Source organism: Pangasianodon hypophthalmus, chromosome 12 (genome assembly GCF_027358585.1).
Source record: "Pangasianodon hypophthalmus isolate fPanHyp1 chromosome 12, fPanHyp1.pri, whole genome shotgun sequence".
NCBI lineage: Eukaryota > Metazoa > Chordata > Actinopteri > Siluriformes > Pangasiidae > Pangasianodon > Pangasianodon hypophthalmus.
This window is the reverse complement of record NC_069721.1, coordinates 13,697,897-13,986,254: the sequence shown is the minus strand read 5'-3', so window position 1 is coordinate 13,986,254 and position 288,358 is coordinate 13,697,897. Positions and strand designations below refer to the sequence as shown.

Below are 288,358 nucleotides of genomic sequence, written 5' to 3'. Positions count from 1 at the left end.
GCATGAAAGAGTGGGGAAATATTGCCAAGTCAAGATGTACCACGCTGATAGACTCTTACCCAAAAAGACTGAGTGGTGTAATAAAATCAAAAGGTGCTTCAACAGAGTATTAGTTTAGGGGTGTGCACACTTACACAACTAGGTCGTTGTAAGTTTTTTTATTTTTCTTTTTTTTTCTGATTGTTTTTCACTTTATTTGTATACTTTGCAATTTGTATACTTTGCAATTAAAGGTGGGAACAGATCTGACATATTTTATGTTAGTGTCATTCTTTTACTTCACAAAAACCTGCTATTTTAATAGGGGTATGTAGACATTTTATATCCACTGTATGTTGTATGTAATTCCACTAATTACTGGCATGTCACTTCCTTCCTGTAATTAAGCTTGAGGAGAAGCTCTTTAACTGAGCCGACAGTTCAAAGGTAACCTTAGATGTGTCTGTAACAGTGAAGGTGATGGTGTTGTTTCTTATTTGACACAGAGACTATATAGTGAACAACATGGCTGCACTGACTCTTATTGTATCGTTGTGAAGACAAAATTTGGCCAAAATCTGGTGTTGGCAGTGTGTCGGCTTAATGACTGAATACTAAAAATAACAGTTTATATGCATATACACATGCTAAATTATGCAGTTTTATCATGGTTCATGCATTATTAAATGGTAACTTGTTATCTCTTCTACACTTTAAGATAATACGTTTTCAAAATCAGTAAATCTGAATGTGATTTTTTTTTAAGTGTCGTTACCGAACACCTCCTTATTTATACAAAATCGAAATAAAATTTTTCTACCAAAAAATCTTTTTTTGTATTCAGGTTTGTTTTAGTTGTGACATTCTGTTGTTAATTCAGGTTCAGTTAAATGACTAAGTGAGTGACCTAAAGAGAAACAAATATGCCAAACATTTGTTTTGATGAAAGAGTTGAATGACCAGTGACCAATGTGATACAATATAAAAAGTTTACAGATAGAATAAAAAGAAATGCAAGAAGACAAGACTGAACTGAAAAAAAAAAAAAAAAAATCTTGGCATATTTTTCTTGGAGCTCCCTGGTCAAGTTTTTTTTTTTTTGTTTGTTTCAGAGTAATTTTTATAAAGATGTTGCAAAATTACAACCACAGGTAACTTTTTTTAATTAACTTTTATTGTAATACTGCAATTTTAGTCAACTCCATACAATTTTTAAAATAAGGAGATAATCATATTCAATGCTGACAATGAGCTGAGGACTATGGCACATGTTTTATGCCATGTTTTCAAACCAATATATTTTTTTTAATCAATGAACATCTTAAAATGTCAAGAAAAAAATTACTTCGTGTAATATACTTGCTTTAAAGTACAGTAATTTTGTCCGCTGGTAATCAGACTGACTATAACAAGAAGATTATGAAACAGTTATGTATAGAATATTGTGTATGTGTTATGTAATATTACATAATTGACATTGACATTTTATATAATTAACATTATCAGTAAAAATAGATAATTTTTCAGATTAGTTGCATAAATTAATGAGTATTAAAAATATAATGAAATGATTTTACAAAAAAAGAGAAAATTTGTTCATTAAAAATCTGTTAATTACAGTTTCTCACAAACATTAAAGAATTTTACATGTAAAAGAAAACAATTCACACTTTACCAACCCTGAATTTATACCACTTGTTTAGAATAACCCAAATACATTCTATGATTTGAAAAATTTGATCAAAAATTGAAACAAATTTGAAAACATTGCTGGAGACGCAGATGTTGACTCCCTGAAGGACATCTTCACATAAGAGCCTCCGCCCACGCCTTGTCACTGAGTGTTTTTTAATGAATACCTACCATCAGGACTGTGATTTGGCATTAATGGCATAGGATGACTTATGAAGTGGGCCTCTGTTAATTAAGAAACACCTGCAATGAAAGGCATAGAGAGAAAGTTTCCAACCATACTGGGTGCTCCTTTTGAAGCCTGCCTCAAACTGATTGTCCAAGCTATTATTTGCTTCAGCATTTTGATTTCACTCCTCATGAAGTAGGCTTTTTATCCCCTTCAATCTTTTTTTTTATCATTATGGCATGCTGTGAGTTGTAATGAGTTTGATCAAGATGTGTCCAATCCAGTCCTAGCACTAATCTTTCTTAGCCATCTTCAACGGGTCGGCCACCAGGTGCGGTGTCAGAACAAGTTGACCTTCCTCTAACGACCCATTTAAGATGTAATTATAACACCAACTGTCCACCCTGCCAATTGTTTCCCCCATGCTGAAGCTTTGTTTTGTTAGCTGTTGATGTCTGGACTGCCGTGCATTCTCTCACTGATGCAAAACTGTTCAGTGCTTTTCAGATTAATGGTAAAGGAAACTACTGGACCGTTACACCTGTATGGAGATGTAGTGTGTGATGTGGGCTGCCCGATCTGATAGTTTATCTGTCTTTTGAGAATCATCACTGCAGCAATTAAAGTGCTCATGGTGGGGGCAAAAGGACCCACCTCATCTTCATATCACACACAGGACCAGCATCAGCCAGGTGACTTTCATGCAAAATCTCCATCATCCTGCCTGGTGGTCTAAACAACAACCAGTATGTCCTGTGCACATGAGCATGTAAACACACACTAGCACATAAAAACATAAGGACAAACTTTCTTCAAAGGTAAGGCAGACACAGACAGACACAAGATAAAGCCACAAACCTTACTGTCAAACATAGAGAGTGCCATGGTTGTGAGCCAGGAAGCTTCAGGTGGGCAATGCTTCATTCATATGATCATATAATTGCCCTTTAAAGTGATGATTGGGGCTTCATGGAAAAACACTGACTTCCATTTGAAAAATGGATAATTACCACAGACCTGGAGAGCTGTTAATCCTTTAAAGTTTGGAGGGGGGAAATTAGACAAACCCAAAAAGCTGCTGGAGAAAGAAATACACACCATTTACACTTATTCATTTGGCATTTGTTTTTATCTAAAGCAATCTACAATTGAGATAGGATAAAATCCAAGCATACAGGTGAGTAGTTGATGGAGAAGAGCCTTGCTCGAGAACCTTGCCCATCAGTGGCTCTCTGGCAGTCACAAGCTTTGGATCACATGCTCAGAACCATAAACACTGAACTGAATGCATCAGAGGGTCATTTGTGAGAGGGATCTAAGAAGTGGTAGTGAAGCACCAGTAAACGACATTATTTATTCATCCTTTATTTCAGAAGTTTCCTCTCTTCTCTTGTTTGAGCCAAAGCCATCATAACAATAAGTAAAATTTCAGTTACTCAGCCACTGCCATGATTTGTATACACGTATCACAGATCTCCATGAAAGTTATTATTCCCAGTAAAATAAGCAACGATGTCGATTAATTCTGTACATATGCAAAAGCCCATGAGCAGCTTATCTCTTTGTTAAGTTGAATACCACAGGGGCATGACTATTAAAAACAGAGAAGAAGAAGAAAAGGGGCTTTCACATTGCTCTTGCTTCAGCAGAGGCAGTTTAGCCTAGAGCAGAAAGATGATATGCACATGAGGCCATAAAAGGTCTGTGTCTGCTCTTACTGTGTGGAGTGTGTTGGGCACATAGTGATTGATTTGCATGATGTATTACATTCCTAGGTGGAACATGTTGTGCTCTGTAGCACAGTGAGAGAGCCAGGGAGTAGGCTGAATTGTATGGCTATTAAGCCATACTCATAAAAAGTGTTGTATGATCAAGATCTTATGCTAGCACTACTGAGTCATTTAGCAATATGAAATACACCCTGACTTAGCAACTGCACTGGAATATCATGTGCAGAGACTCACCAATGCGTGACACCTCCTACCACAACTACATCAAGCACAGTAAGCCTTAAGTCATCTTCATCCAGGGTGAGCTTTTCTGTGGTTTTGCACAGCCTGCAGCATCACTGTATAATTAAAAACAGGGCCAAATAATCAGAGGAATGACTCTGTTGAAAAGCTAATTGATCTTGCACACAAACAGAATTAAGTTAAAAGCTTTTGGTGTTTATCTGGTGGTCTGTTATCGCCAAGGCTGAGTTGGAGTCGGGCAGTCCTGCCCTTCCAGAGGGAGAGGAGGGGAAATAATGTTCAAGGCCTGGGAAAGAAAAACAATGAGAGAGAGAGAGAGAGAGAGAATTGTCACATTAGAATCACTTAATCAGGGGCTCAAAAGCTTGAACGAAGGTCCATCTGTTCTGTGTAGCATCTCATTGTGTTCTTAACACCTTCCTCCTTGTTCTTCTGCAGTTTCCATGTTGCTGGTCTGATTCATCATGAAATGGACTCTCAGGTGTGGGTGTTTTTAAGCAGGACCATTCTTGTTGTTAACAGGACTGGCACATAACTGTTCCATTACTGCTCTATACAAGATGGTCAGATAATCATTTGTGCTGCTGAGAGCCGAACCCAACCCTGGAGCAAATTCAATCTGCACACAGCCAAATATGCCAAACAACATCCTCTGTGACCATGCAGCTAATTGGCAAGAGAGGGAGGGGTGAATAGGGAAGTCTCTATAAAAGCGGTAAATGCCAGTTGCAAATCAGCGTCCATAACGACATCAGGAACAGCAAGACAGACAAAAGCATTATCTTTTCACCCATTTGTGAAGGCACATTACCACAGCTTTACTGCTGTGTGTTCTGTTGTAAAAAGTAGATATAAAATAGAACCTAGTAGTGCCATGTAGTATCATGGTGGGTGTATTTCAGCAGAGCACTTCATGTTTCTTGCATAATTGTTGAAATGCAATCAAGAAATGTTAGATATCTTGTTTCCATAACCATTCACTTGATCATTTATATACACCATGCAGTTTTATGTGGAAACATAAATAGATTTTTGGGAAGAGAGCCATTAAAAAAGGCAGCCCTGACTGAGCCCACTATCAGTCCAGAATGGTACCAGCTTTCCCCAGCAACTAGTACCTGTTATTGGCAAGAAATTTATGGGACAGCTTCTTTCTCACTCTTAACCATGAAAGATGCTCACTTCCATTAGGAAAAAGGGCACTCAGAGCTGTATATTTCTACCCTGTCAGCAGTGGATGAGAGGAAAAGGGAGAGACCCAGAGAGCACAATGCCACATGTAGCAGATTTCTATTTGATCCACAGCACACTGAACTCTCACACTTTAACACTCTATGAGTAAAGATAAACTTCAGTGTGGGCCAGGAGTGCTCACTACTTGCCAATCCTTCCTATATGCAAGCTATGGAAATTAGTGTCCATCTCTGCCCTGGGGCCCATATGCTGATAATGATGTCATGAATTTTATAGTTGCGACAGACCTGACCGACAGACAATCATTGCCATCTCAAAGTTCCAGGGTCCCTGGTTTGATCCAGAGCTTGGGTTACTGTCTATGTGGCGTTTTGCTTGTTTCCCCCAGATGCATGTCGATTAGCAAGAGTAAGTTGCCCTAAGCTGTGAATGGGTGCATGCACCTTGCCCTGCAACGGACTGGTGTCCTGCCCAGGATGTATTCCCACTTCACAACCACTAGTCCTGGGATTGGCTCCAAGTCCACGACGACCCTGACTAGAGTAAAGCAGGCCTAATAAATGCTAATGAACGCAGGCCTAATAAATCTCAAAATAATGTTGTGATTGGTCACAGGCGCAGAAGATAAAGGAGGAGTGCAGTTAGGCACAAAAATACCATGTAACTGTGGTATAGGATTTGTGTATGGTGCAGATAAGGAGGTCCCAGCAGTGGCAAGTCTATACCATCTCATTTGGGGTGGCTGAGGTTGAGATTTTGGATTTTTGTATTATACAGGGTAGTTGCGAACAAGAACTAGAATGTTTCAGATATCTTGTTTAGGGGTGACAGGGGATCTGACCTTGTTCTCACAAGGACCCTGTACTTCCTTACAACCCAGCCTGATCTTCCCCCTACAAGCCATTCTGGTCTTCAAGCAAGCTATGACTAGCACTACTGATACAACTATAGATATTTTTTGCCTTAGCTTCACAAGGTAATGCCTTCCATCTCTTAGTATTCCCCTGTTTGTAAGCCCTATTTCTCTCAATGTTCCAATTAACACTGCAATTTTCTTCCTCCATTATATTTAAATTCTAATATTCTACTATTCTACTGTACTGCACTTTATACATTTTTTGTACCTCTTTCTCTCTTTTTTAAATGTGAAGCATCCTGCTGTACAAAGCCAGCCAAAATGCAGGATGCTTACAGGATGCTGTAATAAAGTAGCATAGGACATAACGAGCCAACCGGCAGTGACAATTAAGACCAAACAAAAATAAAAATAGTGGCTCTGTTGCCATGGCATTAAAAAACAAGTGACATTTACAGACCTGTATTTAATCACCAGCTCACACTGTTTGCCAGGTACCCCATTACACCATGTAATAAATCTTTTATAGCATGAAGCGCATACATTTGTGTGTGTGTGTGTGTGTGTGTGTAAAAGAGTGAAAGTACTACATTGATAAATGTACACAAGCATTGAATAAACACATGTAAGCAAATGAAAGTAAGACAAGGATCTATTTACACAAGAATCAAGAAGTGTCTTGGTGGCCTGTGCAAAGAAGTATAAATGCTGCCGATATCACATGAGATAAATCAAAATAAGATTAAATGCTGTAAAGCACCAGCATGTGATCAACTGGTCTGCCTCCTGTAAGTGATGCAAACTTTTACCAAAGACAGGTCTCAGGCAAGTGCAGGCATACCTCACATACTAATGTTTCACAGAATGTACTTCACCTATAACATCTAATTCATCATCATAGACGTTGTCAGTTCTTTAGCTACTAATTTAGTTTTGTAACATTTCTTTAAACGTGCAAAATATACTTAACTTGTGCTTAAGTATAGGTTTTAAAAAGTGCATAATATTGTTGTCACCCCATCCCACCTCCTCTTCATTGTCTGATTAATTCTCTGCAGTCCACTCCTACAGTCTGCCCCTGGCTAAAGCAGACATATCAAGCAGACGGTTGCTGCCAGGTGGCACTTAGACCTCTCTGTGCATGGATGTACTGTATATCTACTGCATAATGACCGCAGACAGGTACGTAGATCCCCAAGGCAGGGAAATAGACGGACGGCTGAGAGTAGGGGAAGCTTGTGATTTAGGTGTGTTGTTGTTGAAGGCATGCTTGTCTTGTTGTCATTATCTCAAGCTGCTGTAGTGGAACAAGCCAATGCTACATGTAGGAGTAAGCATACAATAGACTGCGCCTTCTTCGAGCGGCATGTAATCTACTGCTTTAGCATGAAGTGAAACTGTGCTTAACCTGCTCACAATCCTGTTATGAGGATTTCTGATTGTTGAAAAAAAAAGGAAAGACAGATGAGATTCCTCAACCCACTCTCACTCTGCTTGCCTTTCTGAGGAGCCTTGACTTTGATACATTATCATCTACAGGAGAATGATTCTCCACATATCAGCTTACAGTCATGCCGATGAAAGCTGAGCCAAATTCTGAGCAAGTCAGCTCTTGCAATATGTGTCGTAAAGGGATATCAATCACGTAGAGGGGATGGTGAAAGATCCAGGCTCTTGTTATTGTTTCCATTGTTGGGAAATACCTGTTTTTCATGTTCTGATGACCGTTTTCCTCATTCAGAGCAAAAGCCGTGACTTCCTGCCATCTGGGTAAGCAAGTTTTATTGTTTCTGCTGGAAAACAAGTGCTCTAATTATAGCAGTAGGATTTATGTTGTAACTTTGAAGTCAACTCTGATCTACATTACAAATAACTATAATTTCTTAGCCGAGCCTTTTGAAAGTCAGAGGTAGCGGATTATGGGTGTTTTAGGGTAAAAGATAAAAGTAGAAAGTTAGAGGAAGATAGAACATTTTAGGTAGGGAAGAGGTGATCAGGACAAATCATTAGGGGTACTTTCAGACCAAACCAGGGTGATAAATGATGACAATGTGTAGCTTTCATTATCAGTGACCCCTGTTCAATCAATGCTGGGGGAAAAGAGCCACGGTCGAGAGCATAAGGCTATGAGACAAAGTCGGGTCTCATCATTACTCAAGCTCCACAGCTCCTCCCTGACAATCCCAATAATGACCTTTCTGTGGCACAAAATTTTGCACCTTTAATGACTCTGTACATCCTTAAGTGTCCCATGCAAACACACTCACCCAGGCTCATTGATGCGATGTGAGCAACCTCAGGCCAGATCTGGACCTCTGCCCTCGGGACACAAAGGTACCATCAGACATGCAGTCAAAGCAGGTTCCATGGCAACACATTGCCATGACTACCCAGTGACTGATTGTCTGAACTGGCAGGGGCTGACCTTGTTGATATTTTCTACCCAGAGAAGAGTATCATTCAAGCCTTCATATTCCTGCCAGCCTGATCAATGGCATAACCAAACCCTTATAAATCACATATTCGGAACGTTAGAATTATAAACTGTTGTAGCTTGGTTTCAAAGTTTTTTTTAAACAGTCTTCCTCAGGCTTCCCTCATTGTCCCAGACCAACCCAGGCTCCCACTTGCAAATTTATTTGCACAATTTGCACAACTCAAGACATATGGAAAGATACAAAGGTTAAGAGTAGGGCTGGGACAAGGTTACTGTTTGTACAGTATCTGTGAAATTGAATCAAATCCAACCACATCACTCTGGCTCATTCAAATTTGTACAAATTTCTCATGAGATCAGGTTGCCCAGACAGAGCAAGCACTCATAAAGACATGTCTCTTGCACTGCCGCTTGCTTTATAAATGGGCTCTGCGTTGTACTTGGTTGCTTGTGAAATGTGGAATGCTAATCAAGGAGTGGCAAACAGCAGGAGAAAGGGATGAGTGTGAAAGGAGGGGTAGATGCTCAGTCCATCTCATTTGTTCTTACCAGCCTCAGAATGGCAGCCAATTAAAACAAATTGTGTGAACATTCACATTTTGCTGGTAAAATTCTAAATGTACTGTTTGCGGGTGGTAGTACCTAATAACAGTCTGTGTGCTACCAGGGGTGTGCATGCTATCAATGTCATTTAGGGCTAGAGTACAGGCATGCCCAAGCCAGATGTGAGATTCTCAATGTGAGGATACACACGGGGGGAGGAGATCTGAGGGCTGGTGCATGGTGGGCAGGTTGATAGATTAAGAGGTGCACCACCCTCTGGAGCAGGTATCATCATTCAGCGTGGCAGCTATTGTGTGAGTGTTATAGGGCTACCTGCTGAGGATTAGTGGTGGTAGCACACCTGTTCTGAGTTCCCATGGCCCATATTAAAGAACGAAATGAAAAAGAACAAAAATATGAATTTAGAATAACTGTATAAAATGGAATAAGAAAAACAGGATCACAACAGATCACCCACACAAAACAAGTGTTTTATTTTTAATAAAATACAATGGCTGCTAAGACTGTATTATACCATTAAACAGCACAGACTCGCCTACGGTAAATGTCTAAGGGCGTAAGGAGGGAAAAAGGAAGAGAAAGATAGAGCTCTCTCAACCCCTCTCAATCTTTCAGCAGAGCTGTGAAACAGATGCTGGGAGAAGCATTAACAAAAGAGAGCGAAGCACTTCTGACCGCGAGCCCCTTTGCTTGGCAAGTCCTGAAGGTAATAATGGTTAGCAACCTGAAAAATGTTCTTATCTGAAAAAAGCTCCAGACAGTAATAAATGAAATAATTGTACTAAACACATTAATCCATGTCAGCAGGCCCCGGGGGAGGGTCTGTGTGAGCGTTAGAGGTAGTGAATGGCACTAACCTGCCAACAAAAAGAGTCTCTCTTTTACACACACACACACACACACACACACACTCACTCGCTCTCTCTCTCTCTCTCTCTCTCTCTCTCTGTCCCACTCACACCCACTCACTCTCTCTTTCCTCTGCAAACAGTGTATTTTTTTGCCCTGCCTTTCGGGAGGGACAGCTCGTTATTAATCTTACTGGCTTGCTTAGCTTCAGGCATCACAGCAGGGCAGCATCTGGGGGAGAGAAAGAGGGAGAGACAGAGAGAGAGAGAGAGAGAGAGAGAGAGAGAGAGAGAGAAAGAAAGAGAGAGAGCGAGAGAGAGAGAGAGAGAGAGAGAGGCGGACAGAGAGAGAGAAGGTCTATAGATGAGTGTTTCTGAGTCAGGACATGGGTAATGCCTCTGCGATTTGTGAGAGCATGTAAGGCAAACTAAGACAAAGCATGCGTATACGTGTGATTGGACACGTTTGTGAGTAAATTACAAAAATGTGTGCAATATCATCACTCAACAAAGTACGAGTGATTGAGAAAGAAGGGCAGAGAGAATGACAGAAAGAAAAATCACCCTATAAACTAATTAACTCATTAACTCATGTCCCAGAATGCAAAGGCACACTTCAGCTGGCCAGGCATTAATGACAGAAGAAGCAGGGAGGGGACAGGATCACAACAGCAACCACTTCGGTAATCATCAGCAGAAGACGAAATGTGTGCTTCCACAGCATGGCGAGCGTGTGGTCAGTCTTGGATCCAGACATTATGAGAGTGCGGCGATGACATCTGGATCCAACACAATTTCACTTTGGAGCAGAGTGTAGTGCAGTGGCTTATGGGTTGCAGTGCTGTGACCTTTGTGTGCACTTCATTAGAAGGAAAAGACAGACTTTGTTTTCAGATTTTTTGCGTTTGAAACCTCCTTTCCAGACCCCCAGCCTAAAAAAAAAAAAAAAGGAATGAAGTGTGACTGGAGAGGATTTCAGATTTTAGTACTTGTAAGCCTTGTGTAAAGGAAAGGAGGTCTTTGTATTGGGTGGGGAACTCGAGTTGGAAATGAACCTGAGGCCTGAACAATCACCTTGTCCTAGAGCAGATGGCCATCAGTGTGCAGAGCATGAGATGGTCAAATTTAGGCCAGTAGACACACTAAATGGGTGGATGGATGGGATCAGAACTATATTTACAACAACAACCGCAAATTGTATGTTAGATGATGGTGGAGTCTGAACACGCACAGGCGGGCCGATTGGCTGATGGCTTCGGACGGCGAATTTTTCCGAGACTTGCGTGTTGCAATGGCGGAGTAACGCGCGCGTGTGACGTCCGTTCAAATTGACGGTGATTTCAAATATCAGTGTGCGGTGATACAGTGCAAGTGAGTGCCGGAGAGAGAGAGCTGGCAGGAGAAGAGTTGAATCAAATGAAATATGAAATACCACACACGCGCGATGCTGCAAGACACAGGCAAAGGCGGAGAAAATGTGGAGTTAAATATCATATCAAATAATCATGTTTTTAAAAGAAATCATATTAAGGTTGTTAAGAGGTGCGGTACAAAATGTCAGAGCCGTGTTAGTTTCACGTGCTGTCTCGTAGATGCGAAGCGACGAGCCGACAGCGCTCTCTCTCTCTCTCTCTCTCTCTCACACACACACACACACACTTACTCTATCTCTCTCACACACACACACACACACACACTCTCTCTCTCTCTCACTCACTCAGGGGTATTTCCTTCCACAGAGAACAAGGTAGGGGCGGGCACGAGTCCGAGGTGTTTAGCCAATCTCATCACACGAGGAGGAGCTTATTGATGCTTCTGCAGCCAATAGAAGATCCGCAACAATCGCACACCCCACGTGGGACAGAAACCCTGTACGTATGAACGGACATGCATTGAGTCCACTCTAACCAATCATGGAGGAACAAAGTGTTAATCTCAACACGGATTGGTCGGCGATTTCTTGCGGTTCTCTATTCATCTTAATGTGCTCGACTTTTAACCCATTCCTCCCTAACATTTGGGTTTGCCCGTTTTCACTTTCTAAAATATTATGGTCCACTTTACTGCAACGCACTATTATTGTAATATATTTATCTAATAAATAATACACTTTTCTAGTGCTACAGTAGTATTATATTACCAGAACAATATTGTCTCAAAACAACCTACTAATGAAATGGCCATATAATGCTATTCTTTACTCTACACAATAATATCTTTTTAACTCTGGCTGATACATATTATATATGCTATATTCTATACATGTCTCTATGCCATTATGCCTAGTCCTTATCATAGCATTATATTATTTAAACCTTATTGATTTTAGGTTAGTTTAGGTCCTCATCTATGTCTGCTACTTCTCTGTATTGCAGTGAATAATCCAGTGTTGAATCTAAAATCTGTTTGCTATTTTACATCTGCACTCACCATACAAATTCCAAACTAAATCTGGTGCTGAATCTGATGTTCTATATTGCTGTGATATTACTCTAATTTCCAGACTCTAAAATGTAAAACCTCTGTTGTAAGGCCAATAAATATAAATGTTTATTGCATTTAGACTTACATTCACTTCAAGTCAACCATAATCAAACCACAATACAACATAGAGAGCTTGGTGCTCATGTAAAAATGATTTTAAAATATTCTATATATATATATATATATATATATATATATATATATATATATATATATATATATATATATATATATATATATATATGTTAATCAAAAATTAGAATCAATTATGTTGGGCAGTAAACAACTGGACATCACTCTACACAGCCTACAGAAAATCTATAATATATAGACAGAAGTAAATTTACAGTTTGGTTTTTTTTTTTGTAGTTGTTGTTAAGCAATAATATTTAAAATATTGGTCTTTTGTTTTTTGTAATTCTGTGGAAGGTCACATAATTACTTAACAGAGTATTGCCCTATCATTTTTGTAGTCATGGAGGTAGCACAACTGACAAACCAGGCACTGGTCTGTTTTCTTTTTCTTTTAGGTGTTGATGTCTTATCATTCCAACCTGTAAAGCAATAGTGCCACCTTTAGGTCAACTGGAGTCTTGTGAGTGTTGGAGAATGCTCTTGCCATTTACCCTCTATAAATATAGCAGAACACCAATTTCCCTGCCCCTGGTGTGGATGAGGCAGTCGTGCAAGTCCTCATGGCTCTAACACTATAGCTTCCAGACCCTTGTACAAAGCAAAACACTGTAAACAAATTTCAACTTCTCATTTTTTCTTATTTCCTCCTGCACTACACTGTATCTACACAAGCAACTGTAATAGTGTGATAAATAAATGGTTAAGTGCATGGAGTTTGTATGAGAGAACATCACTCATCATGCAGTAGGCTATATTATGACTCCCTTCACTAAGGAGTACAACATAAATACTCTCAGGAGTCTGTGTACTCTGTGAAAATGAAAGAATAATGTCAGTAAATAATTAATCTAATATCTTGCACTGCCAATTATCTTCATTTTCTTTGCTCCACAAATCATGGAACAGTGACCAGGGTGCTGTGAACTGTAGGTTTGAGTCAGCGCACTGGTCATAGGTGACTGAGCGAACTGGACACTGGCAGTGTGAGCCATCTGCCCTTCTCAGCACTGCCACATCTTAATTGAAACATGTTACTGTCATACAAGGCAAGGGGGTGGGGCGGCAGTGGATAAAAAAGGCTACACGAATGGATGAGGGTGGAGAATTGATGGAAGGAGAAAAGGGATTCAGAGTCTTTTGCAGAAAAGGAAAGAAAAATAAAGAACGGACAGAGTGATGGAAATGAATCTTTGGTTTCTAAAGGCAGGGATCATTGGAGAGGGAGTTGAGGGGAGGAGGGTGAGAAAAATTGAGGATGGGGCAAGTGGGAGGAGGGGAAGAAAGAAACAGAGGTTGTCAGAGGGTGGAGAAAAAAGATCAGGGCAAAGGAGGATGCAGGAGACAGGAAAATGAAACAGCTGATGAAGAGATGGAATGATGGAGAGATTGACATAGAGACATAGAGTGAGAGAGGTGTACATGAGTTGGTAGTGTTGAGGATAGTGCGTCACTCCCAACAGTGCAGAGGAAGAGCAGCATAGCAGTTAATAGGGTAGAAAAGGCTGGAGGCTGTTAACTCTCTGAAATGTTCATTTTAAACTCCTTTTTTTTCTAGCTTTATTCCATTCACTCCTCTACCTCTCTCTCACCCTCTATATGTCTCTCTTTCTTTCTCTCTCTCTCACTCTGTAACAGTCACACTCCCTCCCTGGGCTGCGTGGTAATGATAGCTATTTGAGTGTCATCAGAGGAGCAGGGTAATGGGCTCTAAAGCACCATTTCAGAGTGAACCTGGCAGGACTGGCCTCCCAAAAACATCTGCTTGCCTATCAAGAGCCACTGCTGTTGCAGCCACACCACACATACATACACATCACAACATATGACCACTCTGCACCATGCTGGATCAGGTCTAGGTAATGGGCCATGGCAATGCACTTGGTGCAGAACATCAACAAATAGAACAATGCTGGTAATAATTTAGTTGTAGTAGTCTGTTGTGTTGGGAGAAAAAAGAATAGGACTGAGAGGTTCACAACTCCAAGGGCTAATGTTCCTTATTGTAGAACAAAACCTCAAGTTGTTGTGTTTGTACTCATGGCAGTAACTAAATACTTTGTATCTCAGTCAGTTTGCTCTAGTTTAGTTTGTGTGGTTCCTGTTATTGTGGCTTTTTCACTTGCACTGTCACTGTTGCTTCACTTATAATGTAGATGAGGTAGTAATATAACCCCTTAGACTCCTGCCAACAGACCCAGGCTCATTCTTCACTCTCATAACTACATATGTTTCCTGCAGTAGTTTCACTGTAATTGCTGTATAATTCATAGTAGTAACTGAATAATATGCTTTATAAGGAATAACTGAATAATAACCAGTTAGATTAAGGGTCTAGCTGTTCCGAATAAATATTACTCTCTCTCTCTCTCTCTCTCTCTCTCTTAATAGTTGTCTAAACCTTAACAGATCTGTATGTTTTTGTTTGTGTATAATATTCATGAAAAAATGCCTGTACGACAGAAACATAACTCACGTTTATGAGGCAGAATTAGATAAGACTTATATACTTAACACAGCATATATATAAACACTTATACTAACTTGTTTCATTTTATCAGCTGGGTGAAACATCTTTTACAGCCAATACAGCTAAAGATTTAATTCAGTGACAAAATGACTAAATGTATCCAAATGAAGAGAGATTGCCTCTACTCCTCTCTACTCCTATAACTCTACTGTCCTCTAGTGGTTTTACCTAGTTCATGTTTGAGTGGATTTTGTACTCCACAGCTATGCATCCAGGATTTTTGGCCTTATAATACCATAGACCATAGACCTATGTGTCAAATATTGGCAGTGACAGTCAATAAAATTGAATGAAAGCATACCACTTTTAATTCAGCTAACATTATATTTTATAATGTAGCTTGAATGCTTATATGTTTTAAATGTCATATGGAAGTCCCACATGCATGATATAAATGAAGTTCAGAAAAATAGGCTCTCATAATCTAATGCATTAGATCTAATAAGTGCTAATAAAGAGCTCTAACAAAATATTTAGGCATTGTGCCTGGTGGTGTGTACAGACTATGTAATCTGGCTTACAGGTCACAGTAACCTATTTGTCAAACAAGGTCTGTCAAGCTCGTCCTGGTTTACCCACACTATTAACAAATCTCCATCCATTCAAAAGAGGTAAGAGTTAGATTCATGAACACCAAGCCATGGACACCACCAGACACTTCACCATCAAATGGCTGTATTAGGTTTTTGGAGGGAATCTGTAAGCAAAATGAGAGACTTTCCCATAAGTTACTGATAGATATTAAACTCAGTTTATATGATTGGAAACATGGTATTTGGCTGTATGCATGTGGCTCAGTCTTATTCATGCACCTGAAGTGAGTTACTGTCAGATAGAAAGTCCTGTAATCAAGACAAACTAGAGAAGGGAGGAAGGAGTGGAGGGCCGTTAGTGGATTAGAACGAGCTAATAATGTAGTAGGATAATTGAAAGGACGATTAAGGGGCTACTCAGATATACCATAGTTTTTTTCTCCCGAACTAATATGTTTGGGATTTTAAATTGATGGACAATATGCTCAGTATTGTCTCTCCACACCATGCAAGAAATATCTTAGCAATGTATTGATTCTGGAAGAGAAACAAATATGGACACATAACATGTATTTAAAATGAAAAACACATCTCACTTTCTGCATTTTAGATATCTTTGAATCTCCATCTCTGTAATGCCACCAAAATATGCACACACATACACATAAAGCCTCTCTAACCAAGAACCACAGAGCTTGAAATCAGAGAAGGCATGTAACTCTATATCAAGTGTGTGCTGGAAAACTGATCACATACTCAGGCCACCAGGGAGGGCTCTGGTTACCCAGCTTTCTGTCCAATCACCATCAGCAAAGAGTTGGAGACCGGGGAACATAATAAAAACTCAGGAACTAGGGACAGGATGGATTACAGAGCCTTAAAAGTGTCTGTGGAATAAGAATAGCAAGGAGGAAAGAATGGACCAAAAGAAATATTAACAGAGAAGAAGAAGAAGAAGGAGAAGAAAGAGTCAAGGGTGGCAGGTAGTACACATTACAATAGCGGTTACATCATTTGAGCTGAGTAACAACAAAATTGCCTGGTCATCTTCGTGAGGACTGAAAATGTTGACCTCTTGCAAAAGGTCTGCCTGTTGAGATTCAGACATGCCTCTATTTAAAGACCAACTTGAGACTGGTTGGAAAACTAAGATATGAATAAAGAAGAAGGTCTGCAAAGAGGAAAAGGACAGGAATTAATCAAGCAGACAGGAAAGAACTGTTGAGTAGTTACATTATTCTGCATGGCCCCAGACCATGTCTCTTTAGGATTCAGTAATTCAACAAGTGGTTGCTGGTAGGATAAACAGGATAAGGTTGGTGAATGCACTGAGAAACAGAAATAGAGATGGAGAGGAGGAGAGGAAGGGAGTGAGTGAGTCAAGAAGAAAAGGAACTGGTGGGATCAAGGTGACGTCAGCAGCTCACTGGATTGAGGTATTGAGTCCTGCTGATTTTAATCTGAGCTGATTAGGAAACAGAAAAACAGAGCCTTGGTAAGCTCCCTTGGGAGAAAGACTACATTAGCAGTCTTTTTTTAAAGGAAGAGACACAAAGGACTTTATCAAATCACCAAAAGAAAACTCAAATAACCAACGACCAAATTAATAAGAAAAGGATATATATATATATATATATATATATAAGAACAAAGTAAGTTATAAACAAACAGTAGATTGTTTAGGAGGATTTAGTAGATTTGATGCTTGAGAATTAGCTTAGTGACAAGCTAGTCAAGACAGTGAGAAGAGGTAATTAGCTTGGTAACTGGTTTCATCTCTGGACCCTTTTTACTCTGTTGTTTTTGAGTTCTACGCCACAATGCCTATAAATGGCAATAAAGCCCTCAAGCTTCAGTTTGGGCTGATTAATTATGAAAATCGCTACCTGACAGCAGAGGCTTTTGGATTCAAAGTGAATGCTTCAGCTCCAAGTCTCAAGAAGAAGCAGATCTGGACACTTGAGCAAGATGAGACTGATGGCCAAGTGGTGTATTTACAGAGCCACCTGGGCCGCTACCTGGCTTCTGACAAAGATGGCAAGGTGAGTTGTGATGCTGAGACACGAGAGAATGTCTGCAGGTTCATAATTGTGGCGCAGTCAGATGGCCGCTGGGCCTTGCAGTCTGAGCCACACCTGCGCTTCTTTGGAGGGTCAAAAGACCACCTGTCCTGCTTTGCTCAGACCATTGGTGAACCAGAGCTCTGGACTATGCACCTGGCCCTTCACCCACAAGCCAACCTGCTAAGTGTAGCCCGCAAGCGTTATGCTCATCTGTCTGCACCTGACAGTGAAATCGCTGTGGACAGCAACATTCCATGGGGTGTTGATGCTCTTCTAACTCTGGTTTATGTGGATGGCAAATACTGCCTAAAGACCAGTGATAGCCGCTTCTTAAGCAATGATGGGAAACTGTTGTTTGAAAATGGCCGTGGAACTGTATACACATTGGAGCTGAAATCGGGCAAGTTAGCCTTTAAGGACTGTGAAGGAAAGTACTTGAGCCCAATGGGACCAACAGGTACCTTACGATCAGGACGCTGCTCCAAACCAGGCAAGGACGAGTTGTTTGACCTAGAGGAGAGTCATCCACAGGTGGTGTTTCAAGCAGCCAATAATAGATTTGTCTCCATTCGACAAGGTAAGTTGTGCTGGCTGCATTCTAGTTGTTTGTGTTTAAAAGTATTAGAGATTAGCATTAGGTAACCAAATACTAATACATTATTTGGAATGAAAAGATAATGTGTTCTAAACAGCCACAAATACAGATATGAATTGGAAGTGCACTATTTGTTTTTATTTATTTATTTATTTATTTTGAAAGCTAGGACATCTAGGTGAGACTAAAAGTGTTCATCAGGATGGGAATCGGGAGGTTATTACTTTAATGTGGACAAGTGGCCAGATATGAAGCTTGTGGGTGTGAGTTAATGGTCAGTTATAAAGCTTGTGGGTGCGGTGGTTTAAATTAAGCTACTAGTTTGTTTATATTTTGGGAAATAGCTGGTGAGCCAACTAAATTATTTAGAAAATATTGCAAGCAGGTACAAATATAAATAATAAATGAGTGGGTAGGATTAAAAACAAAAAACAATCCCTCGCACATCACTGGCTTAAGTTAAGGAACCGTCATATCCAGAATTAACAGACCATTCACACAGAAAAAAACAGTGTTGTAAAAAAACACACATTTTTTTTAGTGTTTCATAGTGGTACGGTTCATATTCTGTTCTTCTGTTTTAGGCCATGCCCATGTCTGGTTTAAATCCAAATACAGATAGAAATAAGAATATTTAGATATAGATAATAATATAGATAATAAAAATAGATAAATATAGACAAATATAGATAATATGACTGCTGTGTGCTTTACAGAAGCTTGTCCATTAGTTACAACCAGTACAGGCTAGCTACATGCATTAAGCACTCTTGGGGTAATTTGTCTTTTAAAAACAGGGATTCTAGAAGAGTTTTTCACTTTCATTTACAGATAAATCAGTGTTTGCTTTATATTTTTATTTGTTTAGTATTACTATTGTGCCATGAAACAAATAGCAATAGCAAAGTCTAGATCCAGCAAACCAGATGCCTGGAATCAAAAAGTAAAGAAAACTGAGAGTTTAACACCAAATCAACAATCAAAAGTAAAATGATTATTTTTGAGAACACAAATGTCTATCTTGCATATTTGGACATTATAATTACTTAACTATTGGTAACTACAGAGGGAAATGCATTACATTAAATGCATTATATTAAATGCATTATATTAAATAAACTTCACTGTACAGTTAGCCAAACTACTGTACGATGTTCAACATGGTCGTAATCTTGTAAATTTGTCTAACTGAATTTGTTGGAAAAATTAAGGTTAAGGGTAAGTTTAGGGTTGGGGTGAGTCAAACCCTCTTCTACAACTTCATTCATAAAAAAAAAAAAAGAAAAAAAAAAGAAAAAAATCATACAGACTCCAAAAAACACTGCTCTTGTTCTTTCAAATCTGCACGTTTTTTCATGATATGTAATTCAGATATTTGTATTTAAGCCTCATTATTGATTTTTCCATTTTTCTGCCATCACAAACTTGAACATGTCAGGTAGATAACTGAGGAACTGTCAGGCTCCACCAGCCAATTCTCTCACACAAAGAATAATTTAGTTTAGTCACCTTTGTCTAGTTAAATAATTTACATGGGCTGTAAGTTAGTTAATGAAACCCAGCATGTATAGTGAGAAATTCTAAACTGAGTGTTGTAAAAGTGAACTATTCTAGTTTTACTATTTTGCCATTTGTTTCCAGCAGCAATTTATTCAGGTGTTTTTGTCAGGTGTTTCTATCCTCTTTTTTCTTGATTGTAGGATGCAGTGCTGCATGTACTCTTGAAGCAGCTTTTATTGGTACGGTGAACAAATGGCAAGCACAAGAGTACAAAAGTTGCCATCACTGATTCAAAGTTAGAATTAGCATACCATCCTGAAGCTGTTCTTGGAACGCCTTCCACACGCAAAGTGAATACAGTTTTCTTTCATGGCCTTTAGAAGTGAAAAAACTATTACTAACATGATCCATGAAAGTGCATAACTGATAGACTTCTTTTTCTCTGTGTAACTCAAATCATTTTATGATAATCAGTTTAACATATTATGTTTTTTCACTCTACATGCCAGTTTTATGAGTATTTCAGAATGCATGGGTTTAGAGAACAGAAATGAATCAAAAAAATAATAATACTAAATCTTCTTAGCAAGCATTCTAGAAGAAATAGATCACCGCATTAGTGCAAGGCAAATGTTGCAGTTTCATGAATTGTAATGATATTATAAAGCTGGTGGGGGAAAAAAGCCCTGTGCATGAGCTTGACCTTAGCAATATAATTTACTGCAACTGTCTCTTCAGCTGGGCATTGCGTTATTGTTTGGCCAGATGCTGCTGTTTTATATTCGCTGGCTAAGTAAACTGATAGCAAGCACGCTGCACATTTTTTGTTTTCCTCTTTGACCAGGAATCTACATTGACTTGCTTGTTGCAGCAATAGTGTAACGTATACTTTGCATGCTGCAATGGTTTCCACTATCTCCAGCATAGTGTTCCTGGTAAGCACTTTGAGCCACCTGCAGTAGATAAATTACTGTAGCACCTCATTGGCTTTGAATATGCATTGTAGGGAACAGAAGCTGATTCCATTCTGTCTAATTCACTCCTCTAACACACAGACAGAAAGACACATATACTTGCTCATACGTCCTCACAGAGCAATGGCATCACTTTCCCTTTTTCATTGGCAGTAGGATGATGATCATGGACACACAGTGAAAGATAAAAACCTGCACATGTGGACACACACAAAGACACAGACTCTCACATACAGACACCCGACAGCGGCAAGGTGCAATAAATAATTGAGTGGACAGGGTCATTTCAATGATGGTGGAGTCAGTTTTCAGAAACACAAGCCTTTCACTGCTTTTCTTTATCTGGGGACCATGCTATAAGAAAGGCCACAACAGGGAGGCAAATCAGAGAATCCTCAGGGAAAGCTGGTCTTCCAGGCGGACAGGCAAAAACCAACATGGAAGGAAAGGAAACGGAGAGTGAGATATGTGGCCATATTAAATAGAGGCTAGGATGAGCAAACACACCATGAATTTTGGACAGGAAAGCTGAATCATACATGGATACTTGTCATTGCGTCTGCGGTATACTTATAGTTTACAAATTACAAGTGACGTTTGTTAATTTGTCTGGCCATGGCTTCCTCTACCCATCAACCACATGTTAAGACAGCTATGTTACTCATGACTGCATTTTTCTCTCTATTAGGATCAATTTTTTTTAACAATTTCTCATTTTAGCATCTAAACAGGTTACAGTGCTTTGCTCATACTACTTTTGCAGAATTAGCTTTGTTGAGAGTGCCATAAACTATCCTTATTGTTTACACAATTAGTTCATGATTAGAATATACATCTGATTAATGCAACAAAAATTTTGGTGGATACATAATTAAGGGCTGTTACATATCACTTTCATGTTATTATTGAACAATCAAATCTGAAAAGAACACAAACTGTAATTTCTTCTTTTGAAATATTGACAATGAATACAAATTCTATGTTGTGAAAAATGAGGCAGAGATGCATCACCAAAGTTTAGATGTTTTGGTATTGGGAAGAAAATAGAGAGAGAGAGAATGGTGCACAGCAGATGGAGTAGTTGTAGCTAATGGAAAAGAAGCGTCTCTATCCATCTACTGCATATTCATCCCATACAAAAAGCAATTAAGCAAAGTAATTCTGCTAATGGATGCAGCAGTTCATTTCTCCCAGAGAGTCTGTGCATGATGAAGGAAGGCCAAGATGACTTCCGACAAGTCCTCCAATCAGCACTGCAGGTCTGGGGTTCATTAAGCCCTGGGTGCCTCTCTCTAGGATGCAATGCAAACTCAGATGATCTTGTAATCAATAATGAGAAGTGACACTGGGCGGCTGTTTTTCAAAACCATTTCTCTGATCATTCAGAAGAAATTTGCTGGGATTGGAGACTTGCTAGTATGTGTTGGATTGTAACCAAGATTAGGAGGAAGTGGGTTTGTGGAGTGAGGTGATGGGGAGCTTATTCACTAAAATAGCAAATATGGCACACAGTCTAGTGGGCAAACCTCTTTTCAATATCCTTTACCACATCCAGGCATCAGAAAAGTGAAAACCAGATGGACAGGTCAAGCATAAAGGAGGGGACATGCTGGCTGCATGTTCAGAGTCTAGATAGTTCTCTACCATCTGTCCTATAAGCAAAGGAGAACTGACACAGTTAAGATGAGTACTTGGCAATTGGTAAACCACAAGAGAATTTCCATTCATAATTCATCTCTGGGTAAATGTCTTTGATACCAATAACCACTCTAGCAACAGACAGAGGATTCTTAAGTGCACTAACACAAGGATGCCTGTCCAGAGGATAGACTCCATACAGTTGTTGATTCAGGCTCTGGTCTGGATATATAAATGAACAAACTTTACCATGTATGGTTGCTATTTGAATCACTTAATTTACTCAAGTTGATGTCTGACAAGACCCACATATACTGTTCTACCTGCCCCAGTTTGCAGAAGGCCCTCGCTCTGTCTCGGTATCTTTGGGTACTGTTACATTCCCCAGAAAAGGGTTAGTAAATTGAGAGGGAGTATTCTGTGATGGGCCTGAGGTCATTCTGAAGCGTGCAGGATTGAGCTTTTTGGTCATCACATTGTGAAGGAGAACTGATCAAACGAGTAGATAAGGAGAGAGTCCAGTCACAGCTGGGCTCTCACTTTCTATCTGATGTGTAAAAGTAAAGCAGAATCAGACATGAAATTGGAAAATGAAGTGTAACGGGACACTGAGATGAAGGGTCTGCAGTGAAATGATCAAAAAGATCAAGAAACTTTTCACTCAGATATCATTCTAAGCTGGGTTGTGGTTGAAACAAGCAGTCCATGATAAATATGATAAATAAGCAGTCCATGTTGTCTGTGCTGGCAGAAATGATAACATAAATTTCTAATTGTAACAGCCTGCATGATGCATTGCTAGGCAACAATTGTACAGAAAGCAGCATACACACATGCATGAAACATAAACGTAAAATTGTGAATTGTGAAAAGGCATTCCATGGGTGAGCGATGGATGCCTGCAGGTTGTGCTGATAGCCCCGGTTTCTGTCCCAGCATGTCTCAGAAAGCCTGCTGTGTCCCATCAAAACACAGGCATCGCTTCAGCCTCCTTCTTTTCTTTTCTATGCTGCTTGGGAACCTGAGCGTCAGAGCTGAAGGATTGTACATACGCCACTCAAAGCTGCTTATTGGGCCCCACGGTGCGGCTTTGCATTTCTCTACAGACGGCATTATGGGAGCACAGAATGAGAGGAGGGGAGGGGTCGGAGAGGGGGAGGGTTGAAGAGTGGAGGGGTAAGGTTCAAGATCTGCGCTGTTAAAGGATTAAGGAAATAATCAAGGGATATTTTGGGATGCATCTACTTTGGGCATGAGCAGCTGCAGTCTACCTGGGGCATTTTGACCAAAGTCTTTTGTTTCCCAATAGAATAAAAGCAGAAAAACTTTGTGCAACAAGGTCTCAAGTCAATTTTAATGTGTAGATTAAAATCTTTTGAAAAAAGCAAGTAAAAAAGGCACTTAAGCAAAATGATATGAAGCTTCTAATGGGCTGTGTGGAATAAATACACTTACAAATTTTTGTGTCTGAGTTTGAGTATGTATGTAAATATGTATTTGTGGACACTTTGCTTTTAATATATTAGTTTTTTCTTTGCAAATCCTGCAAAACCAGGTTTATTTAAAGGAAAACTACTTGTGACCACATTGCAAAAGTAATATATTAGGTGTGAAAACTTGTGGACCATTTTTGTCCATGAGATAATTAAAAAATTTTTTTCAATTGTTCAACCTATTTCTGTACATTTCTACCTGTATTATGAAGTGTAATTATTGTACTATATTGGCAGGTAATTTTACTCCTTGATAAAGGTTAAATTATCTGCTAATGAAATACAAATTAGTAAAATGTCTAAAAGTAGGTTGAATAATTTCACAATTATTTTGAGACAAAGAAATACTAGTTATAATGCCTACAGTTGTGATGTTTTTACTCCTCCCAGAACAGCTTGATTAGATTGAGGGTGGATTCCAGACAACTCTAGTTTCTTCTTCTATAGATATCTCTTGCTGAGCTTTTTTTTTTTTTTGTCATTGGAAACATTACTCCAAAAAGTTTTTAAAAGTCAAAAAATTCCCGAACTTTTAATGGGGAGTGTAGATTCTTGTGTTTCATGTTTTTACATTACTAAGGCTTGCTAACAAGCATCTTTACGTGCATGTCACTCAGATGAGTAATAACTTGATGAACATCCATGACATAACACTTGGGCTAACTGACACTGAAACGTATCATGAAACAGCAAGGCTTCTAAATGCGCCATGGTCACAAATAGCTTATAAGTGATTCATCTGTGTAATGGGTAATAGCTAATGTAGATAATAGGTAATGTGCAAGAGTTCAGTCATACATTACAAATAAAATAATAAAAAAAGTCAACATTAATTAGAAACAGTCAAGAAGCAACAAGCAACATAACTCATAAACCGCAGATATTTCACATACAAAACACATGGCTAAAGAAAATAGGTAAATGTATGTATGAATATAAATAGTGCTTTATATTGTCAATTATGTGTTTCTTTTAAATCATTATAGATCAAATTAAATTTATATCTGCATGAGGTGACATATTTCCAGATTTCGGTCTCTATTTATTGTATCGGTTAGTTATGTGAGATAATATGGTTTAGAATTGTCAAAATGAAAACCAAAATTATGGCAGATTAATCTGCTTTCTCAGAATTAAACACCAGAGGATAGATCAAGAGCAATGAACAATCATAATGCAGACAAACATAAAATGTGTAATAGTGATTGTGTATGTATTGTCTCTGAAATAGTAGATACATTGATTATGGCATTGATCTGCTTGTGAATAATAGAAAACTTCAATCAGTAGGTTAAGTGTTTGTCATATGTTTTTGTCACAGGGGTGAACATCTCGGCAAATCAGGATGATGAAACAGACATGGAGACTTTTCAAATGGAGATTGATAAAGAAAGCAAAAAGTGCAAGTTCAGGACAAATGAAGGCAACTACTGGACGCTTGTAGCTCATGGAGGCATCCAGTCCACAGCCAAAGAAGTGTAAGTCTGACCATTATTATTAAAAACTGCCCTCAACTTCATCTTTCACAGGCAGTCTCCTGTCAGCCAGTCCTGTATCCTGGCATCAGAGTCAGTTATTACTCATTTATATCTGTTTGAAATATTATTATTGATTTATTGCATGAGAAGAGTTACCCTTGATTTTATAGTTGCAGTGTTATTATAGGTATCATTTTCAGCCCTGAAATCACTATTCTGATTGGTCAGATAGTGTTGATTGTCTATAAAAGCAAGACTCAGACTAGTTCCGTCTGTAAGGCAACTCACAGGTTTGTATGGGAGATACTCCACATAAACAGATTAAAAAATCATGTGTAATTGTTTTTGTAGGAGTCTCCAGTGTCTGCCTTTTGTAATAGTCAGAGGTAACGCTGTTTCTTTAAGTTTTGTGACACAGGAAAGTCTTAAGGACAGAGGGCTTGGCCGTTTGTCAGTAACATGACAAGCTGAATTATTTTGTGTTTTATAACAACTTTCATAACTTTTTTAACAAAAGTGATAACAGGAACTAATTTGTTTTTTGGGCATTTCACAACATTAGACAAAGCTATAAACAAAAAATATGAAGTGTCATTCTTCAATAATTAAAAAATTGTTAGTGTTGGCAAATTGTTGTGGTATAAGTGGAATAAAATGTGGAGACATGTTGTAATTGTAAAATAATCTACTTTATGGTGGTATCACCCCACCACAGTCACTAATTATTTTTATGTAACAACATAAAAAAAATTTTATGTAATGTTTTATTCCTTACATACCTTTTACAATAATGATCCCTAAATGTAAAATAGACCAAGTTTGTTTCTTTCTTTGCCTTTGCAGAAGTGCCAACACCATGTTTGATATTGTGTGGCTTGGACGACGTGTGGCACTGCAAGCTAGCAATGGGAAATATGTGTGCACCAAAAAGAATGGACAACTTGCTGCAGTTAGCGACTCTATAGGTGGGTGCTGGCATTTACCAAAACAAAACTGTAGCAGATCCAATAGATTGCACTCAGACATGTTCATGTTGTTATTAAGTCATGTAGACATATCTTAACATGTTATTCCCTTTGAACTTCAACTGAAACAATGAATTTCTTCTTTCTTCATGACTCTTCATGAATCACAGGCGAGGATGAACAGTTGATTTTGAAGCTGATCAATAGGCCCATCCTAATTCTCCGGGGAGAGAATGGATATGTGTGCCATCACAAAAACTCGAACACACTAGATGCAAACCGCTCAGTTTATGACATCTTCACATTACAATTCAGTGATGGGGCATACCATGTTAAAGGTGAATGTTTGAATTTTTGACTACTATAATTATTTATCTCAAAACTTTTGGCAGATTTTCTATCCATTAAAGATTGAAGTGTAAATTTGAATATTAATTTTTGGATAATATTATATCGAAAATGCAGGGTTCTGACTTACAATTGTGTCAATCTAGTTTTCAGGCAGGTTTCAGGTGTGATTGATATGACTCTTCCAGGTGCAGGAGGGCGGTTCTGGTATGTGTCCAGCACTGGCTTGGTTTGTTCAGATGGAGACACACCTGAAGACTTCTGCTTTGAGTTCTTAGAGCATGGCCGCATTGGAATAAAGGGCAAAAATGGCAAGTACCTGCGTGGAGACCAGGGGGGCACACTGAAATGTGATGGAGAAACTGCAGATAGCTCATCTCTCTGGGAATATTGACACCTAGTGGTCATTTTAAGGACGTTTCCATCTCCTGCCTCTCAAAAACCTTGTTATGGGTTATCATGGGGCTCAGGGGGCATGGTATTTTTGAACATGGATTGTTGGAGAAATACACGTGTGGGTTAAACAGATGTTTTCTTTGTATATTAGCATATGTCAGTACTTTCTCAATAGCTATTCAGATTTTGAACGTGATAGTAAACCAAAGACTTTTAACTTGAAAGGTTTTTAAGTTCTGAATATTTCTTAAAGTATTAAGTTATGTAGCTTAATGTAGCTTTTACCCTATATTTACACACTACATCTTGTTGATTTTTAGCATTGTTTAATAATTACCTTTCCCAAAATTTTGTACAGTCTTAAAATCTTAAAAAGTCCTAACTTGGTATCTGCCAAAGGGCCTTAACCAATGTTGTTCTTTCTGATCACTTCCTCCACAGGCTTATTTGCTTTATTCATTCTTTTATTCTTGCCAATCCTTAAAGAAGGGGTAGTTTAAGTACTGCAGCTGCAGAGTGCTGCATTTGTAATATTTGTACTTATGGAGTGTGGCACTCACACAAAAATGGTTTCATTAAAAGGCTTGTCATATTTTTACTAAAAACATCATGATGAAACTGCTGCAGATAAAATTCAGAATGATTACTTCCATCAACCATCTGGTGTATTCAAGATTTCTGTAACTGTATGTCATCTCTGTTTTTCCTCTCAGATTAGGTAAGAATAAAAAAAACTCTCTCTGTGACTGGAGTGAATTTCATAAGTTAGTACAATTTGGCAACTTAATGTAGCTTTAAGATAATGAAGATTAAAATATAACTTTAAAAAAGTTTATATTATTAAACTATGACTCTTATTAAAATGTTTTTCCAACTAAAAATTTCTCAGTCAAATATTATTTAACCATGTCTCTAATTCCAAGGAGAGTTGGACATCAAGTTGCACAAGCATGTCAAGCGGTGCATTTTGGTACTTGACTGGGTTATCTTTTTCTGTTTTTTTTTTTTTTTTTTTTTTTTTTTTTTTTTTTTTTATGAATGTCTTCTTTTTATGGCTGTGATTTTTGACTTTACTTTTTTTAAATGATCAAATCTACCAGTTTGATAATTATTTCAGTGTGGTATATTCGGTGTCAATTCAATGTTTGTTTGTTTGGTTTTTTTTTTTCAATTATTAGAAGGTCATAATGGTCTTTTTTTTTCGTGTTTCCACTTATTTATCATTTTAATCATTTTTTCAAGGGAATCCCCGATTAAGTTTTTTTTAATGGCTTCAAGAACAAGATGTAATGAACACAGTCACATTATTTACCACTTTAATGCTGCCACACAACATTTCTTACATAAAAGTCTGTTCAGGTCGTTATCATCTGCATGGTGAGGAAACCGAGATCTTGACGTCACCTGAACGATTTTGCAGCTGCTCCACTAGATGTCGCTGTGTCCCGCAGTGTTTCTGCGCATGCGTGTCATGCGTCTTTAGCGTAACCAATGAAATCGTGCGCTCGGAAATTTAAACTAAATCAGTTGCCCTTCGGCGTGTTAGTGTGTTTCTGCGAAAAGTCGTTAAGTTATTTAGTTTCTTCGTAAATATGGAGCATATTAACGACGACCCGACAACGCTGTATTTTTATGAAAACAGGCTTTTAACCTTCGATAGTTGGCCGTTTCAGGAAGACTGTGTTTGTACTCCTGAGAATGTAAGTAACACCACAACAGCACATCTGAAGGGTTACATTTATAGGCTTATCTGTAACTTACTATCTGTTTATGCATGTACTAGTGTGTTTGCTTTTTGTGCTTATTTGTTTTAAGATATGTTTGGTTAGTGTTTATGTTGATACTAAAGAGTGGACTTGAAGGTTGAAAGTTCTTCCTGTTGTAGATGGCTAAAGCAGGATTCATTCACGTGCCCTCTGAGAACAGTCCTGATATAGCGCAGTGCTTCTTCTGTCTTAAAGAGCTGGAAGGCTGGGAGCCACAAGATGATCCTGAGTGAGTACTGCAACACCTTTCACTATTTCTAACACCGGCTAAGAGTCACTCTTATGGTAATAATCTTGATATATAGATAAATGATTTGCAGAATAATGTGTCTATATATTTTTACTGTATCTATATTATGTATGTATGTATGTGTGTGTGTATGTGTATATGTATGTATGTGTGTGTGTATGTATATGTGTATATGTATGTATGTATGTGTGTATGTATGTGTGTGTGTGTGTGTGTGTGTGTGTGTGTGTGTGTGTGTGTGTGTGTGTACATACAATTTTTTTTCTTTATTTATTGTATCTATATATGTGTGTTTTGTAGTGCTGTCCAGCTCCTGTGTTACTCACTGTGAAACTCAAGCACCAAATATTTTTCTTTTTTAAATTACGTTTTAGACATCCAGTAAAATATAATTAAACCCTACTACAGGTTTGGCTGACATTACTACAATCTTAAGTCTACTTAAAGTATGAAAGTAAAAGCAGGCCTGCAAGAAAGGATCACAAATGCAAAAGACCTCTCAGCACTAAATTACACACTGACTGTTGTTACTGGCAAAACATTACTGCACTTTTTTTTTTTTTTTTTTTTTTTTGTTTTTTTGGCTTGTTACAATCTGTCCTTTTCAGTTTAAGTTGTTGCACTTTTGTGTGCACTTTAGATTTGCTGATCTGCCTGGTGCTGTCTAATGCAGAAAAAATGTCCTCTTATGATTTCTGAAATATATAGATTAGAGTAACAGATCTGTTTTGAAATGTAGCTAGTAAAAGAAAAATAGATTTTTGTTTCTGAATGTAGTATGCAAAAGTTCTAAGTTTTAAAAAAAAAAAAAAAAAAGAGAGAGAGAACTATACTTCCCATTTCTGTACTAGTGTAAATGCTTCCACATACTTTGCAATAACATTTAAGAAAGAGTGTATAGTGTAAAGAGCTTATTTGCATATTATGTCAGATACTGAAATCAGATTTGACTGACTTATCTGAGACATGTTTCTGTAAATGCATGTGGTTAAAATGTTTATTTTTGATGCAGACAAATGTGTAAAAGGGGCCTTTGTCGGCTTCTACATGTAGTTCCTGCTTTTAATATATCGTTTTTTCTTATTTAGGAAGGAGCATAAAGCACATTCACCCAGCTGCAATTTTATTACATTGAAGAAGTCTGTGGAGAGTCTGACTGTGGAGGAGTTTCTCAGGCTTCAGAAAGAGAGGCAGAAATTTATTATTGTAAGTATGAAGTTATGGCTAAACTCACCTTGCCTGTTCCTGGAGCAGGAAGAATATCAGTTGTGCTGGAACTGAATCCTTGGTCCAAAAAGCAGGCGACCTTTTACCTAGAGTCATGCTAACAGCTGACTACCTGATGTTTTTGTTTGTTTCAAATATTTGGATTAAATGTTCTGTCTTAATCATTATAATTACTATTTAATATTATGCCATGTTGTATAGTGATAAATTGGTATTTATGTCACATTTTCATTAACCCACTACATACCCCACACCTTTTTAAGATGTTATGCAAAATGGCTGCTGCATGGAACTTTGGCAAAAACACTGCTAAACCACCTTGTTCAATACCACATTTGTACATTTGCAATGGCAAATGGTTTAAGTACCATGTCAACTTCTCAGAAAAAGTGTCCATCAGTTTCAATGGTCTACAGACCTACTACAAGCACACGTGCACACAAAACACGGCCAGAGGGTGTGTTTCTTGCAAACATGATCACAACATAATGATAACAAAATAATGCAGCATAGGTGTAGTATCAGTGTGCCCTAGATAAACATTCATCCCTCTTCAGTAACAGCTTTATCCTGGTCAGCGTCATGGGAGTGCCGGAGCCTATCCCTGGAAACATTCACACCTAGGGCCAATTAAGTGTAACCAATCCACCTTCGGGCATATTTTTGGGAAGGAGGTGGAACCCAAAGGAAACCCAGTTGGGAGAGAACATGCAAAGCTCCATACAGACCGTAACCTGAGCTCAGGACTGAAGCAGGTACCCTGGAGCAGTTAGGGAGCAACTTACCCACTGCACCAGTGCACAGAGTATTAAATATTCACACTGATTCATAAAAGACGCCCCAGATGATGCTGATCCTGACCAAGCTTGGAGTACAAACATACAGAGAAACACTACTATTTACACAAACTACTAGTAAACACTACTGTTACTCACAGTATTTCTGGATAACAATACAAAATCCACAACAAGAATAAATCACCTGACAGTTGTTATTGACTAGCTTTATACCATATTAGAAAGCCGTTCAGCAAGGACAAACAAGCTAAAACTCAATCAGTCCTGAATCATTTTTCCTCTTCTCGGTTTTTGTTTACTGTTATGCTCTTGCTGTCTTCCCTGGCACGTGAGTACTGTGTTTCCTGCCTGTTTCACTCCTACGTCCCTGCTGCAGTCCTGACTGTGAATTACTGTTACAGGATACAAAAATCCTATGCACTAGATTTAAAAGAGAATGGAGTTTAAATTAATACTGCGCCTTTTTTTTTTTTTTTTTTTTAAATAGAAAAAGATGTGCGGCCAGGCCATTGACAAATTTGAAGAAGCTGTGAAGTTGAAAAGAGGACAGATTATCCAGTCTGCCATGGGTGAAGAATGAAGATAACAGACACCACTGCTATTATTGCTTTTCACAAGACACATTATTTCAATCTGTCCTTAATTTGATCTCTCTTGGGTAATCGACTCATCTGAAATAATGAAGTTTGTATATATGTGTATATAGCCTGTCTGTAGACTTTATTTGGACCGGACCCTGAAATGTGTTTTTTTTTTTTTTTTTTTTTTTTTTTTTTTTTTTTTGCCTTCTTTCTTCTCCCCCTCCCCTCTCTGAATAAACCTTTAGTTTTAAAATCATATCAGGGTGTCATGTTGCGTGCAAGTACTTTTCCTAATCACCTTAAAATATTGACATGTTAGAAATTTACAGTTTGGATATGGAGTCTGAGTTATCATAAAAGGAGCTGTGTAAGAACTGACCGAGCATGCACAGCTTTTACTGTCGTGTGCTTTGCGCTATGGTGCGTCAGTGGTTATGGTAGGCTTTTGGGACCAAAACGTGTGAATACCCGAGCTAATGTGTAATTTTATTTTTTTTTTTTGTGATTACATGCTAATACTTTGTGTGTTCGCAAACTTAAAGTGTTTTATGCATCAAGGAAACCTTGATGCGTTACTGTACCGCCACCTACTAGTGTGGTGTTATTGCTCAAATAATTGTTTGAGAATATATTCTGAACCATATACACCATATGGCCAAAAGTATGTGGACAGCTGACCATCACACCCATATGTGGGCCTTCTCCAAACAGTTGCCTCAAAGTTGGAAGCACATAATTTTCTAGAATGTCTTTGTATCCTGTAGCTTTAAGATTTCCCTTCACTGGAACTAAGGGGCCCAAACCTGTTCCAGCATGACAATGCCCCTGTGCACAAAGCGAGGTTCATGAAGACATGGTTTGCCAAAGTTGGATTGGAAGAACTCGAGTGGCTTCCACAGAGCCCTGTCCTCAACCCTCAGCCCTGACCTGAAAGCACACTCTCAATGACTGTGGTGCTCTGAGAGTTTAAGCTTGTTGGTTCCTCATGAAAGAGATTTTCCCCTGGATAATGAGGTAGACTTAACATAGTGTATAGAAAAGCGCTTATCTCCCTACATCATGAATAATTCAAATGAAGTGAAGGAGCTTTTTCTTTTCTAGTAGGTTGTAATGAATGACTTGTAGTGAGTAAGTGGTTCCGGTTATGAATATGCATCTATTTATCCAGATTTAATGTCTCCCATTGGCGGAGCTCTTTGAAGACGCCTAAGTGTTTTCTATGACGTCATCACGACCCAATTGTAGGCTCAAATTAATGCGCAAAATTATATTAAAGTGCATGTTTAGGCACCAAAAAGCCTTCGATAGGTGGTGCTCATTATCTCTGTGAATGACGTTTTTACCCGCCTTGTGTGACTTCGTCTTTAATAAACATAAATGCATGAAGACTGATTTGAGTGCACCTCATTATTCTGCATGGCAAGTGCTAAAGTTCTGGCACCGGTTTGTATTTTGCCTCTAATAATAATCTGCTATATCGATCGATATGAGAGTTGGATTTGGCTCTGTGGTTCTTGGCGCTGGATTAAGCGCGATTCTCAGCTTCAGCTTTCTGGCGCTCGCCATCGGAACCGAGTACTGGTACATTATAGAGGATAAACGCACGAACCACACAGCCCCAGAGCACGTGCATTCTGGACTGTGGGGAGTGGGAAACGGTAAGGCACTTTCCTTCTATTTATTTATTTATTTATTTGGACAGTGGGCTAATAAGTAACTTCGGAAAGGGAGGGGGATTCATTTACTTACAGTAAAGTATAATTGTCCCTGTGGTGATGTGTCTGCCTGCAGATGAACAGCCCTTTACAGGAGAGCCACCAAGGTTTTCAGAATCAGAAAAGCACATGCAGAGTAAGCATTTCCTCATATGCAACTTTACCAAGCAATGTATTACTACAACTCAACTCATTTCATTGTCAGCCACATCAGAGATGTAGAGACGCATTCATTTAACACACTCGTGCTCTTGCCCATTCTGCTCTGCCTCACATACAGTACAAATAGCACTGGTAGACTGTACAATACTCTTCACTTGCAAGGTTTTGTTGGTAATTGTTAATAAGCAGTTGTAATTGTCTTTCATGCAGGTATGCATAATGTGATTGCTGTCCTGCTGCCTCTCAGTCTGGTGCTCTTAGTGTTTGGAGGAATATGTGGTATGGCCAGCTCTCTGGCCCAGAGTAGACTTCTCCTCATGGGAACTGCATCCTATTTTCTTCTTTGCAGTAAGTTTCAGCCGTGTACAAGTCTGTATGTCTTTGATTAATGTTGTTTTATGTAAATGATTTATATTTGGTGCAACTGCCTGTGTTTGGCTGAGCATCAAAGCATATAACTCTGCAGAGAGCAACCCTTCTCATAACTTGCCTTCTAAAGCACTAGTTGTCTAATTACAACAGCATCTTGTAAATTCTAATTGCTTCACATTTCCATGATCTCTTTATGAGGATAGTGCTTTTGCTGGCTATCTGAAAGGAAACCAAAGAGTAAATTGGCTGTTTTGAGAGCTGTGTATTGGGACCAGTGTTATTACAGTACATTATCCTTTAATACCTATGGGCAAAATTAATGGCTTTATTGAATTCCTTTTTCCCCAGCTTGTATATTAGAGTGTTACTGAGTAGATGAAAAAGTGAGGATATTGGTGCTCCTCTTGGACATTTCTGTAATGTTCCAGGGAAGTTATTAGATTATCCTTCCCAACTAAATGTGATAATTTTGCTTTTCATCAATAATAAAAAAAAACTTGTTCTTGTTAAAACTGTATACACTAATTCAAGTGTTCTGATTCATGAGGTGAGACTGGAAGTGTGAGCGGTTTAGGTGTCCTGCCCTATTAAAAAAAGCACACAAGTTCTGGTTACTGACTGTCTCCCCAGATGAAAACAACTTTCATAGGACCTTTACAAGAAGAACTGTAGAGATACATGAAGCTGGAAAATGCTACAAAGGCATTTCTTAAGACATGAGTGTTCATCATGCCACAACAAGACAAATTCAGTACTTTTGCTACTCTCCCAAGAAGTGGGCATGCTGGAAAGATCACACCAATATGTAGTGCTGAAGGAGTGAAAAAGAAGCCAAGGGTAATGCCAAAAGACCTGCAGAAATCTCCAGAACCTGCTAAGGTCTAATGTTCTAAAGGGTTCATTAGTCCACTATAAGAAAAACATTGAATAAGAATGGTGTTAAAGGAAGGACACCATAGAGGAAACCAATGCTTTCAAAAAAGATTTACAATTTTACAGGAGAATGTCAGTTCAGTGGTCTGTCACCTAAAGCTTTGAAGTCGGATGATGGCCATCCAGCTTCTATCATCCAGCAGGAAACATATGAGTAAATAGGAATTATTTACAAAAACTAAAAAATATCTATGCACTCAAGTATTTGTATAGGGAAGAATGAACTAAAATTCCTTCTCACTGTGATATAAATCTGATCAGCAGCTAAAAAAAAAAAAAAACTTTTTGGTGAGGTAATTGCTGCTAAATAATGTTCTACCAGTTATTAATTTTTTTTCCCCCAAACTGTACTGTGAATGGTTAATCGATGTGTTCAATAAAGACATTAAATGTTGTAAGGAAAAAAGGACTTCTTGGAACTTGTGAAAAAACGTGAAAAAAGGTGAAGGTCAGTAGTTATCTACTAAGCACATGAGAAAAACACCTCAGATTCAGTGGAGTCAGATTGAACCCTGAGCATACATACACACACACACACACACACACACACACACACATATCTTAAGCAGGTATTTAACAGACGTACTATGTAAAAACCTGCTAGTACCATGATTTGCATACCTTTCCGACATTAGCGTGAATGTGATGGCGTACGTGAGGACCGGTCTTTGTTGCTGGTGATTTCTAAGCCTTATGATGTGGAAGAGATAAGCTCAAGGTCTTTGAGTACAGATCACACCAGATCAACACCCACCTTTCTAGCAGACACTGCAGTTGCTTACAAGGTATTATTGTTTGTGTTATTTGTTTATGCAGAATAGTTTCTTTCTTACGGCTTGCATGAACATCAGACTACATTTTATGAATAATTAATGCAGAAATCAAGATAAATCTAAAGGGTTTAAAAAGTTGTAACTGTAATATATACTAAACTCTAGAGATAATTAGGCTTCAGTATACTGGACAGAACAGTTTTTGGTTTCATGTCCTTTCCCAGGAGAATAGGTACAGTGAACTTTATTAAATACACACCTAATAGCCCTTTTAAAACCTGTGCCTCAGTGTCTTTTTAATAGTTATCCAAAAGCATGAGACACATACGATATAAAGGTCAATTTGCCTTGAAACATGAGAAGCTGCCAGAAAATAATCCTTTGCACTTATCACAATGGTAATCAGGAACAAATCTCAAATTTAAGGGAGCAATTAATTGCCTAGTGTCGTTTTCTGTCACATTTCTTTCTAAAATCTGCTCAAATATTTCAGTCTTCTGCAATTATTGCAGACAGAACAGATCAAAAGTTAACAGTACATGATGAAATTGGATTCAAATGATCACAGCAAGCTTTACATCAGCGATTTAAGTAAAGCGTTTTACTGTGTATGCAGAAGAAAGAACATCCTTGTAAGCAAACCACAAGATGAAGATCATGATTACAAAAGACTTAACATACAGTTGGCCACCTTTGCGTTATCATAAAGCACAAATATGGAGTCCTCAAACTATTCAGTATTTAAACAGGATGCTGTTATTGGTTGTGTATATCAAGCATGTGGGTATTTGGATAAATATTTTCAAGTATTCAGCATTTTATGGCCTTATGTCTGATTGCACCTAAGGTATAAAAGCATGCCACAGACACACACAGACAGTCTTGTTTAGCTGAGCAAACTACTAATTCCAAAAGTCTGCCTCTCTTTTGTTTCTCATTTTGCTAATTAGAACCTGCACTGATTTGACTCTTTATTGCCTATTAGGTTTATGTACTTATTCTGTCTCATTTTGTTAGTGTTTAACTAGATGTGAGTTTTGATGTTACAGACCTGCGGTGGCATGCACTAATGTTGATTTGGTTCTAATGCCTGCTGTCTGAGAGTCTGAGTGCTTTAGTGATGGGCCAACATGAGCTCCTCTCTGTGCATGTGAGTGCAGCTGTACAAGCCTGGTTTAAAGCTTTTAGCTTTTCTCTATTAATAAGTGGTAAACCAGCTTGTCAGATTGTGTTTGTTTTGTTTGTGACACAGCATACCACTGAGACAATCATTTCCTGAGTGTAATTATTAAGCACGTAGATGATTGGCAATTTGGCAGAATAATAAGTTGGATTGAAGGTAGGTGTATCCGCACCCATATGGCTCAGTAGGGATGTAAATAGTTAGTCATCTAAATCAGATTTTGAGCAAACAGAGCAAGCAGTACTAAAGATCTCAAATTTGTGAGATGTGTTTCAAGCTTCACACAATACTGTACAGATGCTGTACATATTTGTTGAATATCAGTGTACACCATATGTTTTTGTCTTTGACATCATAAATATACAATAATGAATATAGTCAATGTACAGTAATGTAAATGCAAATCCACTTAATTTATGATGCCCTAAACAGTATACAATGAAAAGAGGCATGCAGAATAAGCAATTTAGGCATGTATTGTAGTCTTTGCTGTATCACAGGCAAATTATATTAATTATAAATTACATTATACAGTCAGGTCCATAAATATTGGGACAGTGACACAGTTTTGGTAATTTTGCCTCTGTACACCACCACAGTGGATTTGAAATGAAGCAGTCAAGATGTGACTGAAGCATAGACTTTCAGCTTTAATTCAAGGGATTTAACAAAAATATTGCATTAACCGTTTAGGAATTACAGCCATTTTTTACAGAGTTCCTCCATTTTCACAGGCTCAAAAGTAATGGGACAAACTAATATAATCATAAATATTAGGATTATTTTTATTACTTGGAGGTAAATCCTTTGCAGTCAATGACTACCTGAAGTCTGGACCCCATGGACATCACCAAATGCCCATGGTGTTTCCTCCCTTGAGATGATTTCATCTTCAGTTGCTGCTTGTTTGTGGGTCATTCTGCCTTCAGATTTGTCTTCAGTAAGTGAAAAGCAGCTCAGTTGGGTTGAGGTCAGGTAACTGACTCAGCCATTTAAGAACATTTAATTTCCAAGCTCTTGGGCTGCTTTCACAGTATGCTTTGGGTTGTTATCCATCTGTACTGTGAAGCCCTGTCCTATCAGTTTTGCAGCATTTGACTGAATCTGAGCAGAAAGTATAGCTCTGTACACTTCAGAATTCATCCTGCTACTTCTATCAACAGTCACATTATCAATAAACCCCAGTGACCCAGTTCCACTGGCAGCCAAACATGCCCATGCCATAACACTGCCTCCACATGTTTGACGGATGATGTGGTATGCTTTGGATCATGAGCCCTTCCTTTCCTTCTCCATACTTTTCTCTTCCCATCATTCTGGTACAAGTTAACCTTGCATCAGAACTGGTCAGGCTTTTTTTAGAGGTTTTTAGCAAAGTCTAATCTGGCCTTTGTGTTCTTTAGTGTTACCAGAGGTTTGCATCTTGAGGTAAACCGTCTGTATTTACATTCATGAAGGTGGCTCTTGACTGTAGACTTTGACAATGATAGGCCTACCTCCTCCAGAGTGTTCCTGACTTGGCTAGATGTTGTGAAGGGGTTGTTCTTCAATAAGAAAAGAATTCTGAAATCATCCACTTTAGTTGTTTTCTGTGGTCTCCCAGGCCTTTTGGTGTTGCTGAGCTCGCCAGTGCATTCCTTCTTTTTAAGAATGTACCAAATTGTTGATTTAGCCCTCCTAAAGTTTCTGCTATCTCTCTGATAGGTCTGTTTTGGTTTTTCAGCCTAATGATGGCCTCCTTCACTTGCATCAACACCTCTTTGGACGGCATATTGAGAGTTCCCATGAACAGCTACCAAATGCAAATTCAACACTTGGAATCAGCTCCAGACCTTTTATCTCCTTAATTTATCATGATATAAGGAGGAAACAGGCCACAGCTGGCCATGAAACTGCTTATCAGTCAATTGTCCCATTACTTTTGAGCCTGTGAAAATGGAGGAACTCTGTAAAAAAAATGGCTGTAATTCCTAAACGGTTAATGCAATATTTTTTGTTAAACCCCTTGAATTAAAGCTGAAAGTCTACGCTTCAGTCACATCTTGACTGCTTCATTTCAAATCCACTGTGGTGGTGTACAGAGGCAAAATTACCAAAACTGTGTCACTGTCCCAATATTTATGGACCTGACTGTAGCTCCTTGATATTCCAAGCTTCTTATCTATATTTGATCTGAGACCCAGTGGCTCACGATTCCTGGATCTGACCTAACACAGATGAACACATTTATAGAAAATTATTAATCTTAAGATCTTAATTATATATTTGTTGAAAAAAAAAAGTTGAACCAAGCAATCCAACAATAGGAAAGCAATAATATGCAAGCCTACTTTAGTAAATTGGGAGGGCCTCCTGTTGTCACCAGTGTTTGAAACAAAAAGTCAATAGGTGTCTGATTGTGTAGGTATGGCATGTACTTCCATTCCCCAAGAGCCTGAAAGTTTTAGTGTTCAGCAGAAGACAGAAGGTGCTATTTTCTCATGATCTGAACATACAGGACATCACACATATGCTTTAGGGTTAAAGGTAAGGAGAGGGAGACAAGATTGTGAATACTTATTTCTATTGCCAGTCTGCAGTCAGGATATAGGACAGCATCTTTACTCATGTCTGGCCTTGTTTTTTTCTGACACACCTTTTTATAGTGACCCAAGCTTTGAATTAATTGATTATACCAATTGTTCTTTAACCAACTAGATTTATCACAGTAAATACCCACAATAATTCTTGCTATCCTCATATACACTCCAAATATCTCTTTTTTTCTCAGGCGTTCTCACTCTCTCTGGTGTAAGTCTGTACATCAGTTATTCCCAAAAAGCTCTGGAGGAGGCAGAGATGAGGATCGGGTTGGAGCAGATGGCCATGGTTCACACGTCCTTCGGCTGGTCAATGGGCTTGGCCTGGCTCTCCTTCATCCTGGAAGTGATAACCGGTCTTCTCCTGCTGCTTGCTGCCTGGATGGTCCAATTAGCCCAGTACCAGGAGACTGTGGCCCCTATATAAAATTTCATATCTCCAGTGCAAACCATAGGCATTTTAAGGTAATTACTGAATGCAGGGGTTTGCCAAGTTGAAAAGCAATAGTGCTGTCATTCCTATAGTGTTAACATCCCATTATTTATTTTACTTGTGTTCATTTTAAAGTATTTTTGTGTCCATAGGACAGATCCATAATGTCTTTTTTCAATTATACATACTTTATTTGAATTATATAACTTGAAAAATTAAAATATATTTACGTGAATAGTAGTTGTGGAAGATGTATTTTTAAATAATTTATAATTGAAGTGTTGACCAAGAGCATGTACATATACTACACAAAAACAAGATTATTAAGATCTCTTTTAACACCACTTTTTTTTTTTAAATGAACTACTTCCTATGTTTTTCTCCACTTTAATTTACCATAATCCTAATTCAAAGACTTTAATATTAAACCATGATCTTGTCAACAGTGGTTCATTTTATGCTGGGCCTGTTGTGTTCCAAGTAGAACCCTTTTAACTATCAAAAGAACCCTTGAAGTACGAGTCCACAGTGGGTTATAATTTTGAGAGACGTGCTTTACCTAATGTGCTTTACATTATTGTCTTGAGATCATCTTTATTTAACCGTCCTTTAATATACTTATTGTTATACATGCAGTGGTTGAGACATTTTACAATGACTTACCCTTTCTTTTAGGTCTATTTGCAGTAAGACCCACACATACTATTTATCTAAATGACTTGATAAATAAAAACTTTGCAAAATAAAAGCATCCATGCTGTAGGCATTTTTTTAAATGCATGTATTTTAAGCATATATTTTTAAAACACAGCCTAATCATTTGGGGGAAAAGAGATTTATTCACATGATTGTAGCACTGGAACATTGTTGCCTTGGTGCACATTGTTGCCATAGGCAACTATTGTTCTAACCATCAAAGTTATTTAATTGAATTCCGTGCACACATCCAAGGTGTATTTAATCAGAAAGTAGATATAGCACAATACCATTTATGGACATTTTGTACATAGAATTTCATTAACTCTGACACTTGTAAAGCTCATCTTAATGCAGCTGTTTTCAAATGGTGTGACTAGTGTGTGGCTCAGAGCTCTGGTTTGACATGCAGCACAGCAAATGCAATATCCCCCTGGTCATTAAGACAATCCATCTCCAGAATGAGTGTGTGAGTGTGTTTATGGGACACGTGTTACATGTACTTAATATGCAAACCTTGGTGACAGACTCATTATTCCCAAAATAACAATGCCTCATTACGTGTGCTACAGGACAATCTTATTACCACCAGAGATTCAGAGACAACATCATTTATATTGCTTTATATCTATATTTTCAGTGTGGTCCAAAAGCCTGAGACCACACTGAAAATCTGGGATTTTTTTTTCATTTAAAATTAGAAATAAACAGAAGGTTTTAGAATTTTAAGATATTTAAACCAAAAAGTAAATGTTCAATATCTTGAATATTTAATAGTCAAGATTCTGCACTATTTCTAGGTCCCTATTGAAATGTAAGCAAATGTGTGATATTGACCATGTTAACTGCTTTGTACAAAAGTTCAGATTTTCCTCATGCCTAATCTGTTCTATTGAAGCATGTGTTCAGACGACACTCCGATGGATCTAAAATGTATCACAGGGTTTTGCACAAACTTGTGGAGTCCATGCCAGCTCATTACGCAAAAATGGAACGTACCAAATACTAAGAAACGCTGTAAATCATGTAAATATTTCAACGCTTCTTTGAAATTAGAAAAGAACGCAAAATAGAAGCATTTTCACTAGTGGTCTCAGACTTATATAAAACATGGACTAATATAATTTGAAGCTTACAGTAATAACCATATGTCGCTGTTACGTTAAAAAAATTACTGTATGTAATAATGTACATTATATTAGAATTGGGTATTAAGTCTCAAATGACATTATTCCATCCTCAGATGTCTTTAACAAGTTAGCATGTGTTGAAATGCTATCTAGCAACCAAACAATATGGTTTTATATATAAACAATTGCTTATTTATATAGGCCAATGAGACAATGTGTAAAATTCTGTATTATTTCAAATCCACATGAATTGCTGTATCTATAAATTAGACTGAAAGATTTATATAAACCTTCATTTTATATATCACTATTCCAATCGAAATATAAATTATTATTATTCTAGTGAAATGTAATTGATTTAATAGAGTTTAATACAAATGGTGTGTAATACAAATGTTTGCTAATTTGGTTCAGAATGCTTCATAGCACTTCTTAATTGAAGGGACAATGATGATGATTGAAGATTCTTCCCTTGCTTTCATCTGTCTCTTGCTGATTTTATCCTAAATTGTTGGGCCACAAACTGGGCCTTCTTTATAGCTAGCTGAGTGTCCTCCTCGCTGATGCCGAGGTGCCACACAGCTCTCACTGTTCCTCTGACGTGAGGGAACATGAGCACACGTACACCCTGGTCCAGAGCGTCAATCTCCTCGTCGCTCACCTCCTCCATCAGCTCACAGAAATGAGACGGACTCAGTCCAGGAACTCGCAAACAGAAACGCACGATGTTGGTTTCAACAGAAGCCAAGTCCACATGGTACAAAGGAGGATCACATTCTGTCAAAGCTGTGAGGAAAGACAGAGACTTCATTTTAGACACCTCAAAGGGAATATTTTATGCTGATGTGTTTTAGCTATTTTCCTGCATGATATCGACTCGAGCAAGGAGTATTAAGTCCAGCTCCACTGTCTGACAGTTTGATCTTGTTATTTGCAAAAGTATTCAACCCCCCCAGAATTTATCAAATTTGTCTGAATAACAATAAATACGATGTGATACACATACTCTTCCTGTCAGTATTTTTATTGCAAACTCGTGTTCTCTTACAGTGAATTTTTAAAGTGAAAATTAATTATTGGTCAGCAAATACTTCAAAGAAAATCAAAAACTGAAAAACGCTGCTTGCATAAGTATTCAACCCTAAAGTTCCAGATGAAAGATACTGCCTTAACAAGGACACAACTTACTTATAATTGGCCTTCACTTTGAAATATTAAAACAGCTCCCATTTTCTGAACAAAAACCACCTCAGTTGAACTGGCATTGAGAGACTGTCAGTCTGAAGGAAAGGAGTGAAAATGAAGGCTAAAGAGCATTCTAAAATGTTTAAAAATTTTCATAAATGTGAAAAATTTAGATCTAAGAGGTTGGACATCCCAGTATGCACTGCTAGCTCAATAGTGAGGAAATGGATCTGCATCACACTGCATCACACCACACAAGCACTAGACAAGCCTGTCCCTCAAAACACGGCGCTAAAACAAAACAGTTACTGGTGAGGGAAGCCACAGTGAAGCCAACAGTCAAGATGTGGTTTTTTTTGTGATGAGACCAAGATCGAGATATTTGTTTGAGACAAGTTTGAAAGTGCTATGTGTGGAAGAAATCTAACGCAGGCCATACTTCAATCAACCTCAAAAACTGGGCTTCTTGTCAATATTGAAGGAAGAATGAATGGAGCAAAAACAGGGGGATATTGCAAGAGAAACTGCTTCAGTCTGCCAAAATAAAAAAAATATATAAATTTAAAAAAAAAAAAGCTTGGGGAAAATCTCACCTTTCAGCAGGACAATGGTTCCAAACAAAAGGCCGAAGCAATGCAGGAGTCGTTAAAAACAAAAAGGTGCCAAGTCAAAGTCCAGGTCTGAATCCCACTGAGAATCTGTGGCAATGTTTGAAAACTGCAGTCAACGAACATGAAGAACCTGGAACAAATCTGCCAGGACGAATGGGTGAAAATCACTCCCAAACAGTGTGCAAAGTTGGTAGGAACTTAACAAACCTAAAGCTGTTACTGAAGCAAAAAAGGTGGCTCTACCAAGTACTAGTCTGAAGGAGTTGAATACTTATGCAAGCAGCATTTTTCAGTTTTTTTTGTTTTTTTTTTTTAAGATCTGCTGACAAATAATCAATTTTAACTTTGAAAATAAACTTTAAGAGCACATTGGTTTGCAACAGAAAATACTGGCTGGAACAATCTGTGTAAATGTATTTTGTAATCTAGACGAATCTGATGACTTTTAAGGGGGTAGAATACTTTTGCAAGACATTGTACATTCAAAAACCTATGGAATACCTTTTGAGACCAATATTAAATACAGGTCATTTTCATAATCTGAATAGAGCACCCAGAAAACCAGCTTGAGCACTTGTATAACCCGTCTCTAAATATGTGTAAATTTCCAAGTGTAAATAATGACTTAATTCACTACCTCTGTATACGGCCCACAGTCACTATCTAGCATTAGCTACCCTGTGACTGGTTATTTCAGTTAATTAAATAAAATATGTATCAACATGATGATGTATCAAATATGGTTATGCAAAGGCTTTCTGTGTGTTATCTATTAATGCTGTTTAGCTGTACAAGGGAATCTACATCTTCTGTTATGTTTCACAGAATCTTTTAAAGGATATTGCTGGAGGGTAAACACAGACAGAGCACACAAATTATTAGCTGCATGGTGATTCATTTTACTGTATTATAAACACCAGAGATTCAATTATAACATATCCTTATGCACATGCACACAGTAACCAAGAGGTCACTATTGACATGTGACATAACCAACTGTCAGCTATCCATTGTGATTTGTTTGGAGCCAATTATCCTCTTGCACATGAGGACAGCATAATGATGCTCCCACTTTACAGTAGCTATTCACAGATCCACTGTCAGATATGAAGCCTATGTTCAGACAAAGCTTTCATCTTCACCACCCACCTTCATCTAGCCATATTTTCAATCCTGTCAAAGTATGTTCTGAATATTGAACTGTTTACCACTCAATGCAGTATTTTATAGCAATTTTTACAGCTTGATGGAGATGAAGCCAGCAACCCTCTGACTGGCTGTTGACCTTCACTACATCTTACTGTCACTAAAATCACTTTATTGATTCATTCAATCAAAGAGGTTGGTAGCAGTTCATTCAGAAAATGCATCATTATTACTGTAGTAGTGTGTTCCAACAAAACAGGGAACTTCCATTTAAATTAAAATAAAGTCAATAGTTAGGTGAAAATATGCACACGTTGGTCAGTTAAAGCACCAATCTGGCCAAAACAGAAGTAGCTATACTATCTGTCGTAAACATGCCAACTTGCCACTGCAGCAGTCTCTCAAGCCAGAGTTTCTGGTTATAATACTGGTGAAGTCTTGTCCTAATAACACATCCTGGAGGTGAAGTAAATGCCTACAACTATAATATGTGGCCAAAAGTACATGGAAACTTGACCATGGCACTCATATGAGCGGTTGAACATGCCATTCCAAAGGCATGGCATTAATATGGATTTGACCCCTCCGTTTGCTGCTATAACAGCTTTCACTCTTCTGGGAAGGCTTTCCATGAAATTTTGGAATGTTGCTTTGGGTTTTGTGCCCATTCAGGCACAAGAGCATTGAAGTGGTTGGGCAGTGATGTCATTTCAAAGGTGTTCAGTGGGGTTGAGATCAGGGCTCTATGTATGCAATCCGAGTTTTTCCACTCCAGCCTTGGCAACCATGTCTTACTGGACTTCACTTTGTACATAGGGTCGTTGTCATGGAACAGGTTTAGATTAGGCTCCTTACTTTCAATGAAGGGAAATCTTAATGCTACAGCATCCAAAGGTATTCTAGACAAACATGTGCCTCTGAATTTGTGACACAAGTCTGGGGAAGTCCCACATGTGGGGGTCACAGTCAGGCATCCACATAATTTTGGCCATATATTGTACTTTTGGGTGGATATTTGTGAGTGGGTTGCTTCTTTATGTGTCTAACGCTTAAAAACTAGCAAGCAAGTAGATATGTAGTCCCCAAAGTGGATTCTTTTCCTACAACAGCATGTCCTGAACTGTGTAACTCTCTCATACCACAGCGAGTTGCCAGTAATCACAATTTTAATGTATTAATGAATGGCACATCACACTTTTAACCATTTACAGTTATGTGTAATGTTATAGAATGTCAACAAGTTAATTATTAATCACTTTATAGTAGCTATAAACATTCATTCCCTCAGCAGCTCATTTTTTCTCTCTCTTAAAGTTAATAAGACATAAAAAATGCAGCTTGTCATGTAAAAGTGTAAAGTCCTCTGTCCTGAAGATTCTCCCATGGTGGAAAACTTAATGTTAAAAAGTGCTGACACTGGAGACTCATTTCATAAATGATAAATAAATGTCTCCTAAATGGTAAATAAATGTCTCCTAAGCAGCTCTTAAAAATAAGTAGCTCTTCTGAATGAAACTATGGCAAGTAAATAAAACACTATTCAGCAGGATACCTGTCTTTGACAGGCAGTGTAAGCCTACATGCAGTGTGAATACATGTATTTCAAGTCACAGAAATGGCTTTGAGGATCATACATCACCTCTGGCAAAGGTCCTGGCATTCCTGTGGTCCTCCTCTAGTCTAGCCATCATGTCCAACAGGGCAATCTTTCCAGCTGCTGCTAAAATACCTGACTGGCGCATTCCACCTCCCAGGGCTTTACGAGCACGCACTGCTCTCTGGATGAACTCTTTAGACCCAGCAAGCATGGTACCAGCAGGTGCTCCCAATCCCTTTCAAAGAGAGCCTGTGAGCAATGATTGCTAAGATATAGTATATTGAAATAATGGTACATTTTGCTAGAACCACTATTCATCTCTCCCTTGCAATTTTTGCTACACTCATTGTATTATTTTCTATTTTATTTTTAATATATTTTTCTCCAATACATTTGATCCTGTTTTGCTGTCATGTTGTGTTTTGTATCTAATATGTTATGCTGAACACACTTACCGTGATGGAACAGCTTATAAGTATACTGTTAGAGACTATAACTCATATTTTTCTATGCAAAATTTGTGTTAGTCAGTAGAAGTGTCACTGCTGTGCTGAGTAGATCCACCACCCACATCGGACTCATCAATGTTCCTATGGTCCCTTTCCAGTTATTGTATATCAATAATATACATCTAAATATAGTAGTGTTACCTGATAAAATGGTCAATGAGTGCAGGTAAAAGACAGTTGTATGTAGTAAACTGGCAACTTGTAATCTTGTATAGTAATTAATTTTATTCAGTTTTAAGAAAAGTTTAAAACAATACTGGCTCACTGAAACAGATGCATGTTTTTACTGATCATTCAGTACTGTTATATATGCTGAATAATGGCTTTTGAAACATATAATGTAGCCATGCATTAAGCATGTCTGCATGCTGACATCTTTTGTTGGGTGAAAGTACAAAAATGAATTTAATGTGCATCTGTCAGCATGTAAAACAGGGATTCATATTCTAGAAGATGAAGTCTTGTAATTGAAATGCAGATATCTTCACTATCACCCTGACTCTAATTTACATTAAGTTGAAAGTAGGTTTACTTCAGCTGAGAGAGAAGTGTATGGCAAATTCTGGATGATAGCTCCTGATTACAGGCTGGCTAGCAGCAACGCAATTTACTATTGAAAAGAAAATATAGGTTATATTATATTCAGGCAAATATTCAGAATCAGAATGCATCAGTTAAAAAGAACCAGATCCCAACAGTCTTAACATCAGAAGATGCACTTAAAAATCCAAAACATTTGGCTGAAGTGTTACATTTCCCCTAGAAGGTTAGCTAAAAAGTGACTCAAATTCTAATGAAAACAACTTCGTGCTGGACTTTAATCTAAAGAGATTTCAAAATGATCACCCTGCAAATAATGACATCATAGCAAGCAAAAATATCTTGAATATATTGATATACTTGTGATTTGATACATGCACAATGTTAACATAAAAGCATTAGATAAACTTGCTTGGAATATTATATTTATCCAAGTTTTATGGAAGATAAAAACCAAGCTTTTTTCTATTTTAGGACTTTAACAGAAGCCACCATCAGTGAGTAGTGCTCTTACCTTAGACAGACACACACTGACCGTGTGGCAGTGTTTGAGTAAAGCAGAGGGATGCACACCCAGTGCCACTGCTGCATTCATCAGCCTTGCACCATCCATATGCACAGCAAGTCCATACTTATCTGCTATAGAGCGCAGCTGACAGGAAAAGAGTTCAGACCATGTTAACACCACCAGAGATAAACTGATTTATCAACACTCTATGCTAATCTTTGTCATTCCATTTACGAAATGACTTAATTGGAATTAAAGTGTGACTAGTATAAATGTATTTTGTAATACAATGTCTCTAACCTGCTGCAGGAAGGAGACAGGGAGAACGCGTCCACCCATGATGTTGTGTGTGTTTTCTACACACACCAGGCGTGAGCGGGGGTAATGCGCATCAGGATAGTCATGGCGGATCTTTGATTCCAGCTGCTCCAGATCAAACGTTCCATCAGCCAGAGTCGTGAGTGTGGTGGAGTGTACACCAGCAAGCTGGAGAAATGAGTCAGAGCAGGTGCCTTTCATCAGCGTCCAACACATGACAGTCACACACTCAGATAATATGGCATACTTCAGAAAACACATACGTACTTCTGCTCATGCTGGAGCAACAAACCAATCAAATGATAAAGGGTTGAGATAAGTTTATTTAATTATCCAGCTACCAAACTATGATTTAGAATGGTGATGCAGCAATGACACAAACACATTATGATGTAAATCAATACAAAAATTAAACACATGGCACATAAATGTATGCTTTCTGATTCAGTCTCTGTGAACCATACCTGTGCACTCCCTCCCTGCTCATAGATGTGCAGATGAGAGAGATCCCCCACTATCATCTCATCGCCCCTCTCTCTGCAGTGCACCATGACTGAGAGAGAAAGAAAGAGAGAGAAATGTGCAGTGAGAGCTGTAAAACTAAATTTGGATGGAATTTGTTAACACAGCACTAAATTCACATTTTTCATCTAAACAGAGACTTAAAAAAACTGAAAGTGAAAACAATAAATTGACCAGGCCCCTTAAAACTGTTTATAAAGCGTTTTTAAAATATTTATCATCATCAATTCTTGTGTTAAACCTTTTAAGCAACCCCATTCCTAGTAACAAGAAAAGCAAATTCGCATTCCTTTTTGGAATCTATTGCAAATATATCTCACATATGTGAAATTATAGCACTCACTTATGAGTAAAATAAGCACAATTTATGTTTTATTTGGGGTACATTAGACCAGAGACCAACCTTGTTGTGTGATTATCAAAGACTGACAGGCTAGACTGCTATGTCAAAGTTTAGCCAATACTTGCTTTTTAAGCATTACAAATTTAATCAGGTTAAAAGATAACATGAAAAGTGCCAAGGAGTGACCTAAACAACCTAAGTGCCAAGGAGTGACCTAAACAAAACTTTACTTGCTTTGCAAACTGCATATATGTTCAATCACATTATAAGGCAGATGAACAGTGCCTCATAAATAATAAAATAAAATCAACATTTAATTTCCAAATGTAACAAGTTCAGTCAGTCCCATTTGTTTGCATGCACATGGGTGGCAATGTTTAGTCACAATGGCATGCACATTGCAAATGTGTTTCTGGCTGCTGTTGCTAGTTTTTTGACATTCTTTGGGATGTAAAAATATAACTGGTGCCAGGTCTCAGCAAAATTTCCAGCCCAACTACATCCAAAATACTGCATACAAAGACCAAACACTAGCTCAAGAAATTCTGGCATTGGAAAAGGGAGACTGATTTTTCTACATTTTTCAGTCATTTTTTGGTTTGCAATATGTCTTTTTGTCATCACCTAATACGTACACTCCATATACTCCATAATTGGTACTGTACATTGTATATACTCTGTTCACACCTACATATCACCTTTGTTTGCCATAGCCGGTTTGCATAAATGAATTAGATTTAATTCTGATTATTTGCTTTAAAACAAGATCTTGGCAGCTGCGGACAATTTTTAAACTAGCACAGAAAAACGCAGATTTGCTTTTTCCACCTGCAACTTTGTTCCAAAACTAGTGTAAAAACCACAACCCTGGTAACCCAGATTATAACTGTGTGTGTTTGTGTGTGTGTGTGTGTGTGTGTGAGAGAGAGAGAGAGTGAGAGAAGATTTTTAGTCTGCACCTGGCTGGTCAGATCTGACCGGAACACCATGGAAGCAGAAAATTTGAACAATCTACTGAAAAGTCAACAAAATTCATTATCATTAATTTTATGTGGTTAGACATTGGATGAAGTCATTGAGCCGCATGCCAGTCAGATAAGAGAAACTATAGTTATGAGGACAACAATGCCAAATCAGTCAAATTTGACCAGAACACAACAGGAGTGTTAAATATGAGCTCAGCTTGTAATCTGATAGACTTTGAATAGTCCGAAAGGGCCAACATTATACGGCATTATAAGTTGTACTCAAAATTTTTACCTAGGTAAAATTGCTGTTATTACTGTTATTAGTGAATAATGTTATTAGTCATTTGTCATGCTATATTTTGACATGTTTGGCTACTTTTACCTGAATTTTTAGAACGTGAAAATACAAATTGAGACTCCAACACTAAAATCTTTTGAAATGGGGTAAGTGTGTAGAGATGGTGCTAGGCCACTAGTAGCCTTCTGAGCATTACAAAAACATCTTAAAGGAAAAAGCAACTCCAAAAACCTTTTGGCTCTTCTGTCTTTGTTTTCGCTTTGTGTTTAAAAGCAAGGTGATGGAGTCGTGTACTAGTATTACAGTTAAAAGCCCACTGAAGCAGTAATGATGCCTCTGCCACTATATTCTTGTGGTATTTAAAATAGCCTTTTATGCCAGATGCACCTTCAGAGCCGCTTCTCAGCAATTATGCACACTAAGTAATTTTATTGGGCTAATAACCTTAACAATAGATTTACATTGAGATTATTTTTTTTTTAATCAGAACCCAATAGACAAATCTCAGAAATACAGATTTTATATGAAATAGGCCAAATGACGTTTAGCAAGTTAAACCAAAGGGGAAAAAAAATATTGGCAAAATGTAAATTTATTAAATACACCACAGGAAAAAATTATTTTATTTAATGTAACATGATCGAAGCTCCATAGCTAAGACGCGACCCTGCCAGACACCCAAAGCATTTCAGTGTGAGTCTCTAGTCTACCTCTTAGAGAAACAGTGAAAAACATAGTTCATTTTTACATTATACATTATAGATCTTACCTGCAATCAAATTGCTCATGGTTCCTGTGGGTACAAACAAAGCTGCCTCCATGCCAAACATATCAGCCGCCACTGTCTGCAGTTCTGAAAAAAACAAAAACAAACGAATCACAAATCAGCAACTTACATGCACACATCCATTTTCAAATTAGGGGCTATAACATCTATATTTTGACACTATAGGTTTGGTGTTGTTATAACGCAAGTGGTGTTCCACAACAGTAAATGTATCTATAAATGGATAAAAAGCAAGATGTGCTGTTCTTTAGTAAAACAAAATGGTTAGTGTTGGCAAATTACTGTGGTATAAGAGTAATAAAACACATACTGGTATAAGAAAATAATCAGCTGCAGGGTGGTAATGGCATCACAGCACAGTTGTTTATTATTACCCTAAAACAACACGCTCCTGTTAAAATATAGCATGTTGTACATACTACATTTTAACATCTTATTTTGTATATTTTATTTGTATGTGTACAGTTAAACACTATACATCACTCTTTTGGTGCATAGTTAAATTATCGTTCCATTACTCTTCACCAGTACTCATCTCAGTTTCTAATCATAACACTACTATTGTCTGCATATTTTTGGTCGGTAGACTGAAAAAAAAAACACCACTGCTGTACCAGCACTACACAGTACAAAAATGTCAGCGCCACTAAAATGGCCAATGATCCAAATAAGATTTGTTCTTGTTGGTCCTATGGTGATCTCTTATCATTGATAGATAGGGTAGAGAGGAGCTGATAAACTGTATATAACCAAAGATGGTCTACAGTCACTAACTGTATACAGATGTTATCTATATGGTAGGTGTATCTGATGAAATGGCCAATGAGTGCAAGTGGGCCACATTTAGGCAGCTTTCATGACTGCTGTTAATGATTAGAAATCAAATGGCAATTAAAACCCAAAATATTTGAGTCGCAAAGATTATATTGATTATATTGATTTTACAATAAGTCCATATGTTGCATATTAGATCAAATCATCATTGGCAGATACTGTAGACCAGTATTTTATTTTTTTTTTTTTTGTTACAGTGGTGGAAATCACAATCATCCATTATCAATGTTATTCTATTTATTATTAAGTTCTTATGGTTATTAGCCTGTTTGATTGGAACTGAATAGGTTTAATCTAAACCTTAGTGATTAAAAAACAAGTGGGCCTATAAATAATGTCAACTCAGACCTATCTACTGTCCTCTGACAGCTCTATGGCTCTAATAAATAGCCAAATGGTTATTGTACACATGTAAATAATGTTTATGAAATAAATCAGTGTGGGTGTTTTACATTTAAAGGGGTCCTTGGCTATAAACATTTGAGAGCCCCTGCTGTAGATAAATCACCGAGTCATTCCTGAATCTTTGGCAACCCTGACTTCAGTGAACCATGGGAGATCTTTGCTCTGACAAATATTTTTGTCTGAGACTCATAACAATCATTATATCAGCTAAGATTTCATTTCATTTTGTGACCGGATTTACAGTCATGTTCAGCCCAAATAAAAGGTGCTAATGTTGTTGTTGTTGTTCCTCTTCCGGCTGCTCTCATTAGATTTCTCCACAGCAGATCAGGGATGGATATTTGATTTGACAAAAAAAAAAATACATCCTCTAACCATTAACGGTGGGGTCTTCACCGAACACATCATCTCCGACCCTGGCCTGTGCCATGGCGCTGCGCATGGCTTGTCCCGGCTCAGTCACCGTGTCACTGCGCAGGTCCACCGTGTGCCAGGCGCCTGAGCCGCGAGCCGCCGCGCTGCCGGCGCGGTAAAGCCTCACCTGATCCGCTACACGCATATGCCCGCTGTATATTCGCTCTGAGACCCAGCGGAACTTCACACAACGCACAAGTGACCGAACTGAAACGGACATCTTGTTAGCAAAGTTTCAGAATAAAACCTACTCTTTACTAAAAACTTCAACTTTGTGTTGCTGCATTCGATAATCGTTCACTATAAACTGTTTGTAAATCCAGACATGCACAATGGAGCATGAATCATCGATAACCTGGGTTGCCAGGTCTGCCGTGTTCCTGAGGTGTAGTACTCTACCGATCGAGTCTTTTCTAAGTGAATCGTGTAAATAGTACGAGCTCTATAGTGTCTAAACGATTCCTTTGGTACTTTGCAAATGTGCTATTTCCTTTGCCAAAGATTTCCTATCCATAAAATATCATACAGACACCATGAGTGATAGAAGGGCAAAATGGTTTTTTTTTATCCCGTTTTGAACGATTAATCAAATGAATGAATAAAAACTCACGTGGTTTGATTCACGTAAACTGGTAGTTCAGAAGAATCGAATCGTTGAAGTGAATCGTACATTACTACTACAAGTCACTCAGCCTGTAAGCCTTATAAACTGTGACTGATAATGAGCTTGACGTATTTAAAAAGTGAAGTTAAAAAAAAAATGGTCCAGTCAGGAAAGACGTTGTATTGTACTCTCTGGGTATGACATTTCCACCAGAGTTTCCCAGGTTTGGCAGCTGTGTGTACAGTGCTCCTCTAGTGGGAGAACAGCAGTGGATAGTGCAGTGCTCACAGTGTTTCTCACTCTGTCCACACGAGGATGCCATCAGTCCATTCCCACACCACACTCTCTTCATCTCCTGGTAACGTCACACAGTTCACATGCAATAATAAATCATTTAAAATTATATACATTACAGCCATCCTAGTCCAACGATCAGCACCCTCGAGTTTGTTTAAGCACTCTCTCTGAAACTATTAGGTCTGAAGTCATATACAAGGACTGGATGGATGGACAGACAGACAGACAGACAGACAGGTCAGCCTTAACCTCATGTGATCACATCACAGATCATATGACAGCAGAGCTCTGTAACATGACCGCCTCTGGTGACACATTTAAATAGCTGAAGTAATGTACTCTTATTTATAAGCATACTGGCCAGTCAGGCCTACCCGGCTGATGCAGTGATGTCACACCGCCTGGAGCGAAGGATTCCAGGCCTTTACCGGCGGTGTGTTCACAGGCCTGCTTTGTCTGTTTGATTCTAATAAAAGCCAAGAGGAGGTGTCAGCCTGCACGGTGAATGAGAGGAGAACAGCTGCCCAGGTTTCCAGTAAGAGGCATGACGACAGGGGAGTGGAGCAGAGGGTGTGTCGGCTGGCACCCTGTGTTCAGATTGTATTCTAATGAGAATGTTTGTCCTGCTGGCACAGTGCCATGGCAAGCTCCTCTGCTCCTTCCTCTATAGGCTGGAAATGAACCAGAACTGCAACATAAAACTTTAAGTTGTTTTTTTGCATTAGTGCCATCTAGTACTGAAATAAATTCATTTTAAAGTTACATAAAGTTACATGCACTGTGAGTGACAGGGGGACTCTAGCATGTGTAAATGTACTAAAAGTCAGTTTGAGATGGTTAGGAATGTAAAAGTATTTCCAGTCAAGCTCTCTCTGCTAGGACAACTCTTCACCCTCAGTGCACTCTATTTAAAGTGCATCTGTTTGGGGTTAAAAAGCCTTTCATTTTATGCAAACACAGTTCAGGAGACTGTAAAAGGATCAAGGCAAAAAAAAAAAAAAAGGAAAGGTTCTTTCACACTGATTTTTTTCCCCTGACCAAAGTTCATTTGAAAGCATTAGGCTCCAAAATGATGAGCTGCTTGAAAAAAAGGTAATACATTTTACCCTTTGGGTAAAATATATTACGTTAAATATATGGGGGAGGTCTTGCATTTAGAAATTTGACTTACAGTACTGTGCAAAAGTCAAAATTACATATATATAAAATCGGTAAAAACAAAAATGCTTTAAAGTTATTCATTACTATATATTAAATATATAGTCCAAAGTGCTGTTTTACTTAATTTCCTCATTCCTATTTTCTTTTTAATATTTAATCCTATTTCACACATGACTGCTGAAGATTGCAATAGTAGCTCAGTGGTTAGGACAAGGGACTACTGATTGGAAGGTTGTGAGTTCAAAACCCCAGCTTGAGCAAGGCCCTTAACAGTTGTGTAAATGAGATAAATGTAAGTTGCTCTGGATAAGGGTGCTGTAAATGTAAAGATATATATACACAGTTAGGCCTGGAAGTATTTGGACAATGACAGAGTTTTTGTGATTTTGCCTTTATACACCACCACAGTGGATTTGAAATAAAACAATCAAGATATGATCGAAGTGTAGACTTTCAGCTTTATTTTAAGAGGTTCCACAAAAATATGACATTTACCATTTAGGAATTATGGGCAATTTTAAGCAAAGTACCTCCATTTTCAGGGGCTCGAAGGTATTTGGACAATTGACTGACAAGAAGTTAATTGACCAGGTCCGGTCCATTCCCTCGTTACTTCAAGACAAATGAGGCAGATAAAAGGTCTGGAGTTGATATCAGGTATTGAGTTGGAATTTGGCAGCTTTTCGATTGGAGCTACCAATATGAAGTCCAAGGAGATCTCAATGCAAGTGAAGGAGGCCATCATTAGGATGAAAAAACAAAAGAGACCTATCAGAGAGATAGAAAAAACTTTAAGAGTGGCCAAATCAACAATTTGGTACATTCTTAAAAAGAAGGAATGCACTGGCAAGCTCAGCAACACCAAAAGGCCTGGACGACCACAGAAGACAACTAAAGTGGATGATTGCAGAATCCTTTCCTTGGTGAAGAAAAACCCCTTCGCAACATCAATAGAAGTCAAGAATACTCTGGAGATGGTAGGCGTATCAGTGTCAAAATCTACAATCAAGAGTCGCCTTCATAAATGTAAATACAGAGGGTTTACAACAAGGTGCAAACCACTGGTAACATTCAAGAACAGGAAAGCAAGATTAGACTTTCCCAGAAAACATCCAAAAAAGCCTCCCATGTTCTGCAATAAGATTCTTTGGCCTGATGAAACCAAGATTAACTTGTACCAGAATGATGGGATGAGAAAAGTATGGCAAAAGAAAGGAACAGCTCATGATCCAAAGTATACCACATCATGTGTCAAACATGGTGGAGGAAGTGTTATGGCATGGGCATGTACGGCTGCCAATGGAATGGACTCACTGGTGTTTATTGATGATGTGACTGCTGACAGAAGTAGCAAAATGAATTCTGAGGTGTACAGGGCTACACTCTCTGCTCACATTCAGCCAAATGCTACAAAACTGATAAGACGCTGCTTCACAGTGCAGGTGGATAATGACCCTAAACATACTGCGAAAGCTACTCGAGACTTTTTGAAGGCAAAGAAATGGAATATTCTTCAAAGGCCAAGTCAGTCGTCTGATCTCAACCCAATAGAGCATGCTTTTCTCTTACTGAAGACAAGACCAAAGGCAGAAAGACCCACAAACAAGTGTAGTGAAGGCCTGGCAAAGCATCTCCAGGGAGGAAACTTGGAATTTGAGTTTTGAGAACATGGGCTCCAGACTTCAGGCAGTCATTGACTGCAAAGGATTTTCATCCAAGTTTTAAAATTATGGTTATATTTACAATTATGTCACTTTGTCCAAATACCTTTGAGCCCCTGAAAATGGAGGTACTTTGCTGAAAATGGCTGTAATTCCTAAATGGTAAATGTCATATTTTTGTGGAACCTCTTAAAATAAAGCTGAAAGTCTACACTTCGATCACATCTTGATTGTTTTATTTCAAATCCATTGTGGTGGTGTATAAAGGCAAGATCACAAAAACTCTGTCATTGTCCAAATACTTCCGGACCTGACTGTATATAAAGAAGACATTTGCACAGTGCTGTAAGTGATTAGCCTTTGGGGGGGTCCTCAGTGCTTCAGCCTCAATTGCCTGCCTTCCTAACCTGTAGCTATGCTTCTGTTTTTATGCTCATACTATGTGCTACAACTGCAGGACCTTTTTTTAATAATGTCAGTTAGTTGTGAACTCTCTCATTTCAGTACAGTATGACAAGGGTCTTAAATTTATCTATGAAATGAGATACACCTCCCTGATTGCATTGCATATTTGTCTAATTTATTGTGCATTTGTCATATTTAGTTTTTTTTCAGTTTGTTTCCAAATGAGAAGAATTCTTATTATTTGTCTATTCAACTGTGTAGAAAGGCCTTGTGCAAACTGGTATTAGTTTCTGGACTTTTTTTGGGGGGGGGGATAGAGGTTTCACACTTGCAGTTACTCCATTATTCGTTAATTGAGTTGTATTATACAACCAACACAAGATATTTGACTAGATTCTTTACTGTATAAATATAAAAGAAGACATTATGTTTAGTTGATTATGTTAGCTGTTATAGCTGACCAGCACTGTGAAGCCCAAAATGGACTGTGTGTCCTGTGGTGCATCATTTCCCACTTAGAGACTAATACAGGCTAAACATAGAGAAGATGTGTGAGCACTTTCTAGATCATGACATAGCAGAGGATGGAATCTAATGGATCTATTTTTGTGGAGTGTTTACAGCAACACAAACACAATAAAAACACAAAATTGACCCACCCACTTTTCTAATACCATGGTCCAAAAATTACATCACATCATTGCTATAATGGTACATAACATCACAACAATTGAACCATACTTCTACTCCCAACACCTCAACAGTGAGCCATAAAAAAGCCTTTTACAGTGCTGTACTCATGTATTACCTTTGTGTAACAGAGGAGGACCTTTTTAAAAATTATTCTAATTAGTATAGTTTAAAGCCAAACTTGCATATGCACATTTTTGCACTTCTCTTCTCTTGTAGTACTTTTGCAGATGACAGCTGCAGAATGGTTCTTTTATTACTGATAGACCTTTGCTCCATCATATCACTGTGATGTAAGTGCAACAAATCATTTCCTGTCACACTGCTTACAGTGACTGCCACAACTTTTAAAAACAGCACTAAAATACTCCTGTCATATTGCTCCATGAAGAAAATATTTCCATTTTCCAAAAGGAAAAAAAATGAAACTCTCTCTCCACCTCTCTCTCTCTCTCTCTCTTCTCTTTTTCCCTACTTTTTTCCCCTCAAGCCCTGATTCCTGGCAGTACACGGGATTCCACAACAGGTATTCCAGTAAAGGCTGGATGACATTGTTCAGGGTTACAGTTATAGTAAAGCCCAGTGTGACAGCATTTCAGACTAATGCCTTCAGAATATTTGTTTTTATCAGAACTTTCCAGGAATGTTACATAAGTAACTCTGACTTTCACAGTACTTTTCTTCTCTTATAACTCTAATCCCTTCTCCCTTCTGTGTGTGTTTGTGTGTACATGTAGATGTGTGTGTGTGGGCTTGTCATAAAACTCTGCAGAGAACCTGTGTCTGCATCTTAGTGTGATTGATATAACTCAAAATTCAGCTCCTTCACAACAACAAACTGATTTCATACATCCAGCAGTAACAAACATTCCATTAGAAAAAAAAAAGGAAAAAGAAAGAAAGTCAGCCATTATTGTCACAGAAGTACTGTACAGAGAAATTCTTTTCTTCACATATCCTAGTGTTTTAGTAAGCTGGGGTCAAAGCACAGGGTCAGTCATGCAGAGGGCACTAGAGGTCTTGCTCAAGGGCTCAACAGTGGCAAATTGGTGGTGCTGGGATTTGAAGTCACAATGCTCTTCTGTTATATCATTGTTGCTGATGTAGTTTGCACATGTGAGTGAATGACTATGCAGAAAAAGTTAGAATATCTTAAATACATGAAAACTATTATTTCTCTTTATTTTCTATATATTTTCTCGATATTTTTAGTTATTTCAAGATATTCTATTGGCAGAATATTTTGCTTATTTCAAGATAGTGTTTATTTCTAGAAAGAAGCAAAATTAACTGCCAGTAGAAGACTTGAAATTAGTAAATATATCTAAGTAATCTTATAATGAGATAGGTAACTTATATCTTAACTTGCTAATATATAATTTGTTGCAGTGTTGATTTTATGCAGTAAATCAAATCCAGAACTCGTGTTGCTGTATGTGTGGAGTGTTTCACATGTTCTCCTTATGTACACGTGGGTTTCCTCCAGGTTCTCTGTGTTCCTCTCATCTCCCAAAAAAAAAAAAAAAAAGAAAAAAAAAAACCCTCTAAATTACCTCTAGGTATAAGGCAGTGTGTGTGAATAAGTGTGTGAATGTGTATGTGCATGGTGACCTGCAATGGGCTAAAGTCCCATCTAGAGTGTATTCCTGCCTCACACCCGGTGTCCCTGGGATAGACTCTGGATCCACCATGACTCTGAGAAACAGCTACTGAAGATGAATGGATGAATGAATATTCCCTTATAATTGCTTTATTAATTTGTTGACAAATAAAATAATTAATTTCTCTGCAATGTCACATCTTTTCAAAAAAAAAAAAAACGAGATAGTTTTGATAGTGTTAACTGCAGATAATCTTTCCTTTCTTTTTACTCTTCTAATGTAAATTAATTTTGTTAATTAAATAATTTTAATTAATTTTAATTAATGTTAAATCAACATTAACAATGTTGATTCAATTCAATTTAATTTTATTTGTATAGCACTTTTATCAATAGACATTCTTACAATGGAGCTTTACAGAAATCAGGATGAAGATGTATATTTAGCTCTCTACTCAACAAGCCAGAGGCAACAATGGCAAGGAAAAACTCCATCAGATGGCATTAGGAAGAAACCCTGAGAGGAAACAGACTCAAAAGATAACCCACCTTTTTCTGGGTGACACCGGAAAATGGGATTATAAATCATTATACAATAGTCTTTATGATTACAGAAGCAGTTCTTGGGTACAAATGTACAGTGTCCACATGACATTATCCACAGAAGAAAGGGTGAGTCTTGGACACAAAGATTTTTGGAGCGTGCAATCTTTAGGGTATCTCTGTGGTACCATCCACAGCAGCAGAAGGTGCAGAAGCTTCGAGCAGAAGTCGAGGTAGAAGATGATGACAGTTTCCTTTTAATCAGTTATGTAAGTGAGGAAAGAAACCCACAGTTACACAGTTTCTTGTCTTTGCATGTGTGTGGGTGTGCATGTGTGTTTGCCCACATACTTGCTCTGTACATGCTTCAGAAATGTGCTGGACCTCTCTCAGCTGAGCCGTTTTTTTTCTGACACAAAATTGGATTAACTGTGAACAGAAGAGACAGAGAAATATTGACTCCTTCTCGGAAAGCAGAGAAGGGATGACGCCTTTCCAATAACCATAAACCCTAGGGCTGAAAATAGACCATACAATTGTATATATCACACATGAGCACTTGCAGATGGAGGATGGTGCTGTTCCACTTTCTGTGTCAATCAATCAGTTTTAAATCAACACACTCCTAATAATGCCCATGATCAAAAGCAAATATGATAATTAGATACTACTATCAGAGCAGCTTGCCATGGTGCATGCAGAACATATTTTCATACTGATGAATGGTTGTAAACATGATGGTGTAAACTATTTGGCTGACTATTTTTAAACACTGAATGTGATGTTAGGAACAGTGATGTTAGGAATCTTCTGTATGCACACACTGTTTGTCTGCATAGACACATGACAAAGCAATGATATGCTATTCCAGTAAAGGAAGTTTAATATGTGTTCTGTGTGTGAGACATCTGCTCTCTCACTGTTTATCTCACACTCACGCTGTGTCTCATTTCTCAGTCACTCTACAGCCATTAACCAGATCTAGGTTTTCCGGTAGAACCCTGAGGCATCACAGTCAGTCACCTGCATAATGAAAACCCCTTTCCCCAGACTGGAACATACACAAGGGCCTGTTGCTACTGTTTGACACCTGCTGTTCATCAGTAATGCTATCATCTGTACTGACTATAAATGGGTAGATAGCTTTCTGTGGTGGACAAATAAACATTTTTGCATGACAAACTTTTTTTTCTAACAGAATAAATTTTACCTTATTGCCATGCCTTTGCTTTTGACTGTATTGTACTGGTCGAACCATTTAATATCCCAAACAGGGGTGACTTTACAAAAGCAAGACCTGCCATCTGCCAGGACTTGCTGAGCCTTTAATGTTTTTTTTTTTCTCCTTTATTGGTTCCGAGCAGGAAGTCAGTCTCCAAGGACAATGGCACTGCCAAAGCTGGCTTTGTTTTGCAGACAGGTTTACGGTCAGGATTGTCTCTCAGCTGTGTGTGAACAGCACAGAATCATGTGACTGCTATGTCACTGTGCAAATATTTATATTAATTCAGAATGCTCATATTATATTTTCATAGCACTGCTTATTTTACCCAAATATGCAGACAGCTCAACTGTAGGGTTACTGGAGGTCATTTCTCTAGACCAATTTTTCAGAATTGTTTAGCCAGTTTCAGGATTTGGTGCTACCTTATAACAGAAAAGTGGTTGTTTATAGCAGTGATTGTTATCACAATAACAGAAATATTTGCTCCCCATACAGGCTGTATTTTTCCATCGCGATACCTGAGTGACCCATAAGCAACAATCATGAAACCATGATAAATGACTCCAAGATAAATGACCATCCACCATCCAAATAATTCCTAAATCTTTTTAAAAACTGACTCAGCCATATTCCTATAGTATATTTATTTTTCCTGGCCTAATTTACCATACAGCAGCCATATAGCCTTGGCCTTAATTTACCATATAGCAGACCTACACTTATTATCTTGCATTTGGATTACCTTGCATTTGGTGACTAGTTTGTACTAATTTGTCATCTACACAAAGGATTATCATTTCTTATATTAAATTTCTTTCTCATAACCACACACACACACACAAACATAAAATAAACAGTTTAAATGATTTTTTTATTAAATTATTTTTATTTTACCTTTCTGATTATACTCATATTCTGATGCACACATTGTCTCCTCCAACCTGTAATAAAATGTAATGGAAAGTGTCTCTCAGCTGTGCAGCTCATGCTCCTTTCCTGTTTACACTCACCTTTCTCACGGTCTCTTTGTCTTCTTTCCTTCATCCTAAATTAGGTCTTGCCCTGTGACTCTCCTGTCCCCCTCTCCTCTCCTCACCATTTTAATCTATTTCTGTGTTTTCTACCCCTCACTGTCAAAGATGTCCTTGTACCTCCATTGATCCCCTTCCCCCTTTTCCTCCTCTTCTCCCTCTGTTTTGCTATGTGGGAAAGTCACATGGTTTCCGTGAAGTCGTGCACCATAAAGCACTGAGTATGGGGGGATCGGTGGGGGTCTCACTGGCAGCTTTGCTTTCAAACACTAGAGCCTTCCAACTTGTTCCCATGTTGCAATGCCTAAAACAAGACTGCCTGCTGTATCTGTGCATATTTGCAGAAGAATGTCATATTAAATAAAGTGCAGCACAAAAATGGTACCTATAAAACTTATAGCCAGTATAGCCTAGGGAAGTAGTCTGCATTATAATATCTCTAATGCAGAGTCATAAAGGATTGGAGATTGAAATGATGACTGAGACAAAATCAATAGGAACACAGTTTAACCTCTAACTCGTGCTGCTGTTTTTAAATATCGCTCTGTCTGGTGCAAGACATAGTCAAATATTGCACATAATGGTTAATATAGGGATTGCATGTTAGAGGACACATCACTATCTGTCTGTTTCACACCCTGCTTAGTGTACAGGATGTTTATATCTATGAGAGGAAATAGCAAGACTGATATCATTCTGATAAATTAGGATTTCTTATCTTGAAAGAAATGCATGTATAAATGATGCATATTTTAAAATGGAAACTTCCCCTCAATGTATTTTTGTATTATACGGAAACTACAATGAATTATTGCCAAGATCATAGCCTTACTGTAATATTTTTATATATTTTTTTGTATCTTAAAAAAGTAAGTCTACTCCAGAAGTGTCATACCATCATATCTGTATTAACTAACGTTACAAAACAGACACATGATAATAATCAGTGGTTTACGTATAAGCAAGGACCAAAGGCCAAAACTAAAGCACTAAAAGCCCCCAATATTCTCCTTATCAACACTCTGTATGTTTAAGAGCATTCTTTTGCAAAATAAAGTTACCAAAGGTGTTTGTAGGTGTTTAACTATGGTTTCACATTCACATAAATTTACATTTCCTTTACATTTACAGCATTTGGCCTTTATCCAGAGCAACATACAGAAGTGCTTTGTAGTCTCCACTGAAAATATAACCCTATACTATCAAGCAAAATCCCTGTTAGACAGAAGTTAGTATCAATTAGTACATCAACAAAAACAGTACAACTTGAGTTTTTTTTTTTTAATTTATATTTAGATATCAGCTGTGACTGAGTTTACTGTATATGTGGCATGAATGGGTTAAAATATTTTTTAAAAAAAAGTTTAATGCAATGATCTGTGCACTGTTAATAGTGCACTCCACAAAGACTAGTCTGGTTGAATGTGTTCATCATGCTCTTTTAAACTCTGAGTCTCTGGCTCTGGTTTAATTCTGACTGTTTTCTTTTGAACAGTATGAGTCCCATGACGGCAGAGCTATAGTCAGTCTGGCAGATGCTGATGCTGTATGAAGGAATGTGGCTGAAAGTACTTCTGGTTCCTGGAATGCCTCTGGCTTTATCTGCAGCGCCTTTAATGCAATTACCTCAGCTCAGGCCCACAAAGAGGGTTTCCTGGAACTCCAGAGGGGCCTTTGTTATGACAGGTTTACCGAGTTAACCTAAGTACACCTGACTGCAGTTTTATGGTAGTTACTCATTCATACACTTGGAGAACACGCAGCGGCACACACTCCCTCTGATAAAGCCAGGGATCTGATTCATTCAAGACTCATGATTCATTTAAAACTAAAACTTACATAGGTTTAAATGTGAAAGTAGAGAAGAAAGCTCTCCTTCTTTCAAACTTTCAAAGACCAGCAGATCAAATTAAAGTCTTTGGAAACTATAAGGATATTATGTTGAAGATTACTTGTTTATCAATGAAAAAAAATCTTTCAACGAAGCAAAAAAGTGCAACATCCATACCAAAAAACATTATTAGCATACAATCTGGACCATCTACAGTAACAGAAAATGTTCCAGTCAGGTTTCCTAAGAACTTACCAGAGAGTCATGCTAACAACTCTTTTCCATAGCTGAAGCCTTTGCCTGAGGGAGGAATTCACTATAGTTTTGCACTGCAGGGAAGCCATGAGTCATGCCTATTTGGCTTGAGCTGGACGGGTGGCTTTTCCTCTCAACGTTTCTCATTCTCAGCAGATCTCTCATTACTTCAGGCAGAGCAGGAGAAATAATGTTGCTATGGGGACAAATTTTATTTGTATTTATTGCCTCTAATTCAAATCCAAAACCTCTTTGTATAGGCCAAATGAAATACTTTAAATAAACAGCAAGTATTGAGAATGAACCACAATGAACATGTATGGTGGTGGCCAACGATTAACGAGAACTTGAAACTACATTCCAGAAATGTTAATCAAACCATCACACCGTAAATCTTATGCATGAGTTTTTTTCCTGTAAGAAACCATGTATTTTGAGATGTTATTGTGTAGTGCCACATTAATAGTATGAAAATGGTAGGAAATAAAACAGAGATAACTAAAGGTTAATTTATACAGGTAATTTTCATCATACACATACAAAATAGGTCTTCTTATCTATATCTCTCCCAGAGGATGAATGAGTAAAACACCACATCATAATATGATTCAAAAGATGGTGTGATTCAGATATCCGCTTCCTTTGCTCAATACCCTGTTTAATCTGACCTTGCTGCCTTACAGTAAGTAAACTGTGTGACTTACAGTATGTCAGATTTCCATTCATAAAGAGTTTTTAGATCAGACTAAAGAGTAAGCCAAAGGCTGGCCTAACAGATGCTTTTTCAGCCTCCTGTAAATACCAGCCATGTCTGTATTTTGTTAATAATAGATATTAGCGCATAAACAGTGGGGGGAAAATATTAACAGCATATACATAGAAAGAGCTATATATATATGTCATGTATAGTTTCATTGATATCATCCTAATGAGAAGAGCTAAGGGAGAAGTGTGGTCAACCACAAGGGGAGGTGTAAGGTGACCCAGTGCTAGTCACATAGCCTAGCCTGAAGTTGGTAATCAAGCCATACAGGACATGTCTTGCTCAAGACACTTTGTGGTAAGAAGGAAAAGGGCTTCCTGACAGTGTGTATGAGTCATCTTCTCAGTGTCTGCATGCAATTCCTTGAATGGCTGAATTGGGCAATGACTGGTTAGAACATCTCCTTACCCACATGTGATAATTGCACCCGTTCTTTCCAGCCCTCTTCTCCACCACACACACATACAAACAGAGCATTTAGAAAGTAACAGCTGATAAACATAGGCAATATAATGTGCTTCCTACAAATCACCACTGGGTTACAGTGTAAATAGACCTCCTAAAGAGCTTGTTAAGTGATTTTTTATTTTTATTTTTATTTATTTATTTTTTTTTTAACAAATGTAAAGATAACTGATTAAAATGACACCACACTGGATTATCAGTGGTAAATAACATAATCCTTTAGGAGTAATTTAGTCCAACACAATGTGTACTCACAATATTTGAGCATTTGTTTTGTTTATCGAGCACTCACCAATAAAGGCAATGATTCAGGTCCACAGTCAGCCATACATGTTTGATTATTTGCTTTGAATCATGAATCATTTCTCTTTTTTCTATAATTTAACTACTTCCATCTCTCTGTTAGAGGCTAATCTTCACCATATCTGTCCAGAAAACTTTATCCTCATACTCTACAGGTTCCTTATGTACTTTTAGCAAACTGTAACCTGGCTTATTTTTCTTGACACTTAATAGTGGTTTGTAAGCCTCAGAACACACTGGTTTGTTCTGTTCATTGTAGTAGTCTATGACATATTTATGCCTGTGTCCAGTGTCTCAATCTGTTCAGCTGATTTTAGTATCGATTAAATTAAACACACTATATGGACATACCCTACAAATGATATCTAAATCTGAAATTATTATTTAGGCTAGATTTGTTCAGCCCAACCCAATAGCATTTTCAACCAGCTATCCCAGCTCTTTGACCTCAGAGTAAACATGTGCCGTCCTTCCCGAAAATAGTGTCTCAATCCAGTAATCTATGACCCCTCACTCAATTTCAACAACAGGATACAGCATTTATACAGAGCTGTAACTCTAAGATGAAGCAACCAGTAATACAATAACAAACAATACATACTGCTTACTGAAACTGGGACCACAATCATGTGCAACTTTCAGCCACAGGGGTGACAAACAAAAATATGAGTCGAATCGTGATTTTCTCCAAAGAGCAGCGCATGACAGAGCATACATAGCATGCATATGTTTATGGAATAAAGCACAGTTTATGGCATAAAGTATATTTGCTCTTGGTAAGACAATTAGTCATTCTCTAGATACTTCTATTTTAAAATATCCAATAAAAATACAAAGTTACAGAGTGTTTTTTTTTTTTATTTTAGTGTAGTTTGGTTGCAATTAAAATGAGTTACGTATATATACGTATATTCCAAAAATTTATATATATATATACCAAAACTGGATGGATGAAAAATGGGAAAAGACCAGGTAATGTTTTTCCAATCTTCAGCTGTCCGGTTTGGATGAGCCTGTCCCTACTGTGTAGCCTCAGGTTCCTGTTCTTGGCTAACAGGAGGGAAACCCAATGTGTCCTTCTGTTGTAGACAATCCACCTCAAGGTTCGATGTGTTGTGCATACTGAGATGCCTTTCTGCTCACTGTGGTAAAGAGTGCTTATTTGAGCTACCATCGCCTTGCTGTGAGCTCAAAAGTCTGGCAATATTCCTCTGACCTCTCACATCAAGAAGGCTTTCCCACCCACAGAACGGCTGCTCACTGGATGTACCATCATGTAAACTCTATAAACTCATACCATATCATTCTGTTTAAACTCTATAGACTGTTGTGTGTGAAAATCCCAGGCGTTCCTAATAACTGTGTGTATATATATATATACATACACACATATATAAATATATATGTATATATATATATATATATATATACATAACACATGTTTCCAGTCAAGTTGCCTTATACACACAAACATATTTTTCCATAATTATTAACTGGGACTGGTCTGAAATTCCACAGTGATGTTGATGTTGTGAAAGGGTTTTAGTAATGACGCATGGTGTGCGCACATGGAGACTGAGTGTAGCGTGTGAGGACACATCTGCTCCTGAAGGTGACTCAGACCATTCTTGTTCTCTCTCATAGCCATTTAAAGTCTGCTGAAATTTCACGCAGTCCTGTACTCATCTTCAAATTGAAAGCACTTTATAATCCTCTAGAAAAAAGTTGCGAGAAAGAAAGTCTTTCTTTTTTTTTTCTACTTTAAACTTTGTTGTCTTTAGACTTTCAGCTCCCATTTCGGTAACATAAATAATCACTCTTTAGGCTGATGGAAATTTTCCACACTGCGTCAGCCTGCGTGTCTAAATAAGTGTAGGCGATTGGTTTGTGTGAATTAACAGATCAAATGTTCATTAAGTAAGAGGTTTACCATAGTTCTGAGAGTCTTAATGACTGTGTTCTTGCCATTTCCTACTGTAGTGGTTAGTCTGTAGTTGCTCTGTTGGTTTAGATATAATCTGTACTCTACTATGCTTTGCTACAAACTGATTCTGAATGTGCAGTTTATAGTGAGGTGCAACTGCTGGATCACATGTGTGAGAGTGAGTCAGGAGGAGGGAGCCTGTGAGTCTGCCCCATGGCCCCCACACAGCCTTGGCCATGACCTTATTTCAACTTTGAATTAAATCCACAATGTAAACTGGAGCCTGGTCACCAGCAAGGTGACAGACAGCCCAGTGTACCTCATTTACTGTCACAGCATTGTAGCTCAGTCAGTCTGGGAGGTGCTAGAGGGTGGAGCTCAAATAAACTCAGTATGAGCTAAAAGTATTAAAGTGAATCTACAGTTTTGCATCTATCTGAGTTTGTCACAGGAACCTGCATATAATGCAATAAATGATTCTAAAATTTATATTATAAATACTATTTATTTTAAATAAATAATCCAAATCTTATATGTGATTTGCAGACCTAGTTAAATGCTTTAATGTATACGTACATGAGAATATCTACTGTAAATTTTACAGTACCTTGAAAGCTTTTAAGCAAAAGAGAAGTAGCAGGAACACTACTTTTAGCTTGAACTAGTTCATTTACAGATACAACAGCAATTATCCAACTTGTCAGCTGAGCTCACTCTGTATGCATTAATGAGAACTCATTGTAGGTAAATGATCTAAAACTGCCACTGGAGAGTCAACAAAGCTGGCTAATGAACTTAGCTAAATGATTTGAACTCTCAGTTCTAAAGGAAACAGCACATTAAAAAGAACAAGTTTAGTTACAGCTACCTTATTCAACAACTAACTTACTGACTGAACCCTTTGAAGATGTGAGGAGAGTCTTGACGTCACTGCTCAACTGCTTCTGACAGAAATAAAATATTAGATGTGGATGATGCCTTTGCAGCTGAACATCCCAGAATGCAATGCATTCTCTTTTTAACTCACCCAACCGTACAGTGCGGGAAATCATGCATCATCCTCGAGCTAATTTGTGTTTCCGCTAACCCTGCTGTTGCCATGGAAATCAGTGTTGTTTTTAAAGGCTTCTATACATTTCCAGACAGATGGATTCGGAACTTGTTCTTGGCTGTCCTCCTGCTACACTGACACTGAGAATATGGTAGTTTTGGCACTGAAGCAGCTCTCCAAAACCAAATGAATCATCAGGGCTGTGTCCTCTGGACTGTGGTTTGAAGCTAAAGATGTGTGCCTTGCCTACCATGGACCTTCACTTCATCCATTAAAAATGTGATTAGTCTAGCTTAAAAATGTGTTTCCATCAGACAGGAAATCAAATAGTGTTACTGATAAACTAGTCCAGTGTCACCAATGCATTTGTACAGTAGCTAGTAGCATAAATGTCCTGTTGGTCCTAACATGACTCATCACCACCAAGACCACAATGACCATTTAGCACAGCCAGGAAAATATGCTCTGTTCACTGAACAAGTCATTTCCAATGTGCTTTGTCCTGTTTTCCCAACAGTGAGCTTCTCATATCTAAATAACTAACACACCCTCACTCCACAGGGAAGAATCACTGACCTCTAGACATTCTGTCACATAACAACCATAGCATCTGGGAACATGCCTGACTGATGAATGCTGGGTAAACTCAGTATTTCCAGGAAAACTGGCAGAGTACCAAATACGTATGATTACTAAATGACACATTTTATGTAAGACAAAGTTTATGAACCATATGTATTTACCTGGATTTCAGCATTAACTCAGCATTAATTATTGCGTTAATTGGGTTGACTAATCTTGTACATAGCCCTCTTCTCTTCATAATGTACCTGCTTCACCTTCACAACATTATCGCAGCCTCAGTTTTCACTCTTATGCTGATGACACACATTTGATTCAATTAAATTTTATTTACAGACCACTTTTAAAAACAGACATTATCACAAAGCAGTTTTAGTGATGTGGACATAGTGATCTGGATGTGGACGTAGATTTAGATCACTGATGAGTAAGCCGGAGGTAACAGTGGCAAGGAAAAACTCCCTGAGATGACATGAGGAAGAAAACCTTGAAAGGAACCAAACACAAAAGGGAACTCATCTTCTTCTGGGTGACAGTGAATAGTGTAAGTCATTACACTTCTACAGATGTATACTACACAGTCAAACAGTACTGAGTGCATTGAAAGGATGTTCAGTTTGAGCATGAGGGTCTTTATGAGTACACCAGAAGTTTTTGACTGAGTCTTGGGCATAAACTATTTTTTGTAAGTGCAATCTTTAGGGTTTCCAAGTGGGAACGTCCATGGTAATTGTTAGGGTATTCATGTGGGGCCATCTCCAGCAGCAGATTTACATTAGTACCTGCCCTTCTACAGCAATGCCACCTGCCACATTAAGTTCCTGTATTAGTAAAATAAAGGACAAAATTGTCAAACTAAATTCCTCCTAACTATTCCAAACCTCTTCTGAAGAGCTGATCTAAACATTGACATTGATTATTATTATTATTATTATTATTATTATTATTATTATTATGCACAATCCAGGGTGAAAAGTAAAAAGAATTTTTGTAGCCTACAGTGTTGATTTACATTTGTGTTTTGAGTCTTGTCTTGTTGTACCACATTTGCATAATTACAAGGTGTCCAGGCCCAGAGACAGCAAAGCAGCACCAAACCAAGATGCTCCATGATACACTATGCTTCACAGGTGGGGTGACAAGAAGTTTTGGTGGTGGTGTACTATGAGTTTTTTCTTCCAAAAATTACATTGTGCATTTTTGCCAAGAAGTTTTTTTTCTCATCCCAGCATGGACTTTTCAGGGATGGTTAATTCTTATGTTCAGTAATAACAAAAGTAAAAATTTATGATTAATTCATGCATAAGTCCAGGTAATTACAAAGGGTTCACAAACTTTGCTGCAAATGGATAACTATTATTATTAAACACTACACTATTGTACACTACAATACACAGTAATTACCCATCATTTCTTGAGAGCCTTTCTATTTTTATTGCAGTTTTTAGGGTGGATTTAGGAAGGAAGACACATTGTCCTACAGTTGTTCCGTTTGCGTCAGTTGCTGCATACAGCCACACCAGCATTTATCAGCACTTTTTGTATCACTGTGGAAAAAAAAAGAGAAGAATATATATTGTGAAACTTTTCAGAGGAAACATATCATTTTTGTGCATTTGGAAATGTTGATTTCACGAAAAGCACTAAGAGATTAAAAAAAACCTGTGATTTCAACATTTACTTCTTGTCTAAATTTGTGTGTTTGATGGAATGATTTTGATAGACATTGAATAGGCACAGACTTTAATTCAGTGAGCAAGCTCTTCAGCAATCAAATGGCTGGCTTCAATTCTGCTCAAGTTAGATGGCCAGTGAAATGCTGTCAAATCCTAACCTGTTTTTAGAATTTGACAGGTTTAATTTTTTAATTTTTAGAAATTACACCTATTTGTAATTTTTTTTATGATAAATCCTCTAACAGTTATACTTGGTGTGCATATGCCTCTGTGATATATAATTACTGTGCTTTGTGTAACCTTAAAAGGTGGGAGAGTCTGCCTGCCAGAAATACACCCTAACCATTCAACTCAGTTATGGTTTTCAGAAAAAAGTATCAAAAGATAAAGCTTATTTATATAGAATAGATTGGTTAAACCATTAAGTGTTATGTCAATGCAATGATGAGAGTGTCCTAATCCATAGAAACATTGCTGTGGCTAATATTTATAAAGCTTTAGATATGCAAAGTCAACTAGTCAAATTAATAATAGACACCCATATGTTATTTATATCAAGAGTTTTATCGGTTGCACGAGTGCAGCGCTGAGTACAACGGCGGTGTTTCGCAGCACTGTCTACACAGACTATGGCACATTACATCATGCAGCATGATTTAGTAAACTAATCACAAGGTTGCAATGCACTTCACTGGAGGACTAGCAATGCTACTTAAGCTGGCTAAGTCTAAAGAGCTCTGGTGTAATCAAATGGTTAAAATTTATTTCACTTCATTAGCATGAAGTCGACACATTGCTATGAGGGTAAAGTTCATATTAGTAATTTATTAATTTGCAGAAGTGCAAAAGTTAATTTTTTTACTTGGCTCAAGAACAAATTACTTAAACATTATTCTTTTTGCATGTTTTGAAGTTAAACCAGTGCTGTGAGTATTGATACTTCAGTTACAGTTTAATACAGATGCATAAAATGTAGGAAGACACAAAGTTTAACAGACATATCCACAAGTTTCAAACATAGTGACAAGAAGTTTCACTGATATGTTATCAGTTTTACATTTTCTAAGAACAAAGATCGCCATTCAGAGGATACACATTCACAGGATACACATACTATTTTTTCAAGGCATTAAGCTGTTTAAACATATCCCATTCCAGCAAACTATCAAGTATTCCTGTAAGGGATCAAGCTCTAGCTAGCCATCACATATATCTAGGAAGCAGCGCAGTGTTGCGGCTTCTCCATTTTCAGGAAATACGGGGGTTCAGATGTGGCCTAAACCAAGTTTTTCTTTAAAGCTGTAAATGGGGGTTGTGGTTACTGTTATATGAATATCTTTGGGAATGGGAGAGGAGAAAAACCGTGTCACATATCAGCTTGAATAGAAAAGCTGTGCACTACTCATTGAGGCAAGTTCTTTGTGTTCCAGTAAGCTGATTCACCCCCACCACAGGAATAAAGGTGAAGCAGATGTCAAACAAAAGTAACAGCTTGAGCACATACCACTTAATCAAGACCTGTTTTTATTTAGTTCCCTCTTTTCTCATATTCTCCTTCTGCTTTTGTCTCTTAAACTATCGTTTCTGTCTATGCATGTAACTGTGCAAGAATTCTTTGAGTCTCAATTCATACACACGTACCTTCTGCAAAACATTGCACAAAGGTGTGTATGTGTGTTCATTGCATGTGGCTTTGTGCTTGTATACACATTTGCACTTGGATTCTTGGTACAGCCAGTGTATGTTGTTTTGATGGTGCTTTGGTGTATGTGGTGAGTGGTTTTATGTTTATGTGTGAAGAACGTTACTCAAGCATTCAGGTGTTACCTGTATTCTTTTCAACTGAGCAGACAGGAAGCCCCTCTCATCTCTCTGGTTTCCTGTCCGCTCAAGTCTAGAATGCACTGTGTTTGCAGTATCTTTCTTTCTGTCTCTGCCAATTTAGTAACACAGCTTTTCCTGAATCTTGTGCTTTGATATTTTGTTTGCAACCTATAACTCTGACTCAGGCCTTCTCACTTCTTTATATTGTAATATCTTTGTTAAGCTGTAACATCTCTGTTACGTTGCTGTATAGCACATCATGGATTAATGTAATGGCATAAAGTGAACAAAACAGAAATCAGTTTTGTGTTAAAGCAACAATATGTGTATGACCTTTTTTAGTCTGTGTGCAGGTTCACAAAATGTACGCTGCACAATTCTGGTGAGTCTCTATGCAGAATCATTAGAATATGTGCACAACTTTTTCACTGTCAGACACTTGATTTGATTTTCCATCACGTGAAGGTCACAAGATTTTTAAATTTCACCATATGGAGTTCATGTGCTGTAATTCATTTACAGTGTGGAGAGTCTGTCCTGTCCTAATTTGTCTCTTACTTTTTTACCCACAAACACTCAAGACTATAATGTGCATGTTTATGTCTTCACACCTTGAGTAATGATGATATCACTCATTTAGACCATCACACTTGATTAAATTAATAGATATAGCAGGGTTACCCACTTGACAAATATGAATAATTTTCAAGTGGTGATACACGCTCGAGAGTGAAAACATATCCGTTGTCAGGACATTGTTCAAAACAAAGAGAAAAGAAAGCAGGGAGTAAGGAAGAAAAAAAGTGAGCGGTAAGGAGGGGGAAATGAGTTCTTACAGTAAAGGAACGTGAGTTAGAGCATGAGCTCCCGCTCTGTACCTCCCCTTCCTGCCTGTGTCCTCTCTCTCTTTCTCTCTGTCTCTCTGTCTCTCTCTCTCTCTCTCTCACTCACACACACACATACACACACATATAAGCTCTCTCAAACACATATACTACTTTTATTCTCTCTCCCACTTTTTCTCTCTTCTTTTTCTTGCTTGCTTGTACAAATACAAATTATATATACTTTAATCAACCTCTCTTTCTCACAGGCACACAAGCACAATATGCAAGCAGTAAAGAGTCAACTCAATTAAAAAGCCTCTTTCCTGGAAACCAGGCTCTGATGGCACAGGAGGTATGTAGGGAATGGGAACCATGTGTTAGTTGGGGAAGGGTTGGTGTATGTGCGTGCGTGTGTGTATGTGTGTGTGTGTGAGTGTGTGTGTGTGCACATGTGTGTGCGTGCAAGTGTGTATTGGGGGTTGGGAGAAGTTGAGAGACAGGTTACAATCAAGGAACACAGTGATAGGCATGTTGATGAAGTAGGCAAGGAGTTTGAATGATGAGAAATAGGAGGAGGTAAATCGTCCTCACAGTGTATGAGTAACGTGGACTTGCTGTATCAGCTCTCTGCTACATGATTACCTAGAAAATTGGTGTTAGAGCTATGTTCCTTTTTCTCCATAATGTGCCTCTCTCCTCCTTTCTCCCCAACACACTCACATAATGGCCACAAGCCATTAATTGTTTGGCCACACAGTTCCTATTGTAAATCTTTCCCATAAACCATCTTTCATCCCAGCCTGCACACGGTGACCTTCCACAGCACCAGCCAAATCAACAGCCCCCACATTAGGATATCACAGGCCCCTGGGAATAAAGTCTTAAACAAGCCTGTTATAGGCACATGTAATTTATGTGTGTATTGGTTGTGTGTAGGTGTGTGAGTGTCTCTGTGCATGCTTTGTCTGGATGGTGCCACTGAGTTCAGTACTGTTTTCATAGAAGTTTCCTGATGCTGATGTCACTGAGACTGCAGACATGATGGTGAAGCTGAACTCCTTTGCAGATTCCTATTAGCCACATTTGCATAAAGAGGTGGAGGGGATTGAGACACAGTAAATTAGATTAACATGGCTGAATTTGCAAAATACTGTCAGAACAGTCCTTGTAATATTTGGTGAGGTTCTTCTCACCTTAAGGCCACTGTCAATAAATTATCTGCTCAGAGGAGAAACTCCAGTTTCTGTGGCACCCAAGATTATATAAACGGAAGAAAAAAGAAATCATATGGACCACCAACATCCAACCATTCGGGACCAGGAGCATCTCTACCTACCAATCAAATTTGTCTTTCAGTTCAGAAAACTCCCAGTCTTACATTATCATTCAGACGTTGTAGCCAGTGGTACAGAGTGTAACTGGTTGGGTGTACCCAGCTAACCCTAACCATTAAACTATATAAAATACAAATATTGGCAAAAAGCATGTTTTCCCACAGGTTTTCTGCTGAGGCTATTTTTTTCAAGTGACATTTTGGTCTCTATGACTTTTATTATAGTAATTCTTTTTGAATAATCACTGATTTGGGATGGCACATAAAAAGCATTGAAACTGTTTTTCTCAGAGCTTCATCATAATTCAAGAATAAGTCTACTTCAGCACCTTGTATTTAACCATTTCTAATGTTGTGAGTCATGCCATGCCATGAGCAATTTAGCTTATTGGCTCAAATTATGTTCCTAGGAAGTAAGCCCTAATAAACCAAAGATGGCACATCCCAGAACTCGTATTTACTTGTGAACAATGCACCCGTGAGCAACCACACTGAAATGAATAAGGGCAAATGCTAACAACTCTCTCTGGTTCCTATAATACCTTCACGGTTCTAGCTTAGACATGTGTTCTGGGGGCGTAGCTTTTGAGAGAACACTGAAGGGAGGGGTTGTATTTGTTTGAATATACTGTTTGAAACTTCTACCAAAATCCCTGACTGTACCTTAAATCATGCAGTGCGCTGTGTATACAGTGGATTTCTTCTTCTTCAGTGCACATAAGTATGCAACACAAGTAAAGCATTCATTTCCATATACTTTCCACATTTCACACATCCTCTCACACTCTCGCTTATGTACACACAAACACACGCACTCAAAACACAGTCTTCCCTGAGCCTCTGCAGTCGTACAGGATGTATAAAAAAACAACCTCACATTCCTTTCCTGTTAGGTCAACCACAATATGGGACTGACACACGAGAGGACTGGACTGTTTCCCAGCACACACCAGCCCTCTGGAGTCCTGTTACTCCCAGTCACTCAGTGAGGCTTCTACACACACACACACACACACACACACACACACACTTACTTTTGAATAGACACAGCAAAAGTGAGAACACTGCTTCTTCAGACTCAAACTCTGTGAACCCACAAACTGTGCATTATTCAACATCTAAATATTGCAAAATGTTTAAAAGCATAACTTATTAAAATATAAAAATGTATATATTTTGTACAATTTTAGAGTGCTTTTTAACAGTTTACATATGGTTCATCCACACCCTATTAGATAGTACATTAGATATATGCAATATGTGTAACACATACAGTATACCATATAGAATTAGACCAGTTTTTATTTCAAATCTAGTGACTAGTTTTAACGAATCTCTCATTATGACACACGGTGCACAAAGTGTGTGCACAGTATAAGTCAGTAGAAGTTAACAGACAGTGATTATGTGCTTATCTTGCACATTTACTGATATCATGTACAGTAGTACATTAGTAGTATAACCTATCAAGCTTGGCTGTATGAATGTCATTAAACCCATTCACATAGAGCTTATAACTAGATAACAGTTCTTTTAATTAGGATAAACATCTGGATGAATTTCTGTGCAGCTACATGTGTTCTGACTTCAGGAAATGAGCACTGATTGCAGAAATCTTCATAATGAAAACTCAGGAGAGTGCAGTGCACAGCAGTAGTGAACATTTCCCGTCAAGAGGCTTACCGTAGGCCCCTCAGAATGGTAGAGAGCAGAAAGAGGTCAGTGAGCTGATTTACAGGAAAGTCCTGATTACACCTTGTGTTGATAGCTGTGAAATGTAAACTTCCTGAATTGCAGTTCTGCAAATCTTTTCTTTCTCTCTCTGCAGTTTGTATCCTGTCTCATATGCGGAGTAAAACTGGCTTCTGTGCTTGAGAGAGAGAGAGAGAGAGAGAGAGAGAGTGTGATATTTTGTGTACACAATAACAATGCTGTATTTGTGAAGTGGGGGGGTTGTCGGGAACTCGAAGGCCCTGGGGCTTTGTGTTAGGCGGGCGTTGGCTCTGACTATTTCAGCTATGGACCCGGTGACTGCAGCTTTTGTTTCTGGACCTTGAAGGAGACGGATGGAGGAAAGGAGGGGCTTAAACGAGTGTATGGAAAAAAAAGTGATTTTCTTAAAAAACATGAAAGGAATAAACAAGAGGACAGTGTTGTGAGATGCTGCCATTGTGTGTGTCTTCAGGACTGCATGTGCATGCCTCATTGGCCAAGCATTTCTCATAATAATAACCGGTTACTGAATCTACCTCTCTTCCCTCTGTAACACCCCTGGCCCTTTCATATACTTGTACATAAAAACACACCATGGCTTCTGTACTGATGTCTGGTTCTTATGAGTATGGAATTTATCCCTAATGCTCTGGCATGAGCAAAAGTGAAGAAGGAGATGAACACTTCAACTGTACTTTGTGCAAATGGATAAGTGATGGCTCGAGCTCAGATTGTGTATGCACAAATTTAAAAAGCAGCCTCTCATTTCTAACCATAAGGTGTGAATCAGAGAACCTGCTGCTCTCTGCATCTGGACAACAGCCTGTAAACTTGGTCAACACTGACAGAAAAACTGCTGGGTTGAATATGAACACTGTAAGTACATATATATATATACATATATAGATCTGCTGGCCAAGTCAACACCTTGAATGCTTTGTCATATTCCTCAAACCATTCCTGAACAATTTTTGCAGTGTGGCAGGGCGCATTATCCTGCTGAATGAGGTCACTGCCATTAGGGAATACCGTTGCCATGAAGGGGTGTATTTGGTCTGCAACAATGCTTCGGTAGGTGGTACGTGTCAAAGTAACATCCACATGAATGCCAGGGCCCAAAGTTTCCCATCATACTGCCTCTGCCGGTTTGCATTCTTCCCGTAGAGCATCCTGGTGCTATCTCTTCCCCGGGTAAACGATGGACACGCACCTGGCCACATGATGTACAAGAAAACGTGATTGATCAGACCAGGCCACCTTCTTCCATGCTCACGTGCCCATTGTAGGCACTTTCGGCAGTGGACAGGGGTCAGCGTGGGCACTCTGACCAGTCTGCGGCTATGCAGCCCCATACGCAGCAAGCTGTGATGCACTGTGTGTTCTGATACCTTTCTATTATAGCCACCATTAACTTTTTCGGCAATTTGTGCTACAGTAGCTCTTCTGTGGGATCAGACAAGTCGGGCTAGCCTTCACTCCCCACGCATCTCAATGAGCCTTGGTTTGTCCTTCCTTGGATCTGGGCAGGTACTACCCACTGCATACCGGAAACACCCCAAAAGACCTGCTGTTTTGGAGATGCTCTGACCCAGTCATCTAGCCATCACAATTTGGCCCATGTCAAAGTCGCTCAGATCCTTACACTTGACCATTTTTCCTGCTTCCAACACATCAACTTCGAGAAGTGACTGTTCACTTGCTGCCTAATATATCCCACATCTTGACAGGTGCCACTATAACGATATAATTGGTGTTATTCACTTCACCTGTCAGTGGTTTTAATGCTATGGCTGATCGGTGTATATATGTATGTATATACACTCACCATCCACTTTATTAGGAACACCTATACACCTGCACATTCATGCAGTTATCTAATCAGCCAGAAAAGCATCTCAGCATGAACAAAACATCGAACCTTGAGGTAGATGGGCTACAACAGCAGAAGACCACATTGGGTTCCACTCCTGTCAACCAAGAGCAGGAATCTGAAGCTCCCATGGGCACAGACTCACCCAAACTAGACAGCTAAAGATGGAAAAAGACCAGGTTCTTTTTTCTAATCTGCATCTGTCAACAGGAGTGGAACCTGATGTGGTCTTCTGCTGTTGTAGCTCATCCACCTCAAGATTTGTTGTGTTTTGTGTTGTTTTTCTGCTCACCACAGTTGTAAAGAGTGCTTGTTTGAGTTACTGTCGACTTCCTGTCACCAGACCAGTCTGGTCATTCTCTCATCAACAAGGTGTTTCAGTCTGCAGACCCTCCACGCACAGGATGTTTTTTGTTTCTCGCACCATTCTGTGTAAACTCTAGAGACTGTTGTGTGTGAAATCCCCAGGAGATCAGCAGTTTCTGAAATACTCAAACCAGCCCATCTGGCACCAGCAACTATGCAACGGTTAATGTCACACTTGTTCCCCATTCTGGTGGTTGATATTAACATTACCTGAAGCTCTTGATCTGTATCTGCATGATTGCATGCGTTGCGCTGCTGCCACATGATTGGCTGAATAGATAACTAGATGAATGTGCAGGTGTACAGGTGTTCCTAATAAAGTGGATGGTGAGTGTGTGTGTGTGTGTGTGTGTGTGTGTGTGTGTATTATTCATAATTAAAAAATTAGATCTATGTCTCTTCAGATCTATTCCTTGTTTCTATAATCATACAGAGAAAGTAAAGCTTTGATGACTGAGTGAGTAAGCTGAGACTGCAAACACACATTACAATTAATTACTCTATTGATTTAATTCTTCAAAAGCCCTCTTCTACAATGACACCGTAATAATAGCAATTGCTGTGTGCTTTTCACTTCTAGGGAAAGAATTCACCTTTTCATAACCAAATGGATGGGTTTTTGCTTAAATGCTAACACTTATAATGAGCAAAGTCTAACCGTTTCAAATATCTAGCTTGATTTGACAATTCATTGTGGATCATTTATTTCATTTTCAATTTAACAGTAAGTGGTTTTTCATCTGCTACTTCTTTTATGGTGTGTCAATTACAATAAGAAGATAAAGAGGTTTAATAACAGCTTTTACTTACAGTGCAAAATAATCAGTCAAAGAATTGGTAATCAATGAAACATTAAGAGCCCAGAATTGGAGTCTCATGCTTAGATCTAATGCTATACAGAATCTCTATGGCCTCTAAACACAAGAGTAAATTAAGCCCATTTCATACTCTCATTTCATGGTATGCATAATAATAGTTAAATTTATATTTGAATGTTTTCACATTAAATTATCATTCTCATTGCTTTGAGCTGAACAGAACGTACAAGGTGACATCCACAGGCGTGAAACATGAAGGAATGAAGTGAGCCTCAGTCCTTTGTGTATCATAGAGAGAGGTAATGTGGTATATTTATCACTGTGTGTGCCTGTGTGTGTCATGAGTAGTAAATGGGAAGTATGTGAAGTACTTTTTTAAAATGTGCATGTAATAATGTAGTAACAGACTGAACAAAAGTTAAGGCACACAAGATCCATTTTGTAAAAATAGTACTCTTTAATATAAATTATCGAAATATTTTATAAATATAAATATGTGCAAAGTTCCTTGCTGCATTTTCTGTTGTAATGCCATTGTTTTCAGGTTTTCTGATTTTCAAGCTTGCACTGTGGGTCATTAGACTAGACCTTAAGATGCCAAATCTTTATAAAAGACAGAGTACAAAAAACATGTTGTCCTCTTGTGGTGACACATGTAAACATCGTCTCTATTTGACAAAATACAAAAAAGCGAGAAAAGAATAACAAGTTGAACCATAAGCCCTTCCACTGACTTACAATACATTCATTTAATTGTAGACAGCGTGTGTTGCTGAAGAAACACTACGTCATTGTTACTGAATGAGGGATATGAGGCATGACTGATTACTTCTTAGCGCATACAGAAGGAACGCCTCTGATTTGAGAGGAACACGATCCTCCATGTCAAACTCCAGGATTGGTAAATAAGGATTTTGCATACTGTGCTTGGCTTTGTTTCACAGTACATGAACTGTCAACTCTTGGAAGTTTGTGTTGTATTGTAATATCATCACCAGCATGTTGAATGTTCTATAATGATCTGGCATTTCCCAGCAAAACTGAGACACTTTGCCTGTCAAAAATAAAGCTACAACAGTCCACTAAGCTTTCCTTCTGAGACTGCTGTAACATCAGAGGCCTCTCTTGTCTACTTTGATCCTTTGTATTGATGCACTTTTAAACATCAGTCCTGTGTTGTGACCCCGCACAGTTGCCAGTGTTGACACAGCGGTGCCAGTAGTGAGTAGCCGCCCCGTTTACTTCCCCACATCAGCCTATGAGGCAATTATGCTTGGCAGCCCGCAGTGGAAATATATATGTCATTTCAAACAGCCGACACTAGGCACTCCCTCAAACACAGACATCCAAAACTCTTCTTTCAACAGTCAGTGTGTCAACTGGGGATGAAACTGTGTGAGAGAGCTTTATATTCATATAGCAAAGGCTGCAACTCAGCCATAGCAGCACATTCAACCCTTGTACTGATAACCTATCAACTGTGTTAATATTCAACAGGGTTTGTGTTTTTTTTTTTTTAAAACAGACCCAAGAACAGACTCCAAAAATACGAGGCTAAAGCAGAATGCCTCTGATCATCTGCTTTCGGTCCTGGCTGCTCTGCTGTTCATCCCATTGCATGCGAGTCCATACTTTGTGCTGTCCATCAAACAGCAACCCCCTGCCAAAGGTCACACTATAGAGGGTGAAGGCACAGTAGGCCAAAGCTGGCCTGCAATACTGATAGAAGCTGAGAGCTTCTCAGAGCAGACAACTCTTACACTTATTGAACTCCAGAGCTTTGTAACACTGCACTGCTCTCCATCTTCCTGTGGGCTTTTGCTGGTCAATTCCACCACTGCTCATCATACAGTTCTGTATATCTTGTTCAGTCTCTGTGCTCCAGAACCATGTGATGGTTGTTATATGGGTGCATCATACTCCTCAAGGAACTCCTGGAGCGACTGAGGCAGCTGGTCCCGTTTACTAGACACATCTATGTGGCCGTTAAGTGTCTTGCGGCAGAGATGCTGCAGTGTGGACATGCTGGAGGCCAGAGGGCGCAGCAGCTCCAGTGGGATTTTCTCTCCTCCAGAGTAAATGAAGTAGGTACTCCCATCTGCTCCACTGCTGCCACCTTCACTGTCCACTCCAGATGAGACCACAGCCCCCGTTTCTCTGGCAGAGGGCATGTAATGATGAATGAGTTTCAGCACACAATCAAAACGTGGAACAGTTTGCAAGCTGCGCGGGTCCGTTTGCAAAAAGAAGGAGCAGGCGTCACATTGGATGCGCAGATTCTTGGTGCCCGTGGCTGTCTTGACGCTTAAGGTGAAAAAGTGGCGGTTGTCAGAGCTGTCACGCACCAGGAAAGTGCCGGGTGGCTCAGTGCTCAGCAGGGCGCTGGCCTCCTTCCCACTCACAGCGTCCCAGTAGAAGCCACTCTCCTGCAGCTTGCGCACAGCCGCCAGCACCATCTGATACTGTGCCCTGGAGCTGAAGGTCTTGTAGCGGTGGGCAGGCAGGCTTACTCCGCCTTGGAAGGGGCTGCTGCTCATGGCGCTGTCGAGCCTGCTGTGCGTTACCATGGCGCTCTGCCCGTGCCCCGTCCCGGCTTGGGGGTCCAGGGCCGCGGGCTCGTCCCAGCCAGGGTGCACAGGCACCACGCAGCACCAACACAATGCCCACAGCTCCGGCTCCTCCTCAACATCCAGAATCAAAGACGGCTCAATGGGTATGGGATGCAGCTGGAAAAGGAAAGGGCAAAGTGTCAATATTTGCATGACTGATTGGTGCCAGCGCATCCTTGAGAGTGTCCTTAAGAAGGTATAAGGCATAGGAAATAAGCATGTGTGCTGGATATTCGCCTAACAGTCACAGAGACAGATAAACTGGCGTGCAATCGACACTTTATTTTTAGTTAACTGCTGCGCTACCGAGTGTGTACATCTGATACAGGCAACACTTCGATCGCACACAGGCTTTTGGAGCGAGATGTGTGAATGGGGTGCTCCAGTTCATTGTGAATGACCCATTTCCTCATTCGTGCCAAGCCGACTCTTTCTCATGTTGCACTGGAGGTACTCTGTGAGCTCGACACAAAAGCAGAGAGGGACAAGCGAGACCCTCTTCATGCACTAAACACGAAGCAGCCGTAGAGCTGCAGTCTAATTCCCCAGTGGTGGGATTTACACACACCATCTCAGAGCATTTCATCACAGCGCCTTCTTATACAAACAGCAAATCTCCTAATACCATCACACTACACACTGCGCACAAACACAACAGCCCAGGTTGGGTTGGTTATTTATTTATTTATTTATTTATCTATTTAAATCTATTTTTTTTTCCCGACTCTCCCCGAAATGTAGCACAGTCTAAACATACAGACCGTTAAATACCCGCAAATATACAGTCCACCTGTATGATCTGCATACAGTAGAGTTTTTATAATAGGACAGAATAAAGAGGGAAAAAGATCAGCTTTATAGTTACCTTGAAAGTCTTAAAAGAGTCAGTCTTGTAGTGGTGTTTAACCGGACGTCTCTCCCTCCCTCTCCCTCTCCCTCTCTCTCTCTTCTGGAGGGCTCCTTTTCAAACCCTGGGAAATGCGCTGTTAAAAGTGGTGCTGTCGGGAAGCGGGTTTATGGCAGAAGAGTGTGTGTAGAGTGTGTGATATCGTTCTCATGACTCCCCCTGATGAGGGGTAGTGGAAGTCTTGCTCTCTTCACAGAGAGGGAGCCCACTGATATTTCTGAACGGCTCCACCCCTGCCTTCCAGTAAGCAAGCACACACACACACACACACACGCACACACACACACGCTTTCTCTCACTCACTTGGCGGATTGCCCATAAATAATCAGCGTGACCTTTTTTCTACGAGACGATTCCTGGTATTCACACTCCTCCCTTCCCCCTCTTCTCTTCCCCGTCAGGCTACAAGGTGAAAAAAGTTGAAGTGCCCTTGCAGAATTAGGCTTCACACGACCGCATTGATGTAACACACCGCTTCCTTTTGCTCTTATATATATATATATATATTTTTTTTTTTTTTTCCCGATTTTTTGCAGTTTCCTTTTATTAATCAGTCGCTCCGACGTCTTATCGCTTGGATTACTGAAACACTATCCGATTCCAGGAAAGGAAATATGTATTCTAAAGACAAATACATAGTACAGCTGTGTGTGTGTGTGTGTGTGTGTGTGAGAGAGAGAGAGAGAGAGATGTCTTGAAGATGGTTTATGATAAACCTTTGCATGTCTAAACGCATATGGCTCTCATACCTATAGACAGATTTAGCATGGCAGCTCTGATTTAGTAAAGCTGTCCTGTACGCCATCTATAGGATGAAGAGCGCAGGAGGCTGCGTCCTAAACCACTTACTGCAGCACTACATAGTCATAGTGGGTCTAACTAGTACTGCAACATGCGGTTTCGGACGTAGCCATGGATACAGGGTCCTTAGCCTTTTTCATCTTCTTCTTCTTCTTCTTCTTCTTCTTCTTTTTATTGGCGCACACTAAAATATGATTTTTTTATATTAAATAAATAAATAAACATTGACTAATTTCAATTATTACTACTTATTTCACCACTCAAAGTCTAGAAAGAAAATATTCATCATCCAAATATGAAAAAGCCCACTGCAGTACAATAGACCTGGATGTACAATAGTGCATGGAGTTATTCTACAGGCTGGTCTCTGTGTTCTCTTGTTATGTTTTCATAAAACATAAGATATAAATTGGATCAGCATATGCAGAAATACATTTTGGGTGGTTAAATGTTCTTAAATTGCAGGATGAGAAAAAAAATCCTGCTGATTTTTTTTTAAAGCAGTCATTCAGATACATGCCTTTTACCGTCACCCTCTTGCTATTTTTAAAAAGCACACAGTGATCCATATTAGCAGTACATCAGGCACTAACAGCAAGCTGGAATCTGCCCTCTTCTTGCTACCCAGTAACTGCTGATACACATCCGGGTCCTTTGATACTGTTCAAATGATCACTGTTTTAAAAAAAAAAAAAATAGCACAGAAATACCAAAATTGTAAGATTTATATCGTTTGCCCCAAAGTGACAGATTTGTGCTCTAGCTTGTATTGCCACAGAGGTCTGTAGTTCAAGTTTTCCCCCTAAATGAAGTGTTTTATTGGCTTACTTTATACCTTTCTTATGTGAAGGTCCAGAAGGATAAGTTTCAAGTTAATTAATAACTTAATAACTAAGTTAATAGATCCTTATCAATATAAATTATACATCATTATAACAGTACATGTGGATCTTAAAACATGCCTAACGACCCAAGAAATATACCTTCATGGTATATTCAAATGCATTTTATTCGCCATTCAGTGGTTAGTGTTTTGTCCAACACACTGAACACAGAGAGGAGGATTGCGGCTTTGGCTCTGTTAAGAAATCTACTCTGAGCTTTTGGCTTGTTGTACAGACAGTTGTTCACATAAAGTTTCGAGTTTTCAAACAGCTTTGGAAAAATGGCGGCCTCCATGACTTGGAGGAGACTTGTGTACTCTGTTTACACCCCGGCTCTCTCTGGAATTTTCTCTAAAATTTCGAACAGGTTTTTTAGGACACGTGACAGAAGAAGAGGGTAATTTTTAAATTACTATTATCCAGACTGAAAAGAAGTTTGGGTTAAATGGTAGCTTCGTCGTGAAGCGTGTTATTGGTTATTGGCAGTCAGACTTCACGCTCTGCTTTAGCCGCTGGAGCTAGTTAGCAGTTTAGCCCAAAATTAGACCAAAAGACAAAAATATGTGTGTGTGGTGGACAGATCACTTACCTAGCGTAATTACATAAATTACTTAGTTAGAGCTATCATTATTATTAGTTTGGGTTTCATTTATATCCAGTTGTTTGTCTTATTTGGATGTTTAATGGCTAGTTCATGTATTTTTATTAAACGTAAACAACTTATGAAATGTCTGTTGCTTTACCTTAGCTTAGCTTGAATGTCCACTGTGTCTGTTACTTAAAAGAAATAATGTGTAAATCTAGTATCTCTGTGAGGGTTAAACTGCTGCTGATGAGGTGATGCAGTGCTCTTCTGTAATGTGTTGTAGAGTTTATTTCCACTGTGTGACCAAAAGGGAAAAATAATAATTCACTGCAATTTATTACAGTTACTATGGCCAAGAAAGCACTTTTCATCATCTGACCTTCTCCCCACTGTGGTTAAAACGACCAAAAAGGGACACTAGTTTTGTTTTTGTTTATATTAATTCTTCCTGAAGCAAAGGTTTACATAGAATCCTGAATAATAGTTCACTTGTGTGTTTGGAAAACAGAATTTGTTGGCAGTGGTTTTTCCCACTCAGTCCCCATAAATGGCATCAAGTAAATCATAGTTTTAGGATAAGCTGAAAATTTCCAACAGCCAGTTCATTAGGGCTGTTGATAAATAGTGTGTGATTTTCATGAGGCTCTGCATATTAGCACGTGCAGTTTGGCTTGTCTGTAGGTCTAAAACAGACATGAAATTATTGACAGTTAAAGAACTGAGTCGTTTGCCACAGAAATTAGTATTGGAAAGTATTGAACTTTGACTATGTTCATCTGGACACTCTTACCATGTTGAAAGGTGAATAAAGTGCAAGCTAAAAATGCTTTGAATCTTTGTAAGGTGCTATAAGCCATCCTACCAGTGTGTACCTGATTGTGCCCAGGTGGAAATAGTATTACACAAAATATTCAGTGTGCCGTCATTTGGCAAACAATATTTTGGCAATCAGTAATCTATTATTGAATACTTTCAAGCAGTTTCTTTGGTATAGTTTTATAACTGTGCTCAATGCTTCAGTTTTGAGGTATTTTTCATTCCTGATTTAGCAACACAACAGTTGGAAAAAGGAACGGTGAGCAGTCACACGAGCCTATGATGGAGCAGAACTGCACTATGTAGCTGTAATGACCGTTTCCCCTACAGTGAATAAGAGGATTTTTGTAGGATGGTCTGTTTAGGGAGAATTGTTTTGATTGTATTTTCAAGCATTTGTTGATATTTGAGGAGGAGATCCTGTTACAGCCACCCAGTGAAATCGAGTGAGTTAGTCGTAGTGCAGTACCTGTGTTACAGTAGTGAAATGCTAAAGGTTTGTCGGTTCCTTTTTGCCATTAAACACAGAAATCTGCAGTCTCTTAGCCACATTGTTACAGCAACCTACAGCAGTTTCATTCTGCTCTAGACACTTTTATTTTGTCGTTCCCTTTTACTGGTTTAGTTTTTCTGCATACAGACGTATCTGCTCATGTTCCTGATCTTTCACTAAATCTGTTTTTTTCTGCAAGCTTGCTTGCTGTTGATGGGATAATTAGTGCTTTTATTTCTGATGTTGCCAACCATTGTAATCCTTCTTGGTCATCTCACTGATTTTTCTTCCACTCATCAGGCACAAATAAATCCTCCTAGAGCAAAAGACAACTCTGTGTATAACATGGGTTGTGTGTGCAGTATGGTTGCACATAGACATGTCCTGCTAGGAAATGGACTTACTGGCTACAGTTGTGAACAGGTGAAATAGCTGGCAGTCCACTGCCTTCATGTTATTCCAAATTCATATTTCAGAATACTAAAAAAACATAATGAGCTTAGGCCTAATGTACCGTATCTCATGAACTTGGGTTTAGTTGCTTCGTGTGTATTGAGACTACTGGCTGACTAAAATGGTTTGGTCAAAGAAATCATTGGATCAAACCATTTTAGTAAGCCAGTAGTCTCTGTAGAGTACCAGTAGATTTAAAAAGGCCATGTGTATCCTAGCACTGCCCACACATTGGGTGTGTACTCTGAAAATTCATTATTATCGATAAATTTTTGAAGTCCAGAGGTTTTGACTTTGTGTCATTTTTTTTTTTTTTTTTTTTTTATGATTATGGCCCATCTGCACGCTTGCCTTTAAATTACAGCATGTATCTGAATGTTTATTTGTTCAGGTAAGGTGTGGACATCTTTAATCAGTGTGGGTCTAATCTAATTAGAGGAACTCACGGTGGGATCCAATGTGCCATAGTGTTAAGACAATTTGAATACAGTGTTTTGCAGTTCTCTGTTTTCGAATCGGTATATATAGGCCTACACATACCCTATACCTGAATGCTGTAATAAAGAAGAACAGGTGTGAGCACAGTATGGATTGGTGGGACTGGTTTGTAAGCGAGTGACAGTTATCAGATAATAGAAGGCAGGATTTAATTGGTGCAGGAAGAGCCAGTGACTCATGCATGTCTTTTATTTTATTTGATTTCTTCTGGGGTGTTTACAGCACGTACAGGGTCATGGTTTCAGGAAACATAAAAGGCACCTCCTTCTTTTTGTTTTGAGAAGAAGAATTTGAATTTGTGTGGTCAGAGTGGGTTCTGCCGAGAAAAACAAGTCTGGGGCTGGTTTGTGTGAACTCCAGATGACCTTGGTGTTTGGCAGAAGATATGAGTACGACTGTAGTGTTAGACTTCATGCTGTCTATCCCAGGCCATATTATTGCCTTCCCGTTATCTGAGTACTGTCGTTTTTGGCACTAGCTCTTGTACTGTGTTTAGGTAGCTGTGCTGTGCTGTGCTGCTCCAGAGTGATATTCAATACACTGAAAGTATCATGTATAAAAACAATAATAAAAAAAAAACTAAAAATAAAAAATTCTCATTTAGTCCTCAGAGGTGATGCACTCAATTGACAATTATTAGCCCAGATAGAAATTCAGGACTGAGTGTGCCAAACACTGAAACCAAAACCAAAAAATATTAATTTTAAGAAACAAAAATGTTACAAACCAATGGTAAAGTTAGCAGCTTGGTGAGGTAAATACATTAGCCTTAGCTAGCTTACCTACAGAATCATTTTGAGGCTGAGAACTTGTCTCTGGCATCCATTTTGTTTTTATAGATACAAATACAGCTTCCTTGAGTATCTAATCTCTCTTAGTCCTCCATTCTTGTCCTTTCTTGTTGCACTAACAATGTCTTAACAGTGAATACATTCTGAATAGTATTTGTTTTTCATCTTTATTACACCCGATACTTTGCACTCAGCTTTTTTCAACTGAATTACTGATAATAAGGAGAATAATTTATCCTTGTATACCAACCAATTCTGTTTCCTGTGCAGTGATCGGCTAGTATGTTTGACTAGTGACAATTGGTTTATGGACTGTTTGTGGTGAGGGATCTCTAGAGATAGCGTTAAGGCCAATTCACGCCAGACACGTTTCTCCTACCGAAGCATTTTCACATTGCTTATCAAGTCCATAAAGCTCATTTTCACAGCAGACACCCATTTTACACCACAATGGCACTTCTTCCAATACGCAATACGTGTTACTGTCGAAATTACACTGCACTCAGCAAGTGTACATTTTCACTTCAGTTCTATATCTACTGCATGCTGCATGCAGGTTGGGTGTGGGTTCTAGCTAGGAACTATACAGGATACAATATTCCTGCCACGTAGTTCCATGTAATCTAAACAGCACAGTGTAATGTAATGGCAGAACACTGATGAGAGCAGTCACATGACCTGCTACAATTCTGCTAAAATGCAGTAGTGGAGAGAAGCAATACTGTACTGCACAATAATGGTAAGTTCAGGTTTTATACTAGAATGCCCCTTAAATCAAAATTCTAGACAAATCCCAAAGAAAATGCTAATTCAGTATAGAAGACAGCAAAAGCAAGACAGACATTGCTGTTTGAAAGTGTCAGTGATAACTCAGAGAGCAGAGCACAGCGTTTGGGCTCCGGGTGCGTCCCTAGTTCTGAGTATGTAATGTTATTTAAGTTTATTCATTTGCTCAATTCTTTCATCCAAAGCTATTTAAAGATGAGGCACAAAGCAAGAGCTTGTAGCTCAAGGGTTAACAGTGGAGCGCTGGTGGGTGTTTTTGAACTCACAATCTTCCAGTCACTAGTGCAGATTCTTAACTTCTCAACTCCTGCTTTTCCACCAGTAAACACTAGCAGTCTACTCAACAAAACTTCAGCCAGTATTTACTTTGGAGGATGTGGCTCACGTTAGTATTGTGTCAGATATTTTGTAATGCTGTAATTTAGGGTGTCTGAGGTTTTCTCAATCCAAGTTCATTATTTTGCAAAGTTTGACATTCTTTCTAGCCATTGTCAGCATTAGCCATTGTCAGCATTAGTGTGGTGTTGAAACATCTCCATTACATACTCAGGTTTAAGAAACCTTTCCAGAGTACAGTCACTCTTTAGCAAGATGCTGAAGTCACTCTGTCTGTATTTCAGAGTGTGAAGTTTCACTCTTTACTGGAAAAGAGAAGGTGGAAAAACACTAGCGTGTAACTAGTTTGTTCTTGTTGATGCTTTCACACCTTCTTTGGTGTGAACCAACTGAACTTTTTATCTTTTTTTTTTCCCCTATGTAAGTCATGTGTAGATTAATATCCATGCATTGGTTTTAAACGACTTCAATACATTTTAAGGAAAATTTTATTCTCCTAACTAACGATAGAACCTGGTCTGGGAAAATAGTAATAGTAGCAATTTGGTAACAATTTGCTTATTAATTTATGGGTAATATTGACATATCATTAACTGATAGTTAAGAATTCTGGTATTCTTTATTTTCTCTAATAAAAGGTACTTTGCAGAACCTACAGAGATAAAACAACCTCTATGAGGCATAATAAAAACTGTCATTCAAAACACCTCATCAAGTTCCTGAACAATCCGAGAAGACCCTCATGTGCAAACACTTTAGTGCCTTTAAAAAATTGTTTCATTGTGAAATCAACTAATCGCATTCACCTCTAACCCTGTTGTAATCTCGAAGTAAACGATAGCAAATCTATTGTTTGTTCCCCTTTTTAAACACTGCTTTCATCAAGAAGTTGAAATGGGGAAAACGGGTCTGAAGAAATGCATTAACCAGAAATGATCTCATTCTGGCTCATTGTCTCACATGCATTTCGAGCTTCATCACAATTTCAACACATCCATGTGTACAGCTTTAGAAGGAAGTGCATTTCCTTACACAAAGAGGCCTTTTTCTCTTTTATATTCTTTTATTTTAGTCATGACAATTTCCTTCCCTGTATAGGATTTGTGTTTGGTTTTTTTAACTCGCTCTTTTTCAGAATTATTTGTCCTCCCCACTTTGTTCACCCTGTAGGTCCTCACTGCTGCTCCTGGCACCTCTCCTGGCAGATACAGACCCTGTGGTGTCCAGACTGCCAGGCTCCGCTGATGGCCTCCACACTCGCTTCCACTGGATTGCTGACCATGTGCCAGCATTCAGAGTTCCAGGGGGACGGATACACGTCCTCCACTCCCCCGATGAGTTCTATCAGGCTATGAAGGTGTGTGGGTGGGTGGTTGGATGGGTTTGTGTGTGTGCCCACGCTCTGTGCATAAATACAAAAGTTAAACATATGTCTATGTCATGCATTTATTTTTTAAACCACAATTAGTGTATGAAGCCAGTGTGTCACTTGACTAATCACTTGACGTTTATGAGTGTGAGTCACACTAAAAGTAATGGAAACCAAATGTCGGGTTCTAATTTTGAGGTTGATCTTTATCTCCCCTAACTTGCTGGTACAGAGACCTGATCTGCTGATTCTGTGAAGTGATTGTGTGACCAGCAGATCACATTATGCCTGAGCTTGGCTGTTTAACTTTCTTAAACATACTGATTTCATTCTCTAAAAAAGTATGGAAAATTCGAGATCTAAAGGTAGAGATCAAAATGTCAGACTAATATAGAGAAGTCTGGCAGACTCTACCTGTATCATGACTTTAAATGAGGGGACTATTAATGCTGCAGTTTGTTGGCCCCCTTACAATTGGAAGGTACTAGCTAACAATCAAACCCATAGGGTAATTAATGTCCAATCTTTAATAGGAAAGGAGATTGTTTAACAAATTAGAAACAGGCCATGTTAATTTCTGGGAACTGATTAATAATTTTTTTTAATGGGGTGAAATATACTTGGGCGGATGTTGGTATACACTGTATGGCCATAACTATGTGGACACCTGACCATCGCACCCATATGTGATTATTGAACATCCCATTCCAGATTTACTTCCCTCTTTTGCTGTTATAATAACTTGCACTCTTCGGGGAAGGCTTTCCACTAGATTTTAGAGCATGACTGTGGAGATTTATGTCCATTCAGCCACAAGAGCATTAGTGAGGTCAGGCACTGATATCAGAAGGGGAGGCCTGGGGTGCAGTCAGCGTTCCAGTTCATCCCAAAGGTGTTCAGTGGGGTTGAGGTCAGGACTCTGTGCAGGCCACTCGAGTTCTTCCAATACAGCCTTGGCAAACCTTGTCTTCATGGACCTCGTGCACAGGGGCATTATCAGTTTTAGCAAAACAAAATTGTAATGCTACAAAGACATTCTAGACAATTGTGTGCTTCCAACTTTGTGGCAACAGTTTGGGGAAGAACCACATATGGGTGTGATAGTCAGGTATCCAAACCTTTGGCCATATAGTGTACTGGAGCTCAGTGCCAATGTAACATTAAACACCACTGCCTTTAATATGTTGATCATGTGTGTGTCTGTGTTTATACAGGCACGAATCAAGACAGCCAGAAGTCGGGTAGTGATTGCATCCTTGTATCTTGGCACAGGACCACTAGAGCAAGATCTTGTATGTTTTAATCAAGTATTTTTTGTTTCAGTTTAATTGTGTATGAGTTGCAGCAGTATTCTGAATAAAAAAAATCTCTTAGGCTAGACAGCACGTAACAGCTAATGAATTAGCAACAGCATAATGGAGTTTGCAGAAAATAGCTAGTTGAAATAATGCAATAAAATATTTCATTATATATTTAACAGGTGGATAGTGATTTATCTCTTGCACTTTTCTGGTAGGTTGATTGTATGGAGGAGGCACTCAAACGCTCACAGGAAGAAGCTGCTGCTGATTTAAAAGTGTCTGTACTACTTGACTACACAAGGGGATCAAGAGGTTTGGAGTACTGTCACCTCTGATGCACTTGCTCTTTCTTTCTCTCATGTTCTTTTTTAAAAAGCATGCAGTCCATAACCAGTATGACAGCATGCCATTATTCTTCCTGTAAGAAATAAAGATTGTATGCAAAAACTCCCATTAATCTCACTACTTCCTGTTTTTTGTGTGTATAGGCATCTGTGTGGTTTTATTAGTGTAAACTGCAATATTGTATACAATATGTGTGGATTTCTGTTTGCTTCAGGAAAGAATAACTCTCGAACGATGCTGTTGCCGTTGCTGCAGCGTTTTCCAGAGCAGATGAGGGTGTCTTTGTATCACACTCCAGACCTGCGTGGGCTGCTACGCCTCCTAGTGCCTGAACGCTTCAACGAGACTATTGGCGTACAGCATATCAAAGTTTACCTGTTTGACAACAGTCTCATCATCAGTGGGTATGAACTGATGAACATACACTCATACACACATTGGCTGTCAAGCATGGGTACCTGCAGTACATTCACATGCAATAAGCTACAGCATGCCAAGATTCAATATATGTGAGAACGCACAGAGTATCCGAATGTTTCTTAATGTATGCGAATTGCAAATTGGCCTTCACAAAACTTGTATTGTAGAAGCTTGCAATAAGCAAATAAACCCTAGAAAAAAAAACAAAACACAATTTTATGTGTGTTCTCTGACCTCTCAGAAGTTACAAAAAACCATTCTGGGTTTTTTTTTGTTTGTTTTGAAAAAGCATAGCAATTGTGTGATTTAAAAAAAAAAAAAAAAAAAAAAAAAAATACAAGCGGACCTTTAACCGTACATGCATCACGGGTTTGTCAGGATGTTTTAATATATTATAAAGATAAGGAAGATCACAGTGTGTCAAAATATTGATTCCGGTTTTATATTTTTCTTTTATTATATGTAATAAACACTACTGAGTAGATGGAGTTTTATCAGTAAGGGCTGATCATTTGTATTGTCTTGTCACCTGTAATCATGACACATCAAAGGTGTTTGATAATTCATATAATCTCCTTTCGCAGAGCTAATCTGAGTGACTCGTACTTCACTAATCGTCAGGATCGTTATGTGCTGTTAGACGATTGCCAAGAGGTGGCTGATTTCTTTGCGGAGTTAGTGAGAGCGGTGGGCGACGTATCGCTGCAGCTTGCACCTGATGACAGTGTTCACATGATGGAGGGAATGGTGCACCCTTACAAAGGCAAGTGGTACTGTCTGCTAAGCTGGATATCATTGAAATGTGGCACCAAAAAAGCTATGTAATAGCTCTGAATTAAGAAGTGTCACGATGTGCTTAAGGAAGATGAATGGCAAGAGCACTGGATTGTTCTAATGAGTAATGCTTTATGACACACCCACTAACACAGTTGAGTGAGAACTTCTGAATACAGTGAAACAGACATTTCCTTGTAGCCCTTGCACTTTCCATATCATGTCCGATTTCTTATCTATAAGGTTCATAAGAAATGCTAGTGGCCTTTCTTTCAGTGGTGTGTCTTGCATTCAGACTGCTCCCCAAGCCCACAGACAAGTGAATGAGTGATTACGCTGACTCCATAAGCCCAGATCTGTAATCCAAGCACCATCACGGAGAAGCCAGCGCCGGACCATGACATAACCACTCCAGAATGAGACTACAGTTCATCACACATCCCAGAAATAGAGTGGTGATGTCATCTTGCTGGTGGTAAACGATCTGCGAATGGAGGGAGGTGGGGGGGTGGAATGGATAGATGAACGGGAAGGTGAGATCTAGGCCTTGCCTGGAGTCTGCCGAGATAATAATAATATAAGAGTGATGAGCTGATGTGCAGCGAGTGAAAGAAGAGAGTGGGAAAACAATGACTGGCGTGTCATTAAAAAGAATAACGAAAGATGATCTGTAGCCGCATATGTAATTGTATTACTTTTTATACCCTCACACATTCCTAATAAATTAAACAGAGGAGCGAGAAAGCCAGAGCATACACCCTCCTTCCAGTGAACTGGATAGATAGCTCATTGAGAAGCCCATCTGCTGACTGCGCACTTCATTGCCAGTGTAGCTCCAGTAATCGGATCCTCCTGCCTGTCGGTAAAAGCAGCTGAACTCCACAGCCCTCTTAACTGGATGTGTTTGGTCCTCCGAGGCTTTAGAGGCTTGGGGTTTCTGGTGCACTGCCTGCGGGGAAAGCCCCTGTGTTCACCATTAAAGCACAGCTTGTTTGCTCCACTCATTTGTGGCTTTACTTGCTTATTGCATTTATCAAAACAGTTTTCCAACCAGCCTCTCCCACTCCGTTTTTAACATATCATCACTGTGGAGAGCACCACCAAACTGGCCCCGGATCAGCTAGATTTGCCTGTACATTGAACTTATTCATTATTTACAGATTGCATCTCTTTCTCTGACTCACTATGCCACATTATGTCTAGCAGAGGCGCCAGGCTTTGACAGAGCGCCTTTCCAGATGGTCAGCAGTTATTGACCTGCGTCTCTGAGGTTTGGATCATGCATTTGCAAGATCCTTATATGAGCAACAGCCTCTCATGGAGGGCCTATCAAATGAAAAAGTCATTTTGGCAGTGGTGTTTAATAAATATCTACATCAGTTTTGAAACAAACTGGACTGCTGAATTTCATGAACACAAAAAATGAATGGATAAGAATCTTCACCTAGTTGCATCTCTAAGATGATTTGCACCAGCAACATTAGCCAGTTTTTTGGTTCTTATTCTGTTCTCTGATTCTCAGGTAATCGGGTAGATTTCTCAGCTTCAGCACAGCGGCGGATTATGGAAGTAATGAATTCGGCCAGGACACGACAGCACATGCTGGAGTTGGATTCCAACTCAGAAGTGGAATGTGGAGAAGAGCATAGTGACACTTGGGTCTTCCCGCTTGTGCAGATGAAACCTTTGGGCATCAGGTTGGATGAGGAGGTAACACAGAGACTGCTGATGGAGGCAGATGGGGACTCCACAGTCTACCTAACATCAGGCTACTTTAACCTGACGCAGACCTACATGAGATTAGTACTGGGAGCTGCAGCGGATTACCGCATCCTCATGGCCTCACCAGAGGTCAACGGGTTTTTTGGGGCCAAAGGGGTGGCAGGTGCCATCCCTGAAGCTTACATTCACCTTGCCCATCAGTTCTATAGCAAGGTGAGCAAGTATTCTGTTTAACTACGCTTCTGTTTTTGTTGCATGGGACATTGAATTCTCAATGAACAATTCTTTTGTTTTTGCTATACACTGAAGACATTTGGGTTTGAGAACAAAAGATGAATATGAGATGATAGTTAGCTTTCATTTCCTGATATTTATATCTAAATGGGTTAAACAGCACCCAATTTTTAGGTGCACAAAAGTATAGGAACGAATAGTCTCGAAGTAAATAACACTTAATATTTAGTTGCATATCCCTTGCTTGCAATAACAGCATCTAGCCCCAAACTGTAAAATGAAGGTGAAATGCTGCTCAGTTGGGTTAAGGTCTGGTGATTGATTTGGCCAGTCTAAAACCTTCCACTTTTTTCCTGTGATGAAGTCCTTTGTTGTGTTGGCAGTGTGTTTGGGCTCATGATGGGTTGTTTTGCTGCATGATGAAGTTCCTCCCAATTAGATTGGATGCATTTCTCTGTAAATTGGCAGACAGAATGTTTATGTAGACTTGTGAATTCATTGTGCTGCTACCATCATTAGTTACATCATCAGTAAAGATTAGTGAACCCGTTCCAGAAGCAGCCATGCAAGCCCAAGCCATGACACCAGCTCCACTGTGTTTGACCGATGAGCTTGTATGTTTTTGATCGTGAGCAGATCCTTTCTTTCTCAACACTTTGGCCTTTCCATCACTTTGGTAGAGGTTAATCTTGGGTCTAGAACTTCTGTGACACCCTCTATATTTCTGCTCTCAAAGTCTTCTTTGAATGGTGGATTGATATCATTGAATGTTGTTTTAGGGTTTTTCTTCACAGCTCTCACAGTGTTTCTTCAACTGCTGTTGCTTTCCTTGGCTGACCTGTTAGATGTCTGGTTGTTAGTGCACCAGTGGTTTCTTTCTTTTTCATGACATTCCAAATTGTTGTATTGGCTATGCCCAATGTTTGACAGCTATTAAATGTTTGACAGCTATTAAATGTTTGACAGCTATTAAATGTTCGACAGCTATTAAATGTTCGACAGCTATTAAATGTTTAAACAATCAATCTAACAGGGCACACCTGAGCAACAAGAAACACCTGTCAATCACACGTTCCAGTATTTTTTGATCACTTTACAAATGGGTGGGTTCAAACAAAAGCTGCCATTGTTTAACAGATCTAGATGTAAATATCAGGAAATGAAAGCTGAAATACTGATCTGATCTATTATTCATCTTTTGAGTACAAACCCAATTGTCTTCATTGTATAGCAAAACAAAGAATTGGCCTTGCCATTCCAATACTTTCAGAGGGGACTGTAGTTTTCATTTGATCTTTTTGCTTAAATGCAGAGCACCTCAAGAATAAGACTTTGCAACATGTACACATTTAGCATGCAGGGGATTGTCCACTTAAGGTGACTTTGCATCATTACCAGGGAGAAAACTACCATGAACGAACACATCGGGATTTTACAAATGCACATATCTATGGTGGTCTGGGAAAACTTATTGGATGTCACTGTGGCTTTATTCTAGCAAACAGCCAGAACAATGTGGAAATGCTTTTATTAACTTTTTCAATCTTCCCTAGGCTGTCTTCATTCAAAGATCATGTTGAGTAATGAGCCACTTTAAGAAATGCAGTAGTAAAAACAGTCAGTCTGCCCAAAGATATCTAGAACCTTGCTAGCTAAGTATGATTTTCCTTCACACAGTGAGCATCAAGCTGATCAAGCTGTTGGATAGCTATGTGCAGTAACAAAACTGACATAAGCCTAATCAGTCCAGTTTGTAATCCGATACCAGCTTTTAAAATGCTGGAATGGAATCTTTAAATGCAGTTTTTAAAATGCTAGAACTTTACTTGTGTTTCAGATACATACAAAAGAGAAACATATTTCAGTTCAGGAGATTCTGTAGTTTTCAGAACAAAATGTATGGTAGAAAATGACAAAATTCTTGTGAAGGGTTTTCCCCAGCTGCCACACACACATTTGTCTAGAGACATTCTAATCAACCATCCACCCAAATCTATATACCTCAGCTGTGATGACCACAGGGTTGCTATGAAATAGTGGTGCTTTTTCTATTGCACTACAATGTTTATAAACTAATGCTGTGGTTATTTATATATAGGTGTGTGAACTGGGTCAACAGGATAGGGTCCACCTGCACGAGTACCATCGGCCTGACTGGACTTTCCATGCCAAGGGTGGGTGGAATTTATTCTTTGGCCTGGTTTACATCATCACTTCACTGTATTATTAGAGGCACTATGGTTATATAAACCCTGTTATTAACCCTCTAATGAACACTACAGCCTAGCACCATAAACTCCTCCTAGGATCTGTTTTCTGATGGGATGGCCTCTGATCTATCCACTCAGATTCAGGGACTCACTGCCAGACCTTTTTACCAGTAAACCAGGGATCAGATTTTTAACTTTTGCTGAATCTGAAAGCATTTCAGCTCTACTGTTTCAGAATTTCAAATGCAATTCAATAACTCAGTGAGAGGCAAAAACATCATTTAACCCTCCTTACTGCTACTGATTTTGTATAGTTACTTATGTGTTTTACTACATATTTAATACTTATTCAAAGTACATGAAATGGCTTCAAACACTCATGTGATAAGAGTTCCTAGACTTGGAGAGAAATGGAGAAGAGAAACAAGAAAAAAGTGAGAGACTCTGAGTTCAGTAAATATGGGCAGCATCAGTGCAATTCAATTTCACGCTCCCGTTGAGAAGTCCCACTTATTAGATAAAGCCTTGTCAATGCCGTCATTTCTAGTAAACACAGGAGCAGAAGTGGGAATAGACGGGGTGCAGAGGTCCTCTTGGTCAAGCAGGAAAAGAATCAATGACCATTAACTGGCATTCTGGCCCTCTGCCTACGATAGACCTATTCACCCCAGGCAGGGGCCAATGAGCTGGAATAAGTGATTAAGTGAGAGATGAACAGAGGCAGGCAGAGAGAGGAGAGAGAGGTTATGTGTATGAGGTAGTAACTCCCTTAACTAGACTGATTTCAAATTGAGTGATTTAGTTCAGGCACAGAGTAGGATCAAATTACTCCAAAGCCTTTTGGGATACATAATTAATAGTTTGTACATACAAGGAAATCCTGAGTAATAAGTTTTGAGTAGCTTCCCGTCAGTTGTGTTACCTGATATTCAACTACCTTAGGATAAAATGGTTCTCTGATGTATTTTATGTGGAATTATGTAGAGATTATTCTTGCTTGCATTGATTACATCATAGTGGTGGTTTTTTTTTTTTTTTTTTTTTTTTTTTTTTTTTTAAAGCTTTGTAAAATGTTGAAAATGACATTCTGGATTGTTGACTGTTTCTTTGCACTGAAGATGTGGAAGGATCTATTTGTTCTGAAATACCAACATATCATATTTCATGTTCAGAGTTTCCTGTAAGGGTTGAATACAGGCCACATTTGTTGTTGAACTCACAAATCCATTGCCAGCAATGAAACATTGCCAAATTGAAATAGGGCAGTTTAATCTGGGTAATGTTCACACACATCCTGGTAGCTATATAGGCTTGTAATTTCTTAAGGAAAAAACAAACTGGCTTGAATGAACATAGCATATGATTAAATATTTCTTTTAAAATTTGCTTCCTATTAATTTAGCTGATTAAATGTGTATATGTATATGTGTGATGGTAATTAAGCCTCAGGATAACTTCTGTCATTACAGGACTGTGGTATTACCTGGAAGGAAACAACCGTCCCTGTCTGACCCTCATCGGCTCCCCCAATTTTGGTTATCGCTCTGTGCACAGAGACATAGAGGCTCAGATAGCCATAGTAACAGAAAATTATGAACTCCAGACTCAACTGCAACAGGTCAGAGTCACTCATACATAAAGATATTTTGGTTATTATATAATGGATCACAACTATTTATGCACAGTGTCTTATATAATCATACAAGTAATAGGATCATAATATAGTATATCAGAAAAAACATTGCATCCCCTGCAGTTTACCCCATAATATACGGTTAGACCATGTGAGCTATGTGATCCTTCTGGGAAACCTGTATGCGAGTGGTAATAAAGCTTGAGTAACCATAAATGGGGTCAGATGCTCTTTAACTCTTTGGACAAGCTGAGGTTCCTGTCAGTCCTTATCAGATGGAAGTTATATAAAGCTTATAGCTACAGCACTCTCAGCACTCCCCACACAAACCCTGTCACTGGCTAACAAATATGATAATTTCAGTCAGTGTAGACTAAAGTCCACTACAACTTCCCAAACTGTGTGCACTTCTGTGCCAAATTCTATGCCAGTAATGTTGCTGAAACCATAAAAACCATGCTTCTGGCTTCTTTGGGAAATGTCTTCATTGAAGAAGCAAATATAAATAAAACATTTGGCCATATTATGTCTGAAATGATGGTTACTCGTGCGATATTGATTAATTAAACCACCATGAGACCTGGGTGCTGATTTACTATTTTTAATGCATGGTATTTATTCAGTGTTGCCAGATTGGTTCAAGCTTCAATATTAATACAAAACTCTTCACACTGACAGTTTTCTTTGTCCTTCAGGAGCAAGATATGTTGTACAAGAGGTCCACAGTGGTGTCAGGCTCCACCTTTAAGCAACCTAACCGTTATGTGAAGTTATGGGTGAAGCTGGTTACTCCTCTAATTAAGAACTTCTTCTGAGATACAGCATGCCTGAGTGGGTAGACTTCTTACAGTCCATACCAGGTTGGTTAATTTCAGATTGGGTGTGCTCACTACACTCCTGGGGAGCCTGTAAACAGGCATAGTGTGTTCAACAGTCAATACTGTGCTCTGTTACCATCAATACCTCAAAATACCTAGACTTTAAAGAGACCATGAATTGCTTTTATGTACGAGAAGATACAAAAACAGGAATCAGCATTTTTGTTGTGATTTTGTTGTTCCGTTTTACTTAGCACATTCAAAGTTTCCGTAAATATAAATGCAGACAAAGCCCAAGCTGGCAGACAGTGGGTTCTTAAGAATCTGCAATGTCACTGCAGTGGTTCCCCAAGCCCAAATCCCGTCACATACCCAAGTGTATAGTAGTGTGGCCAGACCACAGCACAAACTTGGCCTTACAGTATTCCAGTGCTGTCAGTCTTTAGGTGCTGCACTGTACTGCTAGTGACCTCTTTTAGCCCTCTGCCAATAACATCTGGAGCTGTTTTGTGCACAGTGTATGTATTTCAGTCAGATATGGCCTACATTTAAGATGAAGATATTGAGAATATCCAGATCCAAAAAGCTCCCCATTAAAGAAGGGATATTTACTGTCATAAGCAAAATAATAATAAAAATAAAACCAAAACAAAACGACAAATGAAACAGGTAAATACTGATGAAATGCCTGTATTGTTTTTAAATGCTGTTAGACTGCCCCCTTGTGATTGTGTTGGAAAATTGAAAAGTAACCATACCACACGTTTGATATGTTGAGAAGGCTTTTAGTCATTAAGGCATAAAACCAAGAAGCAAATGAATTTTGCTTGAAAGGGCACACAGAACTAAACAACTAAATAGCAGAATTATGGAGTAAATAACATCACAAAAACACATTTCTCCTCTGTGAAAGTATGGTGCACTAGGCACTGAGAAGCAGGGATACAGAAGCTAACACCCACTTAGTTGGTTTCTCTTTAGTTTTTAGATTAAAGGTCCAAACGTAGGTGGGTCCACGCATACGTGTTTTGTACACGGGACACTCGTATACATTCTTTGTCTCCTGGCGGTCCATGGGAATGGCATTAAGGAAGATTACTGGCATAGCAGGCATCAACTCCTTTAAAAGGGCATCAGCAATTGCACCAGACTGGACGTCCCAGCGAGCTCCTGTGGAAATTGTTTCAAACAAAAGTTAATGCCCATACTGTTTCATATCAAAGGAACACTGATGTCATTTATGACAGTGGACTGCAACCCTGAATGTATTATTTACTGTGTGCTGCTTTGTATTAAAACTCATGATATATTTGATAATTAGCTGATGGCTTGAATCAGACAAGTGGAATGGGGAAACAGTTACAACCATGATGCACAGTCCAAATTTTAGAAGAAAAAAAAAAAAGAGAGAATGGGGTGATCTGGAAGTGAAGATGGGGTGCAGCCTAAGCATTAGGGATATCTGGGGGACCTGGGAAAGTGGATGGTCTAAAAATTGAAGGTATTCTTACAAGCCAATGACAAGATTTTACCAAGACCATGTGATTAACAAACAACTGATGTCACCATTTCTTTGCTGTGCAGTTGATGTGAATTTGTAGCATAATGTACATATTTATTTTAGCAGCTTCTTGTCTAAGACTGCAAACTGCAGTCATAATCTTAATTTAAAACATGATTTCAGTTTCTAAGCATGAGTTGGATAAAACTGCATTTAGTGTTACTGAATATACTACATCTTATAGCAGGGAATACAGTTAGTTCCTTCTGTTAGATCATATGGATCTTAAGATGTTTAATTAAATAATTGCTTTATTGAACAATACCATCAAATAGGAAAACACAAAACATCAAAGATAGCCTTTAACATGCTGATAGGACATTTGCTTTCATCCCTAGAGGGCTGGTGAATTTACTACACTTCAGCTACAAAAATGAACTTTCATGTGTAAATGAAAAGAGTTGAGCGCATATTTAACACAAGTTAAAGCTGAAGCATGTGGGGAAGCAATTTCACCATTATCAAAGTCTGTAAGGTGTCATTTCAATACTAGGTTATAAATGTTTAACTTTATGGTTTTTTTTAAGCCTGTCTACATTAAACATTTGCCTGTCAGTTATTGAAATACTGAATCTAGTGAAAGGCTTCTTTTCAAATCACGCTGATAAGTTTAGTTTGTTTGAAGGAGTCCAACATGCAAGTTATGGAAGTGTTTGAAAGCCATATTTTGCCATTGTTTTACGCTTTCAGATGTTAGATGTTCTGATTTTCAATCTGAAAATCCTTGATTTTTGCACCAGTTGGTCTATAAACATTTAATTTATTTATTTTCCATGCAATCTAGCATAATATGTATTATTATTATTATTATTATTATTATTATTATTATTTGTGTTTTTGGTTCTGTAGATAGTGTGTTTAAAATAAAGGCTTGGATGTGTGTTTAATCTAAGTTTCAGTGTTGAGGTCCTAAATCATAATTTCAAAGAATCTTACCTTCCATGAAAAGGCCATAGATAAAAGCACCATCTCTAGGTGCAGTGGTCATGGCCTCCCTATTCTTTTTAGTCACCTCTACAGCCAGACACATCTTATCCAAAGGCCATTCGTTCTTCCTGGCTGTGGACTGCATGATGGCAGTAAGGAAAGACTGGGGGTTGAAAAAGCCAGACAGCCACACTGCAGCAGGCATGGCAAAGTCAGATGTCCATGTCTCCAGTTCCTATAGATACAGCAAGTGTAACAGGAGAACTTGGATACAAATACTTATATGAAGTCAGTAACATTTATATTTGGGCTGAATGTGTAGCATGTACTGTATATGACTCTGAAAGTGCGGGGGTTTGGTACAACTGGTACAATATGCTGGACCATTCTGGTAATGCAGTGGTAGAAGCTTTCAAATTACAATTTATATGCTATGTATAATATGGTATTATATGTTATACTTTATGCTTAAAATATCCATGAAATCAAATTAAACCTGGTTTCTTGCCATTGTGGGCACAAATAAGCTTTTATATATTTTGTAATAAATGACAAAAAATGTGTTCTGCTTATTTTAATTTCACAGTTTATCCTTTCTGGGGAAACAATGGAAATTCTTTTGATACTGTATTAGTCCAATTTGTGCTTTATCAAAGGTTTTCTAGAATGCATATGTCCCACCCCCACAAGCAAACTGTGGTTATGGCTCTACAGTAGCAGCAGTTAGCATAAAACATGGGTCATTCATGTAGATCTGGTTGTGCAGCTTCTAATTAATTCCCCTTCCAAACCATCTCTTGTGTGTTTAAAAAATGGGTGGTGTTTGTATCCATGTGCTCATTCCCTCTCCAAAATCTTGATCTCTTGGCTCAAGCATACAACCTCACTCCAGAAAAACAAACAAACAAACAAAAAAAAATTACAGGCTGCAAATTGTGATGACCTATGTAGTACAATACAGTTAGTATACACCTAGCCAGCATGTGTATATGTGACACAGCAAGCGAGCATTTGGAGATACTGAGGCACGTTAGTGTGTCCGTTTGCAAGTGTGAGTTACCCACAAAGCTCATTTCTCAATACAGTTTTATTTCACTGCCTTTTTCTTTTTCACCCTCAACAATGTAATGCCTTCACGAGCACATTACCATGGGGGAGAGGGAAAAAAGTGCTGCGGCCAGGTAATGTATGACCCATGGCCCGGTAAACCTCTGGTCTAGGATACTGAAAACATCAATGTCACAATGGGCAAACTGGCAGTGTGAAATCCTGCACAGCTGAAAACAACTCTTGACTGCATTACTTGTTGATTATTTGCATTATTTTGCTGTCTTTTTACATTTGGCAAGGTGTGTAACATTTTTAAATGCTACTGGCTGTTGCTAAAATCAGTCAGGCCTTTTGGTACACTTTCTCATTCCCACCCTGACATCCTGTTTCAGAAGGAAATACCTCTATATATGAAATCAAATCACAGCTCTCAAACCATCATAGGCAATTTAAGAGTAAAAAGTTTAACCTTGATTCTGTGGAGGAGGTCTGCATACCAGTCACCCAGCCCCTGGAGAGAAGGGTATGCAAGCTTTGTCCAGGACTCTGGAACTGTATCCAAAAACAGAGCATTTCCTAGCTCTTCCATGTCTGTAGTGATGGTTAACTCTCCCTGAAAACCACCAACAGTGCATTTATTTTTACCCTTTTTAAACCATTTTCTCTGGGCCAAGCCAGACACACATCAGAATAAATAAGTGCTTACCTTTAGACCTAAATTGAGTTCTTTCAAAGACCTTGAGATTTCCTTGGTAAGTATATTCATCCTCTCACATTCTTGGAACACAACAATAATAAAAGGGGTTTTCACGTTCACTTTTGACATGATCTCCATCATATTAAATCCTTCTGGCAGCTTTTCCAAAATCTCATCCAAGATGTCCTTCACCTGAAATAGCAAAGTCTCAGTAATGGCCAGTCCTCCATAGCATATCACTTGAAACTTATAGAAAGATAGAAAATTTGGCAAGAGTAAATATTAACAAGTACCTTTTCCTCTCGTGAGGCACCACTACCTCCAGCAGAGACAGACTCTTTGGGCTGGAGCTCCAGCACAGTACGGAAGAGCTTCTCAGAGGTGACGGTCAGGATGCCAATCTCAGCATTAGGATGCAATCCATACAGATATGGGCTCTCGGGTGGCAACATCTCATCAATGTACATATGATAACCCTAAATACAGGTAAATATACAATGAATCAAGCAAAGGAAGGCAAAACAAAAATACGTAATATATTGGAATACACCCTGTAGAACTTGTTCCTTATGACCTCAAATTGGTCTTTATCAGGGAATGCATTATTCAATTTTAAAATTATAGAAACATATTAGGAAGAGATAATGATTTATGTTTCCTATAAAAGGGTCATTTTATAGAAGTAGAGTTTATTAACAGCACATGAACTTGACCTTGTAGTCCAAGTTACGTGGTACTGGAAAGCCCGGCACAAGCTGCATTTCCTCCTCTAGCATCTCTGGCTGCAGGTATTCCTGAAGATATGTCCTGCATAGTCTTCGGTCCCAGTCATCAGTAATATGACCACCATACATGATCTCACCAAACAAGTAACGCAGATCATCCCAGGGAACCTAAATGGAAGTGTAACAGGAACACTAATGTAGAATGGTGTACTATAACAACTGTGAATACAGAAAATCCTTTTTATTCACCTCGGAATTGGCCTCTAGGTAGTTGTAGAGGACATTGACAGAGATGGTAAGATCTCCATTGTTGAAAGGGTAAGACCTGTTCCAGCCTTGTGCTCCAAACTTCCGTCTCTCAGCCACCACAGCATGGAAATAACACAGAGCAAACAGAATGACTTGGAACTCTGATTCTTTTGAGCACATCTCCAAGGTGTCCTATAAATAATAAATTTGCATAGTGTGACATAAATTAAACTCATACTGTGATATATTGACTGCATACTTGAATTTACACTACTGTGAAATTAAATGCTTTTGTAGATGTAAATTTTCTAGCTTAGCCAGGCAGGATGTGGCCTTTTTTATTACCTGATTGAAGAGGTTGAGTGCTTTGTGCAGGTTGGCATGCATGCCAGTAGGTGGCTCGTTGGTGATTTTGATAGCATTTTCTAGCAGGCCTTGTGGGATGATGTGAGAGTCAGGTGTAGGGGCTGGCTCAGCGCTCATAAACACACGGTAATCAGTGTGGCTCCCAATACTGTACTTCTCTATTATTTTATCCAAACTGCCCAGCCATTTTGCCACGAGGTGGATGTTCTAGAAAAAAAATACAATCCGCACATGTTAAGTTAGTAAGATTAGAAAATGAATTGGTATTTAAAAATATATTTTCCCTAAAAAAGAATCAACTAATGGACTAAAAGTATCTAACACCTCTTACTTCATATAACTGAAGTTGCATATAATAAATGGACTCGAAAGCATATAGCAACCACTTCTGCTGGTAAGTACCTGCAGAATGACCCAGTGTCCCTCCACTGCTGCTTGGTCTAAAGCAGCCTCAGCCACTACCTCCTGGCCCTGACCCAGAGACACATTGTGAAACTTGCCATTACCAGTGGTAAAGCCCATCTTCTTACCTGTGGGAGAACAATGAAGGTCATGTCATTCAACTTCATAATTTGTTTTTTAGAGCAGAGTGATGTTTAAATTTTACTGTATTATAATGTCAGAAATAATAATAAATAATAATAATAATAATAATAATAATAGTCACAACATCCTTTTGATCAGCGTTTCTGCTCATGCTGCTTGGGTACAATTATTACAAAAAGGGTAGGTAAGGGTACAAGGAGAACATTTTAATCCTGACCGTAACTCTGCAGACTTTACACACCTAGTGCCTCTACGTCCGTTAATGGGTCAACTCCAGGAGAGAGAATGAAGAACATAGGAGTGGATGAGCTGCTCTCTTCAAAGGACACAGCAAACTCCACACTGCGGCCATCCACATACTTGGTCCCTAGCTTTGCCTCAACAAAGTTTCTGCAGGGTTCAGGCAGCACATTACGGGAAATATTGCATTTACAAAAGTAATTCTTGAATCTTAATTAATTAAAATTAAATTAATTATGTCATTAAATAACACAGACTGAAATGCAATTATGTAATTATTTTGCATAGCACTTGAAAATATGCAGGGTGTCCAAAAAAGTCAGGAACAAATGGTAATATTGTTGAGCAAATGTTGTAAATAATAAATACAAATATGTAGTTTTACTCCCACTGGTTCCCGAGTACCCTGTATAATACAACATACATATAAACCGATCAGCCATAACATTAAAAACCACCTAATATTGTGTTGGTCCCCCTTGTGCTGCCAAAACAGCTCTGACTCGTTGAGGCATGGACTCCACAAGATCTCTGAAGCTGTGCTGGTTTATCTGGCACCAAGACATTAACAGTAGATCCTTTAAGTCCTGTAAGTTGCGAGGTGGGACCACCATGGATCTGACTTTTTTGTCCAGCACATCCCACAGATGCTCGATCGGATTGAGATCTGGGGAATTTAGAGGCCAAGTCAACACCTTGAACTCTTTGTCTGCGGCTACGCAGCCCCATACGCATGCGATGCACTGTGTGTTCTGATACCTTTCTATCATAGTCAGAATTAACTTTTTCAGCAATTTGTTCTACAGTAGCTCTTCTGTGGATCTGACCAGACGGGCTAGCCTTTGCTCCCCACGTGTATCAGGGGGACAGGTTCATGGGCACCCATGACCCTGTTGCTGGTTCACTGGTTGTCCTTCCTTGGACCACGTTTGGTAAGTACTAAACACTGCATACCGGGAACACCCCACAAGAGCTGCCGTTTTGGAGATGCCATCACCATTTGTTCTTGGCTGACAGGAGTGGAACCTGATGTGATCTTCTGCTGTTGTAGCCCATCCAACTCATAGTTTGATGTGTTCTGCATTCTGGGATCCTTTTCTGCTCACCAAAGTTGTAAAGAGTGCTTATTTGAGTTACTATAGACTTCCTGTCACCAGACCAGTCTGGTCATTCTCTCATCAACAAGGTAGTTTTCTGCACCATTCTGTGTAAACTCTAGAGACTGTTGTGTATGAAAACCCCAGGAGATCAGCAGTTTCTGAAATACTCAAACCAGCCCATCTGGCACCAACAACCATGCCACAGTTAAAGTCACAGAGATCACTTTTTTGAACCTTAACTGAAGCTCTTGACCTGTATCAACATGATTTTTATGCATTGTGCTGCCACATGATTGTTTAGATGAATGAATGTGGTGCAGGTGTACAGCTGTTCCTAATAAATATATATATACATACACATATACATATATGTGTTTGTGTGTGTGTGTGCGCGTGTCACCTCTACTGTAAAATGACCATAAAATGACAGTCCTGATCACATCTGTGTGTTCTTACAAAAAGTATTCCCCTACCTGATAGCATAACACATACGGTCAGGTCTCATGCATCTCATCATACACAGCTTTTGTATGCCACTCTTTTTTTTCCATTCTTGGGGAAACAACTCTTTCTCTGGAGCCTCAGACTCTACAAACTTCTTCCAGCGTGTGGCTAAGCCTTCTATATCTGTGTCCAGATTTCTAAACTCATCCATTTCAGCCAAAGCCTAACCATACATAAGGCAAAGCAGTTTATTTAAGCACAATTCAAAGTGATGACAGTGGTATTAGTAATCATCCTGCAACTGCTTTGAGGTCATTACTAGTACAAGAAAATAATGAACATTCCTGCAAACCTTTATGCCACCCCATCCCTGGTTGGAGAGGAAATCAACAGGTGATACCAGGCCTGCTTTGAAAGGGAATCTTAGCAAGAAATCCAGTTCTGAAGAGTTGATCTCATTACTCCTGACCAGTATCTGAGAGGATAAATGTTTATAGGTTAAAAAATACTAAATATCTATACCATGATAAAGGCAATTCTGCGACTGTTAGCTGATGTTTTGATATTAAAGGGAGTTATTCATTTCACTGCATAGAACAGTTAACTGAATTATCCACATACTTGGAAAGTAATCAGAGCAATGAATGTGAGTTTATCCCTCTCAAACAAGCAGCGGTTGGTATACATGAAAACAGAGTACGTGATTTCATTGATAAGGTTGTCCACTCGCAGTTTCACATCATCTGCTGGCTCAGTTCGCATAATGGCTACCTCAAATACCTTACTAAATGCCTGAAACATTGACAAAAAAGGATGTCTGTCTTTATTCATTTTCTGTATTCATTTATTCAGCCTATTCTGAAAGAGTAAACTTTACCTTCAGAGAGAACTGATAGATGGGGTTGATTTTATTAAGGTCACTGAGAATGAAGAACAGCAGAGCTGCACGGATAGATGCAGGTCTATAACTCTCTCTTGCCTCATTGATCTTTGCCTCAGTTGTCTTTGCTTCAAGCACCTAGAGACAATTTTCAGCTGTGAATGACTGCTGAAAAATATTTTAGTTGATATGTCTTATGGCATCTTGAAATTCCTTTGACCTTTTGCTCAATCTCAGTTGCAGTATGCTTGGTGGTCTCCAGGTTTTCCACTAGTGCTGTGTCACCAAGGAAGTTTCCTGAGGCAGCTGAGATACGGGCAAGCAGGGAATCCTCTAGCTGCTTCAACACAATCTTAAATGTATTTTGCTGTTTGGTCAGTTCCGCCTGAAAATTGGTAGATTGTCAAAAGGCTTTATTAACTTTTGTGCTTGATTTTATAGTGCAATAAGCAAATTGCAGAAACAATAATTGTAAATGCAACACTTACAGCAGCAGTAGAAACAACACATGAATATTAACTAAAAGTTGCAAATATTCCGCAGTTTTCTAATATGTATCTCAGGTTAAGACAAAAAGGGCATCACAACTTGGTATACAATGAAACAGTAACAATTATTTTCTCAGGCTCACAAGTGGCACAGCAAATAAGTGTTTGCCATATTGTTGGGACACTGGGAGTTAAAATCCTGGTGATGCCGCAGCCATCCGTGGCCAGGAGCCAAGGGAGCAAAACTTCCTCTGTCTATACAGGTTTAGGGAAACTGAAGAATGTTTTGCATGAATGGACTGCCCCACCAGCTCTCCTTTATAACAAATTTTAAGTCAATAAATTTTTTGTTCTTTTTACAGGGAAACTGTGTGCGACCATACAGCACTAATTCTACAGTTAAACCAACCTTTAGACAGTCAAGTACACACACAGCCTGCTCTCTCAATTACATTTTGAGGTATAATAAAAATAAGATTACAGCATCAAAGGACTTTTACACCAATAATGTATAATAAATAATCATAAGGTGTAAAGAAAAATAAAGAAAATGCAATTTACCTTAAGCTCTTCCAAGTCAGGTCTTTCTTTTGCAACAACAGCTGCCAACAGCTGGTCTTCCAGCCCATCACGTGTCACAAGGAAATTAATCAGTGTGCACTGAGCCTGCATCTCCGGTTTATAGTGAGGATTGAAATGCTTAGTGTGAAGTATGAGTCGAAAATTAGGGTGGTATTCTACCTCCTTATCGCCAATACATATATACCTGTTGATTCAAGCCAATTTTAGAAATGCCACCTTCTCCCTGAGTTCAACTGGTTTTAGTAAAATTACTTACTTTCCCTTCTTAATTGTATTCCTTCCAAGCAGGGGGTCCAGCACAGGCTCTACACTCTCACTGATGTTTTCGATCAACAATACATCTCCACTGGATACTGCATTCTCTATACTGTCAAGGTATCTGGATTAAAAAAACAATAAAAATTTATGAAATTGCTCTTAGAATAATACGCTACCCAGAGTCTTTTAGCACTTTTAGCACTTTTAGCACTTTTAGCCTTGCTGTTTTGTGATTCCCACTCTGTTCCCCCATAGCTCTACTTCATTATCATTACTCTTCATTATCAATACCGAGCTATTTCAGACCCTTTATACTAATATCACTCACCATTGCTAAAACGATTATACTATTGAACTAGGTTAGGCAAAATGCAAATTTCTATAAAACACTGGATTAACCTGCTGGTAGACCACTCTACCCTGGAAAAAATCACAGCAAATCTTAAAAGTAATAATAAGTTATTTCAAGACACCTGGCCATGCTTCTTAAAAGTACAAGAATTTTATCCAACCTTCTCTTGGTAAAATATTTATTCATAAGTTGTTACCTATACTCATCCCCAAATATTAATAATCACAGTGTGTATTTGTCTTTCATTTTCTTTCTCTCTTCCTCATTTGGAATTTTTCCTTTCTATGCTGTACTGCATGTATTTTTCTCTCTTTTATTGTTTCCATTTTCTCTATTTGCTGACTACTGCATCTACTGCAGCTTTGTGGATGGAATAATGATAACAAAGTGAGAAATATAATTTTTTTAATTCCATCAAAAATGTTAGGGTTTGGAAGGTTGCTGTAGAAATTAAATTAATTGTTATTATTTACAAATAAAGGCCCTGTCAAAAGACTGCAAGCATACCAATCAGGCCTATTTTTCACAGAATGGTGGAGTATATAAAAGGCTAACATATCACAATGTCATGAAATGACAAGAAGTGACAAAAATGGATAAAATACAGTGCTTTTAATAACAATGCATACCTGGCATAAACCAGACTTACCCTTTCTGTCCCAAACGTATGATTTTGAGGTTGTCTCCATATTTGTTCTTGATCCATTTGATACCCCGGAGCTGAGCATCCACGATCAGTGGCCAGCGCTCAGTGTTGCAGAGGATGGTGGCATTCTCAACAGACATGCGGTCACTAGGCAGACCCTGGTTGCTCCAAGCTGCTATATCTGCATCGTCGGTAAGGAGGGTCAGAGGATCTAGACCCTCTGTGATGGGAATGGGGACCTGAGATGGACATGTTAGAAAATTTGTAAGACATTTGATGAATTGTAATGTGAGGCATTGGAACATTTTAATCTATATAGCACCTTAAGTTCCCTGAGGTAAGGAAGCCAATATTTATCCATGAGATCGGTGCGATATTTCTTTGTGAAATATCCAACATATGACACAAAAGCTGAAATCAGCATGACATCACCACAGAGAGTTTTTTCCTGATTTTTTAACTGGGCTACTAATTCTGACCAACGGATCTTCTCAGATGCTAAACCTCCAACAAGTCTAGAGACAAAATTAATTATTATAAAATCATAGAAGTAATTAATTGTTAGATTTAATGTATGTTTGATGTACATTAATCAAACAAATCACAATAATTATTACAATTATAATGAATTTATATTCATATAAATATTTTACCTGTTGGCAAGGGAAATAGTCTTATTAGTAGCATCAGCTTCCTTCTGACACTTCAGTTTGTCATCTCTAGCTTTCTCAGACTTAGACGTCAGATCGGCCAAATTGGCATTCAGTTGCTAAAATTCAAAAAACTTGGTTTTATCTTTTGTGAATAGGGCTTTGTATTTTCGCTATCACTTGACAGTTGTGAGTATATGGCTTACCGCTATTGTGGACGTGATAACAGACAGTTTTTCCTTGGCTGCAGCCAGCTCAGCATTGGCCTGGTCTAAGGCCATCCTTTTGGGCTTTACATCACAAAAGACTTCATAGAACGTTACAATATTGATGCACCATGAGCAGAGACCAGCAGCAGCTATGGACTTGGAGCGAATAAAGTTTGGCTCAAATTTAGGGTCTTTCTTGAAGGGTCTTGGTAAGCATAGAAGGGAAAAAGGCTGATATTATGATTTTTATAAAATATCACAATAAATTCATAAGAAACCAAAAGAAAACAGCAAAACCACTTACTCAAAAGCTTTCATACATGTATCAGGGATATTTTCTTTATTGTAGTTGATCAGACTGTCCAGAAAAGAATCAACTTTTGCCATCATGTTTTTAGCTGCTTTCCAACTTTTGTCTTTGGGGATTTTGCCACCAGGGGCAAGGAGGATCATCACAGCTGCTGTGACATTAACTACAGCCTCTGGAGGTGAGCCAAATGACTTAAGCTCAGTTAAATTGTTCTACAGGACAACACAGCAAAAGAAGAAAATAACCGTCAATAAAAAAACAAATTCATGGTTATTGACAAGCACAAGACACATGCCAAGCCGAAACAAATATTTAATAGAGCTATGAAATAAGTTTGGGAAAAAGACCACACTTGATGCTCCACCTCATATACTCTCAAAAGTGGAGTGCATGTAACTTATTTTAGGTACACCTACCTTGTACTTATATTCACTGGCCACGTAATCACAAAAAGCACACCACTGAGAAGACATATATTTGGGTACTGGCATGCAAGCTGATGTTGCAGTAACACAAATGTATCAGGTAGATCAGTTCTTAGCCTGTTGGTCTAACACCAACCACTATTCTCTCTAACTGTACACCTACAGGGTAGACTAACAAGGTAGGTGTGTTAAATCAAGTGGACAGTAAAAATATATAGTACTTAAATACCCAGTATCTGCCACCTACATATTTACTGTTCAGTAGTGGTCCTATGGAAGCCCCTTTTCATTGATGAAGATGGCTGACAAATTGTACACATTGGCTATAGTATGTACATACCTACAAACTGGTATGTAGTTTCAACTAATAAAATAGCCGAAGTGTATTGGTACAAGATATTGTTCATTACCCTGTGCATAGTTTTTGCACTGAGAACATTATGCTAGGAGACTGTTGCCTATACTAACTATACCATACATTTTCACCACTTTTCATGGAAATTGACACCATGGCACTGAACTACAAGCACTCCCAATTCACTCCCAATTCCCAATTCTGAGAATGCTCCTTGAGGATCACTGCAAAATTTTCCAGATAACAAAGTCCAACTTATTGGGTGCTGATCTTCCAAAGCATAACACAGCTACACCCAGATTCAAATTCAAGATATCAAAATAGCCCATCAGCAGCTGGCTTTCTACCTCAGAGTTTTTGGCATCCTTCTTGTGTAAAGCTATTGACGGTGTAGTCATTTTTACCTTTTTGTGTGTATACTGTGCTATGTGCTACATGTACTGCTATACTGTAACAGGATTGGGGACTGGATCCATTCAGAAGAGGTTTTATTACAAAACAGTCTGCAATCCAATATCGAAAATACCAAAAAAAACCAAAAAAAAAAAAAACAAGTCATACACAAAAAGGTAGCAAGGATCAAGACACAACAAAACACAATGTACACAATAAGGCATTACTGGTAAGGCTTCGCAAATATACTGTATGAGTGTGTGTCTTATATAGTCCATGAACAGGAAATCAGTGGAATAATCAGTGTCCTAGAACTCAGGGGAGGGGGTCCTCTAGTGGCATGATGGTGAAATATCCCTGGTGTGATATACCTTGTTTAGTGTGTTCAAAGCCTCTTGTGCAGCAAGCAGAGCAGGCTCAGCTTTGGCTAGGTCCTCCTCACAAGACTTTTGCTTCTCACCTACATTCTACAGATAAATAAAATGTAAGTTAAAGCATAATTAGGACTTATTTCTATTCCCAACAGATTAACTAATATTGGTAAACCTTGCTGAAATATGTACCCCTGACAATTATGTTATTGAAAATGATTCAGTGTTTTTTTCCACATTACTGGGTTTTTAGAAATTAAAGGCCACAGTTTTACCTTGGCAATAACTTGCACTTTCAGCTCCTCCTCATCAGCAATGGCCTTCTCCTTGGATACCTTCTCTGTTTCTGCTGTTACAACTTGAATAAGCTTAGCAGCATCTTCATTCTTCTGTTTGAGCTCTACTTTTTGAACTGCCAGTTTAGCATTCAGGTCATCTACCTGATATGTTTATACATTCATAAATTCATGTATGTCCATGTAAAAGACAGATAGAAAATTATTTTTTAATCATTAGTGTTTATTTCTAACCTGTGCAGAAGTATTCTCCAATTTGACCAATCCCTGCACAAGTCTATCCATTTTTGATAGTAGTTCTGTCCTTTTTACACTAAGCAGATTCTGATAGAGCTTAATCTGCTCCAGAAAGGTTTTTGGGGTGGTGTAATTATAGCGGCGATCTGATAGGAGGTAGCATTTTGACATGTCATTCACTGTCTTGTGAACATAGGCCATAAACTGACTTAGGGAGTCTTTGATTTCAAGCTAGAAAAAAAAAGGATACAACTTAAATGCCAACACATGCTGCAAGTTGTTCTCTTTATACCAGAGAAAACATTTACAGTAAAGTACACAGATTAAATACTTTCTTGACCTTTACCTTAATGCCTTCTGTCTCAGAAAGGAAGCGGGCGCTGACAGACACCAAAGCTTCTTTTGGCCACTCATGGAACCAGTCAATAGATGTACAGTTAACTACAGCAGGGAATTTGCGAGCTCGAACTCTTAGAGTTGAGCCCACTGGGGAGAAGCACAAAATCACCTTCCAAAGGATAAACAGACAAAACTTAAAACCACAAAGACCACAAAGAAACACAAAGACTTTTCGATTGAATATGGATCTTTTTATTAATTTATTGATCGTTGTCACCTTTAACTGTTTCCTAACTCTGTCAATGAAGAATTTCCAGCAGTTATCTCGCGTGTCTTGCAGGCCAGTGCCTTTGATCTCATTCCTCATAGCACCTATAATGTTTTCAACCTCATCATTCTGGAACAGGCCAGGGATTTCCCCTGAGGCCAGCAGATCATTAATAAGCACCAGGAATGCCTCCTCTGCCACTTGAGAGTCTGTCATCAAGAACACGGTGCCTATGTTCTTCACACCAGCCTTCATGTACTGAGCACTTAGGTCCAACTGTGGATTACATTGTGAAAACGAGACTGTTACTGTACTATGGACAACAGTCTAAAACAAACTTTCCTGAAACCTGTTAATCAACCCTCAATTTCTAGTATTTCCTAGCACAGTCTGCATGCTATTTTCTGTTTAAATGCAAAATACATCAAATGCTATCAACTATCAATCAGAACAGTGACATGCCTACCTTTAGGTCAGAAATCCCATAGCCCTTCCTAAGAGTGATTTGAAACACTTCTAAATTACTGATGCTAGCTGCCAAACGAGACAAGGACTGTTTTCCACTCCCCCCTACCCCCACCAGCAGTGCATTGCCCCTGGGACTCTCCAGTATACGGTTAATCCTGCAAATATGGCACATGGCATCCTCAAAGAGAACCTAAACAAAAGGAAGCAGGATCATTTTTAAAAATCTTCAAATATGATGAACTGTTACATCAATGAATGATTACTTTGAAAGCTACAATGTCCAAGTAATTATCTCATCAATTAAATTTTCTGTTATTTACCAGATTCATGACTGCATTCACTTCATTGTAACTGTCTAGGGCTTCAGTCAATAATTTATTCAATGCTGCCCAGTCTGGTATGGGAAAATATTTTGGATCTCCAATTCCTTGTGCAAAGTGGCAGTAGATATTTGGTTTCTCAAAAAGCTTTCCTGGATTTACTTCCTTTTAAGTAGAGAGTATAGTTTTTAAATAAGCATGCAAAGGTAAATATGCAGCCTGTCTATTAGTCTATAGCCTTTACAGCCTTTCTAATGCCAGACACATTCTACCTTACTAGGCCTACCTCAAAGCATTTTTTACAGATATCTTCCTGAATCTTTTCAAAGAGTTCCATGTCCTTTTCATCTGTTAACCTGTCCCCATAGACTCTGTTGCATTCATGCAGCCAGATTCTGATTAGGTCAAAAGGATCTTTCACACACTCTGGAGTGGAGAACAACAAACCCTGCAGCCAGACAGAAGTTTGATTAATGGTTGAAAAAAAAATCAGCATTGTAAAAAAAATAATTTAGAGTTTGTGTTCAATACTTCCAATACCGTTCCATGCTAATTATCTAGAGTAGTGTCAGAATGTAGGTCATTTACTGACAATTTACTGTCAGTAAAAAAAATCTCATTTTTCTTTGAATGCAGTTAGTATTTAAAATAAATAAGCAAGCAAGCAAATTTGTTGACCAATTATTTATATTTATATGACCTTACCTGGGAGTGATTGTAGGAACTCAATGAAATTATATACCTGGAAGATGTTGGACAGATCTCTAAGATTGAATACATAATGAAACTTGACAGCCGTTGGAAGAAAAGATGTTGATATCTTCTGATGAAAAACTATTAAAGATAATAAAATTACATAGGCACATTCAATCAATTCTGCTTTATATTTCAATCAGTTTAAAACTAAGTAAGTGGCCAAACAAAACCAAACTCACTGAGAGCTGAGTTAACAAATGTTGAGCAGAAATTCTTTAGTGCAGGAGAAAATCCATTAATGCCTAGGTGTTGTGAAAAGATATTGTTGTAGATGCTGAACAGGGCATCTTGTCCAGGGAAGCTCACAGCAAACACACAAAAGTGCCTCTGTGAAATACAATTACAAAAAAAGACAACAAAATAATGTACAGATATTGTTTCTCTAGAGAAACTGTACTTGTACCCCTCCAAGCCTACCTGTAGTCGAGGATCAATTGTGAAACTGCCTGCAGTGGGGTTCATGCAAGCCACATACTGGCAGTTGTGTATGTCTTTTAGTGTAAGTTTCTGTCTGTCATACCTAGAGAAAATGAGAAAATTGGAAATAAGGTATGAATACAAAATAATAAAAAGCAACATTTTATTGTCACTTGTCTTACTATAGGTGTTTCGAGAGTAGAGTATAGGTGTTTAAACAAGTAGTAAGAAAATACACCAATGTTACCAGTGGCCATGATCCATGTGTTGGCGGATGAGTGTGTGTGGGGCCACAGTGAAGTATTTGTCTACCTCAGGCATGTTCATATCATCAATGAAGAAGATTAGACTTTTGTTTCCTGGGGGACCGTAGTTACGACCTGCTTTCTTCTCTAAAGGCTTTTCCAAAATGGCTGTTAAATAATATATTCAATATAATGAAATCAAATTTTTACCACACAATTAGAGGATTAAACATCAGTAAAAATAAATAAAATGATTGATTAGAGGCATGCACACCTTGGAGCATTGCAGAAGTAGTGTAGAAGTTAAAAGGCACAGACTGAATCATATACTGATCTGTGCTAAGGCTGCGCAATTTGTCTCCCATGAGCACAGACTTTCCACAGCCAGCATTTCCTACTAACATTACTGGCCTTTTTCTCTCTATTAGCTCATCCATGAAATAACGTATACGAATGGTCTCAGAAGTGTGAACCAAGGAGGCCTGTGTGAGAAACAAGTAAATATTACTTCTTCCATTCTCTTCTTTTCTGTCTGTTGTAGGTATGTAGACTCAGAAACCTATTGTTAACCTGCAGTGGAATGTCTGGATCCAGAGTGAATTTAGGTACTTTTTCTGTCCATGGAATGAATTTTTTTGACTCTCTGTCGATGAAATAATCAAACACTGTGCCCTCTGATGGAAACTTGATGGTCTTGAACTCACTGACCCACCATTTGCTGAATTCCACACGATAATCAATTAGCTAAATAAAAGAAAGGTGTATCACTTTTATTACATTTCCAAAGCCTATAAATATGAAGAGATCAATAGGCCTGCCAAGACAATTAAGTTATCGACTTATCATACGATATATGGACATGACCACAATCGTCGAAATTCAAAGTCACCAACGTTTTAGCCATTCACACTGTTTCTGTCCTCTCATCTGCTCTAGGGTTGTCAAATTAAAATTCAAACTTTGAATATTCATTGAATTTAAGAAAAAAACGCAAATTTGAATTCAAAAACTGTGTGCACTTGAATTTAAGATGTGTAGCAAGCACTAGCACCAATTTTAATTAAAACATACTGTTTAAAAAGTGACACGCAAGATATTAACAATGCACTAACAATGTTTTTTTTTTAAGAAGAAAAATCTAGAAAGAATAGTTCCAGTGCTTGAAATAATCCAGTCCTAGTCAATAATGTCGGGGATTGTCACCAGTAAACTGAGGTGCATTGCTAGCGGCCTAATTACCTCAACCAAACGCATCCTATACACATATGAGATTAATCAGACATATACACAACATAAACATATTACAACTTTCATCTGCACAAAATGACGAGAATGCACAAGTGAACCTGAAGTTAAGTAAGGCAAGAGGTAGAATGGTAAGTCACGTTGTGAATAAGATCTTTCCATAACAACGCACTAAAACACGGACAATGAAGAACTAAAGCATAAACAATTCACAATATTGTATTACAATAGTGTAACATTAATACTGTAATATTATTACTGGAGATCAGGTTTTCACAACAAGGGCAGTTTTCACATGTTTTTGTTGATATATGTTTAATATATAGGATAAGTGTGTGAATATTTGGTTTAATTTTTGCATTTCTCGTCAACTAAAATGCCATTTATTTTCAAATATTTGATGCGATTTTAGTCAGAGTAAAATTGATTAAAATTAATAAATATGAAGAAATATTGACTACATTTAAAGGATCTTTTCATCAGTAGACAAAATCTACGATTAAAAACAGTGTGAAAATTAACACTGGAACTGGCCTGAGAGCCTAGGTTAAATTTTTTTATTTTATAATTTTATGCAATTTAGTTTAAAACTAAATGCACTTTGTTAACAGCTAGGTTTGTTCTTTGTAATAAACAGTATAAAATGGCACTGTTTAATTTGCATTTATTTGTTGCGGTCTCTTGTGGACTGCTGATTTAAAAATCTGGCGTTTTTTTGACATTCCAATTCCTATGTCTGAATATTCTTAAGAATTAAAAGTTCATTGCTCTTTGAAAGGGTGTACTTGCATTATTATGCTATTATATTATCATTATATCAGTAGCATAAAATGGTCTTAAAATGACAATAATATCATTTATCACAATTGTTTCTGGGACAATATACTGTCCAACAAAAGTAGTTATCGTGACAGGCCTAGAGATCAATAAGGTATAAGATCTTTTGAACAAAAAGCTCAGCCACTGATCTGAAGGGCATATCACACCTGATCCTGAAACATGGAACTTCCAAAGGCCCATACACAGGCAAAAACCAAGTAAAGCTCATAGAGCTCTTTGCTGGAGTCAGGTGGAATGTTTTCAGGAACCAGAAGGCACTCCATGAGGTATAGTAGTGTTTGAACTAGTGTTATCTCTGGGATTGGGATTATTTGTTTTAAGCTGAATTTGATCTTTTCCAAGCAAGCTGGCAGATACTTCTCAAACAAAAGGAGCAGATATGCTTTCTCTGACTGGACATCTCGTTTCTCGATCCAACTTGTCACAACTCTAAAGGATTATTTTCACATGGTTATTACAGACATTTTATTATCTACACACCATAGTTAATATTACAGATTTCTGATTTCTGAATATTATCTATACTTTTGGTAAATGAATACAATCTAAAATAAATACACCCTAAACTTACGGACACCAGCCCAGGTCAGCAGAGTTTACAAAGAGAATTCCAGCTCTAGACACTGTAGCTGGAGTAGCAGTTCGAAGGTCTTTGATCTCAAAGACTAGTCGCATGGTGGGGTTCAAAGGGATACGCTCATTACTGGCCAGAGTCAACACCTGCACACACCAGATATAGAGAGAGGAAAGAAAATGTACATCATTTAATAAGCAATATAAAATCCTGTTTGTTTGATAACTAGCTATAAATCAGTGCACAACAGTAGCACAGAGGCAATGTCTATGTGTGATGTGCCATATATACCTTATTGTCATCCATAACTGTGTTAAGGGATTCAATCCACATGGGGTCAATATCACCATCCAACACAATCCACTTAGGGCCATCATGAGTTATGTTAGCTACCTCCCTCATGACACATGAGAACAAACCTTTAAAAAAAAATAGCAGATACTAAGGACTCATCAACAATACCTGTTAGTTGTCTTGCTATTGGAACATAAACAACAGCATACAACATGATTAACCATCTTCTTAACAGGAACAGTGATTTAATGTACCATCTTTCCACTCTCTCGTAGCAGTGCTGATAATCCCAAAGAGCTCATCACAAGTAACAGCCTTAGGATCTAAATCCACTACAACAGGCTTCCTCTTCATGTTTTGGTATGTTCTGTTCAGAGACTTCCAAACCTTCCCATTAAAAGAAACATCTACTCTTTAACAATAATAATTACATATTCATTAAATACTTAAATACTTAATAGTTAAAAACTTAATTAAATAATAATAATAATAATAATAATAATAATAATTTTTGCCAAATAATTTCGAATTCAACAACAACAGTTAGGTGATTTTGCATGCAGTTTGCATTATACTAACTGGCGGTCATACCTGTTACCCATGTTACACATTAGAAGCAGAGAATCATGGTCATGTATTTACCTGAGACTTGCCACTCCCTGCACTGCCAATGATAAAGACTGAATGTCTGACAGCTAGTAGTTCCTCCAACTGAACCACCTTTAGCACAAAGCTGTCCTCGGCCTGCAGTTTCAAATCCAGCACTGACTGCTTCACCGTCTATGGACATGAACAGATTACAGGACTTATAAATGTCTCTATTCATTTTTGATACATTCAATAAACCATTTAACCTCTAAACAACTGACAACTACTGAAAAAATCAGAAGGCCAGTAAACAACATACATACTGGTGGAAAATCAGTTTTAAATTTTAAGTAGTGATAAATCAAATATACCCTAATAAATTTTTTTTCTGTACTGATTGATTTGGTACATTTGAGACTCATTACATTAGTTAAAATCATCAATCCATATTGAACCAATAGGATGATGTCAGTGTCAGTGTTTTGCTTTATTCTGTGTTGGCATTTTTTGCAGCCACCTCCCTCTTGCCTGCATGCATATTGTTCTACTGTAACTTTCCAGAATCACTATGTTAATCAACAATTTAAAAACCTAAATTATGTTCTTATTAAGTCAATATTAAAGACAAAATGCTTTGCTAATCATTATTAACTTTATAAGAACAATTTATAAAGAATACAATTCAATGGAATACAACACCATCATCTGCATCTTGTTTCTCAAACTGTGAACATGAAGTAATACACAGTATCTGAGTATTCTGATATTTATTCACAAGGTCATGTTTTTTGTTTTTTTTTCTTCAATATCTTGTTTATTTCCCTCGGATAATACTTTTGTTCCAGTGCACTGTTACTAGAGATAACCACGAGGAGGAAGTTCTTTGTTGCTATGATGTAATGCTGATTTGGTCTGTTGGAATCTCCTAGATCGATATGCTACATTATTGCACATTATAAATAACAACTGTATATGAAACTGGGATCATTTCAACAACCTTCTCAAATTCCATATTCCTCTTCCTAGGCACATCAAGCGCAGGGAAAAGATCTCCAATAAGTCCCATGAAGACTGGCATGTCATCCATCACAATCTTGGGAATGTTGAAGTCTCTTAAGGCTCTCATCAACACCTGGTCTTCTGGTCTGCCTGGGTCTCCTCTCTTTAAGGATCCAGCCACCACAAGCACTGACTTAATTGCACGCAGTCCCCAATCATAATGATCCTAAGAATCAGGAGAAAGAATACTAGTGGGATCTGTGAGAAGTGATGTCATACATGAAGCGATGTATGAGCTTTCTAAACTGTGATAGAATGCAGATTGAACACACCCTAATAAATTTAAAGTAAATCATAATACCTGTTTAGAAAGCAATTCTTTACACAGACTATAAAGAGTGATGAATTTCCTGGCTAGGATTCTGGCTTCGGTAAATCCTTCTGCCACCAACATAATCTCACAAATCAGCTCAAAATCAGGAACAACCATAGCACATGGCCTGTACACCAAACATGAGGATATAAAAACGGTATTGAGCATAGAAATGTTATTTCCCTACAAGCTGTTGTGAGCAGAAAAACTATCCTGTACCTGAAAAGGGCTTTGAGATTTTCTGGCAATTCAGCACGGCCAGCATATCCAGGATTCATGGTGATGAAAACACCAACAGTTGGGATCAGTTTAATGATCTGCCCAAAGAAATCGATGGTGCTTTTTTTTTCACGGATGCCAGCCTGAATACACTTAACCTGAAATTTTGTGCATAATAGAAAAACTGTGATAGTGTGTAGTGTTGCCTATATTTGCACATTTTATACAATATTTAATAATATTATTTGGGATTTAGCTACAAATACACAATGTCCTGCTCACATGAACACCACATTTTAAAAATATACCCCTAAACCTCAAAATTTCTTATGAATCTTATCATATATTATAATCACATGAAAATGTTACAGTATGAGCTTTTTGGTTGCCCATATAGGATGCTATTATTACTAGTATTATTATTATTATTATTATTATTATTATTAGCTGTAGTTATAAATACATAATTCTTCAATAAAAAACAAAAATCAAACCTGTACTGCTATGACAGACAACACTTCTACAGATATCCGATTGAACTCATCAAAGCAGCCCCAAGCTCCAGTCTGGGCCAAACCTTTGTAAATATCTCCACAAGACTTTAAAAAAAATTCATTTGTATTAATTAATGTGACAACTATCCAAAATTTGTGTACTACATTTCCATTTCTCATACCTTGTAATCCATTTGTTCAGAGCAGTTGAACACATACACCATAATACCCAGTGCTCTCCCCAAATCTTTGGTTGTCTCTGTCTTTCCAGTTCCAGCAGGGCCTGCAGGTGCCCCTCCCATAATGAGGTGGAGAGACTGGGTGAGAGTAATGTAGCACCTGCTCCAACAAAACATTGATAATTAAAAAAGAAAACAAAATCATCCAGGTGGCAAAAGTGTATAGACAGGCTCTTCCTACCTATCAATATCATAATGGTATACCTATCAGTTAGCGGTGTGATAACCAGTCGAGGGGTGTTTCCTAAATATTCATACGAGTATTGGAACTGTGCGTCACAGATATTGGCAAAGCATTGCTTTCTGACGTTATCCCAGCGATGCCTCAACTGAGACTGCCACATAAATGCTTGAACATTGTCAATCTGGTTTTAACAGAAAATAAAACTAGTGTTATTATTTGTATCAATTTGTTTAATAGCTATTGATCATGTTGCACATACTATATAAAGTATGGTTTAGACAATTCCATGCAGGACCTTTATGGATTGTACTCACTTTGTTAGCAATCAATTTAGCAACAACATCGCGAGCATGAACATCAATTGTACAGATAGTCATGATCTTCTGGCGATCTCCTTTAGTGAGCTCACCAATCAGCAGTGTGATCAGGGCATTTAGCTGAGAAACCTACAAGAAACAATATACTTGATGTAACAAAGGGTTTGTAATCAAATAACAGTACAGGAAATAAATGCAATTCTAAATAGTTTGCAACTGTATCTTAGTCAGTTTAGTTTCCCAAGAGCAAATACATTTATATCAAATAGGGAGTTTTCCCACTGTTTAAATCAACCGTTTCTGGTCATTTCCCACTTCCGTCTCTGATCAGCCATAACTTTATGACCACTGACAGGTGAAGTGAATAATATTGATTATCTTGTTACAATAGCACCTGTCAAGGGTTGAGATATATTAGACAGCAAGTGACCAGTCGGTGACCAGTCGGTGTTGGAAAAATGGGCAAGCGTAAGGATTAGAGAGACTTTGACAACGGCCAAACTGTGATGGCTAGATGACTGGGTCAGAGCATCTCCAAAACGGCAGCTCTTGTGGGGTGTTCCCGGTATGCAGTGGTTAGTACTTACCAAAAGTGGTCCAAGGAAGGACAACCGGTGAACTAGCGACCGGGTCATGGGCGCCCAGGGCTCACTGATGCACGTGGGGAGTGAAGGCTAGTCTGTCTGGTCTGATCCCACAGAAGAGCTACTGTAGCACAGATTGCTGCAAAGTTAAAGCTGGCTATGACAGAAAGGTGTCAGAACACACAGTGCATCGCGGCTTGCTGCGTATGGGGCTGCGTAGCCACAAACCTGTCAGAGTGCCCATGCTGACCTCTGTCCACTGCCAAAAGTGCCTACAATGGACAGGTGAGCATCAGAACTGGACCACAGAGCAATGGAAGAAGGTGGCCTGGTCAGATAAATCACATTTTCTTTTACATCATGTGGAAGGCCGGGGGCGTGTGCATCGTTTACCTGGGGAAGAGATGGCACTAGGATGCACTATGGGAAGAAGGCAAGCTGGCGGAGGCAGTGTGATGCTCTGGGCAATGTTCTGCTTGGAAACTTTGGGTCCTGGCATTCATGTAGATGCTATTTTGACACATAACACCTACCTAAACACTGTTGCAGACCAGGTACACCCCTTCATGGCAACAGTATTCCCTAATGGAAGTGACCTCTTTTGGCAAGATAATGCGCCCTGCCACACTGTAAAAATTGTTCAGGAATGGTTCGAGGAACATGACAAAGAGTTCAAGGTGTTGACTTGGCCTCCACATTCCCCAGATCTCAATCCAATCGAACATCTGTGGGGTGTGCTGGCCATCAAGTCCGATCCATGAAGGCCCCACCTCGCAACTTACAGAACTTAAAGGACGTCTTTGTGTCAGATACCACAGCACAACTTCAGGGATCTAGTGGAGTCCACACCTCGACGGGTCAGGGCTGTTTTGGCAGCAAAAGGGGGACCAACACAATATTAGGCAAGTGGTCATAATGTTATGGCTATATATACATATATATATATATATATATATCGCTACATTTTGTTATAGATTATGAGTACAATAGTAAATTTTTATTTAGTTAGTGTTTCATTTTCATTGTGAAAAAAATGTAATTGTCCACAAACCTGCTTTTTGAAGTAATCCTTCATGGCAGTTTCATATCCCTCTTCAAGTTTTGCTAAAGCATTACCCACCTCATTGGTCCACCAAATCTGAGTGGCAGCTAAAGCAATCTAAACATAAAACAGTAATAATCATGTAAAAAAAATATGTAAAGGGTAGGCATAGTACCAAAATTTACATACAAATCTAAGTGGGAGGAATATACAGTACAGTTCTGTGTAAACCTGTGCAGGGTGGTCAAAGAGCCACTGCTCTCTGGGCTTCTTTTCATAGGATGTGACAGCGTCTTCAAATTTAACTCGCAATGTTTCCACCATTCTTTCCAACACTCTGTTTAACCATGTCTCTACCTGAGAATAAAAGTTTATGGGCAATGCAGGTTATTCTTTAAAATTACTACAATATGACCATCAATGTACCTTCACAGTTTTTTAGATATTTACCTGTCCTGAACAGTCACATTCTCTATCAAATGTAACATATTCATTTTCATTACTGTACATTCCCAGTGCCTGTTTTAGAGGTTTATCATTTTCATCAAGTTGGAACTTCAAATTGGATATGCTGTCAAACAGTTTTGACAAGTGTTTAGTGACCTATAAGAAAACAGAGAATATGTTAGGCAAATAATGCAACAAGATATGGACACAATCTCAAAAGGAAATTTTTTGAAAGGTCACCTCAACAGGATTGTTGCCACTTGACAATATATCCAGGAGATCCGCAGAGGACACAAAGTAAAACCGAGGAAAAGCAAGTCTTTTGATCTCTAAATATTCTACCAGTGCTTTCTCACATGTTGCCAACCTGATAAAGAGTACAATATGGAGTTTTAGTTCTACCTGTATTGCAGAACTACATGACCAAGATTAAGTAGCCAAAATTACTTGGAAATGGTAAAGGAACTTGCAAAAAGTAAAGACAGTCACCTAGACTCTAAATTTTCCAGCTTCTCTGCAAGACCTTTCTTATTTGTACACTCAATCACCATTGGAGTCTTGACGGCATCAGCCATCACTTCCTTAAAGGAAAAAAAATTAAAAAGTGAGTCAAAGGTAATGATAGCCATGTGTAGGTGGCACAGGTCATGAAAAACCTACAGTAATTGATTAGTCAAATACTACTCCAAACATACAAACTGACTTTTCTTTCGCCTGCCACAAAGTTCAATAAAATGCTGAATTCCTCTATTGGAATATTTTTTATTCTCCCCAGATTTTACATATGGCAAGGCAAAAAATTCTACATTACAATGTTTACAATCAAATGCCATAATTGTCTAACATAAGTCTACTGAAATGTGTTTTCTAAAAACATAGGAAATGCGTCTGAATAAATAAGGAATAGTACATGACAGACCGTGCGGTTTTCAGAAAATAATACATGCCGGAGGGTGTGATGTGATGCGACACGAAGTAGACTGCATTATTTTCGTATAATTGCATGGTCTGGAAGTATGTTATTACTTATGCTTATACCACAGCCATTTGCCAACGATTACAATCTTTAATTTACTGGGGAACAACACATCGTGCATGATATGGGACTAATAACATGATATTAAATGATATACTGTGTATGTGTAATGGTGTTTATGTTAATATTTATACTAGATTATATACATTTATATTATATTTATATACATTCATGTACAACAGATATAAAAAGTCTACACAACCCTGTTAAAATGGCAGGTTTTTGTGATGTAAAAAATGAAACCAAGATAAATCATGTCAGAACTATTTCCACCCTTAGTGTGAAATTACATTGTATAAAAATTAAGTGAAAAAGAATCAGAAACATTTTAGGGGAAAAATAGAAAAAATAAAAAAGTTAAAATAACCTGGTTGCATAAGTGTGCATACCTTTTTATAGTTGGGGATGTGGGTGTGTTCACAATGAACCAATCACATTCGATCTCATGTTCAAAAGTAACTATCATACAACTGTCGTCATTCAAATTATTCTGATTAATCCCCAAATAAAGGTCAGCTGTTTCTATAGAATTTTCTTCACATCTTCTTGGTTTCATCCATCTGCTGAAGCCATGGTCCGCAAAGAGCTTACAAAGCATGCATGGTATCTCATTTGTTGAAACGTATCAATCAGGAGAGCATTGGTAAAATGGTGCCAATCTACTGGAGTCCTCTGTGACCACAAGATCCCAATACATCTGAAATCCTAGTTCTACAGAACTGTCATCAGACCAGTGGCATTATATGGAGCAGAGTGTTGGCCGATAACCAAGAAACATGAACAAGTCTTTAACGCCATGGAAATGCAGATGCTTAGGTGGTCAATTGGGCTAACAAGGCATGATAGAGTTACAAACATCGATGTACAGAAGACCCTCTGTGTTGCTCCAATTCAAGAAAAGATACAAGAAGCACACCTGAGGTGGTAGGGACATGTGCTATGAAGTCTCAGTAGCGAAAATAGCATTAGCACTCAGCCCAGAAGGCAAGAGGCTGCGTGGAAGACCAAAGAAATCATCGCTGGATCAGATAAGGAAGACATGCATGCAGCCAATGTCACCAAACAGGTTGCAGCAGACCATGCAAAATGGAGGCAATAATGCAGAAAAGCTGACCCTGTGAGCAAGCAGGACAACACCTAGGCTGGACAAAGAAGACTGATTACTTTCTGCATGTGACAACAATCTCTCATATTCTGGGCTATGGGGTAGGGTGGATAGACAGAAGCCCTTTCTCACGAGAAAAAAAAAAAAAGAAAATCCAAGCTCAACTAAATCACCCAAAACCATGTGGCAATATGTGTTATGGTCTGATGAGACCAATTCCAAAAGGTGTAATAATTACATAATTCCAAAAGGTATGTTTAGTGCAAAATAGCACATCACCAAAAGAACACCATACCCAAGCTGCAGCATGGTGGTGGCAGCATCATGCTTTTCTTCAGCCAGAACTGGGGCTTTTATCAAAGTGAAGGGAATAATGAATAGCTACAAATACCAGTCGATTTTAGTGCAAAATATTCAGGTGTCTGCTAGTAAACTGAAGATGAAAAAGAATTTCACCTTTCAGCATGACAATGACCCAAAGCATACATCCAAATCAACAAAGGAATGGCTTAACCAAAAGCAGATCAATGTTTTTGAATGACCAAGCCAGAGCCCAGGCCTGAATCCAACTAAAAATCTGTGGGGTGACCTGAAGTGGGCTGTGCACAGGAGATGCCCTTACAATCTGACGAATTTAGAATGTTTTGCAAGAAAGATTGGGAAAATATTGCCAAGTCAAGATGTACCACGCTGATAGACTCTTACCTAAAAAGACTGAGTGGTGTAATAAAATTAAAAGGTGCTTCAACAGAGTATTAGTTTAGGGATGTGCACACTTATGCAACACTAGGTTATTGTAAGTTTTTTATTTTTACTATTTTTCCCTAAAATGTTTCTCATTGTTTTTCATTTAATTTTTATACGTCGTAATTTCACATTGATGGTGGAAAAAGTTCTGACATGATCTTTGTTTCATTTTTTTACATCACAAACACCTGCCATTTTAACAGGGATGTGTAGACTTTTTATAGCCATTGTATTTCCTTTAGGTCTCTCTCTCTCCCTCCTCCTCTCTCTGATTGGATCACTCTCTCTCTCTCTCTCTCTCTTTCTCGGATTTGAGATTCGTGGTATAAATGTATATATGCCATACTTCGTTTCACATTTTAAAAAGTGTTAGATTATTACATGGGTCTTAAGTAGCATACTGTAAAATCTAGCTAAATATCGGAAACAAAAACATAACTGTGGGTTAATAAATAAAAACAAATCAGAAACCTTAACATTTATAATAGAATTATAATACTGCCTTAGGATTTTTTTCTTATTTTTGACACTTAGACTAGAAATGAATACTTTATGCTTCTCTTATTAAATTGGTGCTGCTAAGTAGCATATCAGAGCCCTGATAAATTTCTAGTTTCTACACACCTTGAATTCAATGTCAATGCCATTAAAACGATTGCAATCTTCCGGTAACTGTGAACGGATGTCTTCAGAGCCAATGAAAATGCATTCTAGGTAAGACCATGTATGTTGCACGTGGAACCAGGTGGAGATAACTATGTCTGCAATGGACAGTTTCTGCTGCCAACTTGACACATCCTCCAGGAAGTGGGCAATGTATTTGGAAGTCAGGAGAGTCTGCAGCTGCACCTGGTTGTCCTGTAATGTCTCCACCAGCATCTCATTCTGCTTCAACAGCATGGTGCCTGTGCGACCATGGGGGTCATACTCAAACACCAAATCTCTCCAAGTATTGTCCAGCTCATGCAGTACCTACAAAAAGATATTTAATGCCGTGTACACCCATTAATAATAAAGATATATTTATCACATATGTGTGGTAGCAGAGCCCTAGATAGCAGTAGAACAGTGAAAGAAGCAAAGCAAGAAGATGAGGCCATGAAAATCTTTTAAAATTATTTTTCCCAAATGTTGAATTTACCTTTTCCATCGCCAATTCCTTTACAGCTCTGTCAACAATTCTAATGACTTCGTCCTCAAATTTATGGAGGTTCAACTTCAATAAGTCTTCAAGTGTAGTTTTCTCTGACATTTTAAAGTTCACCTATAGAAACAATATAGGGTCATTCATGAAAGATGATCAAGGAAAGCAGTTCTTCCAAAATGCATGCCTGCATACAAATGGTTGAGTTTAAACCACCTCGGTTGCCATCATCAGCTGCTGCCAATGCCTGTCTCTGATGGCTGGACTCTGAAGATCTCCCACTGCCCGCAGAGATGTTATCATGTTCTTCACCATGTTTTCCAAGCCTGTGAAAGCATCCCATCCTTTCATTTCTTTATCTAGACCCTTGATGTCTTTGGCATACTTCTTGGTGTCCCTAACCATGTCATCTACATTTATGTCTTTCCAGGGAGTTCTTCTCCAGGCATCCATATGTCCTCTAACCTGTGGCATAATAAACCTTCTCATATATTGCAGAAATTTAAAGTCTATCTGTAAATACTTTATAATGGATGTTGGTTTTTGTGAAATTTGTGTGATCTCTACCAAATATATCATGTCCCATAATTCCTTCAGCAAAACAATGTCTTTTTGACAAGCTTTCATCTCCTTGTCATCTGGGACATTCACTTCAAATAAGTTTGCTAACTTATACAAGCGCTCCTTTTCAGCCTCAAATGCAATGACAGTGTTCTGAGCCTGCAACATAAAACAAAACCTTTAAATACTTGCAATAATGCAATGATATTAATAACACTTCAAATTTGCACCTTGGGCTATATAGGTGCTACTCCAGTACCTCTGTCTAGCAGTTTGATGTAACCACAATATGTCACACTGAAATTTATGTTTTAGGCTGCAGATGTACTCATTTGAAACCAATATTGAATGCATAAATATGAAACTATTAATAGTATCATCCCAAAAGGTTTTTTTTTTCCCACGAAGATTGGAGGAGACAGCATTTTACTCAAAAACACTGCTTTCTCAAGTAAATTTTTATGGATAAAATTATGAGCAACTACTTAAGATGAGCCATGAGCATAGCAGATAAATGCTCAGTCAGCTTATCCTTTAAACCACAGGCATTTTTTTCTCTACAGGAGAGCACACTGAATTAACATAGACATTATCATTACTTTATTCATTTAACAACTCAAATTAGTGAATTAAATGTGTGATAAAATTGTCCTAATTCTGTCAGCATTTTCTATTCCTGATTGCTTTTCAAGCTTACAGACAAGTGCTTGTGTTTAAAGGTAGTGGTCTAGATGCTACTGAAAACCCCAGAGGCGTGATCTACATAGAGGTAACCTGCATAATCTGAATGGCGCACTCAGAAAATCGACTTGCATGACCATATATGTAACCAGATACTGAATACATGCAACTTACCTCATGTACATGGTGCAATTCTAAATACGGACCCTGGTGTGCAAAATTCTAGTTCAAAAATATTTTGTAGAAAGAGGAGCTTGGGAAAAAAAGGAAGTTTCTAAATTTTTACCTTATCAAGGGCTTCATAGGGATCCTTACAAGAGTAGAGAAACAATGACTGCTGTTCAAACTTCTCTCGAAACTCAAGCTGCTTGATCTGTATACAAAAATGCAAATAGAAATTTATTTTAGCTTAATACAACATAAAATGCTAACAATTATTATTTTCATATACCTCAAATTGGTGGCACATCTCTTTAATTTTATTGCCTTCCTGCACTTGCAATGGAAGAAGATTTTTTTTTACTTGAGAAGCAGTATTTTTCAGATTATTCCAGTGCTCTGGTAAATCCTGCCAATTTAAGAAACACACTTAATAAACAGGAGAATAAATTACATTTTAACCAATTATGAATATTTCTTATTATATGTGTCTTATTTAATTATATAATTAAATATGACACGGTGACAATGACTATTTTGCCTGTAATTGTGCATGGACTTCATCAGGAAGCTTCTCTCCATACTCTTTAAGGAATTCAATGGTGTCCTTCAGTGGGTCAAACATGGTGTCAGTGGCCACCTGTCGGTCTTTCACTCTAAATAGATGTCCCATTACCTCCATCAAGCTCTCATCATCTCCCTCTACTACAATCCTAGTAAGACCTAACTTCACCTCCTCAATAAAAGCCTCCAGATCCTTCAGGCTAAAATTCAGAAAGGCACAAGCTTTAACCATCAGCTCACTGCTGGTTACATTATTAAATTCACTCAACCAACTGTTCCATTTATAGATAACCTGCCCTTACATGCTTAATGTTATGATTCATTTTAATGTTCTGAACAGTACCTATTAGTAACATTGTCGATAAGATTCTGCTTAAACATCCAGCTCCATTTTCGGATTATATTGAGGAGAGTGTGCTTGAATGGCCTGATGTCAATCTGAAGCCACTGCTGTAATACTTTTGTGTCCTTCAGTTTTTTCACTTCAGTGTAGAGGTCTTCATAGGTGTCAATCTAAAATCAGAGATGTTGTATCAGAATAGTTACACAACCTAGGCAAGAACTGAAATGTCTCTGCCATTAAGTATACAGCATGGTACACTCTCATTACCGCTCCTTTGAATTCTTTGAGTGTTGGTGGGTTTTTTGGGATATTCTCATAATGACGGGCTACAATGTCATCATGTGTGAACACTTTGCCATACATTAGGAACAGCTCCATGATCTTATCCTGATCATCTTTCCAGAGATAGGCATACTTATGAAAGACCTCATTATAATCCTGAGCCTCCTTCATTGCATTCAGCACTTGATTCGTTACCTCTTTACGCATGTCTGTTAGCTCAGTCATTTCTTCAAGTTCCACCTATACAAGCAACAGTTTTAATATGTGTAACATGCCTGGGATAAACAGAACCTTGCCCAACAATAAAAACAAATAAGTATACATTATTTAGACTAGCATATGTGCAATGAGACATGTATTTACCATGTAACTGAATCTGTTTGTCATCGATATACGTGGGATAAGTGTGGCAGTCACATAGATGTCATAAATAAGGTTTTGAACAAAATAATAGAGGCCATCCGAAATCTCATAACTGAGAGATGGATGGAAGGCAGTATTTCCATCCTCCAGTGCAAAAGATACTTCAAATAAGGGATATTTGGTCTGTTCAAACAAAATAAATAAATAAATAAATAAATAACAACATTCAACAAACCATTATGAAAGTCTGTTATGCTTAAAGAACCCTGTGAATTCCTGAGAGTCCCTACCTCTGCACACATATTGTTAACTAGAAAATCAAGGGACACATAGATGACCTTGAAGAATCCATCACGAACTTTATCATCAATGTAGTCTGCATACTTTATCCAAGACTCTGAGCATTCATTTGCCCTGAATATCATTTTATTTTCCTGAGGATAAAGAAGAATTTTGTAATATTAATGTACATGTTTAACACCTAAATAACATTTTAACAAATTTGTAATATTGTTGTAAATTCGATGTATCAGTACTGCTATCAAGGCGTGAATCTTCTCTCCAGATTCTGTAATGCTGTTATACTTCTTTTGTAGAGCAACAAGTCTTCCATCTAAATCAAGAAGTGCCTCTTCTTTGCTGTCTTTTCTTTCATACATCTGAGTCAATATCCATTCCTATAAATACATTCCATAGTCACTGTTGCAAGGAAAGGTTGATGAATTTATTTACAGTATCACTGTAATGGATGATCACTTACATCCATTATGTCCTGTATTGTTTTAACATTAGATTTGGCCAATTCAATCCTGCTCTGGACATCATGCAGAGTGTCTCTCATTTTCTCAATATACTCCCATATACCTGAATAAAACAAAAACATATCTGGTTGCTAAAAAAAGTGCCTGCAAACACAGCAGTTCCTTTAAACCCACCTCAGTAAGATAGTTTGTATTTTTACAGCAGTAAGCACAACACCTGGGACCTATTCTCCACATCATAACTAGTTGAGCTTCTCCAGGTGCCCACTAGTGTGGATAAGTAAAATTGAGGTTCAAGCACACAGTAATAAGTTTAATCAGTTTAAAGAGCAGCAACAGTGGAATTATTTTACAAAAAAATTAACAAATCATGATCATGAAGGTTATTATCTCCTATTTTGATCAAGTCTAAGTCTATACAAAAGTAATTTTTCTTACTAATGTGTCTCCCGCACCAAAAAAAAAAAGTGTTCTACAGTAAGTTGACATTAGACTTACATCATGTGCCATCACTATTATTTATGGGCAAAACATATTTTAGAGTGACAGCAGGTAGCACTGCCACCTCAAAGGGACCCAGGCTTAAACCTGAACTCAGATTACTGTCTGTGCGGAGTTTCGCATGTTCTCCCCATATACATGTGGTTCTCCAGTTTCCTCCCATCTCCCAAAAAACATGCATGTGGATTGGCTACTATTGGCTAGGTGTGAATGAGTGTGTGGATGTGTGCATGCTTGGTGCCCTGCAATGGACTGGCAACCCCCCCGCGCACACACACACACACACACACACACACACACACACTTTTTCTTTTTTAGAGCTGGCAATGATGAAAACATTGACAACAGAAATAGAAGCCAGTGGAGTTGCTCTTTCATACTTACAGCCTATAAATATATAGTGTAATTATGATGGCAATAAAGATTAACACCCAACCTTCACTATCCCAACAGAGGGAGTTTTCAGCACGTGCTAACTCTTCATCTATGTTCGTCAATTCTTCCTTAATTAGTGAAAACTCCACAGGTAGAAGTGTAGCCTGAACCTGAAAAGTAGTAATCAACTAATATAAGCTCAAACAAATACTATGTTTTTAGTTAAAGTGACAAAATACAACGTTTCATCCATACCTGATTGTACCCAGATGCAATGAGGTTCAAATTGGCAACATATTTTCGGAATGTTTCATGCTTGGCAAAAATATCAGCTGCACAAGGAGGGATACCCTCTTGTTCTAGTATTGTGAGGTATTTTACCTCCCTCAGCACAGCCACAAGCTGAAAAGTAAAAAGAGAATGCCCAAGACCCATCAACTATGCTATGAATAACTCTGAATTGACTGTTGCACTGGGCAAACTGCACAGGATTTAAACCATTTAAACACTTATACGTGTGTACATTTCTTTTCTTTTGGCATCATATTTTTTAAAAATAAACAACAATACAAACCTGCTTATTGAAATTAACTCTAAGGACATTCGTTTTTTGGTTTCTTTGCAGCAGTGGTTTGCCCAAGTTGAACTTGCAATCAATATCTACTTTGGCACTCCATTGTGCATAAACCCGATCACAGTAATTATGCAACAGGTCCATCATCTCATCGTATTTTTGGCAGACAAGTTTCACCTCATCGGTGTCCATATACCTACAAGACAGTTTAATTGAGATAAAGATACATTACTCCATGTAGTGTTCCAAATGTTCCAAAATCATTCAACCTGTAACCAGAAAAATGCATACATACATATGATGAACTGCCTTGATGCTCTTCGCCTGTGTCTGCAATCTGTCTCTTAATTCTTGGGCCCATTTCAGTTGTCCAGCAACAGGTGGCATATTCTTAGCAATGGGAGGGGCACCTTGACATATTTCCAATGCTGCCATCTGAGCATCATAAATTAGCTTGATTCTATCGAGCTCTAAGCTGAACATTTCAAACAATTTCTTGTACTTTGAGGAGATCAGCGACAGAAGTAGAGGTCTCTCCAGAATAAAACCAAACATTTCAAATAGCTGTTGTTTTAAAAGAATAAATGTGAAAACACAAGAGGTTAGCAATCAGATGAATTCCGCCATTACTGAGTATTCCTCAATTAAATGTTTAATGCAGCTGACCTTTGTAGCTGACTCTGGGAATGCACAGTCCTCAAATGCTTGACAAAAGATTGTCCCAAGCCTCCGCTCATAGTCTGTAATGTGCGTCTGGAACTCTTTAAAGTCCATCTCAAAGCTCTGCATCATTGAATAGCATCCTCATATTTAGCATATTTCTCAGAATTTGTTTGTAAAGAATTAAACATGATTGGCTGTGCTTTTATAGGAAGTTAATCAATGATGGGGTAGTGTGATGCTTCGCTTCAGGCCTTAAACACGCAAAAGTTGATTTTCCAATAAAAGCAAGTCACAAAGTGTTTTATTTCTCTTATACAATGGTATGTCTGTATACTCGATTCCGACTGGCTGGAAGGTGTGCGTTCAAACTGCTGAATGCACAGGTAGTTCCAGTCAGTTTAATCACCGGTCTAAGTTAATGCGCTGCCTATAAACAATTGTAACCATAGTAATATACAGTTAAAGTTGCATACAGTAGTTAAACTCACAGTTTCATTAGACGCGGTACAGATGCAGTAGAGATGCGGCACAGACGCAGGTAATTCACACAATCTCTCTCTCACTAATAACTATTTAATAGAATTCAAATAAATGTAATCTTATCACACTACTTTATCTCAGTGTATGATTTAGAGCAGGCAGAATTCTAGATCTAACGACCCATATATAAAATAACTAACAAACATTTACTGTTATTTCCATCTTTTTAGTCAAATTTTGCACTGCAAACATCAGTGACAGCTTTAACTTGTCAATGCTGGCAAATGACCACGGTATGAGCGGGATAGTCCATGGCTAAGCGTGCATTACACGATTTTAAAAGAAACAACTTAAAAGAACAACTTTGTTTCTGACCATTACAAAGGCACTGGAGAGCCCTTCCCTAAATGTTTAATAAATGTCCCCTTACAGAAAGTTCCAACATACAAGCAATTATACATTTTTCTTTGTTAAATAACAACATATTTAATCAATGAATCATTAGATTTGGATTGCATGGAACAACTTATTAGAACTAGTGTACATTAATATAAACATGTCACTTGCCTCGCAGAAGTCACAAAATTATGCAACGTATCCTGACCAAGCAGAACTGCATATTCAACAGTGCTGTGGTATAAAATAGTTTACGTTTTGCTATCTCATATCATTTAAGGCACAATCTACAGGCTTTATGACCTTTATGACAGCTCCATTGAAATGATTACACAAGACATAGAGAAAAATAACATTTTATCTTATGAAACCAGATCTACCCTTCTCCTCCTGCAATAAACTTCATCGGGTGTCACCTCAATATCCCTGTGCTCAAAGTTTAGCTAGCTGACTAGTAGCTTTCAAACAGAAACAGGAAAAATACATGATTCTGATTGGTTAATCCTGTTTCTCACCATAGCATTTGGCATCTGGGGAAGTTAAATATAGACTTGTAATAATTACTTTGTTGATCTTTTATGAACATCATTATAGAGCGATAACTAAGACGAAAACATCTTATTTGATACATACTGTATATAATCGTCTGTGCTGTATGTTTGTTATTTTACTATCCATGAATATCATTTTTGACTGTCATAAAATATTTCAAGGTGGGAGGGGTTCAAACCCAAAATCCCCCCATTTCCATACCTCTGTCACAGTGTAAGCAAAAGTAGCTTCAGTAAGACTAATTACAAACTTGCATGCCTACCTTATCACTTGTGTCTATTGGATCATATGTGCATTCAGCAAAGATCTTTATGAGCTCAAGAAATTCTTCATAAATGTGGAGAACTGAGGCTCCCAGAGCACCTCCTCTTATACCTTGTAATGCAACTTTCTCCAATTTCAAAAACTCTACAGAGGTTTTGTAGACCTCCTGGAAAGCAAAGATTTTGTGATTACTTAATGTATCATTGTATCTTTGATCAGATTGCTGTTAATATTATAGTGTGGTTAGACATATTGCTTTTTATTTTAAGAACAGCATATGAAACAATAGATCTCAATAAAAATTAACCCGAACCTCAATTGTTTGCAAGCGCTGCAGAAACACATTTAATCTTGTAAACACAAGATGTGAGGGGAAATCCCAGCTCTTTGGTGTCCCATTCTGAAAATGATGCCGAAGAGTATTACTGAGCATGCTTGTTCAAGAAATATAAATTTGTTAAAATCCCTCAGAAAGTACCTTGAAGTATTTGTCCATATCCAGGTTACACTGGTCATAGCTTGCTCTAAGTGTAACTAGAGCCACAATGCTCAGTTTGATTTTTCCAATTGTTTCATCAATTTCCCCCTCTAGACCCTTCATAACTTCATCAGGACCTAAGAAATTTCTTGTCTACAAAACAAAGTGAGAATAATTTATTGAAAAGTATGTGTATTTGTTCACGATTACAGCAAAAGTGTAAAATCCATATCCATACCATATCAATGTATAAATTGCAAATCTCTTGTAAGATGACTATGATCTTTTCAGGATGACAGTAGTATTCTGAATTAGCCCAAATCAGAGCCACTGTGTGCATCATAGATCTAGTGTATGAGGGCAACTAAGAGGAAAAAATATAATAAAAAGATAAACTAAACATACAAATTGTATGACATCATGTAATTACAGATGAGAAACTTTTTTTTTTTTTTTTTTTTTTACCAAAGAATACTCCAACTGTTCAATTTCATCAAGTCTCTTTTGCAATGGCATGAGGTAAATGACTATATCCTCAGCTTCTCTTAAGCCTGTGGAATTAAAATAAGTCAACCCTCATCATGGTGTGACAGTATTAACATATAATGTGATCAACTTGAGCCACTGGGTAAGTTTGCTTGCCTTCCTTGACGTCTCTGTAGAGATTTCTCAGTGCTGGCATATAACTACTTTCTGCAGTTTCAAGAATTTCCGCCATTTTCAGCACCTTCGGGTTCATAAGCTATGGAAAAGAGAAACAAATTTTCTGTTATTGTCACTTATACACGCACCATGGGCTTTGACAACTTGTGCTTTTCAGCACAGCTGCTTTACCTATTTAGATAGCCTGACCTTATTAAACATACCTGCTCATTTATATATTCCAAATTCATTAATCTGTCACTCCAGAAATCAAACTCTGCTTTTGGGAGTGGGTTTAGTCCATCAAGTATTGGTTGAGCTGAGACTTTACTCAGAACTTTTGCTACTCGATGGGTCCAGTCAATTATCAATGTCTCAAAGGCATGCATTAACTTGCTGTCGATGCAATGGGACCATCTAAAATAATATGAGAACTCTGTTAATACGGTGAAGCATGAATATTTCCTAGGCAATGTTTAAGATAGAATGCTTAAATTTTGGATTTATAACCCCTATACACAGAGCAGAACTAATAGGAGCAGCATTGCCAGGCAAACAGTAAATGCATCGTGTATTACATGTGTACATGATAATCAAAAATTAAATGAATTAACAGACAAAATGGTGTATCAGTAAAAATAGCTCCATTGCTAACAACAATAAGCAACTTTAAGCAACAATACGGACGGGAGGTAAAAGAAAATGGGCAGGGATTACATCAAATTAAAAATCTGGAAAAAAAACAAAACAATAAAAATTACTTAAAGTTATTTAAAAATTATTGCATCATGTAAGGGTCAGGTAGTAGACCCTAACAGGCTTATTTTTTCATACACTCTTAAATCAGAATAAAACATAACCTGCACTTTCTGAAACATTTTATTTAAATATGCATATGTAAACAAATTATGTTTTCACAACTTTGCATGTAAAAGAATCCATACACTTTTCAACAAATGGATTTAACTCATAATTAAATTTTTATTATTTATTTGTACATACATACAGCAGTTTGTTAAAAGTAATACGAAGAAATCTTTTTTTTTGTACTACGTTTTAATGCCAAATGTCACATAAGCCTACCCAAGATATCAACAAACCATGACCACCATTCCTGTGTCAAAGTCTGGCTTTAAGCCAGATGAAACAGTGTGTGAAATTGTGTTAGAGCTCGGCCTCTGGAGGCTAATAAAACATTATTACGTAAACAGTTGATCTTTCAGCACGTATCATTATATCAACTAAAGGCTGATATATAGTTGCTGTTAACTCTGTGTACGTGTACACAAGATGGCCGCCGCACGTGTCCTGCGGTCATTTGGCGCATCACTTGGGCACGTCCTCAGAAATGAATGCGACGCTTCCGCGTGGTGAAATACTAACGCACACAGTGGAGGCAGTACAGCACCATGCGACACTGTGTCCCCAGATTACTAAACAAAGTAAACACCTCTCAGACTGCATACTTACACACTATCCTAGAGCATCATTTTGAGCACCAACCGGTTTACTATTACAGATAAGGAGCAGATATGCTTTACTTTCACCACGCGTGGGCGCGCGCGCAGCAGCTACGCGAGCGGCATTGTTCACATACTCGCTTGCGGATCTTATGCACATCTGGAGGATTAACTGCGGCGTCCACTAGATGTCATGTCAGAGCCAAACCATCTCTGTTCATCTGGTTTCCAGGCAGAACTATATCTTTACATATGCGATTTCATGCACAGCGATGTTAAAGAGACTGTATATAGACTGGCAACTCTATCAGAATCTATCACCACGTTTTTAAGCCTCTAGTCCTTTAAAAAAGAAATGTGTCCCACAAAAGTAGGCTTGAATATGTTCAGTACACACAACTGCTTAAGAAAAATGTATCTGTAACTTAAGAATCTCGTTCCTGGTTTCTGTACAGTTGTTAAAAGGTTAGTGATTAGTACTTGCCAAATACACCATATCAACTCTATCATCACATTTGCCAGCCTCTGGTTTAGTAACAAAGATTTTATGTCTCAATGAAAGTAGGGTATGTGTTTAGGAAACTCCACAGCTTGAGATTTTTTTTAAACTTATTAATCTCATCTCTGAATTCTCTACAGTTCTTTAAAATGTGGTGATTAGTACAGACACAAATACACTGTACTCTATTGGGAATCTATTTTCACATGAGTTGCTGAACTGCCAGGACATGGATACGCCACTATCCCAATAATCATTACATCAGTTTAAAACTCCTGCGTGTGTCTCAGTGACTCTGTGCTTGTGCTGAAGCAGACCTGTACGCAGTTTTCTCAAGGGAGTCTGCATTCTCAGGTACCGGGAGGAAGGTCCTTCCTTTGAGTCGATCTCGTATCACAAATAGCTCATTCTTCAGCATGTGCGCTTGAAGAGACACGTCTGGCCCTACGTCGATCTTCTTCGTGTCATCTTTCTTTACGCGCATCGAATGAACAACCTATGAAGACAATACAGTATAACTTAGCTGCCTACCGAGCTTAACGAGTCGGCCCATTAAATTCCACTGCTCTAGCTAACAGCTTCTACAGGTGACGATGCTACCTGGCTAACACATGCTAGCTAAACTCAAAGGTAAAAGTAACCTCGGCGACATCAGCCGCTGCATTCACAGACGAACTGGCGAAGGTTCCAACAAAAACGTTCTGGATATTGTCGATGTTTATTACTACATTTTCCTTTTTCGCGAAGTAAATAATCACGTTTTTAAATGTCCGTGGAAAATCGAGAGTAGCAAAAAGTTGAGAGCCAGCATTTAGTGAAATAAAAAGACAGCAAAAATCCAGTTTTTCAAAAAAGTCCCGGATGATGTTACGATTCTGCTCCGCCGCGATAAACTTCTGCCATTTATCTCGTTTTAATTTTAACAGCTTCAAAGTGATGTTTTCCAAAAACTCTAATCTTTTATCTTCCTTATCCATATTTCCTGCTCAGGTTTATAATAAGTAGATACTAACACATTTAACTAACTACAGATTTAACCGACTACATGGCTTACGCTTCAGAACTATTAACCGTTATAACGGTCGCTGTATTTATCGAATTTTCTAGAAACGCCGCACGCGCCCAGGGTTGCCAAAGTAGCATTTTTTACGCGATTGGAGTAGTTTTTGTGACAAGGTTGCGAGTGAAAAAAAAAATAAAAATCAATATGTGAACCTGCTTCCCACGCAAAGAAATTAAACCCTAAAACTAAGGAAAAAGAACAGCAAAACTGTCATTTCGCAGTATCCAGACATTTTGTGTGTGCGCGCGCGCAGTTTTTAGGTTTTTGAAGTTTCTCTGAGACCTGGCAACCCAGCTCGCGGCGAAATTAATGCTTTTGCAGTCCAGGAGGTGAAACAGACCGCGGCTAATATTCATAACTAAATTGACAGTCCTATTGACTAAATAAATACATTTTTAACGATTTACAGGGAGAGAATAATTTATGGCTGTTCACATTCAGCAGTGAAGAAACGCCATTCCGAGTGTTAAAATGTAATAATATATCTCAACAGGCGCTACACACTAACAGGAGACAACAGCTCTAAGCTGGTGTTACTGTACACCCCTTCTTACTGTATATTCCCTTCCTTTGTTATCAAACGAGTGATAAACACCTAGCTAATGATGAAACCCAACATGCAAGACAACAGCAGATGTCCAACAGCAAATTCAGCTTTTTCTTCTTTTGTGTATGAATTTCTGACATGCTAAAATATTTGTTTGCAATGGAGGAGTTTTATTTTAGCTCAGGATTACATGGCAATAGTGAAAAAATCAAACCGATGAAGGTCTTCTCAAAGCCATATTTTTTATACAAACACATTCAGACAAAAATACGATTTTTATTTTTAAGTATATACAGAACTGATAAATTAACATCGCCTTTTCTCATAGTTATCAGTGCACTTCAACAAAGAAACAAGTTAAAAACACTGAAATATCTTGTACTAACATTGCTATCCATTTCAACAAAGAAACCCATCATCATCATTATTATTATTAGCAAACAAAATAATAATAATAATAATAATAATAACAGTAATAATAATAAGCACTTTAGTTTAATGCAACATTGTTATCCCAGATAAGTAAGGAATAACACACAACAGACCGTGCTGTTGTATGAAAATAATGCAAATAAAGCCGAGAGAGCTGAAAATGCAAAAGCAAATCCTTCTTTAAGTGTCCTTCTTTTACTGGATCAGGACAAACAAAAACAAAAATGCCAAGTAGGTAAACAGTCCCAAGTTGAAATAGAGAAAAAAAGAAAATGGAAAATCTGTCTTGTTTATACTGTAAATTACAGGATGTAAGGCCACTGTTAGAATGGGACATTTCAGCTTTGCGAACAATAGTCTGGACAAATCAGTATAAAAATCGATCCACTGCATCAGTCATGAAGGCATATAAAAATAGTTTTGGCAGATGAGAATTGCAAATATCTTCATTTGAAGAAGCTTTAAAATGTCACAGTAGACTATACAAAGCAAATTATTACAAGCAAGCCAAAAGTCACTTGAATGTCATAATGGAAGTTGATCAAGAAACACGGCTTATGAAATATTCAGGAGGATGTGTAGATAATTTACTTATCCTACTGCCTGTACATGTATCAAACAAACAAAAACTGACATAACTGTTTGTCAGCAGCTTTGAATTCAGTTGCCTTGTACAGTCAGACCTGCTGATTTAAGATATACATAGAGTGGTACAGGCTATACATAATGAATTTACACGCTATTATTTTGTAACATTTGTAGTTTGAGAGCCTCTGTTGTGCAATGCTATAACCTTTCAATACATACAAATCCCTGAATTAGGATTTCTGCATGTTTTTTATGTTTACTCAAGAAGCATAAAGTCAATCCTGAAGCAATGTCACTTAAGGCTCACACAAACTCCCAGTGCAACCATTTCCCCCCTTAAAACACCAGGGCATTCCTGAGTAGGACTGATCCAGTCCACAGTTATGGCTTCTAGGTTTCATTTGTCCACTTGCTATATCACAGGCCAGTTCTTACTTGGGTGTTCTTCACTTAACCTTGAGCAGTTATATACATGTGGGCCCCAAAGTTTCAAGGAGTCAGGAAGATTTACTGCCTCTTTATAGATGACACCTTCTTCTTCCTGGCTGCGAGCATTTCATAGAAGGGGTCTCTGCTGATGGCAGCTCTGGAGACAGGAGAAAAGTTAACTCTGTTATAATACTTTGTCTCTTTTATAAGCATTACTTTGGAGCTGACTCTCTTAAATTACTAAATCATAGTTTACCAGATACACCATTTACTCTAGATTCTAGACAGTACATTTTGGCAAACAAATGTTTTCTAATTATGTCTAAACCTTCCTCTTTCCAGTAAATCAAAATTCATATGATATAGAGTGCATATAATCAACAAACTTATTTTAGATAACAGCTTAGATTTGCAGAGTCTTAGGTTTGTTTTTGTCCTCACAATACTCAAACTGTGCAAGCTCATTGTTAAAGTGCATACATCAACTCTTTAACACTGGCATTTAACGTTTGTGAACATGAACTAATCTGGAAAATATACAACAGAGGTAAGGGCAGAACTTTTTAAAATCCCATTCACGTCTGCTCCCGCAGGAACTGTAAACGATCCCACGAGCTCCCACAGTTATTTCCTAAGAAAACCGACATGCAATATTTTCTAATGAACTATGTTGGTTCTGTTTACCAAAATATAAACAAATTAGTCATTTAAACCCACATAAAACACTTATTGAAGATGAATGAATCAATGCGTTAAATATGTGGTAATTGTGACGTGCAGGAGGAAGACCTAATACACTCCCATGTTAATGAATGTGGTCTTCTTTTGTCCCACAAGCTTCGTATCTAACCACCTGCCCACAAAGTAGAAACCGCTGTAACTGTGACGGTTTTGTCCCATCTCTACTACACAATATGATGATTCAGGTATAAAATCTTAAGGGACTTGATTTACTCACACTGAGGAACATCTCAAGGATGACAGCAATAACCATATATAAATCCAAAATTATTGCCCATGGCGTGTTGAAGACCACTCACTTGATACTGCTGATCCATTCCTCTTTTTCTTCAGTGGTTGGGGCCGAGATTCTGTAGAATGTGTGGTTACCCTCCACCACCCGACCATCTGCCTCAGTCTTGCAGGCCTTGATCACTTGATCCTTATTGTCAGGGATGAAGAGCTCAAAGCAGTTCTGTAAAGACAGTTATTCAAATAATTAAGGGAAATGGTAAACAAATATGTAAGGCAGAAATAGGCTTTGCAGTGCATATGTATGTAAATATAAATATACACATAAAAATAGAGGAAAGAGAACATACTGGTTTCTTTGAATCCTCCACTTCTCTAATGCTTAGATTTTCCAGGGGAATAATCCCTCTTGGCTCTTTATCCTAAAATAAAAGTTAATAATAATGCATGGACATATAATTGGTTTACTCATCACCAAAAAAAGTTCTAAGATTCAAAAATAAACACAAACGAACCCCCTAAATTATGGGTTACTTACAGTAGTGTATTCAAAGTAATAAAGGCAGTTATCCGTCAAGATAAACCATCTTCTTTTCCATGTTTTTACTCGTCCCCCTGTAAAATAAGAAAAAAAACAGTCCAGTTACGAAATATATAACCCAATGCTAATAGTGAGCACTGGGTTAATGTTCAAGAGAGCGGACGAGACGACGGCAACAGAGAAATGAAGCAGGATGAGGTTTGGAGCACTGCAGCGGACAGACATGTGCATGGTTAAGTCACATTAGTGCATGGGCATATAACTGGTTTATTCATTACCAAAAAGTTAAAAGAATCCCACAAACTCAATAAAAACTAAATAATCAAAAGTAAATGACCATGGAAATATGGAGAGGGATGACAATTAAATTAGACTGTAAAAATACAAGCTCCCATATGCATATGTCATTAATAGCACAAGGTAAAACTTAGTCTTTCTTTGCTTCATGTCTTAAAATAATAATGAGACATCAATTCCATACTCACTTCTAAAGGGCATGCTTTAAATAGGAATTTTTAAGTATTATGTGGTAATGTAGTTACACAAGGAGAATGCAAGCATGGAGTGTTCCTGTTACTTGATGGCCCCAAAAGGCACACATCCCAATGTCAATCATTATGGGCACATGGCAGTAGAAAACAATAATAAGTATTTCTGGGACTCAGCAGAGCTATGTTAGGTTGGAAGAATGAAAGACAGATCTGTTTTTAATGCAGATCCGTGGCAGTAAAAAAAAAAAAAAAAAAAAAAAGCAGAACATGTAAGGCCTTAATGCAGTGTTTGTCAAAACCTCTCTGATGTACATGTTTGAGCTTTCATTATGTTACAGAAATTGCGCTCATGAGCAAAGACAATAAAGAAACCTGCAGCTTCCAGAGTTAAGGGCTTATGGCTAAACTCCAAGGTCACAGCGGTAGCATTATTATGGGGCTTCACACATTGCGGGCAATGTAGCAATGTGCAGGAAATGCCACATTCCAGCATAGCTCAGTGTTAAGGAACTATTAAGAAACATAAAACCATTTCATTTTTTAAAATGAAATACTGGTTTTAAAAAAATCAAATGGACAAAAATGTAGATAATGAGAGCAAAGCACACCACATAAAGCACCCAGAAGCACAGCGCATTGGCTAATGGGAAGAACTAGTGTACATACCTCCTGAAGAAAGAGAATGAAACATGAAAAAAAAAGTGGAAAAAAGAAAATAATAAATACGAAAATTATAATAAATCAAACTTTATATTTGGATGATGAAGCATTTTACAGCATAAAAAAACTGGCTGAATCACTGTAATTATGACTTTCACTTCTATAAATCTCCACCGGATGGCAACCTAAACAAATAAAAACAACTAGCCAATGCTCAAGGTCCTTTGTGGTATTATGTTCATATTCCTTATTTTCTTTAATAACTTCATACTCAAATCATATTGTGTGGCATCACCATGTAGGTGATCTGGGCTTGAGACAAGCTGATCTGACACTACCATGTACATTGGTAGCGTGATTGTGTCAGACATTTCAGAACTGTTGTAAAATAAGTATAGAGCATCAGTGTGGTTTCATTGAACATTTAATTTAATAATTTTAATAAATTAACCTTATTAACAGAAATTTAATAAACTGAATTTAATAAATCACAATCTTATTAACAGTAAGTCTTGGATGTTATTTAGTCTGTGATAAGTTACACATAAGCTACAGGACTATTACTGAGGGCCATGAAAAGAGTTTATATATACAATTATACAACAACAGGAATATAATTTTCTACTTAGTTTTTTTTCCCTTATCCAAAAAAGAGCAACATTTGCCACTCACCCAATTTCAGCAACCAGCCCTCACGGTCTGGATTAAAGAATGTATGTGTGAGGTCATTGCCATCGTCTTCTGGTATCTTAAAGGGCTCATTCTTGATACTTTCATACAGGTTCTGTAGATACGGACAAGCATTAAAGAGGCAATTAACACACTATAAAGAGAAAGCATATGCACTTAACAGCAGAAAATCTCTGACACATTACTGTATTAGGATACTGTTGCAGAGATCTAACTACGATGTGTTTGAATATGTGACGCAAATAAACCATGAAATCTGACCCTGAGCAAGTCCTCTGGTAGGTCTCCCCCATCATTGATGCCTCTGTTCATGGCTATGAAGCGCTCGGCTGTAGGCTTGTCCTTTACATTAGGGTTGTGCAGGCTTGTATTCAACATGATGACGGCAAATGAAAGAACATAGCAGGTATCTACAGAGAAAATTGGAGGGCAATCTTTAAGCTTGTGGTATTCTTTCCTTTCAAAAGGAGATGACTGTGCATATATTAACAACATTTTAAAAGCAAAATGACCAGAATGAATATATCAAAACAGGCCAAAGCCAATGACACTTTCAGATATGTAAGCACTTCAGTCTCACTAAGAGCATGGTGCTTATGGAAGGTGAGCAAAAAGCTCATGTATGAGTAACGGTGAGTAGGTGTAAAAACAGTGCGGAGGGAGGTGTGGGGTGTACTGCTTAGGCAGGAAAAGGTTAAATTAGCTTTTGCAGAATTAAATATTACAAGTGCCATGAAACAAGCATAGACTTACCTGTGGACTGAAAGACACCAGGATTGCACTGACAGTAACGCTGTGCAAAAGCCTCCATCATGCGGTCTATCTTCTGGGCTTCACCTGGTAACCGGAAACTCCACAAGAATTGTCTTCATGGTACAGTGATGGAAAATACACATAACAAGATCACTACAGTAGCAAAGCCACAATAATGACATTGCATAAGATGCATAGTTTATTGATCACATGTGTAACCAATTAACATCCTAATTCTAAGGTCTCATGTTTGATGCTTTACACATTATTATTATTATTATTATTATTATTATTATTCCTAATTTTTCATATTTTACCTGAGTGCCTGGACCAGGTTGAGATCTGTGAATTCATGAAGCTCGACAAAAGCATGAAGAACATCAATGTTGAACTCGTCTCTGGAAGCAAGAGGATGAAGAATATGATTTAAATAATTACTCCAATAACAGATGTTGACTAAATAGAAGATGACTTCAAGAACTAGGCACCAAAAGCCTTAGTGAAATAAAAAGTTTCAAGATCTGTTTTAGGTCATTTGTAAGTGTGCCCTCAAAAATATTTAACTCTACACTACAAAAATGAACAGCAATAAACTAACACGAGTTGTTTTTCATGTAATTATCTCAATGCTGCTCACAGATTTTTCCTATTTGAAAAAGGAAAAAAAAAAAAAAAAAAGGCACATCTGTATGTAACTAACACCTTCCCAAAGGCCCCTCCAAGTATGTCAATACTGATGGTATGTCAATGAATGCATTTAATCCATTTAACAGCCCACTTCCCATCCCCTTCATTGTGTCCCCACAGGTCAGGACAATAGCGTAACTATGGTGTGTGTGTGTGTGTGTGTGTGTGTGTGTGTGTGTGCGCGTATACATGTGCGCTCACCAATACCCATGGGAACAGAAAGAGAAATGGAAATAATGGATGAAAAGAGGGGGGTAGACTTCAGAGTGTTCCTAGCCTACTAACTGGGGGTTAAAAATTCTCAGTTGTTGTGACTCTAGCCTCATGGTGCTGATTATGTATTTACATCCATATATTTAAACATATATCCAATAGATATACACGACTGTATGTTATGTGTATGTGCTATCCTGATTAAAATAAATCATTACTTTTGCCAGACTGCAGGGCATTTAGCAAGGACGTACATAAGACAGATGATGTCATTCTCCCTTGGGCACAGAGTCCAGGAACAGCAGAGCTGATATCACCACCAATCAGTGAAAACAGTATCTGCTCTCTTGGTCTGCGCCCACCAAATAAATTTTTATTTTCCCCACTAGTAATTATGTAAATAGGAATAGAGGAATAGAATTTCATGATTAAATGTTTTCATAAACCAAATTAAAACGTTTATGGATTACAGTCCAGCTGATCATGTAGCTCTTTTGTGTTTAGCATTGCATGTCATGATTTTAAAGACAGTCATGTTAACTTGTCTGCGCTTGACAGAGAAAGAAAGATTAATACTTAATAAAATTAAGTACTTAATAAATAAAATAATACTTAATAAAATTAAGGATTAATAAAATTAATACTGATGCTACGATACATATCTAATGAAGAATGACGCACTCTGACACACTGACTGCATTCATAGCTGAGTGAGACAATGTACACTGAGACGGTGGTCCTGTTCAATTTTGTTGTAAACCTGAAAATAAGACTAGCACCTGGGGGAGACTGACAGCACTGCTGTATTACACAACCACATCAATATAGTTGAGAAATCATGTCATTCTCACCTTTCGCCTAGATAATCTCCAATGGCTGTCTTGTTGAGGCCCTCACCCTTATAGAGGAACTGAGCGATATCCTCACAGATGTTCTTCAGCAGGTCATTCTCTATGAGGAACTGGATCCCCTGTGAAGAGACAGCACAGGCAAATTTACAGATATGCTGTCTGGCACTACCGCAGCTCCAACACCCTTATGCTTAATGCAAAACTTAATATCCTGAAATCAGATCTGTTATGTTAGCAAATATAATATAAAAATCTGTTTTTCTACGAGAAATCTCTTTCATGCTTCTGCTGAGGTTTTCATTGTGTATGTGAATGTAGTATGAAAAAATACAGAAATCTGCAATGATAAAATGGTGGATAAAAAGTTGGATAAAAATACAGATGCAAAAATATTCACATGGTAAAAAAAATGCACATGCAAAATATTCATAAGGAAAGGCACTTACCAGAGATATTAAATTCAAAATGGCCATCATAGGATCCAAGGCAAACACAATAAATATAATTAAATGAGAACACAGACATACCTTTTTGGGATCCATGTTGAATTTCTTTCGGCCCATGGCCACCTGTTTATTCCTTTGCATATTTTTCCTGAGAAAATAAAAAATATCCGAACTATATCAGTGATACATTCCAAAAACCCATTTTGTTAGGTATTGAGAAAATCAGTAAAGAGCAGAGGGGCATGGTAGTATGAACCTGTTAAACAATGCATCTTCCTAACACACTATGCATTTAGCAGCATCCTAATGACATCATTAATAACCTCAGGCTCTCAGTGCATTAGCATATTAGGAGTATTCCCTCTGAGCAGTGGGCAATACTTTATTCATTGAGAGAGGTCTTCTTCCTCTATGCAATAGCTACTATAATAATTACTATAATAAAATACAAAATAGAGAAAAGGGAAAGGGGAAGGAGAAATGAGAACACAAGCCAGAAATCTAACAGGGATTCAGGAAAATTAAATCACATCTCCTAAAAGACTTCTTTTCCACCCTTCATATAAACCAGTCTTTGATATTTATATTCACTATTACAACTACAGCTTAAATTCAGTAAAAGTGATAACTACACTGAATAAGTGCCACATGAATGCTAAACCACATGAATATTAAACAGTTACTGTAAGAATACCAAAAATAGAATGATCATTATAAAATGTCACAATAAAATAAAATGTCTATAATTTTCTTTAACTGAATTACACATTGGACCTACAAATATTAAACATACAACCTATAGAATCAGCAGCCAAATATAACAAAGTCTCAGCAACCAGATATTAATCTACACAATCTCCAAAACTCTATAAGCAGGCTTTATATTGCAGTCTTGTGCTTCTACATTCACTGAATCCTGTAGGATCATATTTCACTTATAGCCTACTGACCTGATGAACCAAATGTACAACATGATGTATAGAGCATATTCAATAAAACCCCGGACTCTAATAGTCTTATGACACAGATGGGTGGTGTGTGTTTCCAGGAGACTTTTAAATACAGTAAGACTAATCATTAATGTTTAAGCATTAAGAGGTAACTGTTGTCACCATTCATCTTTGCTGCTTATCCAGACCTTTATAACTAAGGAATTTTATGTAACTGGATGTTTATAAATTTTAGTTGAATACCTGATTTAATGCTTAAATGCAGGTGTTTGTTTGCAGGTGTTTAACAGTGTGTTATCTCTGTATGCACGTGTATGTATTTTCAGTTTCAGCTGATCTCTTCTTGCTCATTGGTCTGTTATTTAATGTCTATCAGACCCAGTGCTTTAATGAAAGACAGAGAGACAGACAGACAGACAGACACACACACACACACATACCTTTCTTCAGTGGAGCCCAGGTTCTCAATCTCATTCGTTACCTCTGCTATCTCATCCTTGAGCCGCTAAAAGTGAAAGAGGGAGGGAAAGAAGAGAGTGAATCGAGTGATGAGCGAAGCCAAACATGGAACAGTCAATACAAGACTAGCCTTCTCATGTTCTTAATTTGACAAGGAATGCTGGAAAGGTATCACTCCACTGCAAAAATGACTTCAATATTATTCAGACATTTCACCATATGGGCCCCAGTCTGGCCCAAGCATGGAATATGAATGGTATGAACAAGTAGGCTAGGGGAAGACAGAACGGATTGGAAAGAAAAATGAGGTGAATGAGAAAAAAATGTTCAAATGAGAAATGTGATCCTGAGTAATGCTTTCATCTCTAATGAGTAGCTGGTGATATAATAGCTGATGGGAAGGGCAGCAGGCTCAGAGTCATGCTGACGCCCCTCCATCTGCAAGTCACCCACACAACCCCAGGGTTTCAGGACACCCACTTACATAGATGATGGGAAATATCACCTGAATGTGTGATTGTGTACACCTTGTAGGTGTGGGAGACTGCAAGTGTGTGTTTGCAGCCACTATCATATAACTGTACTGCATTAGCAATTCATCATCTTCCAGCAGCTCAGACATAGATCAATACTATTCATACAACAAAGCCATCCAAGACACACACACACACACACACACACACAGATGCATTTGCCCTTCCACTATCCCCTCCTTCTTTGTGTCTGTGTGCGTCCAGAAAACCTTACTTCAGGGTCATGTGCAGTAGGTCGTGTCTATAGCTATGGCAGTCCTTATGTACCATAAAGTATATGATACATCTGAATTATAAATGCTTCCTGTTTGAAAGGACAAAGACCACACACACACAAACTCACACACACACACAACATTGTGGAGGGAGTGCAATGAGAAAACAGGGTATCTTAAGTTATTAATAATGTTACAAACCATATTTACATACCAACCGTCAAAAAAGACCAAATAACGACATAAAATCAAGCTATGTCTGGGAGGCTTAAAAAATCGGCGTAATGACGCATGCCTCATCAACCCCACTCTCTCCTACAGGGGCAACTGACTGAGCTGAATGTTTTGTTTGCTCTGGAGGTAGATGATAAGTAGATGTAATTGCTGAAGGAAGGGACAAGTGTTGCTGAGACAGAACAAAAAAGGGCAGGTTAACAATGTTCTGTGTCAGAGTTGCTAGGCAATGAGTGTCTCAGTGTGGCAACAGTGAGCTGTCCATTTGCATTCGTCCATCTGCCTTCACCACTTTCTGCTCTGATTTTCCTTGTATTACTCATTCTTCAGACTCTCACTATCCCAGAGAAACAGGTCACAGAGACAAAATGGGTAAATTCCACTGCTTTGTCTTCCTAATAAAACACTGTGTAAGAGACATATTCAATTTTATTTGTATAGACGGCTTTTATTAATAGCAGCTTTAAAGATGGCTTTTTTACTGCCACAAAGCAGAAATCCAGATGTAGATTTAGATCCCTAATGAGCAAGTCAGAGGCGACAGTGGCAAGAAAAATACTCCCTGAGATGACATGATGAAGAAACCCTGAAAACTCATCCTCTTCTTGGTGACATCAGATAGTGAAATAATAAATCATTACAGTATACAGTTGCAGAAGAACAAAGTCAAACAGTACTGAATGTGTTAAAAGGATGTTCAGTATGAGTATATTGTGAAGAGTACTGGGATTAGAACAGGACAGTCTTTAATGATTACTGACCTAATACACACATACGACAGGTCCTATCAGCTTTGTGGTATGAAAATAATATAGTGCTGAGTGTGTAGAGATGACAGGGAAGCTCTCACCATCTGATCTTAGCTTTTAACTCTTGCTGAAAAGAACAAAATAATACTTTAAATTATGCACGTGCCCATATTTGTAAAAATTTAAGATTCTTAAAAGTTGAATAGGTTTGAATACATTGAGTACTATTTAACAGTAAGGACAAAAGTTGCATGCCTAGCATGGTCCATCAGCTAAGAATGCAAGTGATTAGCATTTCAATCTCTGTTCACATGTAGCTGATGCTCTGCATCATCAAGACACACTTACAGTGGATCAGCTGCAAAGCTAATGCTCATTCATGTCTTATTTCTAACAGTAATTCAGTAAATGTGGTATACTTCATGCGAAGATGACGTTCCCATGACTTCCGCCAAACAATATATCACATCACAAGGCTTATCAGTTAAGAGCATGTAAAGTTCTAGCAGTAGTCTGGAAAAGCTCAGCCTGAAGGTCTGACTTCACTCCAGTGCTCTGACCTGTTTTTTTTTTTTACCTCAAAATACACCACTTACAGGCCAACATACACAAAGCTGACAGTGTTCTACTGAACAATATCTCTGACAGTACTGGGATACAATCTAACCATATATAGTTCATCACAAGACTCCATGTGATATGTTTCCCCAAGAGTTGTTATAAATTACACAACATAAAAAATTGTATCAGCTGTTACACCAATACGATTCCTCAAATATTTTCGTGATGTTACCCAATGACCCCGGGAACACAGAAATGTGAACAGTGACGATGTGGTAACAGTAAAACAATGTTAAAGTGCAAGCCAAGGAAAAGAAACAGAGTAAAGGGGTAAGAGGTGACCATAAGAGGTGAGAACGGGAGGGGAAAAAAGTCTAAAGGAGAAAGTGTTTCCCATTAATGAGTGCACTGAAGAATCATGAATGTTCATACTGGTCCTAAAGTAAAGTGCCAGAAAGCAGGTTTAGTAAATATATATGTGCAGGGATGTCACTTTCTTATTCAGCCTGTGTATGGAAGAATAGCATTCAGTGCAAAGGGGCAATCAAAGAACGTTCAATAACTGCAAATGGAGCTCATGACACCCAGCGTGCAAGCTTAATTTAAAAGATAAGCAAACAAAATTCTATTAACGTTTTCCTCGAATGATCAGGTCAAATGATCTAAGCAGGGGAAGGCTTAATGATCAGCATCGTCAGAGGGTAATACAATCAGTGTAACAGAATTTGCAACACCATCTGCTCCATAGTACACATTCTTCTCAAGATCTCACCTCCTGCTGTGGTTTTCTGGTGATGGATGTGTGTCCCACCCAGTTTACCCTGGAAGTACCACAGGTTTTCTTTTGCACTACTGAGTCTCTTGCCAAAGCACACACTTGCCACAGTGTAATTTGTGATGTTAACTCAGAAAATTTAAACTGACATCTGACATTTTAATAGAGAAAAATCTCCCTAAACAGACCTCCATCCAGGCACCCTAATTACATTTCCTAATTTGACTGACAAACACACATTAAATGCAATCTATCAATAACAAATAAGATTTACACACATTTATGTCTAGAATGAACAAGATTTAGTCCCAAGCTAGGTCACTACCTACTGTTTACATGTGATAAATAAGAAAAATATATGAGTTTTAATTAGAAACATAAGCTGCAAAATAATATCAATGTAAATGTTTCCAGTGGAGCTGGGAGAAGATAAGAAAAACTCGATATGGCTTGGTCTTTAAATAGTACAAATACAAGGGAAGAGTGAGCTACTAAGAGAGATCTGAGGTGCAAATAAGATCATAAGAGCATACTGCTTCTCTCAGTGTACATAAAGCTTCCTGCTGCGGAGGATATTTTAAAACAGGTAAAGAGAACCCTCACCTGGATGTCCTCAAGCAGCTCCTGCTTTCGGCGCCGTATGTTCTCCAGCTCCTGCTTCTCCTCTGGCGTTAGGTCATCTGGCACTGAGTGAAGGAAAAGGAGAATTATGAGTATGTTGATTTCGAGAGAATTATTGTAGTAACCAAACAAACAGTGTAGTTGCTCTGCGCTTGACTTCTGAAATGTGGACAAAAATGTGCATCACAAAGCCTGTGTTTGTTTTGGATACACGTTAAATGGACACACACAGCCACACACTTCCCCTCAAACTTTTTACAAAACCATACAGACAGAGTTAATATTCTTTAGGATGTGGATGCAGATGTAACTAAAGGAAAGTTAGATACAAAAAGAAAGAAAAATAATATTCCTGGGGCCCAGCTCACACACTCAGCATCTTCTTTTTCAGGCATTCAAAACCAGAAAGAAACAGTGACATCAGAAGGTGGGTGTTTGATGAAGAACATCAGGACACTGCTTAGGGAGATTTTTTTTTATGCAACACAAATGCAAATGTATCCTGTTTCATGAAAATCATGCACTAAGGATTGGAACTGAAATACAGAGAGGCATTCTTGAACTGAAAAGGAACAATTAAATGTACATATTTCAGGGCCTTATTAATGCTATGCAAAAAAGGTAAATGAAGTTGGCTTGCCATGCTTACTCGAGCCAACCACAACAATCAAGAATTCTGACCTACTGTACTGAGTACTGAGGGAAGGCAACTGTTCAGTCCATAAAGGCATAAGCAAGCTATAGCAATCCACCTGAAGTGCTTTGCTGAGAGTAAATAAAGTAATATCCAGTACTGGGCTTGGTGCCAGCATCTCAGAGTATATCCAGAAAAAGACAGATAAATGGCAGAAAGACATATAAAAGGGTTACAACAGTGGCAAATGTACAGTCATAATGTAACATTTGTCTTATCTTGTCTTATACAACAGTTCCGGTCCACTAATTCGATTGGTGGAGCAGCATTCCAAAAGTGCTTATATTTAGTGTAACTGCACTGGGATGTTTCACTGTGTGTATCACTCCGCTTGTCTGTGTTCACCACACAAAATTCCACTTCCTAGTTCGAAACTGTTACTACAGTAGAGTTAGTTAGTATCATCAGCAGACATGGCAAACGAAATATTTTTCATGAATATAACTTGTGACTTAAAATATGAAAGCTTGTCAGATGAAGATGAACAGGAAGAAGGGAATCCAATTTCAACGGGAGCACCTTTAACGATAATGTACAAATCCATGTGAGCTAGCTAACCAGCTAGTTGATGGGCAATAAAATGAATGTGGCTTCTTCAGGATCTATTTCCGCTAATGGAGCAAAAAATTAACAAAACATTTGCCCATTTTGTATTTGAACTGTCAGTTACTCAATATTAATTTCTTTTTATAGAACTGTTATATAAAAGCAATATCGCACTTGCAACTGTGCTGTTATACTGAATACCAGCACGGCTGCGATTACATGCTATGGCACTCAGCCTTATTCGCTATAACCGTACTCTTGCTTGTGCGATATTGCTTAATTTTGCTGGTTCATACTAAGGAAGCTAGAACCATGCATGCGAATTCAGGTAAATCATGACTGCTCTGGTGGGCTGGGCATAATTGATCCTTTTCACAGTCAACACAACAAGGAACGGTGTTTCAGAATTTTTGACAGCCACATCTACTATGTGTGTGGGATTCATCATTCACAATTCATCATTAAAAATTCCTGAGTCAACCTTCATGGCCTCCCAGCTAACCAAATACCACTTTACTATTCCCACAAACACATTTCTCCACGACTTAGTGCTAATCACCATGGTAACACCCTAGCTAAAATTGCCTTACAGGTCAGTGAAGAAATATCTAGTACTCACATACCCCCCAACCCCACCCCCAACACCTCACAACTACACCACTAAACTAATCTGATTGTGATCTGCCCCAGGAGATGTCTATGTGGCACATTAATATAAGCTATAGGGAAAGAGGGCTGAAATGGATGGAAAGAAGAATAGATGGTTCTCAGTTGTTTGTGTATATGGAACAGAGAGATAACGGAAATTATACACATCCATTACATAGCAAAGATGTCTTATTGCACAACAGTAACCATGACAGAGCCGAATAATGGCCTCACTGATTCTACCATGTTCTAGGACGCTTTAACTGATTTCGTCTCCACGAGCTTTGAGCTCAGTAAATGTACAAAATGATCATTATGAAAATGATAATTCTGTACATAAAATTTGAGTAACAGGATTATTATCCTGAAAATGAACAAAATTCGATAAGAATGGTTTCTTCTTAGAACAAAAATAAATACTTTCTTCTGCTGTTTGAGAGGAAATGTTGAACTATTGGCTGTAATGTTTATTTTTACATAAGCGTTTTTGCTCATTTTACTGAAAGGTGTCAGTAATTCTGAAGAGCACCGTATGTCAGTCATCTTTAAGAACCTCATCTACCAAAGGCTTGTGTTGGTTTTGAAGGCAAAGTCTCAGTTGTTAGATGAGCTTGGTCACTGAAATGTTAATCAGGCCTTATCATCATGAGTTAATCTGAACAGCCATCAATGCAGCTTTACATTGTCAGGCAGATTAGAATAAGAAATAATAACAGCAGAATAAAAGCTGGTTCAGTGAATTTCAGTCAGGACACATATGCTCAGTTGACTGTCTGAATCTGATATCACAGAAAAAAACAACTAAAATAGCATGAAATATGCTTCACACACGAAGCAGAAAGTAAAATACACGTTAATGCTATTATTTATGCAATTACTAAGCTACCAGACCCTAAAATCTGGGTATGGAAGAAGACCAGCTTTGTTCTGGGCATATAACACCATGTGCCCATCTACAGTAACACCAACTGTAGCAGAATGCCACATATAAGCCTGTTTGTGAGTGTGATGGTCTGTGAAATACACTACCAGATCAACTAGTGTTCTGCTTCAAGTATTTAAATATCAGTAACTGTGGGATTTGGAATTCAGACTCTTCAATTTTCTAACTCACATTTATTAAACTCAAACCCAAATTCTAGCCAAAACCAACTCACTCTAGGCCCCATTCCCACACAGATGCTGTTCTGCACCAGAGAATCAACAGAATCTGTGAGCGTGTGTGGTGTGTGAGGACCAGTTTAAGCCATATTTCTGGATATTTTTAGCAGGAGAAAGCTGTGGTCATGGAGCAGCGTGTTGAATACAGTCTGAGTGCTACCAGAAGGAGATTCAAAAGCAGTTAATTTCCATGTCTATAAGAGAAAAGTGTAAAACTTTGCATATCGTCAAATATAGGCCACAAAAGTGATGTGGATCCCAGGAAAACCAACGCCCCACTTAGTTTGCATTGTATACCTAAAAATATCACACAATGAAGTCCTGCCTTAATATGCACCAAATGGAACAAGCATTAGCACATCAGTATAACCACTATTTTCCCCTCTACTTTACTTACAGAGCATTTATTCTGGGCAGAAATGGTGTAGTGGCATCCAGCCAATCATGGTAAGGGAAATGTAGCTATTTTTGCGTGTCATTTTAAAATAAAGAACAGCGCAAAAATCACTTTTTGATGCAGCAACCTTTTTATTGTAATGCAATAAGTTAATCTGCATATTAACACACAATGTTGCTATTTCATATATGCAAATGTGGTTGAATCCTTATTATGATTCAATATAGATACAAAACACATTTAGTGCCCAGGTATATAGAAATATGGTCTAAGTGTTTGTATTTACTTTCATTTTAAATACATCTTAATTGTATTCCACTGCCCAACCCCTAAATACAGTCCCCTCCGAAAATATTGGAATAGCAAGGCCAATTCTTTTGTTTTTCTTTACACTGAAGACATTTGAGTTTGAGATCAAAAGATGAATATGAGACAATATTCATAAGATGAATATGAGACTGTATAATCCTTATATTCAAGAAGCATTAAGTAATCAAGGACAGATGACATCTAATCTTTTATACACCTGCTAGTTCTCAAAGAGCCAATAAAGTCATGCCTCAACAGACACAGGCACTACTTGTTCATAGTGTTTGAAGTGTCAATCACAAACACACTGTAACACATAAATGTAACAAGATCCGATATTGAATACTGAGTAATATACATGACTGTAATCACACCTTGTATCGACTATCATAGACATTATCTTGACACGGACTAGATATGAAACTGGCATGCTCACGGAAGCAATGTGATATACACTACTAAAAGTCACCACAGCAGTACCTCTCTATACAGGACCTGCTTTAACTTGCTGTGATTATAGTGGTCCTAATGATTCAGGCCATTACAAGTACAAGTGTTTGTGATCCGAGCTTGGCCAGTGTGACATGACAAAAATAAATATAGAAGAGTGTATTCTCACTGAAAACGTAACATGTCCAAAGACTAAACGTGCTGTAATGGTGCATGTCTTGGTTTTGGCCTATTTGGTCTACAATCACACCTTAAAAATTTTACATTTCTTTAGTTAAAATGTACAATAGTGTAGCAGGATATGAATGTCTTCAATTCCATAAATAAAAGCAGCATTTACCTTTGCTATAATGACCAAAGTCTCATGTTCTGCCTATTCTTTACAAGCATATACAAAAACACTGTATATGAAGCCTACTACATACATGTTACTAATTCAACACAGTATACAGTCAATAAACCAGCCAATGTCCCTGAGAATATAATTATCTATAAAAACCTTTGGATAAGTTGATGTTTGAGTCTTATGGAATTATGTTATAGTTAAAAGAAAAATAAAATTTAAATTCCAACAATGAACTAGTCAGAACTGTGCTGTGTCAAAATGAGCAAGTGGTCAACGTTCACACTACTCCAACTACTTCACTGATTTTAGTGAAAACCAAACATGCAAACAACCTGCTGTTGTCTAACATAGGACAGAGAAGCCAGTGTCCCTGCACATACACTGATAAGAGAAAAGCCAACAAACAGTAGAAATGACCCAACAAACCGCAATTGAGATACACACACAAAAGTCTTATCAAAGCACAAAATGTGCTTGGGTTTGACTCCAGGGCCCAATGTAATGTTACCATTCAACTAATTGCACATGGAAGAAAAATGTGTGCATATATGCTTGTCTATATGTGAAAAATAAAATGTGTATGCATCTTAAAATGTCTTCAAGTATTCACTAAATATTGTCCACACTGAAAGTCCACTGAAGTAAGTCCTTCTGCTTAGAGTGAGGACTGCAGTGAACACTTACTTTACTTCTTTATAGTAAGCTTTGATCCAATCAACCTTTCCGTTCAGATCTGAGGATCAGGATTAGCATCCCACTAACACAACCAGGACCTCCCAGCGTCTTTGAGTAATCCCTAGTGAGCCATTCAATCTTTCAGAAGCTGATGCCAGAAGAACAGACCGCTGCCCCAATCCCAGAGGGAGGAGGATGATGGGAAGGAGATGCTGGAGGAGAGTACAGGAAGTTGGCACTGCAGGCAATAAAGCTTTACTTCAGCTGGTCTCTCTATTACTCTCTGTAATATATCTGCAAAACCAGAGTCTCCTCCCTCCTCTCCTCCAGAAGACACACACACACAGAAGCATGCTAGGCTCCACCTAGTGGTAACGCTGTATACTAACCGTGAAATGTTTTGGGGAGGGAGAGCTGAAACTAGAGAAGCTGCACAGGGTGAGGCAGACAAGAGAAAACAAGAAAGAAAGAAAACGCAGCAATACGAGAGTTGCATAGATAGGGTGGGTCCACTGCAGATTTGTTTTTATCTTTTCTGTTTCAGTTAAATAGAGAGCAAACAAGCCTGTCCTTTACAGATGTATTTGCGTTCAGACAGGTGTATTATGTCCTCTCATCCGATTCATTCTTTATGCCTGGAAATGCAAACAGACAGCATCAGAGTTGTACGATCTGCAGACTGTTTGTGCTTTGACTCTGTGCTAGAAATGAGTGCACATTAATTGTACATATAATTTTATTAAAAAAGATGCCTACATGACAAATGACAACTGTTATTCCACATTTGGAAAATAGCAGTGAACAAATGTTCTCAGTTATAAAAACCATAATACAAAGCAGATTTTCTTGAACTGATTGGCTTGCAACTAAACACTACTGAATCAATGTTCAATAAATTATTTTATAAACGGAATATGGTTATTTATTATTCTGTACACCCGACCTTATTTAATATAATTTGTTATTTCCTCTTTTGACACAACCTACCCCTAGAGTAGAACTGCAGCCCATCTGTTTGGCTTTTACACAAATATGACCAGTGCTTCTACCTGTAAAGTACAATTTAAATTACAGTATTGACTTTTTGTTTACTTGCCATTAAATGGTTTAAAAAAAAGAGGGGAAAAAAAACAACCTATAATCTCTTAGTAAGTGGTTAAGTCCCCATGAGCCAGCATCAGAAACAAAATCGGGTTTCAGGAAAAAAAAATTGTTAAAAAAAAAAAAACAATTGTGATCTGGTAAACAGCTAACTAGTTCGATGTGTGTGAGTGATGAGATATCAAGTTGACTAAGGAACACAAGAAGTGTCTCACCACAGCAAAACAGCAATAATAATAAGTTCCTCCATGAATATGTGACCCCAGCACTGCACTTAATTCTTACTGGCCCATGTTTCTGAGATTAGGGGATTAGCAGGGTCAAAGTTAATCAAGATAAGCACAAAGCAAAATCAAAGCAGATGGATACAAAATTAATCACTGCTGGAGATGAATTCCTATTTAATGCACCATATCCTCTTCCACTAAAATGAACAGGCTTTTTCACCAGAAGGATTTTATTCTTATCCAGTGTGACAACTGCTCAAGGGGACAAGTAGATAAGTGACAGCAAAATGGTTGTACAGCCTAATTTAATGTAAACCCCAGCTGGTCTGAATTACCCAAGTACTAAAGGATACTGAACAGAAAGAGTCTTGGTCTTCGACTTCTCTTTCTCTTTTGGTCTCTCACTGAACCTTATTAAATACATAATGTTGGTGAGGCAAGTAATAAAACCAAGTGACTAATAGCTGCTATCTGGAGTAAGACGCTGGGTAATGATGCAGTTCCACCAATCGCTGTCTTTCTTTCATGAAAAACGGGTTAGTTTATTACATCATATTTCATAAAACACCAAAAAACTAACAGTACTGCTACTGAGCTTGCATACATTTGAGTATACAGTATGCAAACATTTCAGACATACTATAAAACAGTGGTTATACCATTTTTATTCATCATTGTCTAGATTTCTGGTAATAATCAGATAGTCAATAGTTTATCTGCTGACAGGAGAAGGGTACACATTTTGCATGATAATGCTCTAAACAGCTTCTGTCTCAACATATTCAAAGCACAGATCACTAAAAGAGGGATGGTGGAAGAGGAATAGAGAGAAAAAGACTAAAAGCAGAAGCATTTGTTTACACTGTGTGATGGCAACCGAGAGTGAATCACCCAACCACTGAACTGAACCACATTTTCAGTTCTGTTCCTGTCTGCCAACAGACCCTCAAAAACAATTAGAGAAATTACTTTAAAGGATACCGTTTACCATTTATTATCTTATTCACATATTCACACATTAGACTAAATTTGCTAGATAAGTCTGAATCACCCAGTCATCCTACTAGGGGGAAGGAAAATGGGGAAATGCTTTCTCTCTTTCTCTGACGCACCACGGCAACCATTTTAGCAGAATGCCTATGGGTTAGCTAGAAAGATCTGAGTGCATAACTAAAAATAGCAAAAGCACAAGTGTGTGCATTAAATGTGACCATCCCAACCACTGAACTAGATATCTTAATATGTCGCTTGAAACAGATGGTAAAACAATGATGGATCTTTATTCATTGGGTTATTATTGCACTGGAACATTATCTACCATCTGAAGCTCTTTGGCAACTCTTTCCACAGATTAAAACATTTTTAAAAACTTTGTAATACAGCCAAACCAGACAACTTGGCAGGCAAAAGAACATAAAACTAAATTACAACTGTTAAGATTTATTTTAAGTTAAAAAAAAAAAAAGCCAACCAATTGGTATGAGCTCAGTATTGAATACAGTAATTGGAAAGCTGAAGCTGTACAGTTGTCCAGCTGTACAGTAAACCCTGCTGTATTTAGCACTGTGATGCATTCTGTACCAGAGGTCAGCCTAAGGTCATTCAATAAACTTATCTACCATTTTCTCAGTGTGAGTGGACTTTTACTGAAGTTTAGCTAATAATAATTGGTGTGATAGCGGATAAACAAAGAAAGAAAGAAAGAAAGAGAGAAAGAAAGCAAGAAAGAAAGAAAGAAAGAGAGAGAGAGAAAGAAAATAAATCAGTTGTGCAGCAGTAGCACAGCTAGCAAGCTTCATTAACCCAAGCACTGTCTAACCAGTTCAAGCACATTTGCATTAGAAAACAACATGGACCTGTTGCATGGACATGTAGACGACAAAGCTGAGCCATGACAAAAAAAAATAAAAATACAGCTACGAAATCATCTAATCATAGACATGAACTGATAACACATTTCCTCAAAAAGCTTAAGAGCAAACAATACCGAAGAAAAAAGACAGAAACCCAAAGACTAGCTCACTCACCGACTCCAGCTTCTGATTTCAGTACCATTGTTGACACTCCTTCAGACTTGGACCTTATATCGTGTAAATACCTGTGAGAACACTCAAACCTGAGGCGGTTATAATCTACACTGGTCTCCCTACACTCACTTCAAACGGAGAGAACAACACAGTCGCTTCAAACACCGCTTCAAAATACCACTTCACAATATCAACCAGTTAACCCGTTAGTACGGGTGCTAAAATGCCATGCTTCACAGGCGGAGCGTGGCTTACCAGTCATTCATTTCGAACAGCCAATCCCTGACTTTACTTATAGAAGCCCCTCCCCCTCTGGGTGCTCCCGTGCACTTCACAAGCACGCAACGTAATGTAACTCCTCCCCCACTCGCAGCTCACGCACACTTCACTATCTGTTTGACGTCACGTCTCTCTCTGCGTGGCCTCGGGCTGAAGTATTTCACTATTCCCTTAAGAAAGTCACCCACTCTCAGTAATGAATATTTAGGTACCTGAAGGCCTTTCTGTAAGAAATGAAGTGATATGGATAGCAATCAGCACACTTTTAAATATGATTCCGCAAAAAACAAGTCAATTAAAGTCATAAACTGCAGCAATAATATGGTTAGTCAAATCTTTGTCTGGTTGCATTTATCAGATTGTAAAATCTGCAATTATCTCAATTTTTCATGTAAATATATTTATATAATTATGGTGAGCACTATAGTTACTATATAGTAACTATCTTATTTGCAATATGATGATGATAATGATTATGATTATTATTATTATTATTATTATCTGTAGTGGTATCAGTAGTAGTATTTGAACCTAAGTTGCTGCTGTTGCTATTATTATTATTGTGATGATGATGATCTAGAACTCCCATTCACTCATCTTCAGCACCCGCTTTATTTATTAAAAATGACTAGGTAGAGTTGAATTTTTACCACACATAAAAACACAGGGACTTTTATGGGAAAACATTATACAAGCGCACATGTGTAAAGAGAGACAGACTCTCAACTCTATAGCCTTACTTGAAAATAAAATGATTACCCTTCAGCTACTGACATAAGTGAAGTTTGTTCTCTCCTCCATTTTCTCCAGCATTTTTATTAGATATACAGCATGACTGATATCTGAGTTTCAGTAGCACAGTTAGAATAAATTCTGTTACATAATTCCCCCTTTAGCATCAATAAAAGGGCAAGTTTGACACAAATCTGAGAGTTTATAATCAGTGCCCTATCCTTCAGGCATGGAACAGAGAGACTCTTTAAAACATCACAGCATAAATAAGACTACACAACAAGCTCATTATAGACAGTTGGGAATATGCAGTACCCAAAAAGGTCAGTAGATGTCAGACTCTATAAGTTTTTACATTTCTTGATTTTTGCACCTGGGATTATGAAACTCTTGAGAGTGTGTGTGGCATACAAATGACTGTGAAGCAAAAATACCCTCTAAGGTATTCATTTCATGTCTTAATAGTGACATCCTTTTCTATGTTTGTGATTTATTTTAGGTTTGCAAAACACTTATGAGGAACTGCTAACACTTTTGGCCCAAACATACTGTTTCTAACTGGGATGACTAGTGTAGTTCTACTACTAAAATAAATCTACTAATTGCAACCTTTCACAGCAAACCTGCATTTTGGGTTTTTTTTTTTTTTTTTTTTTTTGGTCCAGCTAACAAGCCTCAAAAATCACCAATACTTGAAATAGTAAAGAGTTAAAGATTTCTAAATGTCACACACACTGCATGGAGGCGAACGCACATAGGAGAAATTGTTTGGTTTCTCAGCTGTGGCATGAGACTGTTGTCATGGCAATAAATGCTTCTCTGTTGTTTCTTCAAACTAGAATTTAATTAAAGTGAATAAAGTTTGTGTGGAAGTGTGTTGACCAAAACACACACACACACACACACACACACAACTAAAATCCTCGGAATAACTGTACTAGTAATAAATGTAGAAGTTTAAATGGTTCTGCTGTTCTTGAGAATATTTTGGACATCCATGGGTGTGTGTGTGCGTGTGCACGTGTGTGCATGTTTCAGTAATGTCATATTACAGAATTGTGCTGTACATCAGAATAGTACATCAGAGTAGTCAATCTGTACATTTTTGCTTACTGTTAAACAAAGATATTGGCCCAAATATATCAAATGGCTTTGTTGCCATGGTGCCAGCTGGAGCCAAAAACATACACTATAAATAATCTCCATTAATCATCACAATTATTTACCAATTATTCCACTACATTTCATAACATTTTCAATTCAGATCATTTCATTTTAAATCAAGAATAAATTATCTTTTCTTTCACAATGTACATTATAAGCCTCTTTCAAAAATTTCACCTCTTTCAAAAATTTCAATAAAATAATACTTCAATGAACTGAATGGATCTTTTAAACACTAAATATTAACAAATTGGACAAAATGTAAATGTATATAAGTACAATTAATTGTGCACCCATATACATATGCATATGTTGGGATAAAACCAAGCAAAAATCATTGTATAAAATAAATATTATACATAATAATTTATAAAAATTACATAAAAAATAAGTCAAATTATTGATGCAAATTTACAAAATGTATGCTAATTTTTTGGGAAATCTTTAAATAATTAAATAAAAATAATTGCCATTGGCCAAAAAAAAAAAATAATAATAATAATGCATTTGGTCGCATTCCCCAGAAGTCCTTACTGCCTTTAACCAACCATGTCCTGATCCCCTGGAATAAAAATATGAGGTTGCTCACATGTAATCTCACTTAGTCATTTATTACCATGGGAAAAACCAAAGAACCTTTAACAACAAAGACACAGCTGGATGTTGAGCAGCACAAATCAAGTAATGTATCACAAAATGCCAATTTCAGCAAGCAACGCTATGGCCACAGTTGGCACTGTGTGTGGTCAAATGAGCAAGTTTTCTGACAAAAGGGGACTGCATGCAAGGAAAAGAACCTGATAACCACTGTAAATGGGTCATTGGGGCTGTTTTGGGGCTGGTGGTTTGGGTTATTTTTGAAACTATAGAATGAAACTATAGAATGAAACTATAGAATGTCTCTGTATGTTTGAGCTCTAAATATTGTTTATTGCATGTGTTATTATTTTTATATTAATAACTCTCTTATGATTAAAGGAAACTGTTTCAGACTCTCCATCATAATTTTCAGTCAAAGACAATTTAGTCAAAATTTGAAAGCGTCAAAGAATTTTTTTACTTCCACACTCCAGTCACTTAAGCTGTTCTAAAAAAAGTCAGTTCCATGGACTTTACATGAAAGTAAAGAAAGCTATGTTGCTCTTCATATCTGATTAAAGAAATCATTTTCTAAACAATTATAATGTTAAACCTGGCTTCTGCCGGTAACAAGTGCTTGCTGTAAACTACATAAACCAAATTTCACATGTTTCTTTTGCAAGGGAAGCATACAGAATTTGTCCTAGTGATATACAAATTTTTGGACTGACCTGTTATTTTTAATTTACACCATACTTTGCACTACCTCAAACTTAATACTACCAAAGCAGAGAAAGCTAGATGACAGCCTGTCATGAGCCCTATAAAAGGAAAAACAGGAGCCAGCATGTCCCTAAACCTCTGCTAACTTCCTCTGAAACACCGGAAAATGCAAAGAACTCAACTATAGCCCATTAACTCGGAATAGAAACATTAATATCCTCTCTCCCTTCACCTCCAGTTTCAGCAACCCAAGCATAGGAGTAAATCACAATCTTTCCCTCAGGTCAAAGTGCTTATTCCAGACATGAAACAGCTGAATTCAAAATACCACTCAATACTAAAATAATACAGTAACAGTAACATTTGAGTTTGTTGGGTTTAATTTTCAGACCACACATTTTTCTAGCAATTCTTCAGCCACTGCAAAACTGTCAACAACACATTTTTCTGTCTACAGTGACTATCTAAGTAAATATGTGGTTCTCTTGTGTTGGGCAAGTAGATGACACACTCTCTCCAGACGTTCACTTCAGAACTGTGATATAAACAACAGACCCACCATAATTAAGGCCGTCAATAATTAATAACCAGAATTAGAGGTCTTGTTACAGATTTGTTTGGGCAACATTGTTAAAAATATGAAATAAGTGTAACTTTTTCAATGTGGAAGGAATTATCAAGCTATAGATATAACACTTTTTTGATGAATAATATGAGAAGGACATATTATGAATGTCTTTGTGAAAAAGCTACATACATATAATCAACATACAAGACATCAAGTAAAACATGATATGGAGTGTCTTCTGGGAAATCTTGTCTTAGGAAGCTTTACTGCAAAGGAGGAACTCTGTGTGTGTGTGCGTGCGTGTGTGTGTGTGTGTGTGTTTGTACCCAATACACTGGGCTTTCTGTTTCAGTGTTCTGTGGCTAAACAGATGCATGCATGTGAATGAGAAGCATATCTGCATTCATTTAAATATCAGTATTCACTGCACTTTGTATCTGGACTGCAGAAGTCATAGAATAATATTTACTATCCTTGTCCTGATCATACTGTAATTTGAGTTTCCTTTAAACAGCCCCTTTCTGATGTTATCAAAAACTAACAGTGAATCTGAAGAAAAATATGGTGAAATACAATACTATAACTACTAACATCTTACGGATGAAAACATCAGCTGCATGCTGTGTATTGACTGTAATGTGACTCTCAAGGTCTCATCTACAGATCACTGTAACCACACTGACTTGCAGTTGTGAAGACTTGAAGAAATTCAAAATATCCTGAACACGACTCCTGAAGGCAAATATATAACCTTGGAATTGCCTCTATGTATTCATGCATAAATATGAATAGGTTCCACTGAGCATATTTGATCAAGGCTCAGAGTTTTCGAATATAAAAAAATGGATTTTTCAGTACTGAAGTAACCCAGAAGAGAAAACTAAAAAGGCGAAGATATCATTGTTATTATGCTAGTTAATTTTTCTGTTAATTATACAAACCTGATACTGAACAGGTAGCATGGCCAAGCTTAGCATGGCCATGCTGTCCTGTTATTCTGGGCTGCTTTCATTCACACTTTATAGATATGCAGATTCATGATTGGTGACATAGCTCCACCACAATATTCAGAGAGGTTTCAAAATGTAATAAAATGTGTGGGAGTAGGCATCTGAGGTGGAGATGCTATTAAATGGCTGTGGTAACTATGGTAATGGAGAAATGGACCCACCTGCTGTGTGGACGGGAAAAATTCTAAGCCTTTACAATAAAAAAAAAAGCCCATAAAACTGCAAAACTAAGCCCATGACACACTATTCTTACTCAAACCTGATTGATTTGGATTGCTTTTGCCATCATCAGACTAGCACTATTGCTCCCTCTCTCTACTTCCTACCTAACAAAAAAGCACTCAATGCAGAAGCCATGCTTAAATGTGAGAGGAGAGAGGCCAGAGTGGGGTGAATAAAAAATAGTGAGACCACAGAAGAAGAAAACAGAGCAGAGAGAAGGAAGGAGTGCTGCCATGCTTTTAGACAGCCATGTAAATAATCTTCCAATTAAATATTATTTGGTACATCCCTCTCTCCAATACTAAATGCGAAAAGATAGTGAAGGTATCTCATTCAAACATTTTCCTCTCTGTAACATGAACCACAAGGTGGAATGACTTAATTTATATTGAAGGCTATGAAGTAGTGATTTTCTAAGTGGAACACAAATCTACAGTATTTGAGACATGTTGCTCTGGGTTAACTGAAGCTGGTGAACTACGTAAACGAGCTGAGGTTATGATAATGCAGACGATAGTAAATCATATGCTAGCACCAAATCTCTTCACCATTCTGTTCCCACGCTGTGCTGCAAGGAAGAAGGCAATTAAGGTGAAGACCCCAAACAGATGTTACGGGTTAAATTAGGTCAGTCATAAGAAGCATTTCTCCCTTCACTGTGAAAGTTCTAGAATAGAAGTCTTTTAGAAAGATTAAGAGTGTTGTCCTTAACTCTCACAGATCTATAGTACTACAGTACAGAAATGCTTATATTATGTTAAGGCAATTCCTAGAAGCATCTCCAGTGCTCATCTATCATACTGTACATCTACTAGGTTTAGGATATTTGTTATAGACAAAATAAACCACCAGGCTACCTGCTGCAGCTCTACTTTTGTGGGCAGCTTATACAAATATATATGCCTAAGAATTGATAGGTTTCTGCATTCCAAAATTCAAAAAGTCTAGACTAGGAGCCTTTATTGCTACAAGTATAAGATTCTTATACTGCAACATATCCAGTTACTAAAACAGTATAAATTAGAATTAGGACCAACATAAACTCTAGACAAACTAGTGCACACTCATACAGTCTTGTGCATAACTAGAAATCTGTGAAAATTTTAGAAAACTGGTACCGTTCTAATAAAGCAAGTACATTTGATTATCATTACAATTACTTTACCATGTTTTCGAGAACCTTGTAGAGAACAGAGAACAGAAAAGAAGGGTGATTTCATATGTCATGGAAATAATCTGTTCACACCTATGAAATGATGACACCTATGAAATGATTCATTTGGATAACGTGAACTTGCAAAAATAATGCTGAAACAGTCGGTAGTGCACTACTACCAAGAACTAGAACGCACAAGAATGAAAGAATGAATGGCTGTGACTATGGAAGGTAACCAGCAGTGATATAATGTGAGATGTAGTGAAAGAGAAAATTAACTGGGGCCTAAAAATCATACGATATACTGCAACAAATCTGTCTGCACTTCACTGGGAATCTGACTGCAATATCGCGTGAACAATATACTAGTGATGGCTTATTGGATTTATACTCCCTTGAACCTTATTGACCTGAGAAACAACTGCCATGTGAGATGAACAGAGTTTGGTTTGCAGTAATGTTTGGGATTGTCTGATGTAAGAGGGAGAAAGGAAACAAACACCCTCATTTATTGCAAATAAAACAGCATCCAAAGCAGCACCAGAATGCTGACAACCTCCCCTGCAGTTTGGAAAGGAGATTGAGGCAGAAACAGAGCTCCAGAGGCTGTGTGTGTTTATGAGCTTATTGCTCAGTGCTTTGGCAGGTGCGAGCACAAATCCTGACCAGCTATTCCACGTATTAGGACACCAACGCTCCTCTTGTCATCATCACAACAAAACAGCCAGGGAGTACCAGCATGCACTTGGGAATGACAGAGAGACTGCGGCATGTATAAGATTTATAAAGAAGAGATAAAGTAAGATGAAATGGCAGTCTGATGTGAATCATTCATCCAGGCTCAAGTGGGTAAGATGAATTAGATGCAGAACAGATCCTGGAACTGAAAATAAAGAGAAAGCAAAGAGACTGAAACTCTATGGGAACTCAATTCATTCAAAGCATGAGGTCAGTATACTACTACCTGCTGATAGTAGAGCCAGTGTGATTTTGCTTAGAGATTTTGCTAACTCAACCTACAGGGAATGATGCAGCAGTGCTTTAGTCTTTTATTTTCTCCAGTTCTCTCAGCTCCTCATCTCCTTACCTCCACTGTGATAAAACAGATAAGGTTCCAAAGCTTCCAAAACGGTCATGCTAATACCACCACCAACTTGTACATAACATACTAGCTGAACTGAGTCTGAGCCATAAATCATTGAAAGTGTGTCATATTGCTGCATTGCATTCAGGAGCTTTGAGTCCAACGTTTACTCTCTCCAGTACTTCTACGTTGGAATTCGCATGAATATGACAATAAACATCACTGGAAAGTGGTTATTGAGAAAAGAAGCTCTGACGGTTATCACTTATGTTCGAGGTTGTTAAAAAAATTCTCCTATTAAATACCATTGTAACTGTGATAGCAACGTTCGCCTGTGATGTCAGGGCAGCACACACTTCTCTCAGGAAGTTCTCACAGGAGTAACAAAAATACAGCACCAACCAACAGTACTAGTACTAGAATCACTAAGCACATCACCAATCTTTCAATATAAACATAGTTAATGTGTTTCAGGGAGGTTTCTTTTAAGGCACTTGGACACAAAAAGCAAAAGACTGAGTTCAAAACCTAACACCAGCAAGCTGCTACCGTTCGGGATGTTGACAAGACTCTTAACTGCAACTGCTCAGCTCAACTGTACGTCGCTCCTCCTAATGAGTAAGTGTGAAGGTCTAAAAGTAACTTAACACAGTGTAAAATATACAGTACTACTAAACTGAACTGACAATAGAAGAAAGATTATGATAAGACATAAACAATTGAAAAACAAATTGAAAAACAAAACAAATGAAACAGAGAGCATACATTGGTAAAGCATACTGACAAAAAATATGTTGTGATTTCTATACTTTATCAGACTCAATCTGTTGTACCTTTATCTATGCAATTCAGTGTATTTTGATGGAACATGACTTTAAATGTACAAACACAGAAGCAATTATTTTATTAAAACAATACAGGTCCAGTAAAGAAAATCACCATCTTTATTTTGCCTTGAGCTTTAGTTACTGAGTCTGTTGTTATTTTAAAGTGAAATATCACTTAAAAGTCATAAGTGATAAAAGTATAACAGTTAAAACCCATGAATACAGTCTTTCTGAGAGTGTGGTATTTCTGAAAAAGAACAATAGGTCAGCAGAGCAGGCACAGAACAGAAATCAAAGGAGAAAGGAAAAAATATAATAAATATGAAGCCAAATGTGATGGTGCGATTTGGCATTTACTTTTTCTTGTCACAGAATGTAACTCCCTCAGATGGACACGTTACTCAGCAGGCTACCACACAGACATCACAGGAGATCCATAATGAATAGTCAGCAGCAAGAATACTGCGGCTTGCAGTCTAACCATGTGTCCCTTCAGTCACTTGTGTTTTCTCATCTACTACTTCCTCATAAATTCTCTCTAATATTGTTTTATTATACTAATATGTACTATTCACAGCTAGAAATCTTTAAGCAATGTTTATTGAGATGATCTTAGTCATGGCACAGACTGATTTTGCTTTTGGGTTAACACAAGAGTACTAGTGGCAACTCAAAGCATTGATCAGTTATTCACTTCTCCACTAAACCACTTTTAAGATCTATGAATATGCACTTATTAATCTCGACTTGGCAAGACTTAGCATGCAATTAGTATTCAGTGTGTTTGTGTACTGTAGAAAAGAAACATAACATTGTTTTTCCTTCTTGTCACCAGAGCTTTAAAACTAATGTACAAAACTGTACCCTATAATCATGCCTTAGTCCTCTGGTGAGCAATGATCCATGTATTTACAGCACACGTGGAGGGAAAACAAGGAGAGTGGGAGTGAGGCGGAAGACATGACTGTGCTGTAGCATGCAATTAGCATGCTGAGGAAAGACAACAGCACCCTCCATCACAAAAATTCAACATATAGAGCTTGGAAATAAAACCCTCATGACTTTTCTTGCATAAATAAAGCAGAAAATAATAATAATAATAATAATAATAATAAGGAGGAGGATTTGTAGTAAGAAGCTAGGAAACAACTTCCTCTGGTCAAAAAAAAAAAGATCTTGGGATACATTTTTTAATTATGAGAACAAATGTGCACAGTCTATTTAGTTAACAAATGAAACAGCTTGTTCATTCATTCATCTTTAGTAAGCGATTTATTCTGGTCACGATCATGGTGGATCCAGAGCCTATCCCGGGAACACCACGTGTAAGGCGAGAATACACTCCTTGGATGGGACACCAGTCACACATTTGCACAATTTAGGTTGGCCAATTAACCCTCCATGTGTGTTTTTGGAGGTATGAGGAAACCAGAGAACCCTGAGGAAACCCACTTGGAAATGGGAAGAACATGCAAAACTATACACAGAGAGTCACCCAAGCTCAGTATCAAACTGGGTGACCAAGTGAGACAGCAATGCTATCTGCTACATCACCACACCACCCTAAAATAGCTCAAGGACAAGCTTTTCCACTAACTGTTCACTCTGAACAAAACATGCCTCTGTGTGTATATACAAATATGTGTATTAGATAAATGGTATTGACAGTTCAAAATACTGTATGTGAAAAGCTTGCTCAATCACCTGAGTGTTTTGATAAATAAACAGCAATGAGGGTCCATACATGGAAACAGTGCACATTTAAATGAATACTGAATAAGAGACAAGTCACAGTGTCTAAAGGAGCAGGTAGGTGTCACACACCCACATTTATTTTCACACAACCACACGTAGGTCAGGCATAGTGTGAGATGTTTCTACTCCTATTTTCTTATTTTCTCTACTCCTATTTTTACCTCTCCCCCTCCCCTCTCTCTCTCTCTCTCTCTCTCATACACACACACACACACACACACAGGAATAACAGGATGATTATAACTGCCATCCGCCCTTTTATAGACTCATCATCATTAGTATTAGCAATTCCTGGTTCTAAGTGCTTGCAAGCCCACTGTCTCTGAATCACAATCAGCTTGTGTGAGTGAGTGAGTGAGAGAGAGAGAGAGAGAGAGAGAGAAAGGGAGAGAAACCTCTTCAGACCTTTACATCCTACACCTACACCTCTCCTGCTGTCTGCTCCTCTGTTCACTATTGTCATTTTGTTTCTTATATTCTTTTCTTTTTCTTATGTGTGTGTTTGTTTCTGTCTTGCTCTCTATTCTTTCAGGCTTTATGACTATAATGGAGAACAAGGATTAGAGGTCAAGATACGGTATAAGAGAGGTGAAATGAGTAGAGATAAAGGTTGCCTTTTCTCTCTCTCTCTCTCTCTCTCTCTCTCTCTCTCTCACACACACACACACACAGCTGGCTGTAATTCAGAAGCAACAGGACTGCATGCTGCTAGTCATGGCAGGTTGTATCTCTCATTATGGTATTTTAATCTGTTTTTGTCATCTTTGTTGCTAGCGTCACAGATTCAGGAAGTCGGGAAGTACCATGCACCAGATGATATGCTGCACCATATTAAACTGAAATCCCTTTTGAGCAATTCCAGAAATCTGATTTTAGTCTCATATGCTCAAATCTTACCATCTTAAATTGCCAGTCCCTACAGTCCCCATGTCAAGGTATGATATGAAGATGTTATGAAAGAGATAAAGCTAGCCAATTGAGTGCTGTAAGAGAGACCCACAGAGCAGGTGGCTACCGTGTGCATCATCCAGCCCTCATTTGGTATGGATATGATTTTAAAATGCCGCCCACAAACGCTGACTCAATGCTATGATGACCAATATAGCAGCCATATGTAAAGTTTGGGTTACTTCAAGAGTCACTGTGAGCTTCAGTAAAATCTAGCACTTAATCCCCAGTTGCTTCAACAGAATACAACAGCAAGAGAAGCAGAACCTCCAAGAAAATGATTCCATCTTCAAATACACTATGAACAAAACCAGCTTATTCATGAGCAGTGGTGGCTCATTTCTTAGGTGCAGGTGAGGCAGAGCACCATCATTTGTACCAGCCATTTAAAAACCTTAATTTTAAATGCTGAAGTCCTCACTCACAAGTCCCTACATGATTAATATGGATTAATACTATCAATCAATGCTAATTATCTCTTTTGACTGACCAATGATTTTTACAAAATTTTGCTTTTTGACAGATATAAGCCGATATTTCGTTATTAATGTTGTCCCACCCCACCAAAATCTATGGTCACAAGCCGCTCCTGCTCATGAGTTACAACAACAGATCATATGACTTGCTGTGCATTGGTAAAACACCTCTTTACAGTTCCTTGAGAGGAATGCAGCAGTAAGCAGAATCTAAGTAAAAACGAGAATGAAAACTTATAGCAATGCAGTAAAAGGTTCCTCTCTTTACATAGACTACAAACAAAACAAGCTTATTCATGAGTTACAGCAAGAGATCATATGACAAGCAACAGCTTATTACATACAGAAACCAATACATGTAATATTCTGAAAGGTCTCATATAACATTTGTAATGATTACAATATAACAAGGCTAAGAGTGATACTCATGCTCATAAAATTCAGTTACAAAAGTGTTTCTAATATTATGCCTGGGAGGTCAGTGGGACATTTAAGAGAGCCAAAAGTGTATTCAGAGGTGTCAAAATGCCTACTATCATTGCATGGCAGTGTGAGTGTGTAGATAAATGCAGTGTGTGTTTAAGCTGTAGATGGAATGTGGGATACTAACATTGGCCAGACAACTATTGGGCTAATGCATTACAGACATAATATTATCTAAGTTTTATGACTAAGAATGGGTGAAAATAGGTGAAAGCCAAAAATGAGCTTATCCATCTATTCTATTCTGATACAGTATGTGCTCTATCACCTTCATTGTAACGACTATTTTACAGAGCATGTCTACTTTTTTGCTTCTGAAAATGCTGGATTAAAAAGATTGATGGAGTTGTTTACTGCCACACAGAACATCAATTAATCAAATAATCAGTAATTACTTATATCCTGATCAGGGTCGTAGTGGATCTGGAGCCTATCCTGGGAACACTGAGCACAAGGTGGGAAAACATCCTGGATGGGACTGCAGGACAACCAGCCCCCATCGCCCCCCCTTCTCCCAAAATCTCTCTCTCTCTCTCTCTCTCTCTCTCTCTCTCTCTCACACACACACACACACACACACACACACAAAGGCCAATCCACCTGTGGACGCTTTTGGGTTTTTTTGATCAATTGGTGTTAAGTAATTGATGTGGGAAGAAACCGGAGAAACCCAGATGGACACTAGAAGAATTTTGGTGTGGTACCTTACTACAAAAATTATCAAATAAATGACTCAGGTACAGGTTGCTGACTATTTCATCACTTAGGAGCACTGAAGGTGACACTGACTTCCATGATCCATTTCCATGATTACCACTGAGGAGTCTCCAACATATTATTCCATCACAGCTTCAGTAAAAGTAAAACTCTAAACAATAATCCCATCAAAAGTAAATAAATATGAGAGAAGCTTCTGCAGGTAATCAGCAGTAAACATCTTACTGGGTGAGTCTGGTGTTTCTCATGTATCTTACAGCTTCCCAAATAACACAGGAATTATTCATACTATTTAAGCCAAACCATAATCCAGACTCAATCACATATCTTAACTCAGTTAGCTCTCACAATTTACTTTCAAATCTCTCAAAATACATGGAATTAAAAGAAAAATTAAACATCAGCAGGACACCAAAATGCTCTATTTTTCTCCAAGCTTACAGCTGGCTCAATTCAGCTCAGGTAACATCACTATAGCTTCAAAGAATTGATTTGATATTCTACATTATTACATTGAACCTTTTCTCACAAACACACACAAAATACTTCCACAATCTGCGGAGACTCTATCACCACGGTAACAACATTAGGCTGATCTAACAATCTAGCATTACAGAGAGAGTGATTCAAGTGTGGAGCTCCATGGACTATTTAATAATTTTCTCACTGTGAAATGTTTAGCATCTTAAACAGAGTCTGAGATAACCATTAAACAAAAACTGACAGATCACAAATAATCATACAGCCATGCTGAGTTCAGACCCACCTGCTGGTGCAGCTGGGCACACAGTGGGACACATGAACGCCTGGAAGCTGGAAGCGCAAAGTTCGCTCACCGTCCCCATCTCAGTTTAGAGCACTCTGACTCAATACACACCCTGATCTCACTTCACGGCGCACAACAGTGAGTGGCTCTGAGAGAATTTTCTGCTTTGGAGTAAAGACAGCCAAAGTGAAAGATAATTTGCTTCCGTTTTTATTCCTTGTAGCAGAAAAGGGAACTTGTGCAGATATTTATTCCTCCTGAGTTAGTGATACCCAAACCGCGTGGAGCTCAGCACAAAGCGCCCTCACACCGGTGTGTGCTGTCTATCAGTCTCTCACTCGGTCTGTCTGAGTCCCCTTGTGCCTCTTCTCCTCCCACTCAATAAATCCATTCTTTGCTGTCTTCTTATCACTGACACTATAGCTCCTTGCCCATTTTGTTGAGCTTCTCTCACAGCGAATCAGTCTCTCCCCTCCACTCTGTGTGTTTATATTCGTCCTGTGTGCTATTGTTGCCTCCCTGCTCTTGCACTGAAATAGTCTTGGAGCCAATAGGTTTCACACACATACGCATGAACACATTAACACTTCACACCACACCTCTTCACTTACACCCACACATTGCACAAAGGCCAGTTTATTCAGCACATAACAGCATCATAATTCTGAGCATCTAAGTCATGCAAGGCTATATATCAGTGTATATATAAATCCTGTGTGTGTGTGTGTGTGTGTGTGTGTGTGTGTTTGTGCTAGGTGGGATTCCATATTGCATTTTCTTTTTTTATATCTACACATAGTGCATGCCCAGAATGCCCAGCTGTTTGTGTGTGTGTGTTTATGTGTCTATAAAAATAAACTCAAAAACATAAGACTGGTAATGAGATTCGTTAATAAAGTTAAACTACTCAATTTTGAAATAGATGAATCTTCTTCAAGCCTCAGAAGGCAATTCAATAATAACACCCTATACAGTTGAGTGCAAACTGGCACCTTCCTGTAGTTTACTGATGATAAAAGACAAATGTTAGTCTGAAAAGATATCCAAGAAGTTAATAACAAACTCAGGCAGCATAGTGGTGCAGAGGATAGCAATGCCACCACATAGCTCCAGGGTCCCTGGTTCAATAGTGTGCTCGGGTTACTGCCTATGAAGAGTTTTGCATGTTCTCCCTGTGTCCATGTGGGTTTCCTCCCATCTTCCAAAAATATGCCAGAAGGTGGACTGGCTAAGATACATAGCCGCTAGATGTGAATGTGTGTGTACATGGTGCCCAGTGATGGGCTCCAGTGGGTTACGTCTTCAGCAGTTACTGAAGACGAATGAATAAAAATTAAATGTAGGAATATCCTGCAACAAAACAACAATTCAAAACTATACAGCGAAATCAACAAAAAAAGTTTGACAAGACCAAAAAAGCGTTTTGCCATGACACTGCTGGTCTATAGACCTGGTCTGAAGAAGGCAGTGTGTGACATCTAGCAGAGTTACAACAGATCTGTCAAATAGAGTGAGCAAAGACTGACCAAGCATCCTGCAGAGTTAGAGCAGAGACGTCATGAAGAAGAATGGAGGCGAATATGAGAACTGAGAGAATCCAAAATTTGCTTAGATGACACACAAAAAATACCATGCAGTTATATAGTTATATTATAAAGGGATAAATATTCATATTCATCAAATTTGGATTCTTTCGCTATAAATATATCAACATACAATATTTGACCTTTTTTGCTATTTGTGTTAAAGTGAGTCAAAAAAAGTTTATGAAAAAAAAAAACTTTTTGAGGTAATTTCACACAGAAAATGTGTGAGATTGTGTGTTTTCATTTAAAATCTCATGGTACATAATGGAGGCCATGATGCCATTCATCTTAACAAGGTTCCCAGGAAAAACCATCCCAACAACATCACAGATCCTCCACCATACTTAACAGGTGGGATTAGGTTCTTTTTTGACTAGCAATTCTTTAACAAGTGAACTCCAGGCTCTACTGTTTTTGGTTAGATGAAAGTAAAGGCTTTTTTCCTGATACACCTTCCAAGTAGTTTGTTGGCATGGAGGTGGCATCTAATTGTAGATTTGGAAACTTGGTTATTTTATCCATCTAACCTCCTCACTGTGCATGGGGGAAAATACACTTGTGTCCTCTTCCAGGCAGGTTCTTTACAGGTTGGTTTAAATGCGATTATTGGCCTAACACTGAATATGAGCATTTTAAAGTGTGCAGATATTATTACAGACATTGCCTGATTTTTGAAGGTCAATACACTTGCCATCTCCATGCTGACTATGGAAATTTAGCCTCTGTTTCACCTCATATACAGTGAAACAAGAAGTAGTGAATGACTCCTGAGGAGTTCCTAAACAAAATATAAATGGGAACATGCAACATTAGTTACACTTTTCAGCAGAGGAATTTCTTTGGGTGCCAAGAATTTTGCCATGTGTTAAAAAAAAAAAAAAAGTTGTAAGCACAAAATTGTCTATATTGTCTTTGTATACTGTATCATTACCATTTCACTTCACTAGAACTACAGGGCTACAGGGCTGAGCCCAAACCTGTTCCAGCATGACAAAGCCCCTGTGCACAAAGCAATGTTCATAAAGATATAGTTTGCCAGTGCTGGTGTGGGAAAACACGAGCAGCCCACACAAAGCCCTCAACCCCACTGAACACTTTTGGGATAAATTGGAATGCCAACTACATGCCTGGCCTCTTCACCCAACATCAGTGGCTGATTGGGCACAATGCACAAAGAATTTTTTTTTTTTTTGATTTATAGAATTGTATTTATTTTATTTATTTGAAAAAAATTTCAGTGGGGTAAATGTTGAAAGTGATTATTTTATCTAATCTTGAAACATTACTCCCTGTAGTGTCTAGTTAGGAAACTCTGAGGTTGATATTTGAGATCGTGCAGGAAAATCCACCCAGAACTTTCCAAATCCCTCCTAAACTTTCCCTATTTTATCTCCTATTACTCATGCACTCGGTCACTCCCTTCCTACTCTTTTATCCCAGAGTCTTATTACAAACCTATCAAAACATTCATGTCTATTTCTCTCTAAGTGACCTTTTAACAATATTTTTGTATTATTAATAATTATAATCATATGAGTCTAAAATAACCTAAAGTAAATGGACACACTCTCACACTCTCACACAGGCTATCACTCTCCCAGAGGCTTTCAGTGATATGATGTCATAGCCTTTGCTGTCGTTATGGCTGTTTTTAATTAAGCAACAGATTTTTGTGACTAACTAATGTGACAGAGTAATGTTCTTATCCTTCAGGGCTGTGATTATACCAAATAAACAACACAGACAGTTTCCAGTTTACTAAAATTAGTAGTTAAGTATGTATATATGTATATTGTATTTGTAAAACTACTAGGTGTGTAACACAGTGGCACTATCTGTATCTGTTTAGTGCTCCAAACAGTAGTATCTGTATTCAGATTTAAACCTGAAGTGGGTGAAGTGGGATCTATACCTGAATGACTACCACTATGAACAAAACAATGGAAAACATGAAAAATGTCAGGATGGTCTGTGAATTCTGGCTCTGACAGTTCCTCAGCCTCAGCTATATCACTCCGGTTCATAATTGGTCACAATTAGAGATGTGCACAGGAGGGTTTTTTTTTTAAAAAAAATCCGTCTTATGTAGTTATTATTTTGTGTGTACCCGCCTGTGATATTTTCTAGTGAGTTAACAAACTAGTATATAAGCAACATATAAACAAACTAGTATTTAATTTAGATACTGCAACCCTGACCAGGCAGTTATTAAGGATTCTGCAAATGCATCACACAGCACCACACATTTGTCCTGCAAGCTTTACTTTTGACAATCACACCTGCATAAAAGTAAAAACGTCTTGCTCGCAACATTTTTGTTGTGTACCGTGGGATCCCACCTCTAGTCGCAAGTAGAAGCCCTCTAGACCAATAAACAAAACCTTTCTGGTAAGCTTTCTAAGAAAAAAAAATAGTGTTCCTCCTATTCATATCTTTATTTGTATCCATTTAGAACACATTGTTCATTTCGAATAATGTATTTGTACACAGTTACATCCCTAAAAATTACCATATACATTAATATTCAACATTATTCAGTCAATATTCAACAGTTCAGTCATCAAAAAAAGCCTCTGCCTTCTCTGCAGTAATTATGAAAGGACAGAGAGAAATGCAGTCAGGATTTGAATATTAATACAGCATCACTGCTGAGGAACCAAAGGGCCAATAAAACTCCTCTCAGTCAGCAACCTCCTGTCAGCGTTATATTTGATTTTGTTTTGCTTTCTTCATAATATGCCTCATGAGAGAGGAAAACTGTGGGGTGAGGATTTGTTGGAGCATAAAAATAACCATATGTTATATGGCCATGCTAAATATGTTCATCTAAATCAAACTATGGAAAAATAGAAATATATACATTATATAGAGAGAGTTTTTTTTCCATGAAGAAAATTATAGTACAGATTAATGAGTCATGGCTTCACATAAAAACCAAAGCCTTTGAACAATGGTCAGTTATCATCAAATCCAACCAGTGGAAGGGGATCCACACTGTCTACACATCAGTAAGTCATATCCACTTGGTTTAAACATATATTAACATAACATCGGTTTAAACACAGTTTAGCCAAGATACAAATCAGCCCTCATTTAAACAAGAATATCCTCATTTAATAAAAATGTGTAGCCTGAATGAGTTTCCTAAACAGTGATCGCAATGTTGTTTTCTTTAATCACACTATCGCCATGCTGACTAGCTTCCTCAAGTAAGTTTGCTTTAAAAGAACATTACAGCTAATTCTTAGGTGTAAGGTTGTAATGTCATTGTAAAAAGCAACTGAGAGCAAGAGTAGGAAAGCTGAAATGTTACTAATTTAAAAAACAAATCAGTGTCAACTAATCATAAACAACAAAACTCAAACCAGCCTACTTTTTAAATAGCTCACCGTTTCAATAAGCTAAAACGATCTGAAAACTAGAAAATGCCACTAGGATGCCAAATTAAGTGGTAATTATATAAACAGAAGACGAGAGGCACCTGCAATATGTGAAAGGTGAACTGACACACTGACTTCTGTCTTTACTACCACTTGATGATTTGACTGATTTTTTTTTTAGAAATTCATTTTTATTTTGTTATAACGTATTAGGGTTTTACATGCTGTTTCAGTTTTCTTGACAGGTTAGGGTATTATATTAGTCTAATTTTATTCATTTGCCCTGAACAGTTCATGAGCAGTCAGTTACACATACCGCATATTCTAAAGCCTATGGGTTGTGTAACCTATAGACAGGCTTGTCTGTTTTGTTAAACACAATATGCGGGATGTGAGTTTATTTCTACACTTTGTCTTCATTCCATCAACAACAGCCTACACAATGCAGATTTATCATCTGACGTGTATAATTTAGTTATACACTGTTTCTATGATTTCCTTGCTCCTTCTGAACTTCTGTTATTTAAATCAGCTATACTGGTTGTGAGCCTACAGAAAGGCAGTGGGTACAGTGGCTATTAGTCTGAATATGGCATTGAAGATCCACTGGTTGATGCCAGCCTGGTATTTTTGAGCTACAGTCTATATGTGCTGAAAGATGCTGTTTCAACTCTTGGCATGTCTCAATGGCATGTCTGATTTTATAATTCAGTGTGTCAATGGTTACCTCTTCCCAAGAGCAAATAGCACTGCAAGCATTCAGCGTTAAAATTCTTTAGTTAACATCTGCACACCCACTCTGAAGTGCAGAGATTCCACTAGTAGTGATTCTTAGCATGGGTACTGCTACTATGGCACTGAAGATGTGAAAATGAGGAGAAATATAGACATCTAGGGATGTATCACTAACAGCTGGGTGTTTATACCTGATGTAACATTATCATTTCATCTGTTCACACAGCAGGTAGTAACAGCAACCATACAACCTTTCCACTCGCAGTTTCCTTCACTGCAAATCCTTCACCTATAAATATGAAATGCACAGAACACAGGATTTCTGTCTCTCACTCCTTCCCGTCTCTCTTACACTGCTAATGAAAGTACAAGTACTTGTATGTATGTATGAGTGTATTCATTACGAGAGGCTCTTAAATTGCGAGGACACTCACTGACCCTGTCTCTGTCATACCTGATAATCCCATATTTTACCATCAGAGGTCATCATCTCTTGAATATCTATTTGTTACCATGGTTACACTGTTGTTTCTAATTAGCACTTGTTAGTATTCTGCATATATCTTATAATCAGCTTCACCCCAAACCTGCTGTGAAGTTTTGCTCTCTTAGTACTATGACAAGTTTGTCTAATCTTGAAAGGTTTTTTTTTTGTTTACAAGTTAATTAAAATTAAAACCAATTACAAATCAGAAACAAAATACCATGACATGCTTGTTTTCATTTGGTTTCTCTTTCTAAAACTGTACTTCTACCACATATGCTACATATATTTGCCATGATAACCCATTTGTTACCCGTATTCCTTGCCACGGGTGAATTCTCCAAATCTTCAGAATGCTATTCATTCCATGTGCACATTGGCATCCCATTCAGGGTGTATTCTCACTTCACACATAGTGTTCCTGGGATAGACTCCAGATCTATTGTGACCCTGACTAGGATAAAGCAGTTACTGTTGCTGAAAGAAAGAATCATTAAAAAAAAATGCTTGTTTATTAACCACTGACAAGCACTGCATAACTTTATCACTCTTTCACTACACTGTCTAGATTCAAGTGCACTTGAATCCAAGACAATGCAAAAAAAGAGATCTATTTGTTGTTTACGCAGTGTAGAATGCAGTGTAGAGTTTGTGTAATGGTACCCCACCACTTAATCACAGAAAGAGTTACATATTTTTGCTCTACTTCATTCAAAAATACCAAGGCCACCACCTCACCAAATGTAGCTAACCTAAGAGCACTGTTACTTGTAGGTTACTGCTAGGTGCTGTCAGCATATGAATTACATACGCCTTTGCCAGTTTGGCACTGCCTTAGCTATGGCTTGTCTGATCATCATCGGGATCATATTTCCAGTCCGCTCTCTATCTTCTCTCCTTGCAAGTCATTCAAGTTATAACACCCAAGGCCAAATTCTTTTTTCATTTTGTTGAAGTCATGACATTCGTCATTTTGGTAGCTCAAGTTGTTTGACTCACATCCACAATACGAATATGATGTGCTTTCTCACTGCATTTAATATATTTAGTCCACCTGCACTTTGGCATACATCACCCTCTACTGAGATTTCTGAGCAAGTGCAAGATTTGTCAATGAATCAACAGTGAACTTTCCTACAAAATGCATATCAAGAAACCACAGTATAAAACACTTCACTAATCTAGCACATTGATCAAAATACTTTGGTAAAATGTATCTTGACCAGTTGTGTTTATGAATGAGCTACAGAGAAAGCTTGTGTGACAGTGTAGAGGTGTTAGTGCCATAGATCAAAGGAGGAAAAGAAAAACCACCAAATGCTGCACTTAATCACTGCAGCTGTCCCTGTACATCTTCTAACCAATCTCTCAGAATAATGAAATCAAAGAAAATTCACAGAAAAGGACACTGCTGTGCACAAGCATGGGCAGGAGGAGTTAAGGGAGCTGACAGACAGTTGGATGAGGTGAAATAAGGACAGGCTTAGAGGTTTGGTGTGCAGCCGTGCTTCTTCCTGGATGTGACACATTGCCACGTCTGCAGCTGCAACAGTGGCAGTGCTGAGAGATCACAGTCACCTGTGTGTACATATTCATAATTACTATTAAAAATTGAGGGTATGCTAAAGATTTATTATTTTCATTCAGCAGCCATTTTCAGCTGAAAAACAATATAATAGTGTGTTTTTTCTGGGTTCATGAATATGCATACCAACATAGCAAGAACAGCAATCATTCTGTCGGTTCCTGTGTATCCTATCATAATATACCACCATAACCACAAGCTTGCAGTGCACAAGGTTGAGTACACCAAAGAACAAAAAAAAAATCTAACCTAACCTAATATTCATTGTCCTCTCTTACTCCAACATAATGGCAAATGCATTCACCATCATTTTCTGAATCTACTTTAATGTCTGTAACTCATGCAAATTATAGTTCTCCATCATTAAATTTGAATGTGGTGTGCAGTACGGCCTAAAATATTTCATATCTGTATAAATAAACAGCATAACAGTAGAATGTTACAGATGTATTCAGTTACATATAAAATAGAATAAAATAAAGTTAAAACAGCATTCAAATAAAATAGTAATGAAATAAAATAAAGTTAAAATAGCATTCTCATGTTGTTGTATACAAAAATGTATGTATATGTTAGAAAATGTTTTCAGAAAACTTTCCACCATTTGCCAGAATTTTAAAATAAGATGTTCATAACCAAGAAAATAACGGCAGTCACTGATCTCGGTTGTGAAAAAAATGAACGCAAAACACACTGTACAGTGGTGTCAGGTGTTGTTGGCATGTGTGAATTGGGTGGAGTACTTCTAAGTTCCTGTCGCTGATGTATTTTTTTTCTTGTTTCCTGTCTATCTGGCTCATGCCAAAACTGAATGTTTTGTTCATTTGGTCTTGTTAAAACTAGCAAATAAATATAGCCATCACTCTCACCAAGTAACCATCAAAGGTCTCCACAGTATTCCCAATATTCATACAATCACAAACACACACTCACACACATGTAGTGGTGCTGTGTTAGTTAAGAATTCAGACAGGAAATCCTGTTACACCATTTGTGCTTGTCTTATGCTTCATGAAGCACCACATAACACAAAGAAACAGGTCAGACTCTACAATATCTGCAAATCAAGATCCGATACTGATTCTGCTTCTTTCGTTTTTTTTCCTGGTCTGATTTTATATAAGCCACAACACTCCACAAACTCCCCTTTCTTGCATGTATATACATATTTCATAGAAAGAAACAACTCAGGAAAAAATACTCAGAAAGTACAACCCATGTTCTCTGCACTAGATTACACATTAAAATGTATGTAAATGTCTGTAGGAGCTGCTGTTCTATCCTGCCCTACCTCACAAACACAGACAGACGAATTACTGACGTGAATAAGGGCTTGATAAAGACAGCTGTCTTCCAATTATATTACTTGAGGAACATGAGCTAGTAAAGCACAATGATGATAAAAGTACTGATTAAAAGAAGAAGACTTCGTGACTTTGGTGACGGTGTAGTTGTAGCTGTGGCACTACTGACAGTAACAAATGACAGCACTGCTGGCATTGACTCATAACCATCAAAGCATTTGGAAATTATACTCTACTATTATATTATATTAGCCGTTTTAGTATTCTAAGGCAATCTACACTCTGAGGAAAGACAAGGGATAGTAAGCTGTTCCTTGTTTCTGCAGTAGTACCCTCGAGGATGCACCTTTTGCACCATTTAGTACCTTTTACTTTGGGGAGTGTATGTAGTGTACCTCTAAAAAATAGTGCACCTTTACTCTAAAAAGCTAAATACAGTCCATTTATGTATCTTAAATCATTACAGCACAGTATATCCAGTATACCCTTTAATTAATACAAATTAAAGGTACAAAACATGTCCACTGGGGAATCACCTCCATGACAAGGAAAGGTACAGTTTAGTACTTGTGTATTTGAGGGTGTATAATAAACCCAGTGTTTATATTTCAGCTGGCAGACATATTAAATAAACACCCTAATGAACTGGACTGTTTATGTACACTGTATTCTTTGCAACAAACCTAGATTAAAATATATATTTATGGAAAAGTTGGCTTTAAACTACAGTAAAATATAGAAAGTGTCAAGCCACTAACAGCATGTAACAACATGTGGTTTAACTGCTGGGATTTGAGTCATCAGTTGTTTATACAGAGACTGTAGATTGATGTACACACTGTACACACTGTCCATCACTCTGTCGCAAACTAAACCACACTTTCATAACTGCTTGTTTCAAAGCATAATCCTGGAATGTTACGCCTCAAAAAATATCGCAATTTACCGTAAATGTCTGTCTCCATCCTCCTGCTTTATTTCACTGTGTAATGTATGGCTACTTCTCCGTTTATTTAGTCCCCGGTGTTCTGAACATCGGCTCCTGTACCGCTTTGCTCTCTCCCTGCCTCCAGCCTACCCGATACCACGTGACCGCGCACATCCACTCAGCCCGCTGCATGTGCACGTGCGCCTCTACACTAGGAAGTGTTGCCAACTGCCAAGTTTCATGAATCTTCCTCTGGGCTCAATAAGGCGATCTACCAAATGTCTATCTCTAAATTATGTGCTGGGAGGTGGGACGAGGCCGAGTAGTGATTTATGGACAGCTCATGGACTCTATTTTGATAAAAACTAGTACACTGACACACATACGCATAGCATCCTGTTATTGCACTGGTGCAGGTTTAGATTGGATTCTCCAGCAGAGGGCGCACTTATACTGATAAGCATAGCAAAATATCTGTAAGCGTGTCCTCTTGAAGTCAGGTTTCTATTGACTGATGCAAGGTATTTTATAGAGGACGATACTCCGCCCAAAAGAGCCATTTTTGGGCTTAAAAAAAAGAAAGTTTATGGGTGACATAAGACAAAGAAAGAAAACTAGCTCTTCAGCTTCACTTCTTGCTTCAGCCACCAGGTGTCACTCCACACCTAACTCTGGTTTACATGTCAGTGGACTCAGGCAGTTTATGCATTTGGATGGGAAAGAAAAGAACTCCCAAGCAGGAAGATGGAACAGATATCAGGCTTAAAGACTAGATGGGTTCATAGTATGTTCATACTGTTTAGTGTGGTAATACAGCTTGTTTAATAACAGTGTTTTTCTGGTCTGTTAATTTAAAAAAATTACACAAGACAATACAAATGTCCAATTAATGAAATAATCATATTATAGTTTAATTATACTTAATATTAATATATAATTTTATAATATTATTATTATTATACATACTAGATCATAGTAGTTCATCATCACATGCCTCAAGACTCTTCTCTGTACTGGCACGCAGCTGGCTGTCCAAACAGCTGAGTCACTAACTGTCTTCAAACAAACACTGAACACCTACCTCTTCACCAAGCACTTTAAATGAACAACAATTAAATTAAGAAAAAGATCCCCATACACATGTTTTTCTTGCTAAACAAACTTCTATCTGTCTAACAGGGTTTCAGCTTGATAGCATTCCTAGACCCTGACTTATTCATACTAGCATGAGGATATGTTCTTTGACGGAGACTATAGAACTTTTGGATAATTCTGGAAAAGGACATTTGGAAATATCTAAATGTAAATGTAAACAGACTGCTTTGGCCCATGTTGTACCATATAGGAAGGATTTTTTTTTCTTTTTTTTTTAACATTAAGTGATTTCAAATTGACTTGGGATAGCTATATATTACCCTGTTAGAAATTCCTCCATCATTTTCCTTTTTTTCTCAAGTGACACAGAAAACACAGACGCATCCCGCCTAGGCAACCGACTCTGCATTTTTGTCATAGTTTCCTTGTTAAGCATCTGTACAGACATTAAATTCCTTTTGTATGTCACACACTCAAAACACTCAACATAACAGGCCTTTGGACGTTTTCAGTGACACACTAAACAACACAGATTCCTTAAAGCCACAGTCATGGCTTGGAACCAAAAACTGACACCCTTAAGGTAAAAGGGAAAGGGTCAGGGAGAAGATAGATTTGTTTTTGTTTCTTAATATGATTATACAGAACACCTGCCAATTTGAGAAAGCACAAGGGAGTATTTTGTCCTTAGCAAATGTAACATCTTAAGGGTAAAATTGCTGTTAGCTGTAAAATTTCTTTGAACTTAATATCTGAGCATGGTCATATTTTACATACAGGAGGAATAACAATCTTCTCTTTAATATTGTTGGGTGTATGACAGGTCATTGGTTATTAACTGAATACAGTAAAGTCATATAAACACCTCTAAGATAGAGATTTATAAATCCAGGCCAAAACATCAACAAAGAAGTATATTGCTGAGAGTGTGTGTAGCTATAGCCAGGCAGATGACGTCAGGAGTCTAATGCTGCAAAGAGCACGAGCCTTGCCACGAGATTTTTCCAACCCCTGTATCTCTCTCTCTCTCTCTCTCTCTCACTCTCTCTCTCTCTCTCACCTCACCAAAGCACAGATTTTGAATTTTTTTTTTTGCTCCTGCTCATGTCAAAGTGGAAATAATGAGAGTGGGCCAGCCTAGTTGGCAAGCTTAGGAGCAGTGGGAGCTTTTTTACCATTCCTTTGAGTGGGAAATCATACAATAAAATGAATTTCAGTAGGTTTATGACTGAGAGGGCACATTCCTCATTGATGCGATAGTTGATACTATTACCAATCCCATGTCTCTGGTGTGCTTTTGTGCATTTATATGAATAGGAACTAGATCTTTAACAGAACAATTTCAGCTCATGTTAAGAGTGAAATTGTTTTCAATAGAAACTGTCTTTTTTTCCCCCCAAAGTTTCCTTTGCATTTTGTTCATTGGTTCATTGTGGTAATAAGTCCATCATGATTTTCCCTTAAGTATTACAGTTATAGCCTTCTGCCGGTCATTAAAATTAGAATGCTATTCTTGACTGAGCTTTATTAACCCATGAGGAATTATAGATAATAAAGTGTAGTGATTTACTGACACATTTACTGGAATGTGTTGTATTACTCGTTTTCTGCTTCTCTGTCACAGTCTTTCGAGTTAAGACTGATTAGTCAATAAATTCCACACAGCAGCCTGTCATTTTGGAATTCAAGATGTAAATGTTTAGTGTGATAACTCTCTCATAACATTTAAGTAGCATTAAATAATATTTTTGTTTTAGATTGTAGCTTAGTTTGAGTGACACAGTAGTGAAGTGGGTAACATTGCTGCTGCAAAGTGCCAGGATCCTGGGTTTGAGCCTGTGCTTGGGTTGCTGTCTGTGTGTGCAGCTCACATATTTGCCCTGTGTTAACATTGGTTTATTTCCCCCAGATTCTCTGGTTTCTTTCCACTACCCAAAACACAGTATGGAGGTATAAAGATTGGCTGTGCTGAACTGCCCCAGCCGTGAATGAGTGTGTGAATGGTGCTCTGTGATGGACTGGTGTCCCGCCTGGATGATGTTGGAAACCACTACAAAGCTATCATAACATTTGTGATAAACTCCATGTCTATTCCATCATTGTCAGTTTCCAATCATGGCACAGCTGTTGGCAGGATATTTTTGGTTGGTGGACTGTTTCTCAACCCAACAGTATCACTGAAGTTTTTCAAACCCTCAGCCATGCTACTGCACATGATACACTCATACCAGGACCTACAGCACATAATCATGTTACTACCATGTCAGTGTTACTGTTGTTCTGTAAATGGTGCACCTTATATCTGCCTCACAAACTGGGCAACAGATGGACACAGGAATACAGTCAAGATATGGATATCTACAAAGTGGATCTATATGAAACAAATACTGACAAAATATTCACTTTATTCCTGACCCATCTCTCTCTCTCTCTCTCTCTCTCTCTCTGTCTGTAGCAGTATGTTGGAAGCGCCCACCTCTGGTCACAGGAAAAGAAGGAGGAGGAGCACAGACAGACTAAAAGCATGATGATCCTGGGCTTCAGAATCTAAAACACACCCGTGAAGGGATACAGAGAGGCTACAGTATAGCAAAGTGTGTTTTATTATCAGCAACCCAGTTCCTGTTAGACTTTTTTTAATCACCTAGGCGCAGCGCAGCCGCATTGGACGCTCTACTTTTTGTTGTTGTTGTTTTTGTTGTTGTTGTTATTGACTGAATCAGGGCGGGCGATTCAGTCTTCAGCCCCGTGTGTATTTGTGTTTTTATTTTTGCTGTATTAAAGCTGTAATAAGCGAAGAGATGGCGTGTGTGAGCGGTTTGGTGACCACCGTGGTGTTGCTGATTCTCTGTCGGGTGGAGGAAATAGCAGAAGCGTGCAGCTGCTCCCCTGTGCATCCTCAACAGGCGTTCTGTAATGCCGACATCGGTAAGTAGAGAGAGAGAGAGAGAGAGAGAGAGAATAGAGAGGGGATGTAAGGAAAAGACCTGACACGAACCTCAGTGCTAAGAGCAATGGCTACTGCTGACAGGACGGAAAGCAGTCGGGTGTTTTGTGTGTGCATGATGATGATGATGATGATGATGATGTTGTTTATAAGGAGTTTACTCTTACTGGTTACTGAGTCCATATTTCATATTATTGTGGATGCCACAAATAATAAGTTTCAGTAAATTCAATTCTTTAGAAAGGAAATAAATGACCTTCTCATTCATTTTTTTTAAGAAATCTGATTGATAATTTTTTTCAGCTCTCTGATCAAAACTTGGCTCATCATACACATTCTTAGAAAGAAAGAAAAAAAAAAAAGAAGTTGCTTCAGGGTTCTTTGGAAGGGTGCTGGTTATAGCTTTCTTAAAGACTCTTTCCATAAATAAATGGCATATGATACAGGGTCCTGCATAGAACTTCAGAAGGACAAACCGAGTAACCCTTTCGGGTGATAGATGCAATTCTTTTTCAGAGAGTCTTATAGTCTTATCATACAAGTCCTATGAAAGCAGTTGCAGATAACTTTGGAGCAGCAATAAGTACTACCCAGTAGATCCAGTAGACCCATAACTCAAAAGGTTCTTTGTCTTAATTATCATTGTAATCGGGTAATGTTTGGTTTGTATTAAAACTGGAGGGTTTATGTGCTATTTGGTTGTAATACATTTTCAGAGACTGTGGGTCTCTGATGTCTCGACTCTTCTTCATTACCAACCATCAATAGTCCTGTACACAGGCAGTTATCCTTTTGACTCATCATTTGCCTAAGCCTGCGGCCCACTTAAGGCTGGATGATGTTTTGGGGGCCTGCAAAGGGGACATTGTAAAAATAAATGTTTCCAAAATAATTTAATTTGGAGCCCTTTTCTATTCATAGGCTTTGTCATCTCTACCCATTTCCTCCTGAACAAACAAGCTCAAGTATCAAAAGTAGGTCTCAGTGACACCTTTATATGCTCTTGACAAATGTTGCTGTTATCCAATTGTGTATTTGGGATTTACCATGTGATTAATGTAATTTTCTTGCCCGATAATTTGCTAAAATAGATACCTGATATGCAGGAAAATGGTGACACTGAATGTTTAGCTTATGGGTCCGTTGTTTAGCAGTGTCACAGTTGAAGCTGAGCAAGATTCAGTTTGAATCACAGCCTGAAACCAGCACCCAAACACTATGACACATTCACACCATGCTGCTGGTCTGTTTACTCACACTGTCTATTTGCAGGCTATCAATTCATCAGTGGTCACAAAAGTGTTATGTTATTGTTAAATAATGCCTCCTAGATGAGCAATAACCAGAACTACATGTCTTCATGAATGACAAGCAACACATAAGGCATAGGCTGATGTATAAATGTATGTGTTATAGTGCAGTAGGAGATAGAAAGATATAGGCACAGACAAAGGCATAGCTATAGACTAAGGTCTTGTACCCAAATTCCACATCTTCCCTCTTTCTCTGGAAGCTGACGGCTGTTTTCTGAACTGAAAGGTACTGCTCATAAAGTCTGAAAAATTGCAGGAATGTTTTATGTCCCACTGGGACTTTCCCACCAGTCTCATGCTTAATTCATTGGGACAGTATGTCCAGAGACTGTAGACTTGATACTACAAGCAGCTGGAACAGGATCCAAGCTTTGCTATGAGCTGGTAAAATAAAAGGAGGGAAATGCAGACAGCCAGACTCTCTCAGATGGTGTTTTTATAGGGCTCATTGGGTGTAGTTCGATTAGTGCCACACCCCTCTTATTCAAGGAAGTGGAATTGTCTGAGAGCTTCTGACATCTGGCTGACAGTTTTGGATGTGCCTGAGAGGAAAAAGCTATGAAAGTCAAGGAGCTTTCAGAAATATGCAAGGCATTCTTCAAATGGTGAGAATAGCCCACTCTCTCTCTCTCTGCTCGAACTTTGCCTCAGCTTACTGGCTCTAAACCTGGAGTCTTGAACAGTGAGGGTGGTTTTTTCCTCCACCTATCTGTGAACAGTTAACTTTAAGGCTTCTTCTATGAGGGTCACTAGTTTCATGACTTTGGACAGCAGATGGCAAATAGCAGTGCTAGGTGTCATATTTTACAAAGAGTATAGAGGCCTGCCTCATTGATATCCATTAATCTACCCTCTGAGGTCATTCAGTTTTGTTGCCAATATTCCCGTCAGTCTGAACTCAATGTTAATGAACACTGCGGTTTATGGGCAAGAAGACTTTTGCAAATCAGAGTCACTTTAGCCTTATTAACTTTTGGTTCTCCTTCAAATGAAACCCATTAGAAAAACACAGCTTATTTTAATGGGTTCCATTATTTACCTTACAATCCACGGTTACTGTGTCATAGGAAAACATGCAGGGAGGCTGGATGGTGACTGGAATTTTATTTATTTATTTATTTATTTATTTTTGAAAAATTCCAAGTTTTATTGAGTATAAATAAACACTGTTGTATGTACAGGCCATTATTTCTTCATGAACTGCTAAGATTTATCATTAGTGACATAGATACATCTTAAGATATTTAGGTACAGGTATGACTGAAATTTCCTTGCGTGCATAAATATGTGGAGAAAATGAGAAAAAAAACCCTTTTTACAGAATGTGGTCAGAAATTGTGGGGTTTACCTGGCTCTGTTGTTTATGTTGGAAGGGCACATATGACCACTGTTTTTGAAGCGATCCCATTTCTTGTTTATCAAGGTCTAAATAAACCATTTACAAGTTGTTTGAGTCATATTCTGGCTTTTCAGAAGTAGGAGTAACTAATCTTTCTGATGAATCACATCTCAAGTAAAAAGATGTATTTAGCAATGCTACAGATGCAAATTAAACTGATAAATGCTCGGAGTCAGAAATACATATTCTGCTGAGTCACTGCTACGAAACTACAGTCTGTGCTGAGTAACTCTACAAAAATTTAGCTTGATATTAGTCACAAAATCATTAGCTGACAGTACCATGTTAAAAATACTAGTGAGGAGGCCATCAGTAAACCACGTAATGTGACTATACCTAAATATCTTAAGCCCAGTGTTGATTTTTGACCACTCAGTCTTACTTTAAGCATTTTGGTTGATACATGCCAAACATCTAATCAGGCCTGGCAATGGGAGATGGAAAAATGACAATGAAGCAGCTAATTATTAAATGGAAAATACTAAAATGTTTGTTATGTCTACAGTCTTCAACTGGAATCACACTTGTTTCAGTCACTTTGTTTAAGCAATGCATTTAAAACTTGAACACAGTGTGCTAGACAGTGTGGTAGAGGTGTGTACCAGCTGCACATGAACTTCAGAAACATTCACAGGACTGTGTGACTTTGTGCAGATAACTGAAAACCTGTTTTCCCTCCTGCAGATGTTGTGGATCTGTTTATTTCAGTTTCAGTACTTTCGTTTTTTTGTTGAGTCTTGTGATATATAAAGATGTAGATGGGAAATGTGATGATCTAGATGGACAGTCTTCCTTTCTGTGTACTGTTGCAAAGATTGGGAAATGGATCTTAGACTTTGTCAACAAAACTTGACTCAACTCACTGTCTTTCCACATCCTCTCTGTTCTTCTCTTCTAGTTTGTGCTGGGTCATGGACAATGGTCTCCAATCATCAGTTGTCCTGTCTAGTCATTTTCCATGGTGGTTAACCCCAATGCCATAGAAACCTGCTTTTCTAACCAACAGATCTTTATTAAGGATCCACAGTGACAATGCAGATGAAACCATCTAGCTGCTTTCTCACTGTGAGTCATCCTGCAGCTCTTTTTACTCTAGCCAGACATAATCAGTTTAGCAGATCTGTCATCCCCTTTTGTGAAGATGGTACAAAAATATTATAATTAAAACATCTTTACTTTTTTATTTTTGGCTGAAGATGACAGCTTTAACAATGGTAAGACAGCTGAAACAACAATGCTAGTGATTCATGCTTCACAAAGTCAGTCTTGATGGTATAAAGGCTGAAGGATTTTTGTGTCTTTGATTTTATAGAAGCACTTAAAGGGCTGTACAAGTGACAAATATTTCTAGCTAAAATAAATATTTTATCAGAAATCTGTTAGTGAGAATGCAAGCCAACATAATATTGGTTTTTAGTTTTCTAGATCTTAGGGCAGTTCATGCTCCATTCTGATGGATTTAGTAATGTTTTTGGCCTGTGATCACACTGAAATGCAGGGAACTAATCATCTAATTCATCTAAATATCATCTAAGTTGAGCTATTGTCTAAATTCAACAGATCCAGTTGGATTTAGACCTAACGAGAAAAGAGACATGCCAGTAGCATTAAATTTCATTTTACTATCAACCTTTCAACAAAACCTATAGTGTTCAAGACAATAATATGCTCATATAAAAAAACAAACCAAATGGCAACTGGCTGATCCCATAGTCAGTGTATATTCTGTCTTTGGTGTGTAGTCAAGGGTTTAAATGTGAGTTAAGCATGAGCATACATGGGACAATAAATTATCCAACCACAAGTAAGGGCTCTAGTGCTGTGACTGGCATTGAGCCAGCAAGAATTCACACTGTGAAAAGGGCAAGTACACAGTGCTGAGGAGAGATTGAATTACTGTGCTTTGTTGTGTCAGGACGCGTAAGTGCTTGAATTCAAGAGTCTCAGTCAGATGGAGATTGAGCAGAAGATGCTAAGCCTTGTGTCTGCTGGTTAGTGCATAAACTTAAATGTCATCCTTGGGTCTAGCACCATACATTTTTTCTCTTATGTTGTTTATGTTGGTTTTGTGGCTAAATTTTAGAGACAAATTTGCAGTATCTGTTGTAGTGGTATATCTATGGTATTTTATGACTAGCAATTGTTTATGAATTTACCTTGATCCAAGCTCTACCTACAACATGCCATTTGTAGTGATATGCCAAGATGATGCTATTTAATTGGCCTGCACACTATTGCCAAGTGACCTTTTGGTGTCTAAGAAAGGTGGACATAAAGGTAGGAGTGGATAGAGCCATTTGGGGCCCAGAACTGGTCATGATTGCTAAAAGCTGTGCAATGGAACAACCTCAGGATGTGGCTAGTCCTCGTGGTGGGTATGCTTTCATGGAAACTATGAAACTGTGATTATGATATGTGCATATGTAAGAGAATGTGGGTTTTAACACGATTATCGGAGAGCAGGAATGTGGTCAGAGAAAAGATCATGTACTGGAGGCGATGCTTGTAACTTCACACAACATCAGATGGGCAGAACCACTGGGAAATGAGAAAATTTGCAAAAAATACAGTAATCGTGGAAAGCATATTGCCAGGATATTAAGTGAGAGATTTTGAAAAACACTAGACCTACTGTTTTTGCTGCCTAGCTGAGAAGTCTTTGGACCAAGAAGTCAAATAAGCTTAGTCCTCAGAATGGTTATGACTCGTATCCAGTCATAGCATGGCCCTGATGTTGTGAAACTCTAATGTAAAGGCCTTATCAATTAAAACTCATAACTTACATCTGTTAGGGCGTTTTGCACTGTTTTTATTTTTGCTTTGTCATTGCAGTAGGAGTTTTGCCCACTCACAAAACTAATAGTCCCTATATTTGGACATGTGGGTGTAAAACAGTCTAACTCTTTCAGCCAGTTAATGCAAATGAATGACTCACTAGTGCAAAAACAGTTCATACTGAGCCGTATAACCTGTACTATTAGCATGTTAGCATGCAGCATAGTCCAAGTTGCTAGTCATAGAAAGTGTTGACCTGCACAAAAAAAAGCATGTGACTTCGAGGGGACTTTGTTCAATTTAAAGAGCCACGATCCCTTCATATTTGTGTCTTTTCCAGCCCATTAAATGAATCCATTATTGTGGAATGATGGCTGCTGTGTGTGTGTGTGTTTAAGAGAGATTACATTTTTTTCACCGGGTTATTTTGTCTCTGCATGCTATATCCATGGCCTCATATTTTCCATGGTGAGCAAATACCTTCAAAAACAGCAGCTGTTGCACACCATGGAGTCATTCTTCCATTCTACTCCCTCCATTGCTCTTCCACCTCTGTATTTGCTCTCTCATTGCCATCATGCTCGTCCTTGTCATTTCTCAAATGACCTGTATCACTTCTATCTGTTTATGTAATATAGACAATCTATGATCAAACATACCCCAGCCATCTGTGTTCCTTCTTCTTATTTCTCTGAGTTTTTACTTTAGTAGTTGACAGTGTTCCTGAATATCCCTCTATTAAAACAAACTGTACTGCCAAAACAGATGGCAAATCCTTGCAGCTGGCAAGCACTGATGCTGAGGAGGAGACGACACCAGAATCCAGAAGTAGCTCAGTTGATGTCTTAATACTTTGTCAACTCATTTGCTGATCTGGGTTGTGTTTTGTTGACTGTGCTGTAATATTTAAGACTGGAAGAGGTCTGTAATTAGGACAAACAGTCATTAGGATGTTAATGAAAACCTGCTTGAAAAGGTGTTTACTTCCATCTGCAGGTGGTTCACTATATCCAGAGGAATTTAACCAGGAAGTCCTTTGTTGCCGGTTATACTGTTCTCTTATGTATCACCTATTTCCCAGTGAGAGCTTCCACCAAAAACCGTAGCATTTGTCCAAAGGCTGCATACAGAATAGCATACCTATGTTTAGCACCATGACATTTCAAACACTCAAATATATAGCAATTTCTTTGGCCTAATGCCTTTTTGGCATTCTGGTCAAAGCTACAGATGAAAAATCAGCCTTATTTCTTTGCCTATTTTTAGCTTTTGCTACTAACACCCAGACACATCAAAAACAAGATTATGATAGTCCACTACCATGTCACCATTTACAAAAGAACACAAAAAAATTACCTCACAAAAACCCTACCTTCAGATTTCAGAAATGACTTGCTTGACTACATTAAAATTAAAGCATTAAATATTGCACTATAGAAATACTATGCTTTGTTATCAGCATTTAAAACTGTCAACAGTCACAAAATCAAACATTACAATGACGCACACACACACATGCATGTGCATGCGCGTGTCTATATTAGGGGGTTACATCATTGTTTATTTTAGCGTGAGAGCTGTGTTCTCAACACTGTTGTTCACAGGTTTCCTAACACATCAACTTGAATGTGCTGATATTACAGAGGGTGGGACTGAGAACTTTTAGTTGCTTGGCTGTTACAATGTGCTACTATTCCATACTTCTACAAACAGCTTTTTGACAACTATGAAGGAGACTTAAAAAAATAAAGAGGGATATAAAAAGCAAAAGAACTGAGGAGTCAGCGGAAGGTTGCCATGTGTCAGCTCCTCATGTGCAGGCTTCGCTCCCACATGTTGGCTGATCTGACAAAGAGAGCTTCAGACAGCAGGGCAGCTGCAAACACTCAGTTTGCAGGAAATGGGATTTGGGATGGGGGCATGACTCTTTATGTGAGAGAAATCAGTCACTGCTGTTTAGGCAAGGCCTCAGAGAGATGGTGACTCCCTTACAGAAGGCCAAGAGACAAAAAGAGTCATGTGCACTATGATTATATGCCTAACCTAACCTAAAATAACAAGTTGTGGTACACACATGTGCTTTTCATTTAAATAATCATATTAGGCAGGTGTAAAGGTGGTAATTCATTCATTCATCTTTAGTAATTGTTTTATCCTGGTCAGAGCCTCTGGGGAACACTGTTTGAGGTGGGATACACTCTGAATGGGACCATACACACACATTCACAAATTTATTCACATAAATATGGGAATCAGAATAAGAATAATAGAGATTTAGCTAATTAATCATTGAATGTATTTTTAAATTGTCTTTTTCTGTAACAGTAATCAGAGCAAAGGTGGTAGGAGGAAAAGAGGTCAGTGCCGGGAATGATATTTATGGCAACCCTATCAAGAGGATCCAGTATGACATCAAGCAGATTAAGGTAAGGAGAGAACAATGATTTGTCTGATTTTTCTTAAGGGTACACAAATATTTAGCTTGGCTCATAAACCTGTTTTTTTCCCCAGATGTTCAAAGGACCAGACCAACACATTGATATGATCTTTACTGCACCTTCTTCAGCTGTGTGTGGAGTAACCCTGGACACCAATGGAAAGAAGGAGTACCTCATTTCAGGTAGAGTGTGTGAAATTCAGTGGTGTGCATAGTGTTGTGTGAAGGCTAGTATGTCATTTCAGGATGTTTAATGAGCAAACCCAAACCACAGGGTGCTATTAGTTCCTGAGTGGCTGCAGAGCACTCTGGGACATCCAGAACTTGTGCTCGGTGGTTAAAAGGAGCAGCGACTGGCTGAATGATATACAATATTAGATTTATATTTAGATTTGATTGCTGTCATCTGTGAACCAAATGAGCTGCTGATCAAACAGCAGAGAAAATGAAAGGTCATGAAAGTATGAAGACAGACATCCTCTGGTTTCTCCATTTCAGACTGATTCAGCATAGCCCAAATTACAGAGTGGACGAGGCAGAGGGCTGCACAAGGTAGCAATTGCCTTGTAAAGCTGAAGGTTTAAGGAAGGAGGGGGTACCATAATGAGGGAAACTGGGCTTGTAGCTCACAGCAACTGCTGAGGTTGTGATTTCAAAGCACACATACCATACTTACTGCGCAAATACAGCATGTGAAAAATACTGTATGAAGAAAATGTAGAAGTAATAGTACACAAGGAAAGAGCATGTTTCAAACAAAGTTGATCAGCTGATATTTGAAATGATAGATGATGTAATTGTTGTTGAAATGTAAGATTCATTCCATGGGATTCTAAAAATAATCATTTTTGTCTGGTAGCCAAGTCAGGGCTTTTTGCCTTACTGACTGATCCTCTAGTATTCAAACACACATGCCGGGGGCAGCGTTTGGCACACCCATGCACTCTGTGGCTGTATACACTTTTAATGTGGGCTCTGTTGTTAAACTCTAACAGAGCTAGCCATCTATTAATCTAGCTATCTAATGTAATAAAAAAAAATTGTCAATTAATAGCATAATGACAATTACGCCATTAACTTTCTTTTAGCTTAATTGTTCTTTTTTAGTCTTGTTCTCAGCATGGATCAAATACTTTTATCTCCTTTACTCATTTATGCATATTGAAATTCTGATGAAATGAGTATCTGGTATGGAATTATTATTATTTTTTTTCTCTGAAGATGACTGTCATCTGAGTGATACCATCGAATGCTTATACTCATGATAAGTTTGTCAGACATACACCAAAAATAACAGGCCCCTTCCACACAGCTCTATTTTTATCTATGTGTCTGTCTATCTGTCCATCGATAAACATAATCTTGTTTATGTATCCTCTCTTCCTGCAAAGTCCTCCACCCTGAAGATTTTTTTAGAGTGGCTTTATCTCTCTTACAACGGACTGACACTGTGGACTCCTTCCATAAATGTTAACATCTCTTTAGAAAGCTTCTGTGTATATTAAGTTTAGATTATGTGGAGCATGCGCCATACAAGTCCCTGTGAATAAGCTGTTATTATAGAAACAATAATATATTGGAACGAGCACATTAATATATACCTGTGATTTACATTACAGCCAAACTACTGTCAGAGCTTCTGTTATAAGCAACACCTTCTGACTGATCAGATTTGAGAATTCAACAACACTGTGGTATAAATAAAAAGAAAATTCCAGGCCAGAGTCGCTGTCATGCAACACTGATATCTGAGGAACAAGCAAGTTTACAGTTTGCTGCCGTTACTTTAACTTACTGCAGTTACCAGAATGTGTAGCTCTAGAACATGGATGTCTTTTTTCCTTTTCTTTTTGTCTCCCATAATTAATTTATTTTGAATGTTTTGTGCCCAATCAGAATTTTGACTTGAGCTTCAGTAGACTTAGACTGCATAATATGGGATAGCTGACTCTAAAATGGTACAGTTTTTATTCTAAACTACGTAAGATTTTATCTTTGTTTACTGTGTACTCTTATGGACAGTTGTTATGTCTATCTATTTTTACAGCTGCTACTTCCACATACTGCTGTGTCTACATATTGTTTTGTCTGACATGCATTTTCCAGGAAAGGCAGATGGCAGTGGGAAGATGCATGTGACTCTGTGTGATCTCATCATGCCCTGGGAGTCCACGAGTGCCACCCAGAAGAAGAGTCTGAGCCAGCGTTACCAGATGGGCTGCGACTGCAAGGTGATCAACATAACAGCTCTGTCTGACACATGGAAAACATTTATACTTCAGTTGGGTTCAAAAGAACTGTCAGAATTGTCACAGCTTTTCACATTATCAACATTAAGGTGCTTCATAACATAGTATGTTTCAGATTCCACAGTTTGGGATTGTTCAGTATTAAACAAAGAGAAATTTAACAAGCAGTAGTAAACTCAAATAATCTTAAACAAGAAGACATTGTGCCCTAAATAACACACAATTGTATTTCATTATGGTAAACTTGACTGTTTATTTTTGCTGTGACCAGATCACCCGTTGCGCGGCCTTCCCCTGTGAGATCAGCAGCCCTGAGGAGTGCTTGTGGACAGACTGGGTGACGGAGAAGCTCATTCACGGACGCCAGTCTGAACACTACTCCTGCATCAAGAGAGGAGATGGTTCGTGTGCTTGGTACCGTGGAAGTGCTCCACCAAAGAAGGAGTTCCTGGACAACGAGGACCCGTAATAAATCCATGTACAGCTCTATACAGTGCGATCTAAAGTTCATTAAAATAACATATATTAAAGATGCAACATAAGTTAAAACAAACAAAAACTGCACCAAACAAAATTTAGATTAGAGTTACAGTTTAATGAGATATCAGAACATAGGTCAGTGCAACTGCTCAGAAAGCTTGTACTCTGTGTCATCACCATTACATGATGGACAATCATAATTTATGAATACTTTCTGCCCCAAAAGCGCTTAATCATTTTTTCTCTAAATGACCGAAATGGCCTCTCAGTCTGCAAACATTTGCAGACTCACAGCTCATTTCACATTTATAATTTCTTGGTTTCCCCACCCCTCAACTAAAGAGACAGTTCAAGTGTTACTCTTGCAAATGTAGTTTCCCAGAGCTATGGTAATTGGTCGAGTCAAATACATGGTGAGGCAGGACTTCCCAGAGAGTTAAAACATTGACTGAGATCAAATGAAGTGCATTAAAACATGGATGCATGGGTTGTTAGAAAAAGAAAATTAGAGACCAAAGTCATTCCACATTGATTTGTGAGAGACAAAGAAGCTTATAGTTTGCTGCTGACCAAATTTCAGAATGTTAGTGCATGGGAACAAGTTGTTTCTCAGAATCCTTCTTAGCTGTATTGTGTTTGCTTTTAACCACAAAATCTGAGCGTCCCTATTGGGGAAAATAAAGGAGTGATAAGGCAATACCATATAATCAGTTTGACACTGCTTGTCACTATATTATTAGTTTCTTTCTGATTTGGTACATGGTATTGTGTAACAGAAAGAAGTCGGCTTACCTTACCTGGTGTCTTCATTTCTGTGTTATTTACTTGTTGGATATTAACTGATTCTGTCTATGCCTCTATCTCCGTTAACATTCTTTCTCTTGCAACATGTATACCTTTGTCTTGTCTGTGCTATTTTTATAATGTTAGATATCTGCCTTTTTACAAATAATTTCTCTGAAATCACTCTTGATCCTTATTAAACTTTTATTGCACTTTGTAGGACCTGCTACAGAACTGAATGCTCTTTTCAGGTTTTGTAAGTCTTCTCGCTGTCACTAGAATGCCATTTAATGCCTTTTATGCTTATTTACAAATGACATTGTGATGTTGCTGTAGGACGTAAGATACTGAGGTTTCATTAACAAATGCTTGATAGGAATTTTTCTAGCCTTGGACTGTAGTGTGCCATCAGAGTCTCTGCATATTGTTTGTTAGTTGATGCGCCGCTAGAACGTTTAATGAAGTAGAGCTATGTAAGACTTTAGTTGCCATGGTAATGGGTACACCCCAGTTTTGCCCTTCACTTATCAGACTGATTAGATTAATATTTGAATGACATACACGTTCTTCTGCATTAGGGGAGAAGGAAGGTTTCTTCTCTGCTTTACCAATAAACACAGTTTATTGGTTGTCTTGAGAGGAAGGCACAGTGAATTATGTTTTTGTAACTGTTCCCTGATTGGGCACTGTTAAGTCATGTGATAGACAGAGCAAGGTGTGAGGGTAGTAGTTGCTAGGCATTTTGACAGGGTGAACCATAGCACAATGAGAGAGACTGAGACAGAAGGAGGGAGGAAGAGCAGACCACTGTGGAACAGAAGAGAACAATCATTTCTTTTTTCAGTGGGTTGGGATGATTGATGCTTTAATGCTAACGCTATTTTGTGTATTTGTTTAAAGGTACTGAGGCTGTATAAAATTAACACAATGATGGCCTGCCAAACACAAGCGAGCTTTCAGAGGGTTGTTGCTCAAATTGATGCCTATTCTAGTCTGGCCAGCTTTTTTTTTTTTTTTTTTTTTTTTTTTTTTTTTTTTAAAGGCTGACAGTGTTGAAGAAACAGAATTTGCTGGCCTAAACAGCTTACAGTGTTGTGGAGAAGCCATGCTTTAAATTAAAAAGCATTATCACTAATGTTTTTCTTCTGACCTTTTTATAACTTGCCATGAACATGCTTGACCACCTATAAATACTTACATGAATCTAATGTAAGGATAGTGCTGGCAGTGTTTAATATACATCATGCTATATCTACATTATGGCTTTGTATTAAATGTAATGAAATATAAACAGCATAATTTAAATGTTTGTTGTTGCTATGTTTCTATATTTTACTGTCATTAGCTTTATTTTGTATGTTTTTTTTAAACTAGCCTTTGTCTTTTCCTTTAAAGATTTGCCGAAAGTACAGTAATGCAGGACCTCTTGTGTGTTAAGCACATGAGAGAGCAGTTGTATGATGAGAACCAGACTATGCATGTCTTTGATGCTTTGTGTAATTTCTTATGTGGATGTTCACTTGTTGGGCAAATTTACAGTATTAGCAAAAAATAAAACTGTTAAAGAACATTAGGCTGTCTGGCAGATTCTTCAGTTAGTCATATGTTTCAGGCTAGTAAAAAGTGATGAGAACTTTGCTGATGCCTGCATGTCAGGTTTATCACAGACAGTAAACAGGCCAGAGCAGCATGAGGTCTGAAGCCTACTCTTTCTTAACCAATACAAAGCACACTTCAGAGTCCCACCCTCTGGTCCCCCAAACCAGCTGTTCCCAGCCGCAAACCTCCAGTCACACAACACAAATATTAGTCTAATAGCAGCTCTCATTTGCTTCCTACCAGAAACAGTTTTCTACAAGATTTTCAAGATGGTCTTCCATGGTGTAAAGGTTTGCTTTAAAAGCCATTTGCTTTTCAGCCTAGACAACAGCTGAAGCACATCAACCATTAACCTGACTGGAAATGAAACACTTCCCTCTAGTGGCCAGAGTGCAACACTGCAGTTTCCACAAGCTCGAATTGACAGTGCAGTAAAGTTTGAACAACACAGAGCTAAAAAACTATACTATACTATTCTATGTATAAGATTTTGTTAATTTAAATATTTGGAAATGAATAATATATAGTGTGCGTACTCATGAGGGAATGAGACAGACTCTGTCAGAAGAAAGATGACCAAAGAATTTCCAGCCAAAGATTTTTTTTTTTTGTACACAAGGCACACCTTTCTTTGGAACAAAGAAAAATAACACATGAATAACACTTTAATACTGTGGCATGGCCTTATGACATCATTCAGACAGATACTCTCAAAATGTATGTAATTTATAACACATTTTATATCCGTGTGTTAAATGTTATAATGAGGGAGAAAAAAAAACAAAAAAAAAAACACCAGTCTTGTAGAGCACAAGCTAAATCACTCTCTAATCACATGATGTACTGCTGTTAACTCACCCTTACAACCTTATTACTGCTTTATTACTGCACAAGTCTGCTACTAGTCTATGTTTTAACACATAATATGGGCATTTGATCAAATATAACAACACACTGTAACACAAAATGAGTCATCCGTAACTGAACAAAGGTTTGGTTTAAAAAAATAATAATAATTACCTTGTTTTATCACCTTTTTTTGACCTTGAGAGTGTTTGAGTTTCCACACTTGGCCAGCTGGGTATCTGGTAATTACCTGAACTATCCAAGTAATCAAATTAAAGTAATCAATCAAGCATTAATGCATATAACCGTTAAATGAAAAATTCCTGAGAGATCAGTATGTAACAGCAGTTCCCCTCTCCTTATTCACTATTAATAATGGCTGTAAAACTGCTCATGACCACATACATCAAGGAAAGGCTCAATTTCTACATTTCCTTATGGGCAATTACTTGTTGATCAATAAAACTAAATCAAGTAAAACAATTATCTACCGTAAACATAATAAAGGCATTTTCAATGTATTCAGTTCTATAACCATTGTTCCATCCAACATCAACCAATTCCAATAAAACATAGTCCATATTTGATTAAATTCCAGCTCACAAGTCATCTGATCCAGGAAATCAGTGCTCACCTGCTGATTGCCTGGCCTAGCTCAAGAGTTGGAACAGAGCAAAAACAAGGATGTGATGAAGGTTATTCAGAAGTAGGCCAAAGGCCTCCAATTTATAGCAAATGCCATTTCCCCCCAAACATTGTGAAATAATGTAGAAAAGTCATACAATTAAAATATTAAAAACCAAGCTGTCCCATGTGTATGAATTTGAGTAACCAGTGACTTGCGCTGGTCTTTCAGGACTGGCCAAGATCAGGACCAGACGATGTTCCTCCAGTCTAAGAGAAGCAGGTTAACAGTATCACAAGCCCTTGTTGAAATAAACATGGGTGATGCTGTCACCATACTGGGAGATGATGGATTCTCTGAGCTCTGGCTCCAGCTTGGACACAGACAGAGCGCTGGGAAACAGAAGCAATGAGATCAGATTGTGCTTGGTTGTGCCAATCTTATAGGGTTGCTGATGGATATTATTATGCATGCTGTTACTTCACCCAGCCTAATGCTTGTGGTTAAATACTAACGTGCATTAATCTTCATATTTACCATCTCTGTGGAAACAGTGAACATGCTGCAGGCACCATGAAGATCAGGCTAAAAAGAGGGAGAACTGATGAAAGATTTGTTTTTACAGTAACCTTATTTAGCAAAAAGACAGTTGCTAATAATATAACTATGATTTAAACAAATGTTTCTTACAATACTCCAACCATCATCACTTGCAGTGGTGCATGGAGAAATGTAATTTTCTGTATTAAAAATAGAAAAGAAAATATATAAGGGGAGACATTAAAAAACAATGTAGTATATTTAAGTAAGAGAATAACAAAATGCAGGCCTCTAAATAAAGTTTAAATGTTTATCAGTATAAGGTCTCTGTTTCTTACAGTTACGCTTATTTACTGTTTCTTACAGTTGATGAACGTACCTGCATAAATCTGTATCTTTCTAGTCTCTCCATTATAATAGGGAGGATGACTGGAGGGAGAGAAATTAGACAGGACTCAGAATTTTCTCTTTTTACAGTAAGAAAAATCCATAAAGTTGCCAATACATGGCAAACGTGTATGGGTCTGTTTTTTTTTTTTTTTTAAACCATTTAATCTTCTTTAAGTAAATTTAGTTTACAAGGGCAATCACGTATACACATGCCACCAGCCATTTGTCTGTACTTACTCATGCCCGGTGCCGCCATGGTGATTCGGGAAATAACCACCTGTGTGATGCCCTTTACTGCTGCTTTCTGTGGCACATGGAAAGAATGACAAGTTACTCATCTGTTATCTGAACAAATTAACAATAGCTTGATCATATTTTATCAGCATAGTAGAGTCTAGCAGTGGTGTTTAATCTAAAGCTCAAGCAGACAAGTACCTGGCAGAAAAGCATGTTTAACAACCAGAAAAAGAAAAAATTCTTCTTTTTGACTTTCACAAAACAAAATATTTCATTTATGTACATTCACCATTCACTTTATTAGGAACACCTGTACATTCATGCACTTATCTAATCAGCTAATCACATGGCAGCACCATGCATACAATTATGCAGATACAGGTCAAGAGCTTCAGTTAATGTTCACCTCAAACATAAATGGAGGAAAAGTGTGATCTCTGTGACTTTAACCATGGCATGGTTGTTGGTACCAGATGGGCTGGTTTGAGTATTTCAGAAACTGCTGATCTCCTCTGATTTTTCACACACAACAGTCTCTAGAGTTTACACAGAATGGTACAAAACACATCTTGTGTGCAGAACGCACAACACATCAAACCTTCAGGTGGATGGGCTACTACAGCAGAAGACCACAAAGAACAACAATCTGAGGCTATCATGGGCAGAGATTCAGCCACACTGGACAGATGAAGACTGGAAAAAGACCAGGTGATTTTTTATCTAATCTTCAACTGTCCAGTTTGAGTGAGCCTGTGCCCATGCTGGCCTCAGATTCTTGTTCTTGGCTGACAGGAGTGGATCACAATGTGGTCTTCTGCTGTTGTAGCACATCCACCTCAGATTTCGACCTTTTTTCATGCTGAGATGCTTTTCTGCTCCCCACGGTTGTAAGAGAGTGATTATTTGAGTTACTATATCCTTCCTGGCAGCTCGAACCAATATGGCCATTTTCCTCTAACCTCGCTTAACAAGGCATTTACAACTGTTGCTCACTCAATGTTTCTTGTTTTTTGCACCATTCTGTGTAAACACTAGAGACTGTTGTGTGTGAAACTCCCTGGAGATCAATGAGTCACGTCATGGTTAAACATATAAAGGGAAAATAATGATGCTAGCTAAACTTGAATATCTTTTATGCATGATGTTACAACAGGACACACATCTTGGAGCCAAACATTGGACAATGACTTACTGACTTTTTTGTTGAGCATATCAGACATTGTAATGCCTGTGCTACTAAACCTGACAACCTACATTCACACTAGCAAGCAAAAGGCAACCATTTATTTTCTACTGTATGCATGTTTGCAACACGGAGCCAGTATTTCAGCAATAGCTGCAAACAAAATTGGCAAATGAATTGAGATTTTGTCAATTCTGTACAAATTAACTGTGACAATATAAAGCAACAAATCCAAACGACTGGCTCAAAAGATTCCTCAGAGCAATCTTATGGTACATCATCAGTTATTATCTGCAAATAGTTCCCATTTAAGCAGTCACTACCCACCCACAAGGGAAAAACAACACGGGACATGACTTACTTTGACTTACTTGCTAGGGTGAACTTGAGGTTAGGAATCGTAATAGTGCAAATATGCAGACTAACAAGGACTTATTAAAGGCTTGGCTGAAGACCTTTCAGAATATATGAAAGCATAACGACATTAATGCCAGTGGTAATCACACATGATACAGACACAGTACAAAGTGTGTTTCTTTATGGATTTGTTTTGCTTAACATTCTACTAGTGATTATGAGGTTCCTTTCTGGTACTAGCATCAGTTACTCACTCTCGAGTCACCAAGTTTATTGCCATTTTCATCTGTGACTGCAATGCCATTCAAGATCTCCCTGCAAGAGAACAAAAATATGAACATGGAAAGCAAAACCAGCTAAATACAAAACTATTTGTTCAAAATAAAAGGACACTATCAAAGTGGACAGGACTCACTGTTGTCTCATCATAGGGATATTTACACAGTTAGCTGCAGCGACGGCTGCAAAAGGCACCCAGCGAGCCACCAGAGGAGGTGCTTTCTGGAGAGAAATCAAACACGAGTATGGTGATGTAAAATGGTGCTAAACTGTTGATAAAAGCATAACATTATGAATGACATTAAACTTCACAGATTGAGAATACCTTTGTGTAGAGGTTCAGACCCACAGCAGTGGCCAATGCGGTGCTTGTTGCAGTTGCATAAGCCACACCGATCTGTCTGGAGGAGGCAGAGAAACACATGAGAAAACACGCACACAACCCACTGCACTGCTCCTGCTTCCAAAATAACTCACTGTGACACTCCTCTGAGTTTATATTCAAATCTGTTATTTAGTCACTGATTACTAGAATGCAAAGTATTGTAAGTGCAAAATATTTACTTTGGTGTGATGGGGGAGGCAGCGTTGCGGTTGGTATAGTTGACCAGAGCATTGAAGGACTGATTTACCCACTGCCAAAACACCACAGCAGGCACCGTCCTGCAGCAACACACACAGAACCATACTCAGTCATTCAGACAATATATTATCACATGCACAAATAACAAAACTTGCACAAAGCCATGATATTAAAGGAAAAAGCAATTCACAGCATCAGTGAAGCTAAGAAAAAAATGGTGTCATTAATAAATAGTCTCACTTTTTACTACTGACATGTTATTTTTTTATACTGAAAAAAATACAAGCAACCTCAACAATCCCATGCTTAAATGTTTGAACTGTGCTTGTGCAGGAGCTTGGACCTGTAGAACTGCAGCATGAAGCCGGTGATGGCCATGCCACCTGGCACTTGGAAAGACATTCTGCCAATCAAGTTCATCCTGTCACCAGTATCAGGGTGAAATGCTGAGTCATAGAGCTTCTTGGCATAATGCAGCTGTTCCTCAGTTGTACCTGGAGGGATAGAGCCCGCTCTGGAGAGAGGAGGAGGAAGAGGAAGAGGGAGAGGGTTAGGGTGGGAGAACAATAGTGAGACAGAGAATTAAAAAAGTTCAACTGCACTGAAAGTTTATAGCCTTCAATCTAACACACTGCACAACTTCCAAGGAAATACAAGTGTCCAAATAGAGGCTTTGCAAAGTATTCAGACTCATCTATTTTTTTTGCACACTTTGTTAAATTATAGATATAATTTAAAATTAATTCAAATTTACGTTTTGGCCATTAATCTCCACACAATAATCTATTATGACAAAGTGAAAACCTGTTTTTAGAAATAAAAAAATGAAATCTCTCATCAAGTTTGTAGACACTTGGCTAAGACACTTCAAATTGTGCTCAGGTGCCTCCATGGTTATCTCGAGATGTCTCTAGAACTTGACTGGGGTCCACCTGTGACAAATTCAATTGAATGGACACAATTTAGAAAGGCACATGTCTGTGTGTATAAGGTCTGACAATTTACTGTGCGTGTCAGACCAAAAACCAATTCATGAAGTCCAAGGAACTCTCTGTAGATCTCCATGATCAAACTGTATCAAGACATAGATCTGGGCAAGAGTATAAAACAATTGCTAAAGCTTTAAATGTTCCCAGGAGGACAGTAGCCTCCATCATTGTGAAATGGAAGAAGTTTAGACACAACCAGGACTCTTCCTAGAGCTGGCTGTCAGGACAAACTGAATAACTGAGCTAGAAGGACCTCGGTCAGGGAGGTGACCAAGACCCAGTGGCCACTCTAACAGAGACTCAGAAGTCCAGAGAGATTGGAGAACCTTCTGAAAAAAAAAACAACCATCTTAGAAATACTCCATCAATCATGTGCTTATGGTAGAGTATAGAGACAGAAGCCACTCCTGAGTAAAAGGTATATTAAAATGGCAGGCATTTAAAAGACTCTGAGAGCATGAGGGAAAAAATCCTCTAGTCTGATAAGACAAAAATGTAACTCTGTAGGCTGAGCTTCAGATACTGTTCATCAACTGGCTAATAATGTCCTTATGGCGAAGCAAGGCTTTGGCAGTGTCATGCTATTGGGGTGTTTCCCATGAGCAGGGGTGGGGAGACTGGTCAGAATTGACAGAAGAATGAATGCAGGCAAATACAGGAAGGTCCCTGAGAATAAAACCTACTCCAGGGTTCACATGACATCAGAGCATACAGCCAAGACAATGCCAGAGTGGCTTCAGAACAAGTCTCTGAATGTCCCAGAGTGGCCCAGCCAAAGCCCAGACTTGAACCCCATACATTATTTGTGGACAGACCTGAAGATAGCAATTCACAGACGCTCCCCATTCAATCAGATTGAGCTTGAAAGGATCTGCCAGGAAAAATGGGAGAAACTGCCCAAATCCAGGTGTGTAAAGCTTGTAGAGACTTACCCAAGAAGATCCAAAGCTGTTATTGCTGCCAAAGGTGCTTCTACAAAGTACTAAGTAAAGGGTCTGAATACTTATCTATATCAGTTTTTGATTTTTAGCAAATTTGCAAAATACTTCTATAAACTTTTTTGCTTTGTCATTATGGGTTATTGTGTATAAAAGGAGGACCAAAAGTTATTTAATTTTAAATTAAATATACCTGTATAACACAATAAAGTGTTAACCTATAAAATAAAATAAAAATCTGAAGGGGTCCGAATAATTTCCAAAGCCACACTATATTTGTCATGTCCAATTTATGCAAACAAACCTACTTTCTGTACTCTGCTTCTGAGCTGTACTAGATTCCCACTTCGAGAATGGACCTTGCATTATTAGTGAGTTTTGAGGTATTAAAAAAAAATTGCTGGAGTATTTCTCTCATGTGATACAAATTCCATTACTCATATGGTTTCAAGGTTGCTTTTGCTTACCTGCAACTATCCACTAAGGCTTTTGCTTCATCCAGTTTGGCATTAGACAGGACAGCGGTGCGGCAGTCCGTAATGTTAAAGAAGTGCTTGAGACGGCCTATGAACGTGGACTGATCCCAGCGTGGAGCATCAATATCAAAGCCACTCAGAGCTGCCATGGTGCTTTCTCCTGTCTCCAGGCACTAAATCAACACAGCACAGAAAGACACACACTGTATCCCTTCTGACCTCTGAATGTTAATGGCTGGGAGATGATTGTGCAAATTCTGGTAAATGTATGGACTAAAAGTTAATCTGCATTTTTCTACACTTCTGCCAGCTAACATTTTAGCTCTCATCAATCATGACCTTACTCTGCTTATGCAAACTATGTCCCCCAAACAAACATTTTAAATGGTGGATATTTACTCGAAGTGTAAATATATAATCCTATAAGTGTAAACTAACCTATATTGTATGTTGTGAACATTCATTTGCATAATAAGCAGATAGTATGGTTTAGCAGTAAATTATGTTGTACCCAAGACTCTCTGTCCTCAAAGTCAGACCTTTACAAGGACAAATTTTATTTTAAAATTACAAGGCTTCTTTGGCACCTTTAGTTACAGCCTGTAAGTTTAGCCAGCCATGAGAGTCAATATTACAGGTCAAACAACAGTTAAACACACATAGAGGAAAAGAACAAAGCTGAACCTTGATCTGCATTAGCAGTGAACTCTGCTTAGTGTCACAGGGTACAGCATACCGTATGCAGACTGACTGAGTGTGACCTAGTTGGAAACAGTTACGTTTGCACAACCCTGTCAATTTATGCATATCATTCCCCGTTGAAACTTGTCATATCTCTGCAAGAGGGTACACTAAAATAAACGAGCACATCATCAAATGATAAGTCATATTATATTATTATTCTCTGTTTCCAGTAGCCTCCATGTTGTCAGTGATTAGATGAAGGCATTTTCTGCCCAAACTTTGCATTAAGCAATGACTAGGAAAGCAAACAACCACAAAATGAAACAGAACCCAGCACAGATTATATGTATCAAGTAACAAAAGTGATATGAACTCACATGGATCCAAGTTCTGATTTGAATTACTACTCTCACATATTCCGAATATGATCAAAATCTTCAGTGTGTGCAAGCAAAGCAGACTTTATATGCCTATGTTCTAGGAATCTGTGCAGATTTGAAAACTCATCCACACCTAAAGTTACAATAATTTGGCCAATCTATGCAAGAGCTTCACTTAGCTGAGCATGTTACAGCCTGTCACACTTAATAAATGAATTATTTCAAGTCAATTATTCCACATAATTCTAAAACATATAACGCTCAGAAATGTACTATGGTCAGCAGTGTTGTGGCAAGTTGCTAAAGTAAGAAAAAGTACATGAAAAGTTAGAACTTGAGTAGTAGCCAGCTATGTATGGGTGAGTAACTGCCTCCATCAAACTGCTTCAGTTAATCAACAGTTAGCTTTGAAGACAACCAAAAAGCCCTGAAGCATTTGCAATTTTGTGTCTGGGTACAACATTTTTGCACTACATGTTGTCGATTATGTACACTGCTGTCTGAGACCTCTGATGTTGCACCAAGGCCTTGAAGAATGCCATTTTTTTTTTTGCTGTAAACTTGGATATGGCCAGACTGACAATAAAAACTCTACAATGTAATTTAAGATAGTGTTCCTAAGACCATTTGAAATGTTCTAGTCTTAAAATTTATTTAACTTTATTACAGTGAAATCTCACTTTATTACAGCGAACTCTCACATTGTTACAGTTTCAGAAACGTGAATGTGTTTACCTGTACGTTAAGATCCCCTTGTTATTTCCACATTTTAATAATTTTAAGTAACAACACATAATATTACAGTGTTACCATGGGACTATAAGCCTGACTCCAATGACAAGCTGTTTAATGTGACAGTGCACATGAGTAAACACTGTGGTTTTTAAAACACAGAACATTACTGGACACTTTATTAGGCACACCTTAGTTTCACCTTATAGAGACAGCTCATCTTTTAAATAATTATGCACAATTTGTTTACTGTAGGAGAAAGTGTGCATTCTAGGAACAAGTAGATTGATGACAATTTAATAATAATAATAATAATAAAAAACTTGTGAATCTACTGTGTAAGTGAGGTCTACTGCTATGGTGGGCAGATAAATAACAGAACCCCACAGTAAATAACCTAACCATGCAGAGAGGAGAGAATAAAAACGAGCCTTGTTTTTCCCACCATGAGGAAGACTTTTATAAAAGGAGATCTTGGTCGGATCAAAGTGGTAATGAACTGCAGCTTTCACAGCAAACTTGCCACGTTGGACTCTAAGCTAATCAGACAACACAGCTGATGAACAGCCTGAAATGCACACCGATCTTTACAATCTGCAGAACTCAGAATTGTTTATCTGGAAAGTTGCATCATCAGCACTAGCAGGAAAGGTGAGAGCCGATCTAAGGTTAGCAGACTGGGCTTGCTGGAAGTTTGGCTTGGAACCGTAAGGCTCATGCTCTGGCTGCACTGATCTCACAACCTGGAAACATTCCTCAACTCAAACTCAATCCTTCTGTAGCTCAGATATTAAATGCTGGGATAGAAAGCACTTACAGTATGACTGGGTGTCGGTGGAGTGGGTCTGGAGGGTGAGTGGCTGTAGTAACACGGCGCGGGGTGTCGGTGCAGGTCCCTGTAGGCTCGCGGAAGCACGTGGCACCTCCGCTGCCAATCACAGAAACGGGCGGATCCCTGGGCTATAGGCACTAAAATGAATTATGTGCAGTTCAGTCTAATAAATGCAAGTCTCATTTACAGATTCCGTAGATTTCGTCCTGCTGCAGCACAGAGATATACCACTGTTTACTTTATTAGCACAGAGTTGCTCTGTTCACACAAAGTGAATGCATGGTTAGCTAATAATACTACTTCATTTTATTAACCGTTAGCTTTGAAGAAAGCCAAAATACTCTGATGAATATGTAATATCATGTGTTCGTAAACAACATAGCAATGTAAATTAGGGTAGTGTTAAACCTAAACCATTTCTTTTCACATAAAATAACCTGGTTAGCCAGAACGGTATTTTCATACAAAGCTTTCTTCCGCTTTGTGCTAATGAAGCCACGCCCCTTTGTACGTGTGTCTTGCGTACTACGTCATTGGCAGTCCTTAGTAACACGGAGGCGTCTCGAGGAGGCACAATCACAACATGGTGAGTTAAAGCCCATTATAATAACAAGCTTTTACACTGTACATCAAACACAGCGCGAATAGGATAGAGCAGTTATCACGGTGCAACCACTGTTTAATCAGTCGATACTGACGAGGATAAATGTGTATTTGTACAGTTGATGTTATATACTGAATAAGAATCAGCATCACTTCTGGCTAAATCTCTACTGAGATTAGCTAGCTAACTCGCTAGCCGCAAAGCAGCATCATTATTCACCGATAGAGGTGTTTAATAGACCAGATCCAGTGGCTCAGAGCTATGGCTTGTGGTCAGAATCGGAAAGGGCGAACCAAAGATTATAACCGGACAGTTTGTGCATGCTGATAGCATAGAAGTGAGGAGAAATGGATGGATGGATGGATGGATGGATGTGTGGATGAGTGGTGGATGGATACATGGGGTTTATCAGCTTTATGGCTGAGCTCGTGTTTACTCTCGCGGCCCTTACAGCATCGATGCATGTTGCATTAGTGGAACCCAGTTAATCTAAAACTAGTGTGTTTTTTTCAGGGTTTGCTATCAATTTTGCGAAAGCTGAAAAGTACCCCGGACCAGGAGGTCCGCATATTGCTTCTTGGGTTGGACAATGGTGGTAAGACCACTCTGCTCAAACAGCTGGCCTCAGAGGATATCAGCCACATTACACCAACACAGGTCAGCTACAGAGCCCAGGATCCCAGCCCTGGTCCTGCACATGAGTGTTTCCTCTGCTCCCAGCACATCTGAGACACCATTCTTATCTAATAAGTGAAAATGAAAGACTACACATTGTAATATAAGACAGTATGTCTTTCATTTTTTAGTCTTGTGTTTTGTTTTTGATTCTTTTTTTTTCATATATTATGATTCTTTAGGGTTTCAACATCAAAAGTGTGCAGTCTCAGGGTTTCAAACTAAACGTATGGGACATTGGTGGGCAGCGTAAGATCAGGCCCTACTGGAGGAACTACTTTGAAAATACAGATCTTCTGGTGAGTGACATGGCATTTGTGCATCACTACTCATGAAAGCATTTTGAGTTTTCTTTGAAAGATCAATTCATGTTTTTTTTCCCCTTCAGATTTATGTTATTGACAGTGCAGATCGCAAACGATTTGAAGAAACAGGACAGGTAATGCTATGTATCTAACTACGCCTGATGTAATTTTTCTGTTAATTTAAAACATACTATACCAGTTATGTTGTTGTGCTGCTCTTCGCAGGAGTTGGCTGAGTTATTAGATGAGGAGAAACTCAGTGGGGTTCCTGTTCTCATCTTTGCTAATAAGCAAGACCTCCTCACTGCAGCCCCTGCATCTGAAATCGCTGAGGGACTGAACCTGCACACCATTCGAGACAGAGTATGGCAGATCCAGCCCTGTTCAGCCCTCACTGGTGAGGGTGTCCAGGTAATTATAAACGATAAACCTACAGAAGAGCGTTACAGCTTTTAGTTAGATGCTTTCTCATAATAATTTATCATTTGTATTTAATTTGTATTTTGTAAACAAAACAGGAAAAATTGGATTATAAAAGTATAGATTTTGTTAAAGTGCTAATTTGTTTGTGTGTATCAGGATGGCATGAACTGGGTCTGCAAAAGTGTGAATGCAAAAAGGAAGTAGACCTGCATACTCCCTACGCTCCAGGAAAAGCAGTGTGTACCTCTGTATGTATAAACAACATGTCATGTATGTACAGCTTTAAAAATTACAATTTCGGTTATTAAGACATTTCAATAAATCACAATAAATAAATTATATATATAGAAAATTCATATAAGGACCTCTGGTCCATTTTTATACTCTCAGCTTACAGATTCGTCTTTCTTAATAGCTTTTGTGTCATTATGGCTTAACAGTTTGTTAAGAAAAAAAAAAGCATTGTTTTGGGAGCATTTTAGTAGTCTGATCATCAGTACAGTTTTGAATAAGCATATGAATAAACATATTCTGTCTTCATATTTAAAGTCAAAACCAGGTCATCCTTGGGCTGGCACTAAATTTCCAGAACATCTTGAATCTAATACTGTGTTACACTTCTACCTTTGAATAGTCCTGTACACATTCAAACTTTTACCACCGCAGGTTACATCTGTGACTGAAGTTTTCTGTCTTTGATGACAATTCTTGTCACTCCACCTTTTAATGCAATATTTTTGACTACATTATTCTTTTTCTAAGTATATTTTTGTAACATATTGAAATTGTAGAAGAATTTAATATCACCTTTCATAGAATGCCCTAAAAAAAGGTTGTTCTGAACAAACCTGAAATAACCTTCAAAATTCATGTACAAAATGGCAGGATATGAAATGTGCTCAACAATCCGATGTACATTATTTGGAAATTAACAAAATATTTTCTGCAAACACCTTAATATGAAATCGAAGTAACTGGTGTATTTATAAATAATGTCAGTTTGAGCATCTTCCTGTGGTACCTCTGAATCTATTGCTGTTGTATGTGTAATAATGAAAGGTATCCATAAAATAAAGTTCTGCGAGATTATTTGGCATCTTAGGTTTTTTTTTAATTTTTTTTTTTTTATTTATTTTTTTAATGTTTGTTGTGCTTCACTTTGTTCTCTGTTGCTCTTCCAGAGGTCATATATCTTTTTCTCTTTGCTACCATCCCCCATTAAGCAAGAAAACAGATGGTGTTGACAGAACTCAGGTGGTTTCCTATATATTGCAGCACGCTTCATCTAAAGCCTTTGTCTGTTTTCTTATGTGTTTACTGTAATTTTTAATATTCAGACTAAATAACCTACCAGTTAGAAAACCAGGTTTATCATAGATGCCTATTTTAATCATAACAGGTGGCGCTTTTTGTTTTTAAATAGAAGATTTGTTCATTAATCTATAGTATGCATTCCGTTATTCAAGAAAAGAAGTCTATAACAAAAAAATAGAAATATATTTTATATATATGAGCTGGTGTAAGAAAAAGTCCTGCTGTATGAAGGACTACTAAACAGTCCTGTTATTTTCATAGGAAATATCTGCTTTATTTATTCTAATGATTAAAAATCCAAATCTTAAAGGTATTCATTAAATCAGACGCTCATAAAGTCTTTGATATTCTAACTGCAACCGTGGCTCCATCTTTTCTTTCATGTTCATGGTGTTAAAAGAAGATGCAATGACAAAAATAAACATTTATGCTATAATTCCATTCTGCAGCTCTCTGAATGTTTTCTCATAATATTTGTTATAGTTTTTTTAATGATGCAATGAAACATATCTGGACCGCATCTCCACGGTTGCTAGCATGCCTGAATGTGAACATATCCAGTCAGTTCCACTGATTCCACACACTCAGCTTCTTTGAGTGACATTCTCAAGATGACACATGCACTCTGGTGAGGCACGCAGGCTTTATTAAGCCTGAATAAATCCTTTCAGTATCTGCCTTTCTGAGACAGGCAATTAGACAAGCCGCCCTACATCCCTGTGCATCCTCGCTAGCAAGCCAGAATTCTTATCTGAGCCCTTTCCTTCCATCTGCCCCTGAAACAAGCAAGAATAAAGAGTCTGATAGTGCACTACCCCTTCTGAACTCTGCTCATTGAAGAAAAGGCCCTGTTGTAATTCTGTCTGTGGTGTGAATGGCTGATTCTGAAGCAAGGCTGTTTTTGATGGACAGTTTGAGATTTGTTGATGTGTATCAATGCTGAGTTGATGGATTGCCGCTGGGGGAAAAGGAGTTTGGGGAAAATACATGTAAACAAGATTTATGCTGGAATTTTATGATAATGCTACATGGTCTATTTTATACACCTAGTTTATATCAAAGTCTACAAAACAAATTTGACATTTTTTAATCATATTTTACATTTAACATCAAAATCAAATTTTACATTTAACATAATTTTAACCATCAGTCAAACAATAATCTTGCCAATCAGTATATTTACCATTGCACCCACCTAATCAAATTAGGCTTGGCCCAGTTGTTTTAGAGGAGAATTTGTATTCAAATACAAGTCAAATCTCTTACTGAGAGTCAGATTACCCTGAGTATAGCATATTCTAGTCATCCGAGTCAATTTTTTCACCAAAATGTCTTTAAACTGTTGCAATTAAAAGAGAAACATTTAAAACATTGAACTAAATACAATAAATACACTATACCATATATTGTATTCATTGTGTACTGACTGGCAGACAGCAGAAGTTATTGAGGACTGTTCTCAGAACATGGATAAGAGCAAAAACTACTCAAAGAATAATAAAATCATAGACATGTTTTATTTCACAAGGCCATGCCTTCGATTTTAGACTGTGGCTGATAAATGGCTTCTTTTACTGAATGTGTGGAATAAAACTGGTAAAACAGCAGACTGTCCTTATTTCTTATTACACTCCATATTAATTATTACTCCATATTGTTGTAGTGATGCACACTTTGGGATTGTGAGAAGAGTATTTCTGTCAAAACCAGTAAGAAATACGGAAAATAACAAACAGTACAGATGGTTTTAAATTATTATTTTGCACGTCTGTCTGAGGCATGTGACTGTAGGGGTTGGGTGCTTGAGCACCTGCTCAATATATATATTTTATATTTTGTTGATATAAAAAAATAATAATGTTTTTTTAGACCTTTATGAATTGAAATGATATGAGAAAGATGCATCAAATGAGGGAAAAATAAGTGCAGCATTGCATGTTGCTTGTGTATCAGCCCTCCATTTTCCTTCTCTTTGTGTTTTACTGAATTACTGAATTACTGCAGATTTTAGTTCATTGTCACTGTTACTGTGGCTCTCAAACAGAAAAACAGAATATTGTAAACAATGTAATTTGTACTTCTAAGAACTCTTTTAATTGGTCCACTGATAAAGCAGATTACAGACTGACTTGACTTTTGTTAGCTACATTAGCAAGCTTTGATACTGCTGTGATTAATAGATTTCTGCCATTTAAATCTAACTTTTATTTTACGTATAGTGTCATCAAGATGCCCACAAAAATAACAAGAGATTTAAAAGAAAAACTGGAAAAGAACACACATAGGAAGACTGCAGTTGTCTGGTTGAAGAGAGGTAGGCGACAGGGTACAAGATTCAAAGTTCAAGGTTTATTGTCTTTGTCAAAGACAACAAAATTGCAGAAAGGCACGCTGTCTTATATTTATTATTCAAGAGAGAAAAAGCCAATTTATTAATATTCCTATATCATAAAAAGTAGCCAATAGATCACATTCATTTAGAATAAGCTTTATTCACTTTATATATAGCATGTTAATATAGGATAGATCTAATAATATATAAAAACGAATAATAGAGAAAGTGGATAAAAGAATTTACAATGTAAGTTCTTTTATTCTAAAACCTCACTTTTATTTTATTACAATTTATTGACAATTCCATCCTTTCAGTAAGATATTACTCCACAAAACCAACCAGGCAGTAATTAAAAGAAATGGCATAAAATCTAAAACTGTTACAACGTGGTCTGCGTATTGACTGGGATGTTACCTTCAGGTGGTGCTCATAGTAGAAAAGTAGAAAAGTCAAAACAGGGTTTTATATATATATATATATATATATATATATATATATATATATATATATCACTTTTTGAAAATGTTTATTTGTTTGTTTGTTTGTTTGTTTTACACTTTTACCATTTTGGTGCTTCCCTAAAAGGCAAGATGAAAGAATCTCTGTCAAGCTTTTAGAAGAGAGAACAGCACACAGAATTTCAACAGATTCTTTGAATACTTAACTGGCTGATATCAACCTAGCTTTACAGTTATTGCCTCTGTGTGCCTAAAATGATCAACACAGTAATCTTACAAGGTATTGTGCAGTTACACAACCTGGGTTCTGTATGACTTGCCATGACTGATACAGATGTTATTACAGAGGCTGTATAGATCCTGAAACAGTACAGATGCTGTCCTTTTCATCTGAGCATCTGTCCCTTTGGCCTGATGTTTTGTCAATAAGCAAATAATTATGCTTATTAAATTCAGACTTGGAATCATGTCTCGATTCTAACTTCCTGATATACTGTATAACCAACAGGCCCCCAAGATCCCTTCAGGAAGCTTAAAATCATTTTTCAAAATGCATATCATTAAAGAACCTGCAAACATGATTTTATATATACATGTATATATATATATACATGTAAAAGGGATCTGTATGATTGCAGATTCATACAGATCCCTTTACCTACATACAGTTTACCTATGACATAAATTTGATTACAAGGAATATGGAACAGGTAAAAGGTAAATTGGTTTATCATACAGGGTTATGAGCTACAACATACTTTAGAAGGGTAATAGCACCATTACAGTATATCAGTATACAATAAACATTTATACATGAGTTTAATCTCTGTGGGCATTACATGAGGTATGTAACCATGGAAACTCAGTGACACCTGGTTGCACTTTTGGAAGTTCATTAAAAGGTCTCGTTAATTTCTTACTGCATGGCAATCAAGATCTCACTTTATTTGTGCTTATCACTTCTATTATAAAATGACAATACCATGAGAAATATATACCACCTAAATATCTTCCTTAAGAATGAAGAGGTAATATATAAATTTTGTCATATAGCCTTTATATCAGAAGCTCACATCTTTGATTTATTGAATGATCATGGCTGATAAATGGCTTTCTTTCTGTGTTCACTTGAAGACAAATACAATTTGCATGGTGTTAATAGATGCGTATCCTGGCTTCACTTTAGGCACTCACACCTCTGTTATTGACTGCTATTAAGATGCTGGCTGTCAGAGGGGTGCAGTGGAGGAGACATAATTATGCACCTCAACCAGACACAAAGGGCCCAACACCCACACTGCTGCCTTCTGCACCATACGGTCAGGAAACTCTCCCGTAGGATACATCTCCATGACTGATGTACCATTTCCATTATGTTCAAAAACGGTGATGATATTATTAGCATGGAAATGTTTAAAGGGGATAGGACACCAAAGCCAGTTTTCTATAGTGTGCAAAAAAGGAACAAGGTAGTTTCCACGGCAGTTCCTCTTGCAGGATTATGAGTGTATATGTGTGGCGCTTATCAGAAGACACAGTTAATGTTTTTTCTCCTATTTACAGTATCTTTGTTCTGGGAATTGGGCAGCTGTTCTGCAGCTGCTGTTTGACGTTTTACAGGGCTGTGCTGCTGCTGGTTCTGCCAAACTGCACATTTCACTTCTCTTTCCACCTATCAGAGTTCATGTGGCGTTGAGAGACAAACCAGCAGAGCAATCAGGTTTCATGCCTAATGAGGTAATAGATTTGGGGTTCATGCTGCAAATTAAGATGTTGAAAAAGTAATTACTTACACTACTGGAAAATAATGAGTCACTCTTAATATCTTATTGTGAGGCTTTCTCTAAAAATTACACATGTACATGTGTAAGCCTTTATTTAAACAGATATTTAAACTGAAACAGATACGATGTTTCTTCATGTTTGACTCAACACACTATAATGCAACAATATGACAGACAATTTCCTCTTGTTTCCCAAGTGAGACAGAGGCAGGGATGATAAATAGAGCGAGATTACTAAATACTGAAAAGGAAGAAAGGGAGCAGAGGCAGCACCCAGAGTGGCTGGCAGGTGTGTGTGACAGCTCAGTGGGCCCTGAGAGGGTAGGGGGAGGGTCGAGTGTTGAATTACAGGGTTCCCAGCATCTCCACTGATACACAGGGGAAGGAGAGGATCATCACCAGGATCTGATAAAGAGCAGACATATACTATATTATAGGTAACAGGAAATTACCATCAAATGTATATTCTGGTCATAACAATGATTAACTCAATTGTATCAGAATTAACGACTCATCCAAGTCTGACCGATCCATGCAGCATTTCTTCCATGGTGTGTGTTGCCATTTAAAAAAAAAAACACTTTGTATAGGAACTCAACTTGTATAGGGACAAGCCAAGATGTCTGTTTGACCACAGACACAGACAAAGGTGTTAAATGATAGCACAGGCAGTGTCACATCCCTAGCTCCCATAAGTAAATGAAATATAGATTTGCTGAATTAGAATTATTGTATCCTGCATACTGTAGAACTCAATACTGAGCTTAATCAATGAGAAGACCACTTTAGTTGTAATGTCAGCCTTCTAATAAATGCTAACATTAGAAAACAAGATGTGGTATGCACTAAATCATGAAGGGAAAATTATATACTGTATCTTTAGTTTCTGAAGTATTACTGTGCAGCAAAGGTTAAATTTATTTATTTATCTCTTTATTTTTTAATGATCTTATCTTAGCTGCAGGATCCTAGCAGATTTGCCTGCTAACTAGCATTCATCGTAACATTGTGATAGCTAATGTGTGATGATGTTAGGAGTTATGTGTGACAGGGTGGTGTGATGTGGCCCTGACACAAAGCAGAAACACCACCATGGAATTTATTTATTCTACTTATACCACAGGAATGTACTAAATATCTCCTCGCTCCTTATATAAGTGCACTGGATGTGGATAGGATATGGAAAAACTTTTTTTAATGGCTTTTACACCATATGTAGTGCACTAATATGAGATACAACCTATTGCTTGTATGCTTTCAATTAATCTCTTATGAAGGGAGCTGCTGATTTGCTTCACAGTCAGCATTCTCTCAGAGTGGACTGCAATTATTTACATCATGCACTAAGATATATTCATTGTTCATATAGGTGCTATTGTACAAAATTTGTTAAATTAATTTCTTATTTAATGTGACTGTGTGCCATTTCTAACTTGGCTTTATGGCAGTATATTTATTGTTATGGTGTTACTGTGCAAATCAGTTAGATTTAGAAAGTATTGTTTTTATTTTACAGGATTTCAGTAAAAGTGTGCGATTTGGAGCGATTCCAAAATTATATTGTTCTTTTGCTCTGGAGGAGGCACCTGACTGCTGATGAATTCAGGACCATCACAGAGCGCAATACTGAAACCCATTAGAGCACAGAGATAGAGGAAAAAGATACCTCAGATTAGCAACTGCTTGATGATGATAATGATAATCATAATGATGTGGAGGTGGAGGAGGAAGAAGAGGAAGAGAGAGAGACTTAGCATTATTCTCAGTTGAGTAAATATGTTGCAGGTGTTTTGTGTGTGTGTGTGTGTGTGTGTGTGCATAATAGTATTTTAATAGTATTTTGTGAAATGTTTACATAGTACTAAATATTTTCTTTGTATGTTTATCTTATTATTTTGTTACTCAGTTCTTTTTTTCTTATCCCAAAATAACAAGCACTGAAAAATCATATCTACTCCCTGTTATCTGCTGGATCAGACTGTTATTGAATACATAATTTGCAATGTAAACATGTGTGTACATAATTTAGTTTTACATTTAATTGAAGGACTGCGTTTTCTGAACTTTTTAATTAATATTGAACATTATTAATCTTATTTAATATACTTAAGTTTATGTTTGCCAACACTTTTAATTATACATTATTGTGTTCATATTTTTGTCAGATAATATACTCTGTATATACTTATATACAGTATACATAAATACAGAAAGATGTGTTTAAATGAAACCTAAATATACGGTGTTTCAGTTTTAATCACCTAATTTATTGCCTGAGCACAATTTTCTTTTTTAAGTATTTGGTCGTTTGGCAATATGAAATACAACTGCAATATTATTTCACACTCCTCACTAAAATGACTATTATTTTTGAACAAGCGGCCTTTTTCTTTTGCTAAATAACTCATTAAAGTTTTTAGTCCTTATTAGAAATATACTCCACTTAGGAGTCAGGTAACAATTTGTCTGATTATGGAGTATTGTTGCTACTGAAAAGCAAGTCCTTTTAAAAATCATATTACGTACGTAGAGATGCAGCTGTGTTGTGGTATTTCTCTGATTGTACATATGTGAACTATATGAAATTTTCTGATTTGGCTGACTTCGATGTGAGATTGAGATGTGTGGTTGTGTTTCACTGTTGCTATGCCTGTTCCGATATGATACAGTTTGGGCTGTCATTAACTCTCAGATGTGTTCCAGAGAATAGCTGATTATATGCCCCCCAACTAGGCCAACTAGGCCAAAGGAAATTTGCTGACTGGGATGTGTGAAATAGATGTACTGTAGTAATCGCTTGTTTAGGCTTCTCTCAGAGAAAATCATTAAGTATGACTAAAGGTTTACGCTTCTTTCTGAGAAAAAAAGAGAGGCTGTTTTCAGTCTGTCTCACTGTGATGACTGAGCCGGCGTGTGGGGGCAGGCACTGTGGCATGACGAGGCTGATTATTTAGAGGCCAGCTTCTAATTTTTTTTTTTGTCCCCAGAGTTTAAAATAACCTCACTGACACCTCCACAGATTCACTCATATGAAGGAAAAAAGCACACGGGTCATAAGATTTCTGTGGCTTCCTCTCTCATTCACAGACCCGCACACACATCAAGAAGGCCTACAGAAAGAGTTGAGATAAATTTAGTGGCATCAGAGACAGTATCTTCTGAAACATGACCAAAGCAATTTCAAATAGGCACACACATACACACACACACATACACATACACATACACACACACACACACACATACACACACACACACACACAAAGCACCCTCCCCCACATTTTTTGGGAGCTGGAAAAGGGCTGCACAGAAGCAGAGCAGTGGGGAGTTTCACTGAACAGCAGCACAGTGGAGGCCAGGGTTTCAAGTAGCCAGCTATACATTGTGAAAAGAGCACACGGCCCTGTACTCACTGCTGTCAAAATAGATCAATAAGTGAATACATTTTGAGCCGTGTGGGAGACATTCTAAGCCATTAAGGGGATCTTTAAAAGTCTCTGTGGGCTGCTTCCTTCTCATAAGTACAACTAAAAGCATTAAAAAAGCATATGAGCTGCCAACACATACAAAGTCTATGTCTAAATCAGCCAGGAAGGGGGCAATCTATTTGAATTATTTTCACTCATAGAAAAACACTAAGAAGAATTATTATTACCAGAAGGCGTAAAACTTTCAATTTAGCCAATAGACAAATTGTCACTTCAATACAAGCTTTCAGCTACTGACATTACTGATGAAAAGCTTGGACAAACACTAATGAGAATTATCAAAAGTTTTCAGCATCTGACTGAAGCACCATCCATCTTTACAGATACTGAGATCTCTTACGCTCTTTCTCCATCCACCCACTGGACCAATGTAATTATACTAAGATTAGCAGTGGATAATGCCCTTCAGAGGAGGTGGATATTTCTACTCTGGGCTGCTCTTCCCTTTACTTCTGTAAATTATAGTAAATTCTTTGCCTTGTGATGTTCCCAAAATGCCATAGCTGCTTTTCGGTTTTGGTTTTCTCTAAAAAGAGAAGCCCAGATGTAAAGGGAAGAAACCTACTCAGAGGGCATTCAAACATTGTTGAAAAAGCAAAACACACCTCTTAACAGCCTAATTACACATGCAGCTACATGTGAGAGACAGACACTCATAGTCTGTAGCTACTCAAGTCACTGGCCCACCTTTTAGTTGTTTGCTGTTAGTCTTTCATGTAAGAACACTAATCCTGGCTTTAATGCAGTACCACACTGTACCTCTGATTAAATTTTGCAACAACCAACTTTGGATAGAGCAACAATAAGTAAGTCAATATATTTTAATATAACTGTAAGAATGGCTATTTTGCTTTAAATTCTAAAAATGTATTTCAATTTCGATAAACACAAAAAGTCACACCTTCCATTAGTCAGCCAGGCTGTCATGGGGGACTACTAAACAGTTGTCCTGAACCCAGCCTGTTGACCATCGACAAGTCAATGCCTTTCATTGAGATGTTGGTCAAAAATGAAGGTTGTCTCAGTTCGAGGCATTATGCACAGCAGGCCTGCTCTTAGCTCTTAGTTATCTTGAGGGAATAGTTTGCCGACAGTCGAGAGGTCAAAACCAAAGAATAATGATTGTTTATAGAATTTTCTTTTTTCTAAAGTAATGATGGTCGTTTGTCTTATCATCCCCATACTTGTCCTCTTTTCCCTTAAATTTTGTAGGCCACTTTTTAAAATGCTGAACTCTGACACACATCCTCAGTCACCCATTAAGTCACAACACAACTATGTCAAACTCAATAAATCACTGAATAAGTTAGACTAATTTCCCCAGTCACTGAAAAACAGGCTGTGAAGTAAAAACAATCTACAGTGTACAAAATGACGGTGAGTTTTTAAAACATTTGAAGACATTATTGAAATTACTATTTATTTGAAAAAAAAAAAAAAACAGTTATTTCCCAGTTACAAGTCTTCTGTTTTAGTTTCACAAAAATATTTACAAAAAAAAAACAACCACATTTTATAACCAGTTTCTTGCTTTCATCTCTAGAGATTCATTGGTCAGTGCTTGTCATTACTGAATATTATTTATTAAAAAAAAGAACCTTCCCTGTTTCAAAAGTCATTTTATATTTCTTGCAGTTTTATTATTTTACTACAAGTGCTCAGAAACTTGTTCCCACATGCAATCAATAACAAACAGGAAGCCAGATATTCTTTGATTGGTGCCAGTAATGACATGAATCAGGAGAAAGAAGAACTGCATTACTAATAAAAGGAGAGGAATGTACTTCCAGAGTTCCTTCAGATTTTTGGAAAATCAGGTCCAAATAACTCTGGATGAACGCATAAGCTAAACAGGAGTAATAGAATGTGAAACCAAAAGCATCCTGGATTTCACAAAGTTAAAAAGGTATTTTTTTGTGTGGCAGCGCTGTCTGTGTGGATCCATGTTGGGCAGCTGCTCAAAGCCTGGACATCTAGTCACAGCTGCACCAAGAAATCACACGCCAAGTAGAGCATTTCCATCGAGAAGCTCTCAATAGGGAAGTACGCACAAATCAAGAAACATAACAATGGAAATAATATTGCATCATTAAAATTTCCTTTCTTTTTCCCTCTAAAAAATACAAAATTACCTGTTACATATACAAGTAACCCAAACTTATACAAATAAGTATACCTTTCTCTTATGAAAAAACCACTGAAGACAGTCCATCTTCTGCTAAATGAAAACAAACATAGAAGATTGTAAAAATTTCAAAATATTTTGCTTATACAAGAATTTTCTCACTGATTAAAAAGACTACTTATGTGAAATAAGTAGGCAAATAAAATATAGTGGGTTATAATAGTGTGAATGGTAAGAATGACCTTTTCTTGCTAACAGTAATTTCATTAAGAGCTGACTGTTGAATTGAATATAGTAAACCATCATTTAAATGATCAAGAACTCACACAAAAGTGCAGCATTACTGAATGATTAACAAATTACCATACTGTTCTTTGTCCATTCTGGAAAATGGTTAGTATTATTTTGTTGTAGTAAGTAGCAACGCAAGTTAAGGGAACATCATTAGTTCCTACGTGCAAAGTTATGCTTCACTTTGTAACATTTACTGTTTTAAGAACTTAGACAGTGGACCTAAAGGACATTAAATGGCTGATCCAACTTATGTACAAAAAAAAAAAAAATCCCACTCGTTCACGTTCCCACAGCTTAAAAACCTAGCCGATCTTGTGACTGACAGCAGTCACTGGAGCTGGGGTTAACTGGTGACGTAATGCTTGCTGGAAGACTGGCTGTAGAGGCCGTAGAAGTCAGGATGCCTGTGTGGTTGGGAGGCGTCTATCCAGTCCCGCATGGACAGACTCTGGAGAGACTGAGACATTGCAGGTGTGGAGGGGAGGGGCTGATGGGAGTACTCCTGTGAGCTCACTGGCCAGGGGAAGGAGCTGGATCGAGGGTATGGTGGATGCCCTCTAGGGTTGGACACTGAGGGCACACCCGAGCAGTAGCAGTTATCCACTGTGCACATTAGAATCTTGCGTCCTCCATATTGAGGCAGCTGCGAGGTGCTGCTGTTTGGATAATGAGAGTGAGGAAACACAGAACCAGAGTGGTGCATGGACTGAGAACTGGTCGCAGCACTGCTGTTTCCCACAGAGTTGCAAGGCCCCAGAGCATGCTGGGAGGACTGGCCCTCACTGGTGGAGGAACCTGGAGCTGGAGTTAGACTCAGGCATGGCTGTTTAGCAGCAGTACCAGAGGAAGAAGAGGAAGACTCCATAAAACTAGAGCCAGCCTTACTGCTGCCCCCAGCATCAGAGAAAGCCACTGAGTGCCTGCGCTTCTCTGCACACAGATAGGCTGGTATAGTCTGGAAGAAGTTTGCAGGAGCGCTAAAAGGAGCTAAGTTAAAAGAAGAGAGAATGGGAGTGGTATTAACAGAGAACACATCTATTTAAAATCTGATGAAAAACTTTCTTTTAATAGGTATTAAATGCAACTGTTGAATAATTAACACATTAGACAAATGCCGTAATTATTATTTTATAACTACCTTCAAGCATTTTGCACAGGTTTTTCTCCCTCTTTGAGATTTCAGAGAGAAACAGCTTAGAATTGAGGCTGCCCACTTTGTAAGAGGGTAAGGTATTGCCAATATATGACTGAGACCTGCAGCAAACACAGTGTGTCAGACTCGCATGTACATGCACTGGAATGACTTTGTGACACTGATATGATATGCCAAGAAATGCAGACTTACCTGTCCATTAAGATTTTTACAGATTTTGTATTCTAAAAGGAGAAAGCACAACATGTTAGTGCTTATGTCCCAGTGCTTATACAACTTACAGAAACACATACACTTGAAAATTGTTTAGAAATGTTGGGGGGAAAACAGGATTTGAACATGACTTTTGAGGTTAGTGATGGTAATGAGGAACTGTGGTGAGGTGCCATAAAGTCCAGTGACATCAGAGTGTCATTGTGTAAAAGTCACACAGTTCTGTGGCATTTCTGGAGGAAGTGTGTTATCCATTAGTTAACTATAAACACCCATGAGGCTGCGTAGCTCAGAAACAATAAGATGGTAACCCTCCTATTTCAAGAGTTTCCAGAATGTTTGCAGAACTATTGCAAACCTTTTCAAGTGCCACAGAAGTGGCAGCATAATAAATTGTAAATATTTTTACAATATGAAGTGTCAGATAGAACCCTATAATTCTGAAGTATCGAAAAACTTTTGGCTATATGCTAAAACTGATAATCAGAATGAAACAGGTTCCACTCTTCTCAGTTTCACTGTGGAATCAATCCTAAGTATAGAAAAGGGAAACATCGTTTTTTCCCTTTACCAACAGTCAAATAAGGTAAATAATTAGGCATTTACTGAAGTGGTTACTCAACCAATATGAAAAGTACACTTTAACAACACTGCAGCAAAGGTAACATTTCCTGATTTCCGGAGATAGTAACTGATTATTGTATGGACATTATTAACGCAGTCTACATTAATTACGTACTATCACTTCAAGATGTCATTGATGTCATTACTGACTATATTAGAAACACTGGTAACCAACAATAAATGTTGTCACCCTCATAAATTTGATGTCCTCTGCCTTATCGGAGATCATCTGGATGGAGCTGAGGAGTTTCTTGGCTTCCTGGCGTTTCTGGTTGAGCTGCAGGACCTGGGTAGAGTTCTCCTGACAGAATTTGGTGTGAGCCTGATCCAGCACCTCCAAGGTCTTCCCCAAGTCTTCCTCTAGCAGCTGCTGCATCTTCTGATACTGCAGCTGTACCTCCTCTTTCAGATGCTGCACCTTCTCCTGTAATATTCAGTCAGATATCAGAAATACACAGATCATCTTGCTGTCGGCCAACATGGCAGTGCTCATTAGAAAATGATTTAAGGTAAACTGGATTATCTGTCATATGTACAAGGATTATGCACATGTTTTATCGGGCAAACATTGTATAGAGCATATATTGGGAAGTTTTACATTTGTACAAGGGTTTTGAAACAGAAACACACCTCTACAAGACACTTGTCTGACTCTAGTTTGTAGAGCTGCTCTTCTATGTCTTGAACTCGGTCTTCAATCCGGTCCTGCTGCTTCATCAACGTTTGCTATAGAAGCAGAATGAGTCATAACAGTCATGCTAAAACATTAAAATAAACCACCTTAAAATAAATCCACCTGCTACTAAAATATCCCATGAGACCCCAAAAGCAAGGACATACTGAAAATCTGAAATTTTACATGTTTTAGCACTTTTTGTGTATGAGCCAGACAATGCTATAATGCTTAGTAAAGACATTTTGTCTCCATGGTGAGAACAATGTTCATCTGAAACAAGAATGAAATGACCATGTTTCAAAACAAGATCATCTGAACAATACAACAACATTTTGTATCTAGGTTTGTTCTGAGAGCCTATGAATTAAACAAACAGAAAAGTCAGACGAAAGAGTATGAATCTAGGATGAATGCAGTTCATACCCCATCAGCACATGATAGAAGTGGAATCTTAATTATTTTCCTGTTAATATTCAATCCTATACAAATCAGAAACACAACAACAAATGGGCCTTTAACACTTGAACAAATGTCAGTGGTAACAATGATAAAACACTAAATTAGTCTAAATTAAATGCTTGATGCAAGAGAGCCCCAAAACAGGAGGTGGAGGTGCTGTCATGGTAACAAAGCTGTTTTTTTTTAACTTTAACTGCTTTTTTTCCTGTGTATTCAGCAGGTGAATATGAGGCAGGGGGAAGAGAACTACAGAAAGCAAAGGACGGTTAAGAAATAGGAAGAAACACATTTATTTCACACTATCATCCCCCATTTTGTCTTTGTCGGCCTGCATGTCAGAGACAAATAGCTGTGACCCTCACTGTGTGCATACTGGAGCAAAGCTCTGTAATGAATGCAAGCTGGCTGGCAGATAAAAATGCTTGCATCCAGTACAAGCCTAAACCACACCACGCAGTTGATGCTTTAAAGCTTCTGAACCAGGCCAGTGTCTAGTTCACATGACACCATGAAGCTTTTCTTTAAAACCCGAAACATTTTTTTTTTAAATTTCTAAACCCTGATTTTGCTCTAGCAAATTCCCAAAGCAGTGCCTCCACACATACACACATCAGTAATCGTTCAGCTCTGCCTTGCAACTGTGCAGACACTCAGACACAGCCAAATGCACTCACTGACCTAACAACGATATGCATGGATTTTGAATCTCAGTAACAGGCCACATCGTGCACCAGACATGATCTCTGCATCTTGTCAAATTTTAAAGATATTGGATATGGGTGTATCCAGCCACAAACTAAATAAGACAAACAGGAGGGGTAATTGAATGCCCATAACCATCTCAGCAGCCAATAAATCATACGAGACTCTCTTTCTCAACCTTCTCAAAGTAAGAATGTATAGCTAGGATGAGAGATTTTTAACACACTAATAATTAAATTTATATTTTCAGTTGAAAACCTGCTATGCTGCTGGAAAAATTATGAGCATCAGTAAAAGAGCAGACCTAACAAGGGTAAACACTGTCAGCAAAGAGTGATGGGTTCTGGAGGGATAGGGATCAAATATTCAGTGTGACCACTACTGATAACAAGTGCCTCTGCCCTCAGTACACAATGAACTAGATCAGTCATTGTCAATCAATCCATAAGAACACTATACTCAACAGATTAGGGCTGTATTTAATGTCAGCGACTTCAGTTCAAAAGTTATACAAATATTTAGGCAGGGAAAGTTCTCTGAATTCAGAGTTTGCTTACGTAGGTGCTTAAATTGATTTTCAGGGCGGCCTGTTCAGATTCCCATGTCTCTGAGTGCCAAAATTTTCTTGAGTAGAAGTGTCTGAGATGAGGTTTCTCAATAGCATCTAGCTCACTTGCCTTTAAGCCCCCCCAAAAAAATTGGGGATAAAAGTGTGGACTAAAGAAGAGATCATGTTTTTTTCTTTGCTGTCAGCTGAAGTATGATATAAAAGCATGAGGCAATTTAAAAATAAAACGAAAGACTAAAACAATGATGTATAAAAGTGAAGATGGCAAACATTTTAAAAAAAAACATCTAATAGGAGTCTATTACTGTATATTGCCAATATATTGCTGCACAAATAGCACTAAATATGGTTTTCATCCTCATTATTGGGAAGCTTATAAAAGCATATGCATCATGACTGGAAAGGACAAGAATTTTTTTAACATTTTTATATCACAGTGACAGTTAATTGTGTGCTCAATTTAATGTGATAATAAGATACTAATTCCAAGTCATGAACTCTTAATAATATCTGAGAGGGATGAAGTCTAGTTTATCATGCTTTTAATTTGTCATTTTGATTTGTTGAATCAATAAAAGTATGTCAATGTTTTATTTAATTCGATATGCTCTCCTGTACAGACAACATGCCCATAGTTTGAAGGATAAGCTGACCAGGTAAGTGTAGTTCATGTAGTTGAATGTATAAAAAATTTGGTCATTGACATAAACAATGGCTCTGATTAAGATGCTATCTCTTCCAATCTCCTCCATGCAAAAAACCCTTTTAGTGGACTTTACAGGGACAATAAACTTAACTATTTGTCATATTTATGTGTGCCCTCAAATGGCACACCCTATATTATTAGTAAACTTACAGCCCAAAACATGATTTTCAGGGTGACATATTGTAGGACAGTGGTACTGGGCTCCTCACCCAAGCTGATATCGTGCAAGGAAAACCGACTTATGTCCAAGGTCAGATTTGTGCGTAACAGAGACACGCCTCTGTTTTCAGCAAACTCCGCCCTGCGCACACAAATCCTGCGCAACTGTCCAAGCAGCATGCGAGTCTGTTACATCTGTGGTCTGAATACAAATGTGCACAATTTTGGTGTTAACTCCTCACCATGCAGGCGTAACTCAACTCTGAACATGGTTTCTTACTGAACAAGCAATCAGTTTATGAAGTCATACTAGTAGTGCTAGTAGTAATTGCTATATTTTATTAATATACTGTCTAAATGCACAGTGATGTGGTTTACTTCTGACAGCTTTTTTATTTAAAGACGAGCTGCAAAAGATAACAGTGGAAACTAGAGCTACTACAGAATATCTTATTTTAAAAGCCATTTAAAAGCTAAATTTAAATGGTTTTTGATTGCATTGATATGACAGTTTACAAATAACATGCTCTGTCTTTATATGAAGGCAAATAAGGCATTCTTCATGATGCCAAATAGACTGGGGACCAATAAGGGACCTGTTATATTACAATATAAAACCCACTTTTTAAAATGAATGTCCAGCTACTATAATAAAGTAACATGTGAACAAACATTAATGCTTCCATCCACAACATGGCAGTTAGAATTATACTTATCCACAAAACAATTCACATTCATGTTCACCAAACAATAATGTAAGAACGAATCAAGTCTATGACCTAATTGTTGTGACTGATGAGTTCAGGCTGCTGGCAGAAGCCTATAGGGGGAACCTAATATTGTAGGGTGGTATTGCCATCCCTTTCTCTAGGGGGAGTGGGGGTAGGGCACTCAGAATCACTGTTGTCTGAGGACAGCATCAAGGTCAGGGTGAACAGAGCAGTTTCATCCATACCTTCAGGTACAGCTGGTCTCCCTGCCTTTTGCCCCTAGTAGAATAATTGGCATTGTCCATCAAAGCTCACAGCCTGACCGTACCAGAATGAAAATGCAGATATTCACGTGACTGATTAAAATCCCAGGTGAGATTTAGGTTTAGATAAAGGGATTACTAATCTTTTCATTTAAAAGACTATGGAATGCAGAATGATGCCACACAGTACATTTGTAATGCTAGTTTGTCTTATAAAAGGGATCTAGCAAAAACAGGATTTTTAAAAACAAAAAGTCCACTATCTTCATGCACACAGGTCTATTCATCAGATGACCAACCCACTGATGTCCATATACCCAAATAACGGAAACCATAACAGACTTTAAACCTAATTATGATAGTGTTAATTATATAGTGTTAATCATATTAACACAAAAAAGCCTGACAATTATATTCTAACACCTACAGAAAGGCAAGAACTGTTAGAAGGAAATAAGATTCAAATGAGATTTTTTTTTTCTTTCATCTGTGCCAGAAAATATAAGGCTCCTCATTTAATCCTTCAGTTGCAACCCATCACCCCCCTCCCTGCCCTAAATGCCAAGCGAGGATGCACCTGGCCCAGAGAGATAAGGCCAGAGGAGAACTCTGGGAGTGTTTCACAGTTCAGCCCAACTGGAAATCACTAACATGGAAGCAAAAAGGGAGAGAAGGAATGGCGAGTCTGCCCTGGAACATTGATAAAACTCTGCCCAGATAGATGGGTCGAGAAGTAACGATCTGAAATGGCCAAATAAAATTGATGGCTGTTAAAAAAAAAAAAAAAAAAAAAAAAAAGACAGACAGATAGGTAGGCCAACTGGCAGACACACTCGATAATATTGCTGCCTTGTTTAACAAGCAACAAGTAAACTCGGAAAGTCTCACCTGATCTTGAACTTGAGTTCTGTACCCTTATTTTATGAGGAAACTACCTAATTTAAGTAGTGACCAAGTAAGCATTTGAACACAGTATTACCAGACTCATTTTTTTTTGTGTAATTAACTCACTAGTCCTGTTCACACCTATCAGAATCTATCTCAGGCCATCTGATCACAAATAAGTAAGACAGCTGTAAGACAGGTTTGAAAGGAGTCCAATGCTTCTTGGATATCGTGATCGAACTGATGAAAACCACTGTTGGAGATTGACAGGGATGCATATGTAGGTCTACAAATGTCCTAATTTACCCCAACAACAATGCAGGACATTCTAGTCACAAAATCTGATCAAAAGTGGTCACCACCTGATAAATATTAGGGATGTAACCGAATATGAATACATTATTCAGACCGAACAGTCAGTGTGTTCTAAACAGATACAAGTACAGATACGAAGGAGTAACTGTCTAATCAGGGTTGCGGTGCTTTAAATTAGGCTGCTAGTTTGTTTATATTTTGGGGAATTGAACCAACTGAACCCTTTAGATAATGCAAACAAAATAAATAACTGCATAGGCGAGATTAAAAAAAAAAAAAAAAAAAAGGTCGTGCACACATCACTAGTTACGCCTATTTATGAACTTGAGTGATGTAGCTGAGGTTGAGGAACTGTCAGAGTCAGAATTTACAGATGATGTTATAATGCAGGCATTTTTGCCTCTGGGTTTTCCCCCAGTGTTTTACAGGGGCATAGAGGTAGGGTTCATATTTAAAGAGAAAAAACCCACACACTTCCGGTTTAGGCCACGCCCATTTCGGGTTTAAATCCTAATACAGATCACTTATTTGGAGCACTAAATAGATAAAGAAACAGATAATGGCACTGAGTTACACCCCTAATAAATATCTTGCCTTTCCACTTGGCTGTGCACCTAAGGCATATACATGTGTTATTAGCAGCTATAAACAGGGCCACTGATCACAAAGCGAAAAATGAACACACAAGATTTTAGTTCAGTGTAGGTTGGGTGTTTGCGATCTTACCCGGATGTCACTGCGACGCAGCTCGACGTCGCAGACGGCGTGTCCGTGATGTGGCGCGCATCTGGCCACGCAGCAGTAGTGGCACACGGCGGCGTGCTCGGCCTCGCAGTGGTACAGCCGGTACTCGTGGTGCAGCGGGCAGCTCCATGCCCGAGCCTCGGCCGCCTCCACTAGCAGGTGTCCCGCGTTGGACGAGGGCTGCTGCAGGTGCGTCTGTACGTGTGACTGGCAGCATGGCGCCTTGCACCTCAGACACACTTTCTGAGCAGGCATTGGTGGCCCGCGGCGACACAGGATACAGTGCAGCACAGCTGGAGCTTTCTCTATGTTCAGCGCGTTGAACTTTTCCACGATGTTGGACAGTTTGTGGTTTTTCTCCAGGGCCGGTTTCTGGCTGTAGGCGTTGTTGCATTCCGGGCACCGGACCATGGCCGCATCCTTGGCCCAGGCTTCGTTTATACACACGCGGCAAAAGTTGTGCTTGCATGGCAGCTGAACCGGCTCCGAAAACACATGCAGACAGATCGGGCAGATGAGCTCTTCTTCCAGACAGTTCTTCCAGGTTTCAGCCATTTCGGGTCGAGCTCGTCTACAGATTCGAGTTACTGACGTGTGAAAGGTGCAGGCTGAGAAGTTTCTGAAGATGCACAGACAGTGAGAGCACGACTCCTATAAACCCATCCAAACAAAACCTGCCCCTGCTTCATCTACTGAATGATAACCCGTGTGTACGACCTGTGTGTGTTAAGGCCTGCTTTCAGAGGCATTCATGTTTCTGTAAAAGGAAAACCGAACAGTAGCACTGCTTGAGATCATGAAGTAGACTTGATGCCACATTATATCACCCAAGTCTTACACTAATCTACTAATCCGTGCATGTTACAGGCGTCAAGCGTGTTTCTTATAGTCAAGCGCACTTATCTACATGGTGCTTCTTATTACCAATGTATGATCAGACTCTCTTTTGGTAACAGTGACTCTTGAATCATGTGTGACGATAATGAACAGACTAATCTGCTGACACATCTGAATGATATGTCTTGGCAGTTCCTCCCTTACTAGGTGAAGGTACGTTTATGGGCCTTTCCTGTGCAGCGTTAAGACTTTTGAATTGTTAATGGAACGATTTTTATAACCCTTTATAATCAACTATTAACTAGGGTTCGTGTTTTTTTTTTTAAAAAAACAAGCCCGGATTGGATCAGGACGACGGATCAGAATAAGATGTGTGTGATCCACTAACACCGGCTAGTGCTACTGTCCTTCACGTTAAAGCTCCAGTGCGTCATGCTCGTGCAGTCGAGTTTCTCCAGGCAAATCTATGGCCTAGGTTACTTTCATTTTAGTCAAAATGTTCTAGAAGCACTATTCTAGCTTTAGCTTCTGAAAACTCACTGAGAGCACACCACTGGTCTGGGGGCTGAAAACAGGAATGACCGGTCCCTTCGCTTTTCTTGCCTAAACGGCCCACAAAAAAGGTTTTAAAGGCTTACCAAGCAATCTGTAGTAGTAGACTAAATGGAAAGATGTACCATATCCAGCTAGCGAGTGCTCTCCACAGCTCTAACATTAACCTACTTTCATATCAGATCCTTACTGCTGCGAGACAAAACCGTGTTCCCTTTTATCTGTATCCGGTCGAAGCGAGCAAGTACAATGTGTCCAGTTCCGACATACATCCACAATCTTCAGGGCGATCCTTCACATTTTAAAGGGAACGGCTCCGTGCTGTCCTCGTTCTTCACTCCTGTCATCTGCCATCTTGCGTTCCTCTTTAAAAATGAAAAAAAGAAAACGTCCCTGGCTAAAAGCAGCTTCTCGCCTTTACTGTCCACAAGGCGTCAAACGGGTAATGTAACACTGCTCATTTCCTCCAATCTGTCCCCGCTGTAAATTCCTGAGATTGTCCCTGCGTGGATCCCGCTTCCAAACGCTCCTATCTCACCATGTTAGAATGTATGATTTCCCCCCTATCTTTTTTACACGGCCTTTGATGAGGGAAGGAATGCAGGAACAGAATTGAGTTTCAACACACCTCGCTTGCTTGCTTGCTTGCTTGCTCTCTCTCTCTCTCTCTCGCACGCACACACACTCACACACACACACACACAGTTCCCTCCTCCCAACAATAAAGCGCTCCGACAGTCACGTGATCTGTCACCGCGCTGATACATAAAGAGGCGTGGCTTAAACAGGAAGAAGATGTATTTAAAGGGCCAAACAGAAAAGCAAGCAAAGGCCACCTAGAAAGCTGTGATTAAAAACAGGCTGACGTATGTCAACAAATAATAATGTAAAATTAAAAAAAAAAAAATCCATGCTAAGGAAACCTGCAGGAATACAGCATTTCAAATGAGAATATTATCTCTGCTTTTATCTCTGTCTCTGTTTCTGTATTGATCAGATGGGCATGGAGGAGAGTGGCATGTATACATACCTATTAAATAGTTTGTGAGTTTTTGAGCCCCTGTTCATGGTAGGCTACACTCATAATGTGTGTATATATATATATATATATATATATATATATATATATATATATATATATATATATATATATATATATATATATAATAAAAAAAAAGTTCAATCTAGGGTTCTTCCCCTATTTCTAGAAATATATAGCAAATTATCAACATTGCTTGAATGTTTAACACTTTGACCAAGAGGGACAAACTGAACAACCATTTAGAGCAGGGGTTCTCAAAAATTTTGTTGCCAAAAATAATCCAACTACTCAAATATTAGGCTCACTAAACAAATGTGTGTGTTATTATTATTATTATTTTCAATATATTGGAGCCACTTTTTATTCCTGAAATTTCTATTAACAGAATACAGTAATTGACCATAATTTGACATTATTTTAAGGTACCATTTTTAGTTATAGAGGTCTGAATTAAACACATTCAATTCAACTGACCAAACAAACAAGCTAATAATTATAAGAAACCAAACTCTAATAATGGTGGGTGTGATTGCTGCAACTGTAACACAAGTAAAATAAATTAATATCTAAATAAAAATCATGGACCCCACTGCTTTAGGGTGCTAGAGGAACATATGTCCCTGTAAGTGTATCCTTACAGATTCAATTACAGCTCATTTGGTTTTAAAATTGTGTGGCATTTTCAATATGACCCTAATAAGAACTGTGCCTTCTGATATCAATAACGAAAATTGGCAGACATCAAGAATTAATAATTGAAACAACACAAGTATGTTTATTTTCTGCAAGCACTGATAAGAATGTATGAACCATTACCAAGAACAGCAAAAACATTAAATTAGTAATGTTAAATTTCCTGAGTTACAAACCACCTCATTGAACTCAAAACAAACAATAAAAAACATCAAAAAGGTAATTATCACTCACTGAAAAATATTCAAAATGACAGTACTGTAAAGTGTCATTTTCCATTTTTGGAAAGTTAGTACATGATTTGTATAAATCAGCCAATGCCTTAAAATTAAGCATATTTGAAAATAGCAGTTTTTAAATAAAAAATATACAAAAGTACTCTCATCTTTACAAATGCGATTTACTGGTATAACTTGTATCATACTCAGGGATAATTACTGTAAAATGCTTCGTAAAATATTTTTTTATTATTTGAAAAGAAAGTACACAACAAATGGGAGAAGGGGAATAAAACCTTTCTAGAATTAGTGTACCACTATAATTTCCTGTAACCAAAAAAAAAAAAAAATTGTGTAAATTAATCAATGAAAACTCCAGAGAAGCTCATGTAGTTTATATCCACTGCACCTGAACTGCTGAGTACTCCAAAAAATGCTTATTATGAGATTAGCACACTATAAAAATACAAAATAAATAGGTAAACAGCCTATGATTTTTACAGAAAAAGATGAAAGCTTAGTAGGTAAACCACTGCTCAATCTAGGGGCTACAGTACCCAACTATAATCTTGTATTGTGCAGTCAAAGGGGAAGAAATGTTATTCTTCCATATGGTCCCACACCACATGATTGTTTTAACAGTTCATATTTGGTCCCTAAGTCATTTAATTTATAAATATAGACATGCAGATGATTTATCACCATAAGAAAATAAGGCTGGTTTCACTAAGATTTCATTGTCACACAGTCCTTTTATAAGCGATACCAGCCTCCATCCTGAGTCAGTGTGAGGCAGTGCAGAATGGGGTGGGCAGTATTAGATGGCTTTCACATCAATGAGGTGTTGAGCACCCTGCCTCATGGCTTTAATGCCCCGTAATCTGCGACCGTGGAGCGTGAAGCGGGACCAAGCCAGTAGTTGCAGCAGGGCACAGGAGATGGGCACAAACACCAGTAGGTAAAAGCAGCCCTGGCGCAGTGGCAGAGAGCTCTCTGTACCCGAGACACCTACAGCTGCCACTGAGTCTTTAAGAGGACCCCTCTCAAAGATGTCATAACCTAGAGGAAATTTGTGAGAACAGTAAAAATGAAGCTATCCAATAAAGATATCTGCACTGAAATAAAAAACAACTATGTTAGTTTAAACAAACTGGTGAATTAAAATGAACCTTACTATGAATTAAGAAAAGGGGGGGACAACATAGCCTGCAAATTTATTCATAAACAAAAAATTTGTTTGTGGTTGAATAAGTTTTCACCCTGGGAAACTGGTCAGGGTTGAGGGCAAGATGAATGGAGCCAAATTCAGAGGAATCCTGGCAGAAAACCTGATCCAGTACGCAAGAGATTTGAGGACAACAACCCTAAATATACTGCTGAAGCTACACTGGAGTGGTTCAAATGTGTCTGAATGTGTTAGAATGTCCCAATCAAAGCCCAAACCTCAATCCAATTGAACATCTGTGGCATAATTTCTGTTTACCAGCGGCCTCAATCCAATATGACAGAGCTTGGGCAAAATTGCCAAGAGGAACAAGCAAAAATATTAGGATCCAGATGTGCAAAGCTAATAGACACATATCCCAGCCTAAACTGAACCAAAAAATTTCTGTTTCTGTTTAATTAACCTTTGTATCACAATAAAACAACATATTTTGTACTTTCAAATAGTAGACATGTGTAAATTAAATGGTCAAAAAAAATCCCAAAAATAACTCTTTCAATTCTAAGTTGTAACACTAGAAAATGTGAAAAAGCTCAAGGGGGTGAATAATTATGCAAGACACTCTATTTGTTTGGTTAATGTGTAGTAATCGATTTTTTTTTTATTCCTTACCTGTACAAATTATCTAACAGATATTTAGAACATGATAATAAACAATGGATTAAGTCGTGGCCTTAACAAAAGTTTTTAAACTCACTGAGAATACCCATTTGGAAAACTGACTTCCAGTCCAGAAGGATTGTTTGTGTTTGGACGCACCTCCTGTCAGTCATTTTATAGACACTCTGTGGGTCACCCAAGATACTTGGGGTGGGGCTTCATGAACACGGCCGGGAGTCGGGGAGTGAGCGCCTTTAACCTATGAGTTTTGTGTTGTGATGTCATGAAAAATGTCTCCTAAGAGTTACTTTCTACTGTGATACATATGTATTATAAAATACATCTAAGTTCTATACATATCATTTCATGTATTGAGAACTTGAGAAGGGCTAGTGTGCATCAGTGTACCACAGGGTCACCTTGTGCAAACATAAGGTGGCTCACAAGTGTCCTGGGTAGCAGAGCACCTTGGCCAATGATCTACCTGGTAATAATATCATCTATCTTGAGGCCATATGTGTTGGTCACCCAGGTAAAGAGAGGGACAGAGCTGTTATTTGTTCTATGCAATGTTTGGCACCTCAGGAAGGGCAAACAAGGCCTTACTCAAGCTGTGCTAAGAAAGTGTGGCTAAGTGTTGACCCCTAACTAAGTGTATTGCTGAATGAATTAAAATATATTTATATATTGCACTTCCTAGGCTATTACTATTACGTATCAGACTTATGAAGAATGTATAACCAATATACTGTATCAGATTGCAAACTAAGGAACTGCAGGACTAGGTTCTACACAAGAGTGTAAATAGAGTGCAAATAATCACATAAACTGGAAAACCCTATATCTTTACTAAAAGGTCATCCTTAACTGACAGGTTATTTCTATCTAGCCCATCCTCACAAAGTAAGCTGGAGATAAAGAGACTGTTATTCTTTTTCACTATTCAGAACAAATCTGTCCACTGAGCACACTCATTCATACATACCTGTATATACACACAGCAGCCAGGTGCCAATAAGGGGAGCGAAGGTCTGGCCAGGCTTTGTTACCAAAGCAACCATACCAAACAGCAGTGCAGAGGCTGCTTGTTGTCGCCGGTTCAACACAAAGTCCTCGTCAACCAGGTCTGTGATTACCAAATTCAATAGCTTACAGGTCCCCTCAGTAAACACTCGATTACTGCAGAGAGTGATTCATACAGTTTACCTGATTTAGTAAAGAATTTAGAATGCACAATCATGCTTTGTGCAAAATTATTAAACAAGAAAAAATATATTCTATTAGCTTGATACAAATACTGTCTAATATTTGTACTAATATTTTGATAATGTTAAATGGTTTGAGAAATGTGGAACACAGATATGCATTGATTGTCCTTTCAAATTATTATGGAATTATATTTAGTGTGATTCTTATGTTACTAGAGCATACGAATACAAGCAACAGAATCAAATAAAAGCATACCTATCCAGGTTAAAAAAAAGCATATTTATTTAAGCCATTTATGACCATATTAAGTGAAAGACAAATGCTTTGTCTAGATGTGTTTCTATATTCCAGTGTAATGTTGAGCTCTTACCTTGCAATAAATAAGCAAAGCAGGTAGACTTGGTCTGCTCCTGCTAGCAGCATTGCTATACTAAGGACCAGTTTCAAAAGAAAGAGGCCACGAACAACCCGGTAGACACCCAGTTTTTGGCATAATGTCAGAAAGTAAAGGTTGTTGACATGAGGAGCTATGTAAGAGATGCCTGTGAATTTTGAACAGAAAAAGATGTATCAACACTAATACATAGTGTTTACAGTCTCCTCTGAAACTATAACAGCAAGGCCAATTCATTTGTTTGTGCTATACACCAAAGACATTTGGGTTTGAGATCAAAAGATGGATATGAGACGAGAGTTTAGGATTTCAGCTTTTATTTCCTGGTATTTACATCTAGATGTGTTAATCAACATAAAACATAGGACCTTTTGTATCAGACCACCCAAGTTTTAGGCAATCAAAAGCATAGGAACACATAAGTCTTGTAGTAAATTAAGTAACACTTAATATTTGGTTGCATATCCCTTGCTTGCAATAACTGCAGCAAGCCTGTGAGTCACTGACATCACCAAATTTCTTCTTTTGTGATGCTTTGCTAGGCTTTTACAGCAGCCTCCCTCAGTTGTTTGTTTCGGGGGGTTTCTCCCTTCAGTCTCCTCTTCAGGAGATGAAATACAATCTCAATTGGGTTAAGGTCTGGTGATTGACTTGGCCAGTCTAAAACCTTCCACCTTTCCCCTGATAAAGTCATTTGTGTGTTGGCAGTGTGTTTGGGCTCATTGTTTGGCTGCGTGATGAAGTTCCTCACAATTAGATTGGATGCATTTCTCTGTAAATTGGCAGACAGAATGTTTCTGTAGACTTCTGAATTCATTCTGCTGTTACCATCATGAGTTACATCATCACTAAAGATTAGTGAACCCGATCCAGCAGCAGCCATGCAAGCCCAAGCCATGACACTACCTGCACCATGTTTCACAGATGAGCTTGTATGTTTTGGATCATGAGCAGATCCTTTCTTTCTCCACACTTGGGCCTTTCCATCACTTTGGTAGAGGTTAAACTTGGTTCCAGAACTTTTGTGGCTCGTCTCTGTATTTCTTTGCAAATTCCAATACGGCCTTCTGATTCTTACTGCTGACGAGTGATTTTTAATACTGTGGTATGGCCTCTATATTTCTGCTCTCAAAGTCTTCTTCGAAGAGTGGATTGTGATTCCTTCAGCCCTGCCCTGAGGAGATTGTGGAGCTGTCATCAGCTGTTGCTGTTTTCCTTGGCCGACCCATTTGGTGTCTGTTGCTCAGTGGTTTCTTTCTTTTTCAGGACAATCCAAATTATTGTATTGGCTAAGCCCAATGTTTGTGCAATGCCGCTGATAGATTTTCCTTCTTTTCTCAGCTTCAAAATGGCTTATTTTTCTCCCATAGGCATCTCTCTGATCTTCATGCTGGCTTACCCTTTTTAACAACAATGCTGTCTTCACAGGTGAAACTGAAGGCTAAAACTAAGAGTAAATGTTCAGAGATATTTATTGCTTAAACAATCAATCTAAGAGGACACACCTGTCAGTCACGTGTTCCAATATTTTTGCTCACCTACAAATTGGGTGATCTAATTCAAATTGTGCTATGTTCTATGTCATTTAACACATTTACACATAAATACCAGGAAATAAAAGCTGAAATTCTAAACTCTCTTCTCATATTCATCGTTTGATCTCAAACTCAAATGTCTTCAGCCTACAAATGAATTGTCCTTGCTGTTCCAATAGTTTTGGAGGGGACAGTATTTCAGACATACTTGTGAAATGCAATGGACATGTCAACCCAAACAACAGCTTTTAATGACAGTTATTAAAAATAAAGACTGGTCATACCCTATTACTGGGTCTTCCAACTTAAATATTCCAAAAAAATATAAAATCACAGCTGCATCAACCTAGCTCCACAATGAGCAACCCATAGGCAAGGTAATGCAGAAAATACTACACATATCCTAAGGTCTTATGAATAGTATTTTAATTAGGCAAATGTTCCAAAAGTATCACATCCTCTTACCCAGCAGAAAGGAGCCAGTGGAGGCAGAGATGCGGTCTGATAAGAGGTGCTCAAGAAACAGAGGGAAGAAGTTGCTGTTGAAGTGGCAGTGAAATACCTGTGGATGAATAAAACAATAAGCAAGTTTTAAAATACATAATCAGAAAGACAAAATCACAATCATGGGTCTAAAAACAATATTTACCTGCACCAGGTTCATTGAAACAAACCACATAAAATTTCTGTGGCGGGAGAGTTGCTTCAGATACTCGCCAAGTGTGATGGGCTTCTCAGTCTGAGCAAGAGGAGCCTGGCCAACAGACAATCTGAGAGAAACAGAATGAGAGTAATAAAAACGAGAAAGGGAGGTAGCAACTGAAAAGGCAATTTCAATCTCTTGTGCTCACAAAGAAAAGCTCATAGGGACTGGGACAGGTCTGCAATCTGAGAAGCCTTTCTCATGTATTTGGCTGTGAGGCAGACCAAGTCCTGTTTCTACATTTTTCAGCCTTTTTTTCTAAAGTGCTTACACTTCAAGAAGACAGAGCTCACACTTTTATTACACCACATGAGCAAGCTATAAACCTACAGCAATGACGGAGGTAAGCAAAGTAACAGAAATCCAGCAGTGTGATGACTTTGATCAGTATTAAACTGTAGAACCAACAGCTACAGTGAAAAATCTTCAGAAAACTGAAAAAGGAGAATTCTGTATATAATGGATTCCACAGCTTTCACATTCCCTGTGACTGAAACACAAAGTCTTTCAGGTTGGGGGAAAAAAATCTATATTCTATAAGTGTGGAATACAGTTGATTGGAATATTCAGGATTTTTTACATTAAGTAGTTAGTTAGATATCCAACCAGTGTTCATCAAACTTTCCTAAATACTGTTTTAATAATTGAATATTAAAGTGACATTTTATCATGACATGCCAGGGGGTCTCAAAAGTACATCAGATTCAAGTTTAGATTATTTATTTTAAAAAAGTCAATAACATATATAATATAAAACTGTTAATGGTGCGTTGTGATTTCCAACACTGTAACAGAATAAAGAAAGTCATGGACCCCGACCATGCTTCATGGATAGCACTTTGAGAACCACGGCTCTAAGCAACGTGAGAATATTTTCTATCAATCAGATTTGCTAAATGAAAGCAGGAAATGCAGATTTAAAAAAGTGAACATACTCTTTGAGCAATTCCCCTTCTCCATTCCTGTGTGATTGGACCTCACTTTGGAACCTGCGGCACAGAATTCGAGATACCACAGCAAAGCCCAGCACTGACAGGGCAGTCAGCGCTACACAAAAAAACCTGAAGGACATAAAGTCCTCTTTGTCCCAGAAGGAGTAGGATAGGAAGACAGAGAGCGAGCCCAGTGCACTGAACAGGGAGCTGTAGAAGTTCAGACTTGTGCGCTCGTTTGCAGACACGGCCAGGTCAGCCAGCAGGGCGTTGTGGTTGAGGTCCACCAGTGTGAGGAAACCATCGTAAAGGCACAGGCAGATGAGGAACTGCAGACCAGGGTGGGCCCAGGCCACCCAGAAGGCCAGAAAGGAAAGAGCAAAAAGCGGCCCATTCCTGGCGAGAGACTGGAGGCGTTTCAAAACCACCTCAGGTGAAGAGATCTGAGACCCAGACCTGAGCCATCAAACAAAGACATACAAAATAAAGCTCTTTTATTATTAATAATAATAATAATAATAATAATGATGATGTTTCTGTGTTATAATATTTCTTCTACTATTGTTTTAAACATTTAAATGTTTAGTTGTAGTCTAAATTGTGTCTAAACAAGTGAGTTCTTACTGAGGGGTGCTAAGGAAGGAGCGGTCACTTAGCCAGCCAAAGAGAGGGTCATTCAGGCTGTTCCATATCAGGAACACAGTCTGTGTGAGCAAGCCAGAAACATTTAATGACCAAATGACTCATCTAGGTATGAAAGGATGCATTTTGTGTACTTCATGCCTGCAAACTAACTCACCTCTCCCACCCAGAAGGAAAGTTTGTCTATCTTGTAAACAGACACAAAAGTGTCCACATAATAAAGCAGGAAGACATTATGAAGAATGGAGACAAAAAGGGCCAGGGAGCCATACAGCACAGCTGTGGAGACACCCAGGCAACAGTTCCACACCCTGTTTCCCATCTCTTTTTACATTCTCCTGCACTACCTCTGCTTTTCCTCCACCAGCAGAATTTCTCTCAACCCACAAGGCAAGCAGGATGTGGTCATTGTCCTAGATGGGAATCCTGTCAAAAAACAAATGTACAGTACTGTAGCTTACATAAGTGGCACTTTTAAATGCAACCTTATTGTTCAAAACAGTTTTAGCTTTATCTACTTACCTTACATAAATCATCTAAAATTATATATTGATATATTGCATAAATAGCAAGAGCTCCTATTCCATAACACTTTATGTTTCCAAACTGTAGTCTTAAGCTGGGTTTACACTGCATGATTTTCAGCCTGCTTTTGCTGTCACACAAAAATCTCATATCATAAAAGAATTCTTTGGTCATGAGTTGGGATCGACAGTCTTAGAAGGCATAATGTGATTTACCAGAGGCTGATTTAGTACCACTCCATCCAAACACAGCCAATGACTAAGTGTCAAAATATCTCTTTATTACAATATCAGTGTGACTGCTGCTATGACACTCATCTAAAAGCCACCAACAACATAACGCGAAATTCATGACACAAGTACACATATGGTGATATATAAACAAAACAAGACAGAAAAGAGTCTATTGAAGACTTATAAAGCTTACTTTAAAGAGATTTTTCTGATTATTTGAACCCATGTTCTGCACAAGCCCAGATCATTTTTTAATAGTGTTAGTGTTTAATAGTCTACTGTTAGAGGATCTTCATCATATAATCTGACGTTGAGAACACATTGTCACACAGTCTGTTATAGGCCTTGGTCAAGATTTTATTGAGATCACCTTATACAGTGTGACAATTAAGAATCTTAAAAGGCCAAAGTGATTGCAAAGAATACACCTCGCTTGACACAAGAGACACCTCAAGTGAAATAGTAGTAGTCTAATATTTACACATATTCTATGTGAAAGAGAGCCAACTTTAAATGCAAGAGGCACTGACACTAATAACCAAAAGGCTTTTTTTTTTTTTTTTTTTTTTTGCATTTCTGGTGCTACAATTAATCCTAAACAAAAAAATATCACAAGAACTCACTGTATAATGTTAAGTAAATACCTAATACAGAGTACTGTATGATGCATGGCTTACACTAAGCAAGCCAACACAGTACACACACGTGGAGTGTGATTATCAGCTACAGCAGCAGTTTATCTTAGAAGATGTTAGTGAACTTGTCATTCCTGGTCTGTGTCCCATTTGATCTAAGCAGTGAAGCAAAACCACTGGGTTCTCGTCACTGCATGCACAGAGATATCCATCCCATCTCTCTGAACAGGTGGCTTCTCTATTTCTGCTGTAGTACAAACTCATATCTGATCCAAGCTGAGATCAACAGTAAGGCAGGAATGGAATATGGTAACAGGTCCCACACCTGTGTCCTTTTAATAACGCAACATAAAGCACAGAACAGCTCTCTCATGCCACCATTACTGATGTCTTACACACAGTTTAATGTGAATAAAAATTGCTCAACAGATTTCCTGTCTCTCTGTTTGCAAACATGAACCGGCTTCACACATATTCAGCGACCTGGCTAGCTAACCCTTTCCAGCATCCACAAGTCACACAATCAGAGTTTTATCTAATTATTCATCATTACAACAGGTTTTTATTCATCATTACAACAGGTTAATTATTCAAAAATAGCACTGGTTATCTTTAAGCTTAAGTTAACTACCTAACGTTAACTTGTAGCTAGATAAGCAGCCGCGGTTACTGTTGCTAATCAGGCGCAACATGCTAGCTAGATTAAAAAAAAAAAAAAAAAAAAAAAATTATCACCCGGCTTCTGTACCTATCTTTGAAACGACGAATTCCGCTAACCAGACTATTTATTTTATTGATTTTTTTTTATTTATTCTTTGCCCAATATGATTATTTGGACGTGGTTGACGCCAATAGGTTGAGTTAGCAAGCTAACTAGTCCTAGCTAGTAATTTCTGACTTTTCCCCAAGCAACAAGCCTATCTAAAAATGTAGCATATTCGTACCAGCACAGCTAGTTTAGTCGGTAATACCTCAGTAACCTCAATAACCTCAGTAAACTTACCCTGTACAAGTCCTATTCAGTATCCGCTTTCATTTTACACAAGCAGACGTGTTCCTTTAACAAGCTGCCCAGCTGGCAAGCAAACACTTTAACACAGTTTCCACGTCTTATTAGCTTTAATAAGATATGAAATACCTACCATGCGTAGATAATGTCTTTGTTACTGCCAGAGCGGTACAAACAAGAACACAGTAAAAAAAAAACCCGTTTCTTATTATGTTTAACAGTGTATAGTAATGGAAAAATAAGTGTGATGTGGGTGAGGAAATCAGTGACGTATAAAACCCTCTCCCTTATCTTTAATCCACTTCCTCTTTCTCCCCATCCAACTTCTTCTCCTTCTTCTTCTTCTTCTGCGCTACATTCTTGCCAGGAGAAAAAACTCAAACTCAGCTCAAGTTTCAAGTTAAAATATTATTAATAATAATTAATAGTTTCTGTTCCTTTGATTGCTTTTTAATTTTTACAAGAAATCCATAAATACCCAAGTCTACCCAAACAGGCTTATGCATTAGTCGACACTTACGGAAGTTGTCTAAAAGAAATGATTGCTTGTGTTTGGGGTTGATAGAGGATCAGGGATCTTAGTGTTAGGATTGGGCTAGGGTTAGGATTAATTTAGGGGTAGGGTTGAGTTAGGGTTAGGGTTGGGCTAGGGTTAGGAGTGAGTTAAGTTTGTAATTGTGTTAGGGTTAGGGTTGAGTTAGAGTTAGGACTGAGTTAGGGTTAGGGTTGAGTTAAGGTTGTAATTGTGTTAGGGTTAGGGTTGAGTTAGGGTTAGGGTTGAGTTAGGGTTAGGACTGAGTTAGGGTTAGGGTTGAGCTAGGGTTAGGACTGAGTTAGTGTTAGGGGTGAGTTAGGGATAGGATTGTGTTAGGGTTAGGGTTGAGTTAGGGTTAGGGTTGAGCTAGGGTTAGGATTTAGTATTAGGTTTTGTCTAAGGTTAAGGTGGGGTTAGGGTAAGAGTTTGCATAGAATTAGGATAGGGCTAGTGTTTTGTGTAGAGTTAGGGTTCATGTAGAATCATGGGTTGGGCTAGGGGTAGGGTTTGTGTAGAATTAGGGGTAGGGCTTGTGTTTGTGTAAAACTGGGGTCAGGCTAGTGTTTATGTAGAATTAGGGGTCGGGCTAGTGTTTGTGTAGAATTAAGGGTCGGGCTAGTGTTTGTGTAGAATTAAGGGTCGGGCTAGTGTTTATGTAGAATTAGGGGTCGGGCTAGTGTTTGTGTAGAATTAAGGGTCGGGCTAGTGTTTGTGTAGAATTAAGGGTCAGACTAGTGTTTGTGTAGAATCAGCGGTCAGACTAATGTTTGTGTAGAATTAGGGGTCAGACTAGTGTTTGTGCAGAATTAGGGGTCAGACTAGTGTTTGTGCAGAATTAGGGGTTGGACTAGGGCAGTAATTACTGACTTGAAATTACTGTCACAACAGAAAAATTTGAAGAGATGAGAGGAATAATCTAAACAGAAAAACATAAATGCAGTATTGGTCATCTTCAGACACGTGATCGTATTCAGGACATCACAGATATCCGTGGTTGAATTCAGGGCAGTTTATAAAGCCTGGGTATATTCGCTCAGCTGCTTCATGAGTCTAAATCACACATTACAGAAGTCGTGATTATGCAATATGGCCTTTTGGTGGCGCCAGAGTCTATATGAGGCTATATGTTGGAGGTTGTACGAGCATAAAAATGATCATTTAATGGCCTAACAGACGACAAGCCTACCTACATGAAAAGTTCACGAGCAGTTAAACATCAGTGCATGGCCGAAAACTGTTTGCTCCTTAATAGACTGCTGGGCAAACTGCTCTTCTTTCAGCTAATGACAGCCTACATTTACCTTTGCAGTAAAGTAAGTAAACAATAAATAAGGCTTGGGCTATCCAAACTTACATAAGCTAGATAAAATTAAAGCTTGTATTTCGTATATATTAGTCTTTTGTTTTGTTTTTCCTTCGTTGCAGTGCCTCATAAAATTCTCCAGTGTCTCTCAGAATAGGAACGAACTGGGGGCGTGGCTTATTGCTGATGTAATGAATATTTATATATGGGCGTGTCCTAACCTTGGACAGTGAACCGCGCGCGTTTGCGGTGTATTACATCGCGCGCAGTTACTGTGGGACACGCACACACACGCGCGCGCGCGCGCACACGCACGCACACACACACCGGAGCGCAGGGTTTCTACGGTAACGCACTGCATTGGCTATTTCTGTTCGGAGGATGCAGGCTGTGAGGTACAGTACCTGGAAGGCTATTCTAGTCTTTTTTAAGGAGCATGTTCTATAAAACTCGTATTAGTCTTTACGAATTAATCTGCTAATATTGCATGTCTCAGTACAGCTAAAACATGCAGGTGAAGGTGACTTCTAAAGTGTGCCAGAAGTGCCCTTTAAAAATGCCGCAGTGGTGTGCAATCATGCCTGTTCTCTGTGGAGTACTCATACAGAAAGGCATTTAGGCTAGAGCCATAAGTTGTTCTCTTCATGTAGATTCAGGTAACCAGTAATAGCCAATTATTGTTTTAGTCAGTCATTCAAAATTATGAGTTATAACTACTCTACTGTTGATTAAAAAGGCTAAAATACAAAAAAAGTGAAATGTATTAACTAGTTGTAATGAGTTCAGATCCCTCCTTGGTGTTTTATCTGTAACCCAATAACCAGTGTGTTGCTTCAGTGCAAATAAATGATGATGAGCAGTGCCCTAGAGTTCCTGTTTGCTATTTGCAGATGGCAGCTGTGTCAGACTGTTAGAAAAAAATGTAAAAAGTGCTAAAAAAAAAAACCTCCTTGACCATGTGATTAATTCTGTTCATTTAAAACTACATGTATGAATGAATCACTCAGTTCAAATCATGAAACTGACACTAACACCATCTCTTAATCTCATCACTAGTCCACTAAATGCATAGTGAACTTTTTATCTGAGGTTAATGAGTCTAGGAGTAGCTTGTGTTACTGGCTCTACTCTGTTTTATTAAATTATAATACAATCACTGAATGAGGCATCATCATAGACTATACAATCTCTTACATGGATATTTGAGCATTGAAAACTCTCTATAGGTAAACAGTACTGACAAGGTAGACCATGATTTAATCATTTTTGTTATCTTTCTTTAAAAAAAAGAACATATTAATGTTCTAATGCTACAGAGAATTGTAAAAAATTATACTTTAGCATCCCATAACTTCTGATAACTCTCAAATCTTTATTTTAAAATATCAAAAGGTGGCTAGTGTTCAGATGAACACTTCTCAGCAAAGATTTATTTTGGTGTAAATGAAATTTAGTATTTAAATATTCCTGGCAGCTAATAAAATGCACTGCTCATTATTAACATAAATGCATTCTTTCAGGGAAAAAGGCAGCGTAAAACGTTGAGTTTCTGAGTTTCTCAGTTTCTGCTTGGGTTTGTGAAGTTTGTGAAGTGGGCTACTGATGCTGTAATTAGATTTTCTTATACTGGTTGAGAGAAGGATTAAACATAAGACAGTTTCAGAGAGGATCAAAAGCATGCATGATGTATACTATATTGGAGGCTTGAACACTGTGTTTCTTGTGTTTCGATGCCAATACACTTGGATGTCTTGGCTTGTTTGAATTGTGGGGGAGATGTTCTGCACTGGTGCATTTTTTCTAGAAAAATCCACTTGTGTCAGTATCCATACAGTGTGTGTAACACATGAGATTATATTCTGGAATACCAGCATTTGGCCTGGCATTTGGTATTGACACACTTGCTCTGACATTATGTTGTGCATGATACGGATTTGTTCCATTTCTGTTTTTCTTTGCACTTAGAAAAGAAAAGGCTAAGTGTAGTAGTTCTGAACTTTTAGTTGGGGGTTTGCAACCATTTCTTAAATTCTTAAATAAGATCTATTTTGTTGGTTATTTACCTAAACTCTAAAGCACCAATCAGGAATCAGTAAGTATTAGTGAAGGAAGCAATTAGTTATGTATTTCACCAGATAAATAATATTAAGGAAATACAGTGACTGAGATGTAGTTATGCTTTATTTTTATTTGTGTGTGCAACAAACTTCATGTTTTCCGTTAATGATTAATTATGGGGCTTGATATGCTTAAAATTCTCATGCAGTAGTTTGGCAAGCTCCAGATAGATTACTAGTTCTCAGATGGAGAATTATTGAAATAAACCATAAAAGCCCAGATTTGGGTGATTTTACTGGATTTCTACACCATCTGTGGAAATGTCAAACTTAATATTAAGCATGGATTATGGATTGGCTGACAGATGGCCTTATCAGAAATGACAAATTTTATATGTCTCTGCCATTTTTAACCATTGTAATTGTAATCCTTTTTTTAGATTTAAGGACAAATGTAGAAAGCTAATAAATGTATCAACATTCAAAATGTATTTGAATAATATTCACTGCACATTTACATAAACAATCTATCATTTAAAAGCAACATATTATATTTCATCTAACCAATCTAAATAGAATTTAATTTGCTGGCAAAATAAGAGTGTGCATTTGTATACCATTTATACCATTGATTATTTTGTGTAATGGGTAGCCACATGTTATAAGCCTACATTATTTAAAGTAGCAAAGTCTAGGCTGCAGTGGGGTTGAGATTTTTTGGCCACTACGTCTTTGAATACCGTTACATTTGAAGGGATCTTTTGAATGCAGCTAGTGAATGCAGCCTACCTCAGCTATATTTTCAAGGATTTCAACTAGCGTATCCATCATGGTCTACAAAAGTGGAAGAAAGTGAAGCACAAATACACCATTTGTGATAAAATTTGTAATTTGTTATGTTTAGATATGTATAATGTTTATATATATAAAAATTATATAATATAATGTTTGTCTGGTTAGTGTTGACTAAGTAAAGTCTATAGTTTATACTTTATTGTCATTAATTGTGAATCCCAATTTAAAAAAAGCTTTGGAGGAAAAGTTTTGCAGGAAATCCTGGGGTGGTGATTTTATGATGATATGATGATAACATGTAGTGTAGTTGAGTCTCAGTTGATGTACTAAGTGATGTGCTATTCTAGATGTGCTATTCTAGATGATCTTATATTATAGCGCAATTAACTGCAGAGTGTGTTGACTGTGACAAATACAAACAAACAATACTAAAAATGATACAGAAGATGTACTATATTTGCTGAATAAATGAAACATGTTTCACCATGCACAACAAAATGAAAGAAGAGGGGCTTGTAGCCCTGACAGGTTCTGATAACGGACAGAACTGACATGACTCTTAATGATGACTGTACATAGTTTTTCTGTGGAGTTGAGTCTGTCTCCATTTCAAAACTGTTATTGTTAATGAGTTGTACATTTAAAATAAAAAATACACATAGTATATCAAGCACTGTTGGTTAAGTCAACTAGCTAACATCAGATAGCACTGAATACAAACCAGCACTATTATTCATATCACATGCATTCCTAATCATTTCCCTTAAGTAAAAAAATGGTTAGTATTTGACTTTAATGAACCTCTCATGTACAAATCCACTTAAAAGTAGTTTTATTAATCTTCTAGAATGAGTAAGTATTAGTGCCTAGGTTTATTAAGCAGAAGAATCTCTAAACTTAATAATGATGACTATTTCTATTTAAACATTAACAAATTTTGTGTCAGTAAGTGTTAAATAATTAACTATTTTTGTTACAATGTCGGAATTATAAGCCATAAGGTTTTGGTTATATAGAGATAGTACAAAGAACAATATAAACTAAATTAAAATTACTGATAATTTTTTAAATGGCTCCAGTAAAATGCTGCTCAGTTACTACTTAGAATAACAAGACAGCATGGCATAAGATATCACTAGATATTACTCATGAGTAATATAACCTCTTCTCAAGGCTTGGACATTTATTTAGTAATACAAGGACCTACAAATAATTCAAGGATAATTAAAATGCTTAAATCTTATGATATGCTTTTTTTATTTACCCTGTCAGTCTTTTTTTTTTTTTTTACCTTGAATCTTATGTAATTGTGAAAGATTGTGATAAAATCATTGTGTATAATGAGTTTTTATGTACAGCAGGGAGCATATGACATTCACTAATTTGATCCGTCTTGCGTACATGGAAGAAAGTTACAGTGACAGCAAGTGCATGCAAGGCTGACTATTTTGCCTGTGAGTATATCTGATGGGGGACGTCATTATTGTCTTGTTTTTCTATACAGAGGGAAACTTTTGACAGCAGGAAGATGAGTTAGGAGTCTGTTAAAAGTCCAGAAAAAAGTGGTTGCGAAAGGATCTGGAAGGATTCTAGCTGCCATCTGTACTAATATCATGGTGGTCATGACACATCCTGAGCTGCCTGCCATCACGCTGATGCTTCTCTGCAGCTCAGCATCCGTGCTGTGGGGCTTCCCATTTGGACCCGTGCTTGAGCTGGATGTCATTCCTCGGACCACTGTGCCTTTTAGTGGTAAGATTATTCTCACAAACTATTAAATTAATAATTTAGTTTTTGAAACAATTATTCTGAAAGCTTACTAAACCTTGGCATATTAGTAATGCAACCTTTTTGTAACTCATGATGACTAGTGGTAGAAAAGGTACTGAGAAATTATACTGAAAGTTTAATATGAAAGTTTAGATAATGTGTAAATCTTAGTTAAAAGTGGAATTATCCAGCCAAAAATGTACTCAAGTGAAAGTAAAATTGCTACTTTTCAAGTATTAAGAAGTAAAAAGTAAATGCTTTTAAGTGATTAAATTAATAAGTAATGTCACATTTTGATGTGAATACTAACTTTTTTATTACATTTCTAAAACTGTTATAAGCAACTGTGCCATTTTGTCTGAAAGCGTCATGCAATCTCTGTACGTTTGCTTGTCAAATGCATGACAAAAGCTATATAATTCACTAATGAATTAAAATAAATAAAAAATATCCTGTAAATACCCAATATTTACCATGACAGAATTTGACTTGCTGTCTATTCACTTATGTTAGCTACTGGAATTGATACTAATCTAACCTGGCATTAGCAAAGAAAACAGGCTAATTTAGTTGATTGTAGTTAGTTAACATTAGCAAATTAGCTAAACTTATCTCAACATGCTTTCTTCAAATTAAATGGAGTTCATGTCTTTTAGGGAGGCAAAGGAGACACTTTATTTTATATGAGTCTTTGCTTACTCCAGCATATTAAAACATTTTACTGAGGTAGGGATATATACACTACATAGCCAAAAATATGTGAACACTTGACCATCACATCCATATGTGGTTCTTCCCCAAACTGTTGCTACAAAGTTGGAAGCACACAATTGTATAGAATGTCTTTGTATGCTGTAGCATTATAGTTTCTCTTCACTGGAACTAAGGGGCCCAAACCTGTTCCAGTATGACAATGCCCCTGTGCAAAAGTGAGGGCCATGAAGACATGGTTTGCTAAGACTGGTGTGGAAGAAGTCGAGTGGCCTGCACAGAGACCTGACCTCAACCCCACTGAACACTGTTGAGATAATCTGGAATGCCAACTGCACCCCAGGCCTCCTCACCTCACGTCAGTTTCTGAGCCCAATAATGCTCTTGTAGCTGAATTGGCATAAATCCCAACAGCCACATTCCAAAATCGTGTGGAAAGCCTTCTAAGAAGAGAAGAGTTTATTATAACAGCAAATAGGGGACTAAATCAGGAATGAGATGTTCAACAAGCACATAAGGGTATGATGGTCAGGTGTATACAGACTTTTGATCTTTGAGATTTATAACAAGTACTTTAAAGATCTAAAAAAATAATATCAGCAATAAAAATAAATTCTTGAAAAAAAATTATACATATATTATACATATATATATGTATAATTTTAAGAGTACTAGTTCAATTTCAATAACACTTAAGTAAAGTAAATACCCCAGCAGTACATAAGTATAGTAATGAAGTACAATGACACAAGTGTATACCACCCCTGATGATGCCTTAAACTCCCAGGACCTATCAGAGGGACCAGACTTACGTATTACTCATATATAACCTCACTCTTGTAACTAAACTACTTTCCTATTAGTTCCATTGTAGTTAATGCTTAAGTCATAACATTCACTGAGTAATATTCTTTAAGATGAATAATAAGCAGTGGGTTAATAGGGTTAAAAAAAACCACTAGTCACACATCTCTAGCTTTATTTCATACAAAAGTAAACAGAAAATGTTGTATCTCCTGTTCATATTTAAACATGTGCACCATTTTATGTGGTGTGCTGAAGACAGTCTGAGCTCTCTGTGTGTTATTAGTGGCCTGTCTCTAGCCCTGGCCTAGTTCATGCACTTCACACAGCACATGCTACGAGACTGGAAAACAAGATTAGACTACTGGAGCTCCTGCTATAGAAAACCTGTGGAACTAAGAACTATTTGTGATCTTTGAGAGCAATGATTCTTCTTCGGTTTATGCCATCATTGTTAGTGAGTCATTTCATGGACGTGTTGTCAGTTAATATGACATTTGATTCCATTTTTGTTTTATAGCAAGATATGTATATAATTTGTCTGTTATGCATGTATTGTATCCCTTTTTTGTGCATAGTAGGAGAAAAACATTTGCAGATACTATAAACAAATATCTCTGGCACACACAAAGCTAGGCAAATAATGATTACTCATGAGTAATATTCTTAGCTTGGGATGAAGCCAAGTGTTTGACTGAATTGCATCACTATCCAAAGCCTTCTTATTGAGCAGAGAACAGAGTTTAAAACATACAAAATTTAATGTGACATCAGGGTAAATTTGTTGTGTTTCATATTGTTATACAATGAGCTCGAGGCAAAAGGCAAAATCCACACCACATGGGTGGTACAGTGTACACTAAGTACATGAGGTGTATTATATAAAGATAGTTTTTTACAATCCTAATGATTGGTAAAGTTCAAGAATAATACAGAATTTTAATATGTTTGCACAGTTTGAAACTGTACATGATTTTAGATGTTTTTACTGAGCATGTCTGTGTTTTCAGATCATCTTATTTTTCTCCTTGCCTCAGCTGTCCTTGACCTACATTTCTACTCTTCTTGGGTGTGTGTGTGTCAGGTCTCCGTTTTTGAGGTCTATGGGTTTTGTGATACTGTATCTCCTACGAGTTGTTTTTTTTCTTCTGTAGTGCCCAGCAGATTTTTATGTTGCACTGTAATGTCACTGAAATTCAATGGAGGTCCTTGGAGATAAGCACTGTGTTTTTATTAATTAGTGAGGTATAATTAATATTGTTTGATGTGTTTTGTTGTTGAGAAATAAATACAGTACATACAGTTAGAGCAAGACAGCAATAATAAATCTGAACTGCTTTTGGTATTTTCATAGTGTCCAATTTGAACCATGATGGAAAATAAAGATGTCAAACCAGGATTTCTGCTTTCAACCTTTCAAATGAGAATCTGCTTTATTATATAGTGTGAATGATATTTTCTAGAACACACTCAATGTTTTCTAAGCTTAAGCAATTAGCATTGCTAACAGCACTTTTGAACACATAATTATTGACAATTGCCTTGTCATCTGCATACCTGATATATTTTCTCTCTCCTCTGCTTTCTGTTCTTGTCACTATGTCATAAGCCTTCTCTGGGAATAGAAAGAATGTGGCCACAGAGGTAGAGATGATCTGGATCTGTGTGTGGTGGTGGAAGGATTTGAGAAATGTACCATCTTCTGTCTTCAGGACTAAAATAGCACCAGACAGTAGTTATGGTCTCTGCTCCTAAACCTCCCTACTGTCTTCTCCTCTCTGTTTGATTTCGCTCATTTTAATTTGGTGTATGTATTGCTAAGGATATCTTCAGGTTTAGACATTAGCTTAGCGTAAAGGGACATAAGTGAAACAGTTACAGGGTGAAGTACAATTACACTGGAAGGATTTGTTTACTTCTTGACCCCACATCTGATGTATGCTTATCTACACAAATGTGGATCTACGGTACATCTACATTAGTGAGGTAGCTTGCTAGCATTCATTCTGCTAGTTTATTGGAACTAGAACACAGATCAACCTTAAACTCCCCCTGTCATTCACACAACCTCATCCTATGAAATGAACATAGGATGGGAAAGAACAATTTTAACTGCAGTATTTAGCGCACAACAACATCCTAATGATTTTTATAGCCTGAGATAGCACAGCTTAGTCATTTAACACCAAGGCCTTTGTTAGCCTAGTTTTTTTAGTTAGCAACAAGGCCTTTGTTAACTACAGTATGTTAATGGAATTACCTAACCTAGCTGGCTAGTCTACAAGCATGGTTGGCTTCCTTGGTTAACACAACTTTTGTCATCTCAGCTTGCTTTGTTAAACAGCAAGGCCTTCGTCAGTTTTGTTACTACAGTTAGGTAACCTAGCTAGCTTGTTTAGCGTAGAGGTATCATCACAAATTATATTTATCCAAAATAATGGCTTTATCTACCTAGCGGACGAAATGATGAGTTGTAAAACAGTACACTGATCACATTACTTGTTCAGGAGAATTGAAGCTAAATTGGCATCTATGGTGATGCATGCACAGTAGTTTACAGATTTACTGTTGTTTTATTTCTTTTATTTTCAATACAGTTTTTTGTCAGGTATTTTTTCAGGGTTTTTTTTTCGTGTGCAGTAAAAGCATTGTGAAGTTGTGTGCTTATTTCTGGATCTCCATGTTTGCCTTTCTCAAAACTGAAACTGTCAAATGTGGTGAAGGGGCCATGAGGCGTGTTATAACTTACTATAAGACTGATAGGCATTTGATACATTGACTTAATACCTCAACAATTACTATAAATTGTGTGCTGTTTGGAATACTGAGATGAACTGTTGCATAGTATGTAGAATACAATACAATATTCTGTTACAGTTTTTGCTTTGAATCTTATATAATCTGTCAAGATTAATCCATTTTGCAGCTCTGCAGTGCACTCAGTGTGAACTGTAAAGCATCACACTTATTAGGAAGGAGCTTGTTTAGTATAACATGGCAGTAGTGTGTTGGTAAAGTGCAAATGTCCCAGTGACAACCACAGAGTTGAGGGCTAAAGTCCTGCCTGGTACAACCAGAAAATCCTGCCTAGTACAACTAGAAAAAAAAGTATTTGATAGCTGCATAGAGTTCAGTAAATACTTGCACATAGTATTCTTTTGGATATGAGTGAACATATATGGCTGGGGATGATTTTTCTCTGCTGTTGGTGAAGAATGTGGTTATATAATTTCAGCAACGTTGGCTCTGACTGTTCTCACCCATGTCACTAGTGTCCCTCACTATACACACGTGCCTACTCGGCCTGCTTGACACTGTTTAGACCAGAGGAAAAGAAGTGAGTCAACAGTGACAAAACACACACACACATACAGTGTACCATACAGAGAGTATTATGCACATTTTGCTTTTCTCCATGATGGAACAAAGGTCATGTTTAAGCCTGAATGCTTGAGTCAACATTCAGTGCTAACTACACACACACACACACACACACACACACAGAGCTGAAACAAACAGAATGGGCCTTGATATCTTTGTTGACTTTGTCCATGCATTTTTAATAGTGTGACATTCAGTGTTTTTATGTGGGTGGTAATCTAGTACGTCATTCATAAAGGTTAAAATGAATATTGCTTATGTGCTGTATTCTTTACCCATAAATACTGTATTGTGTTTGATAAGAGGAGAGTTAGGATGTACCAGTGTGTATTTTAGCAGTATTCCAGCACCATGTGACTCCAAGGACACTCTGTGCAACTGCCTAGGGACCAGTGCTCTTTGCATTATCCTCTGGCACAATCATCACTGGATACTAGAATCCAGAGACTTTAGGGATGGCATTGTATAAACATGTGCAGCTGCATCTCTCTCTCTCTCTCTCTCTCTCTCTCTCTCTCTTACTCACACACACACACACGCACACACACATATCCCTTAGGCCTGTTCTGAACTTTCTTGATCCATGGTGGTGGGTGTCGTAGCTTTAACATGGTGCACCCTGATTGGCTAGTACATGAAGATAATGAACTGAGTGCTTTTGGGGGAATTAAATGGGGTTCACTCTGAGGCTCAAAGCCTTTCTGAGATGTATATCACTGATTTATATATCACACCACCAAATTCTCACACACACACAGTTTAACTGTATTTCAGGTGTCCAAACTGGTTAGCTTGCATAACATTAAACCTAACATATTCATGCAACTTGCATTGGTTTACATTGCTTAAATTAATGTTATTTTGATTCTTGTTATAAATATGGCCATATGTTTGTCTCACGACTATTGTTGTTCCAAAATCACCTTTATTTACTTACTGTAATAAGGAGCCTCTGACATGCCATTCTGTGTTGGAGTTTAGAGAGGTTGGAGAAGTAAATAATAAATAGGTGGGGTGTTCATAGAGATGGAAAAGAAGAGGATGGTGTAGGGCACTTAAATGCCACTATGTATGATATGTGACCTGGTATTTCCAACACGTATTAGTACAAACACCCCTCAAACAATACATGCAGTGAGCGTTTTTGTTTTTTGAAGTCAGCACACATTCAGGGTCTGTAATTTAAGAAAAGAGTCTCATGCTTTATGAATATTTCAGAATATCTGCTGTTGGTCTCAGCATGTTGCATTCTATTCTGTTGGTAATAAAGAAAGGATATTTAAAGAAGTAGGAGCCAGTGGTAAATGATTCATGACGCATGGAAATATTCTTCTAATTCCAAATTCTTCTCATATCAATCTTTTAAGGCATATACTGTATATCCTAAATCTTTGAGTATATTTATTAAAATTCTAAAAGTTATAATTATGGTGCTTAAATGGTACTTAATGACTAATGACTAATAAAGAATGACTCTCTGGATGTCCTAGGACTTAATACATTTTTCCAGAACCAGTATCTTCTATAGAAGAGAAGAATGGAAGTGTGATATAATTTGTTTGTATTCTTCCATGTGGCTCAGCACTGTGCATCTGGCAGTTCTGAGTATCAGATGCAGCATTAAAGAGAGAAGGTGCCTAAAAGATTTCAGGTTGCTTATGAGTCAGCTTAATGCAGATTAGTGCTCTTCTTCTCTGCATTATCTTTCCTCTTCCTCCCCTCCTGGTTATGCTTTTGGAGCACCGCCCAGCTTTTTCTTCCTTGGAGAAATCCATTTTATCCTCTTGCATGAATTCATTGTTTGATCAGCTGTACCATGAATTCCAGTCTGTTCATTCACTCAACCTTGAGTTCTGACCACAGTCGATCGATTTGATGCAACTATGCTAATGTGTTGACACTGTTTGGCCATGTGTGTCCTTGTTTTTCTAATTGGGTCACTGACTGTTTGCAGGGCTTCTGGGATGTAATCATTTTCATGGCCAGACTGTAAACTACAGTACTCTGCTACTGGAGGACGGAGCTGGGGTATTGTATGTAGGGGCCAGAGAGGCCCTGTATGCCCTTGACACAGCGAATATCTCAGCTATCCGCAACAACAGTGCTGTGAGTAGCTTCATCATTCACTCACATCTTTTTCTATGGCTGGTTCATTGTTCTTTGCTGCTTGGTTATGGCTCATTAAGGCTTGTTTTGGCTTTATAACAGATTGATTGGGCTGCATCTGCAGAGCAGAAGAAACAGTGCTTAAGCAAAGGAAGAGACGATCAGGTATAACATTCCTGACACATGGAACTGTACTATATTAAAGTCTTTAGCTTGAGCTTCATTTTTTGTCTCTTAGGTCTATTAGGAGTACTTCTATAGTTTTGAGACTACTCAGTTCTCAAATGGTTCCCATGCACTCACTGTATTCTGTATTTGCTGAGTAATTGTTTAAATATTCTGCCACAGACAGAATGCTACAATTATGTTCGGTTTCTCGATCGGTATAATGAGACTCATCTCTACACCTGTGGGACCCATGCCTTCCGACCTCGCTGTGCATACATAGTAAGGATCACAGCTCACCATTTTGTGCTGAAATTAGCTTTGATTCAGTTCAGAAGATTTGAACAATACATGATGTTTGAGCAACATTCTCTATGTTGTGCTTGTCAGGATGTGGAGCGATTCAGCTTTGTGCGTTTTGAGGAAGGCAAAGAAAAATGTCCCAATGACCCAACCAAAGGTTACACTGGGTTCATTGTGGGTAAGCAATATATAATACCTGAGCTTCCTGTGCATCAACAGAAAAAGGAAATCGTGTCTCTTCTAGTCTAATACAGAACCCAAAGTCTAATCAAAATCTGAGGATATATATTTATGTTGAATAATTGGATATCTTCTATATTGAGGTGTGTTGTTCTCATTCTTAGATAGTGAGATGTACTCCGCCTCACAGTTTGAGTTTCGCAGCTCCTCTGACATTCGCCGTAACTTTCCCTTTCCCAACCTGAAGACAGAGGAGGCTCCAACTAGATGGCTCCTAGGTATGTACAAGACACTCATGATGACAGTAATGCTATCGGGTGCAAAATGTTTAATATATTTAACTAATTTAGACCACATTTTCTACTCACTATTTATCAGTGGATCCTAGTGATCCTGACATTTCTCCTTATAGCATTTTGTAAAAATTGTAAAATGTATTTTGAAATGTGCAACATATCATCAACTCAGTTATTAATAACATAAACTATATTTATTGAAAGCCCCTTCTATTAAGGAACCTTGCTGACGATAGGTTTGTGGGTGTGTAAATAAGAGATGATGGTTATGTAAATAGGACTAAAATCAACTTTTGGTTACATATTTAGACACAGAAGTGTTTTTTAATGCATTTCAGCTTGCCACTTTTAGGTCAAGACGCCACAAACATTATATCTGTAATATAAATGCGATTGTTTCTTCCCACCATCCCAGATACATGTTAGCTGTTGAATTGGCTACTCCAAATTGCCCATAGGTCTGAATGAGTGTGTGAATGTGTGTGTGCATGGTGCCCCATGATGGACTGGCATTTCCTCCAGGGTGTATTCCCAGGATACGTTTTGTATCCACTGCAACGCTGACCAAGATACTATGAACAGTTTTTAAAGTATATTAGAAATACTGAGCCAAGCATAAAATTTGACACTGAAAAAAAAATGGCTATTGTTCCACTTGACATGAATAGAACATTCATGGTTTAATAAGTATTGTTGAATTGTTTACTTAAATATAGAATGGCAGACTAATCAGTTCCTCTTCTTACAATGTGAGTAGTCTTTTCACTTAAAAGCCTTCTTTTTCTATCTTTTAAACACTTTAGACAGTTGCTGCACTTTTGTCCTACAGATGCATTAATTTCTTTAAGGCCCATAAGTGTCCCTTTATTGCCCATATGGTTGCTAAGCTCACTATTCTTTGCAGAGGCGGACTTTGTTGGCTCAGCACTATTGAGAGAAAGCATCAACAGCTCCATTGGGGATGATGACAAAGTTTACTTCTTCTTCACTGAGAGAAATCCAGAGCAGAAGCCTTACTCCAGTCAGACCAGAGTGGCCAGAGTGGCCAGGGTCTGTAAGGTAAAGACAATAATAACTGTAATGCTGTAACAGTAATGCTGCCTTTGGATTTTTCTGAATAATTTTAAAGTGATTATTAGGGCAGTTGAGTGACTCATCCATAGTACTTCCAGTATATTTGTTAACAGCAAACCTGTGCTTATTTAATATTTTTTAACATCACTCAACAAGCATTCAGATATCTAAAATACTGGGAACAATTTATTTGATCATATAATATACTCATATTAATCATATTCATGTAAAATATGTCAATGCTTTTTTTTTGTAAGTGTACTTTTTTCTTATCTTGAAAGTTATGGATTTGTCATGTGACAACTAGCACATCTGTGCACATCCATGAAGCTTCTAGACATCTTTTATTACATATTATAAAGGCCTAATGTAGATACCCTTCAAAGAAAGTCTGATTTGATAGTGTGTAACTATGTGAGTAACCTCAGCCTGACTTTTGGGGGACTCTTGTCAGGCAGGGTAAAGCCTACTTCTGATATCTTATCAAAACACACTCACACGTACATTCAAAATCTCTCTCTCTTTTTTTACCCTTACACCCCCTACTCTAATGTTATTTAGCATGTCTCTTTCATCTGTCCTGCCATTAGATTTACACTTCATCAGACTTCCTAATTCAGCAGCTTGCTCTGCTCTGGCTGTGTTTTATTAATGCCTATTATTTCACATGTATACCCACATTACTGTTTAGACTTCATATCTCAGGAAAGCAGGTCAGGTCCCTTACTGGCTGATTTGGCAAGTGAGGAGAACAGAAGAGCTCCAGAAAAAAAGTAGGCCACTCTATAGCTCTGATTTGTTTAACACTTTTCCGGTCACTGAACTATGAAATATGCCTTATTTCATAGCTTTAATAGTTTTGTATTGGCTATTATTCTGAAATTAGAAAAGTATTAAAAATCTTCTTTGAGTATATGTGTCCAAAACTTTGACTCGTACTGTACACGGACACACACACACACTCTCCAACTAGTAGTGTCGTTCCTTTCTACTGCAACTCTGTTAAACACAACCAGATACACTATATGGCGAAATGTTTGTGGACACCTGACCATAACACCCATATGTCCTTTTTGGACATCCTATTCCAGATTTAGTTCTCCTTTGCTGTTATAATATGATGTATAATAACCTCCACTCTTCTGGGAAGGCTTTCCACTAGATTTTGGAGTGTGGCTGTGGGATTTGTGTTCATTCAGCCACAAGAGCAGTAGTGAGGTCAGGCACTGATGTCAGACGAGGAGGCCTGGGGTGCAGTTGGCATTTCAGTTCATCCCAAAGGTGTTCAGTGGGGTTGAGGTCAGGGCTCTGTGCAGGACACTCGAGTTCTTCCACTCCAACCTTAACACACCATTTCTTCATGGAGCTCGCTTTGTGCACATGGGCATCGTCATACTGGAACAGGTTTGGACCCCTTAGTTCCAGTGAAGGGAGATATTGTAATGTTACAGCATACAAAGACATTCTATACAATTATGTGCTTAAAACTTTGCGACAACAGTTTGGGGAAGAACCACATATGGGTGTGATGGTAAGGTGTCCACATACTTTTGGCCATATAGTGTAATAGCAATAGTTAACAATAGTTAAATGGTTTATATAAATAAAAATGAAAGGAAGTGTGAAGGCTGTTTACTCCTCACTGAGTAAACATAATACATAATACACTGTGATGGGCCATGAAGATGAAGTGTTACCCTCAAGCTTTTGGAGTAGACTGTTGTAGCTCATTTAGGACAGAACCACTATAGATCCATAACTGTGCCATGTCGAGCCTAATATTTAATTTAGAAGTACTTAACTTGGCAGGAGACCTACTTGGTGCTTTATGCTATTCACAGAGGATTATATGTGATCTGTGGAGAAAGCTGTTTGATGATGAAAATGTGGTAGAGGGAGTAAGTCTGTGAGTAAATTAAAATGAAAATTGTTGCAGAAAGCTCCTTCCATGCATTCCTAATTCAGATGGTAATTTCAGTATGTGAAAGCTGGTAGTTGATGCAAACAAAAGAAAGTGCATAAAATGTCTTATCTATTGTATTTCTTTGGCCTTATCATGTGAATATATAGTACCTTTAATATTATTGATTGTGAACTGACTGTAATGCGCTGAAAGTGTTTCCCACTGGGGAGTGAAATGCAGGTAATCAAAATGATGGATTACTGGTGCAGTTTGTAATTACTTACTTTCTTTTACCTCCAATTTGCATTGTGTTTTTGTGGCACTAAAGCAGAATGATGATTTACAAATCAATTCATACAAATGAACATTCATAATAATAATAATAATAATAATAAGAAGAAGAAGAAGAAGAAGAAGAAAATGGCAAGGTTCTTTAAACATATGTGTGAAATGTAAATGTAAAATGTAAGAGCAGTCAGGATAAATGGGGGGTATACTTTTGAAAATTTACAGTCAAATGGGTAATTCATTACAACAAAAATGAAATGTTTGAGACATACTAAAGTAACAAATGGATGTTGTAGTCTTAACTGGAGCAGTGGGGTTGTAGGTTTATGCAGGTGCTGAGATTTGTGATCAGCTAAAATGTCTTTGGATCTAGCAGGTTCCCAGATCAATATCATCTATTATACAAAGTTAACCATCATCTAAGGGACAGGGAAAAGAAACTGCAAGTGGAGGCCACAGAGTCCTTATTGATCAAAGATTTAATCAAAGACATAAAGCAGAAGTATGCTCCAACAGTATACTCTGTAAGGAAGAAAGGATGAGAATTATTGGGGAACTTAATTGGAAGATGGTTAATCCTCTGAATAATTCTCATACTGTCTCCAACCAAGACCCATGGAGATGGCATCATAGACTGAATATAAACCAACTTCATTATCTGAGGTTTCAGCCTTACTGCATGAGATGCTAATGACTCTTGCTCCTGTTTATTCCCACTGCTATAGCAACTTTGCAGATGGTTTCAAACTTCCTTTTTGACATTATGTTCTGAATGAAAAACCAACATCTGAAACTCAACCATGACAAAAAAACAGAACTGATCCACCTACTGGTTAATAACTCTCCTACTGGGCATTTCAGTCACTATATACATCCTCTAAGTCCAGCTAGCTGTGATCTGCGATTTTAGAGAACAGGCTTAACTTTTCTGATAACGTCAACCACCACCTTTCCTGACTATAGAAACCAAGGATGAACTTCTCATCCAAATGTTGTTTATTCCCATACATGATTACTCTCTTGATGTCTCCTTTTATGTTCTATATCACCTCTGTAGAGCATTCAGGATGTTGCCGCTCACCCAGGTTTATTAAAGTTCTTTAAACTTTTGTTAAAGTTTCTTAAAGTTCTCTTATATAATTCCCCTACTGAATTCACTGCACTGGCTTGTTGCAGCAGAAATCAAATTTAAAACATGTATTGTATTCTAGGTGTCAAATGTCTATGCACCACATTATCTATGTACTCTGATTCAGAACCTCAGGGAGCACATCATGTCCTTCTTTGTGATGTGAGCATGCTCGAACTGCAGAGATCACTGCTGAAGTGTTCTGGCATTTCAGTGGTGGAATAAGCTTCTCTTCCACCTTGAACCCTCCCATGTCTTTACTGGTTTTGCAAAGGACTAAATACCAACCTCTTCAGACAATATCATACAGCTTAATTCTGAGTTTATTTGTATTAGTATTTATGCATGTAGGATTTAAATTGTTTTTTTGTTATTGCTAGACCACCCTAGACAGAAGTAGTCTCTTGTATTTCTGTTTCTAAATCTGTTTGCAAGTCAATCTAGATAAGAGTGCCTGACAGATGACTAAATTTAAATGAAAATGTTTGCTGTATGACACACTGGACACATAAGAAGTGTACAGTCTAGAGCAATACAGTCTAGAGATCTGTTTGACAATAAAACTACCAGACATTGAATTTAAGCCCTGAAACAAGATTATTCAAAAACTAAATGAGCAGTGAATTGGCTGATCAAAAACTGTTGGAAGGGTAACAGACCAATAATGTGCAAAATAACCATGTGGCAGCAGTTTTGTTTGAGGAGCATGAGCTGATAACCCATTTTCTTAGCCCAGTCTTCTCACAGCTGTGGGAGTATTGGACAGCTCAAATCAGCTATAAGGCAGGCTTAGTCTTATGAAAATGTCCCAGATGGTATACTGTCATGACTACTGAAGGAACATAGCCTGCCCACTTTCAGAAGCAGTCCACAGAGATTAATGCTGTAGGAGTTTACTGTGGGAAATGTGGTTGGCACTGTGTAGTATTCCAGGCAGAAGCTTCAACATTCATCTCAATTACCTGGAATATTTTCTTTCTACTTTCAAAAGCAATACAGCACTGCTTATTCTGCACAAACACAACTTAAGACAGTTTAATGTTTTTTTCTTGTTGATAAGCTTAACGGTTTTGTTAAATCTTCAGAATAGTCTTCATATTTGTGGTCCCAGTAGAGTCATAGAATCATAGAAGTTTTTGTACATTTTCCATTATAAGTGGGAGCAAGACAAGAGGTAGAGTGATGAGGAGGATCATTCTGCACTCACTGAAGTCTCTAAGCATAGTACACTGAGATTGTATTGTATTAAAGTATGAACAATTTACTCTCATATCTTCTTTCAAAATACAAATTGGTGACAAATTAAAGGAAAAACCACAGCATCAGTGCCCCTTGGCATAAATACTACAAGTTTCTGGAACTGTACTGGAGGGATTGAACATCAGTCTTCCAAAAGATATTCCCTCGACTGTATTTTTTGATGATGATAGTGGAAAGCACTGAATTAGATGTTGCTCCAAATTTCCCATGAGTGTTCGATTGGGTTGTGATCTGGTAACTGTGAAGACCATTGATTTACATTGTTTTCATACTCATCACACTGTCATCCTGGAAGAGACCACTCCCATCAGAATAGAAATGTTTCATCATAGGATAAAGTTGATCAGTCAGAAGATTTGATGTATTGATTTGCAGTGACCCTTCCATCTAAGAGGACAAGTAGATCCAAACCATGCAAGCTTTTTTTCAGTCTTTGCATGGGAAAGAAGGTCACTGTGGTGCACATGCATTTCTGATGTACAGACATTATCCAATCTATAACCCCCCTTTTACTATCCTAATCTTTGCATTATATTTTACATTGGAAGTGGTTCTGTACATCATAGATACACTGTCTGCACTTTATTAGATTTAATTACAGTTATTTGCTATAAAACAGTTTCTTGGTGGCCACAAAGTATTATTTTTTGTCATTAACTGTCCTGTCCGATGCTCCTCCTCCACTGATAGACCATGCATGGGGCAGCATGATTTCATCCCCAGTGGGCTTCAATTAGAGCTTGTTGTAGTTCCCATTTTTTAACCACTAGGTGCAATAACAACTCTGCGGAAGCTAAATGGGGCAGTGAGCCCTCTGCCCCATGACTGCACAACATCTAGAAAGGCAAGCAATCAACAGAACATCAGCTTATTTTTTAAAAATTGTTGGTCACTCAAAAGAGGTAATTAGTATTTACATGAAATTTAAAATTTATGGAGTTGTGAAAGTCTTTATAAAGACTAACATTTGTTGAATGGCTGATACATATGGAGTATCAGCCCTATGGATGAATCACTGCTGCTTGTTCCAAAAGAGTATAAACTTGTTACACTTTCTCTTACTTAGTGTGACAGTTTCAGATATACAATTTTAGCATTTTGTCAGCACAATAATACCAACTAGTTTTTATACATTTCTCACTTTTTTAAATTAAATTTTTAAAGTTTTTCTTCACATTATTTCTTTTATATGTTTAGGGTGACATAGGAGGTCAAAGGACTCTTCAGAGGAAGTGGACGTCCTTTTTGAAGGCCCGACTTGTGTGTTCTTTCCCTGAGTATGAGTTGCAGTTTAACATCCTGCGTGGTGTGTATGTACTGGAAGGACCTGATGTTCATGACAGCCTCGTCTTTGCTGTCTTTGGACTTGAATGGTGAGAAAAGTGATGGAACTATATTATGGGAAAATAAAATAAATAGTTAATACTTTGAAAGTGCTTATTAGACTAGAAACTAGACTGCTTTTCAAAATCTGAGGTGAACTATTTTCAGCCAGATTCTGTATTCTGTATCAGGGAATAGTACAGAAGGTTTGTAAAGAGATGTTCCCTGCTCCATTAGATCTCATTAATGTGGTGTGACCAGAAGAAGCATTAATCTGTTAATATATGACTCACTGTTGGATTTCGAGCCAAAGTTTTTTTTTTTTTAATTGAAGAAGCTTAAAGACAAATGGAATTAGGGAGACATTAACTATTCCCATGTGCTGACTTCCCTATGCAAAGACATACAACAGACTGGATAGCAAAGGGCCAGGAGTAGAGTTAGCAGGTGTGTGTTAAGAGGCAAGAATGAGCTTATGCAGATTCATGTTGTGTCAGATATTATACTCTTCTTTTATCACAGTGTTATCACGAGTGGTTAAGTCTGCTGCCCAGAGTACAAATCAAGCATGTGTTTGAAAATCATTAGACAAACTATATTATTGTGCTCTTTTTACTGGGGAATTTAAAGTGCCAGAGTCACTCTAGCACAAAAACATCTCAGCAAAAATATTAACACTCTTGTACATTTTAAATTACATGATCTTGGCGCTGGCACTCATGGCAATAAGCTGAAACATTTTGCCTGAATGCAGCATCTCTCTCTCTCTCTCTCAGGAAAAATGTTAAAACATCTGCAGTTTGTCAGTATTCTATCAGAGATGTCCAGGCTGCATTCAATGGCCCTTACATGGAACTCCACGACTCCAAATGGAGGGAATACACTGGAAAAGTTCCAGACCTTAGGCCTGGTTCAGTGAGTGTCATATGTAATATATCTCAAACCTAAACCAAAACCACTTTAAGACAGACTTAATTTAGGAAGTGTAAACAGCACAGCATATCATAAACTGTTCATGCTACAAACCTTATGTCTTCATTCTGTTGAATTATGTACGGTGTATAGCATAACACTCATATTTTTGGAGATTAGTCTAACTAAAGTTACAGTAATAAGATATATTGTTTGTCATGTGTCTGCAGTATATTATTTTAGTGGATATTTTCAACTTGTTCTGTTTCCTCAATCTCCTTCCTTATGCTCAGTTATATATATATAGAAAACTGATGAGCTTCACCAAACATTTTTTCACAATGATTCAGCTGAATTTGAAATTTGATGATAGTGGCACCAACAGTTAGCATGACAACCTGAAGGTGTTCACTGATAAATGATTAATCAGTTGCTTGCCTATCTGCCACCTCTCTCTCTCTCTCTCTCTCTCAAGTGCATAACTGATCAGCACCGGGCTCAGCTTGTAAATTCATCACGGGATCTGCCAGATAATGTGCTCATGTTTGCTTGGAGACACCCTTTGATGGCCAGAGAAATCCAGCCAATAGGAGGGCGACCCCTACTGTTCAAAAAGAGCTCTGACTACACCAGGATAGCAGTTCACAAGGTCACGGCCTTGGATGGGAACACCTATACCATGATCTTCACTGGAACAGGTGCCTTAGCTGATTTCATTGTTACTCCTTACTTTAAGAAGAAGATGGAAGTAAAAATAGATTCAAAGTGGAATGTAACGTGTGTATTTGCATTGATGTAAAAACAGATGATGGGTGGATGCATAAAGCTGTACAGCTTGGAGATCGGATGCACATCATTGAGGAGCTACAACTGTTTAAGGAGCCACAGCCTATAAACAACATGGTTATTTCATATAAACAGGTACAATAAACTTTCATGGCCATATACCAACTATTTGCACAACCTAGTAACTTGATTATACAGTTGAATGTTGATTTTGTCTTTTATGTTTTCAGTCTGTTTACCAATATCCATAAAAATGCATTTAGATGTACCCTAGAGTTTAATGGATTTTACTTGTATGTATAACAAACAGAAAAGTATATATGTGAGCGCTGCGTCGGGGGTGGTGCAGGTGCCTCTGTCTTCCTGTATGCGCTACACCTCATGTTACGGCTGTGTGTTTGCACGAGACCCACTGTGTGGCTGGGATGGGAGTCAGTGTGTTGAAATATCAACATACCCTGTCAGGTGAGGGCCAATTCTTTTAATAATATATGCACATAACTCATTTCAGATGAGGACAGGGCCAAATTATTGGCACAGGTGGCAGCTGCGAACCTTGATCACTGCCCGGTTCATGCCTGGTCACTTGCCCCTGACATGAAAGAAATCTAATATTTCTGTGAAATTAATTCAATTAATTGTGTTGCTTATGTTGCAATCATATTGTTACAGTAATGTCATTATGTTTTGCCTCAAGGAACAAATAGTTATTCAGCAAATACAGCCTCATCCTTTACATAATCCTTATGCCACCCCTTACTGTGTTCTTGCTACCCTTTTATCAGCTCATTTCTAAAATCCGGGACACGCCACTGTTTCAGATATAAGATTGCATTTTGACAAAGCCATACACCTTTCCCACACATATTCTCTGTACCCACACAAAGAACCTGACACTAAAGTAACTATTGTCTGTTTCTTTTTTTAGGTCCAACTTAACTCAGGACATTCACATGGGTAACAGAGGGTGTGACAACATCACAGAGGACGGTGTGTAACTTATTTAAAACAATAGACCATTTAAATTATTTTACACTTACGTTCAATGGAATTTGCCATTCAGTCCATCTGTGAACATTACTATGTATTAATATTAATGTTTTTTCTGTCAGGTTTTGTGACCCATCGCACTCGTTCAGTGATGGTGGGACATGACATGCTCTTGCTTTGTGAGCTTCGTTCCAATCTGGCAGTTCCCCACTGGACTCTGAACGGTGAACAGCTGCAGGGTTACGCTGTGGACACTGGCTACCGGATTGGTACTGATGGCCTCCTCATAATTGGGGCTCAGACCCGGCACAGCGGCCATTACCGCTGTTATGCTGTGGAGAATGCTGTTTGGATTCCTCTACGCAGCTACATGGTTAGGGTGCAGCCTGTTCCTCCACCTTCATCCCATCTACCTACAGATCCAACCGCCCTACCAGAGAGGTTCTTCACCACTAGCACACTGTCTGTCAATCCCTCTAGTGAAACAATAGAGCAGCCCCTGCACCCACTACCCTCCAGGCCTGAGTTCCCCACCAACCGTCACATGGAGGCTATGTATATCTCCCTGGTGGCTATTTTAGGTGGACTCTGTTTTGTGCTGACTGTGGTGCTGCTGTACGTTAGCTTCTGTGCACGTGCCCCTGGTCACAGGAAGTACTCTCAGCAAGAGCTGTCCATCACCCCTACCACAGAGAGAAAACGGAGCTCTCATGTGGAGCTGAAGACAATCTCCAGCCACTGCAATGGGAGGACTGATGGACTTTATGGAGCAGCATCAACAGATGGAGAATTCCTGCAGATTATTCCAAGTGATGGGCAGATCAGCCCTAACAAGGAGCCTCCTCCAGCTCCACCACTCCCTATGCCACCTCCACTGCCATCCACAGAGTACGCAAATGGCTTGTCGGCCACGTTACCCAGCGTTTTAAGGAAAATAAATGGGAATAGCTACATGCTCCTGAGTCAGATGGACTCAGATATGACCTCACCTCTTTACCATTCTTTCACAGAGGAGCTCAACAGGATCTTAGAGAAGAGAAAACACACACAGCTGGATAAGCAGCCAGATGAAAGCTCAGTGTAGCCCCATCTCTCCCTAATAAGGGTAGTGGCACCTTTTGGAGAGTATCTTAACTGTTGTTGAAGCTGTATTTTATTCAATAAAATAATTGTGGTGTATTATGCTGTATTTGCACTGTATCCTGATGTACACCTCAAGTCCTATAGATATTATGAACCATGATTTGGATGTTTTTGTTATTGAGGACTTTGCAAACTCTAATAACATACCATAATATGTTTAACAGTGTTGTAAAACAAATATTTATTTTATCTGAAGTGGTAAGGGAAAGACCTCAAATAGAGATCATGATCTCAGAGGGCTCTGAGAGCATAAAGATGCAGAACAAAAGAACTATAAAAAGACATGTCCACTGACTGAGTTAAAAAAGCAATGTAAATACATTGATAATCAGTGTATTATTTGTATCTTACTGCAGGGGTTCTTGGCTTCTGGTCATCAGTGCCCCTGGCCCTGCACAAAATTTCAAAATTCTAATACACCAGACCCAGGAAAAATCTTCAAACTGTGCTTAGTAGTTAAAAAATCCCTCACCCAGTGATATTTAATTGCAAAATAGGATCTCATCAATGATAGATAGCAAATGTAAATGGAATTCATAGCTTACATAACTGCTTTAGCTCTCAAGCAACTAAAATTGGAAATAAGAAATATGAATTCAGTGCAGGATCTAAATGAAGTGAAAAGACCTTTGATGCTGAAGGACCAGAACAAACTTAGCAAATGGAAAACATGCTGTGAACAAAGGAACCTATTGCAATCGTGCCAGTGCTTAAGCCTATTTTCACCACCTACAGAAATACATGATATTTTCACTTATTGCATTCAGCAGCTCCCATTGTTTGTAAAGTGACCACTTTAGCAACAAATATGAGCAGAGTTGTTTTTTTTTTAATATCCAAGAGTTGTATCATGTCCAGAGGGGATAAAGCTGAGTATCATTCATACAGATTTTTAAAAAATCAACATTGCGAAAAGGAGTTATTAGAATAGTGACAACACAGTAAAATGTTGAGAAACTGGGGATGCATTCAAATACCCTCTAGAGGACATTGCAGCATTGTTGAAACGCACCATCTTGGCCTTGAGCCACGCTGAGTGAAATTTTCATCATTATAACTAAATTTTCATTGCTTAATGCATGGTGCCCTTGGCAAAGTCAGTATCACTTTCCAGCTATTACAGTGCTTGCTCAGCTGAAGGATAAAAAAAAAAAAGATTATTTGCCAAATTTTCCACAGTGTGATGAATGAAGCGTATAACAAGTGAAACACTACATAAATACCTCTGTATGTGTATGTACAGAGTTCTTCATCAACACTGCCACATGACCCAAATAAGAAATTAAAGGTTTTATTTTGTATCCTATCTTCCTCTTTTCATCTTTAAGTCCATACTGTCCCAATACTTGTGTTCACCTATAATGCAGTGTTCACAAGGTTTTTCAAAAAATTGTAAGAAACATACTATGCTGTGCTCATGTAGTTTTTCATTTTCATCACTTTGAGAGATGTACACCAAGAATAATAAATCAGCACATCAGGCACATAGGAGACTGTATCAGTTTACATTAAGGTCTAACTAATCCAGTTTGGTGTTATATCAGTGACTGAACTTAACTGATGTTAATTGATGTGAATCATTTTTCTGCAACATTAGCAAACTGGTCTGGAAGGCTGTAATATTTCTGTATATAATGTATAGTACAATATGACCCTTGTTTAACAGCGTTTGTACTGATCAGTAGCATAAAATCGGCCTTTTGTACAATTATGAGTGGCTTTCAGCACTTCACTGGTGTTTTTGTCAATGAGCAGCTTACAGTAACAGTAGTACCTGTGGTGAGTTTATTTTCAATATAGCATAAAGAGAATGCCAGAACATATCACGTTCCCTTTTCCCCCCCCCAAACATTATGACTTTATGCCAAACTGACTGTCATACATCCCATGGGCCAAGTATTTTTCTGGAGATGTTATGTACTATGGTTGAGATCATGCAAGTGTATTAGAGTTAATTGCTATATATTTTGGTACGGCTCACTCATATTTCAGATCACCTAATCACTTGCACTAGGAGTAATAACATGCTGAAACAATGAAAAACCACTTCCTGTGATAGGCAAATCACATGACTGATCTACTGTGTAAGTCTTTTTATGGTACATATCTGAGTTATGTTTAAGTCGTGTACTAAACTTTGTATTTATATATACATTTCCATTGTTTTATGAAAGCAGTACCATAATTTCTGTTCAATGACGAAAGCTCACTCCTGATATCTACAGATGCACATGCTGGAATCATGGACAGTAGATGAAGGGCTGAACAAAATGTGGGCTTCATTGTGCTAAACATTTCCCACATTAAGGAATTCATTGACATTTATTGCACTAATTTTCATACTAAGGAAATTCTCTTTCTACATGTTTTAGACACGTTTTACAGAATTTGAGTATTCATAAATTCCTTCTGTTTAAATAAAGTTTGGATTTCCTGAACCTGTTTTATTTAGTAAAAAGTAAAAAAAGAATTTATCTAAACTAACAACATTCAAAAAAAAACAAGAGCCTCATTCTGTGATGTTTTGCATCTGCATATTCAATCAAGTGTATCAGGCCCATTTATATGTCCTATATGTAGCTGTCACCTAGCAACAGCGCTGTATTTAGAACTTGCTGTAATCCACAGAATAGGTCAAGCAAGTCTTCACAGAGGAAAGATAATGTGACTGGAGCACACTTGTCTAATCTTACTGCAATATGTTGAATGTATTAATAGATACACCACCACAAGGGAAAATTTAAATCATTAGATCTCTCTGAATCTGTTTTGGTTTAAACCCCGCCTCCCGCATCAGCAGGCTCAGTGATTTTTTTTTTCATTCTAGGATATCAGAAAGGCTAAGGACAAGGTTTTCCACAGCATACATGTATCATTAGTGCCAGAATGGCTTACTTCAATGCACCTACTAAACCTTTTACAACAGTTACATGGTTCTATTTGTACCAAACTGTTTCCACTTTCCATCTTCATGCAAAGAATATGGGAAGAGACAGAATAATGAAAAACAATGTTTTATCACTTGCATGTCTTTTTTCCCCAGTCACTGTAAAAGATCCTTGAATTACACCTTTCCAATATTAAGCATGCAATGTACAATATTAATAGCGTGCTCTAATATCCAATGTTTCTTTTCCAATATATCCAATAAATTAATTTTCTACAGTGACCATATGTTTTTTTTTTATTATTTGTTGCTCCACAACATCATGTCAGAACACAATCCACGCAACACAATGCTCAGATCTGCATCCCAGGATGCCACATTTTGAGATTGCCAAGAACAGGCTGATAGTGGAGTTAATCAGCCTATAATCAGTGCTCAATAAACAGCCAATATTGAATAGAGTCTTTTATCCTAATTTTATGCAAGCAAAACTTTCTCCACAATATACCGAAATCAGTCTAGGTGTTATATTCACTTGGTAATTCATAAGATGTCAAAACAGTCAGTGTAGCGTAAATAGAAATCGATGGTGACAAGTCGTCATTTGGCCTGTGGACCGATTGGTTTTGTGCTGGGTGGCCGGTTGGTGAACGGATGCCACTGGCCTTGGATACTCGGGCTGTCTGTGTGGAAAGGCTTTCGGATGCGGATGATGTCCAGGCCAGACTGGTTGGCCATTTTAGTAATCAGCTCTGCAATCTCTTGTGACGTTTTATTGGTGACGAGCTCTTTCTTCACATTACCATTGACTGTGTGGACACAACAGAAGAGGTCATTTAGCCTTCTGCACATTACTTATTATTTTTTCCAAAATTATAGCACATTGATGCCAGTAATATAAAACTTCACATAAAGGGTTCATTTTAATAAGTCAAAATTAAAGCCTACTTACGATATTCAGCAACTATTTTGGGAATTCTGCATGACTGGGGAGAGACGTAGACGACAATTCCTGGGTTCTTTTTGGCAAAGTCAACCACACCATCCTCAATGAACTCCCTGTCAGAAAAACATACGAACATTTTGTGCGTACTCTGCAAATACCACAAAGGCTGCAATGACTTTCAGTATTTACACTTTATTAGGCAAACCCACCTTGTATTTACACTCACTGGCCATTTTATCAGGTAAATCTACAACTTTATAGGTATATAGTTTGTGACTGTAGCCTACTCGTTGCTATACACAATTGATCAGCCCCTCTCTACCTCCTATTCGGGCAGAGGATCACACTCAGCACAGCAGCGACACTGGCATGGTATCTGCATGATAATAAGTGTCACAAGTAAAAGCGTATCAGATGCAGCAGCATATTCACTGCATATTCTTATTGACTTTATTAAGTTGCTGGTGCAACTTGTAGATATGTAAAATGTCAGAGTTTTTTCCATGTACATTTAGTGTTAGCCATCCTCTAGTGAAATTGGGGTCCAGGGTCCATAACAAGGGGGTCCTTGATTTCTTAAACTGTGTTGTAGTAGTTACACAATCCACCATTATCAAAATTCTTATATTTACTGTTGAATTATGAGCATATTTGAATAGTCATTTGAACTGAATGGGTTTAACCCAAACCTCAATTACAACTGTGTTCTGTCAGTTGAAAGAAGTAAAATAAAATGCTCTACGGCTCTAATAAATAGCCAAAATAGTATTGTACATATTTAAATAATAAGCCTAATCTTTGAATAGGTTGATTTTCATAAAAATGAATCTGTACTGAGGGGGACTGATTTTTATTTATTTTTTTTGTCAGTTGAAAGGGTCATTTTCTGCTCAAGGTTTGGGAATCCTTGGTCTAGCCCTTCATCAGCGTCAATATCTGACCACATCACCTCTGCTGACTAGATATTTTTTGGTTGGTTAATGATTTATAAATGACATTTACAGTCAATAACTGTTATACCCGCAACATGCATCTATACTGTAGGCTAGGGCTGCACGATACTGAAGAAAGATGCAATATTTGATCATTTGTTAAATAATGTGACATGCGATATGCGGTACGACAGTGTCTAAAATTTATTTAAATTTTATATATGTATACTGAAAATGACATAACCAACATACATGTTTCATGTTCCTTTGAAGAGAAGGAAGCATTCTCTGCTATCTGCGGCACCCTAAAACTTTTTGTAACCTTTAGAAGTATAAAAATCATTCAGTTATCGCGATATTTCCATTTGCGATATTTCGATAATTTCGATATATTGTGCAGCCCTACTGTAGGCTTACTTAATACAACAGTGAGCATAGATACAGGGTAGGATGATCTCAACACACTGGTAACATCACTCTGTCTGTCTTTAATCACTTACCTGACCCCTAAAGAACTCTGTCCGTTTTTAGAGAAAATAAGAGACACGCGTTTCAGCTGACACACGTACCGACCCACTCCGTTCTGCAGAACGCTTTGTAAAAAACGACTAGGAGTCCCTCGCGCAGTCATGACCACTTCCGGAGTCTGCTAAAACATTCACAGAACCAGAGGAAAACACTTCATTTGCAAGGAACTAACATAAATTTGATCTATACAGTAAAACTCGTTTTAAGGACACCGTCAACAGACGCATGCGCACTACCAGAGTACCGGTTCGACGGTTATTGTCACCCGGGTAGAAATCGCACCAGAGCCGTAAAAATCTCGTATTTCTAAAATTTCTAAAATGAGTTTTTAATTAATGTGTAAAAACAAAGTAACACTATATATAACATATTTATGTTTCAGAACGAATATATTTATATTAAATTCAACAAGAGTAATTAAACATTTCATAACAGGAATCCTAACGCCTTGGCGCCGTTTCACACGGACTTATTTTGGAAGATGAGCACCAAGGTCGTAAGGAGACGCCACTTTTTGCCCACCCGTATTCCGACAAAATTCAGCCTTCTGCGCTAGGATTGGCTAACAGTTCATTTACAGAATTATTTCACCCAATAAGCCGTACGAAACACGACCCACTAGCCAATCGTACCAAGGGAGGCTGGGTTTGTGTGAATATGGGTGGGAACCGTATTAATTTCTGCAGCGCGTGGCTGCATAGTGTTTGGCGCGTGCCGTGCTGTACAGTATTTTAGTGTTGTCATTCCAGTATTTACAAAGTTATAAGGTATTTAATGCTGTTTAATAGGAATTTGCGTTTTCGTTTCTGACTTGTTTTTATAACCTGTATCTTTCAGTAAGTGTGGAGGAATTTACTGGCCAGCTAAATGGCCGAGCAGCAGGATGCACAGGTACTGTTAGCTATCTGTTAGCACTGAATCATGCTTGTGTTGTTTATCATGCAAAAAAGCAGTTCCTCCATTATTTCTGTTGCAAATCCGCTATCGTGAAGTAGCAGTAAATGTGGGCGAGGCATTTCCTGAGGAAGACAGCCTGCCTCTTACAAGGGCTGCCTCTTGGACTTCACCATCGTCCGGTCCTGAGATACATCACCTGTGTTCATGTGCACAGCTCCCTGTTGCGGTATCCTGGCTGCCGACCTTCTTGGTGTCACCTCCATGGAGAATCCAAACCTACAGCGTTCTTTAATCCCTGCAGAACATTAAAAAGAGATGCAAAGTCTTCAATAGACGTTCCTGACCACCCCATTACAGTGACAGACATCAGGCAGTATCTGCGGTCTAAGGGAATTCCCTTTCACGATGGCTATAGCTGCTTACATGCTAGCAGTATTTTTGTAGAGCCAAAATCACAAATACAAGAAGGAGCTAGGAAAGACAGCTACACAATGTTCATTGACAAAATGACTGGGCAGTTTCTCTGTAAGGAGACTCTAGTAGAAGGAAGCTGGGAAGACCTGCAGGACTGTCTGGAGGTGATGCAGAAAGAGGGACAAACCTCAATCAACCCGGATGTTTTGTTGAGCTACTCGGAGAGCGTGGAGGAACAGGGACAGAGGGAGATGGAACTGAAGGAGGTGCACAGGATTTGGAGCAGCTCTGTGATGTTCTCAGATCTCCCCGAAGAGGAATTGCAGCTCATCAAAACTATGTTCCAGATCAGTAAGCTCAACAACACAACTCTGAAGAAGTTTGGGGTGAGATTCTTTAAGCCAACTAAAAGTCTTGTGTTTCCCTGGTTTAGTGGGCGAGACTTGAGCCTCCGTGGAATAAAACTGCTGTCTGCTGCCACTAAGAATGATGGTCAAGTGGTGTATACAGAAGCTAGTATTCCTAAATTATCCAACTACTACAACCTCTTTGGCCTTCCCTTAGTAGGACGGAAGGAAACGGAGATGGTACTCACAGGAAGTGAGATTGACAGTATGGCGGTTAGTCAGGCTACTGGCCTGCCTGCCTTGGCCTTGCCACGGGGAGTCAGTTGTCTGCCCCCGGTACTTCTTCCTTACCTGGAGCAGTTCAGAAAGGTCACACTGTGGCTGGGTGGGGATATGCGTGCTTGGGAGGCTTCAAAAATCTTCTCAAAGAAACTGGGATTGAAGCGCTGTTCTCTTGTGCGGCCAGGAGAATTTCAGCCATGTCCTAATGAGGCGCTGGTGCAAGGCAGGAACCTTGCACGTATTGTTAAGGCCTCCATCCCTGCTGCCCACAAGTCTATAGTGTCCTTTAAGCAGCTCAGGGATGACGTCTTTGGAGAGCTAGCCAACGTAGAGCAGGTGGCAGGAATAAAGTGGACCCGGTTTCCTGAGCTCAGTCGAATCCTAAAGGGTCATCGGAAGGGGGAGCTAACGGTATTCACAGGTATGGCATAATTACAGTTGTAATTGGTATACAACAATATGCTGTGTAATTAACTACTTAATATGATTTTTTTGTTAAATATTTGCAGGTCCCACTGGCAGTGGGAAGACCACCTTCATCAGTGAGTATGCTCTTGACCTGTGTATGCAGGGAGTGAACACACTGTGGGGCAGCTTTGAGATCAAGAATGTACGTTTAGCCAAAATCATCCTGACCCAGTTCGCTATGCAGAGACTGGAGGAAAACTTGGAGCAGTACGACTACTGGGCTGACAAGTTTGAGGAGCTTCCACTCTACTTTATGACCTTCCATGGACAACAGAATATAAAGTAAGTCAATATTTTATCCAATTCGAAGGATCAAAAAGTTTCCTAGAACATTAAAAGAACTGGCGTAGTCACTAGAGCGTTGCACAGAAAGCTGCTCTTTTCAGTGATGTCCAAAATAGAGCTGCACTAGTTTAGACATGTGACATGAATCTGACCTGAATTCTGACATTTCACTTCTAATCTAATTCTGTCTATAGGACAGTGCTTGACACCATGCAGCATGCTGTTTACCTCTACGACATCAGTCACGTGATCATCGACAACCTGCAGTTTATGATGGGGCAGGAGAACCTGTCTGTGGACAAGTGAGACAAATCAGTGAATCTCTTTATGCATATATTCTGTGTGATAAAATGTATAATAAACTGTTTTTGATTTTAGTAGGCAATATTAAAGCCATGACCTGTGCTTTAAGACAGTTTGTGATAGTGGGGTAATTTGTTCCTTTACCAGGTTTGCAGTACAGGACAACATTATTGGAGCTTTAAGAAAATTTGCAACAAACAGCAGCTGTCATGTGACCCTGATCATCCATCCTAGAAAAGAGGAAGATGACAAAGAACTTCAGACAGCATCCATTTTTGGCACCGCTAAGGTTAGTACATTAGTATGAATGTCCATTATACTACAGGGTATTAGTATTAGTACTACACCATATTTCTGTGTTAATGAGTGTTTCGGAGATATTATTTACACAACCATTATATCAGGTACAACTACCATATAGGTGCATCTTGTGGGTATATAATTAATGATGGTAGCCCATCTGTTGCTATGCACAATTTGTCAGTCTCCTTTAACCTCATCAGTAAAAAGGGACCTTCAAAGACCTCTGCTGAACAGACATTGTATAGGGTGTGGACAATTCTCAGCACAGCAGTGACACTGACACAGCACAGACAAAGTGTCCATAGCAACAGATGGACTGCAATTAGTAAACATATACCTACAAAAGTCACTTAAAGGCTTTCCTGTTACATAAGGTAGATGTACCACTGAAAGTATATACATATATAACACATTCGTACATCAATTAAAATCTTTGCTTGTAAACATTATGTGCATAGACATGATGCTTGTCGATATGTAATTGTTACTTTTTCTACCCACAGGCCAGTCAGGAGGCTGACAATGTGCTTATCCTTCAGGAGAAAAAGCTTGTTACTTGTCCCGGACGCAGATCCCTGCAGGTGGCCAAGAATCGCTTCGATGGGGATGTGGGAATTTTCCCTCTGGAGTTCAACAAGTCTTCACTTACTTTCTCTGCCCCAGTCAAGAGCAAGCAAAAACTACGCAAGGTCAAAGGGGACAAGACTGAGAATTCAGAAATTGAAGTCAAGGAGAAAATTGAGAAAATCTCAAAGTCTGTAAAAGAACCTAAAATCCCAAAGACACTTAAGGAGCCATCAACCAGCAATAATGAAATGAATGGAGACGGAAGAAGCAATAGTAAAGGGGCTGGTTGACTGTTCAGAGAAAGTGAATGTTGCAACACAACTCGGTATTTTTGAGCTCAGCTGTCAGACAAAATGCCAGCAGGTGTAACTACAGGACATCTGGTGAATGTTTATCAAATAGTAAACAGTGAATTGTAATCGCTCGAGATGGAAGGTTAGAAAGGAATTTGGATGTATTGAATCAGATAATAATCTCCCATTAATGGATCGATGTTCATAATGAGCTAGGAAGGTTGTTGCCAATTTAATGGCGAAATCTTAAAGCACACCAGCTTTTCAAACAGTATGTAACCCTAATCACTGATGAGTATGTGCCTAAGGACAGAGACCATGACTTTTTTTGCACTCCTCTTGCAATATCCTCTGCATAAATCAACCGTCACTGTTAAGGATAAACGTTCAAGTCCGCTATGATCTCAGTATCAGAGATAGGAGTATTGACTGAGGTCTGAGTTGAGACCGACATCCTACACGAGCCTTTGCAAAACACAGATGTGAAGGTGACATGCATTAATATAAGCTGTGTTTGCAAAATTACAATATAAAATGTGTCAGTGAATCAGATTGAAAATCTGATCTGATACCAGTCTAACATTTCAGGCTTGTATCGGCCACAATACTTATATTCGGTATCAGATCAGTGCTAAAACATTCACTAAGGTATTTACCTTAATTTTTTGTTAAATGCATCTAATTATAGATGCAAGTAATATTGAAATATGGTTTTATATGGAAAGTCAGAAGTATTAAGATACGAATTGTGACTTCTTTTCTATAGTTTATTTACTAATAAAAAGTATTTTTTTTATGTGTATGTTTGTCTTTTGAGTCAGTTTCTATTTAAAATCAGCTCAGTTATTTTAAAGCCACATAAAGAGAGTAATTCTTTTGGAGTGTGTGTGTGTGAATAGACACAGCATTCTTCGTCTTATATGCCAAGAAAATGTGAAAACACATTTCTAAAGTTCAGGTCTAATCATTGGATTATTATTCTCTCTACTGTGGCATATTTGTTGAACAACTCCTACATCTTATTTAAGTAAAATGAAATAAGATGAAAAAAAGTGCAATGCAATGTAAGTATTAAGCAAAATGAAATGAAAAGTACAGAAGTTCCTTAAAACAATCATTATCTACTAAGCAAAGCTTACATGCTTTTCTTCAAAAATACTTTCTCCAATAACTGCTTTTTGAAGGACTTTCCTTCTGATCTTGTCCCTGTTTTTAATTCAGAGGAAGTAAACACTCTTACCTGCTGCACTGATCATAATTCATCATCGTCTTTGAGATTATTTTATTTATGTAACAATGACAAATAAATACATAATATATTAAAATGAAATACATAGTGCTTTTAAGCAGCGTTCTTTAGTTTCGGGGAAGTGAACGCGGCTTTTTGTTTGTTTATGGAACATCACGTGATCTTTCTGTACCAATCACTGAAATACAGGAAGTAATGACTCTGCTGGTGCGCGTGATCGTATCCTCATTCAAAAGTGACTGTCAGACTTCTGACGTGGCTCAATGCAGATGTATTTATGTGGTTAAATCCTTGTTAATTGTAACTCTTGGCTTTCTCTAAGTTGTTAACAAGTTCGTTTTGGGCTTGAGTTTGTCGTTGTAACGAAGTGCAGCTGGGTAAGTGACTACATCATGACCGGAAGGAATCCAGTGGAGGATGTCGCGGCTTTAGTGGCGGAGGCGCGTCGTGTTTATCGCGATAACTTCGGTGAAGATCCTCATGTGGCGGTCTGCGCCCCGGGTCGCGTCAATTTAATCGGAGAGCACACCGATTATAATCAAGGATTTGTTCTGCCAATGGTGATGTCAAACTGCCAGCAGTGTTGTTTTAGTACAAGGCTAGAAAAGCTGTACAATGTACTAGTGGTGTCACTATAATATTTGTTCTAAATAATAATGAGTCAGTTGTCACTCAAGCCAATCACACCAGTATTTCAGTATCATGAATAAAACCATGCTTTTGGGCAGTATGCATGTAACCAGTACCAATACAGGTTCTCCAGACAAAGTATATTAAGTATAATGCATTTAAAATACTTGAATTGTTACTGCCTTATTTAGCTATAATAATGTCAGGATCTTCTATCTAATCTTAAATAGTTTTCAAAATGATCACAGGCTTTGCACCTGGCGACAGTTATGGTGGGCAGCAGCACCTCTGGCCACAGCTGTTCTGTTGTAACCATTGCAGAATCTGCAGATGAGCCAAAGAGAGTGGACTTTAATCTACCAACAGACAGTGCACCTCTGACAGGAGGACAGCCTGCCTGGGCCAATTATGTTAAAGGTGTGGTGCAACACTACAGAGGTATGCTTACAGTTTCTTCAGTGTTTTGATAAACTCCACTGTGAAGGTGTAGCTAATTTGACATCAAACAATGCAAAAGCAATCATGCAGCAAGGAATTCTTGAGGCATAATTCACTGATTTTTGTTGTCGATGCCTTTATTATCTCATCTTCAACACCTGCATCACAGTTTCTACATAATTTCATATTTATAAAAGTTTGTGACTAACAGATTAAATCCGAACATGCAAGCCTGCATTTCCTGACAAAAAGTCAAGCCCTCTGTAGGAAGAGATGGATTGCAAAACTAACAGAAGCTAATCATGTGATTGGGTTTGTGCACAGCTCAGCCCCTGCCTGCATTTAAAGCTGTAATAGCCAGCAGTGTGCCACTGGGGGGTGGACTGTCCAGCTCAGCTTCACTTGAAGTGGCAGTGTACACCTTCCTCCAGCAGCTGTGTCCTGGTGAGAAGAAATTACATGCGATTGATTTGTGACAGCACACGCCAGTCATTAGCCTAAAGTTGATATGCATGATATGATATGCATGATATGATATACATGTAGAGTTTCATTCAGTGACACCAGCTAAGTGAGAGGGTTTCTGATTGAGTGTAATGCAGATGAGAGCTTAGCTGCTTGAAGAGTGATTAATGCAAAAACAATTGTGTCTTCTCCAACAGATGATGGGGATAAGGTAGCAAAGGCGCTAGCATGCCAGAAGGCAGAGCATACTCATGCTGGAGTACCCTGTGGTATTATGGACCAGTTTATTTCAGTGCTAGGCAAAGAGGGCCATGCGTTGCTTATTGACTGCAGGTAGATTGTCCAGATCCTATTCTCTCTGTCAGTCAAAACAGCAAAATAGGCAGTATTCAGTATATGTGGTAGCATTTGGATCCCAGTGGTATTTTTGGTAAATGCACTGTTTGTGATCCGTCTCAGATCATTGGAGGCCACTGCTGTTCCCCTGGCTGATCCTGGTCTGGTCATCCTTATCACAAATTCCAATGTGAAGCATGCACTGACAGGAAGTGAGTATCCCAGCAGACGAAAACAGTGTGAGGAGGCAGCAGCCATTATGGGCAAGAGCAGTCTAAGAGATGCTACATTGAAAGATCTGGAGGGTAAGACTTATTGAGAATGCCAGAGAAGCATATATTTTCTCAACCAGCCTGGTTTCGGTCGACTGTGTAGCCCTGCAATTTCAGATAAAGTTATCCATCCATTTGCCCATTTATAGATGCCAAAGACCGATTGGACAGTGTAACGTACAGACGAGTACGTCATGTGATTGAAGAGATTGAGCGTACAGCAAAGGCAGCTGAGGCTCTTAAAAGAGGAGATTATCAAGAGTTTGGAAAGCTAATGGTGGAGAGCCACAATTCCCTCAGGTAATATAGCAATACCATTACATACAGAAAACGTCTAACTGCAAAACAGTGAATATGAATTCAACTTACAAACATGACCATTCTGTTTTAAGCAATACAGAAGGTTGTCCTCTGATATTTAATAGTTTAATCAATAAATAAATTTCCTTTCATAATTATAACAAGTCACATTTCCATTTGGTGGAAAAAAAATAGTTTAAATATTTTTAAACTTCAGAGTAAATGTCGAACAAAGTATATTTGAAGTAATGGCTAAACTGTCAAGTCTGCTACTCGACAGCATTGTTTGAATTAAAATAATCATGTCTCCTGCCAGAGACCTTTATGAGGTGAGCTGTCCAGAGCTGGATGTGCTGGTAACTGCAGCAATGGAGGTTGATGGAGTCTTTGGGAGTCGGATGACAGGTGGAGGGTTTGGTGGATGTACAGTTTCACTGGTTCAGTCTGATGCCATTGAGAGAACTATGAAGCACATAAAGGTATATGAAAATTTAGATTGCGTTTACAATATGACCCTGTCTTGTTTTTAATTGACATTCTATTTTTCCTTTCCTTAACAGGAGAGATATAGTGGCTGCCCAACTTTTTACATAAGCATCCCATCAGACGGAGCTCGGGTCCTCAGTGTGTTTAAGGAGAATCAATAATGAAGTCAGTTTGGCATTTCAACAGTTAAACAAACTGTAATTATGAATTAATTCCATCTTAATCAGTGGTAAATATTTAAAAAATAAATAATAATTAAAAAAAATTCTAATTGTAAACTTTTTTCAGTTTCCCAATAAAAGAGAAAAGAGTGTGCATTTTTAAATGTTTTTTAAATAGAGGAATGTTTTTCCCATCATGTATTGAATGTGTACCGTCAATGACCTATTCACCCATCATAATTAGGGATGCATTTCAGCCAGATACTGTGCTCATTTACTCGTGCATGTAAATATGCCCTGATACCAACATCCAATACTGGGCAATACTATGTGAGGTAAGCCTAGTGCGCGCTGTCACACCAATGAAAGGACAAAACGAAATGACAGTGAGCTGGATGTACACTATATGGCCAAAAGTTTGTGGACATCTGACCATCACACCC

General features: G+C 38.1%; 17 protein-coding genes across 27 annotated transcripts; 9 read left to right on the top strand and 8 right to left on the bottom strand.

Moving 5' to 3' along the window:
• The first annotated feature begins 17,058 nt into the window (after positions 1–17,058).
• fscn2b (fascin actin-bundling protein 2b, retinal) lies at positions 17,059–27,740 on the top strand. Its single transcript, XM_026915681.3, has 5 exons — positions 17,059–18,031; positions 24,976–25,132; positions 25,976–26,097; positions 26,268–26,435; positions 26,634–27,740. Exons 1-5 carry the CDS (start codon positions 17,212–17,214, stop codon positions 26,837–26,839), a joined length of 1,473 nt encoding a protein of 490 aa, XP_026771482.3. The 5' UTR covers positions 17,059–17,211; the 3' UTR covers positions 26,840–27,740.
• Positions 27,741–28,301: 561 nt separating this feature from the next.
• Positions 28,302–31,718, top strand: birc5a (baculoviral IAP repeat containing 5a). The gene is made up of 4 exons (XM_034309169.2): positions 28,302–28,541; positions 28,727–28,836; positions 29,946–30,063; positions 31,369–31,718. Exons 1-4 carry the CDS (start codon positions 28,434–28,436, stop codon positions 31,459–31,461), a joined length of 429 nt encoding a protein of 142 aa, XP_034165060.1. The 5' UTR covers positions 28,302–28,433; the 3' UTR covers positions 31,462–31,718.
• Positions 31,719–31,957: 239 nt separating this feature from the next.
• tmem235b (transmembrane protein 235b) lies at positions 31,958–40,307 on the top strand. Its single transcript, XM_026915709.3, has 4 exons — positions 31,958–33,120; positions 33,254–33,313; positions 33,550–33,687; positions 39,371–40,307. Exons 1-4 carry the CDS (start codon positions 32,949–32,951, stop codon positions 39,604–39,606), a joined length of 606 nt encoding a protein of 201 aa, XP_026771510.3. The 5' UTR covers positions 31,958–32,948; the 3' UTR covers positions 39,607–40,307.
• Positions 40,308–40,435: 128 nt separating this feature from the next.
• tha1 (threonine aldolase 1) lies at positions 40,436–61,862 on the bottom strand. Of its 2 annotated transcripts, XM_034309653.2 has the most exons (8): positions 61,620–61,862; positions 59,736–59,813; positions 50,753–50,836; positions 48,317–48,405; positions 47,835–48,020; positions 47,541–47,678; positions 46,020–46,212; positions 40,436–42,224 (listed from the first exon to the last, which is right to left on the bottom strand). In XM_034309653.2, exons 2-8 carry the CDS (start codon positions 59,746–59,748, stop codon positions 41,917–41,919), a joined length of 1,011 nt encoding a protein of 336 aa, XP_034165544.2. In that variant the 5' UTR covers positions 59,749–59,813; positions 61,620–61,862; the 3' UTR covers positions 40,436–41,916. The 2 variants fall into 2 exon arrangements, with proteins under 2 accessions (XP_034165544.2, XP_026770396.3); XM_026914595.3 differs by lacking the exons at positions 59,736–59,813; positions 61,620–61,862 and adding an exon at positions 52,385–52,816 and having other exon boundaries at positions 40,437–42,224.
• A 17,814-nt stretch (positions 61,863–79,676) lies between these two features.
• Positions 79,677–82,989, bottom strand: socs3b (suppressor of cytokine signaling 3b). The gene is made up of 2 exons (XM_026915894.3): positions 82,716–82,989; positions 79,677–81,967 (listed from the first exon to the last, which is right to left on the bottom strand). The coding sequence occupies exon 2, from the start codon at positions 81,806–81,808 to the stop codon at positions 81,143–81,145; it is 666 nt and encodes a 221-aa protein (XP_026771695.1). The 5' UTR covers positions 81,809–81,967; positions 82,716–82,989; the 3' UTR covers positions 79,677–81,142.
• Positions 82,990–84,680: 1,691 nt separating this feature from the next.
• Positions 84,681–121,875, top strand: LOC113527469 (CDP-diacylglycerol--glycerol-3-phosphate 3-phosphatidyltransferase, mitochondrial). Of its 3 annotated transcripts, none has more exons than XM_026915318.3 (11): positions 84,681–84,839; positions 90,372–90,558; positions 91,785–91,862; positions 92,087–92,183; positions 92,431–92,620; positions 93,221–93,399; positions 94,933–95,345; positions 97,465–97,540; positions 99,046–99,194; positions 99,905–100,069; positions 121,765–121,875. In XM_026915318.3, exons 1-10 carry the CDS (start codon positions 84,724–84,726, stop codon positions 100,022–100,024), a joined length of 1,605 nt encoding a protein of 534 aa, XP_026771119.1. In that variant the 5' UTR covers positions 84,681–84,723; the 3' UTR covers positions 100,025–100,069; positions 121,765–121,875. The 3 variants fall into 3 exon arrangements, with proteins under 3 accessions (XP_026771119.1, XP_026771118.1, XP_026771117.1); XM_026915317.3 differs by lacking the exon at positions 121,765–121,875 and adding an exon at positions 101,009–101,693; XM_026915316.3 differs by lacking the exon at positions 121,765–121,875 and having other exon boundaries at positions 99,905–101,693.
• LOC113527468 (dynein axonemal heavy chain 17) lies at positions 100,792–142,684 on the bottom strand. 4 transcript variants are annotated; one of them, XM_053238621.1, is made up of 80 exons: positions 140,908–142,684; positions 140,584–140,762; positions 138,532–138,724; positions 138,308–138,407; positions 138,131–138,216; positions 137,904–138,029; positions 137,666–137,818; positions 137,501–137,587; positions 137,186–137,353; positions 135,499–135,615; positions 135,128–135,396; positions 134,833–135,028; positions 134,514–134,660; positions 134,320–134,428; positions 133,382–133,485; positions 133,158–133,298; positions 132,912–133,055; positions 132,622–132,804; positions 132,244–132,498; positions 131,977–132,146; positions 131,611–131,833; positions 131,362–131,478; positions 131,197–131,283; positions 130,236–130,388; positions 129,885–130,133; positions 129,666–129,788; positions 129,149–129,496; positions 126,126–126,217; positions 125,877–126,003; positions 125,640–125,792; positions 125,421–125,546; positions 125,199–125,306; positions 123,561–123,692; positions 123,267–123,427; positions 123,006–123,162; positions 122,824–122,928; positions 122,330–122,487; positions 122,099–122,237; positions 121,736–121,963; positions 120,793–120,930; positions 120,405–120,537; positions 120,148–120,275; positions 119,854–120,002; positions 119,429–119,711; positions 117,768–117,941; positions 117,472–117,679; positions 117,200–117,365; positions 116,953–117,055; positions 116,715–116,862; positions 116,522–116,613; positions 116,066–116,227; positions 115,780–115,944; positions 115,458–115,649; positions 115,001–115,267; positions 114,731–114,892; positions 114,382–114,615; positions 114,127–114,291; positions 113,852–113,947; positions 112,302–112,519; positions 111,995–112,202; positions 111,792–111,907; positions 111,461–111,653; positions 111,142–111,377; positions 110,139–110,261; positions 109,862–110,066; positions 109,033–109,197; positions 108,810–108,950; positions 108,554–108,724; positions 108,285–108,407; positions 107,962–108,155; positions 106,390–106,538; positions 106,005–106,132; positions 105,582–105,809; positions 105,237–105,428; positions 104,976–105,155; positions 104,556–104,738; positions 104,272–104,454; positions 104,035–104,178; positions 102,525–102,750; positions 100,792–101,197 (listed from the first exon to the last, which is right to left on the bottom strand). In XM_053238621.1, exons 1-80 carry the CDS (start codon positions 141,241–141,243, stop codon positions 100,950–100,952), a joined length of 13,368 nt encoding a protein of 4,455 aa, XP_053094596.1. In that variant the 5' UTR covers positions 141,244–142,684; the 3' UTR covers positions 100,792–100,949. The 4 variants fall into 4 exon arrangements, with proteins under 4 accessions (XP_053094596.1, XP_034165083.2, XP_053094595.1 ...); XM_034309192.2 differs by lacking the exons at positions 115,780–115,944; positions 131,611–131,833; positions 131,977–132,146; ... (17 more) ...; positions 140,584–140,762; positions 140,908–142,684 and having other exon boundaries at positions 131,362–131,464; XM_053238620.1 differs by lacking the exons at positions 111,461–111,653; positions 111,995–112,202; positions 112,302–112,519; ... (56 more) ...; positions 140,584–140,762; positions 140,908–142,684 and having other exon boundaries at positions 111,792–111,881.
• A 168-nt stretch (positions 142,685–142,852) lies between these two features.
• On the bottom strand, positions 142,853–186,952 carry cyth1b (cytohesin 1b). 4 transcript variants are annotated; one of them, XM_026915321.3, is made up of 13 exons: positions 186,817–186,952; positions 154,709–154,791; positions 151,020–151,084; positions 149,711–149,777; positions 149,184–149,302; positions 147,750–147,830; positions 147,433–147,545; positions 146,941–147,089; positions 146,661–146,773; positions 144,836–144,914; positions 144,648–144,719; positions 144,366–144,520; positions 142,853–143,482 (listed from the first exon to the last, which is right to left on the bottom strand). In XM_026915321.3, the coding sequence occupies exons 1-13, from the start codon at positions 186,833–186,835 to the stop codon at positions 143,404–143,406; spliced, it is 1,194 nt and encodes a 397-aa protein (XP_026771122.1). In that variant the 5' UTR covers positions 186,836–186,952; the 3' UTR covers positions 142,853–143,403. The 4 variants fall into 4 exon arrangements, with proteins under 4 accessions (XP_026771122.1, XP_026771120.3, XP_026771121.2 ...); XM_026915319.3 differs by lacking the exon at positions 186,817–186,952 and adding an exon at positions 176,797–177,257 and having other exon boundaries at positions 144,836–144,912; positions 146,662–146,773; XM_026915320.3 differs by lacking the exon at positions 186,817–186,952 and adding an exon at positions 163,308–163,560 and having other exon boundaries at positions 144,836–144,912; positions 146,662–146,773.
• Positions 186,953–190,391: 3,439 nt separating this feature from the next.
• On the top strand, positions 190,392–203,846 carry timp2a (TIMP metallopeptidase inhibitor 2a). Its single transcript, XM_026915327.3, has 5 exons — positions 190,392–190,821; positions 198,653–198,753; positions 198,839–198,947; positions 200,871–200,995; positions 201,285–203,846. Exons 1-5 carry the CDS (start codon positions 190,695–190,697, stop codon positions 201,480–201,482), a joined length of 660 nt encoding a protein of 219 aa, XP_026771128.1. The 5' UTR covers positions 190,392–190,694; the 3' UTR covers positions 201,483–203,846.
• sfxn2 (sideroflexin 2) lies at positions 203,823–214,084 on the bottom strand. Its single transcript, XM_026915702.3, has 12 exons — positions 213,932–214,084; positions 211,310–211,491; positions 209,259–209,429; positions 208,897–208,995; positions 208,658–208,733; positions 208,469–208,554; positions 208,308–208,368; positions 206,514–206,580; positions 206,266–206,315; positions 206,037–206,086; positions 205,884–205,931; positions 203,823–205,738 (listed from the first exon to the last, which is right to left on the bottom strand). Exons 2-12 carry the CDS (start codon positions 211,465–211,467, stop codon positions 205,639–205,641), a joined length of 966 nt encoding a protein of 321 aa, XP_026771503.3. The 5' UTR covers positions 211,468–211,491; positions 213,932–214,084; the 3' UTR covers positions 203,823–205,638.
• Positions 214,085–214,379: 295 nt separating this feature from the next.
• Positions 214,380–217,042, top strand: arl3b (ADP ribosylation factor like GTPase 3b). Its single transcript, XM_026915703.3, has 6 exons — positions 214,380–214,532; positions 215,064–215,207; positions 215,408–215,524; positions 215,614–215,664; positions 215,756–215,941; positions 216,110–217,042. Exons 1-6 carry the CDS (start codon positions 214,530–214,532, stop codon positions 216,155–216,157), a joined length of 549 nt encoding a protein of 182 aa, XP_026771504.1. The 5' UTR covers positions 214,380–214,529; the 3' UTR covers positions 216,158–217,042.
• Positions 217,043–226,812: 9,770 nt separating this feature from the next.
• Positions 226,813–238,036, bottom strand: trim8b (tripartite motif containing 8b). The gene is made up of 6 exons (XM_026915381.3): positions 235,911–238,036; positions 230,372–230,467; positions 229,932–230,165; positions 229,097–229,128; positions 228,890–229,005; positions 226,813–228,738 (listed from the first exon to the last, which is right to left on the bottom strand). Exons 1-6 carry the CDS (start codon positions 236,481–236,483, stop codon positions 228,095–228,097), a joined length of 1,695 nt encoding a protein of 564 aa, XP_026771182.1. The 5' UTR covers positions 236,484–238,036; the 3' UTR covers positions 226,813–228,094.
• A 1,071-nt stretch (positions 238,037–239,107) lies between these two features.
• On the bottom strand, positions 239,108–249,264 carry mfsd13a (major facilitator superfamily domain containing 13A). 2 transcript variants are annotated; one of them, XM_026915837.3, is made up of 9 exons: positions 249,046–249,264; positions 246,668–246,936; positions 246,493–246,572; positions 245,872–246,324; positions 244,883–245,003; positions 244,699–244,795; positions 242,675–242,846; positions 242,081–242,274; positions 239,108–240,329 (listed from the first exon to the last, which is right to left on the bottom strand). In XM_026915837.3, the coding sequence occupies exons 2-9, from the start codon at positions 246,830–246,832 to the stop codon at positions 240,088–240,090; spliced, it is 1,524 nt and encodes a 507-aa protein (XP_026771638.1). In that variant the 5' UTR covers positions 246,833–246,936; positions 249,046–249,264; the 3' UTR covers positions 239,108–240,087. The 2 variants fall into 2 exon arrangements, with proteins under 2 accessions (XP_026771638.1, XP_053094878.1); XM_053238903.1 differs by lacking the exon at positions 249,046–249,264 and adding an exon at positions 248,907–249,020.
• A 1,722-nt stretch (positions 249,265–250,986) lies between these two features.
• On the top strand, positions 250,987–277,205 carry sema4gb (sema domain, immunoglobulin domain (Ig), transmembrane domain (TM) and short cytoplasmic domain, (semaphorin) 4Gb). The gene is made up of 15 exons (XM_026915478.3): positions 250,987–251,145; positions 255,107–255,354; positions 262,223–262,374; positions 262,477–262,539; positions 262,723–262,821; positions 262,930–263,020; positions 263,187–263,300; positions 264,223–264,377; positions 270,170–270,345; positions 271,072–271,210; positions 271,683–271,905; positions 272,013–272,128; positions 272,304–272,458; positions 272,922–272,983; positions 273,106–277,205. The coding sequence occupies exons 2-15, from the start codon at positions 255,216–255,218 to the stop codon at positions 274,065–274,067; spliced, it is 2,646 nt and encodes an 881-aa protein (XP_026771279.2). The 5' UTR covers positions 250,987–251,145; positions 255,107–255,215; the 3' UTR covers positions 274,068–277,205.
• A 38-nt stretch (positions 277,206–277,243) lies between these two features.
• mrpl43 (mitochondrial ribosomal protein L43) lies at positions 277,244–279,683 on the bottom strand. Its single transcript, XM_026915480.3, has 3 exons — positions 279,392–279,683; positions 277,966–278,072; positions 277,244–277,822 (listed from the first exon to the last, which is right to left on the bottom strand). The coding sequence occupies exons 1-3, from the start codon at positions 279,520–279,522 to the stop codon at positions 277,614–277,616; spliced, it is 447 nt and encodes a 148-aa protein (XP_026771281.1). The 5' UTR covers positions 279,523–279,683; the 3' UTR covers positions 277,244–277,613.
• A 737-nt stretch (positions 279,684–280,420) lies between these two features.
• twnk (twinkle mtDNA helicase) lies at positions 280,421–284,380 on the top strand. Its single transcript, XM_026914519.3, has 5 exons — positions 280,421–281,780; positions 281,869–282,109; positions 282,307–282,414; positions 282,563–282,704; positions 283,222–284,380. The coding sequence occupies exons 1-5, from the start codon at positions 280,421–280,423 to the stop codon at positions 283,573–283,575; spliced, it is 2,205 nt and encodes a 734-aa protein (XP_026770320.2). The 3' UTR covers positions 283,576–284,380.
• A 624-nt stretch (positions 284,381–285,004) lies between these two features.
• Positions 285,005–288,116, top strand: galk1 (galactokinase 1). Its single transcript, XM_026914685.3, has 8 exons — positions 285,005–285,387; positions 285,706–285,895; positions 286,220–286,339; positions 286,558–286,693; positions 286,820–287,001; positions 287,118–287,268; positions 287,585–287,747; positions 287,829–288,116. Exons 1-8 carry the CDS (start codon positions 285,220–285,222, stop codon positions 287,913–287,915), a joined length of 1,197 nt encoding a protein of 398 aa, XP_026770486.3. The 5' UTR covers positions 285,005–285,219; the 3' UTR covers positions 287,916–288,116.
• Positions 288,117–288,358: the final 242 nt, after the last annotated feature.

What these genes read in the sequence shown, in the direction of transcription:
- cyth1b (XM_026915319.3), bottom strand. Translation starts at nt 176,875, where the DNA reads ATGGGGACGGTGAGCGAACTTTGCGCTTCCAGCTTCCAGGCGTTCATG. An exon ending in GGAGATTATCTAGGCGAAAG is followed by an intron (nt 147,831 to 149,183) that starts GTGAGAATGACA and finishes TCTTGCTTCCAG; the next exon opens with AGACGAGTTCAACATTGATG. An exon ending in TACCAGAGGACTTGCTCAGG is followed by an intron (nt 146,774 to 146,940) that starts GTCAGATTTCAT and finishes CCGTATCTACAG; the next exon opens with AACCTGTATGAAAGTATCAA.
- birc5a (XM_034309169.2), top strand. Translation starts at nt 28,434, where the DNA reads ATGGAGCATATTAACGACGACCCGACAACGCTGTATTTTTATGAAAAC. An exon ending in GAGCCACAAGATGATCCTGA is followed by an intron (nt 28,837 to 29,945) that starts GTGAGTACTGCA and finishes TTTCTTATTTAG; the next exon opens with GAAGGAGCATAAAGCACATT. An exon ending in AGAGGCAGAAATTTATTATT is followed by an intron (nt 30,064 to 31,368) that starts GTAAGTATGAAG and finishes TTTTTTAAATAG; the next exon opens with AAAAAGATGTGCGGCCAGGC.
- trim8b (XM_026915381.3), bottom strand. Translation starts at nt 236,483, where the DNA reads ATGGCTGAAACCTGGAAGAACTGTCTGGAAGAAGAGCTCATCTGCCCG. An exon ending in AGGACATCAAATTTATGAGG is followed by an intron (nt 229,129 to 229,931) that starts GTGACAACATTT and finishes TTCTCCTTTTAG; the next exon opens with AATACAAAATCTGTAAAAAT. An exon ending in GTAAAAATCTTAATGGACAG is followed by an intron (nt 229,006 to 229,096) that starts GTAAGTCTGCAT and finishes TGTTTGCTGCAG; the next exon opens with GTCTCAGTCATATATTGGCA.
- mrpl43 (XM_026915480.3), bottom strand. Translation starts at nt 279,522, where the DNA reads ATGACTGCGCGAGGGACTCCTAGTCGTTTTTTACAAAGCGTTCTGCAG. An exon ending in CAGAGTTCTTTAGGGGTCAG is followed by an intron (nt 278,073 to 279,391) that starts GTAAGTGATTAA and finishes TTTTTCTGACAG; the next exon opens with GGAGTTCATTGAGGATGGTG. An exon ending in CAAAATAGTTGCTGAATATC is followed by an intron (nt 277,823 to 277,965) that starts GTAAGTAGGCTT and finishes GTGTCCACACAG; the next exon opens with TCAATGGTAATGTGAAGAAA.
- timp2a (XM_026915327.3), top strand. Translation starts at nt 190,695, where the DNA reads ATGGCGTGTGTGAGCGGTTTGGTGACCACCGTGGTGTTGCTGATTCTC. An exon ending in GAAGGAGTACCTCATTTCAG is followed by an intron (nt 198,948 to 200,870) that starts GTAGAGTGTGTG and finishes TGCATTTTCCAG; the next exon opens with GAAAGGCAGATGGCAGTGGG. An exon ending in AGATGGGCTGCGACTGCAAG is followed by an intron (nt 200,996 to 201,284) that starts GTGATCAACATA and finishes TGCTGTGACCAG; the next exon opens with ATCACCCGTTGCGCGGCCTT.
- sema4gb (XM_026915478.3), top strand. Translation starts at nt 255,216, where the DNA reads ATGGTGGTCATGACACATCCTGAGCTGCCTGCCATCACGCTGATGCTT. An exon ending in TTACACTGGGTTCATTGTGG is followed by an intron (nt 263,021 to 263,186) that starts GTAAGCAATATA and finishes TCTCATTCTTAG; the next exon opens with ATAGTGAGATGTACTCCGCC. An exon ending in ATATCAACATACCCTGTCAG is followed by an intron (nt 272,459 to 272,921) that starts GTGAGGGCCAAT and finishes TTCTTTTTTTAG; the next exon opens with GTCCAACTTAACTCAGGACA.
- tha1 (XM_026914595.3), bottom strand. Translation starts at nt 52,643, where the DNA reads ATGTCCGTTTCAGTTCGGTCACTTGTGCGTTGTGTGAAGTTCCGCTGG. An exon ending in CATGAGCAATTTGATTGCAG is followed by an intron (nt 48,406 to 50,752) that starts GTAAGATCTATA and finishes TTTCTCTCTCAG; the next exon opens with TCATGGTGCACTGCAGAGAG. An exon ending in AGCAGGGAGGGAGTGCACAG is followed by an intron (nt 48,021 to 48,316) that starts GTATGGTTCACA and finishes TCATTTCTCCAG; the next exon opens with CTTGCTGGTGTACACTCCAC.
- socs3b (XM_026915894.3), bottom strand. Translation starts at nt 81,808, where the DNA reads ATGGTAACGCACAGCAGGCTCGACAGCGCCATGAGCAGCAGCCCCTTC.
- twnk (XM_026914519.3), top strand. Translation starts at nt 280,421, where the DNA reads ATGTGGGCGAGGCATTTCCTGAGGAAGACAGCCTGCCTCTTACAAGGG. An exon ending in GGAGCTAACGGTATTCACAG is followed by an intron (nt 281,781 to 281,868) that starts GTATGGCATAAT and finishes AAATATTTGCAG; the next exon opens with GTCCCACTGGCAGTGGGAAG. An exon ending in GAGAACCTGTCTGTGGACAA is followed by an intron (nt 282,415 to 282,562) that starts GTGAGACAAATC and finishes TTCCTTTACCAG; the next exon opens with GTTTGCAGTACAGGACAACA.
- fscn2b (XM_026915681.3), top strand. Translation starts at nt 17,212, where the DNA reads ATGCCTATAAATGGCAATAAAGCCCTCAAGCTTCAGTTTGGGCTGATT. An exon ending in ATTTGTCTCCATTCGACAAG is followed by an intron (nt 18,032 to 24,975) that starts GTAAGTTGTGCT and finishes TTTTTGTCACAG; the next exon opens with GGGTGAACATCTCGGCAAAT. An exon ending in TGGGGCATACCATGTTAAAG is followed by an intron (nt 26,436 to 26,633) that starts GTGAATGTTTGA and finishes TGACTCTTCCAG; the next exon opens with GTGCAGGAGGGCGGTTCTGG.
- LOC113527468 (XM_053238621.1), bottom strand. Translation starts at nt 141,243, where the DNA reads ATGGATAAGGAAGATAAAAGATTAGAGTTTTTGGAAAACATCACTTTG. An exon ending in CCTCTGTTGGGATAGTGAAG is followed by an intron (nt 133,486 to 134,319) that starts GTTGGGTGTTAA and finishes TGTTTTATTCAG; the next exon opens with GTATATGGGAGTATATTGAG. An exon ending in CTGAGACAGAAGGCATTAAG is followed by an intron (nt 114,616 to 114,730) that starts GTAAAGGTCAAG and finishes TTTTTTTTCTAG; the next exon opens with CTTGAAATCAAAGACTCCCT.
- arl3b (XM_026915703.3), top strand. An exon ending in GCCACATTACACCAACACAG is followed by an intron (nt 215,208 to 215,407) that starts GTCAGCTACAGA and finishes ATGATTCTTTAG; the next exon opens with GGTTTCAACATCAAAAGTGT. An exon ending in TCACTGGTGAGGGTGTCCAG is followed by an intron (nt 215,942 to 216,109) that starts GTAATTATAAAC and finishes TGTGTGTATCAG; the next exon opens with GATGGCATGAACTGGGTCTG.
- tmem235b (XM_026915709.3), top strand. Translation starts at nt 32,949, where the DNA reads ATGAGAGTTGGATTTGGCTCTGTGGTTCTTGGCGCTGGATTAAGCGCG. An exon ending in ACTGTGGGGAGTGGGAAACG is followed by an intron (nt 33,121 to 33,253) that starts GTAAGGCACTTT and finishes GTCTGCCTGCAG; the next exon opens with ATGAACAGCCCTTTACAGGA. An exon ending in ATCCTATTTTCTTCTTTGCA is followed by an intron (nt 33,688 to 39,370) that starts GTAAGTTTCAGC and finishes TTTTTTTCTCAG; the next exon opens with GCGTTCTCACTCTCTCTGGT.
- LOC113527469 (XM_026915318.3), top strand. Translation starts at nt 84,724, where the DNA reads ATGGCGGCCTCCATGACTTGGAGGAGACTTGTGTACTCTGTTTACACC. An exon ending in ACACGTGACAGAAGAAGAGG is followed by an intron (nt 84,840 to 90,371) that starts GTAATTTTTAAA and finishes TTCACCCTGTAG; the next exon opens with GTCCTCACTGCTGCTCCTGG. An exon ending in TCCAGACTCAACTGCAACAG is followed by an intron (nt 99,195 to 99,904) that starts GTCAGAGTCACT and finishes TTTGTCCTTCAG; the next exon opens with GAGCAAGATATGTTGTACAA.
- mfsd13a (XM_026915837.3), bottom strand. Translation starts at nt 246,832, where the DNA reads ATGGGAAACAGGGTGTGGAACTGTTGCCTGGGTGTCTCCACAGCTGTG. An exon ending in GAAGGGGAATTGCTCAAAGA is followed by an intron (nt 245,004 to 245,871) that starts GTATGTTCACTT and finishes TGTTTCTCTCAG; the next exon opens with ATTGTCTGTTGGCCAGGCTC. An exon ending in CACTGGCTCCTTTCTGCTGG is followed by an intron (nt 242,847 to 244,698) that starts GTAAGAGGATGT and finishes CAAAATTCACAG; the next exon opens with GCATCTCTTACATAGCTCCT.
- galk1 (XM_026914685.3), top strand. Translation starts at nt 285,220, where the DNA reads ATGACCGGAAGGAATCCAGTGGAGGATGTCGCGGCTTTAGTGGCGGAG. An exon ending in CCTCCAGCAGCTGTGTCCTG is followed by an intron (nt 286,340 to 286,557) that starts GTGAGAAGAAAT and finishes CTTCTCCAACAG; the next exon opens with ATGATGGGGATAAGGTAGCA. An exon ending in GCGTTGCTTATTGACTGCAG is followed by an intron (nt 286,694 to 286,819) that starts GTAGATTGTCCA and finishes GATCCGTCTCAG; the next exon opens with ATCATTGGAGGCCACTGCTG.
- sfxn2 (XM_026915702.3), bottom strand. Translation starts at nt 211,467, where the DNA reads ATGGCAGCTCTGAGTGGCTTTGATATTGATGCTCCACGCTGGGATCAG. An exon ending in GCCTCCCCCATCACACCAAA is followed by an intron (nt 208,734 to 208,896) that starts GTAAATATTTTG and finishes TGCCTCCTCCAG; the next exon opens with ACAGATCGGTGTGGCTTATG. An exon ending in GTCTGAACCTCTACACAAAG is followed by an intron (nt 208,555 to 208,657) that starts GTATTCTCAATC and finishes ATTTCTCTCCAG; the next exon opens with AAAGCACCTCCTCTGGTGGC.